Source organism: Protopterus annectens, chromosome 9.part0 (genome assembly GCF_019279795.1).
Source record: "Protopterus annectens isolate FY-2018-M chromosome 9.part0, PAN1.0, whole genome shotgun sequence".
Lineage (NCBI taxonomy): Eukaryota > Metazoa > Chordata > Ceratodontiformes > Protopteridae > Protopterus > Protopterus annectens.
Window position 1 is genome coordinate 1,016,725,399 of NC_056743.1, and position 277,861 is coordinate 1,017,003,259.

The 277,861-nt window shown below is 39.1% G+C and overlaps 1 protein-coding gene across 1 annotated transcript; it reads left to right on the forward strand.

The window, feature by feature from the left end:
• The first annotated feature begins 37,329 nt into the window (after window positions 1–37,329).
• Window positions 37,330–224,932, forward strand: LOC122811754 (ly6/PLAUR domain-containing protein 1-like). Its single transcript, XM_044083807.1, has 3 exons — window positions 37,330–37,525; window positions 163,607–163,744; window positions 224,520–224,932. Exons 1-3 carry the CDS (start codon window positions 37,477–37,479, stop codon window positions 224,753–224,755), a joined length of 423 nt encoding a protein of 140 aa, XP_043939742.1. The 5' UTR covers window positions 37,330–37,476; the 3' UTR covers window positions 224,756–224,932.
• Window positions 224,933–277,861: the final 52,929 nt, after the last annotated feature.

Consider the following 277,861-nt stretch of genomic DNA (forward strand, 5'->3'; position numbering starts at 1 on the left):
GCTTAGTGCTTTTTTGGTATTTATATATGTTACCAATCCATGTAACCCCATACGAACTGCAGAAGGAGTCATTACTGGGCACATTGCGGGTGCTGTGAAGAGCACTTCTGGCTGACATCAAAGATTGAAACAATACTAATTTCATGAACTTTAATCCTACTTTGACTTATGAATGGGGTCCATTCCCTTCATAGTATTAGAAACCCAAAAGATTTGGAGAAATTAAAATGAATATTATATTCATAAACTAGCAGAAAGTATACAAAAGAACTAAGCCAACAGACGAATGGTGAAAGGAGATTCTACAGATATGGGTGACTGCAATTAAGGATACAGAGAATAGGCAAAAGGGGGCTAGAATTTACTGGAGGAAGCTGGTAAAGGAACCAATGTATTGGGAACAAGTATTTAGAGAGGGAAAGGTAATAGAATGGGAAGAGACCTAGAATACATTTAGACTGCAGGCTGGAGATTGCCTTTCCTATCAGGGATTGATATCAGAGTATAGGCAAAGAGATGGGGACAGGAAAATCCTAAATGAAAGACCTGCACTACTTGAGTTTGTAGTTGAATCTGGAAGAGAAGCTGCTATTAAAAAAAGATGATTAGTAGGGCATATAAAATATTGCATGGTAGCTATACAGATCAATCAGAGGAGGTCAGAAAATATTGGGAATAGAGATTAGATAAGCAATTAGCAAAGAAATGATAGGATGATATATGTATGACTCCCAAATATGCAACAAAATCTAGAAGATTTAGGATTTTTGCCTGGAAGTGCTTGCATAGGTACTTTTGTACCCTAAAAAGACTCCAAAGAATTTTCCTCAGGGAGATGACAAATGTTGGAGGAGAAGAAGGGAGCATATATTCTCAGATTGTAATGAGTTGGCAGACTTTAAAAATTCTCTATAGAGTACTCTGTTAGGAATACTGGGCGTGCAAATAAATGTTAACTAAGGAAATTATTTTTTTTGAAATGGGATACAGGATCTGAATAGCCTGGACATTGTAAGGCCTTGTTAAGTTTAATTCTGGTGGCTGTCAAAAACCAATTACTAAAACATGGAAATCAAAGGTCTAAACCAACCATACCCAAAGTAGTGACCATTGTAATATAGATAAAAGAACAGGAAATGTGATCTTTATAAAAGTGTAGGAGTAAATTACATAGAAAAAATGGAAAATGGGGGAACAATGCATGCAGAAAATGTTTTGGAGGAGTAAGGTTTAAAAGAAGACAAGAACTGAACAATTTATATAATGTTGTTGTGATTATATTGTTTAGAACCATACGTGTGTTTGTAAATGTGAACTAGTTAATACGTTTTCATTACTCTTATGCAAGTGTAAGGTTAGCTATGTCTCAAGTGATAATTTAATAAAGGTGTTTTTTAAAGATAGGATGAATAACTTGACAGGTGAAAGGAAGATAAGCAGTTACAGAATAGCTTTCAATAGACAGATGAGAGCAGTATAGAGAAGAATATCTGGAAGTGGCATGACTGTAACAGTAGAAGTTGTGAAAGGTAGATAGGGGTTTCAGAGTAGAAGAATACATTGAGTTATAGTGATTGTGGGAGAAAAAAGTTATGAAAGTTAGCCAGGAGATTCAGAGCAATGACACAACTGTGAATCTTTGAGTTAGGTTTTAGCAATCTGTTTAAGTTGTTTTGGTAGCTTTATTTGTCGAAGGGATGCTGGAAGTGAGTTCCATATTTTTGCCATGTAGGTACTATTGAGTGTCTCCATAGGAAGTATATGAAGGCTTAAGTTTTGCAAGGAATTTATCAGAACAGAAAACAGTGTGTTGGCGATTGTACCATTCTAGAAGAGTGTTGAGAGACAGACACATATTTAGTAGGTGGAGAATTTTATGAGTTGTGTTTAATTGATTAAGTTTGAGGAGAGTTGGAAAGTTGAGCCAGTTCAGTTTTCTGAGAGTTGGGCAGTAGTGAGTTTGCTGGAGAGTTTAGTAGCAAATTTGGAAAATGTTGTCATAAGATTGTTCAAGTTTCGGAAACTGAGCTGTTTGGATATTACTAATAATTAAGGCAGCATATGTCAGACAAGGAGAAGATAGGCAGTAGCTATGACTTCCAGAGTGATTTCAAACAGGTGTTTTTTTGGGTCTATATAGAATGCCTAGTTTTTTTTTTTGGGGGGGGGGTTACTTGCTGGATGTACAAATCAAATTTGAATTGTTCATCAGTTGTAATCCTTAGAAGTCTGCCATGATGAAACAATCTGATGAAGGTACCTTCAGAAGATTGTAAAGTGGGGACTTTGTAGTGGAGATATGGTTTTGGGAGAGAATAGGACAAGTCTGGTTTTCTTAGAGTTGAGAGTGAGGTTAGAAATGTGTGGCCAGGATTCAATAGTTGTGAAGGAGTATTGTGTAGCTTTTTGGAGTTCTAAGGTAGAGAGGAACAACCAGATTATGTTAAAGTAATCTGCATATTGTTATAGGGTGGAGTTTGCTAGTACCAAAGGCATATTGTTTGTGTGTAGGTTTAAAAGTACTAGATCAAGGATCAAGTCTTGGGGGACACCAAATGGTATAGGGAAGAAGGCAATGGTAGCACATAGACAATTGTTGTTTTGTGTTCATTGCTGAAAGTAGGCCTTGAACTAGATTACAGCTTTGGCTGAGGGACCTATTTTAGAGAGTCTAAGTAGCAGTTTAGGGTGACAGACTGCATTTAAAGCTTTAGATAAGTGAAGGAATATTGTGGAGACTAGGATATTGCTGTTTCTGAGTTCATTTTCAGTGTTGAAGAAGGAGAGAAGAGCAGTATTAGTACTATAAGATGGGCAGAAGCCATGTCAGGAAGAAGAGAGAATGTTATTGAAGAGAAAAGTTAGCCATTGAAAATGGATGCATTTTCTAGAATTTTATAAGAATGGTCATAGATCAAAATTGGAGATGTTGATAGAAATATCTCTTTTATGTATTGGAATAATGTATGCCTGTTTCTAAATGGAGGGAAAGTAGGGTTTTTGAATAGATTTGTTAATTAGTATAGAAATGGGGTAATCAATGCTGTATGCCATTAGTTTTGAGGTAAGCAATGACATATGTTGCTAGTTTTAGATATTCAGAGGAAGATTGTCATGGAAAGAGGTAGTGATTTTTAGTTTTTTAAGACATAATTTAATAGTTAAAGTAGGGATAAGTTTGAAATTAAAAGATCAGATTCTTGTGAATAAAAGTTGGAGAGGATGTGGAACTGGGACTAAAATTAGAGAGAGAGAGATGAGGCAGTACTAAGAAAGTGAGTGTTGAGAGCACAAGCCACGTTAAAGTTGGAGTCTGGGGGAAAAGGATCAGGCTGAGATGCTTTGACATGTTTATGGAGTTGATAAATAGTAGACCAGAATGGTTTTGGGAATTTGAAGTAGAGGTTTTGCTATGAGGTGAAATATTTTTTTTTTTTTTGTCTAGGTTGACTTAGGCTTTGGTTTTATCATTTAGGTGACAGCAATGTTGAAAGTTTAGGGCATTTTTGTCCATTTGCCAGGTGGACAGTCCCTGTCAATTAAGCACATTGATTGATTGGTAGCTACAGTGAGCAAGGGAGCAGGAGGAGATTTGACTTTTGCATCTTATGGGAACATGAGAGTTTACTATACTTAAGAAGGTAACACTGAAGTAGGAGCATCATGAGGGGGAAGGTTTATTAAGTGATAGTTTCACTTGTGAACTTGGAGTGCAGTGAGGAAGAAGACCTTGATAAATTTAGAGAGATTCATTACCAAGTTGTAGATTATAGGTTTACTGAGTTTGGTTATGCTGTGGAAAGCATATGTAGGATGGTAGTCACTTAATGAATCTGCCACAATACTAGACTGTATAATATTTTCTGGATTAGTAGTAAGGATCCAATCTAGTGGATAAACCGATAATTTGATTGCATCTGGTACTAGCCTGGATTAATTGTGAAAATTTAAATAGGGTTATACAAGAGTGAAGGCTGGAGAATGCTGTGGTGAACCAGTTGATACTGACATACCCTAGGATAGCAGTCTTGAGGGAGAAGTTGGTGGAAAGCCAAGAGAGAGAAAATATATTGTCTGAGATGGCAGGGTCAGACATGCTGGATGAAATGGAGAGTAGTAATGCAGGTGGATTTAGCTTTGTTAATTTTTAAGGTAGAGTTTAGGATTTCAGCTTTGGAAAAAGCTGGAATGTGTTCTGGATGCAGGCTAAATTGAAGATTATCTGACAGAGCAGAGCCAATCCTCTTCCCTTATATTGGAGTGTGTCAGTGGTGTTAGGTTAAACAAAGAATGTTGAAACAAAATCAAATTTATGAAAACTAAGAATAAACTGAAAATCATCATCTCTGTTAAGAATAACATAAGTCCTTTTTCAACTATATACGATATCTTAGGAACAATACCCAGCATTGTTGCACTGAGTTGATACATAGTAATAACATCCACTTAGCCTCTGAGGACATAACCAGCACACTGATAGATAAGGTTAGTTCAAACTTCTCCTTGCATCTTCTCATCTTCCTTCCACTTGACATCATGTCTGCATACCCCTCAAAGATCGCCTTAGAGCAAGTCCTAAAGGCATTTCCAAGACAAACACTTTAGCTGTATGGGTCCTGATAAAGTGCCAGGGTGCTTCCTTGTCACCACAAAGATGAGACTTATCAACACAATCTTGAATCTGCTTAGTCTCAGCAGCTTAAATGGTTTCATGCTACAGGCTTGAAGAACAGCTATAGCCATCTCACTCCACAAAGGTGACCTCATTACTGATGCTGCAAACTATAAACTGATAAGACTTATCCGCCTTATCCCTGAAACTCTTCATTATGAAACTCAAACAAAGATATTGTCAGTTCACAGTTCTTCAACCCATTTGAGAAAAACAGATCCTGCCTAATTAACCTGGAAGACTTCTTTGAAAAAGTGTCTTAAGCATTGAATGAGGACAGATCAGTGCACAAAGCTTACCTTGACTTGGCCAAGGCTCTGAGTACCTTCCGCACTCCAGCTTTGTCGACACACCAGTTAAACTAAATCTAAATCCCTATGTAACATGCTGGATAACAATCCAGCTCACAGACAGAATTAGGATAGGGCACGCTCTCCTCTAGGAGGCTCATGATTAGTTGGAGACCTCAGGGCTCAGTACTAGAGTCTGTCCTATGTGGTATTTGCAATGTGATGTCAAAGCTGATGTCAAGAATCTTTGGCTGACCAAGTTTGCTGATGATTGCAAACTTGGCACTATCATCAACTCTCCTTAGGATTCTCAGGTCCTACAAGAAGGGCTAACATGTACAAGCCAATGGTGTCAGGACCATAGTCGGTAACTAAATGTTAAAAATGTTAGTGTCATGTCCTTTGAAAAACATTACCACCCATGTACCAACCACATAACTGGCATCCCTCTTAAAATCAGCATGGCTATTATGGCCTGGGCACCTTTGTTGACAATGAATTCTCCTTTAACAGCTATATAGTTACTGTCCTTAGAAAATCCTTCTACCTAGCCCAGTTGATTAGCAAAGGTACATCTTCCAGGTTCTGGGATGTTATCCTCCATCTCTACTCCTCACTTATCAGAGCTTTAATGGAGTATAATGCTCCCTTTGACACATACCTGTCCAAACATATGATCCAGCTTGAAAAGCTTCATTGTTTCCTCACTAAGAAAATCGAGGGTCTGAGTTGCATGAGTTCTGCAGAATACCTTAAACTCTATCTCTTTTTTTAATCTTGTACAAACTCCTATAGGGTAACGTCTGCCAAGTCTACAATGTCACAAGTGACCCAATCCTGTGAGAATTCCTACATGTCTGAGAAACCTGTAGAACCAGAAACACCTATAAAAGGTATGTAAATCTCCACCACAGCATAAACTGAACCTGCTGGTTGAATGGATCCTCTTACAAAGAATTCCTATCTTTTAGAACAGACTTCCCTTTTATAGTAAACAAAGTAGATCACTAACTCACTTAAACCACAACCTAGATGAACAGATGGGAAGCCATAAATTCATCCTGAGTCTAGCCCCACAATCCCTTATGGAAATGGGTACCATGTTCTGAGAAATGGCAGTGGCTAGGCTACTAATGACCTACCTGATCAACTGCATAGTAATAACTTATGAATCTATGAACCTATGAGATGTCATTTACACAGGGCATTAATCTTCCAACCAAATCTGTAAATGGCACACGTTTAGTGTACTATTTTCTAACCCACCCCCATGGTCATAGTTCAACTAATACAGTATGCTACTCTTGTGTAGGTACTACCAACCAACTAATCAATCAGTTAACCAACTAACCAAGCTATTACAAGCTTAAGGCACAGAACATCTTTCCAAGTAGACATGCTGCATTATGCTTGGAGTACTGATCATCTCAGGAACTAAAACAGAGAATCATTTTGTGTTAGTGTCTGCTTCAAGCATATGACTACAGGCAAGTTATCAAGACTTCCCAGTATTCCGGTGTCATTCCATTCAGACAAGTTCCTCTACTACATTACAGCTACCTACTATTCAGAATGGAATAAAAAGTACAGCTTTTCTATATGCATTCGGCAAAAAGCCCTTGCAGAAAACTACACTGCTGTGCCATGCTTGGGGACTCAGCACTCATATCACCATTCACAATGTCACTGCTGAAGACTTTAATTCCCCCATCTCTTGGTGACCTCTTAGTCTGTTATTTAAAGTACTGCTGTAGCCAGGGAAAACATCCTGTACAGGACCCCCACCAAATCAATAAACTCCACTGCAATAAACAGCTAAGGTCTCTTTACTTTGACTGACTCTTTCACAGCAGACATAATGGCTGTTCAGTTCTTGCAACTCCTGGCTATTATGGAGAAAAGTAACCCTTTTTATTTTTCATGCAAGTTTGAGTGGGGACTCAATGACTGACAGCATCGTCATTCTTGACTGACATCAAAGATAATGGCTACTGTCAGTTTAATCTGAATTACTGCACATACTATAACTTTTGCCTTTTGAGCCTGAGATAGAGATAAAATAATTAAATGCCTTATGTTTCTCTCTTATTGGAACTCTGACTCCTTTTTTAGTGTTATGTTATTGGAGGTCAGATTGCTGCAAGAACAAGCAAGGGTTTGCCACCCCTTTCATTGTCATTAGACCTCTGTCCAATTTGTAATCTTTTTTTTTTTTTTTTTTTTTTTTTTTTACTATTATGTTTTGTTCCTGGAAGTGGGAATGCTCTGTGCACATGCTTTATTGTGAATTCTTTTCATGTGCTGTGTGTAAATGTGATGTAAATAATAATGAGTGATTGTCACTTTATTACTTTAGGTATGTTCATTTGTGTAGCGTGGGTGTGCTTACACTGGTGTAAGGCATGGAATACGTGGGTCTATATCACGTTGTCGAACTCTTAAAAGTTCGAACGTCATATGGTCAACACCATATGATTGAACTTTTAAAAGTTTGAACATTTCACTGGAGATATCCGTACAGTGCAGAATGGGAAGATTTCCCTTTTCTGCACTATAGTGCGATCTCGGAGTTGGTATATTTAAAGAGCAAGGGGATTGGGGGGTGCATTGGGGCTTGCCCCCTACCTAACCTATTCGGGTAGTTTTCTTCTTTATTTTATTTTTTTTATTACATTTTTGAACTTTTAAAAGTTCGATCATATGGTGTCGACCATATGACATTCGAACTTTTAAAAGTTCGATTATGTAATATAGACACGAATAGGTAGCATTGGGTGTGGCTTGCTACTGTGCATCGTAGGGATTACTTTTCTCCAAAATCATCCTTCTCCTTTCTGTTTTTACTTCCGCCAGCTTGATCATCTAAGCCTCAATACTACCTTACTATCCCATTCATTCCTCCCATATTACATAGCACAACACTCCAGATCAGTAGCTGGAAAAGTCCCTTCCTTCTAGGGATGTGATTAGTTAATTCTGAGAAAACATGTTGCCTGAGATGTAAGAAATAAGAGCCCAGGGTAATTGTCTTGTATAGCTGGTGAGACTTTTTCATTAATGGTTCTACTTTTCAGGTTACTGCAACATGTTTAAAATGTAATGCATGCAAATGCCAGCCTCAGGGTACCTCCACATCCTCAATGCAGTTTAATATTATGTTGTCTTCATGCAGGCCTAGTTGAATATTTCCACAACTAGGAAAGTCTTCAGGTCACCACCAGAGGAGGCTTTTCTGATAGAAAAGTCTATTCCCTCTTTTTAAAGATAAGAAGCCAGACATCAACCATTCATTCTTACCTCTCCGGGCCAGCTCGAGTGTTGGCCCCACTATTCCAGCCTCAAGTCACAAATGCCATACTCAGGAGTACAACTTGCACTTCTTCGTTTCCTTATTTTTATAGTTCTTTATGTTTTAACTTTTTATGAGGAACACTGCACTCTACTTTGCCTATAGTATCTGAATTGTTTTACCAGTCTGCTCTACACCATATAGACAGTGAGTCTGTTGGAATATTTAAGCAATAACCGATGACATCGGTGTGGTATATTGAAGAGTTACCTATGGTTGGTGTGGTTTAATCAAGAGGGTGAAGCCTGAGTGATTAAATAAAGCCAACCATGGGTAAATTTCAATATACCACACCACAGAGTTGGTTATTGCTATTATACAATGACATCGTTTAAGAAAAAAATACTTACTTTTCTTAAATAATGTCTTTGTATAATGCCTCTGTGGTGCCCATCTGCATTTTTCCAGTATCTTAGGACTTTTTCTGATGTACTGCGCATGTGTATGGGACTTGTGCTCCTACGCCTACGCAGTACATCAGTGCTGTGTAAAGGTAGCAATAGGAAAAAAAAGATCTCCGTTGCTTTTTTTTATTTTTGGGGGGTTTTTTATTGGAAAGAAAAAAAGAACCCGGGAGACTTTTAATGACTGGGAGAGCCGGGATAGACAAAATAAAAGGATAATCAGGTAAGTCTCTTTAGCTTTGCAGAACGTACCTGATTATCCTGTTATTTTTGTCTGTGCCCTCTCGCTCGTTCATTTGAGGTCTTCCGTTTTTTTTCTTTTTCTTAAAAAAAGAAAGAAAAGTAAAAAAATGACAAGATATACTGATGGAAAAAAGTCCGGGTAACCGGACCTTTTTTCGTTGGTATATTCTTGGATTTACAACAGGCACACTGGTTGGGCTGACCAATCAGGATGCTCGTTTTTGAATATTAATGGCCAGTCATTGCATAATTATTTATTTACCCTTGGTCGTCCAGGTTAGTCACACCAAGCCAGCCACCTCTTTTCTGGGGAGACCTATGGTGGCATTATTATTGACTAGGGGAAATTTGGCCAGAGCACTAGGGAAATTTTCTTCTCTTTTCACTAAGAGTTGTGGGATCTTTTACATCCACCTGAGCTATCACCAACTCAGGCAGATGGGACCTAAGTTTAACATCTCATCTGAAGGATGGCATACTCAGGAGTGCAGCACCCCATAATACTGCACTGCAGGATCTGTAATATAAAAATGAATAAACTCATCTGGATTGGGAATAGAACCCACAATCTTCTGATCTTCTAGCTCCAAAGGCAAGTAGACTACTTGTTGAGCTACAAATAATACTTAAGTATTTAAAACAACCTTTATACATATCTGATTCTGCACACTGTTTTACATTGTTAATGTGTGTATAGTTTATTCTTTGCCTTTTCTTTTTATTTATTTTATTTTCATTTGTTTGCCAGGAAAGTCCGACTGGACAGAAAGTCCTTTTTCAGCAGAGGCCTGGAAAGAAAAGGTTGAACGTCGAGCTGGCACCTCGGCGTTCGTGAAAATCTACTACCAATCATTAGCGGACCGGAGTTCTGCTGTGGTGACCCCTAACCAGGAAAAGCCGAAAGACAACAACAACCAATGACACCGATTTTCAGAAAACAAACTGAAACATCTCACTGGTGCTAACCATTTTCACAAACTAAAGTAATGTAAACAAAGTGATTGCCAATGTAAAGAAATGCATTATATTTGTGATTACCAACAAAAGTTAAATAATCCACTTAGAAACCCCACACCTCACACCCCCAGAACTTAAATAAACTAGCTCCGTGTACCCCAACCCCTCAAACAGGTTTTGGAACAAAAAACTATGGTGATCCAAGGCTGATAACTAAGGCAAAGAGCTTGCAAATAATAAACACAAGTGAACCACAGCAAAACGGCTACTTGAGTGCTATTTCCTCGAAAAGAAAGTCAGTCCAGAGTAAAACAAACTTCTTCTTTATTCCATAAAACTGTAGGACCACGAAATGAGCGCTTTCACGTATCTAAAATACGCTTCATCAGATTTTAATATACAATGTAGCAGCTCAGTTTATATAGTGTCTGTATTCATATAATTAAAACAATTAACTTACTAATTGACACCAGCTGTCTCCAATTGAGCAGCATAGCTGTCTTTTAAAGTTATAAGAGCATTGTTTAGTCTGTTGTCTCCATGGTTAATTTAACAAATATAAAATTAAATGTAAATGTTGAGCATCAATAATAATCACTTAAAATATAAAAAATAAAAATATATATATGAATACACATCAAGAATAAACATCAAAAATAAAACAAAAATGAACAAAGGAAAAATCTGGGATGAATGTATGTTAATGAAACTTAAATCATTTGTCCAAGCCATATACCTCATTGATTACCTCTTCTTAGTATCTATTTCTCCCATGTTAAATGTAGTTAGAATATATATACTTATCAAATATCATTTCTACCCAATGTATAAAATCATGATATATCAATAGATGAAATAAAATATAAATGTAGGTCTGAATTCATGTATATGCATACAAAAGTATGCCTATACCTATACATCCATGAATATAAATAAATAGAACATGGAGTGTATTACACATATATCTTTCATGTATGCACAAACTTATGTGCATATACCCATGTATCTACATATTCTAGCAAATAAAGTGCATAGTGCAGATCTTATAGATATGTGTTGATCCCTAGTTGACAAATATAGTCAACACATATTGAACAATCTATAGATATAAAAATGCAACACATGAATATATAAACCAAAAAACATATAAAGTGCTCCATGCAGATCTAATAGAATATAGATATGTAAATAAGGAGAAATATAAAGTGCTTCGTGCAAATCTTATGGTCATATATAATGCACCATGTACCACAATTATCATCTCATGGATATTGAAAAAAACATATGTATATTCATGTATTAAAAACTGCACATAAATAAATATATATATATACAGATGTGGAAGTAAGTGAATATATAGCATGGTCCTTTGTCATTGTTAACTTGAATAATCATATAGCACTAAGTGTTAGATACACAATTTTTTTTTAAGGCAAAGAGCTTATAATAGCTCCTTGCTACAGATATACTACAAAGAAGGAAATGTATTAATTTAAGCAGCCACGGCTCCTTAAGTAAATGGCGCTACTCCACTTGCATCAAGTAGACAACTCATCTGAGGAGTCAGTTGTGCCCAAGGCAGGCCACCTCTTTCACCCCACTGAAGCTACAGTACTGATTGCAATAAATCAAATAGTTTAACATGTCCTGATCCTGCCACTGGGGTTTTCTTATTTCTCTCACTTTACTTACTGTTATACTTTCTGAGAAGGACCACAGCTAGGAAATTTGAAATTGTACACAAGCTTCCACAATAGAGAACTCCTTCCCCCAACTGTAGCCTCACCAACCCCATACAGTGTGTGTTTCTGAGCAGTGTAACTTTTCTATATTAAAGCACAGAAAAATGAAATGGCAGACTTAAACAAAATAACACTTAAGAAACCAGGCATTCTGAAAAGAAAATGTATAATCATAAACAACAGGTTCACATTTAGCTACTAAACATGTGGTCCAAGACATCATTAAGGAGCCTAGCCCAAATTCTCAGTTGCCTCAAAACACAGTTTACTAGTGACTTGCTTGGGGTACCACAGGAAGTAGCTCATTAGCTAACTGACAAACTATAAAGCATACAGCCCTGAGGGGATTTGAACCTATAACCCTCTTTGTGGCATTCTTCCAAGCATTAATTTCATTTACAGGCTGAATCATGGAAGTGGACAACAATGATAAATACACCCATAGCTCTCAAATGTCTTGTTCTTGATTTTGAAGGCTGTCCTTGATTTTGCCTCATATAATTGGTCTGGTTCTTGTGGGTTTTCTAGTAAATCAATGCAGATTCCAGTCACTAAATAATGACGGACTTTTTAGTTTCAGATTTCATACCCTTCGGAAAACACATCCTGATGTAAAATTTATTTTTCTAGCAACTTCCTGAATATATGACCAGTATTTAAAATCTGTTCCTGTTTTGGTTCTTTTACACCTTGTTGTTTTTGGGCTTTGTCCCTGATTCTTGTGCTAAGAGGTTGAGAAGCAGCAAATCTTAGTTTAATAAATCAATCAATCAATCAATAAATCAATCAATCAATAAATAAGTGCTTTTTTGTAAAACACTGCATGCAGTGGAGTACAAGATATAGCCTGACTACACTCACATTTATGAGAATTACAAATGTAGTAAAGATATGTTAAAAGCATAGCATGTAGGGCAGTCATCTTAGACCCTCTTATTTCAGAATGACTTTAGTTTTGCAGTGAGATCTGGCACTTATGATATTGGTTAGTCTGTACAGACAGAAGTCTTCTGCTAAGTCAATAGGAAAAGTGTTAAGTGTTGGCTCGATTATGGATAAACTCCACCTTCATACTGCAGTGATACAGGCAGCACATTGCCATAAAAGAAAAGGCCATTACTAGAGGGCATTTGCATGTAGTAAAGATTCTCTGTGATTTGAATTAGTAATGACTGCCAGTTATCAAAGCAATGTTAGAATCAGCTAAACAGGGTCCTGCCACTGGTGTCTTAGGAGTGCAGTGTTTCTCTAAACAGCTATCATTGGGTGTAATAAACAGGTTGCAGATGCCAAGCCAACCATCTGCAAGTGAGACAACCCAGGACTGCTGAAATAGCATAAGAACAAAGAGAATGTTTTAGAAAATAAACCTGTTATCTCACAGCACTGTCTTATCTTTAATATTCCTGGTGTAATTAGAATTTCAGTGGCCAGAAACATTCTGTAATTATTTTCATATTTTATCTTCTCAAGCCTCGCCTTCTTGTCTCATCTTACAATTAGTAGCTATTTAAACTTGGTTTTCATTACAGATTTCATTCAATTATCATAAATTACAGTGATATTTTCAATTTGGGAAACATGACGGGTTTCATTTCAGCTTAATTTGCAGTTATGCTACCATTCATTTTATACTGAGGGAGAATTTGAGTGATTTGAGGGATGATATCACCTTTTTAAAATGCATGTAGATTTAAAGTCAGCTTCTCATCCCTATCCTGTCCTTATTTAATTTATTCTTCTCTCGCTTGTGCATATTTATAAGCTTCTACTGAACTTTAGCCTTTTGCCTAGACTCGAGATGTTTGCTCAAGTTTTCTAAATGACTGAGAGAAAATTTCAAAGAATAATTCTGGACAAAGAAATAGCAGAATGGAATTTTAAGAATGCAGCTAAAACATTTCATACTACGTTACCTATGATCTCATTCCAATCAGCTAATAGGTTCTCCTTATGCGACACCAGGCTTACTCTTCCAATGTGCTAATGCTGCTAGACAGATGCATGCCTACTGTAGGGGAGCCCCTTAGGGTATGGTGGGGCTCATCTTTAGACACTTGGTGGAGATCTGCAGTGGTCATGGGTAAGCAATGACCACCTGGTGAGGCAGGGGTGCAGTTTATCTCTTTTTCTCCTCCTAGAAATAGATAAATACAATGCCAGTTTTAATACTTGCACATCAGCATTTTCCCAGACTCCACATTTGCTGCATTCATGCAATACTTTCATATTCACAGCAGGGGAAAAATACTGCCTGCTTTGCCTTCCAGTTGCATGAGTTATTTTCTGAAAGTGGCTTATTTCTTTGTAGACAGAAGATCTAACAACTGTAACAAGTAATTGAACATAATTTTTTTTCTTTTTTTTTTCTGCTGATGGTAAGCACTCACCATTGTGTAAAAGAACTGCTGTGTTTTTAAATGTGTTGTGGTATGACACCCATCACAGCACTGGCTAAATTTCCATCTCCATTATCAACTGCCATTCTGGCTCTAGGTCCAGTCTTCCTGGAAGGCTGACTCAGGGGGAAGAACTTATCGTCTCTGTGAGAGCTTTTCTTCCATGGAGGGAGCAGAAGTGTACTGTCTGCCTGGTGTCCAGCTCTGGCACATGGAAGAGATAAAATGTACTGTAGGTTTGTCGGTTTACTCTTGTGCTTACAGTCAGACTGGGTGTTCACTTTTCATGTATGTACACTGGTGATATGAAAATGTATTTATTTTGCTTTACTTTAAAAGTGTTAAGGAGCAGGTGGACTGTCCAAATTTCTTTTTAAAAAAAAACTGAACTGGACCAGAGGTGATGTACAATGAAATAATATTGCACTATACATATTCATAAAATCATGTGAGTAACACCCAGATAAGATAAAATAACATAAATAGTAGAGACAATAAATTTTACATTTGATTTACAGCTAAAATCTGATTTACAATTAGAGTGAGACAAACAATATACACTGAGAATGTACTTAAAGTGTTAAGGAAGTTAGGAAAAAGTAGGAGGAAGTACTATATACATGACGCAGATTACAGATTGGAGAGGGAGGGAGGGAGGGGTATCCACTAGAGGGCGATAGGAGAGACAGGGTGGGAGTTGATTGCAAAAGTATCAACTTGCCTTGGGTAGTTTTGTCTTGTCCTTTTATTCCTCATAACAACAACTGCATACTTTTGTAGAAGGCATACACTAAGGTCCTAGGAATTTTTAATCCTAGAAAAAAAATTATTTTTATTGATTTGTGCTTTGTAGACCAGGTTAGTCCCACTAGGCCAATGTTATCTTTTTAGGGGAGACCCGACATTGTAGTCATACTGACTCAGGACATTTGACCAGACCACCAAGGAACATCCCCTATACTTTTTGCCGATAAGTGCTGTTAGATCTTTTACATCTACTTGAGCTACTACCAAGTACTAACTCAGGAAGATGCGGCCTTGGTTTAATGTCTCATCTGAAAGATGGCACACTCAGTAGTGCAGCACTTCCTTCATTATGCTGGACTGCAGTGTCAGTATTAGAAAATTAATCCAAGTGCCTGAAGTGGGAATAGAATCCACAGCCTTTCTGATCTTTCAGCACCAGTGGTGAGTGTGCTATGTGTTCTGCTGCTGACACTGACTGTTGTATTTTTGACATTTTTGAAGATGCACTACTGATTCTAGATTTCTTGGATGACAGCATGTGTGAAATTTCTTGGAATATGCATGTTAGTCAAGGAAACAAACAGAATGGTTTAGTGTTGTATAATAAGTGTACCTGTTAGCTGTGACATTTGCATACGTGTTAGCTGTCACCATGGGTGCCGGAACCACAGAGCCAGGGGAAGGGGGAGCCCCCCCCCCCCACTTTTAATGCCGCAAGATCTGTCGGGAAAAATTAATGAAGTGGAATTTTCACGCTAACGTGGATTCGCATGGGGAAGTTTAACTAAACTAGCTGTTCTTGTTCTCTTATTGCCATGTGTTATAGGAGTTATGCTGCCGCTGTTCCACTGGTGCAGCCAGTCATGCCGGTAAGGCACGCACGCTTGCGTGTGTGTGTGTGTGTGTGTGTGTGTGTGTGTGTGTGTGTGTGTGTGTGTGTGTGTGTGTAAAATGCCCCAGTTAGGTATACCTGGTGGTTAGTGTTACTCAGGCTCAAACAAGCGCCTGAATTCTCTACCCATACCACCACTTGTGATTCATAGAGTTGAGTCTATAGCTCTCCACTGTCCAGATTTTTACAGAATATTTGATTCATACTTTTGGTCTGTTCCTCTTAAAAATTTGTGTTTTTCTAGCAAATCAGTGAGAACTGAATTCACTAAATAATGATAGCTCTTTAAGTTTCAGTCTTCCTATCTTTCAGGAAACACATGTTAACATCACAAAACACTTTATTTTAGCAACTTTCTAAGATTATACAAGCAATATTTAAAATGTGTCCCTGGTTTGGGGCCTTTCTCCCCAAAATAAATTTTGTTTTTTTTCCAGATTTTTTGTGCTGCCAAGTTGAGAAATTTAGTTGATCGTCAAGTGGATTTTACAAGGAGCTGAGAGCTTCAGGGGAAGAGCAGTTTAATGCTACTTATGCTAAGCTGTTTGCATTGTTAATATTGTTATCCACAATCCCATTGTTATTATTGTTATCCACACCCCCACCAGGGTCAACAATATCCTAGACCTAGTCATTAACAATATGAGTGACCGGTTTTCCACACCTGAAGTCAACTCCTCGTTGGTCCGATACGACCATAAGCTAATCACCCTTGATATCCACATCCTGCCCCCAACCCCATTAAGGAAGCCACGGTAAATAATTTCTCCAAAGCCAACTTCATGCTTCTTAAGACAGAAGTGGTGAACTTCATGACACCCATGCAGATGGACAATACAGTTACAACTGCTGAATCCTACACAAATGCACTCTATAAGCACTTACACGAGTGCATGGATCATGCTATCCCAAACAGAACCAAGACACTATCCTCCAAAAAAGGAAGCCAATCTGGTAGTCCCCGGCCATAACAAACTGTACAACAGAAGGAAGAAACTGTTGCAAAAGAGAGTAAAATCCCATGGGAAGAGGAGCTCCTTGGTCAGCCACAGTAAGAAGCTGAGATCCCTTATAAGATCCTCCAAAGCTAGCTACAAAAACAAAATTGCCACTAATTCTAAGGACAACCACAAAGCATTCTATAGCTATATCAAGAATTTCGATGGCAACACCCAGATCTGCTCTGAGTTACAGCATAATGGCACGAAAGTTACAGAACCAACTGATATTGCCAACATCCTGGCAGATAGGTTCAGTGCTAACTTTACCCCCCCCCCCCCACCCGCTAAAGGGCCCATATCTGTACAGGAAGAATGCAGAGTCCCTTTAATCACAACTACGCAGGTAAAAGCTTCACTCTCTAAAGCCAAAAACACAGCATCCATGGGAATGGACAACATCCCAGGCTGCGTTTTACATGAACTTCAGAATGAACTGGCTCCCCACCTAAGCACCATGTTCAATAATAGCCTCGCATCAGGCTTTGTGCCCACTGAATGGTGCACAGCAACAGTTATCCCACTCCACAAAGGGGGAGCCACCACTGATCCTCGGAACTATCACCCTATTAGCCTGATGAGCCTAGTCTGCAAGGCCATGGAACGTATCATCATGGAACTCATAAACAAAGACATTGGTAACCTCCAAACTCTGGATCCCAGCCAGTTTGGGTTTGTGAAAGGCAGATCATGCCTCCTGAACCTGATTGACTTCTTTGAGGCAGTCACCAAAGATGTAGATGAGGGTAAGGTGGTTCACACAGCCTATCTTGACCTCGCCAAGGCTTTCAACACCATCCCCCATTCTGGAATTATAGTTAAACTCACTTAACTGGGTATAAATCCCTACATCACAAGATGGGTTGCTCGCTGACAGAACCCACACTGTAAAAGTTACAGACTCCAAATCTGACCTCAAACCAGTGACAAGTGGAGTATGATAGGGTTCAGTCCTGGGACCTCTCCTGTTTGGTATCTACTTTTCTGAAGTACAGGCTAACACAGTAGGCCTCTGGCTAACGAAGGTCGCAGATGACTGCAAACTAGGAGCCATAGTCAAGTCCCCAAATGATGTGGACATCCTACAGAAAGGCCTCACTGAGACAGATGCCTGGTGTCAGATCCATGGCCTCAAGCTCAATGCCAAAAAGTGCAGTGTCATCCCTTTTGGTAAAAACTCTGTACCCATGAACTACCACATAGGCAGCAATCTACTTAACACCAAATGTGTGATAAGAGACCTTGGGACCGAGGTGGACAGTAGTCTCTCCTTTGATAGTCACATCGCCACAGTAGTCAGGACGTTCTTCTATGTGGCACACCTCATTCTAAAAGGGTTCTCATCCAGGAAAAAAGAGGTCATTGTTCCCCTCTACTCGACACTCATTAGACCCATTATAGAGTACAATGCCCCATTTGGAATGTACCTCACAAGACATCTGCAGCAGCTGGAAAGGCCACAGAAGTACCTCACAAAGAGGTTTACTGGCCTCAAACAAATGCCCTACACTGACCATCTCAAAAAACTCCACCTTTACTCCATAGCATATCACCTGCTCTGAGGTGATCTCTGCCTAACATATAAAGCTATGTCAAACCCAGAGCTGTTGGACATGCTACACCTAAAGAAATCCCAATCCCTCCCTACATGCTCTAGGGACCTAAACCTTGTCACCACAATAAACAGGACATACTGGAGGGATAGATTCCTGTCCCAGAGACTTTCAATACTCTGGAGCAGGCTACCCATCTATGTCAAACAAAGTTCTTCATTAGCACTCTTCAAGAAAAATCTTGATGAGTGGATGGGAAATAGGAAATACACCCTGGGGATCACTTCTGTGTCTCTGCTCGACAGTGGCACAGGAAAATAACTTTCATGGGTGGAGTAAGCCAGGGAACCTTGTTGGCTAGGCTTACGTAGGCCCTTGGGTCGAAAGCCTAGTACCTACCTATGAATCTATTAGCACAACAGGTAGTATACTTGCTTTTGATGCAGAAGGTTGTGGGTACTACTCCTACAGTATGGAGATGGATCCCTGATACTGAAATGTGTTGTACTTTAATGGGAGTGGATGTTGAAGTCCTATGAATGTCCTCCTTTGGAGGAGTTCCTTAGTAACTATGAACCCTTTATCAATTTGCCATCCATTTCCCATTGCAAAATTACTAGCTTATCATTTTTTAATGAAGCATAAACAATTTATTCTTCAAGAGGTACAGGCACTTTATTTTTAGATGAAACAATGAAATATAAAGTTGTTTGCTAGCAGCAACCTCTTCATTAGTTACAGATCCCTTTAATGTGGAATTATTTAGATGACTTACTTCTGCAGAGATTTTGCATATTTACTGATATTGGTGGATTGTAATGACAGAAGTTTGAGTGGCCTTTTATGGTTGAAAGTTTCTGAAATGGGTAGTTTTGTCATTATTGGTTCATCCATTTTCTTTCATTGCTCACTAGAAGACTGTTCCAAACTACAAACGTAAAACACATTCTAACAAGTGGTGCTGTATTATACAAGGAATATAATTTAATACAATCGGGTTAATACAATCAGGAAGGTGAATCAAAGAATGTATACATGTATGCTTGCTCACAGAATGTAGGAGATCAAAACAGGGGAAGAGATCAGGAGCGGCTCGTCCTACTGGACTGCAGAACTGCAGCTCCCCCAGCTGAAAATGAAAAACATAACAATAACTAAAGAAAATAAAAAAATAACTAAAGAAAATAAAAATAACTCCCGGAACGGACTCCGCACATACGTGTGAGCATTCCTGGAACTCTCATGCATGCATGCATTCCCGAAACTAATCCAGACTGAGTTAAGAGCAGTCCGGATTAGACAGAAGGCAGCAGACTGCAGAAATGCCCAGGAGTCTGTGCGGTTAGACCTGCACAGATTGGAAGGAGACTGGACTGCAATCTCTGCAGGCTGGTTATCCAGCCTGCTCTTGCAGGAACATTTTCATCATGGAAATATTTAGATTATGGGACTTGCTTGCCAACGACTGGGACCTATCTTTCAGAGCTGGCTGGGACTTTTCAACAGGTACGTGTGTGTTCCCAATGACTGGGACCTATCTTTTCAGAGCTGGCTGGGACTTTTCAACAAGTGTGTGTGTACATTTCCAAAATCCTTAGCTACTTCCCACATGTAATAATAGAAAGCAAATGGGGGGTGTGGGGGGCAAACAGAAGTGCTTAAAGAGTTTAGCCCTTATCAGAGGTATTCACTACAGAGGGAGTGAAGGCGGACTGTTTAAAAGCATTGATGCTTTTCATGATTACTGAATGACTCTGGAGTATGCAAAAATAAACAGAGGTTTTTGCCTTTAGAGATCTTGTTCTATGGAGTAAGGCTGTTCTATAAATATCACATATACAGGAATTCTAAATTTCTCTTCTTAAAAGAAGAATTGCTTACTGAAAGAAATAGCAAATATTTCAGTATGCTGGATAGCTGGAAAGTATTTGTACAAAGAATTTTATTTATTTATTTTTATTTTATTTTACATTTGTTGACCGGGCTAGTCTTGCTGGATATATGTACATTTTCAGTAGAGGCCCAGGGAGAAAAGCTCCACATAGAAAACATACACAAACAACATTAATTACAAGAATCTTGTTAGACAATAGCATGTATTCCATGGTAACAAAAACCTTTTTTTTTTCTTTTTTTTTTTAACTATGAGAAGAGAGACAAGTATTTAGAAGTATGTGATAGACACCCAAAGCAAAGTGATGAGCAGGAATAAGAGAACAAAGTACTTAAAAATGGGATTGGGAAGAATTAGCTGTAGGGTGGTAACTTGTTGATAAGACAGTAAGATGGCCAATTCAGTTGTTCCTAGTTACAGTAAGTCAGCTAAATGGTTGTGGCCTTAAAGTTGAAGAAAAGGGGATGTAAAAAAGATGTTGGGCAAGACTAACAGTGAGAGATACTCTAGTCAGGGTTAGTACAGGGACATAGCCAGTGGGTTGTAAGGTATGATTTAAGTTTCTTTTTAAATAGTGAAGTTGAAGAAAAAGATGTAAGTTCATCAGGAAGTAGGTTCCAGCTTTTGCCTACAGTGTTAGCGAAGAGGGATTCTCCTGCTTTATTGTTAGATTTTTGAGTAGTGACGAGTAGTTTGTTTGCAGAGCGTAGGTTTGTAAGATTTTTATATGGGCAGATTAGACTTCTGAGAATTGGTGTGTTACTTGGATGATACAGGGTTTTATGGGTAATAGTTAGTTGATGAAGTAGAATTTGGTTCTGCAGTTCCAGCCAACCCAGTTGTTTCAGATTTTGGCAGTGGTGGGATCTAACAGGGGAGCCGGTAGCAAATCTGGCAATGTTGTTGTAGGAGATTGCCAGCTTGTTGAGGTTGCTTTTTGATAGATTTGTGTATATAGGCGATGCATAAAAGAGTGTTGAGATGAGGTGGGTGTGGCAATAAAGGTTCTAGCTATGGGAGTAAGGAAAGATTTAATTCTATAGAGGGAGCCTAGTTTTCGGTTAACTGATTTTATTGTGGTGTTAATATGAGTATCAAAGTTAAGGCTGTGGTCAATTGTCACTCCTAAGAGTTTAGTGGTAGTGTCTGGGGATATAACTGTACTATTTTTAGAATTAATAGTGAAGTAAAGTGGGGGGGACTTGAGTGTGGGAGTAAACAGTAAGGTCTAGTCCTTTTGGGGTTAAGGAGGAGGCAACGCTGTAAAAACCAATCCTCAACAAGTTCAAAGACATTTTGGGTGAGTGACTGCAGTTCAGATGGTTCAGTAGCTGAGGAGATTAAGGTAGAGTCATCTGCATATTGAATGGATACAGCATGTGGGATACTAATAGACAGATTGTTTATAAAGATAGAGAATAGAAGAGAGCCCAGAATAGAACCTTGGGGTACACCAAGAGAGACAGGAAGGTGGGAAGATAGGGTGTTGTCCCAGAGTACTGCCTGTTGCCTGTTGTCTAAGTAGGACTTGAACCACTGTAGAGCTTGACTATCAAGTGAAAGAGACTTAAGTATATTCAGTAGTAGGTGATGGTTAACCATATCAAATGCTTTTGAAAGATCTATGAAGATAGCAGAGGACAGGGTGTTATTGTTATGGTTCTTGTTAGTATGGTCAAAGAATGATAAGAGGGCTGTAGTGGTGCTGTGGAAAGGTCGAAAGCCATGTTGCGAGCTAGCTAAAAAGTTATTTTGGAGGAGGTGGTTTAGCAGTTGATGATGGATGCATTTTTTTATGATTTTAGCTATGGGAGAGAGTAGGGCAATTGGACAGTAGTTAGAAAGTTCAGTTGAGTTACCACTTTTATGTAGGGGAATTATATGTGAGATTTTCCAGATGGATGGGATGGTACCTTCAATGATGGTTCTATTAATTAGGACAGAGATAGGGTAATCAATAAATTTAGCTGCTATTTGAAGATACGTAGCAGGTAAGAGGTCGGCAGAGGGGGTAGAGGGTTTAAGTTTTTGAAGGTGAGTACAGATAAGGGATGTAGGCACAGGTTGGAGTTGGAAAGTGGGTGGTGGGTTCTTTAAGGATGAAGAAAGATTAGAGGATACAGGAGGTAGAGAGTTAGCAAGTGACTGAATAGTTTCGGTGAAGAAGGTATTGAAGGAATCAGAAATTAGTTTGGGAGTGTTGGTGGTGATTCCAGAGGGGGTTGGAGTTTTAGAGTTGCCGGGATGCAGTAGTCTATTGATTCCTGACCAGAATTTTTGTGGACTTTGTTGGTTGGAATGTTGGAGTTGAAAGAAGAAGTTTTTTTTGTCCAGTAGTATTGATGTTTTAGTTGAGTTTCTCAGTTGTTTAAATTTTAGATGATCTGATGGGGTTTTAGAGGTACGCCATTTGGCCCAAAATTTGTTTCTTAGTAGAATATTTTGCTTAGTTTACTTCATAAGCCAAGGTGCAGTTTTGGTACAGCTCCTTCGAGTACAAAAAGGGGCATGGAAATCCAAGATTTCAAGGAACTTAGAGTTGAAGTATGCCACTGCTTCCTCTAGTTGCAGGTGTTTTAAAGGTGACCAGTTGCATACACTCAGTTCATTCTGGAAGTGTTCTGGGTTAAAATGTTTATTGCAATGAGATGTTTTAAAAGTTGAGGGACTGGTAATATTAGTCTTATGTCACATTATGTAAGTTAGAGAGTGATCACTAATGTCTGCTGGTAGGATACCTGTCATATATGATGTGGATAGAGTATTTATAAGGATCCAATCTAGGGTGGTTTCTTTGTTAGTAGGTCTATGGATATGAGTAGGTGAAGTGATAGTTTGGGAGAAGCCATAAAGGTTTATGTGGTTAGATGGGTTATTGGAATTACAGGTATTCCAGTCTATATTAAAGTCGCCTAGGAGAATGGTTTATTGTGGGTAGTTAGTGGATAGCCAGCTAAGGATATTTTCAAGGGAGGTGATGTTATTACCTGGAGGAAGATATGAGCATATAATGTAGATGGCCTTACTGATATTTAGTTGAAGCTTAGTAATAAGAATTTCAGCATTGCTATCAGAAGGTGGGTGTATATCAAGTGGTGTAACTTGTAGGCCTGCTTTGTATAATAAGGGTACTCCCCCACCCTTTTTGTTAGGGCGGTTCATTCTTATAATGCTATACCCAGGAGGGGTGATTTCATAGTCTTGGGTTGTTGGTTTTAACCATGTTTCGGATAGGCAGAGCATGTCAAAGTTATATAAATCCAGTAGGGCATGAAGGTGAGTCACTTTGTTATTGACACTTCGTATGTTTAAATGAGATATGAAGAGGGAGTTAGGAGGCCTAGTAGGGGTATGAAAGGAAGAGGGAGAGGGTTTCTCTGGGTTAGCTGGTCTAAAAATGGATGGGCCAGGATTGGGATGAATGTCACCATCAAGTAGGAGGTGAAGGTGTAGTCTTGGTGTGTGGATTAGAGTAAGATTCAATATGTTATGTGCTTTTTTGACTTGGTGGAGTTTATAGCTAATGTGGATGACTCTATGATACTTTGGGAGGAGGTAGTTAGTTACAGAAGTAATGTTGATGTGTTTAAGAGTAGCCAACGAGGATGATGGGTTAGTATCTTTTGTGTTCAGCTGGAAGTTAGTGAAGCTAAGATGTTCATAGGCAGTTAGGATATAAGGAAGGAAAAGGAAAGGCAGAATTAAGAGTAGTAGTAGGGGTTTCAGGTGAGTTGATATGGGATAAGTAGGCATAGTGCTGAAGTAGTAAAGGGTGGAGAGTAAGTAGGTAAGCGTATAAAGTTAATTAGGAAGAGTATCATAAGATAGGAGACCTTTAACGAGATATAGGATGGGACTGGATCATGGGGAAGTGGGAGTGGTTAGAGAGGTATAAGGTTAGATACACTGGGGTGGGTGAGATTTGGGGTAGGGTAGGGGAGCGGAGTGAGGGTGGGATTTGGGGGTAGGGTAGGGGAGCGGAGTGAGCCCGCAGGGCGAACGGAGCGGGAAGAACCAGGTGAAGGATAAAAAAAGAGAATTCAGTGAAAACAATCAGTGAAATGCTGACTACTGAGGGTAAGTGAAGGTAGAGGAGAGTAAAGGAGGGAGTAGACTTAAGTGGAAGTGTGAGGAGGAGGGTAGCTAAGTGAATTGTGGTGTTGAGTTAGAATGGGTACAGTGGGGCTACAAAAAAGAAAGTAAGGAAAAACTAATTCACTGAGAGTTTCTAATATGAAGCGGTAGGTAGATGTATGAGGAAAGTATCAGGAGAAGAGTGCCATCTAGTGGGTAAAAACTATACTGCTACGGTAGCTCCTAGAGGGAGATAGGAGGACAAGGAGTAAGGGAGGGAAATAGTGCAGTCAAGTACAGAGGCTTCAAGAGGGAAAGGATGGAGGTAAAGAAGTAGAGAGGAGTATGGCTGCTGGTTATCCTGGCAGGGAAGGGTACATATGCACCTATTATGTACAACAAATAGATTAGCATACAGTAAATAACATACTTTCTTGTATCCTTGAGGGGAAGAGTTCAGGGAGAAGTTTGCCTCTATTCCTTACTTAGGAAGAGACAGCAGGAAATTTATTTTAAACTACTGTTTTGAGGTCTTCAGGTAGGGCAGGTTCCCAAAACCCTAATTCAGGACAGGCAGGTTGACTAGCTGGATACACAAAGGGAGAGAGAAAAGAAAATAGTAAGGAAAAAAGATTAATCAGCTAAGGTAAAATTAGAGGTCTTAGTCAGATAAAACATGAGAGACAATTGTATATAAAAATCATCTAAGCAATGTAAAAGTGGTATGTTATAAAATGCTCCTTTGGTTTAGTTGTGACAATTGGAGCAGTAGTGAAATAGTACACAACTTCAGTTCACTGCAACAAATATATACTTTGAAATGCTACATAAAATTCCTGTATCGACTGTTCAAGCTATAAGGGATTCACACGCAGACTGTAAAGTAGTACAGGATAGTAGGCACATATACACTCTAGCCAGGTCAGTTAGTATGTTTACAGAACGCTTTTAATAATAGGGAAGTCAATAGCTAGGAAGATTCAGAATCACTATTAGGAAACACAGGGGGATACTTTATAATTCTTAAGCTAGGAATATATGGTGTAGTAAAGCTCTTCCAAAAAGTTTAAATATAGCAGTATACCCACAAGAACAATTAATCTTTATAATTCTTAAGCTAGGGTATATGGTGTAGCAAGGCTCATCCAAAAAGTTTAAAATATAGCAGTAAGCACTCAAGAAGAATTAATCTGCTAGGGATAATAAGGAGTACGTATCAGATTGGGAAGATAGAGCTATGCCTATACAAGGCTATGAGCACACATGTAGCATAAAGAAGAGATTAAACTTGCAATATCAAATTAGCGTTGTGTCACTAAGAAACAAAATGGCACAGTAAGTATAATGTAAGTGGCGTTTAAGCTAGAATCAATTTAGGGTCATAACACTAAAAAGGCAACATATATAACAAATTATGCATATACCTATTTAGCGACTTGTTGCTAAAAAAAATAATCAGTACAGTAACTTTAGTTTTAGTAGCATGTAAGCTTAAATAAATTCAGGGTAATATCACTAAAAAGCCAATGTAACTATATATTAAGTAGTTTAGTAATACAGGTGTTCTTAAAGTCGAAAACGCTAGTCAACAAGGCAATTTCTGTTAAAATGATTGCCAAGTATGCTGGAATGTACACAAGGTACTACCTGCCGATAAGTAAGTCAGCATTCATCAACTCCGCACACAGCAAATGGCTGACTACAACATTAATGTACACAATATAAGTAGGCAGCAAATGGAACAAATAACGTAGTAAGCAATATACAAGAGGTATTAGAGCCACTAGATAATCCTGGTATTAACTGATTAGGTTAACATCTTATCGAGCAACCAAATAAACCGAGCAAGAAGTTAGCTTAGCACACAACATCTACACTACAAATCACATAAGCCAGTAGCCAAGTACGGCACTGAATAGACCAGCCCAATTAAGGTAACAGTTTGCACAAATAATGCATTGATTATAACAAATCCAACACTTGTAAGGAAGATGCACATAAATGTTCTTAACAGCAATACTAAGCAATTACTTACAGTAGGTGATAATACCGGAGCTCAGGACGCACAGCAGCCAAGAGCGAGACAAGGAAATTAAAGATGGTGCCTCGTGGGTAAAGGTGTATTTAATTGGTCGGAAAGGATGAAGGGTAGTAAGGGGAGGAGAGTGAATGTCCGGGGGAGGTGCAACCTAGAGGACACTCAAGACATGGGACTGTTTGTGTGTTGTAACATTTACAATTCCTTAAAAAATGCAGTATTAAAAAAATGAAAAGCAGAATTGCTTTTAAAAGCACTTGGCATCTGGAAATGTTTACATAATCCTTCATTTGTGTGTGTTTATTCTTATTGTGCCTTTGGACCTGGTCTGTGGCTGAAAAGGGTCTCAGAACCTGATGACTTGCCCAGTTCACAGATACTAAATTAATAAATATTGACAAATGTTAGGACATTTACTGTTTGGATGTTATAGCAATTTTGGAATGATCCTGTTACGAAAATGTTTAGATTAGTGCAGCAAAATATGTTTCTTATTTTTTTTTTGTGGGTTGGGATTTAGCAAGTTGTCCTTCATGTGTCTCTTCATAACTTCGTTGTAGGAAAAATATGTGTTCCAGATACATTTTTTAGTGTCACACCCTTTATCTGTGATTCAGTGTTATGGTGTGTGTGTGTGTGTGTGTGTGTGTGTGTGTGTGTGTGTGAGTGTGTGTGTGTGTGTGTGTGTGTGTGTGTGTGCGTGTGTGTGAGAAAATGCCCCAGATAAATACCTGGTGGCTAGAAAGATTCAGGCAACAGTAGTGGTTAGAGAATAACTCAGACTCAAACCCTGTACCTTGGGTGCAGGTAGCAAGAGCCTGAATTCTCTACCCACCATCACTTGTGAAACCTGCTCAAAATTTTGCCTCATATTTTTGTTCCGTTCTTCATAAATCTGTGATTTTCTGGATTTAATTCACTAAATAATGACAGGCATTTGAATTTCAGACTTCATATTCTTCCGAACGTACATAGCAAAACATTTTATTCTAGCAATTTTCTAAGTTTATAAGATCAATATTTGAAATGTATCCCTATTTCTGGGGTTGTATTCCCCCATTATTGGCTTTGTCCAGGTGTTTTGTGCGAAGAGGTTGAGAGCTATGGTGAGAACTGAATTCACTGAATATGTTTGGGGGCTGTATTCTCCCATTATTAGCTTTGTCCATGTGCTTTGTGCTAAGAGGTTGAGAGCTATGGTGAGAACTGAATTCACTAAATGATAGCCATTTAAGTTTCAGTCTTCCCATGTTTCAAGAAGCAGTTGATTTGGCATAGTGGTATGTTGCTTTGACTGTTGTGCACAGAGTCCTGGGTTCAAGACTTGGCAGTGAAATACATAGTAGTAATGCAGTATTTTATTCTAGCAACTTTCCAAGATTATATAAGCAATGTTTAAAATATGTCTCTGGTTTTTGGGCTTGGGCTTTTTCCAGATTTCTTGTGCTACAAAGTTGAAAGATACAGTTGGGTGTTAAGTGGATTTTACAAGGAGCTGAGCACTTCAGGGGAAGGTAAGTTTATTGCTGCTCATGCTGAATCTGCTTGCATTATTAATAGCACAACAGGTAGTGTACTTGCTTTTGATGCAGAAGGCTGTTGGTTCTACTCTCACAGTATGTAGCTACATTACTGATACTGTACTGGGTTGTACTTTTAAAGGGGGTGGATGCTGCAGTCCTGATAAGAGAATGTCCTCTTTGGCAGAGATACCTAGTAACTATGAATCTGTTATCAGTTTGCCATCCGTTTCCTATTGCAATATTACTAGCTTATCATTTTTAATGCAAAATAGGCAATGTATTCCTCAAGGGCAACAGGCACTTTATTTGTAGATGAAACAATTAAATATAATGTTGTTTGCTAGCAGCAACTTCTTTATTAGTTACAGATCTATTTAATGTGGAATTGTTTAGATGACTTTTACTTCTGCGGCGATTGTGCATATTTACTGATACAATCTGAAGAAGGATAAATAGCCGAAAGCGCTTATCGTTTTATCACTATGGAATTTTAATGCTGTTTTTACTTTTTACTTTTTTCCATTAAATTTGTTTGCTGTTTGACACAGAACTCTATCATGGTGGATTTTTTGCTGTGGTGGAATACCAGAGGTTTTTTCTTTATATTTACTGATACTGGTAGATTGTAGACATTTGAGTAGACTTTTATGATGGCAATGTTCTGAATTGGGCAGTTTTGTCATTATTGGTGCATGCATTTTGTTTTATTGTTTACTGGAAAATATTCAAAACAATAAATTTAAAACACCTTCTAACAACTGTACTGTATTATATAAGGAATATAATTTAATACAGTCAGGAAGGTGCATCAAAGAACACATGTATGTTTCCTGTGCTATAGGCCTATGATTTGAAAACAGCCCAAAGTTAATCTTTATCTGTCACTGGCCAGATGTATTTTCTTTGAATGTGGGTTTCAATGCTGTTTCAATCAGTGTGAGTTTCAAGGGCAGAGAAGTTTTAATGCTAAGTCTGTTTTCATTGTGAGACTGCATTGTTTTGTTTACCAGATGTCTATTAGTGTTTCTGCTGTAAAATGTAAAATAAAACTTTTAAATGAAATCCAAATCATCATAGAAGTAAATCAGTATGCACATTAGTGTTTATGGGAAATGGGGCGAAATAGCCAAATAATGGGACATTGGAATGACTACGGGGGGGTGGCCCCATTCGACCAAACTTAGACAGTTCCGGCTGAACTATACCTCTCAACTGTCCAGATTTATGCAGAATGAATAGATTTTTGCTTATTTTTGGTTTGCTCCTCATAAAATGTGTGGTTTTCTGACAAATCATTTAGGAATGAAATCACTAAATCATGACAGACATTGAGTTTCAGACTTCATACCTTCAGACAAATGCATGCTAAAGCAAGACCTGTTATTCTGTCAACTGTCTAAGTTTATACAAGAGCAATTTTTAGTACTGTTTGTATGTTCTCCCAATATATTTGGCCTTGTCCAGATTTCCTGCATTAAGAGGTACATGCAGATAAATTGCTTAATAGAATTAGGTATATCCAAAACCTCTCAACTGTCCTCGATTTTGGATCAAAGTGTTGCTCTCCCCCTAATAATCCCTCCGCAAAATGGCAAATTTGGAAGAAATTGTGGAGGGTTTACAATTAATAAGTAATTGTAATGATCAGAGTTATAGATTACTTTTAATTTCAGAAATGCATGTAGATTCTCTTATTTTGTCAGCTGCTCAAGTTAGTGTCCCTTCTTTGACAGGTTCCCAGCTGTATTGTGTGGCTGTTTTATATTTTTTGCATCACATTTTTGGTCTGTTTTTCATAAAATTGTGGTTTTCTGGCAAATTAGTGGCAAATCACTAATGACTGAAGTTAGAAAATAATGACAGACATTTGAGTTTTCAGATTTCATACCCTTCAGATAATTCATACTAATGCAAGACCTACTATTCTATTATCTTTCTAAGTTTATAAGAGCAATATTTAAAATTGTCCTTTTTTTTGGGCCTTTGTCCCACTTCTATTTATGGTTTTGTCCAGATTTCTTGCTCTGAGGTTGAGAGGTACGACAAATGTGTCAGGGCCATCACCGTCGGCCAGAGACATTTCGAATTGTGACATACTTGTTGTACCCCATTCCCCCATGTAGTGACTCTGGATGTGTCCAAGCAAGGCAAGGAGCAGTTATGCAGTGGAAGTGTGCAGAGTATCCCCCCATCCAAGGTAGGCACAAGTACTACAGTGGTTTTTCATCTGGCCTTGATTTTGCAAAATGTTCTGGTTTTCTGTCATATTTTTATACTGTTGATTTATGCTTCTTATTCAGAAAATGCATGTTGTTGCAGTACCTGTTGGTCTGTGTTTAACTAGCAATGCTATAATGACCATCAGGTAATCTTGTATGAGATTGTAAGATGCAAGTAAACGTTAATAAGCATACGGTTAAAGAATTACCAACATTGAAAGCCTTTTGTTGTGAAAGCCTTTTTGTTGTGGCCATTTACATAACTAGATAGAGTATAAGTCTTGGGTATTGAAATGCATATGACAGTATTTGTAATAAAGGACAGGATTACAGTATTTTCAGAACCTCATTACATTTGTTGGAGACTTGCAGTCATCTTTGCAGGCTTTACACGTAAACTAAACAAAATGCCAATCTATCATGTGTGGTCCATAACCTGTGCAGTAATCCTTTAAGCAATTTATCTTGAGCTGGTTTCTTGTTTGCTGTTTATTTTTTACTTTGATCATGTTTTCCCCATGAAACAAGTAGATAGTTGTTGTTAGGCAGCAGGTCTTATTTGGATAAGAAACGTTTTTTACAAGTGGGGGTATCACAGAGATTGCTACTTTCAACATGTTATTTGGTACTTTTATAAAGCTGAATATAAATTATAATTAGAACTGCAGTGCAAGGAGAAGTGGTTTGAGTTGAGTACCACTTATTTTTTTTATACTTGATTTTGACTGGCATTCCAGTAATGTATTTAAAAAGTAATTTATTTTTTCATTCCTCACAATCTTTTTGTTTCCATCTAGATATTACGTAAGCTGTCATGTAGCCGATGCATCGAAATATTTTTTTTCTTCTACACTTCATTTTGTCTTGATTGGACTCTCATAATGATGGTTTGGCACCTAGGGCAGAGTATTTAATTAAAGTCACACTTTTTCTGTTTTTTAGCATAGCTCCACCCTTTCTAGTTGGTCACACCCATTCAGCTGTCTTCTGCAGCCCCCCCCCCCTTTGATTTGAAGTCACCAGCTGCCACTGGAACAGACCAGTCACTAACAGTGTCTCCCAGGGTTCAGTGCTGAGACTTTTTTCTGTTTGGCATATACATCTCAAAAGTAAAAGGAAATACCAAAGGGCTTTGGCAGACTAAGTTTGAGATGACTGCAAGCTAGGAGCAGTTATTGAATCCCCAAATTACTTAATCATCATGCAGGAAGGTTTGTCCCAAACAATAACTGGTGCCAGAATCATGAATTGAAACTAAACTCCAAGAAATACATTATCATATCCTTTGGGAAGTCATCTACTCCAGGGAACTGCCAAATTGACAATGCCACCTGAGAACTGACCCAGTTTTTGGCATTTGGGAACTTGTGTGTACAGTGACCTAACTTTTGACCAACATGTGCTCAGAGTCATAAGAAAGTCTTTCTATGTTGCACAGCTTATAAACAAATTGATTGTGACTTGATCTAGAGATGTTATTGTCCCCCTTTACAAAGTCCGCATTAGGTCAATCATTTTGTATAATAACCACTTTGGCATGTATCTGTTCAGACCCATGCAACAACTGGAATACCAACAGAGATACCGTACTAAAAGGATAAAAGTCCTAAACAGTAGGTCTTTCATGGACCACCTCAAAGATTTATCACTATACTCACTATCCTACATAGTGCTTAGAAGTGATGTGTCTGGCATACAAGGCATTCTCTGACCTAATACAGATGGACCTATTGAACATCAGCAAGTCAAATGTCATCAGAAATACTCAGTCCAGGTATCTAAACTGAATGTTGTAGAGAGATGGATATATATCACAGAGGCTACCACTGTTCCAGAACAGACTATCCATAAAAATAAAACAAAGCTCATCTGCCCATATTCAAATGCAACTTGGATCTAATGATGGGTAATAGAAAATGTACTCCAGAATTACCCTTCATGCCACTAATGGATAGAGGCAGTTTCTAAATGCTGCATCCCTTACATGGGTCCCCTCAAATTATCTACAATGTGATCACATTTATTCTCACTAGGGCTAATATACAATTATCAGCCATGGGATAGGTAAGACCAATCAGGAAATGTTAATTCAAGCACCAAAATGGAAACTGGCAAAACCTTCAAATGTCCTCCAAGTGAACCTATGTTGTGGTAGTAAATAGTTTTAAAAAATCGCCCTTTTTAGATCACTATATGCCCCTGTCATGCCCCCCCCCCCCCAGTCTTCAACAGTTTCCGGCACCTCTGGCTGTCACATTAGTACACCTGTTAACTAAGACATATGCATACCTTCTAGCTGTCACATTTGTACACCTGTTAACTGTGACATATGCATATCTGTTAGCTGTCACATTAGTAACTGTCACATAAGCATACATATTCACATCACTAGTGTACATACATGACAATTGACCAACGTGTGTGCATTGTTGTAAGTAAGTCCTTCTATATTGCACAGCTTATAAACAAAGAGACTGAGTCTAGATCTAGGGCTGTCATTGTTCTTCTTTACTCAGCCCTCATTAGGCCGATCATTGAGTATAAGGCTTCCTTTGAAATGTATCTGTCCAGGCACATGCAAAAACTTGAATGCCCACAAAGATGCATTATTAAAAGGATACAAGGCCTAAACAACATGTCTTACATGGACCAATTCAGAGCTCTGTCACCATTCTCAGTATCCTAGAGGCTCATAAGAGGTGACCTGTGTTTGGCATATAAGGTATCCTCTGACCCAATACTGATGGATTTACTACACATTATTATTATATTATTAACATCACATGTCATCAGAACTACCTGATCTATGGATCTAAACATCTTCTACAACATCAACAGAACAGTTTGGAGGGACAGGTATATCACTCAGGGGATACAGCTGCTCCTGATCAGACTTCCCATCTTCATAAAACAACGTTCATCCCTGTCCATATTCAACCGCAACTTAGATCTATGGATGAGAAACAGAAAATTTACCCCAGGACTGCCCCCTGTGCTACTAATGGACAGAGGCAACTACTAAATGTTTTATCTCATGCATGGGTCCCCCCAAATTATTTATGGTATAATTATTCTCATTAGGGTTTATATATAATTATCGACCATGGGATGGATAAAGTCAGTCTATAACCAAATAGGATAGTTTAATTCAAGCACAAAAAGTGAAATTTAGCTAGGTTTGAAATGGCCCTGCAAGGGTAGCTAGTCTTGTACTTACCTATGAGCCTATGACCAATGGTGCATCTAGTCTGACCCCTATGATCAAGAGTAAACCAACAAACCTACAGTAAATGTTATCTCTCCTGGGTGTCAGAGCTGAACAGGGCAAATGTCACCTGTTAAAAGCAGAGTAGTCTTTTTCCATGCCACATGTTGATTTATAAAAGCCTTTCACTCAGGTTATTGCCCTCCAGTGAAAAGATATCTCCCAATTAGGGAGACTGGTTATTCCCTATGGGACAATGCGAATGATACTTTTACACTGGTCAGACCAAAATTCAAAACTGCTATAGGGGAAAGAATGTTCTCCAGAGTGTGTCCTTCACTTTTTAGGAACCTCCCAAATGATGTCAAACCTTGCAAACCTTCAAAACTGTATTAATGGAATACTTACACAGTGAAGCTAAATATAATTGCTTCCATGAAGCTGGTTAGTATACACAAAATGTTCTGCTTGTAATTACTCTCACATAATTTGCGTTAATTAATTTGTCTGATGCAACCTCTGACTGTTATGACTATCTACACTTTTCTTCTCATGTTTTGTGATCTCTTACTGTATTATTAGGTTGTATTGCTTTTTATTATGCTTGCAATATGATATTGTTTAGTTCTTACAGTATATTTGATTATGTTAATGAAATAGTTTATATCACATTTTTATCCCTGTAAATTGTACCATTGCTTTGTAAGCATGGGCTAAATTGTTTTGTTTTAACTTATCTAGGTCATGACTCAAAAGGATTAACACTTACCTAGCTAACAAATTGTTGAATAAATAAATAAACTGCTAATATGCATACCTCTTAATCGTCACACATAAGGTACGCCGCATATTGTTTCCCCTCAAAGCCTGTTGTGCCGCTGTCGATGATAAAGCCATGTTTTCTGCTTTGTTAATGATGACTTTCAGAAAATGGCTCAGCAGATGTTTCAGAACTGTCTTTAGGAAGTAATAAACCACTATTAACATTGGCTTATATGTGTTTATGACTGCACTGTTTGGAACAGCTATATACATGGGCATTTGATTATTTCATGGCAGCACAAATAACTAACCAGTGTGCTAGAAATCAACTTGCAAATAGTACTGTAAATGACTTATTAGTTTGCACTGCATTTTATGAATACAGATTTCTGACTTTGAAAAATTAATTGTAGTTTTACCTCAGATCATTGTCTATTAGCATATTGGCTATAGGTGGCAATTTTTTTTTCTGCAACTGTAAATATTATAGAAAAAAATATAGATGTGACATACAATCATAAATATGAACATGGACTTTGTTAATTTTAAAAGGATTCTGAGGTGTATCTTTACTGAAATAAAAATAAAAAATAGTTTGAGCACGGACTGCATTAACATAAAAGGAATTAAAAATTAAAGTACTTAACCTTTTATATTATTAATGAGGGACAATAATTAAAATTCAAAGACAAAGACTGTAAATTCAGACATCTTACACATGTACAGCACTCACAAATATATATGTGTGTGTGTGTGTGTGTGTGTGTGTGTGTGTGTGTGTGTGTGTGTGTGTGTGTGTATGTGTGTGTGTGTGTGTGTGTGTGTGTGTGTGTTTATTAATTTGCTAACTGGGTAAACTTAGGAATAAGCCAAGAGTCACACAGTAAGGAAATGACAGATGGGAGAGTAAAATATTGGACCTAAAGTACCTAGAGAACATTGTTAGATCATATATTTAACCATCTATGCTAAAGTGCCATAAATCTGACAAAAGAAATTGATGTATACAACTACTAATTGGATAATTTATAATGGTTCATATTTGTATGCATACTCTCTCATTGATTAGTCATAGAACAGAAATATAAAGAATAACAGAAATTTATAAGGCAAACAACAGGATGCACTAGAAAGAAAGAAAAAAAAGGAAACTAGGGACACCTGAGAAGTACATCCATCAAAGAATGAGTTACTCCTATTTTCAACATTGCTACATTCATTATTTGAAAAGCTTACATAAAAGTGTTCCATACATGAATGAATTATCACTAATTCAGCAAATGACTGTATGACTGCATAAGATGTATCTGTATTACACCAAACACTGCAACAAAATTGAACATGCTGAAGCTAAAAATTATTTTATTTTTAAATTTGAATAGCTGTCCATACTTAACGTATTCCACAGACATTCCATATATTAACCATAATGAGTGCAAGGCAGTATTACAGGGAAATGAACTGATCCATTGATGATCTGTTTCAACCTTCACCTGGACAAAACAACAAAGGTAAGTGTAATATATACGGATGATTTAGAGTAGCCATATAACCAACATGTGCTTGGGAAGAGGTAAAAATAGACATGTCCACAGGAAACCCAAGCAAGCATGGGAATAGCATGCACAGGCCACACACACACACACACACACACACACACACACACACACACACACACACACACACACACACACACACATACACACACTCTGTAACTGTAAGACAGGTCTAAACCCAAGTCAGTTCAATTTATTAGTCAAGCCTAAGTGTGGATTTATTCTAATTAGATAAATATACAAACAATAAAATTATAAAAAGTGCTTAGCATGAGTGCATCTTGTACTTAAGCACATAAATAATATGTATTTAGACAGGATTGCAAAATAAATGAATATATGAAAATCACTATATAAATGCTGTAACCCAAGACCACATGATGACCAGTGCAAGTGCACTTGTATATGTAAGGATTCAAATATGCATATGTCCATAAATAAATTCCGTTAAATAGCCGGCTATGACATAGTGACAAATGTTAGTTCTAATCATAACAGAAATGCAACCAAAATACGTACACATGTCACAGCCATTTGCTCTAAGCAAAATTAATGAGTAGGATACTATTTGAAGGTTAGAGGACTCGTAAAACAGATGATAGTGACCAAGTAATTTCACAATAAAGGGCTCGCTGGTCTTACAATGAATACAGATGTTGAAGATGTAAAGCGCATTTACAAAGTTATAGATGAAACCAATCTGCTAACATGATCAGACTCTTTAAATGATACCTGGCTAACCTCTAATGGTGCAAAGAGACCTGCACGTCAGTGTGAGCAGGGCACACCACCTGAAGGACTAAGGTACCAAGAAAAGGAATTTGTAGGGCACTTTGAAAGCACCGACTCCAGAAAGGGCTACATAATTGGGAATTCTGGAATTGTTTGAAATACATAAATACAGAAATTACTTTGCATATAAATAGAAGGAAACCACAATGGGAAGTAGGAAAAAAGATGTCCTGCACTAGCACTAATAAGCATATAATTAGTTGTTTCTTTATTTCATGTTTTTTATAGGATTTTTTTGTTTTATTGTTAAAGGTCAGATTTAAAGAGTTAGGAGATGAGGAGCATAAGGTGAAAGGCAAATGGAAAGTAATTAAAGAAATAAAACAAATTTGCACAAAGTGTGTTAGGTGTCAGTTCCCACAGCATAACACATAATATTTATTGGTTAATGATTTATTTTTAATTACTAAAATCAACCACATACAATTGCAATATTACAACACATTGCTAAATGTGATAATATCTAGCAGACAACAGCACCAAAATTATTATCAGTCAGTCAGTTAATAAAATAAATTAAAAAAAATCTAATTCAGAAATCCAGAGAGATGCAGAAATACCACTCTTCCTGAGTGGTCAAAAATTGGAACAGCCAGACTCAGCAGTGGCAAACTGAAACAAAACAGAAATCCTCAGAAGCGAACCAGACGCATACCTGCAGAAAAGATGGACCGGAGCACGTGTGAGCTAAGAGTGCTGAGTGATGGTACCTTTTCCTTATGCTTCCCACAGAAACTAGCTATTTTAAAGGAATACTAAATGCAAAAAATATAAGAGAAAAATTGCACTGCTTTTTGATATGTTGCTCCTTGGATGTTTATCCATTTGTGAGGAGTAAAAGAACAAGGCTCGGTTTAGAATCTCTTGCAAACAGCTGTGTTATTCAGGCAAGGCAGCAATTGTATCCTCACATAAAGGAGGTAGCAGACAAGGAGTTAACATTCCTGCTCAGCCGCTGTCTATCAGCTCAGAGTCCCTCCTTCTTCTCCACCCCCTCTTATGTCCCATTGTAAGGAGTTGTCTGTTGCAGATCCTTCTTTTACACTCTCCGGTTTAGACAGCTGTGCAAATCTAGATGCAATGGTACCTCAAGCAAGGAGTCACTTCTCTGTTCAGCCTCCTCAAATCTGAGGACCAGCAACCAGCTGCTCATGGACACTGGACACAATGAACCTCTTACTCTATGCTACTTTCTATGGATACTTGATCACTCCAGGTAACTCGCCTTTACTTCTAACTCACTTTCTGGAGCAGATTTGCCAAGATACAGGGTGATGTTCCTAACTAGGCTGCCTCTAGAAATGGACTATCTGGGAAGTAAGAATCCCTGGGACAGATGTTGAAAGTTCCCAGGATTCCTAGTGATAATAGGAAGTCTGTATGCCATAGGAGAAATAAAAGAATATAGATACTATTGTATGTATAAGACGTTTAAGTGCTTTATAATGGACCTGGAATCATGGCACTAACCGGTAAGAAAAATGGTGAAGATTATGTTCCCAGGTAATTTAGATTTTTTTCTGGTATATATTTAAAATGCATTAATGTAACTGTTAATGGAGGAGGGTTCTCAGTAATTCCATGATAACTGCAAGAAACATGCTAGTGAATGAGAGAAGACACCTCAGAAATAGTTTTCATCAGCTGTTTAGGCTATTTTGCAATTAGTGTAATAAGAATTCCCAAAACTATCATTACTCTGTGTTTTCTAATAGCAAGTCAGGCACAATTTGAGAAGTTGTTATTTAATTTATTATTCATATTTATTTGTAAATAAAACAGAATGCTAGATGCCAGCTCAAAGTACAAGACAGATCTTAATGTTTGTGGGAGGAACTGTGTATGGGGGAAGGAGATCAAAATTCTTAACTAATGAAACCATAAGTGAGTTGTGAAAGTTAAAGGGCTACATAAGTAATAATAAACTGCACATATTAAGTAAGACTGTTAACAAGACTTGGGCAGCGATTATTCATTAGGTATGTTTAAGTTAGACAAGTTAATCATTTTATATAGCAATTATTCATTAGGAATGGCTTTTAAAGTAAGTGCGGGATATTTTTTTAAATGTTATATTTTGCTCTCAGAACTGTAACAGTAATAACTAAAGCTATAAAGCTGAAATATGACAAGAATCTCAGCATCAGTATGATAGTTGAGAAGAACTGATAGCTCGTCACTGAACTGTAGCATCAGTTTATGTACATATTTTAATCAGAAGAGCAGCTGTTTCCTATTGTGAGGGAGGGGATATAGATATGTTGGATATGTTTTATTGATGGCAGCTGTGAGCTCTAACCCCAGAAAACATGCAATTCATATGAAAAATATTCTCTGATTGTTTCTCCTTTCACCTAGGCAGCAAGGCAATAAGATGTCTGAATGGTATGCGACTTAGCACTTCAACCATTAAATGGCACCCCAGTAGTGTAGCAGCATATCTCCCACCCAGCATTAAACTGAAAATGAGTACTGACAAAGCTGGTGCGAGTCTAGAACCCATGATTTCATGATTTTCCAGATGTCAGTACGATAGTTGGCTAACTAATGACAGCTACCATCAGTGACAAGCTGTTTTGTTGCTTGAAGTCCTATAGTTGGTAGATCATAGAGTAATTGCTAAAAATGTGAGCCGATGTGCATGGCACAACGTGAATATGGTACATGAGTAAGTACTAAATGTCTCTCATTCTAAGTGTATTCCTAATCAATAATATTTGCCGAGTATTTCCTATAGTATCATCTGTAATTGAACTGACACCTTCTTAATTCCAACCTAGTTCTTAAGAGGAGCTTAAGGGAGCATTAGGACTCCCATTTACAGACAGTACTAAAGAACACAGTTTACAGAAAAGAAACTCCAATAGCATTAAGGAAAAAACAGGCATGTTTATGTTTGATCTGATTGGGAGTATTGCAGGTATATTCAAGTTACAAGGCTGAATGGTATAAAATAAACTGTCAAACCATAATGTACAGCTGTGCAGTTCAAGTAGTTGATTTCCTTATATACATCCAATACAATGAATCTTAACAGTTATTAATCTCACAAAAATGACACACTCCAAATACGTGGACTTTTATCTCAGGACAAAAGTTCTGAAAACAAGCCATTCCAACACAATATTCCTTCTGTTGAGCTTTTTCTTAAGACACCAGCATATGCTATCCCTGCTGCCTTATGGTATACCAGAAAGGCTTTTCTGCCCAGTGGAACTAGCAGCACTGTACAGCTGGCGGAATATTTATCAATGAAAACTAGAGTTTTTTAATAGTAGTTCTTTCACTAGCAGTCTGCCTAACTGTGTTTGAATTTTACGTGTCCTACGGGTCATACTTATTCCCAGACACTCACACAAACAAAGCTGCTTTAAACAGAACGATACATCAGCAGGTACAGTCAGACATAGTCAAAGCATTGACCTGTGATGCACATGACTGAGTTCAGAAATAAACTGTGTGAGTCAGATAGCCAGCTGGTGAGGGAAGAATGAAGCAGTCCATTTACGTCGCCTTCACCTCTTTGGGAGGTGAGATTTAGGGAAGGCAGGGGAGAGAGAGCAGTAGACTCCATCCAAAGACTAACTAGCTGTGGGTAGAAGCAGGGCAGCATGGATCTGGATGTAGCATGTAGGAAAGGAGCATTGGTGGCTGTGATACCATATTGTACACAAGTACTTATCTGTTGCAGTGATATTATTACACACTCAGTCCCAGGCAATCACACCATGAAAATGGGGTCTCTGTGATCGACCACATTAATGTTGCTGACCTACAACCAATGATCCCATACTAAGTGGGATGATCCTCATTCATGCCTGGTGGAACAATAGTGTAGCTTCCCATTGAAGGGAAACTCACCCAGGAAGAAAGAATACAGAAGTGTGTGGGTTGGTGGAATCTGGGAGAAAGGTCTAAAAGAAGAAGTACTCAACTACTAATGGACAGAAACACAGTAATCAGGTAGGCTGCAGCCATTCTTCAAAGGAAAGCGAACATTTTAAAAATTCACTCATAATTTATGTGTAAGTCATAAAGTTTATTTTATAATAAATGCTAAATGTGTTGATTTTAATATCCTGTGCTGAGCTAATAAGATGTTTATAAAACAGATGACACTGAGCTTTCTCATTTCAGTGACAGCCTTATGATATACATTTGGGTAAATAAAGATATGTGTGGGACTGCAGCATTTATTTTGATAAGCTAATAAGCAGAATAACCTGCAACAGTAAAAAGTCAAATAATGCTATACTGATATATATATATATACACACACACACACATATACATACGTATACACTAGACAATCTCAATGTACTGAAATGTCGAAATTCAGTATGTCGAGACCGAATAGTGGAAAGTGCAATTAACTGAAACTACACTATGCCGAATCTGCAAATGTCGAATCCGCCGCTATTGTGTAGTCGCGTTCGTGACGTGTGGTGCGGTTTGTGGATTTATCTGGGGTTTCAGGTAAGTGTTGTGTGTTTGAGGATAATGGATAGGGATTTTAGTGTGTGTGAGTGTATGCGGTGGTGTTTGTTGTGTGTTTGTGTGTTTAGCGTGACCTCGGAGTTTGAATATATAGGTAGGGGGGTGTGGAGGGTGCAGGGGGGCTTGCCCCCCTGCTTATAGGTAGGTTAAGTGTGTTTGTGTGTGTTGTTATGTTTGTTTAGTTAGGTAAGTGTATGTGTGTGTGATTATGTCCCGGTGTGTGTGTGTGTATGTGTGTGTGTGTGTGTGTGTGTGTGTGTGTGTGTGTGTGTGTGTGTGTGTGTGTGTGTGTGTGTGTGTGAATGGTTGCGATTGTAGTATTTGTGATTGTGGGTTTTCGTGTATGTGGTTTTTCGACTATTCAGTCTCGAAATACTGAAATTCGACATTTCAGTATTTCGAGATTGTATAGTGAATCCATACATACACATATATAAAATTAAAGAATACTGCTATATTTAAAGCAATTGTTGACAGGTAACATGGAAACATTTTACAGCAAATAAAGACCATCTTCCTTCATAAGAACTGCTTTATGTTTGTTTCATGCACTTCTGTATTCCACCATTGTAATTGATCCTACTACCTCTTCAGGAAGGCTGTTCAAATCATCCACCACCTATTCGGTGCAGTAATGCTTTATTGTGTCTTCCTTAAATCATTCACCTGATCAGTTCAGCTCATGTCATCTTGTTCTCATCTCTCTCTCTTTCTTTCTTCCCTTCTGTCTTCTGTGTTTTGAACACTAGTACCCACTAGGCACATGGCACATACCCGGACTTTAGTGTTTCCTTTGAGATTTTTTTATTTTACTTTTTGGCTGATAGGGAATTTGGATATCAGCTTTAAGAAGGCAAAATGTAATGACTCACTTTATATAAATTCCCTATTATTCAGCAGGAATTCTGGGTAAAAATGCTGTTATAGTATAACCTACTTAGATGAAGGATGAATATATTAAAGAGAAATATTGTTGCACCTTTTAATTGTCTTTGAAGCATTGCTCTAAACATGTGACAAGTAGAACTTCCTGTAGGTACTTTATTTGCGTGCTGAATGCTAAAGCTGCTTTTGAAGTTTATCATCATCTATTACACTTGGTTCCACAATGTAAGGATTAACTCAGCTTCATTTTTATGCAAACTGCATAGTTACAGGTATCTCTGTGTGTATCCTGATTCATAGTTTAATGCTGTGATTCCCCACTTTTTTCCTGTGACAGAACCCCAAAGAAGGCATCACTACTACTCAAGGAACCACACATTCTACATGCAGTGACTATGTAATATTGCAAGAATTTTATAATAATTCCATTTTTATAAATAATTTGATAGGCAGGCATAAAGACTCTCTGTAAGTAGAGCATTTAGGTTACTAACAAGACATAAACTGGGATTCAGAAAAGGCTACTGCCAGGAGTAAGCCCTAACCTGGTTGGTTTTCTGCTGGCAGTAGTCCTTTCTGATTCAGAGATAGGCACTTCGCAGTGATTCGACATGGTTGGTGGTGGTCTGTCTTCATGACTGTGCTAAATGCTAATGAGGCATTATGGGGGAAGCAGCCTATGATAATTAGCCATGTGCTCAGTTGCATAAATTAGCATGGCCAACCATTTTAGTAGACATAGCTGAAAAATGGCATTCCTCCATTGTAGTCAATGGAGAATTGAGTAAAAGGTAAGATGAGGTAAGTGTCTACAGAGAGAGAATTTTCAGTTTTTTCTGTCTGCTGTAAATTAGTTGTCTTTTTGCAGAGTTGTTCACAGCTCAGTGGTGGTTAGCAGTACCCTGTAAAGTAACAAACCTATAAAGCTAGTGCTTAGGGCTTTAACTCATAACACAAAAAGACTTTGTGTAGAGCTAAGCTTAGGGCAGCTAGTTAGTGCCATACAGCACTAGCCTTCATCCAGGACAACACTCAAGTTACCCTGTAAAACCAAGAACCTAAACCATAATATCCTAACCCTAATGCAGATTGTGACAACATAGATTTGCAATTTCTAATGTCTCTGTAACCAGCTTGGTAGATGTGGGTGTCCTCAGACAATGTAGCAGTCATCTCATGTACTCAAACAACCTTTTAATACATAAAGAAACTAACACAGTATACGAGAGATGTACAGATACATAACTTTGTTGGAGGCAAAAATCTCATTTACAAACAAGGTTGTCAAAAAACACAGACAACATCCTTCACACATACTGCTTACCACACACATAGACCTTCTTATGTTGAGGCACTTAAAAGAAACCTCTCCAAATCTCAAATACTTCTTAAGCCATCAAGCTGCAACACCTACCCTCAGGAATCACTAAAGCACACACACAAAAGCAACACTTAATACTACACATAAGCCTACACCTAATAATCCCCCAAAAACAAAGTCCATAAGACAAGCAAAGACTTTACCTAGTGCTCTTGTCATAGGGGATTCTATTGTATGGCACACAGATCCTCCTCTCACCAAGCTGGACAAGGAGAAGATAACAGTTAGTTGCCTAGCTAGAGCTAGGATCTGCAATATCACTCACACACTCAAGTCACTGCAGCTCAGTTACCAGTATGATTGTATTGTAGCCCATGTGGGTGCAAATGTCATGAGGCATACTTCATTGGACTATATGAAAAGAGACATTATGGATCTCTCTGAATATGTGTCAGAGAACAGGTACATACCTTGCACTGAGCAGCATTCTACCTTTAGTAAGGATGATGCCACACTATGAAAAGAAAATGATTGATTTTAATAATCAGCTTAGTTTGTGGTGTCACTCCAGGCGAACCCACTATCTATCAGCACTGGAGGACATAATTAACAGACCACATTGCTTGGCAAGGATGGTCTACACTTGTCCCGCTGGATTTTTGGATAGTGGCTAAAACTTTATCCATCCCCTTGCAGTCTTTTTTAGGCAATATCAAAATGAGAAAACTAACAACAAAGCTTAAAAAAAATCAAAGCAACCTTAAGGTGTTACTGCTCAATGCTAGGAGCCTAAACAAGAAACTCCACATCCTACAAGCTCTCCTCATGCTGGAGAATACAGATAATCGTGCTGTTACTGAGACTTGGTTTAAAGCTACAGAAAGTACTCTGGCAGTGGAAGGCTACAGTGTCATCCACACATTCAGACCAACAGCAACACAAGCAGGGGGGCTAAAGGTGAAGGTGTCTCAATCTAGGTTGGTTAATCAGGGTGATGACCTGGTGTTCATCCATGTCCAAGTCTCCATAGATGAGGTTTCTTACCACGTCCTGGCCAGCTACAGATCACCCTCTATGACCCACGGAGCTCACAACTTTTACCAACACTTACTAGAGGTGCTAACTAGTCAACCAGATAGCCTATTCATGGGAGACTTTAACTTTAACTCTATACACTGCCTCTAACTCACAAGCACAATGTTTCCTGGACTTTATCAACACAAACACCCTGGACCAGATACTGCACTCTCCAACCAGAGGATCAAACATGTTGGACCTAGTACTTACCAACATGGGAGAACATTGCCTCCCCATGACCTCATTGGTGAAGTCAGACCACAGAGCTGTCTCCCTCAAAATAAAAATCAACACAGAAAACTCAATTAACCCCCTAACAGTTAGGAACTATACTAAAGCAAATTACATCCTATTAAGCAACAGTTTGGCAAAATTCACAGCTCCCCCAAACCCAAAATACAGCTACCCATGCAGAATTATTTACGGAAACTCTGTACAAACATGTAAATGGCTGCATGGAGGCAGCCATATCTAACAGAAGTAAGCCCAGATCTAACACCAAAAACAAACCACACTGGTGAAATCCTTACCATAGCAGGCTATATATCAAAAGAAAAAAATCATTGCCCAATTCAGAAACAACTCTCATAGAAACAAGAGCTATTTGAGTCAATAAACAAGAAACTAAGTGATCTAATGAAATGTCCAGCAAGGCCACTTATGATGTCAGGATAGCCTCCCAGGCTAAGGACAATCACAAGGCCTTCTTTGGCTATGTGAGGAATCTTAAAGGTAATACTCAGCAGCATGTAGAAGTGGTGCTAAATGGCACAACCTTCACTGACCAGGGTGACATAACAAATATACTGGCTGATAAATTTAGATCTAACTTCAACCCCTACCCCTCCTCACTAACTCCTGTGAAATCCCTTCTAGTATATTCCCCCAACTATCAACAGGGAGCAGGTCCTGGAGGTGCTCACTAAAGCCAAAAAAATTGCTTCAATGGGCCCCGACAATATCCCTGACTGCCTCTTAAATATTATAAAGCATACCGTAGCAGGACCAATTGATGCACTCTTCAAGTTCATGTGCCAGGTGACTGGATGGCTACAATGGTCATATCTCTTCATAAGGATAAAACAACTGACCACAGGAACTACAGACACATCAGTCAGATCTGAGAAAGTTTATCACTGAGGTAAAGCAAAAGCTCTCATATTAAATAAAAATATTTTATTTGTATGTTTTGCCTTTATTGTTATTATTTTGGAACTTGGAAAGTGGAAGTCGTGCCTTGGCAGCCTAGTGCTGGGTGTGATTCTTCTGTTAAAAAGAAACCTTAATCATTGGCTAGGAAATCACAAATTCATCCATGGCCCAGCCCCTGTGTCTTTAATGGACAGAGGTCGACAGTAAACAAATTAATCCTCAACTAACATACCACTCACATAACCCTCAGCCGTCTCTTTGCTAACATAGCTCACCATATACACATCCAAGGAACTCTGGGACAAAACTGGGTTGGGTTATATGGCTAGGTTTGTAAAGACCCTTGTGGTTATTAGCCTAGTATGAACATATGGACCTAAGACATAGTGATGTGTGTGTGTGTGTGTGTGTGTGTGTGTGTGTGTGTGTGTGTGTGTGTGTGTGTGTGTGTGTGTGTGTGTGTGTGTGTGTGTATTCACCTAGGTGGTTACAGTGGGGGAGTTTAGTTAAGTGATAGGTAGAGTAGGTACGTTTGTGTGTGTGTGTCTGTGTGTGGTGTGTGTTTGAATGTAAGCATGTGTGTGGAAGAGTGAAGGGGAGGTATACATGTGCCAAAGTGATGCATGGGCCGCCAGTGGGGGTTACCACAGGAAAGTGATGAGTAGCACAAAGACATGCAAATTAGTTGATAATGAGGTCTCTCCTCATTGCAGCTAATTACATCTTTGAATCGCATTTCATACATTTCACACAATCGTGAAGCTGCCATTTTTGGCAGCAGTAGTAGCAGTTTCCGTAAATGCAGGAAATGTTTTCTGAATCCTTGACTTAGTGATAGCACTGTAATTATTATTATTATTTTTTTTTTATTAAACTGAATTAAAGCATGGTGTTTTTTGAGTTTGCCAAAAAAATTTATCAAAATTTTCAAATTGCTATACCTGGATCCCTAACAGAAATGTGAGACCTGATAGCGTGATTCTTCACACTGCAAAAAAATAGTGATTTAAACACAAAAAGAACAAATTGTGAAATGCTTTGTCATTTTTTTCAATCATTTTTTTGCAGTCGAACTTTGTACTCCTGCACCTATTGTACCCAACTACTCGAGATTGCTGCACATCAGCTTAGGGGCATACTCCAGGATAAATCACCCTCAGACTTATTCCATATCCACCACATTTGCATAAGAACTTCTGTACTTCAAAGGATAACAGCCATGGTCCACAGTCATTCAAAAGGCATTCCACTGTATCTGTTCAGCTGTTAATTTAAAACTTTTGAATTCTGGCTTCTATATAACCGCTAAATCCCTTAGGTTATCTGTGGACAAACACACCTGTAATTTCTTCACTGACAGAAGATATTCTTGGTTTAATATTAAGACAAATTTGTGGAGGAACCCCAAGTAGATGCTAGTGAAATGCTTGGGTTCCAAGGAACCATAGCTGGAAATCAGTGGTTGAAAAAACTGTGGTAACACAGACAATGTTATGACATAAGAAAAATACTATAAGTCTTATTTTGCTTTGTATGGTGAGAACATAAAATATGAAAAAATTCATTTATAAAAAGAAAAAAAACATCCTGTCACATACTACCCTAGCTTATGTATTCATGACTATATTGTTATGGTCTTCTAGTGTCTATTTATAAGGCTTTTGTTGCAAACTGTGGACTGTTTCTGGACAGAATTGATAAGCTGATCAGGTATGAGGTGCAGTAAAAACCACAAACCACACCCTCATGTAATTGACAAATGTAGCCTAGTTTACTACTGAAATATCATAAGTGTTATACAACACTGCCCAACTAGATGAGTCTAGGTACAAAGCAGATATTCAAATGAATATCCATAGCATGGTCCATGAGTTACAGACGCATTAATCATGATCCATAGTATGATCCATTAGTTACAGACACATTAATCATGATCCGTAGCACGGTCCATGAGTTACAGTCAAATTAATCATGATCTGTAGCATGGTCCATGAGTTACAGACACATTAATCACGATCCGTAGCACAGTCCATGAGTTACAGACACATTAATCATGATCTGCAACATGGTCCATGAGTTACAGACACACAACCATGATCCGTAGCATGGTCCATGAGTTACAGACACATAACCATTATCCATACCATGGTCCATGAGTTACAGACACATTAATCATGATCCGTAGCATGGTCCATGAGTTAGAGACACATTAATCTTGATCCGTAACATAGTCCATGAGTTACAGACGCATTAACTGTGATCTGTAGCATGGTACATGAGTTACAGACACATAACCATGATCTGTAGCATGGTCCATGAGATATAGACACATTAATCATGATCTGCAGCATGGTCCATGAGTGACAGACACATAACCATGATCTGTAGCATGGTCCATGAGTTACAGACACATTATTTATGATCTGTAACATGGTCCATGAGTTACAGACACATTAATCATGATCCGTAGCAGGGTCCATGAGTTACAGACACATTAATCATGATCCGTACATGGTCCATGAGTTACAGACACATTAATCATGATCCGTAGCATGGTCCATGAGTTACAGACACATTAATCATGATCCGCAGCATGGTCCATGAGTTACAGACACATTAATCATGATCTGTAGCATGGTCCATGAGTTACAGACACATTAATCGTGATCCGTAGCATGGTCCATGAGTTACAGACATATTAATCATGATCCGTAGCATGGTCCATGAGTTGCAGATACATTAATCATGATCTGTAGCATGGTCTATGAGTTACAGACACATTAATCATGATCCGTAGCATGGTCCATGAGTTACAGACATATTAATCATGATCCGTAGCATGGTCCATGAGTTACAGACACATTAATCATGATCTGTAATATGGTCCATGAGTTACAGATACATTAATCATGATCCGTAGCATGGTCCATGAGTTACAGATACATTAATCATGATCCGTAGCATGGTCCATGAGTTACAGACACATTAATCATGATCTGTAGCATGGTCCATGAGTTACAGACACGTTAATCATGATTTGTAACATGGTTCAGGAGTTGCAGACACATTAATCATGATCCTTAGCATGGTCCGTGAGTTACATTCACATTAATCATGATTTGTAACATGGTTTATGAGTTACAGACACATTAATCATGATCCATAGCATGGTTGATGAAATACAGACACATTAATCATGATTTGTAACATGGTTCATGAGTTACAGACACATTAATCATGATCTGTAGCATGGTCCATGAGTTACAGATGCAGTAAACATGATCTGTAGCATGGTCCATGAGTTACAGACACATTAATCATGATCTGTGGCATGGTCCATGAGTTACAGACATTAATCATGATGCTTAGCCTGGTCCGTGAGTTACATTCACATTAATCATGATTTGTAACATGGTTTATGAGTTACAGACACATTAATCATAATCCATAGCATGGTCCATGAAATACAGACACATTAATCATGATCCGTAGCATGGTCCATGAGTTACAGACACATTAATCATGATCCGTAGCATGGTCCATGAGTTACAGACACATTAATCATGATCCGTAGCATGGTCCATGAGTTGCAGACACATTAATCATGTTCCATAACATGTTCCATGAATTACAGACACATTAATCATGATCCTTAGCATGGTCCGTGAGTTACATTCACATTAATCATGATTGGAACATGGTTTATGAGTTACAGACACATTAATCATGATCCATAGCATGGTCCATGAAATACAGACACATTAATCATGATCCGTAGCATGGTCCATGAGTTGCAGATACATTAATCATGATCCGTAGCATGGTCTATGAGTTACAGCACATTAATCATGATCCGTAGTATGGTCCATGAGTTACAGACACATTAATCATGATCCGTAGCATGGTCCATGAGTTACAGACACATTAATCATGATCTGTAGCAGGGTCCATGAGTTACAGACACATTAATCATGATCCATAGCACAGTCCATGAGTTACAGACACATTAATCATGATCTGTAATATGGTCCATGAGTTACAGACACATTAATCAAGATCTGTAGCATGGTCCATGAGTTACAGACACATAACCATGATCCGTAGCATGGCCCATGAGTTACAGACACATTAATCATGATCTATAGCATGGTCCATGAGTTACAGACACATTAATCATGATTTGTAACATGGTGCATGAGTTGCAGACACATTAATCATGATCCTTAGCATGGTCCGTGAGTTACATTCACATTAATCATGATTTGTAACATGGTTTATGAGTTACAGACACATTAATCATGATCCACAGCATGGTCAATGAAATACAGACACATTAATCATGATCCGTAGCATGGTCCATGAGTTGCAGACACATTAATCATGTTCCATAACATGGTCCATGAATTATAGACACATTAATCATGATCTGTAGCATGGTCCATGAGTTACAGACACATTAATCATGATCTGTGACATGGTCCATGAGTTACAGACACATTAATCATGATCCATAGCATGGTCCATGAGTTACAGACACATTAATCATGATCCGTAGCATGGTGCATGCGTTACAGACACATTAATCATGATCTGTAGCATAATCCATGAGTTACAACACATTAATCATGATCCATCGCATGGACCATGAGTTACAGACACATTAATCGTGACCCATAGCATGGTCCATGAGTTACAGACACATTAATCATGATCTGTAGCATGGTCCATGAGTTACAGACACATTAATCATGATTTGTAACATGGTTCATGAGTTGCAGACACATTAATCATGATCCATAGCATGGTCCGTGAGTTACAGACATATAGCCATGATCTGTAGCATGGTTCATGAGTTACACACACATTAATCATGATCTGTAGCATGGTCCATGAGTTACAGACACATTAATTGTGATCCGTAGCATAGTCCATGAGTTACAGACACATTAACTGTGATCTGTAGCATGGTCCATGAGTTACAGACACATAACCATGATCCGTAGCATGGTCCATGAAATGCAGAGACATTAATCATGATCTATAGCATGGTCCATGAGTTACAGAAACATAAATAATGATCCGTAGCATGGTCCGTGAGTTACAGACACATTAATCATGATCCGTACATGGTCCATGAGTTACAGATACATTAATCATGAGCTGTAGCATGGTCCATGAGTTACAGAAACATTAATCATGATCCGTAGCATGGTCTATGAGTTACAGATACATTAATCATTATTGTAGCATGGTCCATGAATTGCAGACACATTAATCATGATCTGTAGCATGGTCCATGAGTTACAGACATATTAATCATGATCCGTAGCATGGTCCATGAGTTACAGACACATTAATCATGAGCCGTAGCAGGGTCCATGAGTTACAGACACATTAATCATGATCCGTAGCATGGTCCATGAGTTACAGACATATTAATCATGATCCGTAGCATGGTCCATGAGTTACAGACACATTAATTGTGATCCGTAGCATAGTTCATGAGTTACAGACACATTAACTGTGATCTGTAGCATGGTCCATGAGTTACAGACACATAAACATGATCCGTAGCATGGTCCATGAAATGCAGACACATTAATCATGATCTGTAGCATGGTCCATGAGTTACAGACATATAACCATGATCTGTAGCATGGTCCATGAGTTACAGACACATTAATTATGATCCGTAGCATGGTCCATTAATTACAGACACAAAACCATGATCTGTAGCATGGTCCATAAGTGACAGACACATTAATCATGATCCGTAACATGGTCCATGAGTTACAGACACATTAACTGTGATCTGTAGCATGGTCCATGAGTTACAGACACATAACCATGATCCGTAGCATGGTCCATGAAATGCAGACACATTAATCATGATCTGTAGCAGGGTCCATGAGTTACAGACATATAACCATGATCTGTAGCATGGTCCATGAGTTACAGACACATTAATTATGATCTGTAGCATGGTCCATTAATTACAGACACAAAACCATGATCTGTAGCATGGTCCATGAGTGACAGACACATTAATCATGATCCATAACATAGTCCATGAGTTGCAGATACATTAATCATGATCCGTAGCATGGACCATGAGTTACAGACACATTAACTGTGATCTGTAGCATGGTCCATGAGTTACAGACACATAACCATGATCTGTAGCATGGTCCATGAGATGTAGACACATTAATCATGATCTGTAGCATGGTCCATGAGTTACAGACATATAACCATGATCTGTAGGATGGTCCATGAGTTACAGACACATTAATTATGATCCGTAGCATGGTCCATTAATTACAGACACAAAACCGTGATCTGTAGCATGGTCCATGAGTGACAGACACATTAATCATGATCTGTAACATGGTCCATGAGTTACAGAAACTTTAATCATGAACTGCAGCATGGTCCATGAGTGACAGACACAGAACCATGATCCGTTGCATGGTCCATGAGTAACAGGCACATTAATCATGATCCGTAACATGGTTCATGAGTTACAGACACATAACTATGATCCATAGCATGGTCCATGAGTTACAGATACATTAATCATGATCTGTAGGATGTTCCATGAGTTACAGTCACATAACCATGATCCATAGCATGGCCCATGAATTACAGACACATCAATCATGATCTGTAGCATGGTCCATGAGTTACAGAAACATAAATAATGATCCGTAGCATGGTCCGTGAGTTACAGACACATTAATCATGATCCGTACATGGTCCATGAGTTACAGATACATTAATCATGAGCTGTAGCATGGTCCATGAGTTACAGAAACATTAATCATGATCCGTAGCATGGTCTATGAGTTACAGATACATTAATCATTATTGTAGCATGGTCCATGAATTACAGACACATTAATCATGATCCGTAGCAGGGTCCATGAGTTACAGACACATTAATCATGATCCGTAGCATGGTCCATGAGTTACAGACATATTAATCATGATCCGTAGCATGGTCCATGAGTTACAGACACATTAATCATGATCCGTAGCATGGTCCATGAGTTACAGACACATTAATCATGGTCTGTAGCATGGTCCATGAGTTACAGACACATTAACCATGGAGCACACTGTAGGGCTGCAGCAACAATTTACACTGGTGCAGCAGTAGACTCAGTGATGTTGTGTTTAGCACATCATAAGTGAGCAAAAACATCTGACAAACAACTTTGACTTATGCCTATAACTGCTTAAAGTAATGCACCGCCATGGAATCAATAGGGACAGATATCACAGTTAAAGCAACTGAGTGTGACAATCACACTCTCTTACTACACTCCCTACACTAATGTCCAGATCTACATCCATTTCGATCCACAGGATGACTATCCCATCATTTATAAAGTATGTATATAGTACCTAGTTTCTTAGTCATATCAACAAAGTCTGAAACATTTATGAATCCCTCCATGCATGACTATTGATCTAGATTGTGTAAAAGTGCACTGCATGCATTACACGTAAGTCATTGCAGTAGTGGTGTACACATGTCCTCCTCCACTTACAATGTCTGCATCTATGTCTGCCAAGGCAATACCAGTTTGTCCCCTCATCCACTATATTCATAGCCTCTAAATAAATCAGTCCTGAATCAGGGAAATCTTGCAGGCGTATCATTCACATAAACCCCCTATTGCAGCAATCTGCACAGAGGTAATATATTCTGCTGGAAGTTATTCCTGTAAACTGCAGAAGCATATTTCTGTATTATCTTTGGTTCCATGCATACCTCTTGGCTGTTCCTGATTTTGCAAAATGTTCCCAATTCCTGAATTTGCCTAGCATTTTTCTCTCTCCCTCATAAAATGTTTGATTTCCTGGTAAATTACTGAGGATTACAATCAGTCAATAATACCAAACGTTTGAGTTTCATACTTCTTCTTGTCCAACAAATGTATGTTGATGTAAAACTTGTTGTTCTGTTAACTTTTAAGTGAATTAGAGTAATATATAAAAAATCTCCTTGTTTTTGGGCCTTTGTACCATCAATATTTTTGGCTATGTCCACAATTCTTGAGCAAATAAGTTGAGACTGGTTCCATGACATTAGCACTCCTTATGCTAGAATCCCCCAAAACTCATCTCAGGTCCTACAGTAACAGGGTTGAGATTGTAATAGGATTGTAGGTGGCTGTTTGATGGTCTCTTTGACCAGTTTTTGGGAATCTGCCTCCTTCAGACTTGAGACAAATGATTCGTTCCACTGATATCAGATAACAGTCTTGCATGTAGATATGTTGAAATGTCCAGCTTTGATCTGCTTTGTTTCTTTGGTGCCTAAAGTGTCTTTAACATTCTTTTGCCTGGAAAGTCATTGCTTTGCAGATACTGCAGTTTCTATATGTGGAATGCTGTACCACATAGAAATGGCCTAAGATTAAATTACTGAATTTCATATTGATAGTAGATAATATAACAAACGAAAACAGCGGTCACATTCATCACTGCTGGTGGCTCAAACATGTATGATACATCACAACAAGACAAAATGTCATACAGCTCAACTTGATGTGAAAAGTTGTGCACAGTGTGTGTGTGTGTGTGTGTGTGTGTGTGTGTGTGTGTGTGTGTGTGTGTGTGTGTGTGTGTGTGTGTGTGTGCACATGTGTAGAATGGTCACTCCTCAGTCCCCTGCTAAAGTTGGTGGCATGTAAATGTTGACAGCAAGCTACTGGAAAAGTTCTCCAATGCTAGCAGGTAAATAGAGTGTAAATGCAACAAACTTAACAGCTTACTTAAAGCCAAAAAAACACGTTCTAGATCTGCTTTCATAAATGCTCATAATGAGTCTAAGGTTTCCAACTGTTGTAAAATAACATCAAAGTACCTGCCACTAATAATGAAAGCGAAAATGTCCACCTTATCTTGCTCCTGAACATGGTTTAGATAACTGGCTGGTTGGCTTGTTTCTAAGAGCAGACTGTATGAATGTTTCCCTGCATTCAGCGTACTATTTTGTTGCTGTTTCCAGTGCATACCTTTAGATCTGTCGAGTCTAATTGCCTTGCTGATACTCTGCACAAAGTGCTCCTCTGACCCATTATTTTGTCTATATGTAATACATAGGTAAGGACAGAGCCATAGCAAGAGTGGAACAAAGGTGGTGGCTGCCCCAGGTGTAAGCTGTTAGAGAGAGAGCTACTGGTACCGTATAACAGGTGCAGATTGGTCTCCACATGTATTGCATGCAGTCACTGAAGCAGGCACAAATGACAGTCACTGAAGCAGTCACAAATGACAGCCAGTGTTTTTGTTTTGCCTGCTGAGTCCATCTGCCTTTGACTTAAAAGTCTGAAAGCAGTACACAGTTTCAATCATACACCGTTTAGTGTGTGTGTGTGTGTGTGTGTGTGTGTGTGTGTGTGTGTGTGTGTGTGTGTGTGTGTGTGTGTGTGTGTGTGTGTGTGTGTGTGTGTATGTGTGTGTGTGTGTGTGTGTGTTGGTGTGTGCGCACGCGCATGTTGTGCTAAGTGTAGTAAACAACTATTATGTACAGCATTTACTAAAAGATGACACACACTAACATTAGTTCCCATTATATCACTGCTGTCACATCGACAGCATACTTATCCGAAATCCAGACTCACCAAAACTACACCACTCACAAAAAGAAAAAAAAATTCTCCTTTTGCATTCATAAAAAAAAAAGAAAAAAAAAATACCCATAACTTGCAGACATACTCTAGCTGAATAGTTATACTGTTAAGGAAAGGGTGTCTAGTAATCTAATATGTGTAGACGTGGGGTTATGGTCAGGGATAGACTATGCCTCCCCCTCCTGCGCTTTCTTAGACATATATGCAAGCCCCAACTCTATAACTAAGCCTTTCCCTAATAGTAACACTAAATAAGACACACACACACACACACACACACACACACACACACACACACACACACACACACACACACACACACACACAAAACAGTATACAAGCACTATCCTCTTCCCTAACCTTTACTGTAATCCTAACCCACAAATACTCCCACATACACTCTCAGTCTCAATGCCAAAACTTTAGCTATATCCCAAAATGTTAGCATCATCATCCAGTTATGGTTACTATTACAATACGGAGATCGGTTACACTACTACTAAATGAAAGGAGATTCTCAGAGCCTGACCCCCCCCCCCCCCCAGGACTCAATTCCCTGACAGTACTGGCATTTCCATTGAAAGGCATTGGTGGGAAATCACGCAGGCACTAAATGCCATTTCTGGGTGTTTGCCACCTTTCCCCCTTGAAGTGCAAGCGTACATAGTTGATTATTTTAGTTGGGTGTGCACAGTTCGTACCCCTTGCAAAAAAAAAAAAAAACACTGAAAATGGTGTTTTCAGGAGGTTGTTTTCAGTGGGTTGATTTCAGGGAGTAGAGGCTCAAGAGATTGTGATTCATCCACTCAAAACTGAAGCCACATATGTCTTCAATAAAGGCAACATTCAATGGTGCACCTTTTGTTCAATCCTGCAGTTGACAATGAATGCATCTGACAACTGATTGCGGTAATAGTTATTGACAACCTGTGCATTCAACAGAGTGCAAGGCAACCATTATGTATATCAATAATAGGTGTCTGATTTTTTTTTTTGTCCTCAGTTTTGGAGGACTTTTTTTTTTTTTTTTGCTCAAGGAGAGGGTTGCCACATGGGGGCTTTGTCAGGATGCCAAATGACATAGCTACTACTTTAGCATGCACAGAACTGTTTAAACTAATGGCTGTTAAATGAAGGATCATTGCCAGTCCTCAAAGTCTCTGGTATGCCAAAAGAAGGTGCTAGTAAAACTATATCTGAGGGTGTGGAAAACACTGGTTCAGCAACAGGGAGCTATGAGTGACCATCAATGATAGTTATTCAGTAGTCTTTATTACTTAGTGGCCTGTGAAGGACAGTGCTCAGATTAGCCCATAATTCTTTTGAGATGATTGATATCTATACAGAACTGTTTTGTTATTTTGTGGATTTCTTAGGCACAATAGACAGCCTTTCAGCATTTTTCGTACTATTTCATCCATACTTAGGAGCTATATTATCTTTCTTACCACTGACTTTGTTTTTGTTATTCTAAAGCAGGCCACAACTGCTCTCTCGATACAGCTCTGCTGAACGTCCTTTGCTACTATTAGTCTGAAACATTCAGGCAAATGTTTGCTTATCTCCTATTAGTTTGAAACCTTTAAGTAAGCATTTCCCTGTCTTTGAAGCTGTTATCTATCCTTGCCATTTTCCAAATGTCTTTAATGTCTCCACCGCAGGCTCTTCAGTGTGTCGTGTTATTGCTACAACATTCCTTCAGTCTTTATAAACCAGGAGTTTTTAGTTGCACTCAGCATCTGTTAATAGCTATCAGCACAGCATTTCCAGCAAATATGTTCACATAATCATCAGCCATTCTGGTGTGTACCTTATCATTTTATGCTGAATTCAGAGGAGGTCATAACAATAAACAGCAACATTGTCTTCACCCTTCTGTACTGCTCTGATAATTGGTAATGTTGATGGTTTGTGGTCTGATTAATGTGAAGTGTTTTCTAGAAGTGTACATATGAAAGTGCTCACATGCCTTGACAACAGCTAGAGCTTCCTTTAATATAACTTCATCATCACACTGGAACCTGCTGGCATATATTGTTAAGTGTCTAGTGTCTGATTTGTAAGTAGTTTTATACTGCGCAAAGTTCTGTAGAGCCCTAATCTGGATCTAATAGCCTAGGATTATCTGTAAAAAATCAAGAAAGTGTCTAAAATCAACCCCTTTCTTCAGCATATCCAATATGTCTTCTTGTATTTCTGCCAAAACAAGTAAAACAACTGTTTTCATCAGCTCCAGTAGTGGTCCTGTAGTTGAGCTAAAGTCCTTTATAACCCAGTAACTTTAACTGGCCATACTACCCAAATGACTTCTAACTCTTTTGTACTAGTTTTCATTTTGTGTATTATCCTTGCATTTCCTGGGTAGGAAGGCATGCCATTCTTAAAAAATAAACAAAACCCCCAAGGTTATTCTTGTCAGAAATCACACTTACTTTTTCTTATTTAATGCAAGGCCTTTCCTTTTTCTCTAACACCCTTTCTTGTAACTGCAACAGGCTATAATGTTGCCATTAATGTTCTTGGCATGCCTAATCCCGTACATTAATTGCTTATATCACATGCTAAAGGATTTTAGTAGTGGATAGGACCTAGTATATCAGTATGTTATACCTAATTAAGCCTATGTAAGTGAAGGAAGTTGGTGTGGAATCCAATGTTTTTTCAATAATGTCCATTTACCGAAACCTTTCTAACTCTCCTTCAACCCTTTCACTTAAGTGAGAAAAGATGCCTCCTTTTGGTCTACTTTCCAGTGGCATTAAATAAAAATATGTATTTACTGAACAGTTAATGTAAGTTGTATTAATTTTCTCTTTTTCTCTTTTTTCTATCTAAACTGTTAAGTATTTGTAATTAGGGCATTGACTGAGGGGTAATTTAATGAGTAAGTCATTCGGCTTTGCAGCACATTAAAAAGGCTTTTTGTCATATTCTGTCGTACTTCTGTTTTTGCAGTGAAATGATATTTTATCTGTTGGATGACTATGCATACATTCTTGTTTCAGATGTTTTCAACTCTTGTGTTGTGTTGTTAAGTGATTTCTGACTTATTTACCCCATCTTACTTGTTTAAAGTACAGAATCTTGAGTGATTTTTTTGTTGCCACGTACTTCAACACCAACTTTGTCACTATGACCAAATGTTAAATTCTGTGCACAAGTCTTCATCCCTTTTCCCATTGTCTTTTTTTTTTTACCTCTGTGGCCTGCGATCTTTGTTGTATCTTGCCATTTGTGTTTATGTTCCTGCAAGCCTTATCAAATATTTATTCTTTGAGTACTTTGCACCTACTTTATTCAGAGCTGGCTACTGTCCCTTGTAAGAATTATGTCATTCACAGTATCTGCACTACATTTTGTGACTGGGCATGCACTGTGTTATATTTATACATTTTCTTTTATCACAAATCTTTCGGCTTTTCCCGGTTAGGGGTTGCCATAGCGGAACTCTGGTCCGCTAATGATTGGCAGTGGATTTTTATGGTGCCGAGTTGCCAGCCCGATGCCCCATCTTCAAAAAAGGCACACCCATTCACACACACACCTACCTGCATGTCGTTAAATGTCACTCGACCATGGGGAGGACATGCAGACTCCACATAGAAGGCGCTCCAGCCGAGAATCGAACAGGCAAACTTCTTGCTGTGAGGCGACAACGCTAACCGCTGCACTTTTATGTTGGCTCTTATTTCTTTTATTTGTATTTATTTTGTTTAATCTGGTGAACTGGGCCACAAGGGTCCATTTTCAGCCACAGCCTTGTTACAAAATGCATCCTGGAGAAAAAAATAGAATACAATCGCAAGGCAACAAGTATGAAAAAGTGCCATTTGTTACAAAAACTGTTATGCAGAGATGCAGTAGTTAATGAAACATTCTGCTCCCTTTGTATTTTACTTCTTTTATCTCTACACCCACAGTCTTCTTTACAGGAATGTCTGCTACGCCAAGATAACTGAAAGTCTAGCAGATTATTTAGTCATAATGTCTCAGTTAGGGCTTTCCTCATTACACTTCCAGTGCTATGTATTGTCTGTGTCTTGATTTCTTTATTAATAACTGTTAATTCACAGGTTTGAGTGACTTTCCTCATTTTGGTGTAGTACGTCTCTATCGATTCATCTTTTTTGTTAGAAACTCCTGAATTTGTATACTTCATATTCTACATGCTGCTTGGTCTCAAAGTGACTGTTTATTTAACCTAACAAATCTTGGGAACTGTTACGTGATCCTGCTTTTCCTTCTGTGAAATATTGAATGTTTTGTAGTCCTATCTCTCCTTCATTCGTACATGTGGGTTTGGAACCAATCCTCGGCTCCGACTCGGCTGATTACAAAGCTCAAAATCTCTATGGCTCTTGCCAAGGTAGGTATCCCATAATGCAGTAGTATCAATCCTCAGATCTCGTTTGCCGCTTTATGAGTTCAGGAGTGCTCTTCTAGGCTGTGGCTAAGTTTAAATCTTTTTCTATATTTTTTTCATATTTGCAGACTGTTTGCTCTTAGTAGTTAGTTAATAGATAGAATACTGTTATTTAGAATTTAGGTAGCATTACTGTTAGTTAGACACTAGTTTATTCTCAAATTGTTGTTGCTGATATGTCAACTGTTTGGCCAATGTTTTTCTGCATGCCTGCTGTTGGTATCCCGTAGTGGTAGTTAGTTTATCTATATTTAGTATTTGCTGCTGAGTCCTTGTTGGCTCGTTACTAGTCTTATAGTGTGTGTTTGAATTACAGGACTTGCTGTTATTTAGTCCATTGTGTTGCTATTTAACCTATTGCCTTGTGTGTTGTCCTTTCCTTAGGCTTAGGTATCTTAGTGAAGCGTTTTGTTCAAGGGCTAGACCCGTTTAAGTTAGAGGACCTAGTCCTTTTCTTAATATTGTCATTCTCCTTCTGTTGGTATTTCCCAATAGTTAAGCTCCGTTTTAGTTAGAGGACTTAACTAATCTCTTCTTTGTCCCATAGCATTGTTTTGCCAGCTGTCATGTCTAAAGAATCTAAAGAAAAGGACCATAAATCTTCGGGTTTTAAAAAATGCATGCAGAAAATGTCCATAATGGACGGGCATAATGTATGTGTATACTGTTTGGGGGCCATTCACTTGCAGGAGACTTGTACTTTTTGTCATTCCTTTAGTTTGAGAGTCCTTCAAGAAAGGAAAAACAAGTTGATATTGAAAGATCTCCTAAAAACATTCTTTGAGGAGGATTTGGGTAGTTCTTCCTCCTCACAATCTACAAGATCTCCTTCTAGCAGGAAAGAAAAGACTGTGAAAAGGTCTTCTCCAGTGTCCTCTGAGTAAGCTGGACCACCTGAGAAAATTTCAAAAACCACCAAGGCTCTCACCTCATCAGCTCCACTGCCTTCGGAACCGATTGAGGTTATTACGATTGATGTGCCTATATCGGCCCCAAGTACTTTGGAGCCGAAAAAGGATTCTGTTACTCGGAGCCGGTCAACAGATATCCCACCAGTCTCCCCTACACTGAGATCACCTATTTTTAGGGATCTTGCTTTCCAACCCTTTCTTCCAGGTCCTCTAAGAGCCTATCAGATGAAGATGTAGAGAGGGTGGTGTGTAGACTCTTGAAGGTGCCGGGGCTGGCAAATTTGCTCTCAGCTCCTGCCCAACCCATCTCAGAGCCACCCAAGTCCTTGACAACTGCTCCGGTCTATTGGAGCCAGAATATTCAGTACTGCTTGCCCTTTGGCTCCAGCACCCCAAGTGGCTTTTTCGGAACAGATATCTGCTCCAACACTCTTGGTGCCGTTCATAGTGTCTAGGAGCTGAAGTTCACCAGTCGGCCCCAAGGGAGATTCTTGGACCCGCGCCTCTTCGGTTCCGAGTCTACCTCTAGGTGCGTTGGCTCAGCTGAGCTCGGCTCCTACATTGGTGTCGGAGCTGATCTCCCTGGAACTGGGGACTACCTCTGCTTCTTCGGAACTAGTGGTGTCTTCAGAGCTGGGGGGAGGGGTCGGCCTTTGAGCTGATGAAGAATGTGCTGGCCAAATCTACAGCTCTACACAAGGATGCTGATGTTGTTCCCCCAAAAGCACCAGCCTCTGTCTTGGCACCAAACTATCCACAGGACAGTAGAGATCCACAGCCTCAGGAACACCCTCTAGGTTGTCCCCATTCTTCTGAGACCTCCCCAGAATACCCTTCTGAGGAGCCTCCTTGGAAGAAAACATGCAAGAGGAAGTATGTAGACTCCCGTGATGAGTCTGTCACTTCTGACACTGACCACGAGGAGTCAGAAGGGTCCCATCGGTTGTCCTCTGATGATATATCCTTTATAGATATTCTGGAGATCCTAAAGCACTGACCACGAGGAGTCAGAAGGGTCCCATCGGTTGTCCTCTGATGATATATCCTTTATAGATATTCTGGAGATCCTAAAGCATTGTGGTAGCTGGCCTACCATCACCCCTTCTGATGAGGAGTCGGTGTACCTGAAGGCTTTCAGATCTCAACCTTCAGCCTCTTGGGTGTCTCCGCCTTTTGACGAGCTCATGGACCTGGTCAGTCAAAAGGGGTGGGAATCCTTTGACACCATGGAGCCAGTCCCTAGGAGGCCAAACAAATTTCTTTCAGCCCCCAAGGAAAAGTATTTCTTAACAAAAGGTGTGCTGGTAGATGCTATGGTGGTGGCAGCAGCCACCAAGAAGGAGCTTGCAGAGACATCCTCATTTGTCCATCCGCCGAATAAGGAGTCTCAAATGATGGACAGATATGGGAAGCGTGTTTTTTCTTCAGCGGCTTTTACCCTTAGATCGCTGACTTATCTTACCCATTTCACGAGGCTTCAGAGAGATCTGCTAAAGGAACTAGGAGATACTCTACAAGGTACTTCAACTGAGGGGTACCAGAAAAAGTTACTGCTCAGTTATCCACCTTAAACTCCATTGTGAACTCCTCTATGAGGCTGATATCATACGCAGCAGATGGAGTGAGTAGGGCAGCGAGTTGAGGAGTTTCCCAGAGGAGACACTCCTGGATGCACTTGTGTAACTTTGTGGAACCCTTTAAATCTACCTTCACAAATGCCCCGTTTGATGGTTCCTCACTGTTTGGACCAAAAGTTAAGGATACACTCACCATATGCGAGCAGGAAGGGAAAACTCTCTTTGCCATTGGAGTACGTTTTTCCATCCCTTCAAGACCCTATCCTAAAGGGCAGAAATTTGGGAAAATGTGGTTCAAGAAATCTCAGAGATTTTTCCCAGACACATGAGGTGATTCCTTCCCCAGGGGCAGAGGGGGAGAAAATAATGGTAGATGCCATCGTAGAGGCAAAACCAGGGGGACTGTGATTCCTTTCACAGATGTCCCTATCAGTGCTCCTGAAAGGAGGCCCAACTGTGCTACTCTGGAGCCAGTCAGGGGACATTTACCTTTGTACCCAGAAGCATAGCACAATATCACAAAAGACAAGTGGGTACAAAACATAATATCCAGAGGATACACCATACCCTTCTCCTACCCCCCTCCTCGAACCAGGAAAATCCCGGATGTTCTACCCAATCACAGGGATCAAGCAATTGTAGAGATTCAAAAGTTGCTAAACAAAAGGGTCATCCAAACCTTCCCAGCAGACCAGATAGGATTCGGAACTTACTCAAGATTCTTTTTAGTGCCAAAAAGAACAGGGGACTGGAGGCCCATATTGGATCTCAGCAAACTAAACAAATCAGTAAAGAATCAGTAAAGAAGTCCAAGTTCCGATGGTAACACTGCAGTCTATACTCCCCCTTTTAGGGAAAGACAATTGGATGTTCTTGACAGACCTCCAAGATGCATACTACCACATAAAGATGGACAGGGCATCGAGGAGTCACTTATGCTTCTGGCTGGGAGCCAGTCACTACCAGTTTCATGCTCTGCCCTTTGGTCTCACTACAGCCCCCAGAGTGTTCAGTAGTAACGGCTCACTTGAGATGTCTTGGATTCCGAGTGTTTCCATACCTGGACGACTGGCTCCAAACTGCCACCACCAAGCATCTACTTCAACAGGCCAGAGACATGACTCTACAAGTTTGTGCTCAGCTAGGCATTACAATAAACTTACAAAAATCTGCCTTGTTGCCCTGTCAGCATATTACTTTTATAGGTGCAGAAATAGACACCATTTCAATGATGGCACGCCTTCCCACCGACAATATTGTGAATATCAAACAACAGATGAGTGGAACTTCTTCTTCCCAAACACAAGGTCAAAGCAAAGATAGTGCTCAAACTACTGGGAACAATGGCCTCAACCATAACCCTTCTTCCATTAGCCAGGATGCATACTAGAATTCTACAGTGGTTACTTTTCTCCCAGTGGTTGCTTCCAGAAAATCCTCTGTCTCACCCAATCATAATAACAGAAACTTGCAAGAAGGATCTTCGTTGATGGATTCAGTCCAAGGAGTTAACCATCGAGAGACCATTCGTCCCACATCAACCTGTTGCTACTGTGACCACGGATGCTTCCCAGGTAGGGTAGGGGGGGCATTACTTGGGAAATACAGTTCAAGGTATATGGCAGGAACACGAGGACCATTTGCACATCAATGTTCTAGAGATGAGAGCAGTGCTTCTGGAGTTGCAAGCACTCCATAACTCTCTACCTCTTGGGACGATTGCAATCCACTCAGACAATATGCCAGTGGTATGGTATATAAACAAACAAGGAGGAGCCAGATCATATCCACTTTGTCGAGAGGCTCTGAGGGTTCGGCAGTGGACAATATCTTCCCAGTGCTTTCTAGTCAAAATGCACATCCTGGGAAAGTCCAGTGTGATAGCTGACAAGCTCAGCAGGACAATTTTGATGCCTCATGAGTGGTCTCTGAATCAGAAAGTAGCGAAAGAGATCTTCTGCAAATCTTTTTGCCACCCTTATGAATGCCAAATGCAGCAGCTACTTTGCCCTAATCCCCTCTCCGGGGGAGACACTGAGAGATGCACTTGTTCACAATTGGCCCGAGGGACTTCTGTATGCTTTTCCCCCATTTCCCCTCATATCAAAAGTCATTCAAAAAGCAAAATCCTTGGGAAGCAAGATGATTCTCATTGCTCCATACTGGCCTCATCAGATTTGGTTTCCCTTTCTAGGGCCTCATCTACTGGAGGACCCATGGATTCTGGACCCAGTTCCAGACCTGCTGACACATACGTCAGGAAAGTTCCATCCCTCTCTTGAAACCCTCAACTTGACAGCTTGGCTGCTCCACTTCCAACCATAGTCAGGCTTCAGGATTTCACTCCAGCAGTAAAACATATCTTGATATCCTCTCATAAACTTTCTACCAGAAAACTATATGCTAGTAAATGGAAAAGACTTTCTTTTTGGGTGCAGACCAGAAACATATATCCCTTCACTGTCCCAATTTCCTTAATTTTAGACTTTCAGAACTCTTCCAACAAGGCTCAGCCGCTGCCACAATTAAAGTTCAGCTAGCAGCTATCTCCACTTAGGACAGCATACGCCTAACTTGATGGCACATAGACTGTGTAAAGCCCTTTTGAAAGGCACTTCCTTACTGAGACCTCCATTTAAAGAACCTGTCCCTCCTAGGGATTTAAATTTTGTCCTTTCGCACTTAACCTCACCATCCTTTGAACCTTCATCCACTTGCAATTTAAAATTTCTCTCTTGGAAAATGATTCTTCTGGTAGCGATAACCTCAGCTAGAAGAGTTTCAGAGCTACAAGCACTTTCAGTCAAGCCTCCTTATTTGATCTTCCATAAAGACAGGGTTTCTCTTTGAACTAACCCTTCCTTTGTCCCTAAGATTTTCTCCCAATCCAATATTAACCAAACTATTGAACTTCCAGTATTTTTCCCTAACCATACCAACAAGGCAGAATACAGACCACCAATTTGATGTACAGTTCTACCTCCGCAGAACTAAAGAATTCAGGAAATCAGACTAGTTATTCATATCCTTTTCAGAGGCAAGAAAGGGTATGCCAGTCTCTAAAATCACATTATCTAATTGGCTTTCTAGCTGCATAACTTTTATATACTCTTCCAATAACAAGGAACTCCCTTTCAAAGTTAGAGGTCACTCAACCAGATCAGTAGCAACATCCACTGCCTTTCAAGCCAGGATTTCAATGGACAGTATTTGTGCAGCAGCAACTTGGGCAAGCCCACATACTTTTATTACTCATTACAAAGTTAACTTGGCCTCCAGGGACAGAGCTTCCTTTGGTTCCACGGTGCTCAACAGTGTATTCCTGTGAGCCACCCAAAAAAAAGGTGCTAGGGACGCTGGCCCACATATAAGAATGAAGGCAAGATAGGACTACATAACATAAAGAAGTTATGTACTCACCAGAACGTTCTATGTTTGCAGTCCATCTCGCCCTTCATTCTTATGAACCCACCCACCTACCCCATCCATATAGTCTTAGAGGACCTGGTAGTATAATTTTGCTCCTTCCTTATTTTGGAGACCTTTCACTATTGTTTCTCCTTTACCTGAGGGTACAGTGTAACTATTTTCTATTAGTAGTAAACAAGATCTGAGGATTGATACCACTGCATTATGGGATACCTACCTTGTCACGAGCCAACTTAGAGACTTCGAGCTTTGTAATCGGCCGAATCGGAGCTGAGGATCGGCTCCGATCCCACATGTAAGAATGAAGGGCGAGATGGACTACAAATGTAGAACGTTATGGTGAGTACATAACTTTCTTTTTCCATCCTCCACCAGCACAGAATCTGATTGATCACAACCAATCAAAGACACAAATCCAGCACCTGAAACATGAAACTGTTCAACAGAAACATACCATTTTTGCATAGGCAACCCTCCCTGCACAGCAGCCCCTTATCCGAATATACAAACAGTGGGGAAAGGAAAAACACATTGTAAAGGTGAACAAATTCACCAGACAATCTATGACCTCACTGTTTCAAAGGTAACACAACAAAATCCATCAGGGAATTGTAACAATAGGAAATCAGAAACAGGGAGATTCCATCTAAAATTCATATTGACCACTTTTTGCAGGGAAGTTGGCACACACACACACACACACACACACACACACACACACACACACACACACACACACACACACACACACACACACACACACACACACACACACACACAGTAACTGTATGTATATACATATATACGTACACATGATCTATAGCAATATGTGCAGTAAAGCCTTTAATCCATTATCTCAGAAAAAGACTATGGATGTAGTCTGCCTTTTGAACATTGCTATCCATGTATCCAATATGACCCTATATTGTGTCTGTCAGTCTGTATTGAATAATGCCAGGCTAGGACTTTCCAGGTCTATATAATTTCATCAAACGCGCACATCATCTAACGGCATTTCATCAGAAATGCCATTCACTGAACCCCCTTCATGTGGGGGATTGCACCCCGCCACACCCCACTAATTATATATACCAACTCCAGGATCGCACTACAGAGGGGAAAGGGAAAATTTCCTGATCCCCACCGTATATGATCTCAATCAGAATGGTTCGACAAACGGCATGTTCGACAAAATGCCAAGCAGTGATGTGAAGTTTTGATAAAATAATATGGACCCACTTTTCACACACATTTCTTCATTTTTTATGTACTTTAAATGTTTCTACTTCTTGCCATCATTTTATATGACCTTTTCTTTTCAATACCCCTCTCAATGACTGTTTTTTACCTAAAAGCTAAGAAAAGTCACTTTGCTTTGCAGTTCCCACTTGACTGTAATCATTTGTAGTTTTCTTTTAAGAGCAAAATGCACACACATTTACGTAGACTAATAAAATGAGCTTTATTCATATTAAAATACCTTTTCCATGAAAAACTAAGTTTATCATCACTAGTTTTCATACTGCTATGTAGGGATATGGACAAATCATTACACATGACTGGAATGAGATCGCTGAGCACATCCCCACACACTAGCAGGTTTTATAATGGTAATCTCTGGTTGCATACACTGGGGTATTATGCAGATGGGCTTGTTTCTTTTCTTTTCTTTTTAAGGCATAAAGTAAAAGTACTCAGGACTGAACAATTTCAAGCAATCAAAGTCCACTTATTAAATGAGTGGCTCATCTACATTCAGCACCACATCCTCATGAAAATATCTCTACCTGAAGCAATCAAGCAAACAGATAATCTTACATTTTTCAAGACATCTCTCGATTCTCATTTAGTTAAGGAGAACAAATGTAACTGCTCCAGAGATAGTGGTTAATAAACTCATGCTACATCACTTGGCATTATCTCTACCTCTACATCCTCTAGGATTAAAAATGAGAGGGGGGGTCTTATTTTCTTTTGTTTATTTCCATTTTCTTCTCCTAACTCTTCTCTGTATTCTGGTCACTGCTAGGTTGTATTGCTAGTTGCAACTGTGACTTTACATTTTAAGCTTTATGCTTATATCTCTGTTTTTATTATGTTTTTACAAATTTCTGTTCTATTAAATGTGAACATTGGAACTACCAGTTTTATTTAATGCTACTATCTACTTTTACTTTACATTTGAGCAACATGTTTTATTTAACATTGTCTGTACCTTCAAGCTATTTGCTTGTGAGTGTACTTTTTTACAACGTGTCATAATTTTTGTACTTTATTTTTTATTTATTTTTTTTATACTTTGGGTGGCACAGTGGCGCAGCAGATAGTATCATAGCCTCACAGCAAGAAGTTCCCTGGTTCGATTCGGGCTGAAGTGCCTTCTGTGCAGAGTCTGTATATCCTCCTTGTGTTTGCATGGGTTTCTACTGTGTGATCTGGTTTCCTCCCACATTCCAAAGATATGCAGTAGGTGGATTGGACACTCTAAATTGGTCATAGGTGTGAGTGTGCAGGCGAGTGTGTGGTGCGGAAGAACTACTGTGGCAGGACTAGCAACCCGGTGGTGTAATACTTGGCTCTATATGATTATCACTGTTGAAGTGACACCCTGACCCCATGTGCAAAAATGGGAAAGGGGTGATGGATGGATAATTTTTATATTTCATATATGTGTGATTGGTCCAGGTCATGACTGAAAGGGCCCTTTGAACAGCCCACTTACCTAGTTAAAAACATTAAATAAATAAAAAAATAAACCCAGTCTGTAAAGGGAGTGGAATTAACACCAGCACCATTATGGTGAGCCCTTCTACTCACAGGACTTGGTGAATCGCATTTCTCATCCTTCATGAATGCTGTGCACAAATGCTTTTTTTAACACCTCTGCTTTCCACTATCATTTTCTACCCTAACAAAAATAGATTTTATTTGATTTTAATGTTCTTATTTTTGTCTTTTTTGCACCCTTATGTGTCTATAAAATGCTACATCATTTCCATAGTTAGGGCTACAGCTTTTCTAATGTCTATATTGTTTTCTTCTGTCAATTATGCATTTTGAAGTCACCTTCTCAGAGAAAAGAGAATAAATGTACTTTCATTTTTTCTCAGTTTGTGTAATCTCAGAAATAATATATTTAAAGATCAGGGATATGGGCAGAGCCCCAAAATGCTCTAAAGAAGGCTCTGTGCACTTTTGTATTGTGGTGGTCAAGTGAGACAGCATGGTGGTGTGGTCAGTATGTAGGGCATTAGTAAGGTCAACTTGGGTTATAAAATTATAATGTACATATATGTATGTAGGTGAGTGTGTGAGTGTATTGCCATAATAAACTAATAAAGGGTGTAACAATGTTTATCCGTTACACTGTGTAGAAACATTTTTATCGTCATGCCACTCATGTCATCAACTATTTATCACTTTACCTCCATCAAAATTAAGCTATAAAGCTAGCAAATCCTAATGTAATCTTTAATACTCTATGAAAGAAACACACATACAAGCACACACTCACTCACAAAAATGAACTGAAATTACCAAAAATATTTATTAGAAAGTACCTCAAAACTACAGAAGAAAAAAAATGGCACAAAGCATTCCATTGACAGAAGCCTATAGAAACTACATAAATAGCATGCTTATTTGGTAATGAGCATTCTTTAGCATTACCCTTTTTTGTGATATTTGCCCCTGTCTGCCAGTCATCAGCTTTCTCCCCACTAATTGCCCCATTTGTTTCTCATCACCAGGATGAGAGTTGACTGGGAGAGACCATCATTTAGGCAGCCATCCAGACAGATTTAGGTTTTAAAGTCTAAGTCTTCTGCACATGCTCAAGTTATGCATGGGAAGGGGATATTCAATGCACTGTCTGCACTTGTCACCCATCACTTACTCAAGGGGCATTGTTAGCAGCATCTCTGCTCTCCTCAAGCAATAGTGGCAATTTCCCTGGCCTGCACTGGAATAGTTGCAGCAGCCCTTTTTCCTCATTATGCACATAAAATCATACCCCCCAAGAAGCAAGTAGGTCACATCCCGTTAGGTTCATAGGTAGGTACTAGGCTATCTGCCCGAGGGCATTTATAAGCCTAGCCAGAGTGTGTCGGCTTTCGCCACCTCATTGATTAATTAACTGATCCTCTGTCAAGCAGAGCCAATGAAGAGATCCCAGGGATGTATTTTCTGTTACCCATCCACTCGTCAAGGTTTCTCTTGAAGAGTGTTAGTGAGGGGTTCTGCCTGACTTAATTTGGAATTTTGTTCTAAAGCATGGGGAGTCTCTGTGACAGGAATCTATCCCTCCAGCATCTTCTATTTATTGTTGTGGCGAGGTTTAGCTCACTAGAGTGCATAGCTCGCAGTGACTTGGATTTCTTTAGGTGGAGCATGTCCATCAGTTCTGAGTTGGACATGGCTTTGTAACTCAGGAAGAGATCACCTCTGTGTAAGCGATATGCCACTGAGTACAGCCGGAGTTTTTTCAGTCGGGCTGCATAGGACATATGTTTGAGACTAGTAATCCTCTTGGTGAGGTACTTTTGTGGTCTTTCCAGCTGTTGGAAGTATCTTGTGAGGTACATCCCAAATGGGGCATTGTACTCTATGATGGGTCTAATGAGTGATGAGTAGAGGGGCACTATAACCTCTTTATTTCTAGATGCGAACCCTTTAGTAATTAGATGGGCCACATAGAAAGATGTCCTAACTACTTTGGCAATATGATTGTCAAAGGAGAGATTACTATCTACCTGGGTCCCCAGATCTCTTATTACCTCTTCTGTATTAAGGGGACTGCCACCTATGTGGTAATTCATGGGTGTTTTGTTTTTCCCAAACGGGATGACTATGCATTTTTTGGCATTTAGCTTGAGGCCATGACTTTGACACCAGGTGTCCGTCTCAGTAAAGCCCTTTTGGAGGATGTCCGTGCCAGCCAGAGAGTCAATTATGGCTCCCAGTTTTCAGTCATCGTCAAACTTGATTAGCCATAGTCCTCCTGTGTTTGCCTGTACTTCTGTAGGGGTCCAGGACTGAGCCTTGCGGGACACCACTTGTGACTGGTTTAGAGTCGGACCTGGAGCTCACTATTCTTACCGTGTGAGTTCTGTCTGTAAGCCAGTTGGCAACCCATCTCGTGACGTAGGGGTTTATGTTCAGGCTGGTGAGTTTTTCTGTAATACCCGAGTGGGGAATGGTGTCAAAAGCCTTGACGAGGTCAAGGTAGGTTGTGTGAACCACCTTTCCCTCGTCTATGGCCTTGGTGACTGTCTCAAAGAAGTCAACCAGGTTTAGTAGACATGATCTGCCCTTAACAAAGCCGAACTGGGTTGGGTCAAGTGTTTGGAGGTTCCCATTGTCTTTGTTAATGAGTTCCATGATGATGCGCTCCATAGCCTTGCAGACCAGGCTAGTCAGGCTTATGGGGCAATAGTTACCAGGGTCAGTTGCGGCCCCTCCTTTGTGGAGAGGAATAACCATTGCTGTGCGCCATTCTATGGGCACATAGCCTGTGGAGAGGCTGAGGTTGAACAGCATGTTTAGGTGGGGGGTTAGTTCGTTCTGTAGTTCATGCAAGACGCAGCCTGGGACACCATCTGGTCCCATTGATGCTGTGTTTTTGGCTTTTGAAAGGGCTGTTTTCACCTGTGTGTCTGTGATTTTTGAACACTACACTTTTCTGGTATTGTTGTGGGCCCTTTTGGAGGTCAGAGGGGGTGAAGTTTGCACTGAATCTATCTGCCAGGATGTTGGCAGTATCAGTAGGTTCAGTATATTTTGTGCTATTTTGCACTAGTTCAGTGCATATCTGCGAGTTGCCACTTAGATTCTTAACATAGTTAAAGAAGGCTTTGTGGTTATCTTTTGAATCCTTGGCTATTTTTCTTTCGAAGTTAGCCTTTAATGATTTTATGAGGGACCTTAGTTTCTTACTGATACTGATCAGGGATGTCTTTCCTTCTTGGGATTTGCTTTTTTTCTGAACTAGTTTCCTTCTTCTATTGTGTAGCCTGTTTATGGCAGGGGTCCACCAAACTGGTTTCCTTCTCTTAGAGGAGTGAGTCTTGGTTTTGCTAGGGATGGCATGATCCATGCCTCCTTGTAGGTGCTCATAGAGTGCATTTGTAAAGGTTTCTGCATCTTGGGCAGCGTTATCCTTTAGCGTGGGGGCTGTGAAACTTACCACCTCTATCTTAAGTAAGGTGAAGTTTGCTTTAGAAAAGTTTTTTTACTTATGTTTCCTTAGTTGGGGGTGGTGGTGGGGTGTGGACATCCAGAGTGATTAGTTTATGGTCTGATCTATCCAGTGATGGGATGACCTCTGGTGTGGGACACCTGTCGCCCATGTTGGTGATGACCAGGTCCAATATGTTTTCACCTCTGGTAGGGGAGTTTACCAGCTGATGCAGGGTGTTTGAATTGATGAATTCCAGGAAGCAATGGGCCTGGGAATTTGTACTTGAGTAGTTTTCCCAGTGAATGGTAGGGTAATTGAAATCGTCCAATATCAGGGTGTTTGGTAGGACCTTCATGTTTTCCAGTGTCGCCAGAAAGGTGGAGTGGTGGTTCTGGGTCATGGAGGGTGATCTATAGCAGGCCACAATTTGCAATGGAGATTTGACCGATGTTAGTTGCACATGGATGATTTCAGAAGTATCATGCTGCGCCACTAACCTGGAGGTGTAGGCATCCTTGATGAATATGGATACACCCCCCCCCCTCCTTTTGTGTTTCGGTCCATGTTCTGTGGCCAAAACGTGTGGTATGAGTTGTAGCCCAGTAGTGCTGGGGTGCTCTCTGGAGCCTTGAACCAGGTTTCAGTTACTGCACAGATGTCGACATTCTCCATACTGACGAGTGCTTCGAGCACGTGCATTTTGAGATTTAAACTCCTGGAGTTGAGTAGCATAACCCTCACTTTTATGTTAATTGTGCTGTTTATGGAGGTGGGTTTGACATTTGAGCCTTGCCTAAAAAGGCACTATGGGGGCAGCAAGAGCCTTGGCCAGTATTCGGAAGCCTAGGAGGTGACAGGTGCAAGCCATCTCTTGCGAAGCAACGCAGCTTGTCGAGCATGTCGCCCCAGGCTGACAGACACTGGATCCCCTTTGAATGACACCAGAAGCTTAGCCAATTGTTGAAATTGATCATTTTTTCTTTATACTGAGGTATCATTTTTGGTGAGGGCAGGATGCTACTCAGGGTTATGGTCATACCAGCCTGGGCTACATGATCAGACAGCTCTTCCATGTCTCTTTTCATGTAGTCCAGGGAGGTACGTCTCAGGTCATTCACACCAACATGAACAATGACAGAGTCATATTTGTACTTGTTCTGGAGTGACCTGAGTGCTTGTGTTATGTGGTGGATTCCGGCTCCTGACAGGCAGCTAACAGTAACCTTCTGCTTGTCCAGCCTAGTGAGTGGGACTTCAGTGTGCCTGACTATAGAGTCACCTATTACTAGTGTGTTAGGTATGTTATTTTGCCTTAAGGGCTGTGATTGTACGGCACACTGATTTTGTGTTGTCTGGTTTGTGACGGGAAGTGCAGGTTGTTTGGGTGTCTGCTTTGGAGGTCTCTGATACTTTTGCAGGTTTTTATTTAGAGCCTCCAAGTATGATTTTGTGTATTTATGCGTATTTTTTGCCAGTGCTGTTTTAGTAGGTCTGTGTGCGGCTGGAGTTGTGGTGCAGGTGTTAACCTTCAACCTTCTCCTCTTGACTGTCTGTTCCAGTCTTGGGTAGAGACAGCTTGGCTTCCAGTTTGGTTGTATAATTGCATCTCCCGCATATGTTAGTGTTTTGTGGTAGGAGGAGAGGGCTGTCTGTGTACATGAGGCAGTTGTAACATTGCCTCAGGATACCCAGATTCACCAGCTGGACTGGAAAGTGCACCTGAAGTTGCTCTTTGGTCATGCCTGAATAGTTGGGTGAGCTGCTAAGTTGCTTGGTTGATGAGGGGTGAATAAAGAGTCTTGCCCTGCTGGGCAATCAGTGTCAGGGTATATTAGTGCTTGCTATTAGGTCTGAGGAAGTGCTGGGCTGTAAGATGCTTTTTGAGTGCTTAGGTTGAGAGTTAGACTAGTTTCAAGGGAAAAACTGAAGAGGTGACTTAGTGGAGCCAGGAATAATTTAACTGTAGCTAACCGGCACTGCCCGGTGTGTAAAACCATGCAAATGCAGTTGGTGTTTGCCTTACATGTGCAAGGTGCAGGGTTTGAGTCTCACAAGGGATAACTGGCTAGGCTTAAAATGGCTCGCAAGGGCAGTTAGCTTAGTACTAATCTATGAACCTAGTACTAATCTATGAACCTATGAACCTATAGTATGGAAATGAAAGAGATAGAAATTAGCCCAAAATGGCCAATAAACTACTAACTTCTAGGCTGGAACCACTCCTCCAGGGACAGATAGGTTGCTCAAAGCTCCCTTCTCTCATAGGTGAACAGAGAAACTTCCTTCTATCCAAGTAAGGTATGGGCAACTCAGAAACTAGTATCACAGCCCTGAATTCAGCACTAGCCTGAAAACTGGACTATACTAGCTTAGAAAGGTGGGAAACAAGGATTTTTTTTTTTAAAAGATAAGGCAAAAACAGTAAAAAAATACACTCAAAACAACTACAAATGATCAGAAAAGGCTATCGCACTTTAGTGTGTAGCCTACAACAGTTAAACAAATTATTTAAACAAAAAACAACTTTTTAAAAGTGCAGGCAGTCAAATAAGTACAATATGTGAAAAAAAAAGCTTTTAAATCACAATAAATGCTGAAAAATCTGTGTTTAGACGGAAAACAGTTAAGTACAGCAAGAAAGTACAGAAAACTGATACTTAATCACTCCAAAGTCCCTCTTCTAAGCTAGAAGGCTTGTGTCAGTTTAAGGTTTTCTAGTGCTACCAGTAGGTTAGTTACAGGAAAGATGGGAAACAAGCGCAGATGTGGTCTTTTAAACCAGAAAGTTGAAAGAGACGGACAAACCGTCCAAATGGTCAATAAACTACAATTTCTGGGCCAAGAACCTCTCCTCTCATGGTAGACAGGCAACCTAGTGCTTACCACTCCCACTGATAAGCTAGAAGGCTTTCCTCCAACACAGAAAGGCTTACGGGGCTCAGAAGCTTACCAACAGTCCTGGATATGGTAACTCTGTATCTGGACTAGGCCAGTTACAGGAAAGGTGGGAAACAAGCCCAAGTGTGGCTTTTAAACCAGAACATTGAAAGAGATGGAAAAAAACTGCCCAAACGGCCAATAGCTACAATTTCTGGGCCAGGAACCACTCCTCTTGTGGTAGATAGGCTATCTAATGCTTACCACTCCTACTGATAAGCTAGAAGGCTTCCCTCCAACACAGAGAGGCTTGGGGGGCTCAGAAGCTTACAAAGAGTCCTGGAATACAGCAAATCTGTACCTGGACTAGACTAGTTACAGGAAAGGCGGGGAACAAGTACAAGTTGAAAGAGATGGAAAACTGCCGAAACGGCCAAATAAACTACAATTTCTGGGCCAAAACTCATTCTTCCCGTGGAGGATAGGCTACCTAGTGCTTACCACTCCCACTGATAAGCTAGAATGCTTTCCTCCAACACAGAAAGGCTTGGGGGATCAGAAGCTTACTAACAATCCTGGATACAGCAACTCTGTAACCAGACTAGGCTAGTTATAGGAAAGGTGAGAAACAGGCACAAGTGCGGCTTTCAAACCAGAAAGTTGAAAGAAATGGAAAAAATGCTCAAACAGCCAATAGCTGCAATTTCTGGGTCAGAGACCACTCCTCTTGTGGTAGATAGACTACCTGATGCTTACCACTCCCACTGATAAGCTAAAAGGCTTCCCTCCAAAACGGAGCACCCTTACTCCTCTCCTTCCCTTCCTGGCTCCACCAGTGCCATGAAGCTAACCAAATCCCATTTGCCTGGCATGCAGTCAGGGCTCCATCCCTTTGCACTATGGATCCAGACAAGCATTACTGTTTTTGGACTGGAATACTAATTGACCTTTTCCAATCCAATAGCCATAGTTGTGTTTTCACATTTACTGGTAAATTATTAGCAACACCATAACAGCATCAGTTTGCATGCTTTTAAACAATTTAGCTGAAATTCCATCACTTCCTGCCACATTTATTTTTAGCAAGGATTTTGAGGGCCCATTCAACTTTAGTTTCCTTGATATATTTCTCTAAATCAACAAACATGCCACACATATATCAGTGATGTTAGGCTCCTTCATATGTACTTCTTTTCAATATCTTCTGCTAGATGCCATGCATCATTGTCTTATATCATGCCTATTTTACATGGAAGCTTCCCTTAATATCTACAATCATCTTGAAAGAAATTTCTTGCATTTACCATTTTATTATCTTCTGTCCTTTGCACTGCCCATTTAAAAATACCTCCTTAGCTCTTTTTAATATTCTCTGGAATTTTACTCTAAGTTTAACATATTTCCCGTTTTCCGTTTTCTTTTCTTCTCATTCTTTCTTTATATAATTCTAAAGCCTCCACAGGCAGTCATTTTGCCTTCGTAATCTTCTGTTAGGAAAATATTTGCTATCACCTACTGGACAACATCACATACTTCTATTTATAATTCTGCAGGCACTCCACCCATCAGGTCTTATTCTTTAAATCTGTTCTTTAATCCCCACTACATATTTGAGCTCATATCTGGTTGGTCTAGAAGATTATCCTGTTTTCTTTAATATGATTATAAAATTTGCAATGAGAAGAACAGTCATGCCCAGATCTAGATTTTCCTTACTGTATGGAGCTCTTCATTCACTGTCTGTAAAGCATATAATCAGTCTGATTTCTTTACTGACTGTCAGATTTTATCCATGTGTAAAGCCATTTCTTAGGCTGTTGAAAAGGAGTGTTTGCTATTGCAATGATTACTTTATTGTAAATTCTGTCAACATCACTGGTTTAAATATAGACTGCACTTTTCCAGATAACAGCAAGTGCCCTACAATAGATTCAAAGATTCAGAAAATCTTTATTGTCATATAAAACCACAAAAGTGCAGCCTAAACGAAATTACAAATGGCAGCTCATGAGAAAACTGCAGTGCAAATAACATAGATACAGCGGTATCAGAGAATAACATAAGAAAGAAAATAACACGTATGACATGCAAGAGGTAGTTCACATTACATAAACACACCCGATACCCATTATCCAATGATAAATAATAAATAAATAACACACAAAATTGTAAAACACACTTAATACAAAATTCAGTCTTCATGTAGCACGGGCATTGATTGTGCACCAGGCTCTGTAATATGTACAATTAGGGATGTTATGGTTGGCCCTTTCAGTATACTGTTGAATATTATGTTTGCAAATGGAAAATACCAGGAACACTGGAAGAAAGTCACTTGTACCTATTTTTAAGTGATAGAATAATGAGTTAGTAAATGACTATAGACCTGCATGCCTAATGCCTATTATTAGCAATTTCTCTGAGCAGAGCCTTGCAGAACTGCTTAAAGAGGATAAACGATACATCAGGCTACTAGACATTTCTCAGCATGAATTTATTAAGGTAGAGCTACTCTAACAAGTCTTACCGACTTTTTAAAAACAGTCAGAAAAGTATTAGACAAGGGCACCTCAATAATGGCCTACTTAGATTTAAGGTCTTTAACATACTGTATCCTCCCCGCAGTTGGGTGGGCATTCGAAAGACATGCGTAAATGGGAGTGCCTTCATTGAAGGTTGAATGTCGAGCTGGCACCTTGGCATTCGTGAAAATCTACTGCCAATCATTAGCGGACCGGAGTTCCGCTGTGGCGACCCCTAACCGGGAAAAGCCGAAAGACAAACAACAACAACATACTGTATTCTGCTGGGATCATTGGCAGTTTAATAACAAATTGAGTCATCTGTCTCTAAGCCAAATGGATAGCAAACTGACTGAAGAGGGTAGATAGCAAAGGGTAAAGATGCCTGTATAACAGTTAAAGTGGCCAGTGTAGTATACATGAATACCCCAGGGCTCTGAGTTGGGCCCAGTTTTATTTAACTTTATGTTCTCCGCCTTTACAGCAAAATTGCTGGATTTCTAAACATATACTTGACTGCAAAATTAGGGCTCTCAGTAAAACTCCTAAATGCACAGAATAAGTATATGTCTACATGGATATGATCAATCTTTGGGAACTAAACCTGGCATGGCATTTAGCATGAGCAAATTGTAAGGTAATGATGTTAAAACATAACAGATGAGGCACAAAATAACTTGAAATATTGAGTATATAGCTGAGGTTATTCAAAGAAGGGAATGAGAAGTGACATCCATGTTACCTGAGAAAAGTTTTTTCTCTTATTTGCAGATGATATTATTTTGTATTTGATAAAACCAGAAAAGGACATTTTGGTGTTGTGGAAATTTTTAAGACAATTTCAGGTCTTTTCTGAATATAACATTATTGAAGATAAAACAAAAGCTGTAAATTATATACTCACACCCTAACTGGTTCAGCAAAATCCATATTTATGGTGGACACAATAAGATGAAGTATTTAGGTGACCGAATTAAAAAGGATTCTGTTATGGCAGCTAAGGATATGTGGAAAGAAACTAAACAAAAGATAACACAAAAACTGAGAAAGTGGAAGTTCTTGATTATGGATAAGTATAGTAAGGTACAAGTAGTGAAAATGTTTTTATTTCCTTTAATTTTTATATACAGATCAGACATATTTTTATTAATCAAAGACATTGTGTATGGCTATTAACAAAGGGATGGAGATGGAGACATTGATATGGGAAAAGAAATGGGCAAGAGTTAAATGGAACAAGTTGATTCTCCCCAAAGAACAAGGTGATTTAGTATTACTTGATTTCAAGGGATACTTTACACCTGAATTTCAGATTACCCCCTCCCCAAATGAAAGTCCTCTGTCCTGTCTCAGCTCCTTGGAAAGACCAGTGGAGATGACCATCTCTGCTTGTAATACAGCTCTTCCCTGGACTCTGTCATGTCTAGTCATGTATATTCAATTCAAAATATTGCTTATGAGCCATGATGTGACTTCATGTAGGAGGACAAAGGTCAGTGGAGTTACGCTCATTTGCTGAAGGACAAGATTATACTGGATGATAATTATGTCACACATCAACTATCTCCTACAAGAAAGCCGCCTTTCTGTCCAGGGAGACTCCCCATTGTGACCAACCAGCAGTACTCTTTATAGTGGTTAAGAGGCTGAGCAACCCACCTTCTCTATCTATAGGGCAGCATTTTCTTCCAAGTAAAGTCAACTTGTTGCTCAATTTTTCACAGCTACACTTGTCCCCATCAAGTTGAGTACATAACCTATACTTCTGCCAGAGGAGTGCTATGCTCTGGTTATATCACCAGTAAATGTTGGACTGACTTTGCACAGCCTTTCTAGGATTACTCTATTTTCTAAGTCTCATGTATGTACAAGGCAACATGCAGAACTGATCCCTGTCCTACCAATGCTACTTACTTCTTACCAGGAAGTCTTGGGTCCTTTTCTATGCAGGATCATGTCCATTTTGAAATCAAATGTATTTCCACCCCTTTCAGAAGAAGTCCTTGAAACACCATTTTTTTTTAATTTGCCTTGGATTCTAATGATCTTGATAGTAACTGCCCAATTTCAAACTTTTCATTTGTTGGTAAAGGATTTGAGAAGGTCATATGTGTCTATCTTGACTCATTTCTTAATGAATATGGTATCTACAACCCATTTCAGTCTGTTTTTATTTTTGCAACTGATATAGTAAAGAAATGGTTGTCACTACAGACTATCTTGTACTCCTTGATCTCATGGAGCCTTTTGGGACAGCTGATCATGGAATAATTTTGTTGAAATTATTAGAAAATTATTCTGATCTTTCAGCAGCTGCCTCTGAATAATTTGGCTCCTACTTTTCCAGTTACTCAGACATGATTGTTTTGGATATTAATTTCTCTTCAAGCTATCTCCTACTCTGTGGAGTATTTTGCATTTGGTGATCCAATTATGAGAAGAGGTCCTAATTATCATTGTTACACTGATGACATGCAGCTTTACCTCTCCTAATCTCAGGATTTTATGTTGGTCCTGAGCTTCCTTCCTTATTAAACTGTCTCAAAGTCAGCATAACTAGAAAAGTTGTCCGGAGCATGTATGCCATGCCTGGGGACTTGAAGCTTCTGCACTTTAGCTCTTCTATTATTTATAGGTGAGAAGCTAGAATTCACATCCAAGATAAGCGCGGTCTTGGAGTAATCCCTGCCAACAAGCTGACATTAGAGGACCAGGTGTCAGCACTCATTAGGCCTTGCTGTTTCCATCTAAATAGTTTTATTATAGCTCAAGCATCTTTTTTCTTTCTCATTCACTGACCATGATTGTGCAGACCATTGTCACTTTACTTCTGACTTTTGCAGCTACTAGTAGATGCGGGTTCCAGACTGTGAATTTGATTGTCTGTGTCTGTTTCAAAATTCCACTGCCCTGTTACTCACTGGTACATCTCATCTTCAGCATATTAAACTAGTACTCTGGAGATTTCAATGGCTACCAGTTTGATCACAAACCACCTACAAAGTTCTGCTATGACCTTTGGTGTACTTCATAACTTTGGCCCCTCTTGAAAACAGATAATGAAGGGTTATAATCAGAGACATGATCATAATTATGTGTAGTGCATGGAGCTTTATCTACCCCATGTGCCACTGGTTACAGAAAAAAAGTGCATTCACTTTGAAAGCTGGTAACACCTTGTAAGTACTTAAATAAAACTGAATTGGGTTCAAAATAGAGGATTGTTACTGTGTCTGCGATTGCAACCCTCCATTATGTGTTTCTGACATAAGATGAATTTCTTGTCATCCATGTCTCAATCACATAATATTCATAGGTTAACTTAGTTACGATCAAAGACCCAATTATAATTCTTTGTAGTGCATGGAGCTTTTTCTTCTGCATGTGCTACTGGTTACAGAAAAAAGAAAAAAAAGTGCATTTCCTATGAAAGCCGGTAAATCTGTAAGCGGGCACTGTCAAACAGACAGTAATAGCAAGCCTATCAGCTTTTTTTGTGTGTGTGTGTGTGTGTGTGTGTGTGTGTGTGTGGGCAAGGCAAAGGATCAAAACCAGGGTGAATTTTTACATACTGCTCTAATTCACTTAAATTGCTAATAGAATGACATACTTTTGTATCAACAAGCATTGTGAACAGTAAGAAGAATGAAAGTCTGTTTTTTGTGTTTTTGACTGACTGAAATTCTCATTGATTTACCAGAAAATGAAACAAGTTTACAAGGGATAGGGTAAAAATGTGAGCTGAAGTCAGGGACAGTTGTCTGTTTCTGCTACTGCCACTGTTGTTTATTAGATTCTATATTATATAAACAAAACATTAAAATGTCGACTCACCTTTGATTGACCCCTATTTCTTGAAGCTGCACAACATCAAATGGCCAAATCATCGATTTCTTTCCAAGGGAAAGTAATCAGTTGGCCGTTCTTTTAAATCTGCCCTTTTCCTGACTGTAGTGCGATCTCAGAGTTAGTATATTTAGTTAGGGGGTCTGTGGGGGGCACAGCCCCCCCATTGGGGGGGTGTGGGGCAAAGCCCCCCACTTAAATAGTGTTTGTTGTAGTGTGGTGTGTGTGTTTGGCCTACCGATTTCTTTCCCTTCGAAAGAAATCAGTGATTTGAGGGTTTGATGTTGAGCAGTTTTGAGAAATAGGGGTCGATCAAAGGTGAGTCAACATTTTAATGCTTCATATAGACCCGTTTATTACTGCCTAGTGAGACCTCATATTAACAGTGCTTAGAAAGGTGCTTGTAATATTGGAAATCACACTACAGCAGTATTCAACTAGCTTGTCTTTTACAAGATGTTGGAGTGAAATCATGGCAGTCCATGCACAACATTCATGTTAATCATAACTTTCCAATTAAATTAACATTCAATTTTATAAATGGTGATGTGATCTTGAGCATTTAGCACAAAGCCCTTTTATATAAACAGGCATGGTATGGCAGTACTGCACAATAGATAAGACGGTGAGCTACTGAAGAGTTTCTCCCTGTAGCCTTGGGTTTGATTATCTTCAGTCTCTTTATCCTAGTGTGTGACTCTAAGGAAGTCTGTTAACTAAGCAGTGCTCCTGGGTTACCCATCAATAAAGGATGTTCACCTGCTAGCCGTAGCAGGATAACTTACCAGGCACAACTATAGAGTAGAGGAGCATTCTGTCATTTAGTATATCATTTGTGTCTACAGTGTGTTGCTGTCAACAGTTTGTAGCATATGCAGCACAAATGTTGTGAAGAATATACTATCTGATATCTGCAAATGATGTGCAATTTCCCCTGCTGTTAGCAGTACACAATATGGCTGCTGTGAGCCATATAAAGCACAGCTGCGAGAGCAGAGCCCAGTATATCTGCCATGAATAAGTACAATATATAAGGTATTACTGCCACATGCACTGCTCATAGTGTACAGTATTACTGCCACATGCACTGCTCATAATGTACGGTATTACTGCCATATCCACTGCTCATTGTGCTCAGTATTACTGCCACACAAACTGCTCATCATGTACAGTATTACTGCCATATGCACTGCTCATCATGTACAGTATTACTGACACAGACACTGTTCATAATGTGTACAGTATTACTGACAGACACACTGCTCTTTGTGTACAGTATTACTGCCAGATATACTGCTCCTCGTGTACAACAGTACTGTCAAATTCACTGCTCATCATGTAAAGTATTACTGACACAGGCACTGCTTATAATGTGTACATATTGCTGTCACACACACTGTTCATATTGTACAGTATTACTGCCACGTGCACTGCTGATCATGTACAGTATTACTACCACAAACACTGCTCAATGTTTACAGTATAAGTGCCACATGTACTGCTCATTGTGTACAGTACTACTGTGATACATACACACACACACACACACACACACACACACACATACACACACACACACACACACACCTTACTGTATACATCACTACTGCACTGCACACACTGCTCATCAGGTACAATATTATTGCCTCCACACACACACACACACACACACACACACACACACACACACACACACACACACACACACACACACACTATGATCATTGCTTACACTATTAGTGTCAAATGCATTGCTCATTGTTTACAGTACTACTGGCACCCCCCCCTCCACACACACACACACACACTCCTCATTGCCTACATTAATACTGCCATACACACTGCTCAACATGTGTGGTGTGAGTGCCACAAGCAGTAAATAGTATTATCCATGAGTCATGAACAGTGTTAAGAATGACTGCTGCAGTGCTGAGGAGCTGGCAGGTAGATAGAGACTGAGTGCCATTGTTGCACAATCACTTATCTTAGGGGTAATGATGGTGAATTTAGTTAAAGAGTAAAAATTACAGATTGAGTCAGAGGATTGTACTCCACCAGCATGTGCATTACAGTAATGCACATTGAGTATGGGCAGTGCCGAGGAGAGGGAATAACAAAAAATTCTGTTCACAGCTGTCAGGTTTGCACCATACCTAAACATCTTAATTTTATCTCTGCCAAGCTCAACGGTCATTTACACTGAGTTTTCCATGCTTGAGGGGCCCTGATCTTTGAGAGATAAGCTGAACAGCTGGCAGGAAAAGTCACAGCAGAAGATCAAGCAAATGCTTTGGAACATGGCTGAGAATGGAAACAAATAAATAAATGAAAATGACTGCTATAAGCAGTATTCAGCAGCATGCCTTATGCAGTGTACAACAGACATTGTACAAAAGATGTACGCAGTGGACAACTTGACTGCCATATGTAGTCTATATTATGCTTGCTTGACTACTGTAACCAGTGAACACCATAACAATAAACACTGTAAACATTGCTGCTTGACTGCTTACAGTGTTCAGCATGACTAGCATGAATAGTATACAGTGCAATTGTTAACAGTAGGGAAATTGCACACAGACATCCAAAAGTAGTGTACAGTGTGATTGCAGTGAGTAGTGTACACTGTACCTATCAGATTTCCAGAAGCAGTGCCCAGTATGATTGCTATGAGTACTGTATAATGTGACTGAATTCTTAAAGCAGTGCACAATATCACTGCTGCAAGCAGTGTGTATAATGTAACTGATTTCTAGATGCAGTGCACAATATATCTGCTGTGAGCACTGTACAGTGTAACTGACTTCCAAAAGCAATGACCAGTATGACTGTCATGAGCAGTGTAAAGTGTAACTATCTGATTTCCAAAACAGGGCCCTGTATAACTGCTGTGAGTAGCGCATAGTGTATCTAATTTGTTAAAGCAGTGCTCAGTATGTCTGCCGTGAGTAGTGTACAATGTAAATGATTTCTTAAAGCAGTGCAGTTTATGAATGCTGTGAGCCTTTTACAATGTATCTGATTTCTTAAAGCAGTGTACATTATGACTGCTGTGAGCCTTGTACAACTTAACTGATTTCTTAAAGCAGTGCATAGTGTGACTGCTGGAAGTAGTGTACAATGTAACTAATTCCTTAAAGCAGTGCCCATTATCATCATTCAGTTGCCAGAAGTATATCAGAATTACCATGTGTAATGCTCAGTATGACTACCATAAGGTGTTATGATTATCTTGGTCAGTGTGCATGCAGGAGCGGCCTTAGGTCAACTGGTGCCCTAGGCAAAAGGGCACCACGGCAGCCCCCACCACACCACCCAGTGCCCTCATCCTGGTCTACCTGCACCAAATAAATACTGGAAAAGTGCCCCAACTAAAGCGGCGCCCTAGGTAGCCACCTAGTTGGCCTATGCCTAAGGCCGGCTATGTGTGCATGTACAGCATAACTGCCATAAGCTCTCTGCTACACATACAGCAGGACTGATACAATCTCTGTACCACATGTACAGTGAGACTGCTACAACCACTGTATCACAATCTACCTTTTTTTACATTTTTCCAGGGGGGTCAAACCTCCCACACTCCCTGCAAATTATATATACCAACTCCAAGTTCACACTACAGTGAGCAAAAGGGTAAATTTCCTGATCTGTACTGTACCGCAATCTCCATTCAAAACCTTTGAGTTTTCAAAAACTCCATCATATGGTCTCGACCATATGAATTTCGAGTTTCTGAAAACTTGATCATCTGATAGGGATCCATATAAAAAAACTGAAAATAATAAAGGATGGCCTGACAAATGTAGCAAAAATTGATTTTACAAGTGTACAGAAAATGGATGGTATGAAAGAAGAAGGTGCTACAAGCATTTAAGAAATGCTATAAAACATTGTTTTACAGTCAAAGCATTTAGTACTTCAACCTGTGTGACAAGAGGAAAGTATATACAGGTCTCAATGGAATGGCTTAGGAATAAAAATATGCAAATTAAATAGCTGAATGCCTCCTGAACTGGATAGAACTGAAATAAAGTACACATAGCTGAAGAAGTGTGGCCTTTATTATAAATTATGAATGCATTATTGTGGACAAGAATAGTTCAAAATGAATAGAAGGCAAATAAAATTCAAATGGGAACAAGGAGTAGGGAAGACTAGAAAATTAGACCAGCCTCAATAATGCCAGTGTCACAGAAAGAGTGATAATAGGGATTATAGTCATTGGCAAACTTAGTTAGCTATTACCCAGCATCTGCCTTATCAGCAGACATGTAGATGCCAAAGATAGGGAGCTCAGAACAGAGCCTTGGGGAACTCTGCTGGTGACGTGCTTTTGTGAAGAAGAAGCCTCAATCCTTACTGTGCGAGTCATGTCAGTAAGCCATTTGGATGTCCAGCAGATGATGTGAGGATTGATGTTATGTTGTGAAAGCTTATTGATAATACTTGCATGGGTAATTGTATTAAAGACATTAGGTAGGTCCAGATAACTGGAAAGGTGCGATCCATATAGGTTCATAGAAGGTTATTATGCCAATGGCCCTTGCGCCCTTACAAGCTTAGCCATATTTATCCAGAGTTGCCCCAATTGTTGGTCATCAGGTGAGTGAAGTTCGCAAAGGTTAGTATCTATTGTAGTTAATTCTGACTTCTTTTTTCCAGGAGGGACATGGGCACCACCCCAGACCTGAATTTGTAGTCACCCATCCATTGATCTACACTGAGTCTGAAGAGGGTCAGGGAGGGCTCTGTTTCACATGAATTGGAAGCTTGTTCTAGAGAAGTGGCAGTCTCTGGGAGATGTATCTATCTCACAGCATGACCTGTTCATGTCAGAGGCTAGGTTAAGATCCCTGCAGCAAGTGACTCTCCTCCAGTCTGATTCACGAATGTGTAACATTTCCATCAGGACCAGGTCAGTGACTGCCCTCTAAGCCAGGCACAATTCACCCCTTAGCAACTTGTAAGAGACAGAATACAACGACCGAGCTTTCAGTCTTTCTGCATAAGGCTTGTTTTGTGTACCATGTAATTTCTTGGTGAGAAACCTCTATGGTCTCTCCAACTGTTGCAGGTGTCTATTGAGGTACATGCAAAAGGGAGCATTATACTCAATTACTGGTCAGATGAGGGCTGACTATAATAGAATTATAACATCTTTAGGTCTAGATGTGATGCCTTTACTTATTATGTGCCACATAAAAGGATTTCCATACTACTGTGGATACATGGTGGTCAAAATTCAGATTGCTACCAACCTGAGTACCCTGACCATGTAGAACTGGGTCTACACTTATGAGGGTGCTGTCTATAATGTAATTATCAGGGATCTCAGCTTTCCCAGAGGGAATAATAATGCATTTTTGCATTTAGCTTTAATTTGTAACTTTGGCACCAATCATTTGTCTGTGTTAACCCTGTCTGCACTATATTAACATTGTTGGGGACTCAGTGATTGCTCATAATTTGCAATCATCAGTGAAGTTGGTCAGCCACAGGCTGCCCAAGTTTGCCTGGACTTCTGAGAAATTCTGAACAGTAAGGGCCCAGCACAGAACCCTGTGGTACATCACTGCTGACTGGTGTTTTACTAGAGGTGAAGTCACCCACTTTGACAGTATGTGTCCTGTTAGTGAACCAGTTGGCTACCCATCTGGTAATGTAGGGGTTAATTCCCAATTGGGAGAGTTTCTCTATAATACCTGAGTGCGGGATTGTGTAAATGCTTTGGCTAGGTCACGATAGGTGGTATTCACTGTCTTTTCTGCGTCCAGGGCCTTGGTGACTTTCTCAAAGAAGTCAACCATGTTTAAACAGGCATGATCTACCTTTAATGGATCTGAACTGGGTTGGATCCAGAGTTTGAAGATTACCTATGTCCTTGTTAATAAAATCTGTAATGATTCTTTCCATGGCCTTGCAGATAAAGCTGGTCAAGCTTATGGGCCTATAATTCCCAGGGTCAGTTGATGGTATCACTTTGTGCAGAGGGATTACTGTTGCTGTCCTCCATTCGGCTGTACTACTGAATGTATGGAAGGCTTTGTAGCCCTGCACTTCCAGGGTGCTTACCATGCATTTGGGCCATGTTCTCAGGCTGTGGTTAAACAGGGATCCAAGTCTGCTAGGTCATGTTTTAAGTTGTTAAAAAGGTAACCTGGGATGTTGTGTGGTCTCATTAATGCCATGTTTTTGGTTTTGGAGAGCACTGAGATGACCTGCTCTTTTGAAATAATAGGCTGAGAAATGGTGGCAGGTATACTTTGGGTGATGACTGGAGGATATGGAGGTGGGTGACGTTTTCTCCAAATCTGTCAGCTAGCAGGTTGGCTATTACCTCTCATTGAGTATGGGTGGTACCATAGTTAAAGAATGCCTTGTGATTATCCTTAGCTTAGTAGGATATTTTTGCTTTGTAATTAGCTTTGTAGGACTTGATAAGGTCTCTGTTTGTTTACGCTAGAAAGGAATTTCTTCCTCTGCTGAGCCAGTTCCCTCTTGCTCTTGGGCATTAGTTTCTTTCTATTGATGTATAGTCTGTTTATACTAGGGGCCCACCAGGGTGGCTTGTTTTTTTTTGGCAAGATCTGGTTTTAATCCAGTCATGTACAACTGATTCCATGCAACACTTACATCACAGTCACCATTGAAACAACTACAGTTGCAAACATTATACATCACTTATAAACAATCCAGTCATTGTCAGTTAAGCATTATATGGCTCATTCAAATCCTGCCTCTTAAACCTCGTTCCTGCTCTGCATATATTGTTCCCACAATTCCCATTTTTCCTATGTAGTTTGCTCCTTCCCTTTTCTAAAGATCCCAGTTCCAGTTGTTTTATCTCTGTTGCTATATTCACTGTTTCTAGTAAAGTTGGTCTAGACTTTGATTTCCATTTTCTAGTAATTGCTTTCTTGGCAGCCTCCATAATTAGACTCAGCACGGCTTTACTATATCTAGGCAATTCTGATTCTGTAGCATAACTCAAAAAAAAAAATCATCTCCCCAGTCAGTCCAATCTGCTTACCCAGCATCTCCAACAGCACGGTCTGCAGGGAATCCCAAGTCTGCCAGCTCATTACACTCACAAAAAATATGTTCCTAGTTACCTCTTTTTTGCCTGTCACACCTCCAACATTTGCCATCCACCTGAGGAAAAATTCTTTGGAGTCTACTTGGGGTATAAAAATACCTATGCAGACACTTCCAAAGATCCTAAATCTTCTAGACTTTATTGCATATTTAGGAGATATACATATATCCCCCATTATCTCTTTGTGAATTGTTTATCCAATCTCTCTTCCCAATCCTTTCTAAGCTCCTCTGATTGATTCTTATAATTATCATGCAATATTTTATATGCTTTACTAATTATTCCTTTTTTAATGACAGCTTCTGTTCTAGAATCTAGTAAAAACTCTACCAGTGCTGGTCTTTTATTTAGGAGCCCCCTATCGTCTTAAAAAATTCTTAAGCATTTGTTGAGCTTGATGGGGTATCTGGTATTATAATTACATCGAACAAGACTCATTTATGATCTGATCTTACTGGGAGGACATCACATGGGGCGGGGGTGCAATGCTCTCCTATGTTAGTGAGTACTATGTCCAGGACATTTGAGCCTCTTGTGGGTGTGCTGACTAGCTGTTCCAGAGCATTTGCACTGGCAAAGCCCAAGAACCTCTGAGTCAACATGTTTGTGGTTGTGTATGTTTCCCAGTCAATGAGTAAGGTTTTGGGCTGTATGGCAAGTGATTCCAGTAAGTCCAGGTATATGGTATGCTTTTACTGTTATATGGTGGGGGACCTATAGCTAGCTATAATGTGGTAGAGGGCTTTACCTATAGTTACTTGGACATGGAGTAGCTCAAGAGTGTCATACTGTTTGACCAGTCTTGAGGTGTACTTATCCTTAATGAAGATGGATACAACTCCTCCTTTGGTTATCTCAAGCTCAGTTTTTGGTCTGAACATATGGAAGGCATTGTAGCCCTGCTCTGCCAATGTGCTTTCCATGTCTCGGTTACTGCAAAGATGTCAGCATCTTCCAAAGTGAGATGTGCTTCCAGAGACTGCAATTTCTTGTTTAGACTCCTAGCATTAAGCAGCAGTACCTTGAGTTTATCTAGAGAGGATTTTGTTATATTGGGAGGTTGGTTATTTTGCACTGCCTAAAAAAGGCACAATAGGGGTGGCTAATGCCTTTGCCAGTATCTTAAAGCCTAGAGGAGACAAGTGCAGACCATTTCTGGAAAAGCAGTGTGGCCTGTTGACCATGTCTTCCCAGGCTGACAGATACTGGATCCCCTTGGACTGGAACAAGAAGCTAAGCCAATTGTTAAAGTCAATCATTTTTTTTTTTGCATTGTGCCATCATCCTTAGAGAAGGTAGAATGCTACTTAAGGCTAGGCTTATACCTGCCTGTGACACATAATCTAAGAGCTCAGTCACGTTTCACTTCATATAGTCCAGTGAAGTCTCAAGTCATTCACCCCCCCCCCCCCACATGGACTATGATGTAATCATACCGGTACATGTGGCTGAGTGACTTGAGTGCTTGAGTGACTTGACAGATCCTGGCACCTGACAGCCAGCTAACCATAACCTGCTCCTTATCCAACCTGGTGAAGGGAACATCCATGTGTCTCACAATGGAGTTACCTATGACCAATACATTAAGTTTTGTGGTGTTATGCCTTATGGGCTTATTTGTTGAGACACTGGTGTGTCTTATTATGTGTTGTGGGTTTTTTTTGCATTGTTATGTGTAGCTGGTTTCTGTTTGGGAGGCTTCTGATATTTTGGTAAGTTAGTTGTCGCCTCACAGTTAGATGTTGCACGTTTGATTCTCAGTTAGAGCGTCTTCTGTGCGTCGACATGCGTGAATGGGCGTTCCTTCATTGAAGGTTGTGCATTAGGCCCGGCAAGCCAGCACGTAAAAATCTACTGCCAATCATTAGCGGACCGGAGTTCCGCTGTGGCGACCCCTAACCGGGAAAAGCCGAAAGACAGTTTTATTAGTGAGTGCCTTCACATATGTGGTTTTGTGTGCCGTGTCCTTATTTAGTGTGTGTGTGTGTGTGTGTGTGTGTGTGTGTGTGTGTGTGTGTGTGTGTGTGTGTGTGTGTGTGTGCTGACAACCTGTTTGGCATTCAAATTGTCCTTATTTGATAGTTTTGCTTCCAGTCTGATAGTGTAACTACATCTCTCACATAAAGTATTTATTTGATTCAGTAACTGGTTGTCACTATACATGAGATAATTGTTACATTGCCTCAGGATGCCCATGTCTATCAAGCTGGCCAGAGAGATGATGGGGAACTGCCCACCCATGATAGCAGGCTCTTACTGTATGTTTTATTAGGGAAGGGAATGGGTTAATTTGACAGGACTGTGCTGGTAGTTCCAAGACTACAAGAGGGACCTATACTTTGTGTAGACTAAAGTTGATCAATAAGACAACGCTGCTCAGTGGGCAACTGATTTGCTTCTAGAACAGCAGAAAAGCTTGGAAGGGTTTCAATGATAGCTGTTTAGGGAAAAACTGAGCTTCTAGACTTTTGTGTCTATACAAGGGCACTGTTAACTGCTGCTGCATGAATAGCAGCACCATGCAAATTTGAGGCTTAAATATAAGCAAAGTTTTAAGCTAACTACAAATCAGGAAAGCACACAATTAGCCTTCCATCAGGAATCTCCGCTCAGACAGGTTAGATCAGGGCACTTCTGCCACAAGGGTGTAGAAAAACACCTTCTTAATGTAGAATAGCTGGTATGTAGCCCAAGTGTAACAAGGCCATGCAAACTACTTACAACAGCCCTACAACTAACAGATACAATTTAACAAAGTTCAATTAACTACTTAAAGCTGCAGCAGACAATATTTTTTTTAAACTGCTAAAGAACAGCCACAGCATATAAGAAAAGTGTAAAAAGATACCTAGAGCCCTTTTGTGTGCTTCCCAGCTCAGATATACCAGGTAAACATCTACTGCCAATAGCTGAATAATCTCAGCCCTCCTAATGTAAAAGCACAGCAAAGGAGTGTTTGGAGTGAAATGCTACCACAAACAAACTTAAAAGATACGAAATGCTACCACAAACAAACTTAAAGATATGGATATAGCAGTATACTTTAAACAGCTTATAAAAAAGTGATTATTCACTAAAAGTCTTCACTTTAGATAAATGAGCAAAGAGTCATTCAATTGTACAGAATTTATAAAGGCACTATAAGCAAGATAAGCTGATTAACCAATAAAACTATATGCAGAAATCTCAAGTGTTTCCCAACCTAAACCAACCGGGCTAAATCCAAGTGCACTAGATGGAAAATACACTGACCTCTTGATGTAAAAACAAATGCTTGCTAGAGTTTCAAAATACACTACTTTATCCAGCATACACTACTTTATCCAACAACTAGCTAGATAACGAATTCAGACCAAGTAAATTAGTAGAACAGGCAATAAGAGGCAAAATGTACTTTTTCAATATAAACACCAGGAAAGGTAAATAAATACTTCAAGATATCAACAGCAGTGCAGAAAGGAAGGAGTTTATTAAGCTCAATTTACAGTAGGAGTGGGCAGCTTAAAATCACTAGGTTTAAAAAGCAGATCAATGAAGGGGGGGGGGGGATAGCAGCAGGGGATCACCAACAGTGCTTTAATTTACCCAGGCTTGAAAACTTTTCAGAAAATGGCAAAGACCCGGAAATTCACCATGTTTGCTTTAAGTATCAATCAAACAATTTAACCAATTAAAAAATATATGAAATGTGCAGCCTAGCTCATTTAAGTGTGTACCTGTCACATAAAACGAAACACCAGGCCAAGCAGATTTTTTAAACAGAAAACAAATGGAGCAGTTAAAACAAAAAAAAAACAGCTTTATCACTCACATACAAAAAATATAGGTTTACACCAGCAGTACTTTATTTTTTGCAGGCTTCAAATCTTTTCAGAAAAAGACAAAGGCCCAGAAATTCACTGTGTATTTAAGTATCACTCAAACAATTTAATCATGAAAAAACGTGTGAAATGTGCAGCCTAGCAAATGTAAGTGTCTATCTCTCACATATAACAAAAATATCAGGCCAAGCAGATTTCTTAAAATAGAAAACAAAATGGAGCAGGTAAAACAGAAAGCAGCTTTATCACTCACAGACAAGAAAATGTAGGTTTACTTTCCTCACCCAGCAGGGAATCAGCAGCAGTGCTTTTGTGACTCTGTCAACGAACTCAATTAGACTGAGTAGGCATGACCAGCCATTAACCAAGACATATTCATTTAGTTCAAAACACTTCAAGTTCCCTATATCATCATCATTCATTAGATCTGCTATGTTCCAAAATCTCATAAATGATACTGGTAAGACTTATGAGTCTGTAAATTACCTGGATCTATGTTGGGCACTCCCTTGCGTGATGAAACCACTATGGCAGTTTGATAAGTATTAGGTATATAACCAGTGGTGAGGCTGAGGTTAAACAGGATAAAGAGAGGTTGAGCAAAGCTATATTTGACACTTACCAGGAGATAGACAGGTATTTTGTCCAGACCCATGAAATCAGTGTTTTTGCTCAAAAATAAAAAAAAAAAAATGATAGGGCCTGACTGAGAAACAAAAAAGGGAGAGGAGAAGTTGGGTAGGTAATGCAGATCACTGAAGATTGGGTGGTAAGGTGAAGCTAGAGTTGAATTTGTTGGCAAGGATGTTGACAATGGCCTCACAATCAGACTAAGTGGAATCATTAGATATTACTTCATAGCAGAAATGGGTGTTATTTCTGAGATTCTTGATCTAGATGAAGAAAGGTTTGTGGTTGCCTTTGGCAGAGGTGGATTTTTTTTTTAATTCATAGGTAGCCTTACATTTTAATGGAGCACTTGAGATTTTTGCCACCAAATGGAAATCTCTTTTATGGTCAGGAGGATGATCTCTTACATAAGGCCAGTATTTTTTTCTATTTTTGCTATAGAATTTGTTATGTGGTAATTCCACCATAAGGATTTATTCCTGAATTTGTCTTTATATTTGTGGCATGTTAGAGGAGATGTTTCAATACAGCTGTTTAGATGAGAGTAGAATTCAGAAATGAATACAGAAGCTTTGGCAAGATCTTTGGCGGGGGGGGGGGGGCACTGAAACTTATATAGGTTACCCAAGGAAAAAATAGGAGGTCAACACTGGAGTAGCTCCTAAATGTACTAGGGTTTTTTTTGGGGAGTGATGTTGTTTCTGACGGAGATGACAGTATGGTTATTCAAACTTAACCAGAGTGGGTGTGACACATAATAAGACATGGGCATGGGCAATGATGGTGAGGGGAAAGTCAAGAAAGTTTGCACCCCATGAAAAGGTGTATAATCTGAGCCAGCGAGTTGGAATTTGCAGAAACTAGAAACTATCATGTGTACTTATTACTGTTTACAGTAGTATCCTAGTTGATGGAAGGACAGTTGAAATCCCCATAGAAGTGTCATATTGGGTTTGATAGACATTCTTCTTCCAAGTAATTCAGGTATAAATCATGATTATCAGGAGATTCTGAAGGGATCTATAATTCATGAGGATATTGCAGTAGCATTGTCGCCTCGTAGCAAGACGTTGTCCCGTTCAATTCTCAGCTAGAGCGTCTTCTGTGTGGAGGCATATGTGAATGGGGCGTGCCTTCGTTGAAGGTTGTGCATCATGGCTGGTAACCCAGTACGTAAAAATCCACTACCAACTATTAGCGGACCGGAGTTCCGCTGTGGTGACCCCTAACCGGGAAAAGCCAAAAGACACAAACAAATTATTGTTGGTTTTAAGGGAGACCATGACATCAAGAATTTCAAAGATGGTGTCATATGGAATTTGGCATGAAATTAGAGTATCATGAATATCCACAGAAATGCCCTCTGCAGTTTCCAGTGGGCATGAATGAATGACAAGTGCTGAACCCAAGTATAAACAGGGCAGTATCAGTACATTGGAACAACATTTCAGTAATAATGCAGATATGGATGTGCTCAAGGGCCAGAAATGTCTCAGGCTAAGACATTTTCTTACTATTTCTAGTGTGACGATGTAAGGTATTTGTAAATGATGTTATCTCATTTGACACATTCATTTGTACAGATGCTTGTATTAAAAAAGTATTTGTAAAAATTGCTTATGTTAAAAATGCTGCAACAGAATCTTAACAGCGTTCTGAATATGAAAAGTGCCAGAGTCAGATGACTAGATGTGATGTAATTCTATAATCAGCTGAAGGATGGAACTCTGGCAGAGCAATTGGTTTGTTTTTGTTTTTTTTTTTGGAATCTGATATAAAAGATCTGTTGGTTATCACAGTTCAGTAATAGTTGTTCAGTAGTAGTTGTTAGTTGTACAGTTCAATGCGTGGAGTATCTCACCTTGCTTTGTGGAAGTAAGCCTCTCAGCAATACATCTTACCTTGTGATATTAAGCGAGTTAACTAGGGACAATTTCTCTTTAGTGAGGAAAAGTACTGTGAAATTAGTTTAGTATTATTTCTTTTTCTGCATGTGTTATTTTATATTTCCTGTGACTGAAAAACTCTGATGTTTATTGTAACTAAATATTAAGTATTTACCTGTTTTCTATTTTTATTATCCATTTATTAAATATTTTTATACCTTTTCATTGTGGCTGGTCTCTGTGAATATTTTTATATCTTGAGAGTACCTGTGCTTATTTCAGTGTCACTGTGGCCACTCTGAAAAGCCTTACTGCTTAGGTCACACTCTACCATTTTTATCAGTATTAATTTGACACAGTATAATTGGTTACCCCTTGTAAGAGCCTTAGAGTATTTGGCTGGTGGCAGCTATGCTATAATCTGGAGAGAATGGACACAGCTGGTAAGTCTGTGTCAGCCTTTCCCATGTGTGTATGCGTGTGTGTGTGTGTGTGTGTGTGTGTGTGAAATCAGATATTCAAGTGTGTGTGCCAATGGAACACATTCCATGTGTGCTCTTAGGGGAAATTGTGTTTGATGCAGAGCGCTGCATTTGAAATACTGTGTAAATCCTGTCCTATTTTTAGTGACCGCCTCTCACCAGTGTCAGTGGTGAGGATTGTGACTCCTTGATTACTGGCTCAGGGTCATCACACCTAGCATTAACCAGTGTCATCTTAATGTAAGCCAAACTGGACTTAGCAAGTTGGTATCTCCAGAAGACAGACTTTGCCTAAAAAAAGGCACTATAGGGGCTGCAAAAGTTTTAGCCTGTATAAAGAAACTATTGGGGACGAGGTATAATCCATCGCTGGCAAAGCAGGTTGGCCTGTCAGCCATTTCCTCCCATTCTGACACAGACTGGATCTCCCCTTAATGGTGCCACTTATATAGCCAATTGTAGCCAATTATTTTGTCTTTATATTACAGCATCATTCTTGGCAATGGCAAAATACTGCTTAAAATGATAGTTTCTCCTGTGTCAGACACATGCATGGAGAGAGCCAACATGCCTGCATGCATCTCCCCAAGGAAGACTTCTTGAGATTATTCACCCCACACACATATAATCACACAGATAACCACAAGACCATAGTTGCACTTAGGACTGAAGGATAGAAGGGGTCTATTCACATCACATATTCTGTCATCTGAGTGGCAACTTACTGTAATCCACTCCTTGTTGAGCCAGATGAGTGTAGACTCTGTATTTCTAGCTCTGGAATTGCAAATAACTAAGACTTTATGATGGGGAGGGGGGCTGCAGGGTTTGTCAGCCTTATGAGTACATGCTTGCAGTATTGATGATTCTTTGCAGAGATGGGTGAGGATACAGGTGCTGGTATAGTAGTGTGTCGAGATGTGTGAGGTTGTATTGTGGTGGGTCTATGATACTTTAGATAATAAGATTTCTTTAAAGCCACACCATATGAGGGTTTATTAGTGTAGTGCTATGTAGTGCAGGTAGAACATTTACTAGTACAAGTGGAAAGCAAGAGGCTGACCTCAAGTTTGAGTAAGTATTTTTACCTTTCACAAATGGTGTCACTGTCTGCTAGGAGTAAAGGCTTAACTGTGAGAATAAGGCAGGTGTTACAATGTCTCAATGTCCCATGTGCCAGCAAGCTGGCCACAAGGTGGGCTATAGCAGACTCAGAACCTGCAATGCAGAGATAGGTGAAGGACTCCATAATACCAGTGTAATATGTACAGTTATTACAATAATCTGGGGAACAATCACTCATTTAGTAATGATAGGCAATCTGGTACTATAGCTAGTTAAACAATCAGAACTCAGGAATTATTCAAACAGTTCAGTTATTCCCTAAAATGAAACTCAGCAACTTATCTTGTTTGTCCACCTTTCCTCTACTGAAGAAAGCCTTCTCTAAACTCACCCCAGAAGAATGGAATATTATTCTTCATTTTAATAAGAATGTAGAAAGTATAACTCTGTTTAAGAAGAAACTAAAAGAAAGACAAGGCTAATTATTTGAAATTCTAGACACAAATGTTAACCTTACATTTTTAAGGTATCTTTCTTTATTCAACTACTGTTCATCACACATTATATGGCACTGTAAATATTGTATATGTATATATCTACAGTATGCATAGCTTCCAAACCTTCTAACATATTTATCTGTACCTGCTATCATTCTCTGACTGGTCATAACCCTGTACTATTACCTCTCAACCTTTTGGTGCAAGAATTATGGACAAAACCAAAAATATGTGTGTGGGGGTGCCAGCTAATAATATCAGGGATAAATATTAATTTGGAAAGTTGATAGAATAACATGTTTTGTATTAACATGTATTTTCTGACAGATATGAAGTCTGAAACTCAAATGTCTGTCAGTGTTAAGTGACTTCATTCCTCAATGATTTGCCAGTAACCACAAATTTCATAAGGAACAGATCAAATATATGTGGGAAAAATCTGGAGACTTTGTAAAATTCTGAGCAGTTGAGAAGTATACCCTGTACTATAATAATATAGATATATAAGGTACGTACAGAGATTTTTATATTGCACAATCTACTGCTCTGAGTTTTAGTTACTGCCACTTAAAATGTATTACATGTATGTATCAACACAGAATTTCATCCAGTCACTGTATGATTCATTTAGCCTGTCCAATGCTTTAACCAATGATCTGTGTTAACAACTGTCTTTATTGCTTCAATCTAATCTCTTTAATGTAGTACCATATACATTAACTGTTTTAATGTACATCTGTCCTGCATGTTTGGCCCAGGTCATGACTGTAAAAGATCCCAGGACAACCTCACCACCTCTCTTAAATGTCCAGATTTTCACAGAGCGTCCACATTTTTACCTTATATTTTTAGTCTGTTCCTCATAAAATCTTTTGTTTTCTGGCAAATCATTTATGATTGATGTCACTAAATAATGACCTACATTTGAGTTTCAGACTTCATATCCTTCAGAAAACACATGCTAAAACAAATCCTGTTATTCTATCAACTTTCTAAGTTTATAAGAGTAATATTTAAAATCTGTCCCTATTTTTGGACCTTTGTCCCCTCATTATTATAGGCTTCGTCCAGATTTCTTGCACTAAGAGGTTGAGAGTTATGCATCTCATCTAACTAGTAAATAGACAAAAATAAATAGATACATAGATAAAATTAGATATTAATGATAACACAAAAGCTAAACTGTTGAAACTGAAAGTAGATGGTTATCAACATAATAATGTCCATGTAGCTAGTTAAACAATCACTAATTTAGCTTGCAATGACAGCATAAGACCTGTAGGAACTTCAGATAAAAAGTCTATCAAACAAAGTCTATATCTGAATAAGATAGGTAGCACAGCAAACAGCAGCCCAGCAAAACAAAATGTTAAGCTGTACAAGCGGTCTGTCTTTATAGCAGAAGGGTTCCTGCTGAAGCAAGAATTATCCAGCCAGTAAACTTGTTCTGGAGAAGACCATAGCAGAAAATCAGGATAAAGTGGTTAACTTTCCTTTTCTTAATAGGGGCAAATAACAACACATTCCAAACTCAGAGTACTCATAAGTACTTCACTCAGGAATGAAGGAGTTGGAAGAATTGAAATATCTGCACGAGATTATCGACAATATATTTTTTTCTGATTATTGGGATTATGAATAATATTTTCAGTTATATTATTTTATTAAAGTTGATTGAGAAATTGAACTGTTTCCTTGTTGGCAGTTTATGTTTGTACTTTATGGTTTATTTATGAAGGTTAGACTAAGTTAGATTTGTTGTGGTCAGGGGGAGTTCTACCCTACTATTTGGTGAGGTAACAATTTTATTGGTATGAGTAGTTTGTTATTCGGGTAGTGTTTATATATATATATATATATATATATATATATATATATATATATATATATATGTATGTATGTATGTATGTATATATGTATATATATATATATATATGTATATATATATATATAAAGGTCCCCTTCACTACACTGACACGCCACAAAGCCGACACCCAAAACACCGAGACCAAAAGACCGAAAACACACAATACCGACAACTCACAAAACCGAACACGATAACACCGACACCCAAAACACCGACACACAAAACGTAAACTACACATTACACACAACTATATATGCACTAACCTTAACCCAAACCCTAACCCTAAGGTCCGACACTACCGCACACTTACCCTACCGGCACCCTAACCCTACCTCACTTAACCCACCCCTAAACCTAAAGTCCGTCACTATCGCACACTTACCCTACCTGCACCCTAACCCTAACTCACTTAACCCACCCTTAAACATAAAGTCCGTCACTATCGCACACTCACCCTACCTGCACCCTAACCCTAACTCACTTAACCCGCCCCTAAAACTACAGTCCGTCACTATCACACACTTACCTTACCCGCACCCTAACCCTAAGTCTGACACTACCGCACACTCACCTTTCCTGCACCCTAATCCTAAATCTCTCACTATCGCACACTTACCTGTCCACTTCCTAACCCTAAATCCCTCACTATCGCACACTTACCGAGTCGCACTCACACGTTGCCCATGTCAGTGTTTCGGCTGTCGGGATTTCACCTTGTCGATCATCTGCATCGTCGGTCTTTTGGTCTCGGTGTTTTGGGTGTCATATATATATATATATATATATATATATATATATATATATATATAATGATTCAATGGCTCAGTTTGAAAAGCTAATTAGTCTTTATGTACATTATTTGTTTATGCAGTTTAAATGTGGTGTGTTTAGTATAATTCTTAAGGCCTTGATTAAAAGGGTTTCCAACTGAGATTTTTCAGGGGTGCACTCAGCATTAGCATTTTAATTTAGTGGGAGTGGGCTGATCTGTTATGCCTGACTTAGAGATATTGAATATATTACTTAACATACTGAAGAATAACTCTTCTCCTTGGGAAAATTAGTTTTCTGTTTGGGTGATATGGCACCCCTGCCCTGGCATTGGGCCAAACTCACAACTTTTTGTGGCATTACTTGATCATTAATCACAATGATTTATTAAGAGTGAGAGATGTATATATATATATATATATATATATATATATATATATATAAAACTATGTCACTAATTTCTGAATCAGAATGTAACAGAAATGTGAGCTGCACTTAAGACTGATAAAATCTGTAGCACATAATACCAAAGGTATGTAATCTAATCTACAATATTTGTGCTGTATGTGGCAAGGAAATGTATGCAAACCTATGACCTTTTTCTTAAAGTTGTAGATTCGTAGATTGTCTGTTGCTGGGAACCACATTTGTACATAGGTGCTGAGAATGTAAATACAAAAATTGGGGCTGTTCCAAAGCAGGAAGTTAAGGGCCACAAAAGTGCAATTACAGGATTTTTCAAAGAGATAGCTGACCAAAAATGAGAAAACAAACTCATTAATATGCAAATGTGAAAACCTGCAGCTGTTAAAAATTGATAGAAACCCAAATCAGTTGAAGATTCATGAAGCTTATGGCTGAAATATCTTTTGAAAGCTTATTTAATATAGGAATAACCAGGAAAAAAGCAGCTGAACACAGATATTTTCTTTCTTGTGATCTATTTGTTCAAAAGGATTATATTAGATGTGCAATTAATTATATCATATTCATATCTCTTGTTTACTGTACTGATTAACTCACTCATTTTTAAGAAAAGTATTGTTTATTTATTCAGTTTTAATAAGCTTTTGTTTAGCTGTCTTTTACTTTTTTACTTATGTATTTATTTATTTATTTATTAAAGTTTGATGACCAGGGAAGTCCACTGGGCCAAGAAGAGCCCGTTTTCAGTGGAGACCCAGGGAGAAAAGCTCCATAGGTGATACAATACACTTTATGAGTTCTTAGACAATTACATAGACATTATAATCATGAATATCAAGCAAGGTATATACAATACTGACAAAGTAGGATGAAGTATAAAGTATGAGAGTAATTACGTTTGAATACAGAGTGACTGCAGTTGCAGTGGAAAAAAACAAGATACATGTTCAGCTGTAACACATTAACATTTGGAGAATTAAGGATTTTTTTTAAATTTCAGAAGTAGATGGATGTAGAGGAAGATATAGCAGAAGATAAGTATGTCTAGTAGATAGTAGAATAGATAGTAGGCAAGCATATATGAAGAAATGAATGTGTTACAGCGTGGCTGAAAGTATGCTTTAGAATGGCAATGAGGCTAGTTGTTATTTACAGAAAAGAGGTAGTAACCAATACTGAAGTAAAGCTGTATAAGAAGGTGGAATATGGGAAAAAGGTAAAAGAAACAAAAAAGAAAAGAAAAAGTAGAAGTTTAGCAGTGGAGTTAGAGGTTTAGTTGAGTGGAAGGTTGCTAGGTGGTGAGAAAAGGGGGTGCTGAAATGGTAGTGGGGGGACTCAAGTAGGAGATGAACAGGAACATATCCAATTTGATGATAGGTAGGAACGTAGGAGGGATTTGAAGTTGGTGTGGTTAGGGGTATTAGAAAGGGGGAAGGGGAGTTCCATAGTTTGGCTATGGAGTAAGATAGTAGAAGTTGTCCAGGGGACCAGGAAGGTTTGTGGATGTGTAAGAGATTTTGATTTTCTGATCGGATTGAGCAGTTGGGTATGTAGGGGGTTAAGAAGAAGGAGAGAGTGGGGCAGCTGGATGGCTTGAACATGTGTTTATGGGCAGTGGTAAGCTTTAGAAAGTTCGGGTAGTTAGGAAGTTCTATCTGCGGTGGTGGTGCTGCGGTAGCGTTGTCGCTTCACAGTAAGACGCTGACCGGTTCGACTCTCCGCTAGAGCATCTTCTGCGTGGAGACATGCGTGAATGGGCGTACCTTCATTGAAGGTTGTGCATTAGGGCTGGCAATTCAGCACATAAAAAATCAACTGCCAATCATTAGCAGACCGGAGTTCCGCTGTGGGGACCCCTAACCAGGAAAAGCCAAAAGACGGGTAGTTAGGAAGTTCTAGCCACTGTAGAGATTGGAGGGAGTTGCAATGATGAAATGAGTTTTTCGAGTTGGTGGCGAATTTTCAGATTTTATTGTAGCAGGAATCCAGTTTGGACTGTAAGCCAATTTGGAGGTTGGTGAGTAGGGGGGCACTGTATATTAAAGAGGGGAGAAAGTGGGTGGAGGCTAAGGTCTTTCTGGTGGAGGGAGTCAGGTGGCAATTGTGTCAGTATAGGAGTCCTAGTTTTTGGTAAGTTTTTTTAATGGCTGTTTGAATATGGATGTCGAATTTCAGATGCTCATCAATGATGATACCTAGGAGTTTGGTGTGAGGGACTGTCTCAACAGGGGTGTTATTTTGGCTAATTATCAAAAAGGAGGTGTTAGTAATTGCTGAGCTTCTGGAGGGAATAAAGATCAGTAGTTATGTTTTATTCGCATTCAGGGCAAGATGGTTGTTATGCATCCAATTTTCAGTTTTAGTGAAGGCAGATTAGGTCTTGAATTTCTGGTCGAAGGGGGAGTCAGCAGTGCAGATGATGGAAGAGTCATCTGTGTACTGGATCAGGGAGGACTCAGGGATGGAGTGGTGAAAGTTATTAATGAATGTGTTGAAGAGTAGGGAGGTGAGGATGGACCCTTGGGGAATGCCGGTGGGGGGGGGGGGGTTGCAGGAAGGGGGATGTAGATGATCTCCATTTTACAGCCTGCAGCCTTTCAGAAAGGAAGCTAGAGAACCAGGATGTTGTAGAAGGGGATAGGTTGAGATGGGAGAGTTGGGACAGGAGAATGGGGTATTTGTTAATTAATCAGACTCTATTTAATACCAAAAGGTTGCAAACTGTTGTCATCTGCCTCTAATTGTCCTGTTATGTGCTATTATTTTGTTTATAATTATTTGGTTTATTAATAAGAGTAAAACTGTATCTCAAAGGTCCACAGTCTGGTATTCTGGGGCAGTTTACCATCATGAGCTGGGACAGAAGGTTGTCGTGTTGGAGTATAATACCTGTCTTCCCCTCAAAACTACTATATGCGAGTATGTGAATGTAGAAGTCTATTTAAAGTACAGTTACTGTGGGCAAATGAGCACTAGAACATATTGAAACACATAGAGAGTGGTGAGAAAAGGGTGCGGGGAGCTAGGCCAAATCAAGACCATTCATGGGTGTGGGTGGTGTAGGACCATACCCAGGGTGACAGTCCATAATTTCTGAATACATTTGTGACCAGAATGCATTTAGGAAATTACTTAGCTTATAAGTTCATAATTTGGAGAAAAATGTTTTGACCAAATGGCCTCCAAGGAATACTATCTCAGTGAATGCAGGATCAAACACCTACTTATCAGTCCACTTATCAAGAAATGACTTAAACTTATCCATATTGGTTTCACCTCTGATAGTTTCAGGAATTATATTCCATAATGGTGCTGTTCTACGAGTTATATAACCATCTCTGACATTTTTATGACATAATTCCAAATAGAATTTCAAGTTGTGATGTTTGTGAGTCTTTATGTTGTTGTACACCTCAAGACCAAGAGATGAATGAAGAAATGAGTCACTCAACACTTTATAAATGAGTATGAAATTGTAAAGAATTCCTTCCATTTTGCATAGCTTGTAAACAAACGGATTGTGTCTAGATCTAGCAATGCCATTGTTCCCGTTTACTCAGCCCTCATTAGGACAGTCATTGGATGTAATGTCTCTTTTGGCATGTATCTATCCAGACACATGCAACAACTGGAAAACCCACAGAGATACCTTACTGAAAGGATGCAAGGCCTAAGCAGCATGTCCTACATGGACCAACTCAAAGCCCTGTCACTATACTCAGTATCCTATAGACTGCCAAGAGTTAATCTGTGTCTGACATACAAGGCATCCTCCAACCCATTACTGATGGGTTTACTGCACATCAGCAAGTCAAACGGCATCAGAAATACTCAGTCTAAGGATCTGAACTTCTGCAACATCAACATAATTGTTTGGAGGGACAGGTATATCTTACAGTGGATACCACTACTATGGAACAAATTCTCCAGACATATAAAATAAAGTTCAACCCTGTCCCTACTCAAGTACAACTTAGATCTATGGATGGGAATCAGAAAATTTATGACAGGTCTGCCCCCTGTATTACTAATGAACAGAGGCAGCTCCTAATTTTTTTATCCCATGCATGGGTCCCCTCAAATTATCTATGGTATGATTCAGTTATTCTCATCTGGAGTAATAGGTTCACAGGAGTTTACTAATCTAAAGACCACAAGGGCCTTTTTAAGCCTAACCATCCTTCCCAAATCTCTGACAAGTTCTGGAACTCTTGAAAAGTGTAAGCAGGAGCTTGGGAGATGAACGAAATACAGGATCCCTGTGTCTATTAGAGACATAGGTGCCAAACCAGGGTTCCCCATACATTTGCCCAAGTTACACTTCAATTAGGTTAGGGAGGAGCTCTGCTTCACATGGATGGGGAGCCTGTTCCAGATATGGGGAATTCTCTGGGATATATACCTGTCTCTCCAGCAGGTCCTATCTATATCACAAGCAAGGTTTAAGTCTTTAAAATGGGTAATTCTGGTGCTGTTAGTTTTTGGATATGCAGGAAGTCCATCAGAGTGGGGTATGATAATGCCCTGTATGCCAGGCATAGATCTCCTCTCAAATGTCTCTAGGAGAGAGAATACAACAATAGGGCCTTGAAGCAGTGTGCACAGGACATTTTACTTGCACCCTGCATTCTTTTACTGAGGAACCTCTGTGGACATTCCAATTGTTGGATATGCTCTGTTAGGTATATACCAAAGGGGGCATTGTACTCAATGATAGGTCTGATGAATGCTGAATACAGTAGAACAATGACTTCCTTAGACTTAGATGCCATACTTCTGTTTATAAGCTGCACAACATAGAATGATTTCCTCACTACTGTAGACACGTGATGGTCAAAGGATAGATTACTGTCTAGGTATGTCCCTAAGTCCCTGACTACTGTGTAAACTCTAAGGGGTGTGTTGTCAATATGATAGTTACCAGGGATGGATGACTTCCCTAAGGAAACTATTATGCATTTCTTGGCATTTAGTTATAGCCCATGGCTCTGACAACAGTTGTTTGTCTGTGGCAGCCCTTCCTTGAGAACATTTCTGTCAGTGTGGGATTCAATGACAGCTCCTAATTTGCAATCATCTGCAAATTTAGTCAGCCAGTGACCATTGACATTGGCCTTGACTTCAGATAAGTAAATTCCAAAACGTAGGGGTCCAAGGGCCAATCTCTGAGGGACTCCACTTGCTATTAGCCACTTTGCAGAGGTGGACTCCTGAATTCTAACTTCCTGAATCCTGTCTGTGAGCCAGTTGACTATCTACCGGGTGACATACAGGTTTGAACCAATAACCAGAACATTGGATTTTGTGGTGGCTTGCCGTATGGGCTTAGCAATAGAGGCTCCTTGAGATGTGGTTCTATGTGTTGATGTGGGTGTTGTTTTGAAAGAGTGCATTTGGGGCTACTAAGGGTATTTTGTTATGTGCACTTCATCTAGGAGGTCTTTGGGGTTTAGGAAGGTTACATTTAAGTGCCTCAGCATATGTTGGTTTATATGTCTGTTTTGAATTCTGTGTGATGGGTGCAGCGTGTGTACTACTCACAATATTATTGACCTTAGGAGTACTTTTATTTGAAAGCTTTGCCTCCAGTGACATTGTGTAAATCATCTCCCACATGCCATATCAGTTTGTTTGAGAATTAACTAGTTGTCAGTAAACATGAGGCAATTTCTACATTGCCTCAGGATGCCCATATCCACCAAGCTGGTAACAGAGATAGTGGGAAGGTTCATATCCATGGCACCAGATCCTTTTTTATTGATTAGACAGCTGAAGTGAGAATCTAAAACAATGTCAGCAGTATCTGGTTTACAACTCTGGGGACAGTGGTAGTCACTGCAAACTAGTTGTCCTGTGTGCAGCTAGGTAATAGTGAAATTTCAGTTGTGCTTTTACAGGAAAAATGTCACTCAAGGTGTCTGTGTCTGCCAAACACTTGACAGAAAACTAATACATAGACCATGAAAATCTAAGGATGATGTATTTAGGCAGATATTCTGATGTTAGAAACAAATCACGCAGTACTTACTGAAAACAAAGAATTAGCTTGTCAAGAATGATGAAAAGAGGGCAGTCCCATGAATGGCTACTGCCTGGCTACTACTAGTGTTGATCTAATTGCAGCTTCACTGTTCTGGGATACAATGCTCCTTTGCTTCTTCTCTCACCAGAAGTAAAACATTAGCACCAGTCCCAAGATGAGAAGTAGGCCACAGCCTGTTTGGTGATCCACAGGTTTGTCCCAGATGATAGAAGTGTCTGTATGCTTTTTGTAGCCTTTTCCTGGTAGATGCCTTGAATAGCAACCAGACCAATCAGAAATGTCAAGCACAGACACTCACTGCCCAAACAGAAACAGTCAGGAATTAATGCACTTTGCTCCTTCTGTCCCCAAGGAGTAGAATATAAGCACAAATTCCAAGCTGTCACCTATGAAGCAGGTATTAGGCTTTCTGGTGATAAGCAATCTCCAGGAAATAAATGTTTCTGTGCTCCTTCTCTCACCAGGAGAAAACAGAAGCACTAATCCCAAAATGACCATTGAGAGACAGAATGTGGACTCTCCGATAACTGGTGGTCTTGCAATAGATGTTTAAAGGTAAGATGAAAAAAATAGGTTATAATTTCCTAAGCACTGCAGTGTGCACTACACAGTTAGATATGTAAAAGGGGGTAACTTAAGCTTTAGCTGTCTAAGTAGAGAGACACTAATTTTAAAAGAGCAAGATAGATTGAAAGGGGGAGGGCACTTTTGTATTCTGGTTCTATGGAACACAGTGGGATGGCCAATAAAGTTAAATAGTTGAAAGAGAGTGATTTCACAATAGATATGTTTGTGCTTACTCACAACATCCGGTGAAATGGGAGAGGGAAGGAAATTAACATAAGGGGTAGGCAACTAGAAAGACGGTTGTGTTTAAGAATACAACAGAAACAGGGTGGGGGTGTGGAAAAAGCCATGATCTCTTTCCAAGTTTTAATATGCAATTAAAAGCAGAATACAAGTAAAACACAGTGTAAAGAAAACAAATCACAGTATTCAAAATAGAAGAAGGCAATAAAGTAATACAAAATACAAGAAACCAAAAGCAAACCAACCTTTCCCTCACAGTAAGTTGTGGCAGAGTCTGGATGAGCTTTTCCAGTAAAGCTTTGAAATGTTTTATTTTACCCCTTAAATAGAATGTTTAGTTCCTAGCTCTGCCCAGTCAGTTCACAGATAATTTATAATTTCAACCATAGGATGGGTAAGGCCAGTCTATAACCAATGGGATAGGTTATTTCGAGCACAAAAAAATAAACTGGCAAAGCCTAAAATGGCCAGCAAGGGCAGTTAGCCTAGTACTTACCTATGAACCTATGAGTTTGCCTCTGATATACCTATAATGCAAAGTAAAGTAAGTAAACTGTTCACATCCATCATTATAGGACAAATTCTTTATATTATGTAGTCATTTGCTAAATGTTCATTATACTGCTTCAATATGTTTTAATTGCCCAATATTATACTCCAGGGTTGACCTAATGTAAACTCTATATAATTTTATTAGAGAAAACGTGTTCCTTGTAAATATTTTTAGAATCATGACCATTTGCCACAAAGCATTTTTACATATTGCTTGTACATGTCTTTCAACGGAGTCAGTCATTATTCCAGTGTCCCTAAAATGGTTTACCTCTGATAAGGTGAATGAAGATAATTTGAACGGTGTGGTTATAACAGGATTCCCAAAATACATTGTGCTGCATTCCTTCTCTTCTCACAAAATGACAAACCATTTGTATTAGCCAACTTAATAATGTATAATATGCATTAATTCATCTGATTTTGCAGCTGTCTGCATACTTAGCCAACAATGTTCAGGAGCGGTCCCAGTACTGAGTACTGGGTCATATATGCTGGAGCTGATTTTTTGCTTTGTATAATTACAGACTGTCTCTTACCCCTTTAGCCATCTGCTTATCCAACTAATCAAATATGTATTTATGTGTTGTCAATAGTGTCAAATGATAGTTGCTCAAAAGCTTTAATTAGATCTAAATAAATGACATGTACATTAACCAATAACTGTGGCTTTAGCTATACGAACATAAAATCCAGAGAGGTTGATAAGTGTTGACCAATCCTTTATTAATCCATGATTGTAAATATAAAAATGATGCAATATTGTTTTCAATACTAATTATTTCATTGATACATTTTCCAAAGCACTTACTTAATAATGATGCTAGACTGACAGGTCTATAGTTCTGTACTGCCAGTCTGTCACCCCTTTTATAGACAGGAGTGATTATAGATTCTTCCCATATTTAAGGAGAAAACCTGAACAAAGTAAGCTGTTAAATATTGGTATTAATATATCAGCTAAAGAATGCTTTAATTTTTTAACAAAATCCCAGGTAAATAGTCAGATCCACTACATGTAGCTAAATTAATATTGTTTAATGCCCTTAATAACATATCATCAGTAACAGTAGGGCAAATTACTGAATAACCTACTGCTTTATCATATTCATAGGTTCATTGTTCATAGTTATATACTAAACTAATGACCACTAGGGCCTTTATAAGCCTAGCCATGCAGTCCAACCCAGTTGTGTCCCTATGTATCATAGGCATTTATTAGGAAGGGTATATTAGGCAGTTTCTAGAGGTTATATGGGGGGTATGTTGGTTTGAACATTACTGTCTGTCTCTGTCTATCTGAGACATGGGGGCCAGACCCCGCGGTGAATTCCTGATTTCTCATTCATTGTTCAAGGTTATACTTAAATAGGGCTAGGGATGGAATCTGCTTTACGTGGATGGAAAGCCTGGGGATCTTCTGAGACACATATCTGTCTCATTAACATATATTATTTATGGCACAAGAAAAATTTAAATCCTCATATCCGGTGGCTCTGATGCTGTTCATTTTGCAGATGTGTAAATGGTACAATAGAGCTGGATCTGAGGATGCCTTGCATGCCAGGCATAGATTGTTTCTCAGTAACCTGTAGGAAACAAAGTATAGAAATGTGGCTTTAAGGCAATCCATATAGGACTTTGTGTTTTTACCCCGGATTCTTCTGGTAAGGAACCTTTGTGGGCATTCCAACTATTGCATATGTCTGGTCAGGTACACGCCAAAGAGGACATTATACTCAATGATGGGTCTGATAAAGGCTGAATAAAGTGACACTAAGGCTTTCTTGGATCTGGATGCCATGTTCTTAATTTTAAGTTGGGCAACATAGAATGATTTTATTACTAGCTTGGCCACATGTTGGTCAAACCCCAGATTATTGTCTAGATCCCCGACTACTGTGTCAGCTCATAGGGGTGTCTTATTGATGGTGTAATTAGCCTGGCTGGCAGTTTTCACAAACAGGACTATAATGTATTTATTGGTATTTGTTTTAGTCCATGACTTTGACACAGGTCATTTGTTTGAGCTAGACCCACTTGTAACATTTTTGTGTCATAGAGTGAATCTATGATAGTCACCAATTTGCAGTCATCTGTGAACTTGGTCAACCAAAGACCTTTGACATTAGCCTTTACATCCAAGAAGTAGATGCCAAATAGGAGCAGTCGCAGCATGGAACCTTGAGGTACCCCAATGGTAACCAGTCTCTTAGTGGAGGTGGTATCACCAATCCTGACTTCCTGGGTCCCATCTGCTGGCAATCCAGTGAATTATGTATTGGTTTATGCCCAGTTCAGTGAGCTTGCTAGCTATACCAAGTGGAGCATTGTATCTAATGCCTTAGCCAGGTCCAGGTGGGCAGTATGCACTATTTTCTCCTCATCCATTGCCTTGGTGACCTTCTCAAAGAAGGTCGCCAGGATTAGTAGGCATGAAATCCCTTGACAAAGCTAAACTGGGTTGGTTCTAGTGCCTGAAGGTTGCCTACATCTTTGATTCATATTTGTGCGACATTTGATTATTTTAAGCCATTTGGCACCAGTGGTATGACTCAGGAAACCATACCCTTGGTGGTCAATCACATTGCTTGAGAGTGGTAGAAATCAGACCCCATCCATCTGTAGAAAACTCCATTTGCATTGGCTGGCAAGGGTGGGATTCAAGCTCTCATCCATCCTTACACCCATGTGACTGTTAAACCCCCTCTACGTTGATTGGTAGTGGCAGGAATCAAACCTCATGTGTCATGTGTCTGTCCAGTTCCTGTTTACAAAGAGTATATTGGACATATGTAAATGTGTAAATAAATAATAATAAATACATTTTCTTTAAAGAAGAGACTGGATATCTGACTTTTTTAATAGACAACACTGGTCCACACTGGGGAATAACATACTTCCTGTTGTCAGAATTTTGCTGACTGCCAGATCTAGGAGACTCTCTCTCTCTCTCTCACTCTCTCTCTGATACCCACCCTGTGGGAGGAATAAAGACACCTTGTTGAAGTTTCAAGTAGGTTATTCAGTTAAATGGGTAGATGGATGAGTGTTCTTGTTCTATTACATTTCATTCAACAGGTCAGTTATGTAGAGACAGTTACAGACAATGGGGGGGGGGGGGTCCAGGGGAGGTGAATGGAGGAAAATCTGGGAGATGGAAAAACAAGGAGCCAATCCCAAAGCTTAGAGGCTAGTCCTTTATTGGACTAGTTCTGAAAGAAGGTTTACCAGCTCAGGAGCCTGTGGAACCTCATTCTTAATTAATAGTTTTTTTATTTCTATTTTAACAAACAAAACATATGAACACACCATGAGCTACCACTATAGAACTATACTTAAGAAAACACCTTCACCCAAGCTTCATCAAGTCCATCTAATAGAATGGTTTACACTTTGATCATTGAAAATGTCTGCTTTTACAAGTATATCACCAGACTTTATTAGTCTGTTTTGCAACACATGTAATACGAGAGGATGTGTTTGCCTTTTGTGCGGCTCATATTCCTTAGCACTAACTCTGAAAGCTTTCTTACAAAACTTTTTCCAGTCTGACTTGTCCTTATTAATGCTTGTATCACATATAATATGAAAGGATGTGCCTACTTTTATGAGGCTCATTTCTCCTGAAATACATTATGAAAGACTGATCTTCTCTTGTATAGCAAAAAGGTTTACAGTGCCTGCTTGTAAGAGACTCACATACATGAGTAATGTAACCAGTCCTTCTTCTTCTTCCTGATGATGACAGACTTTTTTATAGGGAGGTAGTCACTTAGAGCTACACTAGGTGACTCCCATTTTTTGAACAATACATGCATCCGGAGTAATAGATTACAGTGGAAGCAAGTCACAGTGCTCATTTTCACAGAGCTCATGGATGTGCACAAGTAGAAGAAAAAATGTAAGAAAAGTTTGAGACCTCAGAACATTTTGTATAGGCTTTCTGTGCCCATGGAATAAAAATCCATGAAGTGGTAAACTGTTGTTTGTCTTTTCCCGGTTAGGGGTCGCCACAGCGGAACTCCAGTCCGCTAATGATTGACAGTCAATTTCTATGGTGCCAAGTTGCCAGCCTGATGCCCAACCTTCAGCGAAGGCACAAGCATTCACGCATGTCTTTCAAAGGTCACTCGGCTGCAGGGAGGACATGCAGACTCCACACAGAAGGCACTCCAGCCGTGAATCAAACAGGAGAACCTCTTGCTGTGAGGTAACAACGCTACCGCTGTACCACCGTGACTTGAAGTGGAAAACTGTAGAGTATAAAAATCCTTTAATAAAAATAAGAATCTCAAATCTTCTTTAAGCATAGACAAACTGTGCCCATGGTGTAAAGAATACAGCAGTGTGGAGTGGTGCCCTGGGATAACAATTTTCATTGTAACAAGCAGAAAACTATAATTCAAAGTGGAAAGGAATGATGCTGACACAGACTCTTAAGGAGAACAACCAAAATCATAGAGTATTATATTCATAAAATAGCTGTGAGTATTCTAAGAACCAAACCAGCACGTGTATGGAGAAAAGAGATTTTGCCGATAGGCGACAACTGTGGTCAGGGATACAGATAATAGGCAAGAGGGGCTGGAATTTATTGGAGAAAACTGGCAAAGGAACCAAGGTATTGGGAGCAAATAACTAGAGAGGGAAAGGTAATAGAATGGGAAGAGGCCAAGGATGTATTTGGACTGCAGGTTAGAGATTGCCTTCCCTATCAAGGATTGATATCAGAGTATAGGCAAAGAGAAAGAAATAGGGGGCTCCTAAATGAAAGACCAGCAATGGTAGAGTTTTTAATAGAATGTAGAACAGAAGCTGCTGTTAAAAAAGGAATAATTAGTAAAGCATACAAAATATTGCATGATAATTATAAGAATCAATCAGAGGAGCTTAGAAAGGATTGGGAAGAGAGATTTAATAAGCAAGTCACAAAGAGACAATAGGGGGATATATGTATATCTCCCAAATATGCAACAAAGTCTAGATGATTTAGGATCTTTGCCTAGAAGTGCTTACATAGATATTTTTATACCCCAAGTAGACTCCAAAGAATTTTTCTTCAGGTGAACAGCAAATGTTGGAGGTGTGACGGGCAAGAAAGAGGTACCTGGGAACATATTTTTTGGAAGTGTGATGAGCTGGCAGACTTTTGGGATTCCCTGCAGAGTGCTCTGTCAGAGATGCTGGACGAGTGGATTGGACTGACTGGGGAGATGATTTTTTTTTAGTTGTGCTACAGAATCAGAATTGCCTAGACATAGTAAAGCCTTGCTGAGTCTAATTATGGGGACTGCTAAAAAGCAATTACTAGAAAATGGAAATCAAAGTCTAGACCAACGTTACTAGAAGTAGTAAACATAGTAAGAGAGATAAAACAACTGGAATTGGGATCTTTAGAAAACAGAAGGAGCAAACTACTTAGGAAAAAATGGGAATTGTGGGAACAATATATGCAGAAACGACTGAAAACCAAATATATCCAAGGAAACGCAGGATCCAAGCACAAGCACAATCTTTTTAAACAATATATGCAGAGCAGGAATGAGGTTTAAGAGGCAGGATTTGAATGAGCTATATAATGCTTAACTGACAATGACTGGATGGTTTATAAATGATATATAATATTTACAACTACAGTTGTTTCAATGGTGTCTCTGATGTAAACTGTTTGCAACTAAAGTGATATAATTTTGTATGTTTTGCATTTATATAAATGTAAGTTTGCCTGTATCATATGTGTAAATTTAATAAAGATGTTTGAAAAAAATTTTTCATTGTATTGCAAATAATAAAAATTTTGTTATAAGCAGGCCATGTGGTCAGAGTGTCTATACCTGGTTGCTGTGGGGTGGCTGCAATGAGACAGAGAATGGTCCTGATCCCAGAGCATGGTTCTATGGTCTGGGGTCTTCACTAGTGTAGCTCCCACTGTATTTTATGTAGAAGTAATAGACTGTAGTTTTCCATTACAACACAAGGTGGAGCTCCCTTTCAGGAATATAAAAGACAATTTCAAAAGTGAAAGTGGATTCTGGAAGACTAACTGAAGAAGGAAAGACTGAAACACATAGCTGAAAGGAAAAATGGTCTTGCAGCATGACTGGATTTTCTTTTCTAGTGTTTTGGGACAAGGGAGTGAAGTAGCAGATTGTGTCTGTCTTTTGCTGAAATCCTGGATATGGTATTTTGTGGAATCAGGAGAGAAGTCTGAAACCAGTAGTTCCACACCTGCTATGATTCAACAAGAAAAGGAGTTCCCTTGGGCCTAGTACCGAGAAGCCATAGATGATTACCAGAGTTCTGGTAGGTGATTTTCTACTTTTCTCATCAGAGGAACCATGGCACCTGGTCACTAGAATATTCTCAACGGAGTGGTGAGAGGCTCTGGCCATCATTTTATATTTTATAAGATTGCCCCCCCCCCTTTAATGCTTTGTGGAATACAAATAACTGGGATCCATATGAGCTCTAACTTGGGCCCTATCATGCCGGCAGCAAGACTGTAAGTAGTCACTGGCCAGTGAACAAGCTATAATAGAGTTTTCATAGTTGGTCTGTTTAGAATTGATCAAGGGAAGAAGAGGGTGTTAGTACTGCTGAATGACATTGCATTCTCTCATATTTGTATTGTGGCAATATATATCTTTATTGTTCAAGTGATAATGCATTTTGCCATGCTAGTACTGCTGCCTTAAAGAATCTTTAATGCTCAATGACATTGCATTTTCTCATATTTGTATTGTTGTATTATAAATTCTCATTGTTCAATGACACTGCATTTTGCTCGTGTTAATACTGCTGCCTTCAAGAATTTTGCTGCTCAATGACATTGCATTTTCTCATATCTGTATTGTTATATTATGCTCTTTTATTGCTTAATGACATTGCATTTTTCCCGTGTTTGTATTGCTGCATTATAAAGCTTTACTGCTCATTGATATTGCCTTCTTTGTGCATGTTTGAATGTCAAGACCTTCTTCTGTTGAGTTCTGGGGAAGAGGGTGAATGTATGTTTTAACTGCATGCATATTCTCACCTTGGCTTATTGCTAATTGGTGCACTGTTGAAATAATTTGTTTATTGTTGTGCTATTGCCTTTTAAACTAGATGTGTCACCTAGAATAAAATCTGTCTCTCTTGCCAACTTGGTGTGTTGGGCCTAATAGGGTATCACCAGAGTCAGGTAGGAAGGAACCCATATTTCTTCAGCTACACCTACGGGTGTGCTACACTATCAAGCTTTTTCCTGAGTTCTAAAGTTAGTGAGGGCTCTTCTGTTCAGATTCTTCCTCTCTTCAGGTTCCAGATGGTGAAGTCAGGGCTCTTCTGTTTACATTTTTCCTCTCTTCAGGTTTCAGGTGTTAAAGTTAGCACAAAAGAGGGCTAGATAGCTCTGTGCCTGGCTAGATAAAAGGCTGGAAACCGGGAAGGATCAGGAGGAAGGGCAGTTAGCCAATCTGTTGTGGATGGGGGTGCCACAGGGCCCAGGGTGGGATTAGATGATGTAAGAGGCTGATGTAATTAGTATGGGATGGGCTATTAATCAAACTAGGAGGCTAGTGTTTGGCCTCCATTTCTCGCTCCTAACAATAAAAGAAAGCTAAAGTTCCAAAATGAGTAGTAGAAAACATTTTCAAATAACTGAAAGTTGCTGCTTAAATTTTTTCACATCATGAGGTAAAAAGCATTTTCAAATTCATGACAGCTACTGTTTAGACATATATCCATCTTGAGATCACAAATATATATATATATATATATATATGTATATATAATAAACAGTGCCTTGTTTCCCATGTTACTGTTTCAACAGTTAAACCATACCAAGGCAAATGCAGTAATTTACAAACTTAATTTCTTGATTGGAGTATTCATATTAACAGCAGCAGCAATTAGAGTTAATTAACAGCTTATGTCCATATCCTGGGTTAAACAGTAGAGGTGTTTTAGCTGTATGATTTATGGTTTAGTTTCCCAACTTAATGTCAAGAAATACTGCACATAACAGTACCCTTTGGGAATTCGGCTACCTCAGGAAATGGGTCTATATTAGAACATCGATGTTTCAGAATATCGAATGTTCTAATATTGAACCCTATTCAGCGAACGCTGAAAATAGCGAAGCTGCAGAAAACCAAATTTTTTCCCAGTGAAAGAATTTGGTTGTCCATTTCTGTCACTTCGTTATTTTCAGCGCTGTGGTGGAATGTTACGGGTCGGGTTCAGGAGATTGTGTGGATGTGAGGGTTAGGGCAGGTTAGGTGAGTTAGGGTTAGGGTGCGGGTCAGGTAAGTGTGCGATTGTGTGGACGTGAGGGTTAGGGTGGGGTAGGTGTGTTAGGGTTAGGGCGCGGGTGAGGTGAGTGTGCGATAGTGACAGACCTTAGGGTTAGGGTTTGGGTTAAGGTAAGTGGATAGTTAGTGGTGTATGTACAGTTTAGTGTAGGGTTAGGTGTAAGATTTTAGGTGTATGTGTGTGGATTGCTGTTTGTTTGGTGTGCTTGTGTTGTGTGTATGTGTTTCAGAACAGCAAATTTTTTCCCTAGGAAAAAATTCGCTGTTGTGAATGTTTGTTGTTGTCAGCTTGCACTGAATTGGGTTCGATATTAGAACATTCAAAGTTCTGACACTTCGATGTTCTAATATAGACCCCAGGAAACTACATCATTGATAACACACCCCTAAAAGTAACCCAATAGTAAGGGATTTGGGGACTTATGTAGACAGTAACCTGGTTTTCAGCCAACACGTGACTAAAACAGTAAGGAAATCATTCTATTTTGCTCAGATTATAAGAAAGGGTGTGGCATTTAAGCTAAAGGAAGTAACTGTTGCACTGGATTCAGCCCTCATCAAGCCCATCATTGAGTACTATGCATGCTTCAGTAAGTATCTGACCAAGCACATGCAACAGCTGCAATGTCCACCAAGGTTCCTCACAAAAAAGAATACAGGGCATTAACAACATGTCCCATGCCGAGCACCACAAAGCCTTATACCAATACTCTGTTTCCCACAGACTGCTGAGGGTGATCTATGTCTGTCCTACAAGGCATCCTTGGATCCCATTCTGATGGACAGCTTCCATATCCGCAAAACAAATAGCATCAAAACTACTCGATACAGGGACTTAAATCTTGCTTGTGACATAAATAGGGCATGTTGGAGGGATAGATACATCTCTCAGAGAATACCCCTTCCCTGAAACAGGCTTTCCATCTATGTAAAACAGAGTTCTTCCCTGACCCCTTCTCAAGCATAACGTTCACCAGTGGATGGAAAATTGGGAATCTACTCCTGGTCTGGCACCTATGTCTCTAATGGACAGAGGCACCCTGTAATTGCTTGACTACTTATATCCTAATTTACAGCTACCCCCTTAAAATAACATCTAGGGCACCAAAACTTGTTGGATACATTTGGGATGCATGTTTGGGCTTATAAATGCCCCATGTGGCTGTTAGTCTAGTATACATTTATAAACCTATGAACCTTGGAGCAATTCCAGTTTCAGCTACTTAGTCAAAAAGAAACTGAAATCATTTGCTGCCAACATACACCTAATTAAAAGCTGATTTGATGTATTAACAGACTCCTTGCATGAAAAGGAATGGAGAACAGCATTTTTTGTTTCTGGGTCTTCTTTGGAAGCATGATAGAATTCTATTGGTTACACATTAAATATGAGATGCACAGAATGGAATTTGGACAGCGCAAAGGATAAAAAGCATGGGGTTTACAGATTATATTCATTCATTTTCTAGTGCCTACTTTATCCTATTCAGAGGTCATGGAGGAGATGGAACTTATCCTAGCAAGCAACAGGTGTAAGGTGTGAAATCAATCCTAGACAGGGATCCATCACAAAATGTGCACCTCTATTCCCAAGGGCAGTTTGGAAAATCCTCAGTTCACTTATTTGCTATGTCTTTGGGATACATGAAAAAACTGAAAATCACAGTGAAAACGCAAGTGGACAGAGCAAGTGGCATGCAAACTCACAAAAGGCACCCCAGCTGAAAAGTGAACCACAAAACCAAGCAGTGCAGGGTAGCAGCGCTGGTTGTTGCACCGAACACTGTGCTTTCACTGACAGAACATATAAAAGTGTGACACAGTAATGTGAAAGTTGGGTAATGGTTTTTATTATGTAGAAATGATAGAAGGCCTGCAATAACTGTCACAATCAAAAAATGGGAACAAGATATTCAGGGACATATTCAAAGATGACAAAACGTACACAGTGATAGTGATAAATGGAATGGAAATGAAAAAATACACAAAATGGAGAACAGAATTTTGCAAAAAGGTCTCTGTGTGCATACACATTTTAGATATATTGAATTCTGCTATAATTTTAAACAACTTACCATATTTCAGAAACAGATAATATTACAAGCTGCAAGTAATAAAACACTCAACTCGTGTCACAATTACGCTTGATTACATAATGCTTAGATTAAGATGTCTATGACTACTTGACAGGCAGTCTGACAAAGAGAGAGAGAAAGAGAGACAGTGAGATGTGGAGGAGAGATAGAAAAAGAAAACGAAGACGGGATGGAAAATGACAGCCATCTAAGTCAGGCCGCACAATGTGTGTGTCATCAAAAGGGAAAAAGAAGCATTTAGTTATATTTGCAGTATCTTAAAAGAAGCAGAGCAGCAAAGTAGTTTTAGTTCCAGACTTCTTTAATGACCATATCTGTCTGTCAAGAGAGATTTTATTTTCCAGCCTACTTTAGTCAGACTGAGTAAATATGTGTTCCTAGTTATGTTCATTAAACATACTGATAAATATTGAATTTGCTGTATTGCACTGATATCTGGAATGGACTATGTGCATGTGTGAAGACTTTATTTTACTATTTCAGCAACAGCACAGTATTCAAGGGTAAAAACTGTTGTACACGGGAAATTGGTTTCCATTTCATTCTATTATTAATATATATGAGAAACTGTGCTTTCTCAAAGCTGTTTGCAAGTATTACAGTCATAACAAGGGAAATACAGAAAATTGTTATTGATGGATCTTATTCTAAAGCTTTTGCATTATTTCAAAAGGAACTGCTACTTGCAGTGATGTTTAAAGGACGGGAGAAAAGCAAGAATGAGAGCATATAGCAGCATACAGTAGAAAAGTATCATTTTTAGAAACGATAATTAAGGGTAATTATGCAATTGGAAAGCAGCTTTATTTTTGCTGAGATTTTATTTGCCTCTTTTTGTAACACATTTACATGGATTTTGCAATGGAAACCAAACTCGTGTGTGGAATATTGGCTAGAGAAAGGCATTTTATTCGGTAGCACCACACACAAATTAATTTGAGATGAGATGTGAGGAGTTGTTGGGCCCATCATATTTTCAAAAACTTGTGTTTTCTTTCATCTTTGATCTGGCAACATCTCTACAGGCATTAAAATAACTTAGCTGATGTATCCAAAACATTACTAGAGGTAGATATCACATAGTAGTCTGTGCATTTGCTAAAGTTGTGATGACAAGTTACAAAAACAGTGCCCTGCTTTTTAGAATATTTTATTGGAAGGTTACTTTCAGTGGATGTATTTTGATAGCTTTTTGCAGTTTGTGGTATTAGAGGTTGTTACTGTGGCAATCTACACAGACAGGCTATTTTTGGGACAGAGAGGTTATGATCAACAGCGATAGATGGAAAGAGTACTTTAATTTAGAAATTTGCTATACAAATTGCAGAATTTTTGGATCCTCTGTCAGTTATGTGGCATCAGAAGTCATACCAGTAGATGATCCTTTGATCTCAGATGAAGATGTAAACAAGTGTTAGAACTCTGCCCTGACATGGTGATGATAGCTACAGATGCCTTGGCGATGCACAAGACTTGACCTATAACTTGTTATGAAGTCCCTGGGCCTAAACTCAATCATCTAAATCAGAATTTGACTGCATATATCCTTCAAGGATGACTGTAAGAATAGTGTGCAAGCAATAATGCATAGCAGGCTGGGCACTAAAGGGAAATAATGGACCACCCAGAGATGTTGTGGGACCCAATACTGTAGGTGAAGAGACTCCACATTCCTGGTATTTCTCTATAACACCAACCCTGAAGGGATTTAGTGTTAAATTGTTTTGTATTTGTTTTATTAGTAATGCCTATTTTTTATATATTTGATGTAAAATAGTTCCTACATCTAAAAATTCAAAGTTGCTGTAAGATATGTAATTGTTGCTAGAGGAAGTATTTTACATATAGACAGACAGACACACACACATATACCATATATATATATATATATATATATATATATATATATATATATATATATACACACACACACACACACACACACACACACACACACACACACACACACACACAGTAAAAAACTCTTTCACACTTAATGTGCTTCTTCAGATCTTAACAAACAGGAAAAGAACAAAAACATTTAAAACATATTTAACTTGTTTGTCACATTCACCCAAAGTTCGTAGAAAGTCCTCAGTGTCTCTGAGAACCACAGGTGCCTTAGTCAAAAGATCTTTAAATTAACGCTCAACAAAAATAGAAAGAGGTCCGGTATTCCACACGTCCAGATATGATAGGTTGGTAGGTAAAGCTTGCAACTCGATGTCATGCAGTAATGTTTTTATACATTCCATAAGGAAGTTTATTGTTAAGTTCTATACAAATTGTAAGTCTTGCAATTTGGTTTATTTGGCTAGCTGTAGAGTATGTAAATCATTTTATGTTGGTAAAACCATCAGGTTGTTAAAAGATCGTATATTGCAACATCTTGATGATATTAGAAGGAAGAATTTGCTGAATGCTTTATGTAAACACATTTGTAATAATGAAGGCCACTCTTTTACATTTTTGGTATTAGAAGTTATCAAATATAATGTAAGAAGTGGTGACTTTATTAATAAAACTGAATTAACTGTGAAATGAAGTGGATAGCTAGTCTACAGGCAGATAAACTCCCTGGACTGAATGAGAATAGCGCTTTAAAACTAGCCTTGAAAGCCCGACCATTGTGAAATTGAATATTTTATTCAGTTTATCTTCTGATTGGCTGTAAACTGTTTTACATGTTTTCATTCTTTTCCTGTTTGTTAAACTCTGAAGAAGCAATAGTAAGAGTGAAAGTGCTCATCTGTTTTTAATTTACTTCATGTTTTTGTTATAGTAAAGTTTATTTTACTAGCTGTGGTGATCGGACTGTTTTTTTACTTGGTTTATTTTCATCATTATAATTGACCTTTAGTTGTTTGCATTACTTTTGTGTAATATATATGTGTGTGTGTGTGTGTGTGTGTGTGTGTGTGTGTGTGTGTGTGTGTGTGTGTGTGTGTGTGTGTGTACTTCAGTTTATTTTCAGTTGGTCAACTAACACAAATGTTGAAAGCAAACCACTCTACATTGGAGATGCCAACTTCCTAATATGCATAATCTGAGATTGCTTTTCAGGGTATGCAAATATTACTTCAAAAAACATAAACAAAATCCTATCATGTACCCACCATGCCCCCTACTAATATATATACTAAATCTGAGATCTCGCAATTTGTGGGGAAAGGGAATATTCCCATACCTGAGGACCGTCAATCTCACACACCTGTCAACTATCTGCATGGTTGATTAAACAAGTGACCAAATTCCCTGTCGACCAAACAAATGGAAAACATACACTTCACATCATTTATTTATTTATTTAATTTTATTTTACATTTGTTGACCGGGCTAGTCTAACTGGATATATGTCCATTTTCAGTAGAGGCCGGGGAGAAAAGCTGCAAGACATATGCAAAAATACAATGTAAAAAGAAGTACAGTAAAGATACATACAAACTGAAATATAGAAAGTAGTAGCAGTTAGGAAATAAAACAAAAAAGAAAAACTTTTTTTTTTGTAATAGCAATAGATAAACATTCTTATAACAATACTAACTTCAATACTAGCAATAGATAAACATTCTTATAACAATACTAACTTCAATACTACAACTGTGCTTCGCAAGGACCGTAAGGAGGTATACATACATAAAGATGAATGGTTGTTATTAATGAGACATAGGAAAGTTAGTCTGGATTAGTACAGGAACATAACCAGTGTGTATTGAGATATAATTTGAGTTTCTTTTTGAATAGGGTAAGAGAAGACAGAGAAGTGAGATCAGTAGGTAGTAAATTCCATAGCTTTCCAACAGTATTAGAGAACAGGGTATCACCTGCTGAGTTGTTGGATCTACAAGTGTTAAAAAGAAGTCTGATGGATGAGCGTAAGTTTATAGGATTACTGTAGGGGGTGAAGAGACTTGAGAGTATTGGAGTATTTGAGGGTTGATAGAGGGTCTTGTGGGCTATAGTAAGCTGGAGAAATTGTAGATGGTGTAGAAACTCTAACCAGCCAAGTTGTTTTAGATTAAGGCAGTGATGAGTTCTGAAAGGCAAGGCAGTAGCAAATCTGGCAATATTGTTATAGGATACTGCTAGTTTGTTGAGGTTGTTTTTAGAAAGATTTGTATAAATGGGTGAGGCATAGAGTAGAGTAGAGATTAGGTGAGTTCTAGCTATAGCAGCCCTAGCTACTGGTGTAAGAAAGGGTTTGATTCTATAGAGGGATCCAAGTTTCTTGTTGACTGTTTTTATAGTATTGTTAATATGCATGTCAAAGTTGAGGTTATTGTCAATTGTTATTCCTAGGAGTTTAGTACTTGGGTCAGGAGAAATAAGAGTACCATTGTTAGATGTGAGTGTGAAATGTGTGGGTGTGGACTTACGGGTTGGTGAGAAGAGTAGCATTTTAGTTTTTTTTGGGTTTAGGAGGAGGCAACAGTGTGTGAACCATTGTTCAACATTATTAAATGCTATCTGGGTAAGGGTTTGTAATTCAGTTTGAGAAGTAGCTGAGCAGATGACAGTAGAGTCACCTGCATATTGAATGCATGTAGTATGTGGAATTGCTAACTGAAGATCATTAATATAAATGGAAAATAGCAGCGGACTTAATACGGTGCCCTGAGGGACACCAAGGGAGATGGGAAGGAGATTAGAAAGGTTGTTGTGTCAGAGTACTGCCTGCTGTCTGTTTTCAAGGTAAGATTTGAACCAATTAATAGCTAAGGGAACAAGTGATAGAGATTTTATTATATGTAAGAGGAGTTGGTGATTAACCATGTCAAAAGCTTTGGATAAATCAAGGAATACTGCAGAGGAAAGAATACTTCTGTTGCGGTTTTTGTTAATACAATCTGTGCCCTGAGGGACACCAAGGGAGATGGGAAGGAGATTAGAAAGGTTGTTGTGTCAGAGTACTGCCTGCTGTCTGTTTTCAAGGTAAGATTTGAACCAATTAATAGCTAAGGGAACAAGTGATAGAGATTTTATTATATGTAAGAGGAGTTGGTGATTAACCATGTCAAAAGCTTTGGATAAATCAAGGAATACTGCAGAGGAAAGAATACTTCTGTTGCGGTTTTTGTTAATACAATCTGTGAATGATAACAGGGCAGTGGTGGTACTGTGATATGGTCTAAAGCCGTGCTGACAGTTGGCAAGTAAGGCATTTTGGAGAAGGTGATTAAGCAGTTGCTTATGGATACACTTTTCCATGATTTTTGCCAAAGGAGATAGCAGAGCTATAGTATGGTAGTTAGAGAAGTCATAAGAATTATCACCTTTGTGTAATGGAATAATGAGAGAGATTTTCCAGATGGCTGGGATATTTCCTTCGTTTATTGTTCTATTGATCAGAATGGATATGGGGAAGGCAATGGCTTTAGCACCTTTTTGAAGGTATTCTGCTGGGAGTTGGTCAGCTGAGGGGGTGGTAGGTTTTAGTTTTAGGAGAAGGGAGCATATAGTGGAAGTAGAGACAGGTTGTAATTGAAATGAAAGGGGAGTGATTGAAGAAGAAGTAGGAATATTAGAGGTATCAGGAGATAGGTGGCTGGCAAGAGATTGGATGGCATTGGTGAAGAAGGAATTAAAGGCATTGGCAGTATGAGCGGGATTGTCGGGGTTGGATCCTAGTGGGCTGGGAGTGCTGGATTGTCCTGGGTAAAGAAGTTTGTTAATGCTGTTCCAAAACATTTATGGTTTATTATGATAAGTCTGCTGTGCTTGGTGGTAGAAGGTTTTTTTTTGTCTAGTACGATGGCTTTTTTAGTACTGTTTCTAGGTTGCCTAAACGTTTGGTGATCTAATGGATTCTTAGTAGTTCGCCATTTTGTCCAGGATTTGTTTCTCAGAAGAATTTTTTGCCTAGTGTCATTAGAGAGCCAGGGGGCTGGTTTAGTTTTACATCTAACAGAGCGTGCTGGGGCATGGTGGTTCAGGATGGCTAAGAATGTGGTATTGAAATAGACTACTGCTTCATCTAGTGGGAGAGATTTTAGTAGTGACCAGTTAAATTGAAACAGTTCTGTGTGGAAGAGTTCAGGATTACATTTCTTACTGTTGCGTACACTTCTGACAGTGTTAGGGTAATCTAGGTTAGTTTTATATCTAATAATATAGGTGAGGGTGTGGTCACTTAGGTCATCAGGGAGGGTTCCTACTTTGTACGTTTGATGTGGATTATTAGTAAGTATCCAGTCCAGGGTACTTTCTTTGTTGTTGGGTTTATTAGTTCTGGTGGGGGAGATGATAGTTTGTGAAAAACCATATAAGTTAATATGGGTGGTGGTGTGTACATTACTACAGGTCTTCCAGTTTATGCTAAAGTCTCCTAGGATTATGGTTTCTTGTGGGTGATTAAAAGAAGTCCATTTAAGAATATTTTCAATGGTATTTATGTTATTTCCTTGGGGCAAGTATAAACAAATAACATTTATGGCTTTGCAAGAGTTGATTTGAAGTTTGGAGATAAGTATTTCAGCTCTATTGTCTAAAGGTGGATTAAGGTCTATAGTGCTAACTTGTAGTTCTGTTTTATATAGGATTGTGACCCCTCCTCCCTTTTTGGTAGTGCGGTCTTTTCTTATGATATTATAACCCGGAGGGGTTAATTCATTGTCTTTAACAGTAGGTTTTAGCCAAGTTTCAGATAAGCATAGAAGATCAAATTGGTAGACATCTAAGAGGGCGCGGAGGTGAGGAATTTTATTGTTAATGCTGCGTATATTGAGATGTGCTATGAGGAGAGAGTTCTTAGGCTTTGAAGGGGCTATGGAGCTAATGATGCAAGTATTACATTTTCCAGAGGTGGGGATATGGTTTGGGCCAGGGTTAGGATGTATGTCTCCATCTAATAGGGAGTGAAGGTATTATGTTATGTGTTTAGGTTAAAGGTGTTTACTAAAATTGCCTGGTAGGATTATGATATTTAGATAGGTATATATGGGTGTAAGTCTATGATATTTAGGAAGAAGGTAGCTGGATTTGTATAAGATATTTAGGAAGTTTAGAGAGATAGCTAGTGGAGGTGTGGAAATGTATTTGGAGGGGAAGGGAATGGTGGAGTGTAATGGTTGTTCAAAGGAGGTTAGGAGATAGGCAGTTGTGAGAGAAGGAAAAAGTAAGAGCAAGAGAAGTGAAAGGAATAGGTATGGGGTGGATGATGTGGACATGGTGGGAATAATAAGTGGGAGGAGAATTAAAGGTGGGGAAAATAGGCAGGTATAGGGAAAAATGTGTTGGTGGTAATTTGTAGGAGGAGGAATGGGAGGTGTGGTTTGGTAATTAGATGATTAATGTGATTGGAGCAAGTGTTGTGGGGGGTGTGGCCTTGGAGGAATAAAGCTAGGAGTACTGGGGGCGGGTGGAATTTGGGGACAGGGTAGGGGAGCGGAGTGAGCCCGCAGGGCGAACAGAGTGGGAAGAGACTGAGGAGTAATTTATCAAGGAAGACAATCAGTGAAGTGAGGAGAGTGCAGGTGAGTCTGAAGATAGGAGGTATGGGAGAGAGATAAGAGGCTTAGGAAGAATGGATTTAGGATGTTAGAGGAATAGACAGTGATTTAAGATGCCTTAGGACAGAGACGATAGGGAAGCCAGTGAGTCAAAAGAAGCTGGGAACTTAGTTGGGGAGATAGAACAAGGAGGGTATGATAAAGGTCAGAAAGCCTATTTAAAGAGATATGGAAGAGAAAGGTGTAGAATAAAAGGGCAGAAAGCTAGAATAGGGGTGCCACATAGTGGTCAGCTACCTAATTGCAATAAGTAAGTCAGCTAAGGGGATATCTGGTTGAGGGAGAAGGGAGATAAACTGGTGTGTAAAAGGGTAAGAAATGAACTAGAGTGGGGAAAGTATGGGGAAAGATAAGGAAAAAAATATATAAGTAGGGGTTAGAGGAGTGCTAGAAGAGGGAGGTAGTTTGGCTGCTGGCTGACCTGACTGGGGTCTTGCCTAACCTATCAGTATATTTAAAACACGTTATGGATACAGTCTTTCAAGTAGCAGAGGCACCACATACTTTCACTGTCTTTTTCAGGGAGGTCACACAGGGAGCTGGTAGTGAAATACTTTGCACAGGATTAATTCCTTGGGCAACAAGCAGAGTACATTCAGTTGGTCAGGCGCAGGGACGTGCAGGAACACAAAGGTGTAGGAGGAAGCTCCGGAGCAGGGTGCACAGCAGCCAGGTATGGGGTGAAAGAAGAAAGATGAAAAAAGAAAGAAGAAAGATCACATAGTAACCAAAGTTCTACTTCATCTTTGGTACAAGCCTCAAACTCTTGCATCTCTTCTGTTGACACTAAAATGCACAGTACTATCTACAGCACTTCTAGATCTTTTTCAAGCAAATCTTCTTTGCTCTGATTTGGATATGCTATTTTTTCAGAGTGTCAACAATGTGCATTAATTTATCAGGTTTATAGTAATCTTTCAAGTCATAATTCTGCAAAAAACAGCAATGTTATTTGCAGATGTGCAGATGTTTGTATAATAGTTTTCCATGGAGTCTTAAAAAAGTGGTTAGTAGTCTGACTCAGCTATAATTCTCTAACTACAGAGATGATCATGGAATTTTTGGCATCCAAACACCACGGCAAGCATTTCTTTTTCTGTCTGTGCATAACATGTATTGGTGTCTGATAATGTTCTGTAAGCAAAAGTGATTGGTCTAACTCCTAGCAAAAACACTGCACTTAGACATTGTTGATGGCATCTGTTTGCTAAATAACAGACTGTTAAAACATAGTACTTTATAGTTTGTGCTGTAGTAGCTAAATGCTTAAGCACACCAAAAATATTTTGTTGTTCTGCTGCTCAACACCATGCTACATCATGCTCTAGTAACATTCTTACTGCTTGGAAATGGTCTACTGTGATCATGTACTGCCCCAGTAAACAAACTAAATAAATAATGATAAATCAAAAAATCATAGCAGTAGCAAGAAGTGATTTCTGACAGACATCTATGGGCCATGACACAGGCAGTGCAGAATAAAATGATGCATGCATTATTTAACCCAGAAAATGAACATAATGCTGAACTGGCCACTCTTTGCATCAGACAATATCTTAACCACTCAGGTTAAGGGGTTGTCAGGGTACACTCTCTATCATTTGCACAGGTGGGGGGAATGCAATACTAGCATATAGGCTTGGGTCTTGCAAGGTGGGTATGGTAGTCATGCACTTTGGTAACTGATTCTGGAATATGAGATATCACATCCTCCATGGCCAGGGTGGAGCTGCTGTGTCATGAATGCCAGTGCTGTGTACTGTGGTACCCTGCAGTATTGGAGCTTGATACCATCTGTGGCAGGGAAAGTGTAGAACTATAGAGCCATGTGAGTGCAGCTTGATGAGGTTTCCCATGTCAGGAGGCATTCGATGTACTGTATCCATGAGCAGTATGATGATCATGTGTCAGCATTGCACTCTGCCCACAGGAGATAGTGATGGGTGCAGAACAATGGAGTGACAGCATACAGCTTGGTGAGATACCCAAGAAGAGGTGGATCTTGAGCAGCATCGGTGGTATGTGAGACCAGTCATGGCCAAGTATAGTGGTCTGTGTGGTCAGAGCAGACACTGATGCTGTCTCAGGTATAGGCTTTCAAATGGGCATGCCTTGCCTGTGACTGGCTACCTCACACCCAGATCCTTCCATGGCCATGGACAGCAAAGTCACCAGAGACAGAATGCAGGACATATACCATCTGCCATTAGGATGCATCAATGAATGGATGTAAGCCACCAGTGACCTATGCACCATTGTCTGCTCTCTGTACCTGTACTTCATGTCACTGGGCAGACACTGGATGTCATCCTGCAGCCTATGCTGATGTTGCATATAATTCTGCAGGCCATTCAGCACCTTCAGCATCTCCAAAATAGCATGAGTAGCAGCCATCTCTACCTGTATACTCAACATGTGCATGCACTAATTAATGCTATGTGTAACACCCAGGTCAGAAATGGTCCTGGAGTTATGCCAGTGCCACAGACCACTACACCTTTTTCCACAGGCTGTATGCACATGTCTGAGGCAGTACAGCTCACATGTTTAGTTTGTGCTGGTGACTCTTGTGTAGTCTGGGTGTCCACAGTTACAAAATATTCACCAAAAACTGGCATGGCTGGTGTTTGATTCTGTCCCTAATCAGGTTCCTCCTATGTAGGGAGTGCGCATGTGTGTGTGTGTGTGTGTGTGTGTGTGTGTGTGTGTGTGTGTGTGTGTGTGTGTGTGTGTGTGAGAGAGGCCTCTACTGTGTCATCAAATTGTGCTATATGCACATTGCCATCTTTGTCATCTACAAGAGACCTGCTGACATCAGCCATGTCTTCTTCCATTCGGCTAGACCCTTTACCAGTAGAAACTGTGAAAGCAAAAAAAAACAATATATCTGTGGCAGAACTGTAATACATGGAGCCCTCGTCAATAGCAAGCATGCTGTTATATGATAGGCAGTGTGAATACTGGATGGATAGCTACATACCTTGCTATGCAGACCATAACAATTGCAGACTCAAGGCGACTACAGTGCAGGTATATAGAAGCCTCTTGCTAAATAAGTCCTGCTCACATGCATTGTACTAGACTATATAGGTTCTTAGGTTCATAGAAGATTACTAGACTAATGTCTTAAGGGCCCTAACAAGCCTAGTCAATATAAGCCAATTTTACCCAATATATGCCCCCTAGGGGCAAGAGGATGGCATGGATTTGTACCTGTTAATTGAGTATCTTACAGATTGCCCCTATCCATAAGGGACATAGGCACTACTCCAGGTGTGAATTTGTAATTCCCCATCCATTGATCCAAATTACATTTGAAGAGAGCCAGGGAAGGGCTCTGCTTAATGTGAATAGGAAACTTGTTCCAAAGAAGGGGCAATCTCTGAGACACATATCTGTATCTCAGCATGTTTTGTTTGAGACGCTGACTAAGTTTAGATCCTTAGATTGGTGACCCTCATGCTGTTTGACTTGCAAATGCATAGCAGCTCCATCAGGGCTAGATTTGTGAGTGCCTTGTAGGTCAAGCATAGGTCACCCCTTAAAAGTCGGTAGGAAAGAATAAAGGGATTGGGCTTTTAGTATATCTGCATAGTTCATGTTGTTTACACCCTGTATTTTCTTAATGAGGAACCACTGAGGTCGCTCCAGCTGCTGTTAAGTGCCTAGTCAAGTATGTGCCAAATTGCACACTGTACTCAATTATTGGGCTAATGAGGGCTGAGTACAATGGGACTATAATTTCCTTGGATCTGGATGCTATATCTTTACTTATATGTTGTGCCACGTAAGAGTATTTCCTCATAACTGTGGACAGACGGTGGTCAAAGTTCAGGCTACTGTTTATCTGTGTACCCTAGTGCATTTTTTTGCATTTAGTTTTAGGCCATGGTTCTGGCCCCAGTCATTTGTCTGATCTAGAACCTCCAGAAGGATATCTACATTGTTTGGGGATTCAATGATTGACCCTAGCTTGCAGTCGTTGACAAACTTTGTCATACAGAGGCCTTCCACATTTGCCTTGATTTCAGAGAAGTATATTCCAAATTGCAGTGGTACCAGCACTGAGCCCTGTGGCACACCACTAGTAACTGGCCTCTTGCTGGATCTGAATTCAAACACTTTAACCACATATGTTCTGCCAGTAAGCCATTTGGCTATCCATCTGGTGACATAGGGATTTATGCCCAGTTCTGTGAGTTTATTTATAATATCTGAGTGGAGAATTGTGTGAAATGCCTTGGCCAGGTTGAGGTACCCTCATCCATGGTCTTGGTGACTGTCTCAAAAAAATCTACCAGATTTAGTAGGCTTGGCCTGCCCTTGACAAAGCTGAATTGAGTTGGGTCCATTGTTTGGAGGTCTCCTATGTCATTATTTATCAGGTCCGTGATTATCCTTTCCATGGCCTTACATAAAAGACTAGTCAAACTTATGGGTCTGTAATTTTCCAGGTCAGTAGATAGTGCCCCTTTATGCAGAGGGATGACTATTGCTGTCCTCCACTATATCGGGACAGAGCCAGTCCAGAGGGTGTGACTAAATGGAGATCCTAATGGGCCTGATAAGTCCTGATTAAAGCTGCTTAAGAGGCAACCTGGTATCTTGTCAGGTCCCATTGAAGCCATGTTTTTAGCTTTAGAGAGTGCAGTGGCAACCTGTTCTTTGGTGATAACTGGTGGCGGAGGACTGGAGGTGATGGGGAGGTGAAATTTGAGTTTAATTTGTCAACCTGCAGATTTGCTATGTCCTCCAGCTGAGTATAAGTGTTGCCATCTACAACTAATTCCGCACATTGTTAAGTGTTGCCCTTAAGATTGCTGACATAACTGAAAAATGCCTTATGGTTATCATTAGCTTTAGTGGCTATTTTTACCTCAAAGTCTGCTTTTAGAGACTTGACTAGTACCCTGATTCTTTGTTTTATTGTACAACCTATTAATAACAGTGGTCCACCAGGGTAGCTTGTTTTTACAGTTTGACCTTGGTTTATTTCAGTCTGGTACTCCTGTTTTTATGCAGTTGTTTATATGGTCATACAGGGCTTTTGCGTAAGCCTCTGCATAGGTTTCTGTGTTTTCTGGATTTGGGGCAGCTTGGAAACTAGCTATGCCATCCCTTAATAGGGGATACTTTACCTTAGTGAAGGTCTTAAAGCTTCTGGGGTGGAGGGGACTAGTTTTACCTTTATTTCAAGGGAGACCACTTTGAGATCTGATCTTACTACTGAGGAGGGGGGGCAGCACTCTCCCATATTTGTGAGTACCAGATCTAGGATATTTGTTCCCTAATTGGAAGTGCAAACTAGCTGCTCCAGGGCCTTTGAATTTACAAAGTCAAGAAATCTTTGGGCCTGCATGCTAGTGGTTGTGTATGCTTCCCAATTAATGAAGGGGTAGTTAAAATCACCCATGAGTATGGTATTGGGATGGATGGTGAGTGATTCTAGTAACTTCAGATATGATATATGGGTATCCTGTTAAAATAGTAGGGGATCTATAGCTAGCAAAACTATGGTAATTGATTTTTCCCATGGTTAGTTGTACATGGAGTAGCTAAAGCATGTCATATTGTTTGACCAGCCTTGAGATGTGCTTATCCTTTTTGTAGATATGATACACCTCCACCTTTAGCTCTTTCACGTTCTGTGAGTGGTCAGAATGTATAAAAAGTATTATAGCCATGCACTGCCAGAGTGTTTTCCATGGCTTTTAACCATGTTTCAGTAACTGCACAGACATTAGCATTCTCCAAGGTGAGAAGAGCTTCCAGGAAGGCAGTTTCTTGTTGAGACTCCTAGCATTGAGCAGTAACACCTTTAGCTTGTCCTGAGTAGCTTTTGTTATGTTGGAAGGTTTGTCTGTTTGGAAATGCCTAAAAAATAAACTACAGGGATGAATAATGCTTTGGCCAATATCCAAGACCCTAGAGGTGACAGGTGAAGACCATCCCTGGCAAAGCAGTGTGGCCTGTCAACCATGTTCTCCCAGGCTGACAAGTATTGGACCACTTTGGAACGACACCAGTAGCTAAGCCAGTTGTTACAGTTGATCATTTCCTGCTGGTATTGTGGCATCATCCTTGGAAAAGGTAGAGTGCTGCTCAGTGTTAGGTTCATACTTGCCTGTGACACATATTCTGAGAGCTCAATCATTTCTTTCTTCATATAGGCCAAAGAGATATGTCTCAGGTCATTCACACTCACATAGACTATGACCAAGTCATACTCATACTTGGGGGTAAGTGACCTGAGTGCTTGGGTGATCTGGCAAATCCTGGCCCTTGACAGTCAACTAACTGTAATCTTCCCCTTATCCAACCTGGAAAGATGGACATCAGTGTATCTCTAAATGGAGTTTCATATGACCAGAATATTGGGGCATGGAGTGTTTTGCCTTATGGGCTTGGTAGCTGAGGCACAATGAGATGTGGCTTTATGTGTTGTGATGGGAATTGTCTTGTTTGTGTACATGCTGAGTTTCTGAGGACTGTGCCTGAGAGGCATTTGAGATTTCAGTAAGTTACATGTGAGCACCTCTGCATATGCAGGTCTATGTGTGTGGTCCTTTGTGGGCATGGTGAGTGATGTGTATGATTTCTGACAACCTGTTTGCTGCTTTTTGGGTCTATATGTGAGAGTCTAGCCTTCAATGTCAATGTATAATTACATCTTTCACATACTGTATATGTCTGTTCGAGAATTAAATGGTTGTCAGTGTACATAATGCAATTGTTACATTGCCTCAGGATAACCATCTCCACCAAGCCAGATGCAGAGATAGCAGGAAAGTGCCCATCCATAGTTGCAGGTTCTAATTTGTACTTGAAAAGATAGGAGTGGAGAGTGTTTGTAACCGGATGAGGGAAGTATGCTTACATGATGTCATCTGTGGCTAACCTAAGCAGTGATGCTGCCCAGCACCAAATCAGATGCTGTCTGAGCAGCAATAATCCTGGGTACTATGTTGTGTCTTTCGGCTTTTCCCGGTTAGGGGTCACCACAGCGGAACTCCGGTCCACTAATGATTGGCAGTAGATTTTTACATGCCAACTTGCTGGGCCTGACACACAACCTTCAACGAAGGAACGCCCATTCACGCATGTCGCCACACAGAAGATGCTCTAACTGAGAATCGAACGGAGCAACGTCTTACTGTGAGGTGACAACGCTACCGCAGCACCACCACCGCAGTAGACAAGGTAATTAGCACAATAAACTTTCACAGTATAATGTAAATAAGCAATGTTTCCAGATGTTTGCTTCTGTACAGGGCAGTGGCACAGTGAACAGCTCTGTGAGTATGTGCCAAATTTATATCAGGACTGGAAATACAGAAAACTGACTGAACCCTCTGGCCAATACAATGACTACACTTAGAGCCCTTTTGTGTGCTACCCAGCTCAGACAGACCAGGTAAACAACTACTGCCACTAGATGAATAATCCCAGTCCTCCTAATGTAAAAACACAGTAAAGGAGTGTCTGGAGTGAAATGCTACCACAAACGTAAAGATACAGATATAGCAGCACACTTTAAACAGCTTATAAAAGTGTGATTATTCAGTAAATGTACCTCACTTTATAGAAATGAGGCAAGAGCCACTCAATTGTACAGAATTTATAAAGACACTTACAACAGGATAAGTTGATTAATAAGCCATCCAGCCAATAAAACGATATGCAGAAATCTCAAGTGTGTTTCCCCAGCCTAAACAAACAAGGCTGCCACCCAGTGCCACTAGATGGAAAATCCGCTGACCTCGGTGTAGAAATACAGAAAGGTGCTTGCTAGAGTATAAAAACACACTACTTTATCTAACAGCTAGCTAGATAATTAATTCAAAGCAAGTAAGCAGTAGAACAGACAATGAGAACCAGAATGCACTTTTTTTCAAAATAAGCACAAGGAAAGGCAAATAATTCAAGATATCAACAGTAGCGTAGAAAGGGGGGAGCTTATAAATCTCAATTTACAGTAAGGATGGGCAACTTAAAATTGCCAGGTTTAAAAAGCAAATCAAGGAATGGGAAGGTGGGTGGAAAAAATAACTAGTAGGGAGTCACCAACAGTGCTTTTAGTTTATGCAGGTTTGGAGTCTTAGAAAAGACAAAGACCCCAAAATTCACTGTGTATTTAAGTATCACTCAAGAAACAGTTTAACCAGTGGAAAAATGTGAAATGTACAGCCTCAATAATTTAAGTGTCTCTATTCCACATAGAAGAAAAACACCATGCCAAGCAGATTTCTTAAAACAGAAAACAAAATGGAGCAGGTAAAACAGAAAGCAGCTCTATCAGTTTAAGAAACTCACAGGAAAAAAAAAAAAGATATAGGTTTACTGTACTCACCCAGAAGGGAATCACCAACAATACAATGACTAATACATATCTGGTGTGCCCCCACCAACACATATACAGTCATTGCCAGCTCAATTCCCACATGCAAGTAACCAGTGAGTATAAGGCTCCACTCCCCTTCTCCCTGTGAGCTTCATCTGTGTTGTAGTAAACTTTCTGTGATGGCAATATCGCTAATAGTTTCCTATGCCTTGTTTTCATCATGCAATATCATATCACTTACCCTTTCATGACCTTGATGTAGACTGCTATTATGACCATCTACAGCACTAATATCCTGTAACACTTCATGGCCACACCTGCTCCTAAAAAGGCTTGACTGTTTATCCTTGGCCAGGATGTGTGTGCCACATCTGCATAGGTCCTGCCACACCATTCAGTCTGCTGGTGAACTTTTCCAGTTGTTGACTCTCATGGGTCCAGGGCATGTCATGTAACCTGTGGGATGCACATGTTGGTCACTGTGTATGTCTGGCTGACTATGCAGCTATGGACTTTTTATTATAACACCCCTTCCTGAACCACCGTAATAAATCCCTGTAACACACTGCTCACCCTGTCCCCAACAACATGCATAGTCATGAATTACCTGCTGTAAAGGGGGCATCATGTCATATGCAGCATGTTCTATCCTCTGTCCATATTTACATTGGTGTGACTCTACCACTAGCTAATCATGCTAATATCATGTAATTGAGGCATGTACACATACCCACATATAACTGTCTTCTATGTCCTTGCCGCTACTTTCCTTCATTGTTGCTCAATACATTGCAGGATCACATTACCAGGTAACCTGTCTTTCCTTAGTGTGGTACACTGCCTATTTCAAAATCCAGTGTCTTTATGCAGTAAAGACTTGATTCTGTGGTTGCTCATATTAGTACAAAGTCTTAGAAAATGGTGATGCTGCTTTTTATCATGTTAACTCAGGACTCACAGCATGGTAGTTATGCTAATAAGGGAGTTTATCCCTCTGTCTCTGAATTGGTACCATAATCCATATCTGCTGTCAGCATAGCTTGCTGTTAACTATGCATACTTGACCATCCTGGAGCTGTGCACCATGTGATTGTGCATGGCATCTATGAAGCTCAATGTTTTGCTCCTTATGTAGACCTGTCTGAGTGACCATGGCTGCTTTGGGCTCCTGTATGTTGTCCTTAGAAGAGCAAGATTTTCTTTTTATTTCTCCACGGGGAGTTCTGGGAGTGCTTGCTGGGCCATTATGGTAGTACTATGTTCAAGGCTGATTCCTGACATGAGTTTGCCAGGATGTTGTGTCTTGCCACTGGCATTACCCATTCTAGTTAGCAGAAGAGGCATCACTGTAATGACCTGTGGTGGAATCACCCCAACCAGCTTAGCCAGTAGAAAGCACAGAATAGGTGGAGACAGCTAGAGGTTTAGTGTAAGAATAGATTTTTTCTTTTTTTCTTAACTTTTCCAGGTACAACACTGTACTGCATTTGTGCTGATTTGTCTAACAGCAGGAGAGGAGCAGAGGGAGAATATAGAGGGATGCTTTAGGAGGCAGGAACACCTCTCCCAGTGGTGGGGTACATATACCACACGTACTGTACAGCTTTCTAGCTTTCATTGTGTGTATGTGTGTGTGTGTGTGTGTGTGTGTGTGTGTGTGTGTGTGTGTGTCTGTGTGTGTGTGTGTGTGTGTGTGTGTGTGTGTGTATACTAATAAAGTCTCTGTCTGCTTTCTCTTCCTTCTGTAAGTTTTGCTTTAGCAATTGCAGTGGAGCAGCAGTGGTCACTTCAGCCTGCACATATTGACACCTCTGGAACATGGACACCAGTGAGCATCACACCTGCTTCTCAGCAGGGTGATGGAGGTTAGACTGCTGAAAGCAATCTGGAGGGCTCACTGGCAACCTCTGTGGCCACCACTCTTGAGGGAAGCTGAGACTCCTCCTCTTCTGACAGTGATCCAAATGGATCTCCTGTGGTCACCTGTTGTCAGCTGTATAGGCTGGTGATGTCTGAGGTACACTGGCAGTTAGATGCCTGCCTCACAACTGTAAAAAGCCTCCTGGAATGGTTGGCTGAGTCACATGACTAGCAAGCCCTGACTAGTGAACTACCAGTGACACAACCTATACATGATAGTAGCCACAAAGGTGACAGATATCTCTTGTGTTTTGGTCTCTGGGCTGATGTGGCAGCCACCTTGTACCCTATCCTGTTGCCCATTCACGTGTTACTTCCACCTTGTGTGTCACTTTCTATAACTTGTTTTCCTTCCAAACTTCTCCATCACTAACTGTCTACTCTCTGGTATTGTGTCCATCTACGGTTATATCCACCTTTTCTGTCAGTACAACCTCTTTCTATGTCTTCATTTTATGTTTGTTTGTTTATGCATTCTTTTAACCTTCCTTTTTCCCTCTAGCCCTCCTTCAACCATTCTTCACTACCTTGCCTAACTTGTTTCATGCTCCTATCTGTAAAATGGGAGTATTTTCCATAAAAAACTGTTCTTATCCTTCCTTCTACTTACTCCTTATAGTTACCCTTTTGTATTTTCCTTTGTTTGCTTGTCCAGCATTTCAGTTTGTTTTCTCCCCCATTTATGTCATGTATAGGTTTGGTACTTTGCTGTGCTTCCACTCCTTTGCCTGTTTGTCAGTGTTCATGAAGAAGTGATGACTTTGTTGTGCATGTGTGAATGCACAGTTCTATACATGTATGGGTATGATTTCTGTGACATCAAACATTCCAGACACATACATTTTCATGACAGGACTCAGTCACTAAATCTGCCTAATGCCACTTGCCCCCATAATGTAGTCTCTATTAATTTTTCATGCCCTCTGTTTCACTGACTACTGGCACTATGCAAGCCCTGCTTCATATCTAAGTAGCCACTGGCCACAGTGTGTTACAGGATCCTTGAAATTTAGCACTGAACAGATGCAAAGCTCATGTATCTGAATCCAAGTCTGTAGCTACCCAAGTGTGTGTTCAAAATACATAGTTTGGAACTAGGTTCACCCATCTTAATCTGCCAAAACACCCTGGTTTGCATTAGGGACAGGAAAAGAACAGAGCATTTCAGTCATTAATTTGGGATAATCAGTTTTAATATGACATCCATTGCTTTAATACTTGTCCACTACTGCTAAATCCTAAATAAAACTGGTATCATACCTCTTAACTGCCCCAATTTTTGCAGAATATCCATATTTTTGCCTAATATTTTTTGGTCTTTTCCTCATAAAACTTGTGGCTTTCTGGAAAATCACTGAGGACTGAAGACCCTAAATAAATTCACACATTTGAGTTTCTGGCAGTATATCTTTCAGGAAATGCATGTTAACATAAAACCTGTTATTCCAGTATCATCATCTTCTTTCGGCTGTTCCCATTAGGGGTCGCCACAGCAGATCACCTGTTCCCATTTCTTCCTGTCCTCTGCATCTTGCTCTGTCACACCAACCACCTGCATGTCCTCTCTCACCACATCCATAAACCTTATCTTAGGCCTTCCTCTTTTCCTGTTACCTGGTAACTTCATCCTTAGCATCTTTTTCCCAATATACTCAGCATCCCTCCTCAGCACATGTCCAAACCAACGTAATCGTGCCTCTCTGGCTTTGTCTCCAAACCTTCCAACCTGGGCTGGCCCTCTAATATACTTATTCCTAATCCTGTCCACCCTCGTCACACCCAGTGCAAATCTTAACATCTTTAATTCTGCCACATCCAGCTCAAACTCCTGCCTTTTTGTCAATGCCACTGTCTCCAACCCATATAACATAGCTAGTCTCATTACCCTCTTGTAGACCTTCCCTTTCACTCTTACTGGTACTCGTCTGTCACAAATCACTCCTGACACTCTTGTCCACCCACTCCATCCTGCCTGTACTCTCTTCTTCACCTCTCTTCCACACTCACCGTTACTCTGAACTATTGATCCCAAGTATTTAAACTCATCCACCTTCGCAACCTCTACTCCTTGCATCCTCACCATTCCTCTATCCTCCCTCTCATTCACACACATATATTCTGTCTTAGTCCTGCTGACCTTCATTCCTCTTGTCTCTAGAGCATATCTCCATCTCTCTAGGATCTCCTCCACCTGTTCCCTACTCTCACTACAGATCACAATGTCATCTGTAAACATCATAGTCCACGGGGACTCCTGTCTGATCTCGTCTATCAACCTGTCCATCACCATTGCAAATAAGAAAGGGCTCAGAGCTGATCCTTGATGTAACCCCACCTCCACCTTAAACACATCCGTCACTCCCACCGCAGACCTCACTGCTGTCACACTACCCTCATGGATATCCTGTACCACTCTTACATACTTCTCTGACACTCCTGACTTCCTCATACAATACCACAACTCCTCTATAGGCACCCTGTCATATGCTTTCTCTAAGTCTACAAAAACACAATGCAACTCCTTCTGACATTCTCTGTACTTCTCCATCAACACTCTCAGAGCAAACATTGCATTTGTAGTGCTCTTTCCCGGCATGAAACCATACTGCTGATCACTAATCATCACGTCCCTTCTTAACCTAGCTGCCACTACTCTTTCCCATAACTTCATGCTGTGACTGATCAGTTTAATCCCTCTGTAGTTACTACAGCTCTGCACATCACCCTTATTCTTAAAAATCAATACCAAAACACTTTTTCTCCATTCCTCAGGCATCCTCTCACTTTACAAGATTTCATTAAACAATCTGGTTAAAAACTCCACTGCCATTTCACCTAAACACCTCCATGTTTCCACAGGTATGTCATCTGGGCCAACAGCCTTTCCATTCGTCATTCTCTTCATAGCTATCCTTACTTCCTCCTTGCTAATCAATTGTACTTCATGATTCACTATCCCTACATCATCCAACCTTCTCTCCTTCTCATTCTCTTCATTCATCAACCCCTCAAAGTACTCTTCCCATCTCCTCAACACACTCTCCTCGCTTGTGAATATGTTTCCCTCATTATCCTTTATCACCTTTACCTGCTGCACATCTTTCCTAGCTCGGTCCCTCTGTCTAGCCAATCAGTACAGGTCCTTTTCTCCCTCCTTAGTGTCCAACCTTTCATACAACTCTTCATATGCCTTATCCTTAGCCTTCACCACATCTCTCTTTGCCATGCACCTCATCTCCTTATACTCCTGTCTACTTTTTTCATCTCTCTGACAATCCCACTTCTTCTTTGCCAACCTCTTTCCCTGTATACTCCCCTGTACTTCCTCATTCCACCACCATGTCTCCTTGTCGTCCTTCCTCTGTCCAGATGTGATACCAAGCACCTTTCTAGCCATCTCCCTTACTAGCTCTGCTGTAGTTGCCCAACTATTTGGTAACTCTTCACTGCCACCCAGTGCCTGTCTTAACTCATCCCTGAACTCCACCTCACAATTACCCTTTTTCAATTTCCACCATTTGATCCTTGGTGCTGCCCTCACACTCCTCCTCCTCTTCTTGATCACCAACGTCATCCTACAAACCACCATCCTATGCTGCCTAACTACACTTTCTCCGGTCACCACTTTACAGTCTCCAATCTCCTTCAAACTGGCCCTCCTACATAAGATATAATCCACCTGTGTGCATCTTCCTCCACTCTTGTATGTCACCCTATGCTCCTCCCTCTTGTTAAAATACATATTCATCACAGCCATGTCCATCCTTTTCACAACATCCACTACCATCTGACCTTCTGCATTCCTTTGTTTAACACCATACCTACTCATCACTTCCTCATCCCCTCTGTTCCCTTCACCAACATGCCCATTGAAATCTGCTCCAATCGCCACTCTCTCACCCTTGGGTACAGTCATCACCACTTCATCCAATTCACTCCAAAATTTTTCTTTCTCATCCATTGCACACCCAACTTGTGGAGCATATGCACTAACAACATTCATCATTACACCATCAATTTCCAGCTTCATAAACATCACTCTATCTGACACTCTTTTCACCTCCAAAACACTCAACATACTGTTCCTTCAGAATAACTCCTACGCCATTTCTCCTCTCATCCACACCATGATAAAACCATTTGAACCCACCTCCGATACACCTAGCTTTACTCCCCTTCCATTTGGTCTCTTGCACACGCAATATACCAACCATCCTTCTGTCCATCATATCAGCTAGCTCTCTCCCTATACCAGTCATACTGCCAACATTCAAAGTTTCGACCCTCACTACCACAGTCCTAGCCTTTCTCCTCTCTTCCTGCCTTGAGCCATGTCTTCTGCCTCTTCTCCTCCTTTGGCCAACAGTAGCCCAATTTCCGCCAGCACCCTGTTGGCTAACAGTACTGGTGGCAGTCGTTGTTAACCCGGACCTCGACCGATCTGATATTCTTTTAGTGAGGAATCTCTGTGAACATTCCAACTATTGGATATGCCTGGTTAGGTACATACCAAAGGGGGGATTGTACTCAACGACAGCTCTGATGAATGCCGAATACAGTGGAACAATGACTTCCCTTGACTTAGATGCCATATCTTTGTTTATAAGTTGCAGAGCATAGAATCATTTCCTCACTACTACAGACACATGATGGTCAAAGGCTAAATTACTATCTATGTGTGTCCCTAAGTTCCTGGCTACTGGGTCAACTCTAGAGGGTGTGTTGTCGATATGATAATAACCAGGGTTGGATGACTTCCCAAAGGATACTATTATGCATTTCTTGGCATTTAGTTTTAGTCCATGTCTCTGACACCAGTTGTTTGTCTGTGTCAGCTCCTCTTGGAGAACATATGAGTCAGTGTGGGATTCGATGACAGCTCCTAATTTGCAGTCATCTCAAATTTAGTCAGCCAGAGACCACTGATATTATCCTTGACTTCAGAGAAGTAAATGCCAAAAAGGAGTGGTCCAAGGACTGATTCCTGAGGGACTCCACATGTGACTGGCCTCTTTATAGAGGTGGACTCTCCAATTCTAACTTCCTGGGTCCTGTCTGTGAGCCATTTGGCTATCCACCGTGTGACATACGAGTTTGTACCTAACCTCTTGAGTTTATCAACATTGCCTGTTTGAGGTATTGTGTCCACTGCCTTGGCCAGGTCAAGGTAGGCAGTGTGAACCATTTTTCCCTCATCTATTGCTTTAGTTACCTTCTCAAAGAAATCCACAAGTTTGAGTAGGCATGATCTGCCCTTGATGAAAGCAAACTGGGTTATGTCCAGTGTCTGAAGGTTTACTGTATCTATGGATTTCCTGGGTCATAGAGGGGGACCTATATCTTGCAAAAAAGTGGGATTTGATTTTGCCTATGGTGATTTGAACATGGAGCAACTCAAGTGCATTGTCTTGTTTGACCATCCTTGAAGTATATTTATTTTAATGTAAATAGAGGGGAACCTGTCAGATTGACAAAACTACACTTCCCCGACAACCAGATCACTGAGACCACATCGCTGACGGAGGAGATCGCCGACAATGGAGAGTAGTTCAGAACGGGATGTATTCCCATTTTCACAATATGGTGCGATCTTGGAGTTGGTATATTAAATTAGGGGGGTGTGGGGGGTGCAGGGGGGCAAGCCACAAACCTTTTCTTACACAGAAAAACATCCAGGTCCCACTAAAATTTGCAAAACAATACATCAAGTCTTGCAAAAGCATGTGGAAAAATGTGTTATGGTCTGATGAGACCGAGATTGAACTTTTTGGCCACAATTCCAAAAGGTACGTTTGGTGCAAAAACAACACTTCGCATCACCAAAAGAACACCATCCCCACGGTGAAGCATGGGTTGCAAGCCCCGCTGCACCACACGTTACTTTTTGTTTTTTAGTTGTACTGCGGAAATGGGAATACATTCTATTCCGTAATACTTATATTTGCCGTTGCCGCCGATGTGTGGTGTCGGGGATGTAGTCTCGTTGATTTGATAATTGGGGAAGTGTGGTTTCATGGATCTGATATGGATCCAAATAGAGACAGCTCCACTTTTAGTCCCTTTCTGTGAAGTAGCTGATCTAAATGTGTGGAAGGCATTATAACCTTGCACTGTTGGTGTGCTCTCCGCAGCTTTAAACCATGTCTCAGTGACCTCACAGATGGCATCATTCTCTAGAGTGATGAAAGCTTCTAGGGAGTGAAGTTTTTTGTTTAGACTCATAACATTGAGCAGTAATACCTTTAGATTTTCTTGGTTGTGATTTGCTATGTCAGAAGTCCTTTCAGTTTGGCATTTCCTAAAAAAGGCACTATGAGGGAAGACAATGTTTCAGCTAATATTCAAAAGCCTAGAGGGAGAGATGCAGACCATCCCTGGCAAAGCAACGTGGTCTGTTGACCATCTCCTTCCATGCTGACACTAGAAACTAAGCCAATTATTAAAGTCAATCATATTTTGTTCGTATTGGGGCATCATCCTTAGAGATGGTAAAATGCTGCTCAGTGCTAGGCTCATACCAGCCTGACACATATTCTGAGAGGTCCATGATGTCTCTCTTCATATAGCCTAGGGAGGTACGTCTCAGGTCATTTATTCCCACATGGACTATGACTTAGTCATACCTATGGAGCAATGACCTGAGTGCATGCATAATGTGGCGGATTCTAGCCCCTGATATGCAACTGACCGTGACTTTCTCCTTACTCATCCTGGTGAGACGGACATCAGTGTGTCTCAGGATGAAGTCTCCAATAAGTAGAATGTTGGATTGTGTCATGGCTTGCCTTATGGGCTTAGAGGTAGAGGGTCCATGAGATGTAGCTGTATGTGTTGATGTGGGTATTGTTTTGAGAGTGCATTTGTGCTGCTGAGGGTATTTGTTATGTGTACTTCATCCAGGTGGTCTTTGTGGTTTAGGAAGGTTACATTTAAGTGTCTCAGCATATGTGGGTCAATATGACTGCTTTTAATTGTGTGTGATGGATGCAGCATGTGTACTACTGACAACCTTATTGACATTACTTTTATGTGAGTGCTTGCCTCTAGTGACATTGTGTAAATACATCTCTCACATACCATATTAGTTTGTTTGAGAATTAACTGGTTGTCAGTAAACATGAGGCAATTTCTACATTGCCTCAGAATGTCCATATCCACCAAGCTGGCAACAGAGAGAGTGGGAAAGTTCATATCCATGGCAACAGACCATTTTTGTTGATTAGACAGTTGGAGTGAGAATATCAATCAATGTCAGGAGTATCCAGTTTGCAACTATGGGGATAGTGCTTGTCACTGCAAACTAGTTGTCCTGTGTGCAACTAGGTATTGGAGAAATTTCAATCATAGCTTTACAGGAAAAATGTCACTCAACGTGTCTGAGTCTGTACAGAGCACTGTCAAACACTCGAGGGGAAACTAATAAGTAGACCCCGAGAATTTAATGATGAAGTATTTTCTTGTACTTAAGTAGGGGATGCATGCACAGGTATGCAAAAGCATACATGAGACTGTCCTAAGGCTGCCGCATATAAGAAAGTTACAGGCTATAACAGGGTGGGGGTTAGACTCATGAGGAGGAGTGCACATGATTAGCAGGGCAGCCCACACCTAACTCTCACCTCCAGGGGAGCAAATGAGCCCGATAGAGCTCTCACCTCAATCATGGAATGAATGGTCTGTAGGGCTCTTGATCTGCTGGAAACCAAATGTACCTGGTTCTTGACCCATATCACAGAAACAAATAGGACAACTGGGTGCAGGTAGCTGAGCCACTTGGCAGATTATAGGGGATTAAAAAATAGTAGTTCAGTTCTGATACCATGTTATACATGTATACTGGTTTCAAGAATATACATTGTCAAGACAACTGAGTGAAGGAAGCATGCACACAGAGCTGATTACTGACACTGGTATTCATTCACTGATCACAGGACTAATTATCCCTGTAGCCTTTGCACTCTTAAAGAAACATGAACTCCTTTTCAGATAGAATTGTAAATGTGATAGAAGGCAGATGGTGTCTGCAATTATTATTTCCTTTTCTTGCTCCAGCTTAATGCTGGCTATAAGCCCTTTATCATCATGTGGTCTGTACTGGTGGTCTGTACATAATGGCCATAGGCCGGAGTTTCATTGTCACCATATTTAACACCAGACTCAACAACAATTCAGTTACTCCTTCCTTCTCACACTACTTACTTACTTCCTCTGTAGTACATGTTATCTCTTCTTTCACACATACTGCTCCCCATTTTACCCACTGTGCCTTCTTACAAATTTTTGTTTTCCAAAGTACCATATCCTAGCCTGTGTTCACTCTGGCCCAGGTTTCAGTTACTCCTACAACTTTTAATACCTCCATCCATAAGTACCACATGCAGCTCATATGGCTTTTCAGGCTCTCTACCCTCCCACTAGCTGCTAGCACCTTCTAGCAATCACTTCGTAATATTCTACTTCTTGTCCCCTTGTGCACGCACCATGATGCCACCCACCCACTTTTTTCTAAGGGGATCTTGGTTTTAATATAGTGCTCAAGTCAGCATTTCTGAGACAGTCTCTTATTATAATATAGGTGCAAGTAGTCCCTTGATTGCAGTTTATGGCACTTACGTGTGCATCATCATTCTCCCAGACACACACAGTCCAAATGTATTTTGTCTGGGCCAGTACTTTAATCTCTCCATAAATTGTAGAATTCTTTCTTTCTTCCTTGACTTTGTAGCACAACTAAAAATGCTGCTGAGGGTTCAACCTGTCTACATAGGTCTGTTAGCTCTCTTGTCTTTTGAATCATTGTATCTACTATAACCCTTGCCAAGTCATTTGTTAGCAACCGTGCAACAACATGAGGATTACTTTTACTTTAGCGGATTTCCCTGAGAGATGCCTGCATTTGCTCTATCTAGTATCAGTCTTGACACTGTTTCTTCCTACACCAACCTGTTTCCATCATCTCTGCTTTATCACCTGATGATTCTGTTTGTTGTTAACTATACAATCAAAGCTAATTTATAATAAATAATGTGAATAATCCCCAGCACCGTGGCCTAGGCAGCTGAAGCCCAGATTACGACCAAGACAATTCAAGTAGAATTAGCATTGCAGGTGATGGAAGAGCTGGGGTGGAGAGGATAGGAGTGGGTGATTGCTGTTGGCTTGCCCATTTTAGGGGAAGGGAGATGGCCCTGACTTGCAAGTTGAGGTGATACCTAAAGGGAGTACCGGGTAATACCCATGCAGCACAGGATTGCTGAGCACATGCTGTCCCCATGAAAGCACACTGACTGGGAATATCAGTATGTAGAAGCTTGCTTCCTAAAACAGGCAATACTTGATGGAGCTGTCACAGGGAGAGGGGCACTCCAGTGGGGACATAAGTCACTCCATTGGGCCTGAAAGCTGACCCACTCCCTGCCACTTGACTATCACCACAGGAGGAATGAATGGATTGCTTAGACACCTCAGGCAGGGCTGAATGTATCATAGGATTCTCCTCTATCCTGTGTATGCCGGGAAGTCACTCTCAATGGAACAAATGGGCCAACTGGGCAAAGATAGTGGGGGCATCAGGTAAGCTTGGCAAGGGAGAGAAACAAAATTGAACAGTAGTTGGTTGCTCACTGGTACAAGTTCTTTGTAAATTAAACATTACCAACATAGACTAGCCTAGTAAGAAAAATCTTAAAATGTATAAATCACTGCTGTTGTAGATAAAAAAAAAAGGTTATGTCTTCCATAATGTCCATTTGAAGAAACCAACCAGCAGCCTAGATTGCCATTAAACAATTTTCAGTCCACCAATGTACACAGTAATTCCACTAAACTATATATATATATATATATATATATATATATATATATATATATATATATATATATATATAGTGTGTGTGTGTGTACACACACACACACACATGCATATTCAGAAATTGTATCAACTGCATTAATGCTAATGTACTATACAGGTGTCATTACATACATACATGGGTGTATGCTTGTGCAGTACATCTGCAAGGTATCCCTGGAGAGTACAATCTATGAGAGGAGACACAGAGAAGGAACACATTTCCTTAATCCATTAACACTATTTTAAAAAGGTAAGAAAGTGCTGTTTTAAGTGATGTCATTGCAAAATACCAATAAATCACATGTGAGTAATCCAGGTTTACAATGACCAAGCATGTGATATTGCTCAAGTATCCCAACACCAGCATTCTAAATCTAACCCCAAAATCTGGTTCCTATACTGTTTCTTATGAGCTAAGCACACATACATACCCCAACTCCCCTTTCAATATCCTTTAGTGAACCTTCTATTGACCTCTTGCTCCTGTTTATCCTCATCCTAGGACCCTTCTGCCCCATTTATTTCCTTCCTATTTACTCCCTTTATGGACCCGTCTTTACCCTGACTCTTTTCCGTAATAATTTTGCTACTTGTTGGTGCCTTAACCTCACACTTCTTCTGCCAGCCCCTGTACAGTGGATATAAAAAGTGTACACACCCCTGTTAAAATTCCAGGTTTTTGTGATACAAAAAAATTAGACCGCAGAAAATGATTTCAAAACTTTTCCCACCTTTAATGTGACCTATAACCTGTACAGTTCAATTGAAAAACAAATCTGTTAGGGCAAAAATATAAAAAATAAAAAATGTACAATAAACTGGTTGGGTAAGTGTGCACACCCTTAAACTAATACTTTGTTGAAGCACCTTTTGATTTAATTACAGCATTCAGTCTTCTTGGGTAGGAGTCTATCAGCATGCCACATCTTGACTTGGCAATATTTGCCCACTCTTCCTTGCAAAAGAGCTCCAAATGTGTCAGATTGCTAGGGCATCTCTTGTTGACAGCCCTCTTCAGGTCACCCCACAGATTTTCTATTAGATTTAGATCTGGGCTCTGGCTGGGCCATTCCAAAACTTTAATTTTCTTCTGGTGAAGCCATTCTTTTGTTGATTTGGATGTATGCTTGGGGTCATTGTCGTGTTGAAAGGTGAAATTCCTCTTCATCTTCAGTTTTCTAGCAGACACCTGAAGGTTTTGGACCAAAAGTGACTGATATTTGGAACTGTTCAAAATTCCCTCCACCTTGACTAAAGCCCCTGTTCCAGCTGAAGAAAAGCATCCCATGCTTCACCATGGGGATGGTGTTCTTTTGGTGATGCGAAGTGTTGTTTTTGCACCAAACTTACCTTTTAGAATTGTGGCCAAAAAGTTCAGTCTTTGTCTCATCAGGCCATAACACATTTTTCCACATGCTTTTGGGAGACGATGTATTGTTTTACAAATTTTAGTGTGGCCTGGATGTTTTTCTATTTAAGAAAAGGCTTGTGTCTTGCATCCCTACCCCATAGTCCAGACATATGGAGAATACAGGAGATTGTTGTCACATGTAGTACATAACCATAACTTGCCAGAAATTCCTGCAGCTCCTCCATGTTGCTGTAGGTGTCTTGGGAGCCTCCCAGACCAGTTTTTGTCTTGTGTTTTTATCAGTTTTGGAGGGACATCCAGTTCTTTGCAATGTCACTGTTGTCCCATATTTTCTCCACTTTTTGATGACTGTCTTCACTGTGTTCCATGGTATATCCAATGCTGCGGAAATTTTTTTGTACCCTTCTCCTGACTGATACCTTTCAACAATGAGATCCCCTTGATGCTTTGTAAGCTCTCTGCAAACCATGGCTTTTGCTGTAGCAGGCAACTGAGTAAATGTCAGGAAAATCCTACTAGGACAGCTGAACTTTATTTGGGGTTAATCAGAGTCTCTTTAATTGATGGCAGATGTGTACCCAAGAAGATTGAATGCTGTAATTAAATCAAAAGGTGCTTCAACAAGTATTAGTTTAAGGGTGTGCACACTTATGCAACCAGCCTATTGTATGTTTTTTATTTTTTATATTTTTACCCTAACAGATTTGTTTGTTTTTCAATTGAATTGTACAGGTTATAGATCGCATTAAAGGTGGGAAAAGTTTTGAAATGATTTATTCTGATCTCATTTTTTTATATTGCAAAAACCTGGCATTTTAACAGGGGTGTGTACACTTTTTGTAGTCACTGTATATAGTACTCATGTCCTGGCTGCCATTACTTCTCCTATACTTCTAGTCCATGTCTCATCTCTGTGTCTTTCTCCTATAACTCACCACCCTATTCCCTTTGTATCTAAATTTGTAAGCAATTGGTCTGCACCTTCATGTGTGTGCTCTCTCTCTTAACTCTTCCATGCTACCCCTCCCACCATGAATTATTAGCATATCTAGCCATCTGCAGACATCACTCCCCTGAGTTCCATTTCATCATCAAAACAGCAGTTCTTTTCCCCTTGGCAACAGCTATGAGCTAAATAGTTGGCAGTATTTTTTCTTTCAAATCTGGTTAGGTGTTTTATAGCTACGGGAGTATTTTAGTACACTGTACTGCAGTTAATGAAGTAAGTGATGTCTGAATTTCGTCATTTACTTTGGAAGCTTTATTTACAATCATGCTAACGAGTAATCAGTTGTAATTAGTGTAAACAATAAAATTTTACACAGCTGCTATGTGTAATAGACTACTAATTAGTTATATCCCATGTTAGTCTGTGTGAATTGTTCTATTAATGACAGGCAGAGAGAGACATAAATGACTGTTGGCTACAAGAAAGCATGCTTCCCATGCAGAACGTACAAAGCAAATATTATTAAAACTGTAGTGTACAAAGAAATACTATTAATGGAGCAGCTATAAGCTACCAAGATAGCACTATTTCTTAATAGCTCTACCAATATCTCGGAAGTGCACAACACTGGCTTAGCTTAGTGTTTGTTTTCTGTAATTGGACGTGATACTGCAAACAGAATGTATTATTAAGGATTTCACTGTCTTAGGAACAGGCACAGCTGTGTCATCTATAAATATGGAAATCACACTTTAGCAAAAAATTTATATAATCTGTAGCCTCAATAATTTGTTAAACTTTAAGAAAGGATTATGTCCAGACAGAGAGCTACAGGAGTAAAAAGACAGAACTAGTTTTTTTTTGTTATAGCGCTCATGGGTGACTGGAGGACATTGTATTGCTCATTTGGAGAGCATAAAAGCTCTCTGTTGGTAAAGGAACAACACATTCAGGTATCTTTATTTTGTATTTAACTAAATAAATACGAGCTTTTTAAATCAAATCCTCTACAAACGTGAGCTTTGTTTTTAACTTTTGATAAGTTTCAACACTATAAATGTGCCTTCCTTTTTGTATTCCAGTCTCTTATCATTCGGTGAAGTATTTGTTCAAAGAGTTCTTGTAATGCCGCATCACATCATCTGCATACTTTGTTGATCTGTCCCCTCCAACCTCTTTGCTGATGTAGTCTGTCACCAGTATATATAGTAGGCTCAGGGGTGAACTTTGCTGCAAACTCCTGTCCCACTGAGAAAGTCTCTGTGAGAAAAAAAATGTTTATACTTGTGCCATTTGGTCCTTATACATAGCTTGCACTAACTGTAACGATGACTTTATACCATCACACAACTAACCAAATCAACTTTCTTGGGACTTTGTCATTTGCTTTCCTCATTTATAGGAATATTCAGTTTGGTTCTTTCATCATCTGCAGCTTCTTCTCCACTATCTGTCACACTACAAACATCAGGATGTTTGTACTGCATCATTTTCCGAATATGAATTGCTTACCTCCCATTCGACTACACTGGGCATTCGTTTATTAGTCACTTCTCCAGCACTTTCATGTAATGTAATAGGAGTTTGATACCACTGTGCTGCCCAAAAATTGAGGATATTCCTTTTGTTCTTGTACACTGAGACTAGAATGCTTATTCCCCACTCATCCAGGACACACATCTCTCCCTCCTGTACACTGAGTAGTATCACCAGGAACCACTTCTCCCCTCACATATTCAAATATCTTAATAATGTTTTCTGTGATTTCATCTGAGCCTGTCACTTTTTCTGACCTTATTTTCCAAAGTGAGCTTAGTACTTCTTCTAGGTCAGTCCTCCTTCTTCTTTAATAGTAGGCCGTGTGTGTGGCAGTACAACTTGTGTCAGGATTCTGCATTCAGAACCTTCTTGAAGTACTCCTTCCGTCTACCCTGATGCTTTCTGGACTGGACAGCAAACTGTTCCTGGTACCCTTTATAAATGGCATCTGCTATTGTCTTTGATTACATGCCATTGCTATAAAATCTGATACAGTTTTGTTTTGTCATCTTCTGAATCACTTTCTAGAAGCTGGTTGAGGTTCTCTGATGCCTTATTGTTTGCCATTGGGATGCATTTGGGACTTCTGTCTTAGCCTCTTTTTTAGCCAACCAGTATTCCTTCTTAGCGTGGTCCAACTCTTCAGTCTCTCACATTTGCCTGCACTCCTCCTTTCTCTTGATAATTTCCTGGACTTCTGCAATCCCCCACCATCTTTCCTTGACTACCTTATTTCTATACCTAAAGCTACCACAGCTCTGTTCTGTTATCTTCACACATGCTGTTTTGATATGCTGCCATTCTTCTTCTGCTCTACCTATTCCCTCTTTTTTCAGACCTATAAGTTTTTATGCTATCACACCAATCAACTTTCTAGTCTTTGGATTAGTCCTTGTTGATTTTGGAACCGTATGTGACCACTGCTTTTACCTGATTGTTACTGCTATTTGTTTATGCTGGTAGGGGGAACCATTTCATTTGTGAATGACTTTGCAATCTGTGATTCAATCTAAATGCCCTTTCCTCACTAGGAGAAGGTCTACTTGAGCTACGTGTTGGCCAGTCTTGTATGTGGCTTTGTGACTTGTCTCTCTTGGTGAATGCTATGCTGATCATCATTAAACCAATGGCCAGACAGAAGTCCAGGATAGTCCCTCTCTTTCATTATTCATGCCACTGCAAACATGTGGACCATACCTCTCAACCTGGAAACATCAAAAATCTGGACAAGGCCCATGAAAAATAGGTACAAATCTGTATGCTGTTTAACATAAAAATTGCATACATAATTATGTAACCCTGCCCACTCCACTGGAATTGTGGGATACCAACTTTCAAATGCAAACTGAAGAACAGACAACCAAAATATGGCACCAGTCGCCCCTGCAGCCATTCCAATGTCCCATTACCTGGCTATCTCATCCCATTTACCATAAACACCAATGTGTGCATACTGCTTTACTTCTACAATGATTTGGATTTTATTTTTACACTTTACAGCACAATGTACAAACACCAATAGATATCTGTTAAACAAAGCAATACTGTCTCACAATGAAAATAGAGTTGGCATTAAAACTTCAATGCCTTTGAAACTCACATTCATTAAAATAGCATTGAAACCTACACCATATCCAAAGAAAATGCATCTGGCCAGTGGTGGATAAAGATTACCTTTGGACTGTTTTCAAATCATTAGCCCCGTGCACACAAAACAAGAAACATACATGTGTTCTTTGATACACCTTCCTGACTTTAGTAAATTATATTCCTTGTATAATACAGCACACTTGTTAGACAGATCACATTTTAAATTTATTGTTTGAACATTTTTTTCAGTAGGCAATGAAACAAAATGCATGAACCAGTAATGAAAAAACTGCCCAATTCAGAATATTTCCATCATAAAAGTTTACTTACACACACACACACACACACACACACACACACACACACACACAATATATATATATATATATAAAATAGAATGACATTAGTGTAAGGCATAGGCATCTTGCACAGCTTCTTGCACTCATTTTCAATTTAATTTTTTTTTTTGGGGGGGGGGGGCAAAAACCAGGGACACATTTTAAACATTGCTTGTATAATTTTGGAAAGTTGCTAGAATAAAATGTGTTACCACCATGCATTTCACTGGCAAGTTTTGAACCCAGACACTACAGTCAGAGCAACATAACACTATGCCAAATAATCAGCTTGTTTCCTGAAGGATAGAAAGACTGAAACTTAAATGTCTATCATTTAGTGAATTCAGTTCTCACCCTCAACCTCTTAGCGCAAAAACTTGGACAAGCCAATAATGGGCGAATACAGCCCCAAAATAAGGACACATTTCAAATAGTAATTTTATAAACTTAGAAAATTGCCAAATTATATTCCTTGTATAATAAGTAATGACAAAACTGCCCAATTCAAAACATTTCCATCATAAAAGTCTACACACACACACACACACACACACACACACACACACACACACACACACACACACACACACACACACACACACTCCCTCTGAACTTATATATTCCAACTGCATGGATGCACAAACATGAAAAAGGGAGAGATCTCCCAAAAGCAGGGAATCACTGCTGGCACACACTCAAAAAACACACTGGCAGTATTTTCTACGGAAAACAGCAACTGTGGAGTTCAAAGAGTACTGCTGAGCAAAGCTGAATTGTTCCTCATAGAGTCTGATCTTGAAGAGTAGTAGAAAAGCCACCTTTATTCTCATTGCTTGGCAGGGCAGGATATGGTTTGCCCACAAACCTGAAATAACAGTGTACAGGAGATGAAAGGATGAATGATTTAACTGCTATTTACACATTTGTTTTTGTTGTTTTCTTAATCATTTATGTTGGAGACATGGCTTACAGCTTTTGCTACATGATAAAGTACTGACTGCTTGGAGCTTTTCTCTCAGGATCTACTCTAAAACTAGTCTTGACTAGTACTGAAAAAAAAAATCAGCAAACTAACAGATTCATTCATGTAAATTCTACTAGCTGGAGAAGCTTTTGAAACCAGTAGCACTAATGCTTCTTTTTTACTTTAAATAATGTCTTAATGGGGCAGCTTGCAAATGTCATTCATGTTGCAATCTAAATGCATGCCTCTTACTCCTGTATAATTGTTATCATAATGATATCATAGTATGGCTCCCATTAGCTCACACAGAAAAACTTCAGAAGAAATGCTAACATGCATTAGACTACAAATAATGTCTTGTGACATGACTTCCTGTTCTCTAATAATTTTCTAAAATTTCTCATGGAGAATATGGAGTTAAATTCAATAAACATGCTGTTTGCATCTCTGCCTTTTTGTTGGCAGCATGGTACCAGGTGACCAGTAAACCATCCATCTTATCAATGCTTCCACCAGCTTCTGCAAGTACTCCAGCATATGCCCTCCGGTCTCACACACACACACACACACACACACACACACACACACACACACACACACACACACACACACACGCACGCACATGCACGCACACACACACACACACACACACACACACACACACACACACACACACACACACACACACACACACACACACACTTTAATGAACGAAAGCAGCAGCATTTACATTAACATAATGTCATTACAAACTTCGTTTCAGCCAGAAAGCTGTGTCCATTTCGAACGCATTTGAATGGCTCCCTCCACATAATGTGAACTTCATTTCAGCCAGAAGACTTCCTAAGCTCCACAATTCCACACAATGTTGTTGCGTTCATTCTGAATGCATTTGAATGAAAGCAGCATGGCTCACACCACATAATGTGAACTTTGTTTCAGCCAGAAGACTTCCTAAGCTCCGCAATTCCACACAATGTTGTTGTATTCGTTCCGAACGCATTTGAATGAAAGCAGCATGGCTCGCACCACATAATGTGAACTTTGTTTCAGCCAGAAGACTTCCTAAGCTCCACGATTCCACACAATGTTGTTGCGTTCATTCCGAACGCATTTGAATGAAAGCAGCATGGCTCGCACCACATAATGTGAACTTTGTTTCAGCCAGAAGACTTCCTAAGCTCCATAATTCCACATAATGTCGTTGCATTCGTTCCGAACGCATTTGAATGAAAGCAGCAGCATTTCATTTAAGCCAGCTGGCATTTGAACAAGCCTGCTTGAACAGCCCAGCTGGAAATGTGTGCAGAGCTAATTCTGATAGGCTGGTGGGCGCTGACGTCATTGCCCATGTGATGACTCAGCAAAAACAGCACAAAATGTAAAAATAAAGTAGCAAAAAATCAGACATGATGGGGTGTCACTCGAGAATCATGGCACCCCATCATTTGGACCCTAAAACTCAGTAAAAAATGAGTAATTTGGGACAGTTGGGAGGTATGATGTGGACCCAAGCAATTCTCATATCCTATTCTGTCAATCCAGATATGAGTACTCGGGTCAGCCATTATCAAGATCAACTCATTTTGTCTGGCTTTATCAAGGAGGTCTCCCAACTACTGTCTCAATGGTCATTTCCTCACTATTGAAACTCTGGTGAGGCATGTAGGCTGAGATCATGAAGACAGCTCCATGCTTACAACAGATTCTGATTGCTATGCATCTGCAACTGATTCTGATGACATCTCAAACTGTCTTCAGAAGACTCTAATCACAACAATTCCCATACCATTTTGAGTCTATCCTCCTGAGTACTAAACCCTAGATCTCCCTTTTTAATTTCTCCAAATCTTTTGGGTTTCTAATACCACCAGGGAAATTGACCCCATTCCTAAGTCAAACTTTGATTAAAGTTCATAAAATTAGTATTGTTTCACTCTTTGATGTCAACCAAAAGTGATCTTTGCAGCACCCGCTATGTGCCCAATAATGACTCCTTCTGTAATTCATATGGCGTTACATATATTGGTAACATATCTAAATATGATGGTAGACTCTTTTTTATAAGACCCGTTGCTCCTACTACTATTGGAACTATGTAGGTGTCCTTCTTCCACACTGCTCTCATTTCTGCTTGTAGATCCTGATATTTTATAACTTTGTGTTTCTCTGTGCGCAGGACACTGTAGTCACTGGGTGTGGCCATTTCAATGATCGATGCTAATTTTGTCTTCTTTTCTTTTACTACTATATCCAGTTTTCTAGCATCTATCTTTTGAATTGTTGGCAAGGGATGATCTCATGTGATGTAGACTTCATCATTTTCTATAATGCTTTGTGGCTCAGGTTTCCAGTGCTTTTCAGTCACTTCAAAACCATAATATTTGCAGAATCCCAGTGCAACAGTCTCACCACATTATTATGCCCTTCGGTATACAGTCCTTCTGCCATTAGTATGTCACAGCCAGCAACAAGGTGTGCGACTCTTTCCAGTTCTGTTTTACAAAACCTACATTTGTCTGTTTCTCCCACATGTTCAATGGACTTTGTAAACAAGCGTGTATGTAGCCCACTATCTTGGGCCGCCAATATTAACCTTTCATCTCTTGGTTTGAATTCACCTCTCCTTAACCATTCCTGTGTTCATTCCTGATCAACATGAGGTTCTTCCAGATGTTTTCTATACTTGCAACTATATTTATGCATTTTCAACATTTCTCGCCTTTTCATCTGGTCCTTCACCTTATATTCTTTCTTTTGTTTTTTTGGCACATTCAGTTGCTGCCTGATTTTTATCTACTTCTGGTTTGATTTCCATTCCTGCTTATGCCGATATGCTTCTGCTAGGATAAGCAGAGAAGTCATCTTAGATTTATTCTAATCATGTTTCAAAATTTTCACTATGTTTGGGTCTCATGAGATCAGCAGATATGTGTGGAGTCCCATGATTGCAAATCTATACATGTAATCAATTTCAAGGAGGCCCATCCCTCCTTCATAATGGGGAATATATAATCTTGGTATGCACTGATTTTTATAGATCATTTGGTGAGCATGAAGCATCCTTCTTGTTTTAATATCTAATCTATCCAGCATGTTTTGGGGCCAATCAATCAGTCCAAAACCGTAAGTTAGGACAGGAAAAGCAAACTGGTCTATAGCTTGGATTTTATTCCTAGATGTCAATGCTGTTTTCAGGATTAATTTAAGTCTTCTGAAGTATTCCTTACTAGGTTTTACTCAAATTTGTTCATGTTTTATTGCTGATCCTTCATCAGTTCCCAAGTATTTATACACTCCTTCTTGCTGAAGTTCTTTTATATCTCATTCTTTTCCCAAACGGATGTTTTCCTGGTGCTGCAGTCTTCTTGCTTTAAAGGTTGCTTTTGCATATTTATCAAGGCCAAATGACATTCGAATATCCTCTGAAAAAGATTGGACAACCTGCAACTGTGCTTCCAGTTACTCATCTGATGAGCTATACAGTTTTAAATCATTGACAAAGAGAAGATGAGATGTCTTTAGACTTTGTTGTTTTCTATGAGCTAAATTGTAGCCATAGCCTAAGCTGTTAAGTAGACAGCTTAATGGCTTAATTGCAAAGAGGTCTACCACTGTTTCATGGTCACTGTAACGTGGTTGATCAGTGTAGGATATATCTTATACATTTTTAAACACTCTTTTATCCATGAATGTGGGATACTATCAAATGCTTTTTTGTAGTCAATCCATGCCATACTTAGATTCTTCCCCTTTTTACAGTTCTCTGCTATGACTTTATTTATCAACAAATGATCTTTTGCTCCATATGACTTTCTTTTATTACCCTTTTGTTTTACTGCCATAATCAAATTTTCTTCTGAATGACTAAACTTTGTCGGCATCAAATTCCCATGTATAGTTTATACATCATTGGAAGGCAAGTTATTGGTTTATAATTTTTAGGGTAGCTTGCAGGTTCACTGTTTAGTAGGAGCATTGTTTTACCTGTTGTTAGCGAAGTTGGTGTTTGTTTGGGGTACACGTATAAATAGTTCTTACTCATGGTTAAATCCTTGTACAAAGACGTTAATACTTTTAACCAAAAGTTAGGTACTGCAGCTGGGCCTGGGGTCTTCCAATTAGAGGCTTTTCTTAACTTTGTTTCAATCTCTCTGGCTGTTACTTCATCCCATTTCATATCCTGTACCTTTAAACTTCTTATTCTTTCTTTTACTTCTTTTATCCATTTAGGATCTTTGTTGTGTTCCACAGGATGTTTCATAGATACTTCTCCAAAAGGCATCTATTTCTTCTTTTTTGGCGGTTTTTCAATTCCTTTTGCCTTGTTTCCCAATTCTCTATAAAACTTTTTTGGGTCATCAATAAATTGCTTATTTTGTAATTTTCCTTTATATATATCTATGTATCTCTTAAGTTTTTCCACCTGTGCTGAAATTTTTAGTTTGTTAATTGTGATAGTGCATGATAGATCCTGGTCTGTTCTAATATTGTGCACTGCCTTTATCACGTCTATCTTTCTTAGTATTTTTGTTGATCTATTCCATCTTCTATAGTCTTCTAACAGTGACACTTCTTATCTTAGTTGCTTTATAGTTTTCTCTATTCGATACTTCCGTGATGGTATTCAGTTTCTCCCCTTCCTTTCCCTCACTATCCTGTGTTCTTGTGGTAGAACTTTATCAGTTATTAGTTTAGCTGCACAATAATATATCCTGTTTACGTCAGTTATCTCACATGGATCTCTATGGACAGTCCTAATTACTGTGTTCATTTGTTTTATCAGACTTCTGACTTTTGGGTTTTTATTAACATTCTGCAGTCTATTTCTTTCATTGATCTTAATACATCTATCTATGTCCATTAAATCAAGCAACTCTTCCCTTACTTAATTTTCTTCCAGACTGAGGGCACATCCTTTGTTTTCCACTTCCTGCGGGCATTCTATAGAGAGTTCTATACCATCTTCCTGTAGAACTTTCTCCCCAATTTCATCCCGCGCCATCCGTTGCACTGTCATATGGGAACTCACTGGCCTATCACTCCGCAACAATGGCTGCATCAGAGTTTCCACAGTTTCCTGTTCCTTCCCTTGTTGTCTAGCTTCAAGTGAACGTTTATACTGGTTTCCTGTAGAAGGCTCCAAAATATCTTGATATGGCACCTGATCAATTGCTTCCTGTTCCAGTGGTTTCCCCTTAATTTGGATATCCATTACTTTATCCTATTGTGGTGCTTTCTGTATTAGATTTTCTACACTGAATCCTTCACTTTGCAGGTTCTCCATAACCTCAATTTCTATTTCTTTGACTTCTCCATTACTAATCTCTTTTTCTGCTTTTCCTCTTAGTCTTCTTATTTTTTGTATTGTAAAGTTTTCCATATCTGGATTCCATTGCCTATATTTCTCTTCAAATATCTTTGGTGCTGCTCTTTTTGTATTGGTTAGTTTTGCTTTCTCCTTTGCATAAATATTACACCATGTTAAATCTCTTTTCCTTTCCCATGTCCACATTTCTTCTTCAGATGTCTCCTGATCTTCTTGCTTTTCCTTATTCTGGGGACTCATTCCATCATGCTGTGATGTAGTCTGTGTTAGACCTTCTACATTAAATCCTTCACTCCACAGACACTCCATAACTTCACATTATATTCCTTTAACTTCTTTATTAATCTTCTTTTCCACATTCCATCTTTGTGATATTAATTTTTTTATTGTGAAATTTTCCATATTTGGATGCCTTTGCCTGTATTTCTCTTCGAATAACTTTGTGGCTGCTTTCTCTATATTAAATAACTTGGCTTTCTCCTTTGCATAAATATTGCACCATATCAAATCTCTCTTTCTTTCCCATGTCCATATTTCTTTCTTATACTTTTCAAAAATGTCTAGGTTTTGTTGTTTACATTTTCGCACTTCCTCAGATGCTTCTTTTTCCAAACAGATAAAAGTTTCTTGATTTATATACTGTTTTTAAAAAATCTGTTGTATTAATGAACGCACATTTTTATTTGACGCTTCTGACAGTTTTTCCTGTGAAAGTATTTTTCTTTCCTCTAATTTATCTCTTAATCTCTTTATATATCCTCTGTCTGGAAGTTCTGGGCTTTTTGCATAATAGTAACAATACATAATTTATTTCTTATCCTCAATAGTCCATTCCATCTTCTTTATGGCTCTTCTTTGGCCTATCAGTTTTTGTGATTTTGTGGACTGCCACTTCCTTCTACAACCGGGGGGCCATCCTCCCCCTGGCCTTAGCCTGGGCCCATTGTAGGAATGTTTCCAGATTTTGAGGATTCTACACTGTCATTTTTTCCAGTCCTGGCACCAGTGCACCTACCAGGATTGGGCACTTTTTTATCTTGGGTCTTATGCACCCAGCTATCTTTTTTTGTTTTTGACTTACTTCTGTGCATAATATATGCTATATAAATACAGTATATATATATATCAGTGTTGCCTTGGTGAGATTTTGTGAAAAAAACAGGGTCCATCTCATGAAGGGACTCACCAAGACTTGAGGATGAATTCAGTTTCAGCACTACTACTCTCCTTTGCTTGCTGACATTTCATCTCTCCATTAGACCCCCTTAAGGATCATTTAGTTATACTTCAGAAACACAGAGCTTAAATTTAAGTCTGATGTCCATAAACATTAGGATGCCTGCAAAATATTCCAAATAATGTCTAAACCAAAGGGTAAACAAGTTACACAGACAAACCATTCAGTAAAAACTGCAAGGAAGACCCAGCCATGCTAGAGTCTTCACTGTATAATAGAATTCAGTAAAAAATTAAAAAAAAAAAAAAACAGTCAAGGCAGACACCAAGCTTGGTTTTAGCCTCTGTGTTTCTGGAGCATAGACAAACAATCCACTTATGCTGTATTGAGAAAGTCAGAAAACGACCAAAACATGACATGTCTATAACCAGCGGGCTTTGGCTTTATTAGCCTAAATGTACCCATGTGTATGTATGTGTGTTTGCTGTGTGTGTGTGTGTGTAACAATCAGCTACAGTTACTTTCTCACATTTACTAATGCACTTTTGTTTGCTGAAATATGCTTAAGTGAAAAGTGCCATGCATGTTGCATAATCATCTTCTCACCAATTCCTGTTGTTGGATGTTGCAGTATATGTGTCAGGAAAATTATATTGATTAAATCACTACCTATCTTCTCAATACAGGATGTTTTGTGTTCCTCTGTTCCTTCAGTTCATGTCAACAATCACCATATAACTACATTGCCAATCTACCGCATGGGGTGGACAGCGGTAATGTTTGTTGTAATTTTATTCAGTCAGCCTCTGACCCCTAATCAAATCCTCTACCAAGGTTTGAAAAGCTGTTTTCAGTTTTGTGCACTCCAAATAACTGTGGGTACCTACCAAAGCCTTCATTAAGTGTCCCCATCTTTTAATGCACCTGATTCCCACTGGTTTCGTGCAGGACTTTTTATATAGGTTGAAAGATGTGCAGCATCATGAATCCTGAGTGCTTACTAGCTAAGAACCATTGCAAGTGTAGACTGCAACTGATTTATAGCAATCTAATAAGAAATCTGGGTGTTCCTAGAAAAACTGCAATTGCACTTCATTATACTAACAGCAACTATAATTTATAACCTGATACCCAAGTGTTAGCAGCTAAAATAAACTGACTGAGGTTACATTTTGTCATTTTAGTCATGCTATTTAATTTTGCAGTTCTGTTTACCTTTTTTTTATATTCTTTTTAGTCTTACTGACTGGCAGTTATCAGCGCCCTATTGCCAGTTAACCCATTAGTTTTCCTTTTATTGGCTTGAGAACTGACTGACAGAGTCATCACCAATGCAGCCATTTTCTTTCTTTGTTTTTGAGCATTGATGTCTGCACACGCTCACTTGTGTCCTAGGTGTGCAATGGGTCATTGTACTGCACTCTGCACCACTGTGTAACATGATCAGTTGAAACCTCCACACCTTTTAAATAAGAACCCATGTGTGATCCCAATCACTACTAGGGACTCTATCAGCAGAGAATGTTCACAAGTATGTGCCCCCCTCCCTCTAAGGGGGGGGGGGTAGGCTAAGCCTTTTCTTTCCTTTCCTTTCCCATACCAGCTTAACAGATGCCTGATCCACTAATCAAACTCCAGTAACCTGGGTAATAGTCAGGGCCTTATCCTCCTATACCAATGAAGATGGCTATTTCTTACTTTATTATTTGAATGCATGCAGAGCACTGCCCCCAGCAATAAATTCTGAATGCTGATTGGTCAAGATTGATTTTAAGTATAAGCTGTGATTGGCTCACAAGCAGTCCATGGAGAAAACTGCTTATAGGAAGAATGTGGCTACATTAAAGATCAAGATCTTTAAAGCACTGACTTACCTGACAAAGCTGAAGACGGAAGGCTTGGCCGCTGCTGGCCAGTTTTAGAATTAATTGTAAAAAGCAACAAAAAATTTCATTTAGTAATTTAAATTAAAACATTAACAAATGTATTTTAGCGTATATATACTGCATACAGCTCATATATATACATTCAGGCTACAATGTCATCCCATCTAGCACCGTGATGACATGATTCTGTGGACAGTTGTAGTTGGAAGTAAGCCAACAGAAGTGGGCAGAATTGTGAAGAAGAGAGATACTAGGCAGTTATAATATATGCACTCAAACAAAAAAATTAACAAACAATTTCATTATTCATTAAATATTACTATTGTCAGAGTGCTCATTCTGTGACCGTAGGTTTGCGTTCCTTTACTGTGTATTTTAGCGTGTGAGCAAAGTCCTATGTGCAGTGTGAGCAAACCCCCTCCCACATAAAACAAGCTCCCAGAGAGATCCTTATTCCCAAGCAGATAGTAAGATCTCTAGGTTACCTCTGCATTTAGAATAGGTATGTCTCTGAGAAGCTAAGAAGCTGCATTACAAATATCACACTTCTGAAAATACCAGCAAAGGGGGAAGCTGAGAACAGAAGTCTTCTTATAACCTGAATGACATCAACACGTTATGGTCTTCACAGCCGCAAGTCTGGAAGGGCATAAGCATGAAGCAAGTCACCAAACTGTTGCAAAAGTCTTATTTTCACAAAAAATCATTGTTTTATATGAAAGTAACACCCAATCAGCCACTGCACGCCCATGACTGTTTACATAAGGCAGAAATGGAATATGGATGCCGCACCCCATTTTGCTCTTTGGAAGATAATCTTTAAGTCAGTTCAACCAGAAATTTTAAAATGACACCACTTCCATTCTCTAATTCTGCTTACTTAATTATCTTAAAGCATGCAGAGAACTTCCCCAAAGTTCAAGTTTAGCACAGCTACCTGTGGTGATCTATCACAGACAGGATTTTGTGCAGCATCTGATTCCCCCTAGGGTCCACATGCGTGACAGGGGTTGCATAAGAAAACTTCTTTATATTTCAGTTAGTGCTGCTACCTGGTCCACTGATTGCTTTAACTGATCTTTGTGGTTCATAATAAAGCTGTCTGGGTAGAAAAAGACCAAGCACCTAATGACACCTGTCTCTCACAGGAAGAAGAAGAAGAATTTTAAATAAAAACTGAAAGCTATAATACATTTTGTCATTTGCTAACCCAAAGCAGATGCCACCTTTATTTATAAGGGGAAGTAGAGCTCTGCTCCCCTTTCTATGACACCCCAAAAAGGCCTAGTCTACCACACTGCATTTGTACCTTGCCTACAATTACCACTGAGTGACAGCCCTAAGAAGGGAAGGAAAACACCCTAGCAACAGTAGACTAAACAAAGAACCGAAGATGGGGACTGATGTGTTATTAAGTTGACTAACATAAAAAAGTGCATACGATGCTCACACGATTAGCGTAGCTTATACATAACAAGAGCTGAGGCCATCTCTGCAAACTAAACTATCAGTATTTCATTACTATATTGTTTTTATTAAATGGCAATAATTAATTATACTATTTGGAAACAGCCATAAATATTTTAGTGCTTTGATTATGTTGATGTCCAAACATATGACAGTATGGGCGATGTGTATTTGTACAGGCTGCATGTGTGGTAGTGTTGGTGACATTTTGCAGATGACAGGGATATAAATGGAGCAACAACATTCTGAACATTGTTATGTACAGTAAAAAAAAACATTAAAATAATTTATATCACTATTTGAATGTAGGTAATAATAGTAGGTTCTTGCCAGCCATATCATCATCCAGACAGCCAGAATTGCAATAGCATTAATAACCTGGTTATATTGCACTTCCAACATTATATTGTATAAACTATATATTTTTCACACTGTTCATCCGAAATAAACTGCAAGTATTTGTAATTATTTGTACCTAAGCACGGGTAAAGCAGTGGTGCAGAAGTTAGTGTTACTGTCTCACAATGCTGGGTTCCATAACTCTCAACTTCTTAGCATGAAAAATCTGGACAAACTCAAAAATAATGTTAGGTCAAAAGCCCAAAAATAGGGATACATTTTAAATATCACTCTTACAAACTAAGAAAGTTGCTTGGATAAATGTTTTTTCTTTAGCATGCATTTTTCTGAAGGATATTAAGTCTGAAACTCAAATGTCTGTTATTTTTTAATTACTTCAGTACTCAATGACATGCCAGAAAACCACACATTTTATGATGAACAGACCAAAAATATTAAGCAAAAATCTGGGCATTCTGCAAAAATCTGGACAGTTGAGAAGTATGCTTGGTTCTCTGGTTCCGTTCGCATTTGGTGTTTCTCATGTGAAGAGTCAGAATATTTCCCTCTATTTCCCTATATTCAGTATCCTGTACTTTGTTTTGTTTTTTGTTTTTTTTTGCTGGAGTCCTTCAGTTTTATCCAAAAGACATACCAGTAGGTGAATTAGTGAAAAAGTGTGTGTATGTGCATCCTGCAATGGACTGGTGTCCTATCCAGGAATGGTTCTCCAACTTACACTTAGTGAATGCTGGTATATTCTCCTGCTCCCCCTGCAATCCTGAATAGGAAAAGGTGGGTTTTGGAGAATGACTGAATAAATAGGTCTGAAAATGCAGCCTTGGAAGGGTGGAGGTGTGTCTGAGTGGACAGATGGTAGCACAGTCTTAAACTTCACCTTTTTTCTACTTCAGGGTATCGTATCTTTATTTTTCTGCCCTATTTTGATTATGAGCTATCTCTGAAATATAAGCAGGGTAGAGGCCCTATATGACAAATCCTGAGTGTTCTCATAGTGAGGGCCAGCACTAACAGGGATGCTGAATTGCATATGTTCATGTCCTGCTTTACGGATTTAATCTCAAAGCTATTACTTCAAGTATTACATTACTAGGTAGATTACTGTCATCATACCTCTCAACTGTCTAGATTTTCACAGAATGTCCAGATTTTTGCCTCGTATTTTTCGTCTCTTACTCATAAAATTTTGGTTTTCTGGCTAATTATTGAAGACTGAAGTCACTAAATAATGGACAGACATTAACGTTTCAGACTTCATGTTCTTCAGAAAGTGCATGCTAATGCAAATTCTGTTATTCTATCATCTTTCTATGTTTGCAATAGGAATATTTAACATTTTTGGGCCTTTGTCCCCACTTATTTTTTTGTTTGCTTTGTCCAGCATTCTTGCTCGAGGAGATGGAGAGGTATGGACTCATACTACCTTCCCTTACTGACAAAATTAAAAAAGGAGAATTATTACAAGGTTTGTTTGTCTTAAAAAATAAAATTCACAACTACGCTTTTTTTTATCTCTGCAATGCCACTCTTCAACACATTGAATGGAGTAATACTATTAAGTGTGATAAGGGCAGCTGCAGTAACTTGTGAGATGCTATGAAGTTCTGATTCAGGATGTTGTCTTTAAAATTCAGAATTAGCTTAGCACCCTCTTGTGGACTAGTACACAAATAACAACTAAGTAACTACAAAAAAAAGAAAAGGCAGCAAAACTAATTATATTTTATTTATTGTGTATTAATAATCTTTGTTCTAAGACACTAAAAATGTGCCTAAATAAGCTTTTTAATTAAGCTGTTAATAAAATAGATCATATTGACAATGCTAAGGCTTGCTCAAGATTTCATATTCTATTTTTTTCACTTTCTATTGTGAGGTATAACATTTCATTACTTTTTTGTGGGCTGGTGTTTTTTCCTAAATTATGGAATTATGAAGCTTACATTTTTGGCACTAGATTGGCAAGGAGAATATTTGCTGACTGCTGGGTAATCCTTTTTATAGTAATTTACTTGTCTATTACATGCAGGCCTACTGTTGCAAATCCAGTGCTATCACTGCGAAGAGTTCCTACTTAATGACGACTGCTCCTTACCACAGTTCATCGTTAACTGCACTGCTAACATCCAAAATGGCTGTCAGAAGGAGACAGTAGTCCAACAAGATGGTAAGCAAGCAAATGGAAAAGGACTGCAGAGCTGAGATGGAAGTATGTGAATTAGATTTAGTTTCTAGGATATATTTCTAGAATATATCGCTTTACTAGTAAAATACTAATGTTATCATCAGGAAAATGGATCAAATATGCCTAAAGGCGTATGTGCCTCTTTTTTTGTTGAATGTGGAAGATAAGCACGACTTCCGGGAATATTTCAAATAATTCATATTTTACATATTTGTAAATGTTTAGCTGATAAACTGTTTCTACTCACAAATCTTACTTTATTATTTCCTGTGCTTATCCACAGCTTTACCTTGTGTAGTTAACCTCTCCTTCAGTCATAGCATCTTAGACTATCAAAACCACCCTCCAGTCTTCTTCTCTGTCAGCTTCTTGTAAGGCAAGCCCCTAGACTTGCTTGACATAACCCATCACTGGGCAGGTCCCTCTCCTGTGAAGCCTGCCTGCCTGGTGGCATCTATAAATGTATTTGACTGGTGAAGGTTCAGTGAGGCTTGGCTTTACAGAATGGCAGTGGGTCATGTGGCCACTGGCCACTTTGCTAAAAGGATTGTTTAGTGTGCCTCCTCCTCTTTCTCATCTGGTGTTAAAAGACACAATGACATCCATGAGGCAAGCTTGCATATGCATGTCCTTAGCATTTTGACAGATGCTTCTTCACTGAAGATCTGCTGACTCTGTTACAGCCTTGGCCTCAGCTGTAGGGCAGTATGACTCAGACACTCAGACCATTGTCATCTCCAATGATTGTTTTTTTCTTCTCTTTACTAACCCTCTGATTCTAGAGTCCATTCCTAAACCTAAGTCATCAGCATCACAGGCAGAAGTTTTACTGCTGCACTGAAAAGCCAGAACAGGGAGAAATGTTAATTGTAGACCAAGGTCACACGATGTTAAAAGCAAGCAGCAGGTATAGATTTCAGATGGCAATGTAGCTAGGGAAGGCTGGGGAAAAACATTTAGTTCAGAGCAGATGATGTGAATGAAGTAACTGATAAAGGAACACTCAGAGATATCTGGCAGCAAGCAGACATCCCAGGAAGAGTGAGGAGCAACACATCAGCAGTGAAACAAAAAGAAATAATAAAAAGAAATTTGTGTACATAACAAGGAGACAACCTCACTACACATAATATAGCTAGAGTGGCACATGGGGAGCATAAATACAGGGAAATAAAAATCCCAACCCCCCCCCCCCCACTTTGTGTCTCATGGAAACAAGGCGCTGATGATTGACACTTGGAGGAACTGCATGGTAATAATGATTGCAAGGAGTGCAGAACCAACAACCAGAGCATATTTAAGGGCATAGCTAGAGACCCCAGCATAGCCATCCGTCTGGGAACCAAAGAGGTGATCAGAGTAGGAACGTTTTGAGGAGAACAACAGTTTTCAAGAGAATGTGGCTGATGAGAGACGAACATTGATACACAATATATCTAAGAAGGTACTGTCTGAGGCAGAAATGCCCATTTTGAGTAAAGGTTTATCTTTCATTCCATCACCAGGTTGTGATGGGGTGAATGTTATTTTTGATTTGAAACTGTTTGCATGAAACATTATGTTGAAGTTACAGTTCGGAAAGACTGATACTGACAAGAATGTTTTATTTCGTAAACCTAGTACATTTGTTCCTGTCAATAATTCTGCTTTAGAAGTGTTTTTGAGAATGTGTAAATCTGATATTTATAATGTGTTATAGAAAGGTAAAACTGGACGCAGGTTTGTTAATTTGTCACCAGAAGAGTGGCATGTTTTACTCTCTCATGAATGAACGAAGTATTGTGATAAAATCTGCTGACAAGAGGGGCATGGTGGTTGTTATGAACTGTGAATTTTATTATAGTAGCGTAAATGCCATGTTATCCGATAGTGAAACTTATAGATGTATTTCTAAGGTTGAGTTACATGGTTTTATTAGTAGTGTTCATAGTTTGCTCCATAATGTCAAGTTAGAAGAAGCTATTCCTGATGATTTATACAGGTATCTAAAAGTTGCTTTACCTCTTGTTCCATTATTTCAGGGTTTACCCAAGATTCCTAAGAATATGAGCCACCCTCCGTTTAGACCTGTAGTTGCTGGGGAGAGGGGTGGCTCACTGCACCTATGTCCATTTATCTAGAGAAAAAGTTGAGGCCAATGTTTAACACATGTCTTTGTGTTAAAAGATAGCAATTTCTTTTTGATTTGTATGAGTTTTCCAAAGATGATGTTTCCATCTAGCAATCTTTTGGTAACACTTGATGTTATATCACTGTTCACAATGATACCTAACCAGCAGGGTATTTTAATGGTTAAGGATTTTATTGAAATGAGAAGCGATTTGGGTGCTAGGCAGATTGATTTCATTGTATTTCTCTCTCAGACGGTTTTAGAGAATAACATTTTCACATTCTACAAGAGATATTACCATCAGAGGTATGGCATAACTATGGGCACACACTGTGCCAATAACTACGCCAGTGTTGTTATAATCATATGGGAATGCAAGTTTCTAGTGAGTTCAAGATGGTGGGGTTATCAAATAAAATTTTACAGACAGTTTGTGGAAGACCTTTTTATGATTTGGGCTGGCACCATAGTGAAATTAGATGAATTTATTTGCTACCTTCATTCCACTACAGACGTTTTGCGTTTCACTGCCACTAAGTCCCATACTGAGTTACCCTATTCGGATGTTATGGTGAAGAGGGAGTTTGGCAGTAATAGACTTGTTATAAGCCTTTATAAGAAGGATTGTTACAAACCAAGTTTTGCCCATTGTAGTAGTATGCATCCTAACCATGTGTTTGAAAATGTGGTGAAGGGACAAATGTTAAGGGCCTCTAGGTTACATGTTAAAGACCAGGATTTTGAGGAATTTATCGTCACCCTGAAGGAAGATTTTGAAGCTAGGGGGTATAAGGGGACTGAGATAGCTAAGGTTATGTGTGGTCCCCGCCAGCTTAGGAAGGGTGTTAGGAGACCCAATTTTACAACCCCCACCCAGGACCCACACAGACAAGTTAGAAGGGACAATGTTTTAAGAGTCCCTATGACTTTTTCCAGTGACATAAATAAGGTCACTGATGTCATTAAAAAGAATTGGCATATTTTAACCTCTGATTCCTCTGTTGAAGCATTAGTTGGTACATCTCCTACGTTTTACTACAGACGAATTTAAAGAGGTTGTTGTGTTATCCGGATAAATCGGGTTATGGACAACAGGGAGCGGGTATACCAAACAGTGTGATACTTGTAATTTTTGTTGGTATGTTAGAGAAGGTAATGAGTTTGTTCATCCACAGACAGGGAAGAAATATGGGTAACTGTGACACTATGAATGTTGTCTATTTAGCCAACTGTGAGCAATGCACCTCATTTTGTGTTGGCAAAATCAATTATCGGTTTCGTGAATGTATTAGGGACCATATATATTGTATAAATAAAGGTAACACTGTCAGTGCCTTAGCTAAACATGTTCAGATGCAAGGTAATGCACATAAGTTTTCTCTTACTGTGTTAGATGTTATATATGAGAATGGTAAGTTGGGTAACATTGAAAATTAAACAGAAAGATGTGAAGCAAGATGGATAGCCAAACTATGTTCTCATATGTGGTTAGGTTTAAATGAATTTGTACCTTTGAAACCTGTTTTAAAAGCTAGAAGGAAAAGAAAAAAGTATTGTCTATTTCCTTTTTACTGGGTTCACTTTTTTAGTGAGTTTAGCTTTAACTATTTAATTGTTTATTGGTTTTAGCTTTTGATTGGTCTGTGTATTATGACAATGTTATATAAATGTTTAGTAATGTAATGTTTAGTAAAGATGTTGTTTCACTAGGTTCTGAAGAAGTTATGATTCCATAGCATAAGCACTTACCTGTTTGTATATGCATTAAACTTGGATTTATTTACCTTCTGCCTGTTGTTTGCTGCCTACTTTACCTTTGGATATTTTAAATTGTGACTGCTGTGTCTCCATACTTGGATTTATTTCACCTGCTGCCTGCTGTTTGCTGGCTATCTTACCTGTGGATATTTTGAATTGTGACTGCTGTGTTTCCACACTGGTGCTTCTGTCTGCACTTAGTTTTGATTTTTGGCTACTAGTGCGGTTTGTCTGCTGGTGGGATTTTTGAGTTTTACATTAAGTTTATAAGAGCAATATTTAAAATTTGTCCCTATTTTGGGCCTTTGCCCCCCCCCCCCAATTATGACAGGATTTGTCCAGATTTTCTGTGTTAAGAGGTTGAGAGGTACAAATTATATGGAAGACACGTGGCAGGAAAATGGGAAGCTCAAGATAACTCTAAAGAAATGTTACCTAATGGAGAGGGTGGTATGGTACTAGATTGCATTGTCTAAAGCAGTGGTACAGTAACAAGGAATTCAAAACTCCTTAGGACAATAGTAGGACAGGATGGGGACTTTATTAAGAAGAGGCAGTTGTACAAAAGCTAGCTGCAGCATTGGGATGGATTTGACAGATCTTATGTCTTTTTTCATATGTTTTCACAAACTATGGCTGCAGCAGGGGAAACATCAGCTTCACTGACAGCTATAACAGGGACTGATAATTGGTACATCATTGACAGTTACTGTGGTCTGGGGCAGACAAAACAGTTTACTTGTGCTGTGGTCTAAAGCAGGATACAATGTTCAAACATAGAAGAGAGAGGGCAAGGAAAATAATATAGTGGAGACTGAGTCAGGGGAAATGGTTCAAATGTACTGCAGAATGGGACATGTGTATGGGTTCAGCTGCCCTGTAAAAAAGGACATGTGAATGGTTGTGGGTGCACTGAGAACCGGCTGAGGCAAATTAATTAAATTACAATGGAGGAAAACAGATAAGAGGAGAGGGTCTGAATATTTTGGAAGTAAAGAGAGGAAAAACCTTCCAGTGAATTGAAAATAATGGCTATAAGATTGAATTCAAATATACATGAGGTTAGAGAAGGCCTAAGAGGTCTTAATGTACTAAGGACTTAAGCAGGGAAAGAAGATTGGAGGTCATAGGGGTTAAGACACAGTAAAGGGTTCAGATGTACTAGGGAATGAAATAAGGAAAGGGTTAGGGAAGTAGTGCACATACACTGGAGAATGGTGCAAGGGGATATGTTTTGTATGCTTCAAAAATGGAGTAAGTGCATTTAGTGAGGACTGGGTCAAGGGGAGATGGTTTATCTAGCAGAAAGGATAAGGCTCTTAACAAAATGCAACAAATCTCTGTCAAGAGGCTCTATTTGGTCCAGCATCAGTGACACCGATATGGTGTGCTGGAGGTCATAGGTTCAAGTCCCAAAGGAGAACTAATATCATCCCTTCACTTCTATACAAGAGGTTGCTGAAGGAAGAACTGTCAGTTGTACTGGCACAGGATTCACGTGTACTATGGTATGGGGTGGGAGATGGGTTCATATATAATAATATCCATTTATTAACATGTAGGCCCACTGGATGCACAGACCCTTTTCAGAGGTAATCCAGGAGCAATGTCTGGTTAAGTGACATGTTCAAGGCCACATAGTAGGCAAATGAGGACTGAGGGACTCAAACCCTGTATAACAGGAACTACAGCTCATAGCCTTAACATTCGGTACTAACTGTCAGACATTTGGGGCTTGACAGGAATAAGCAGTTCACATGTACAAGGGAGCACGGTAGGTGGAAGTGCTTTTACTGTAACATGAGAATATATGCAGTTGACTAATATATAGTCAGTAGAATTACTGTGCGTCTGCTATGTGAAGGTTAAGTATGTGCAGACGGTCTCAGGTCAGAGTGCATAGCCATGAAATATAGAAACCACTGGAGGCACAAACAAAGACTACAGGCTTGGTGGTGCAACCTCTCACTCTAGCAGGAGTATGAGAGGAGAGAGGATGGAGCAGTAGCTGATGCAATAGTGTGCATACAGAACGGCTGGAATACTGTGAAAATACAGTGCATGGAAACAGAGTCAGATTCGTGAGTAATCTCAGTAACAACCTACTTCATGGCTAACACGCATGCCCTTTTACAGGAAGTGAAGGTCAGAATCACTGCACTTACAGGACTAAGACCTCTCGATTTTGTGTTAAACTCTGAGTAATACACTTTATACAGTATGTGTAAGAAAGTGATATAATAGTTAACATCCATAAGGGTTACAAATTAATGGAAGAGTATTTAATTAGTGCACTAATAGCTTTCATTGTGTGTTTGAATATGGCAACCTAATCTTCAAGATGACTAACACTGAATATTGCCGTAATAATAACTTCAAGTTTGCTGAACTTTGGAGTTGAGAAAATATTATTTTACCCCTGAGGCTGAGTGATCTCACTGTTTATACATTTAGAGCTGTGGAATGCAGAGTGCAAGGTAGCTTGCTCCCTCTGCAAACTTATTTTTTCTTTCTTTTTGGGGGAGATTCACTATTGGTACTGCAGTAGCAATAAGCAAAACGTTTCTGTACTTGACTTGAATTCCAGCAGGAGGGGGAAGCACGCTTGGAATTCAGTTCTAATCCAAAACAGGAAGGAAGATGATCGTCAGGATTGTGAGGTTGATAAATAAAAATAAAGGTGACATCACAGTTACTAGAAGGTACAGGAAAGAAATGGAAATTAGGGTTTGGAGGCTTATCCAGATTTTAATCTGCCTAAGAAGAATTGAAGTATGGTAGCCAGTAACATCCTATGCCAGGGATCTTAACTGATCCTGGGTGATGCAGGGTAGGTGCCCATCCCAGGATAATAATCATATAGCATTCCATCAAAGAAAAGGCAATCCTCACACTGCTGTTCACACAATTGTAGTAAATAAAACATTCATTCTGCTCACCTTCTTGTATGCAGGAACCACAGAACTCTCTGGCTCAGACTGGATGCAAAAAAAAAGAGTGTGTAACCTAGGTCCAGCCTGTGTTTCAGAAATACCAACTTTAGAAAGATGAAGGGTATATTATTAGGATGACTTGGCTCTTGGCCAGTTAGAGGACAGTTGCACCATGGCACCGTAGGCTATGGAACTGACTCCTACTACCTATTCACAGTTCATCTGAACTTCGGATCAGATTTCATCCACAAGGCTGACAGAACTCCCTTTCATGTCTCTGATCTATTTTGCACGCTGAAAATGGATCCAGCATATGATGACTGATGAGTTTTTCAGCTGTCTGCCCTGTACTAACAAGCCAAATCTTCTTCAGACTTTAGCTAATTGAGAAACAGTATATGTATGTTGATTGTTGTGTGGTTTTATTACTCCACACTGTCATTTATACTAACCTAATTGCTGTTTTTTTGTTTTGTTTTCTTGCATTCAAGTTATTTTTCATCTTGCCCCAGTGCCACTGCCTTCCAAGTGTGCTAATGATTTTTCAATAACCTTGCAAGATCAGAATAATAGTTTAGCTTTATAGTGCGATTCCCTCTATAAGGAAAAGAAAAAAAAACATGCAACTAGGATGAAACAAATTCAAAAAAGATTAACCAGCAATATAAGACTCAGTCTTGCCATGTGAGCAGAGACTAAAAGCACTCAGCATATACTCAATGGCATAAGACAGAGTGAATATATGAGTAAATAAAATGTTGGAATTTAAATCCACTGAGCATGCTAATTAAATGAAATGTCTAACATACCTCTCAAGTGTACAGATTTTCTCAGAATGTCCAGATTTTTGCCTCATATTTTTGGTCCGTTTCTCATAAAATTCTGGTTTACTGGCAAATCACTGAGTGTTGAAGTCAAACATAATGACAGTCATTTGAGTTTCAGGCATCATACTCTTCAGAAAATTCATGCTAATGCAAAACCTGTTGTTCTATCTACTTTCTAAGTTTGTAAGAGCAATATTTAAAAAGTGTACCTATTTTTGGGACTTTGTCCCCTCATTATTTGTGGCTTTGTCCAGATTTCTTGCTATAACAAGTTGACAGGTATGATGTCTAAGTATTAGAAGACATTAGACATTTGTAAACTTAAAGCAAAGGATACCAACATGCAACACAAAATGCAAACCTATGATGACAAAGAATTGATTCAATGGATGGAAAAAGGAATATGGGAAAGCATTACCTGGGGAGAGGGTACATGTACTTTCTCAGCAAATAAGTAAATATAGCCCATTAAGGCAAGACTCATAGACCAGATGGTCTGACTGCTGAACAAATTATAACTTATCCCAAGGGTGAGTAACCCTAGAGTTAGATGTAATTAGTTGGGTGCCAGCACTAACCCCAAATCCCAAACTGCTACTCCCAGTAAGTACAGAAATGATGAGCTTGTTTGCCCCTTTCTTTGAAGATTAGCAACATTGCAGGCAATATATTTAGAAGCAGTGGTTGTAGGACAAAGCTCCCACATGGGGTGCACCCCCTGCAAAAAAAAAAAAAGAAAAAAAAAACTTTCTGTGATTCACACTTTCAAGCACTTCACTTGTGATAGGGAGACATATAGTTAGGAGGTGCAAGGGACATAGTGCCTGACAGAGGAGTGTAGCAGGGACTTGCCTCCAATTTAAGATTTACTTTTTTTAATTGGCCAGCCTGTTCTATGTATTAGTCTTAACTGAAGATTACTTGGTCATTTAGGTACTGACTTGTATCTGCCTATGAATGTTAAAACAACTAAAGACTTCTCTGATACCTCCATGGGTGACAAAAAATTAAGAACGATCTGATGAATTTAACTGATGTACATGGATACAGAAACAATATCTGCTAGACATATGTATTTATTCCCTCCTTACTGTATCCTTCCAGGTTGTACCTAATAATAAGAAGATCTGTTGCCTACTGTGCCCACCTTGGAACATAAAGTTAAATAAATTAATTAAGACAGATGTTTGCATGGGAAGATAGAGGAATAAATGGAAACACCTATTGTTAAAAAAAACATAAAGCTATATATATAAATAACAGTGGCTTCCACATTGCCACCTCATTGGTGCATGCAAAGAGCTCCCGTATACAACTGTATCAAACCCAACACCGTTTGTAAACAAGGTGCCAGACATCCAGCTGAGCGGAGGTTCTGAGTGGCTGAAGGGCATTGCTGCTTTTCTAGGGGGAAGGAAGGAAACAGAATGCAGCATGTTTTCCCCTGCAGGTGCTTTATAAAGGTAAATATACGCAAACAACATATATGAAATAAAACAGAGAGCATTATAAAGAATTTTTATAAACTTATCTGAATATTACAGTGGGAGATACCATCATGATGTACACACACACATAAGCACATGCACAATAACATTTGGATGGTACACCTCTTCCCACTTTAATTACTCTCCCAGGGATAGTAATTGTGTTTAATAAAACTTATAAGAAAATGTTCAAAATTTGCCCTCCATGCACGTAAGGTAAATCTCTCAGGAATCTCAAACGTTCGATGTAGCATTTCTAAAGCTCTATAGGTAAGTGGTCCATTGAGTGACTCACTTTCTAATGGTGAATATATATCTGGGAACCCTTGTGCATTTCTGTTGCAGCCATCTGTCTTTGCAAGGCTTATCAATGTAGTACAGTTCACTGCTAGTTTTATTACATGCTGAGTCATCCATCAACACAGGTGTGTGACTATTCATCCTTCATCATTCTTATGGTGTGGTGCTGAAAATCTACAATTCTTAGTAGGGGGAGATCACAGACTACAGTGCATACAACATGAGTAGTGTGTATCAAGGGTCCTGATTTGGATGAAATTTTACCTGTTTTCCATCTATTGACTTTTTTAATCATGTCCTAACACCTACTATTCTAAAGAAAACCTGCATAGAGGTCTCTAATTCATGTCTCACATAAATAGGCTTCAAATACTCAGTCACTGAGACAGTGCAGTTATCCCCTAATTCAGAATACTTGTGATGCACTCTTCTTCTAACAAATGGCTTTAGTAGGTCTAACCTTGATCTTAAATTTCAGTTCAGTAATAACACTGCTGATGACATTTCACCATGACTCTGTGAACTGCATTCCAATAGCCACATGGAATTTATCTGTTTTGAGCTGTAAAGGTTTGCATTAATGACTTATAGCTTTCTTGCATGATTGGCTAAATCATTCTGCTAATCCATTTGTTTTGTAAAGGAATTACATTCTTCTGAGATAAAGTGCCATGGACAGCTACTTATTTTGTTCATTAATCTGCAAGGACAATACATAGTACATTCATCTATGAATTGTTGCTCTGTGTAAATATCTTTACAGACTAGTGAACTGTGATGTACCACAAGGTCATATTTTACAAAGGCCATACCCACATACTTCCACGTTTACATGCAGTTCCAGAACCACTTATGGTCAGTACTGCATTGCCATGCTACTGAGCAATGAGCTGCCTATGAATCAGGAGCTCTTTGCATTGCATGTAAGACCACTTGCATGGCTTTGTATACTCTGCAAGGTAACTATAAAATCCAGGGATTATCAACGGCAGTTTGCTCAGGAAATCATTTTTTTGAGAACATTGCTTGCAGTATTGATTTAGTTTTCATCTGAGGTAGTTGACTCTATGCAGATGATTTCTGGCCATTTAGAGTAAGTGCACATCCATTGCTATAAGGAACCAAAAAAATCAAAATGGGTATGATAACTTACAGATAATGGTCACTCTCAGGGTGCAGAGCTGCCAGTAGTGGTACATTTTGGACCATCAGAAAATCAACAGTTCTACAGTGAGTCTTTGGAGTCATCTTAAAGTGCAGGTTGAGGAATGTGTTATTTTGCTGAATGCAATAACTTGTAGGCATCTTCATGGGTGTGTACAATAAGCATATATAAAATACTACCAAGAAGCTGCAGCAGCAGCATGTTAGGCCTGCAAAGAGGTAGACAGCAAGTTTGGTAGAGCTCAAAAGATGGAATGGAATCTGTCTCCAGGGCATACCTCTCAAACCGCAGACACTGGAAATAGGTACAAAGGCCCTGTTAAAAGTAGGTTGATCCAGCAAAACATGGATATCTAATTAGTATTAAATATGAATAACAAATAGCACATAGCTCTTCCCGTTTTTAGTAGGAATGTGAGATACTACTCAGAATCACATTTAAAAAACAGAGAAACTAAAATGATAGGAAAATAGAAGCAAATTATAAGAAAGACAGCATAAAATCTGTAGACTTTAAAGACCTGTACAGCAAAATTCTACCAAGCAATGTCATTTCTTTTTGCTTCTGAAAAATGGAGATATAAGATACTTGGTAGAGCTCTTTAAATTATTGGTGCCACTGGTATGTTGACCATGTAGACTGGTTTCCTGTGTACTAGACAGATTAGGTTCATAGGTAGGTACTAGGCTATTGGTCCTAGGGCCTATACAAGCCTAGCCAAAAAGGTACCCTGGCTTTCGCCACCCAAGAAAATTATTTTCCTGTGCCCCTGTCAAGCAGAACCACAGAAGTGATCCCCGGGTGAATTTCCTATTACCCATCCAATCATCAAGATTTTTTTTGAAGAGTGCTAATGAGGAGCTCTGTTTGACATAGATAGGTAGTCCGTTCCAGAGTATGGGAAGTCTTCTGGGACAGGAATCTATCCATCCAGCATGTTCTGTTTATTGTGGTGACAAGGTTTAGATCCCTAGAGCGTGTAGCTCGAAGGGATTCGTATTTCTTTAAGTGGAGCATGTCCAACAGCTCTGAGTTTCACATAGCTTTGTATGTTAGGCAGAGATCGCCTCTGAGTAGGTGATATGCGACGGAGTAAAGCTGGAGTTTTTTCAGTCGGTCTGCGTAAGGCATCTGTTTGAGGCCAGTAATCCTCTTTGTGAGGTATTTTTGCGGCCTTTCCAGTTGTTGTAGATGTCTTGTGAGGTACATACCAAAAGGGGCATTGTACTCTATAATGGGTCTAATGAGTGATGAGTAGAGGGGAACAATGACCTCTTTTTTTCTGGATGAGAAACCTTTTGTGATGAGGTGTGCCACGTAGAAGGATTTCCTGACCACTGTGGCGATAAGATAATAAAAGGAGAGACTACTGGCCACCTGTGTCCTAAGGTTTCTTATCACACTTATGGCTCCTAGTTTGCAGTCATCTGCGAACTTCGTTAGCCAAAGACCTTCTGTGTTAGCCTGTACTTCAGAGAAGTAGATACCAAACAGGAGAGGACCCAGGACTGAACCCTGTGGTACTCCACTTGTTACTGGTCTGAAGTCGGATTTGGAGTCTGCTACTTTCACAGTGTGGGTTCTGTCAGTGAGCCAGTTGGCAACCCATCTTGTGACATAGGGATTTATACCTAGTTTAGTGAGTTTATCTATAATTTCAGAGTGGGGGGTAGTGTCAAAAGCCTTGGCAAGATCTAACCACTTTACCCTTGTCTACGGCTTTGGTGACTGCTTCAAAGAAGTCTATCAGGTTTAGGAGACATGATCTGCCTTTTACAAACCCAAACTGGGGGGGATCCAGAGTTTGGAGATTACCAATGTCTTTGTTTATAAGTTCCATGATGATACGTTCCATGGCCTTGCAGACCAGGCTCGTCAGGCTAATGGGGAGGTAGTTCCCAGGGTTCGTGGTGGCTCCCCCCTTGTGGAGTGGGATAACCGTTGCTGTGCGCCATTCAGCAGGCACAAAGCCTGAGGTGAGGCTATGACTGAACATGGTACTTAGGTGGGGTGCCAGTTCGTTCTGTAATTCATGTAGAACACAGCCTGGGATGTTGTCTGGTCCCATGGATGCTGTGTTCTTGGCTTTGGAGAGTGTGGTTTTTACCTGTGCAGCCGTGATTACAGGAACTTTGCATTCTTCTGGTATAGAGATGGGCTCTTTAGGGGGTGAGAGGGGAGTTAGCACTGAACCTATCTGTCAGGATGTTGGCAATATCAGTTGGGTCTGTATATTTAGTGCCATTGTGCTGTAACTCAGAGCAGATCTGAGTGTTGCCATTCAGATTCTTGACATACCTATAGAATGCTTTGTGGTTGTCTTTAGAATCAGTGGCAATTTTGTTTTCGTAACTAGCTTTGGAGGATTTTATCAGGGATTGCAGCTTCTTACTGAGGCTGACCAGTGAGCTCCTCCACTCGTGGGATGTTACTCTCTTTTGCAAGAGTTTCTTCCTTCTGTTGTACAGTTTGTTTATGGCATGGGACCACCAGATTGGCTTCCCTTTTTTGGAGGATAGCGTCATGGTTCTGTTTGGGATAGCACGATCCATGCACTCATGTAAGTGCTTATAAAGTCCAATTGTGTAGGATTCAGTAGTCATAACTGTATTGTCCATCTGCTTGGGTGTCATGAAGTTCACCACTTCTGTCTTAAGAAGCATGAAGTTGGCTTTGGTGAAATTTTTTATTATGGTTTCCTTAATGGGGGGTGGAGGCAGGATGTAGATATCTACGGTAATTAGCTTATGGTCGGATCGGACCAATGAGGCATTGACTTCAGGTGTGGAACACCGGTCACTCATATTGGTAATGACTAGATCTAAAAAGCCATGGAAAGAATTATCATGGAAATGATTAATGAGGACACAGAAAATATTTAAACTCTGGATCCAACCAAGTTTGGTTTCATCAAGGTCAGATCATGCCTACTCAGCCTGGTGGACTTCTTTGAGAAGGTCACCAAGGCAATTGATGAGGGAAAAGCAGTGCATACTGCTTACCTTGAACTGGCTAAGGCATTTGATACAATACCCCATTCAGGCATTGTAAACAAAGTCACACATATAGGCATAAACCTATATATTACACACTGGATAGCCAGCTGGCTCTCAGATAGTGGCCAGGAAGTTAGGATAGAGGAAATCACTGCCACAAAGAAGCCAGTCGGTAGTGGAGTTCCTCAGGCCTCTGTGCTGGGTTCACTCCTTTTTGGCATCTACTTCTTGGAAGTCAAAGCCAATGTCAAGGGCCTTTGGCTAACGAAGTTTGCAGATGATTGCAAATTAGGAACAGTCATAGAATCCCCCCAAGACACTAGCATCCTACAAGAAGGACTAACGCAGACAAATGACTGATGCCAAAGCCACTGCTAAAAACTCACTGTCAAGAAATTGATAACAGTACCCTTTGGGAAGTCAGCCACCCTAGGAAATTACCCCATTGATAGCACACCCTTAAGAATAGAATCAGTAGTCAGGGATTTGGGTACATATGTAGACAGTAACCTGGATTTCAACCAACATGTAAGGTAGTAAGGAAATCATTCTATGTTGCTCAACTTATAAGCAAGGGCATGGCATCTAGGTCCAAGGAAGTCATTATTCCACTTTATGTGGCCTTCATCAGGGCCATTGTTGAGTACAATGCCCCTTTCAGTATATACCTGACCACATATGTAGACAGTAACCTGGATTTCAACCAACATGTAAGGTAGTAAGGAAATCATTCTATGTTGCTCAACTTATAAGCAAGGGCATGGCATCTAGGTCCAAGGAAGTCATTATTCCACTTTATGTGGCCTTCATCAGGGCCATTGTTGAGTACAATGCCCCTTTCAGTATATACCTGACCACGCACATGCAATAACTCTAATGTGCACAGTGGTTCCTCACATAAAAAGAATACAGTGCATAAATAGCATATCCTGTATAAGTCACCTCAAAGCCCTATCTCTGTACTCTGTTTCCTACAGACTGTTGAGTTGAGAGGCGATCAATGCCTGGTATACAAGGCATCCTTGGATTCTTCTCTGATGGACTTTTTGCATATTCACAAAAGGAATAGCATCAGAATTATTTGATCTAGGGATTTAAACTTTGCTTGCAACATAAACAGGACACAATGGAGGGCCAGGTATGTGTGTCAGAGAATTCCCCTTCTCTGGACCAGATAGTTATCATGTTAGGCAGAGCTCTTTCCTAACAATACTTAACAGAAACCTGGATGTGTGGATGCGACACTGGAAACACACCCTGGGTCTAACACCTATGTCTCTAATAGACAGAAGTAAGCGTGTGGCATTCAATTGGGATGTATGGTTAGGCTTATAAAGACCCTAGTAGTCGTTAGCCTAGGATACACCTATGAACCTATACAGTACTCTGCACAGATGACCACATACTCCTCCAGAATAACAGCAATCTAAAAGCATTACAAAGCCAATTCTAAAAAGATTTTTAGTTACTGTAGAATTGACAGCTGGCAGAGAAACTGTTAATTAACTACAAAAAGTCACCCCCCCCCCCTTACTCTTTGGTAGCTCAGAGAAATTATCTAGCTCCACTCACTGACAATAAAGAGAGCTCATCTACTCCAAATATATCAATAGAAACACTTAGGTTTGGCTCTAGACCAAAACCTAACATTCCGCTCCACACTAAGCTAATAACAAGGAAGGTGCTGCATCATCTAAAACTGATCTACAAGTTTACAAGTTCGATAACTACAGTAGCCTAAAGAGCTATTGCATTAGGTATGCTAAGCCTTCTGTTGATGTACTGCCTACATGTAGCAGCCCTGAGCCCTTCCTGAAACATCAGTAATCTACAAACAGCTACCAACATTTGTCACTTCATAACATTTTCCCAACCCAGAGAAGTCTAGTTGTTGTGTCTTTCGGCTTTTCCTGGTTAGGGGTTGCCACAGCGGAACTCTGGTCCGCTAATGATGGGTAGTAGATTTTTATGTGCCGAGTTGCCAGCCCTGACGCACAACCTTCAACGAAGTTACGCCCATTCACGCATGTCTCCAGACAGAATACGCTCTAGCTGAGAATCGAACGGGACAGCGTCTTACTGTCAGGCGACAGCGCTACCACAGCACCACCACCGCAGTGACAACCCAGAGAAGTCTAGTATACTACTCAAAACAACCTGACTTCTTATAACAGCCTGAAACACACACTTACTTAGTTTACTTGCCTTCAAAATTATCAACTTAAACCATTGCCCCAATAAAAAAAACATTTTCCAAAGGTCAGCCAGCCACATATTTCTGACACTCTACAACTGACCAACCCTTGTTCCACAAACACCTAAAATCTCTTACCTGGAACAAGAACTTTTTTTTACAAACTTTTCCATCAGTTTGAACACTTTACCTCAAAAACCCCACCTTAAAAAAAATTAAAATACACCTGAAGCAAGAGGAATATGCATGTTACAATAATACTGACATTAGCTAATAACTTAAAAACTGAATCAAAACACAGCAACTTCTCTACTCCATATTCATGCAACTCACAGCCTGCTGATATTTATACAGTCCTTTGATATTTGCAATAAATCTAATGGCACTGAACTAATTCTGCAAGATGCAAATCTTAACTATGTAACTACATGTTGTTTAGATCCATATTATGAATATTTTAAGCTTGCTGCAGTATTGTATGTAGTATACAGTAGTATCAGTATGTATTGTAAGCTAATACACTGTCTTTACACATTGTTAATAACTGTTAATGTTTGTTGGGTATGTGGTCATAGAAAAAGGTCTTTGCACCAGGCCACTTACCATATGAATAAAATATAAACACACACATGCACAAATAAATAGCTTCCTACACTGTGTGGACTGCAAACTGCACACCATACATACATATAAATATAAATAAATAACTTGCCATTCTGTGTGCATAGCAAACCTCATACCATATATCACACTAGTTGAGGGATGAGAAAGAGTATAAAAAAATCCTTGACTGAATACAGCATAATGGTGCAAATGTTCTCTTCAATGACAAAAAAAAAGAAAGAGAGAAGCTTAATGTCAGTAGGGGCCTGGGGCAGAAAAATATAAAAGAACATAACTCACACAAGGAAGTTTGTAAAATTTTAATATACAGTCAGGCATCCTAGATGCAATCTGCATACATTTTTTCTGAGCAGAATATTCTTTTTTTTTTTCTTTTTAATTTGTTACTCTGGTAAACCGCCTGGGATTTAGTGCCTCTTTTAGGTGCAATCTTTACATGTTGTCGGGTTAATTGGCTTGCTTTGGGCCAGTAAGTCACACAGACAGAGAGATCACATGTAAGAAGTTAATTGGCATCTGATAGCCTTACATTTTCTTCTCTGTACTGATGGAACTTGCACTAACATGATTTGCACACTTTTTATTTCTAGATTATTACTTCAGGGTTTTACCTCCACACATCCATGCAATCAGCTCAGAAGAGGTGGAAAGTGCTACCCCCAAATAAAACAATAAAAAAATGTTCAAAAGCATTCTCTGTCATATAGTTACAATACTGCCATTATGGTAATGACTAAAATATAAATAATCATCAGATGAGCTGGGATCTGCAGGAAGAACTTGTGGCCAAGTCACCCATGTGGGTCAGCTCAACGTTTACTGTGTAAGACAATGAGAATAGCATGACTCTGGGAGAACAGGTGAGGGAGAGGATAAAGACGAGGACAACAAACATTGTCTGAAACTGGAGAATGTTCTAGATAAATTAGTGCAGCAACAAAAAGCATAACATGAAGTTCAGATAGTTAAGGGGAGAATACATTCTGTAATATAGAAGTGAAGGATATGGAAATCAGGATTAGGCAATGCAATGCATGAATAGAAGAGTAAGGAAGTAAACCAGAGGTATGGAAGGATTACTTCTGCTTAGGATTCATTAGGAGTCATGAAGGATCCTGTCCATCATAAGTGAGCAAGAGCGCAGAGAAGCAGTAACAAACAAAAATGGTAGCCTGAAACACAGCATGTTTGCATTAAAGCTGAACAAGTCCCCTTCACCAACAGTCTCCATTCAGGTATATGACCACAATGGTCTTGCAGTTTAGTATAGAGGATTAAAGTTATGATCTACTAATGAAATTCATTTTATAGTCCTGGATTTTATTTTGTCAGTTTCCATTTGTCTACCGCTTGACTATAGGAAGTCATTTAAACAGAAAATGTTCCAAGTATATCTTTGAGGAGAGTTAGCTGTGCATAGTGGTTTACCAGATTAACAAAAAAGAAAGGAAAATAAATGTTTTCCCTTACCCTGATCTTGTGTGTGGTACTACTGTCGCTGCATAACTCCTAGTGGTTAGTTTTATTTTATAATTTGTTCTAACTCCATAAAAGCTTAATGGAGATTGTCAACTAAAAGTTCTTTCACCCACAATCTGCTCTGAGTTCCCATAATATGACTTTCTTTATCAGGCTTTTGCTACAGGTCAGTCTTTCCATTTGCTTTACAGTACAGAACACTCTGAATTGCATTTTTTATTTTTTCTAGAGAGAGAATCCGTACAGGTTTTAATCAGATCAGTGACTATTTGACTTATGTTGTTTGCTGTCTTCCAATCTTACATTTGCTCGTTTTGTTTTGGCTTCGATGACTAAAAGAGTTGTTTTGTGAAAGAATAAACATTTCTTTCTCTAAAGCATATCCTCCTCAATTCAAGCACTTTGTCAGGCAGAATTGTTAAGTACCTGCTTTACTGGCCTGATCTAAGTACTGAGCTGTGACAACAAGGTAACGTCTCTCTAGTGCAAAATGCTATGCAATTTGATATATCAATGATTTGATTAAGCCTACAAGCTAGTGCTTCAATTGGTTTATGGCCTCAGTGTGATGAAAAGAAAGCAGGACTACAAACACATTGCTATGCAGTTTTTCCTGGGCAAAAGCCTTAAGCAGAATCATGAATCATGAATTCATGCAAGCCCATTATACTGCATTCCTGAAAAAGCTGAAAATGCCATAAGTGATACAAAAAGGGAGGCAAACAGACAAATCCCTAAGGAGAGTATCATGAGATTTCAGGAAAACCCAACATATTTTAAGCATGGAGCTGAAGAGGACACAAATGCCACCAAAAGGGAAACAACTAAATAATGCTTTAGTTTTATGTAGCAAATGGATCACTGCTTCACAATGACTTGTGTTGCATTTCAACAAGGGACCAACTCACACAGTGCAATGAGTCAGGAATTCAACCCAATAAAAAAAGTATATAAGCATTTTTTATAGAGCAAGGCCCCTGTACATACTATCTGAGGTGAGGGGGTAAACCATATCCCCTCCCCAACTTAAATATATCAATTCCATAGTCATACCAGCATGAAGAACTGGAAAATCTGTTAAAACAAATGAATCACTATTAGTGAACAGCTGGAAAGTGCACCAGTATTGATTTACCATGGAAAGCAGCAATCTGGAGCTCAACACTGGTAAGCTGAACTCAATCAAATAGAACCTCATACAGTTTGCCCTTGACCATGTAAAGGGAAGACATGTTTTACAAACTGTGGAGCCTCAAATGAGTGGCCTCACCTCTTCAATGTGACCAGATGTGGTACTTCTGAACAAAAGGAGAACAAGCAGTACCTTTACTGGTGAGAATGGCCACAACTAACTACCAACTAGCTGAAATTACTGTACAGCATACGATGGACTGAGATATACAGGAATATAAGTTCATTGCTATTAGTTTAGCACAATTACGATTGGTTAATAAAATTAATCCTTTAGCTGTGGGTTTAATTCCCACAGTCTTTACTTGCAAAATATGATTCTGAGCAAATCATTTAAGCGTTCAGGGCCATCTTAGTAAAAAGCCAGTTTAACAAATGAATAAAAATTAAAAAGCTGTACCAGGAAGTTGTAGTGTAAACATCACACTGAACAAGCTTTATTAAATTCTTGGATGGATGACCAGCGTGTATAAAAAATGGCTTTTCAGTTGTTTTGCTTTTCAACGACATCCTATAAGGTTGTTTTTGAAAGAACCAGTAATTTTTTAGGTTTTACTATCGCTGCTTGGGTAAGTAGCAGTTCACCTGGCAGGGTTAATCATCTAACTCACTGCTACCCTGTTCCCACAAAGAAAACATCCTCATGAAAAGAAAGCAATACCATATACTTTTCAGATTACTTTCTATTCTAGTGCAGGTAAAATGCATTACTTATGGGAATCAGTCCTGACTCTGAAAACAGGGCTAGAATTCAGCATTTAAGTATTTTTTTACTTGACAGGTTCACAGAGTACGGGCATTTCTTTTAAGGTACTGCTTAGGTATAAAGTGTAATATTTTATCTAAGCAATGTACGACAGTACAAGGAAATCCTGTGGATATGCTTTACAAATAAAGCTTCAGTTTTGATCTCTGATGGCACTTTCTGCAATGTCCAACTCACCACTTTATTTCTTTGTTATTTATAGCACTTTGTGTACTGTGTATTTTTCTAGCTAGTTTCACTGAGTGTGAGGTATTAACTGGAAATTGTCCACTTTTATTAAGCATCTGTTGAGTTGTTTGTTTCTGATAACTTGTTGCAGTTAAACTCTTTTTTTCTAGAGGCTCCTTTATTTATTTTTATTTATTTATTTTATTTTACATTTGTTGACCGGGCTAGTCCAGCTGGATGTATGTCCATTTTCAGTGGAGGCCCGGGGAGAAAAGCTCCAATGGTTATTACAAGTTTAAACAATAAACATAAAAGGATAGAAGGATAAAAGGATGAAAACAAAGATGAAAAGATTATATACAAAATTGAGTTAGTAGATTGTATACAAAATTGAATTAGTACATGTAAAACACATATAAAAGGAAAAAGCAATTACAAGATAAGATTAATAATCAAATAAGTAATTACTTGCAATACACACATGATAATAGATAGCGTGAGTAACAAATTGACAATGTAATGTGAAAGAAAAAAAATTTTTTTTTTTTTTTTTTTTTCTTCAGTGTATATGAGATTAAAGAGGGGAACAGTCAGGATATAGGAAAAAGGGAAGGAGGAAATTATGGTAGTGGAAAGGAAGAAGGAAAGGTCAATCAGGGTTGATACAAGAACAAAGCCAGTGTTTATTAAGATGCATTTCCAGTTGTTTTTTAAATAGTGGAAGAGTGGACAAGGATGAGATTTTGTTAGGAAGTTTGTTCCACATTTTTCCAATAGAGTTTGAAAAGAGGCAGTCACCTGCAGAGTTATTGGGCTTGGTAATATTAATCAGCAGTTTGTTTGAAGAACGTAAGTGTTTCAGGTTATTATAAGGAGTAATGAGGTTAGTGAGTATTGGTGTTTTGGATGGTTGATATAGAATTTGATGAGATATTAAGAGCTGTTGATAAATAAGCTTGTTAGGAAGTTCAAGCCAACCTAGCTGTTTTAGGTTCTGACAGTGGTGAGTTCTAAAAGGGGATCCTGTAGCAAATCGAGCAATATTATGGTAAGATGTAGCAAGTTTGTTAAGGTTGTTTTTAGAAAGATTAGTGTAAATAGGGGAAGCATATAGAAGGGTAGAGATAAGGTGAGATCTAGCTAAGGTAGTCCTAGCTTCAGGTGTAAGGAAGGGTTTGATTCTATAAAGGGATCCAATCTTTTTGTTAACTGCTTTTATTGTGTTGTTGATATGTGAATCAAAGTTAAGATTGTTGTCAATAGTTATACCTAGTAGCTTTGTAGTAGAATCAGGAGAAATAAAAGTGTTATCAGTGGCAGTGATAGAGAAATTTAGAGGGGAAGATTTACGGGTAGGTGAAAACAGTAACAATTTGGTTTTCTTGGGGTTAAGGAGTAGGCAACGGTCAGAGAACCAGTGTTCAACTGTATTATAAGCTTTTTGGGTAAGAGACTGGAGTTCAGTTTGAGAGGTAGCAGTGCAGATTATAGTGGAATCATCTGCATGTTGTATGCAGGTAGTATTAGGAATAGCTGATTGGAGGTCATTAATAAAGATGGAAAATAGAAGGGGACCCAGGATAGACCCTTGAGGTACTCCTAAAGAGATAGGAAGGAGATTAGAGAGTGTATTTTTCCAACATACTGCTTGCTGACAGTTTTCTAGGTAAGATGTGAACCATGTTAAGGAAGAGGGATGAAGTGCGAGAGATTGTAGTATATGCAGAAGAAGTTTGTGATTAACCATGTCAAAAGCTTTTGATAGGTCTATGAAGAGAGAAGATGATAGATTATTGTTGTTGCGGTTATGGTTGATGGAGTTGGTAAAGGAAAGTAATGCAGTAGTGGTGCTGTGGGAAGGTCTAAATCCATGTTGACAGTTTGCAAGTAAGTTGTTGTGGAGAAGGTGGTTAATTAGTTGTTTGTGGATACATTTTTCCATGATTTTAGCTATGGGTGATAGAAGTGCAATAGGACGGTAGTTTGAAAAGCCATTAGAATTGCCCCCTTTATGTAGGGGAATGATGTGAGATATCTTCCATATGGAAGGGAAAATTCCTTCCTTTATAGATCTATTTATTAGGATAGAAATAGGATAGGCAGAGGCTTTGGCTCCTATTTGCAAGAATTCTGCAGGAAGCTTGTCAGCAGAGGGGGTGGTGGGTTTAAGTTTTTGGAGTAGGGATAAGATAAAGGAGGTAGACACAGGTTGTAAGTGAAGGGGAGGAAGAGTATCTAAAGTTGGTGAGAGTAGTTTAGTGGTGTCTGGAGATAGTTGATTTGCAAGAGTTTGGATAGTGTTGGTGAAGAAAGAGTTAAAGTCGTTGGCTGTTTTTGTAGGATTGTCTGGGTCAGAGTCCTGAGGGTTAGGTGTCATTGACTGACCTGGGGATAGAAGATTATTAATACTAGTCCAGAATTTTTTAGGTTCTTTTTTGGTGGATTGTTGTAATTGCAAGTAATAGTTCTTTTTATCTGTCAGGATAGCTTTTTTTGTGCTGTTTCTAAGCTCTCTAAATTTTTGTTGGTCTGTTTGATTTTTAGTAGACCGCCATTTTACCCAAGATTTATTTCTGAGAATGATCTTTTGCTTAGTATCCTTGGTAAGCCAGGGGGCTGTTTTAGCTTTAATTCTAATGGTCCGACTTGGGGAATGATGATCTAGGATAGATAGGAATGTAGAATTAAAGTATTCTACTGCTTCATTAAGTGGGAGATGTTTAAGTGGGGCCCAATTACATTGTCTAAGTTCAGCCTGAAACTGTTCAGAGTTAAATTGTTTTTTAGAACATAGTGTTTTGTATGTTGTAGATAATGTAAGGTTTGTTTTATGTCTAATGATCTAAGTTAGTGAGTGGTCACTTAGATCATCAGGAAGGGTGCCTGATTGGTAGGTTTGTTGGGGAGTATTAGTAAGAATCCAGTCTAAGGTGGTTTCATTATTGTTAGTTTTATTAGTTCTGGTGAGACTATTAACGAGTTGTTTAAAGCCATAAAGGTTAATATGTGAGGTGGGGTTAGGACTGTTACAGGTATACCAGTCAATGTTAAAGTCGCCTAAGACTATTTTTTCTTGAGGGAGGTTGGTAGACAGTAGGTTGAGGATGTGTTCGAGAGTGTTAATATTTTTTCCTGGAGGGAGATATACACAAATGATATTTATGGATTTAGTAGTATTGATTTGAAGTTTGGAGCTGATTATTTCAGTATTATTGTCTAGGGTACTAATCAGTTTTATAGTACTAATTTTGAGTTTTGTTTTGTAGACAATTGCAACTCCTCCTCCCATTCTGGCTGTGCGATCCAGTCTAATGATGTTATAACCAGGTGGTGTAATTTCATTATCTTTGATAGAAGGCTTTAGCCATGTTTCAGTTACGCATAAAATATCAAATTGATGGACTTCTAGGAGGGCATGGAGTTGACTAATTTTGTTACAAACACTTCGTATATTAAGATGGGCAATAGAGAGAGAGTTGATAGGCATAGAAGATGAGAGAGAAGGAGTTTTGTCTTGTATTTTGTGTATATTGGTTTTATTATGCTGTGGGCCTGGATTAGGATGAATATCTCCATCTAGCAGAAAGTGTAGGATTCTGAAGTATTTTGGTTGGAGAAGTAGATAGGAGGTGTCAAATATTTTTCTGGATTTAAGTTTCCTTATCTTGAAGTGTGCTAGTCTGTGATATTTGGTTAGTATGTAGTTGGGTTGAGTGGTTAGGTGTGGGAAGGTAGGGGAGAAAGGTGATGTAGGTGTAGAGGTGCATTTAGAGGGATATGAAAGAGAAGAGTTTAGTGGGTATTCGTAGGAGGTTAGGAGGTAAGTAGTTATCAGAGAAGATAGAATTGAAAAGCAGATAAGTGTGTGGAGTTGTGGATGTATGGTTGATACAGACATGCTAATATGTATGGAGTTTAGCATAGAGGGGAGATGTAGTTTATAGGTGTGGTGGTTGTAGTAGGAGAAGGAAGATATGGGAGGAGTTAAGTTTGTTAATAAGTGGGTGAGGTGTAAAATGAGAGGGTTGGGTTAGTCTGGGATGTTAGGAATCTGATTGGAGTGGACAGGATAAGGCGTGTTTACTAGTAGTATAAATGTAGGACCCCTGGGGGCGGGTGGGAATTGGGGGCAGGGTAGGGGAGCGGAGTGAGCCCGCAGGGCGAACGGAGCGGGTAGAGACAAGAGAGTGATCCACAGGAAGACAATCAGTAAAGTGAGAGAGTTCAGCAGGTAAGTTTGTATGTAAGAAACAAAAAAGAAAAACAAGTAGGGTTAAGTTAACAGTTTGGTATTTAGGAACATATACATGACAGTGGGATAGAGTATAGAAAGTAAGTTTTAGGAGGTGATAAAGAACAATTATAAAGATAAGGAACTGAGAATGAAATCAGGGTTGGGAGGTTTAACAGAGAAAGAATAGGCACGAGGTGTGAAATAGAAAGGTAAAGGTAAAACGCCACCTAGTGGCCAGTATCTGTAATGCAACAGATAAATTGAATGCAAGGGTAGCAGGCTATGAGAGAGAGGGAGTTAGGGTGCTTTTAACTGCAGTGAGTATTGGCTAAATACTAGTGTTTGGTGAAAAGAACAGGCAAGAAGAGATGGGTAGGCTGCTGGCTATCCTGAGTGGGGAACTTGCCTAGTATAACAGGGGTCTTAGACCTAAAAATAGTGGTTCAATGTTCTAATTATGCAGAACAACACATACTTTCACTGTCTTAATAGCACAGTCCTCTCAGGTAGCAAGTAGATAAAATTCGGATTGCTGTTCTTATACTTCCAGGAGGGTAAGTTTCAGGTAATGTGTACAGGGGATGTACCTTGTGTTCCAAGCTGGTAATGATAGGAAGAGAATAGATAGTAAGGTAAGAATATACAGGGATTGAAAAACAGAGGAAAACCAGTATAAGGATACAATTACATATATTCTGCACAAAACAATTAAATACTAAAAGTCTTTTAAATCAGGCATTCAGGAAAAAAAACAAAACATAATGTCTTTAAAATCATTTAAGATAATGTTTACATATAATGGGGTGGCTATGATTCTGATAACTCTACTAAACAACATAGGAACAAGTCAATTCAAGAAAACAAAAACTCTACAAATACATGCATCTATTTAGAATGGACAAAGCAACATTAGCTTCTCTTAACACGGAACATGCCTACACAAAGAGATAACAGTTGAGCTAATTACTAATATACACTGTGTCTGCAAAGCCGCATACAATCTAAGCGTAGGTTAGAAACAATGCTTATGCAAGCAGGAATCAGCACACACTGAAAGGAGTGGCCTACGGGGCAAGTAGATGTATCAAGTATATAACTTTAGTCAGCTGCCTACAACCTGAGCTCAGTACAGTACAGTACTCGTACAGACAGTAAATAGCGCTTTAGATGTTTAAAACTTTCATTTAAAGGCTCACTGCTGCTTTTCAGCTGTGAGAAGCATTTCTGCAGTTTGTTTCTCACCCTCCCTCCCTGTTGGTATAGTGTTTTTATAGTTGATGGCTTTGCAGTTGCCCGCCCCTAGTGTAAATTTGATCTGGGACCCTCCTCCCAGTCTAGTGTCATTACCTCATTCTACCCAGTACAGGGAGAACATTTGAGAAGGCCAATCAGCTTAGTTTCTGCTACTCCTTTCTCTCTTTCCACTTAAAAAAAAAATGTATCTGCTTTTACTGTATTTGTGTTTCTTCCTACTTTATTTTGCTTTTGCGTCATCTTAAAAGTACTCAATTGCATTTATTACTGCTTGGTGTAACTTATTCTAAGCCTTTTAGTTTAAGCACTTGGGCTTCAGACCAGTTGTTTTACATTAGGAAGGTTTGTGGCCTGCACTGTGGTGGCAGGACAGGTAGCTTAAATCCTTCTAAGTTGGGAACTGCTGATTGAGGGCTCAGTTCTGTTATTCTAAAAGTGTATTAATTCTGGTTTAAGCACTTGGGCTTCAGGCCAGTTATTTTACATTAAGAGGGTTCGTGGTCTACACTCTTGTGGTAGGAGAGGCTGGACTCTGCCCTTCTGAGCTGGGAATTTCTGGTTAAAGGCTTATAGTGCCTGCATATTTGAACTGCTTCTTACTGAAATTGGTACACCTTGTTTGCTGTAGCATAGACTAGATCCAGGCCTGCTGAATCTAGCTTTGTTTGTATGCTTGTTGTTTGTTTGCTTGTTATTTCCCTGAAACACTAATTCCACCTAAAACGCGGCTTTTCAGTGCTTCTGTGGATCCCTAGTGATATCTGCATTGCTTACTGTACTTATTTCCTTGTTTCACATGTAGCTCAGGCTGGTATGACCCTGACCTTGAGTAGCATCTTACCCTCACCAAGAATGATGCCACAATATGAAGACAAGATGATCAATTTCAACAATTGACTTAAGTATTGATGTCATTCAAAGGGGATCCAATGCCTGTCAGCCTGGGATGACATGCTCGACAAGCCATGATGCTTCGCTAGGGACGGCTTGCACCTGTCACCCCTGGGCTTTCGGATATTGGCAAAGGCTCTTGCTACCCCCATAGTGCCTTTTTTAGGCAAGGCTCAAAAGACAAACCCACCTCCATAGGTATCACAAGGGATAAGAAACTAAGAGTAATGCTACTCAATGCCAGAAGTCTAAACCTCAAGATGCACGCACTTGAAACTCTCCTTAGCATGGAGAACATCGATATCTGGTTCAAGGCTCCCGAGAGCACCCCAGCACTACCAGGTTATACCTCATACCATGCTTTTCGGCCCCAAAACTTGGACCAAACCACAAAAGGAGGGGGGGTATCAATATTCGTCAAAGATACCCACACCTCCAGGTTGGTGGCACAGCACGAAGCATCAGAGACTATCCATGTGCAACTAACAGTGGGTAAAACTGCCTTCCAGTTTATAGCCTGCTACAGACCACCCTCCCAAACCCAGGAACCCCACTCGGCCTTCCTGAGAACACTGCAAAATATGAAGGTCTCTCCAAACACCATTATATTGGGTGACTTCAACTACCCAAACATAGACTGGGAGCATTACTCTAGCTCCAACACCCTAGCCCAAAGGTTCCTAGAATTTATAAACTCAAATGCTATGGAACAACTTGTTACTACTCCCACAAGAGGGGAAAACATACTGGACCTGATCATCATCAACATGGGGATTCTATGCTCCAGACCAGAAGTGTATCCCTCACTGGTAAGATCAGACCATAAACTAATCTCACTGGATATTCACATCCCGACCCCACCCCCTGCCCAGAAAACCACAGTGAAAAACTTCTCTAAAGCAAATTTCACACTCCTCAAAACCTAGGTGGAATCCTTCAAAGCCCCCGGGCCTGTGGAAAATACGGCCCAGACAGCAGAATCCTTTATAAACGCATTCTATGAACACCTTCAAGAATGCATGGATCATGCAATCCCAAATAAAACCAAGACCCAATCCTCCAAAGGCGGACGTCCTGACTGGTGGACCCCAGCCATAAACAAACTATACAACAGAAGGAGGAAGCTACTACATGATAGAGCAAAATCCCAAAAAGGGAAGGCATCTCTGATCAGTATTAGCAAAAAACTACGGGCACTCATAAAATCGTCTAAGGCCAGCTTCGAGAGAAAAATTGCACAGGACACTAAGGATAATCACAAGGCTTTCTTTAGTTATGTTAGGAACCTGGGTCGGAATTCCCAGATATGCTCAGAATTAGTCCAAAATGACAAAAAATACACCGAACCCACAGACATTGCCAACATCCTAGCTGACAGGTTCAGCGCAAACTTCTCCGCCCCCTCCCCACCAAAAAGGTGAATATCTATCCCAGCAGAGTGCTGCCCCCCTGACATCTCAGATGCTCAAGTAAGAGCCGCCCTCTCCAAAGCAAAAAACACAGCATCAATGAGACCAGATGGTGTCCTGGGCTGCATCCTACATGAACTCCAAGAAGAGCTAAACCCAAACATAAAACTACTGTTCAATCTCAGCCTTACTACAGGATATGTACCCAAAGAGTGGCATACAGCAACAGTGGTCCCTCTCCACAAAGGTGGTGCCTCAATGGATCCTGGAAACTATAAGCCTGACTAGATTGGTCTGCAAAGCTATGGAAAGGATCATCATGGACCTCATAAATAAAGATATTGGGGACCTACAGACACTGGATCCTATCCAGTTCGGCTTTGTTAAGGGCAGATCCTGCCTCTTAAACCTGGTCAATTTCTTTGAAACAGTCACCAAGGCCATTGACGAGGGGAAGGTGGTCCACACAGCCTACCTGGACCTCGCAAAAGCCTTCGATACAATACCCCACTCGGGCATTATAGATAAGCTCACCAGCTTAAATATAAACCCCTATGTCACTAGATGGGTTGCAAACTGGCTCAAGGACAGAACCCACATGGTTAGAATTGCTGGAGCCATGTCAGACTCCAAACCAGTTACAAGTGGCATCCCACAAGGCTCAGTCCTGGGACCTCTCTTCTTCGGTATATATTTCTCGGAGGTACAGGCAAACACGGAAAGACTGTGGCTGACCAAGTTCGCAGATGACTGCAAACTGGGCGCCATAATCGACTCTCCAGCCGACACAAGCATCCTCCAAAAGGGCCTCATAGAATCAGACAACTGGTGCCAGAGCCATGGCCTCAAGCTAAACGCCAAAAAGTGTATAGTCATCCCCTTTGGCAAAAACAAAGTGCCCACAAATTACCACATAGGTGGTAATCCATTAAGTACAGAAGAAGTAATTAGGGACCTGGGGACCCAAGTTGATAGCAATCTCTCATTTGACAACCACGTGGCCAAAGTGGTTAGAAAAACATTTTATATAGCCCACCTAATCATGAAGGGATTCACATCTAGATCAGGGGAGGTCATCATGCCTCTTTACTCATCCCTCATCAGGCCCATAATTGAGTACAATGCCCCTTTTGGGATGTACCTTACCAGACAACTGGAGCAACTGGAAAGACCCCAAAAGTACCTCACCAAGAGGATCAAAGGGCTCAAACAGATGCCATATGCTGCCCGGTTAAAGAAACCCCAGCTCTACTCAGTGGCATACCACCTGCTCAGAGGCGATCTGTGCCTGACGTATAAAGCCATGTCCAACCCGGAATTAATGGACATGCTGCACCTCAGAAAATCCAAATCCCATCGAGCTACGCGCTCAAGAGACTTGAACCTCAGCACTGAAATAAATAGGACATGCTGGAGGGACAGATTCATAACCCAGAGGCTCCCTTCACTCTGGAATAAAATCCCAGTCCAGGTTAGGCAGAGTCCCTCATTGACTCTCTTCAAGAGGAATCTTGATGAGTGGATGGGAGATCGTAGGTTTACCCCGGGTATCACTTCTGTGTCACTGTTAGACAGAGGCACAGTATACTAACCTCGAAAAAGGGCATAGCAAAATTAATTTAAAATGGGTGGCGAGAGCCAAACACACTCTATCTAGGCTTATAAATGCCCTAGGGCAGATAGCCTAGTATGAACCTATGAACCTATGAACCTATGAACCTATGAACCAATATCAGACTGGCAAAGTATTAGCTCACCAGCTGGATCACTTTGCATGTACACCAAGTGCAAGTTTGATTTACTGGGGTTAATTCCTTATTCCTGTGCTTGTATGCCCTTGGAGTTGCAATACATTATGATGTGGAAGTCAAGAGGGGGGGTTGTCCCACTACTACAAAAATATTTTTGTTAACTTCTGCAAAAGTTTCAGTTGACTGTAGTTAATTCATTGAATTGGCATTGGGAAATCTTCTTTTACTGAGATTGCGTGCAGCACCTTGACGTGAATCCATGCTCACTATAGTCAAAATAAAGTAACTTAAAAACTAAAAGTACACCAGAATGGTAAACACTATGTCATTCAGCAGAAAAATATAGAAACTTTATAAACGTTTAATAATAAGCTTCTTTACATACGTGTTATTTTTCACAAGTAATAACATACAAATGTCAATAAATTTTAAATAAATTACATCTATATAATTATTTTTAATTATTATTTATGTTTTTTAATGTATCCTTGTTGACTAGATTAATCTCAACAGGCTTACGGCCTCTTTTATGGAGGAGCCCTTTGGTAGTATCTCTACTACTAGGAGAAATTTAGCCAAGGCATCGGGAAAATTTCCATACTCTTTTCGATAGGTGCCATGGGATCTTTTCCATCCACATATGAGATACCACCAACTCAAGCAGATGGAACTTTGGTTTAAATGTGGTGGGAGGATGGCATAATGGTTAAGGTATTTACCTTAAAGACACAAGGTGCAGGGTTTGATTCTCACATGGGGTAACTGGCTAGGCTTCAAATGGCCCAAAAGGGCAGTTAGCCTAGTACTAACCTATGAGCTAAACCTATGAACTAACCTATGAGCTAAATTCTCATAACCGAATGACAGTGTAAGTATGTGTTCGTAGGTATGTATGTACTTATGCAAAAACAGACAGCAAAAAAGTTCATAGTAGACAGTGTAAGATCTAATAATATCTGATGATGCTCCTAGGGCCATATTGTTTATTCATACCGCTCACTTATGCTTTTGTTCATTAGGGCATGGCCTTGCTTCTGGTGCCTTGGGTAGTTCTTCTCCACTATAATGTAAATATCTCCTTTGATGTCACCTTGCCCTCTATTTTAGTAAGTAACTATTATGCATGCTGGAGTTGCTCTCTAGTCAGACCTTCATTTGTTTCCCTTCTTTCTTGGAAGACATATGACTGGATTGTATAATCCTAACCATCATTCTTATGTGCTGAACAATGATTGGCTTTTAGTGCATCAGTGGTTTTCTTAATTGGTTATTCCCTTCTTGGCACTGACAACATAGTTTATACCTGGTAGTGGAATTTGGCTGGTTTTGGAATTTTTAATTACCCTGTTGATTTTCTTATTTGATATTTACATTTAAAATGTGATAAATTTCCATGATTGAATTTATTTGAAGATGTCCATTTCCCAAATGAAAGCACCCAAAAAGTTTGTCTGTCCTTTTATAATTTTTTCTTACAGTGTCTCCACATAATGATCTACTCTGCTGTATATTTCAAGTGTTTTATTTTTTTTACACCAAAACATGTACAGTGTCAGGTCATCTAAAGGACTACATAGTATTGAAAATTATGAACATACTGCCTGATAATGAAACAGTCCATTGGCTTATTGTATTTCCAAGATGGTGACTTCAAAAGAACTAAAAGTGAGCAAAGTCTCCATTTCACAACCATTACTGCAGCCACAAGACCCAGTTCTCTGACAGTCTGATTAGATGGATGCTTCGGCCACCAAAGGGTGCTTCCAGGATCAGGTGATAAGCAGAAAATGGTGATCACTGGTGATTGAAAGCTGGGATAGAACTGGATGGCCGAAAGGTCCATTAAAAGGTCAGTCAACCAAATTCTCATGCAGGTTATCACTTTTGTGCCACACCCTAAACTCTGCCTGAGTATACATCTGAGAGGAACAACTGAGAATGGATAAGTATATATGTAACTTAGGGATTCTTTTATCAGGCCTTGAACATTTATCCGAGAAGAACACTCAAGGATAAAAAGCAGATATGTAACTTAATAGTTTATTTAGTATATACATAAATATTTTGGCTAATACTTAAGACACCTAATAATAGCTATTTTAACAAGTAATCTTTTTCAATAATAAACCATAAAATACATCAAGTCTAGAAAGCCAGAACTCATGGGTATCTGGCACCCTCCAGACCCCTGTATGCATATGTATATCTGTTCCAGGGGTCAGTTTGTGCTGGAATGCCCCTCAGACATCTTATGCTTACACATGCATACAGCATGTAAATGGAAACCAGTACAATCATATTCCAGACTACCTGTTAAACTTTGGTGAAAGATCATAGCTTTAACCCTGTCTACTATGTTACTGTACATCCTGCATGAGATACCATAGTACGGCTAGAAAATAGGACCACCAAAATAGAGTGAAGGTTGATTATCAAATCAGAATGATGGTTAAGTATAGGAAGACAGTTTACAGTGTGACCTAATGTGATTTGTTGACTGAGCTGACAGACAGAAGTTAGGATTCAATGCAAAAAAGGTGCAAGGTTATGCTATTTTAATGCAGGAAGCCAAGCAGTGGATTACCTGTTAGAAAACCTGCTGAGCAGTGTAGCACTTCAATTCTTTTGACATTTCTTTTCAAGAAGTTCACAAATAGATGATATACTGTTGATAAGATGGATAGCTGCATGGCTTACAAATAGGACATGGCAAGTATCACACACCAACTGGACAGGTGAAATCCTTGGTTACAGTCAAGGTGTCCCACAGGGCTCTGTACTAGGCCCTTACTTGTTTAGATTGTATCTTTCAGACCTTACTTTTTCATCTGAGGTGTTCTACAGTCTATATGCTGATGACCTGAAATTAGGTAAACTGATTACAAGTGTTACAGATAAGGCATGTCTGCAAAATAATTTGGCTAAATTGACCATTTGAGCACAGGAGAATCAAAAACTAAGCATATGAGATTTGGGAGACATAAACTGAAAGGTGAATATTTAATACAGCACACAGTGATTGAAACTGTAGACTCATATAAGGACCTGGGTATATGGATAGATTCAGCTATGAGTTTTTCTAATCATATAAACCAATTGGCTAATGATAGTTATAGAACTATAGGTTGTATAAAAAGATTAATAAAGCCTAGGAAATCAAACATAATGAAGTCATTGTTTGTTAGTTACATTAGACCCAAACTTGAGTATGGAATAACAATATGGAAACCCTATAGGAAACAAGCATGAATAAAGTGGAAAGAGTACATTGGAAATATACTAAGGGCATCCATGGATGTGAAAATCTAAGTTATTATGAAAGACTAAAATATCTGAACTTGTACAGTGTATCTTACAGATATCTAAGAGGAGATCTTATTCAGGTATATAAGGCATTTAGGGACAACTACCTCTGGGAATGTTTGGGGTTATAAAAAGTACTAGAGAATTGTTAGATAACCAGTGAAGAAGATTCTATAGGAATGAGAAGTGTACTAATTGGTTCTCTGACAGAGTAGCTGATGCTTGAAACAGACTAACAAATTACATTAAAGCAAGTACTAGTTTAGATATTTTTAAGAACAGCCTGGACATTTATTATGGGAACAAGTGTTTTGGCATACTGGCAAGCTAGAAGGGCTTTAATGCCTGTGCTTGAAACATTTGTATGTATGTAAGTAGATATATAAAGAACTTGTAGTGCATGGAGTGTCGCAATTACACATTGAAAATAATGAATAGACAGATATGTAGATCACCTTTCCAATGTCAGAAAGGTGCTCAACAATACTTACGCACTCCCTCCACTCTAAGCACTAGGCCTCATGCTTAACAGTGTTCAGCAGCCAAAAGAGAAGAGCAGCAGGAAGCCATTAAAACAACTTACTTAAAACACTTCGCTCAGACTTCTTTTTTTATGTCCAAATAAAATCTTTAGTATTTTCCTGATGCTCTTTTTGGGGTGGCCACTCTCTGTATACCTTTCAACCGTCCTTGATGTTGCAGAACTTCCCCAATTTTGCTCATATTTTCACTGTTCCCTTCTAAATTTTTGATTTTCTGGTGAATCACTGAAAAGTATAGTCAAGGCCAGATGCAAAACCTGTTGTTCTATTAGCTTTTTAAGTGAATTTGTTTGTGCATATTTAAAAATTGTCCCTGATTTTGATCTTTTGTCCCTCCATTATTTATAGATTTTCCACAATTCCTGCAAAGAAGTTGAGAGATATACTGCTGTCTCTTCGACAGCATTAAGCTTTACCACCTTCGAAAGTTAGTAAAATACTTGACAGTTATACACTTTCTTTTCTTTTTTTTTTTTGCAACCGGTAGTACATGAAGCAGATAGTGCTCTGCACGCTACATAGAATTATGATTGTGCCTACAATTATGACCCATAATTATGTGTTCTCAACATGGATGCCAAGTTTCATCTCTTGTACTTTGCTGTCGAATTGAATTTCTTGACTCCTATACCTCAAAACACATAATAAACTGGTTATGATCACAGACATGTTCATAATCCTGTGAATGAAGGCACCCAGGTCCCTAATGACTGAGTCAATTTTTAGGGAGATGTCACTTATGTGATAGAAGCAGGAGTGTCCAGATTTTCCAAAGGACCCAGTGCTGCATTTTTTGGAATGCAGTTTGAGACCATGTTCCAAACACCACTTGTTAGCATGAGTTAGGGCCTCCTGGAGAATACTTAGGCCATCAGGGATATTGGCAAACTTCATCAGCCACAGGTCTTTGGTGAGTGCTTTAACATCAGAGAAATAGATACCAAAGAGGAGTAGTCCCAGGAAAGATTGCTGAGGGACACCACTGATAGCCATGTTTTTATTTGAGTGCGTACCTGCAACAGTAACAGGCTGAGTTCTGTCAGTGACCCAGTGTGCTATCCAGCATGTAACCTAGGTCTTTACTTTTAATTAAGTTAGCTAATCAATGATGCCCAATTGTGGAATGGTATTGAATGCTTTGGCCAAGTCCAGTTATGCCATGTGAAATGATATAACTGTGTCTAATGCCTCAGTGACTTTTTCAAAAAAGTCTGCCAAGTTCAAGAGGCAGAATCAGCCTTTAACAAACCCATGTTGATTAAGGCCCAGGTTTTGAATACTACCTATGTCCATGTTTATGAAGTCCATAATAATGTGCTCCATTGCCTTACAGATATAACGAGTGAGGCTGATAGGTCTCTATTTTGCCTTTCATGGGTCCTTCTTTGTGAAATGGGTTGAGTACAGAAATTCTCCATACATCTAGCATGAATTCAGTGGAGAGGCTGAGGCTGAATAGTTGTAATCAGGAGTCAGCCAAGCAGTGTTTGGTACTGACAAGAAAACAACCTGGCACACTGTCATGGCTTATGGAGCTAGTGTTTTTAGCCTTGGAGAGAGAGAGCTTAGGATTTGCTCAGAGGTGATTGGGGAAGGGGAAGCATAGGCATGCTAATATGCTGTGAACAATTTAGGGGAGATATGGGGTCTGCTAGTAAGTTGGCAATGTCCTAAAGTGACAACTATGTGATGTTTTTATGTGTTAACTCAGAACATTGCTGCTTATTATTTCTTGGGTTCCTGACATAGCATAGAAAACTTTGTGATTATCCTTATTATGGGTGGCAATTTGTACTTCCTCTTCCTGGTTGATGGGTCTTAAGTTTGCTTTTACAGACAAGGAGTTTCTTTCTCCTATCATATAGTGTATCGATACTGGAGTTCCACCACGTCACTTGCCTCATGCATTCAAAATAGATGATAAAGCAGTGTATGGGTTCAAGGTATTCATTGTACATGAACATTGTCAGGAACTGTAACTGGAACATATATTTAAGCTAAATGATTCACACATTATTTCAAACACACTCACATATGCATCTCCATTCATGCCTGCATTCACTCTGGCTGACTGTACAAAATGGCACTGTTCTCGCACGTGCTCAGTACTTATATGCACGTGCTATCTAGCTACAGTGGCTCAACAGGAACATTACACATAATGAGCTGCATCCTCCCTCTTTGATTTGTTCGACATGCAATAGAAGAACAAGACAATGTATATGCTAGATAACATTTCAGTATTAATAACAAATCAAACTCAAGTCCAAGTCACTGTGTATTTTGCACTGGGTTTGGAAATTCTACCCGATCTGATTATATAAAAGCGGTGACTGGGTTTAGCAACATGGACAGTCTCTGGAGAACTTCAGGGATAACATTAGGATTATTTGAGGAAAATCCTGCAAAATGGGAACAAGTGTAAGGTCGCTTTGAGATACAGAGTCTTTGTCACAGGCAATCTGCTGCGTCATCGGTTCAGAGACTGGAAGTATATGTTTTCTGTTCCTTCTAAATTCCATTAATTCTGATTGAATAATATAGGATAAACAAAAAATAACCACAAAAATAAATGAAAAGGAAACCAACAGGACTGAAAAGTACAATACCTAGGTACTAGGAATCACCAATAAATTTGTCACATCTGTGTATCGGAGTTCGTGTGGATTGTGTTCTGGCTCTACTTTTCAGTCCTGTTGGTTTCTTTTTCATGAATAATATAGGATCTCGGGTCCTCACAGACATTTTTGATAATACCCACTTGGTTGTAACCTTTGCTTGTTTGCATCCTTAGAGTTTCTCCTTGTCTTAGTGGTGTAAGAGGTTTGCTAAATTTATCGTAGTACAACTTTTGTGACTGACGTTTCTTCAAAAATTGGGTTTTGATGACTTTGTTGTTCTTTGCACTTGGAATCAATAGTTTACTGATCAGTAAGGTTGTTATCATCTGTCTAGATATTAATCTCTGAGCAAGTGAAACAAGCAAGTTTTCTCATGGAATGTTTCTGCGATTGAGAAGGTTAAGGAAAATGTCAGTACCGTCTCTCTTAGATTTCTCTAACAAACATTTTGCACTTTGGACTGCACACTCAGCTAATCCATTGGAATGTGGATACTCAGGACTACTAGCAACATGGACAAAATCCCAAGCCTTATCAAATTTCTTGAACTGCTGACTTGTAAATTGCGTACCATTGTCAGATACAACTTTGTATGGACTACCATGCACAGAAAAATGTCTCTTCAATTTTGTAATGACAGTGCTGGATGTTAGATTAGGAAGAAAGTCAATTTCAAACCAATACGAGTAAGAGTCTACTAACACTAAGTAATGTTGACCATTCCATTCGAAAATATCAGTAGCAACTGTCGTCCATGGTAATTCAGGAATCTGGTTTAGATGAAGTGGTTCTTTTTGTTAATGCAATCTAGTACTATTGCAAATAGAACAGGCTAGAGTTTCCTTCTATATATCTTTTGACACAGAAGGCCAAAATACTATGCCTCTTGATCTTCTTTTGGTTGAATCAGTACCTGGGTCACCATGATGCAAAATCTGAATATATTTCTGTTGTAATGCTGAAGAAATTAACACTTTAGGACCATTGATGATTCCATCATCCATCATGAGCTCATCTCGATAAGGAAAATACTTTTGTATGTTAAGTGCTAAACTGGTTTGTCGCACTGGCCATCCTTGACTGATAAAATGTTTCGGCTTCTGAAGAACAGGTTCTAAAGCTGTGTGCTGTCTGAGTTGATCAAGATGTGATGAGGAAATATTTTTGACTTCCAAGTCTGGTTTCTCATTGCCATGCTGTTCTGTTGTTTGTTTGGATGCTCTCAACAAAGCATCTGCAAGGTATAAATATTTTCCTTTTGTGTAGACAATATTGAAATTGTACTTTTGTAATTTTAACAACCCGTAATTCAAAAGTGCAGGGGCTGAATGTACTGGCTTTTTAGGAATTGTCACTAGAGGTTGGTGATCAGTCTCTACTTGAACAGATTTGCCATAAATATAATCATGGAACTCCGAACATGGGAAAACTACTGCCAAAAGTTATTTTTCAATTTGCACATACTGCATCTCAGTTTGGATTAAATTTCTGGATGCATAGTTCTACTGGTATGCTTTCTTGAAGACATGCTACACCAAGACCATACTTAGAAGCATCACATGAAAGAGTTACTGGTTTGTGAACGTCATAATATCTCAATGTGGGTGGACTGGCAAGTTTGTGTTTCAAAACATCAAATGCTCTTTGGTGTTTTTCTGACCAGGACCAGTTTACATTTTTGCGCATCAGTTCTTGTAATGGTACTGAAAGCTCACTCATATCTGGGATGAACTTTCCTAAATAGTTGACCATACCTAGAAAACATTGCAAAGATGTGACATTGCTGCCTGCTTAGACGGATCTGGTTGTAAACCAGAACTGGTAAATAAATGACCCACATAAGTAACCTCTCAGCTTGAATTTACATTTCTGAGGATTCAGTTTAAGACTGACTTCACTTGCATGGTCTAGAACTTTCTTGAGGTTTCTATTATGTTCGTCTTCACCATTGCCCCCTACAATAATGTCGTCTACCATAGCACGTTGAAATACTTCACTGGCAGAATTTATTCCAAATGGCATTCTTAAGAAACTGTATCTACCAAATGGGGTACTGAAAGTAGTTAACAATGTTAACAATGAAGATTTGTGATCCAATGAAATTTGCCAAAATGAACTTTTTGCTTCTAAGAGTGAAAGAACAGTGGCTTTTGGCATAAGAGCTGCTACTACTTCTACTGTGTGCATTGGATGATGAGGAAATGTAAGCGCTTTGTTTAAATCTCTGGGATCAATGCATATTGGAAAATCATGAGCTTTTGTAAGGAGCTATGACCATTGAGCATACCCATTCAGTTGGTTCTTTTACTGGAGGTATCACACCTAAATTCACAATTTTGTCTGGTACTCTTTTTACTTTTCTCTGCATTGCTATCGGAACCTTCCTGGCTAGTCCTACAACTGGGCTTACTTCATAGTTTAACTTCATGGAATATGTGACTGGTAATTTGCCAAGCTCATCTTTGAAAATAGCATATTCACAAAAAATAATCTGTGTAAAACAATCATGGTTGTAAAGGTGTATATGGTGGACTTCCTCACTAAATTAAACCAGTCCCATTCTCAAACTGGAAGTCACAGCTGTTCCCAGCAGAATGGCATGTGAGAACTACTGCACCATCAGTTTGAATCTCTTCACCACCATAAGCAACAAGGTTCGCACACTTTGCTAAATCAGGTTTCTCACCAGCTTTTTCTTCAGCAAACATTTGTGCTGATATAACATTGCACTTGGATCCAGTATCTACTTTAAGAGCTGCAGGTTTTCCACTAATCTGAATAGTACAAAATATTTCACTCTTTGCCAACAAGCAAGAATCTACCATATTAACTGTTTCATCAATCACAGAGACACCATCAACATAAAAATTTGCTCACAGCTTTCTATTTGATCTACTTGCTTCTTTGGATGCTGTCTTTTAATAAAACTATTTGCCACATTAGAATTACAAAGCCTTTTGAAATTATTCCACTTTTTACATTTGTGACATTGTTGTCCAAAAGCTAAGCACTTTTCTCATTTAGGTTCATGGTTGACTCCACAATTACAGTAGTTAACAATAAGATTGTTTGTAGTGGCCCCATTTGGCTTATGGTTGAAAATGGGTACTGCCATGCCCTTCAGTTTATATCCCTTTTTCATCATAGCTTTCTGTCATACACTCTCAACATTCATATTGTTAGATATTGTAAGCATGCTTTTCTCATTCGTAAGCATATTTGTGTGCTTTTCTGTAAGCTCATATAGTTCACAAATCTCTATGGCTTTGCTCAATATTAAATCACTATCTAAAAGCAAAATCTTTCCCACAGCATCGTTATTAACACCACACACAAGTCTGTCCTTTATCAATTCATCTCGCAAATCACTAAATCTGCACATTTTGGCTTTATTTCTCAAATCAGTAATATATGCTGCTACAGTTTCACCAGGATTTTGATTTCTAGTGTAAAAAATGTGCCTTTCTATTATAATATTCATATGAGAGTTAGACATTTCTCTAAATTTATGTTTTAAGCACTCGGGGTTCTCTCGCGTTTCAGCTTATATCACAATATGGTGATTCTCCCCCTCACCTGCATACATGGCAGATGCATACACAAATGAAAGTTCCATTTCAATGGCTTCTGAACCTGTTAAATTAAGAAGTGTGAAAGCTTTTATATGTGCGTCTTTATCAGAAAATGCAGCCTGTATGAAAATATCATATTCTTGTTCAAACACTCTCCAATTCTCAGCAATATTATTAAACACCAGCTTTTTAGGTCTGCGAAATCCCTCTGCCATAACAACAAAATACGTTTAAACATAAGCATAAACTAGATACTTGTAATTCTGCTCAAATGCAAAACAATCTCTTTGAAAAGGCTTCACTTTGACACTGCATACACTGTGAGCATTTCAGAAACTTCGGACACTTCATATAGTTTTAGTTAATGTGAAAAAGTAGTACATTGCAAAAAACTGCAGTCATTTTAGCCCTTTCATACATCTTAAACATTTTGGAAGTTTTTTGAAACACTTTTGTATTTATTTCGAATACTTTTATCAGTATGTCGCTATTTCAGACATTTTGTTTATCTCAGTAATTATTTTAAACATTTTGAATGCTTTGCCACTTACTCGGCGACTGAAAAATGATTTAAAAGAGTTTAAGTACCTTTGAATAGCCCCTTACCTGTTTGCAAGCTCACTCTGGTATATTTCTCCACTTTTAACTGCGTGCCTCATGGCTTGTGCGTTGCTTTAACTTCGGATCCCACTCTGGCACCATATTGCTTTAGACATGCTACTTCTGACATCATGTCGCTTGTCTCATGCATTCAAGAGAGACGATAAAGTGGTGTATTTATTGTATGTAAACATTGTCAGGAACTGTAACTGGAACATATATTTAAGCTAACTGATTCACACATTACTTCAAACACACTTGCACATGCATCTCCATTCATGTCTGCATTCACTTTGGCTGACTACAAAATAGTACTGTTCTCATATGTGCTCAGTACTTATATGCATGTGATATCTAGCTACACTACAATGGCTCAATAGGAACATTACACATAATGATCTACACACCACATGGGTTTGTCCTTAAAAACAGCATTGCCTATCCTGTCTCAATCCTTATAAATAGGTCAGTCCAGGAATCCCATCTTCCCTTTTTCTGGAAAAAATTCACACATTATCCCTCTACACAAAACAGGAAATTCAACAGACATTACTAACTTTAGAGCTAAAGCGATCTTATCCCCCCTCTCCAAAATACTTGAAAAATGTACTCAAAAACAATTGCTAAACTATCTTGTGCAGAAAGAGCTCCAATCCCCCCACACAACATGGCTTCCATCCTTCCCATAGTACTAACACTGCACTTCTAACCTATAGAGATACTGTCAATAAAGCTAGAGATAACGGCAAACTAGTCTTGTTATTTCTACACTTGTCTAAAGCCTTTGACACAGTTTGTCACAGCAAACGTCTACTTCAAATGTCCTCATGAGATCTCTCTCAGCCACTTTCTTTGGTTCAAAAGCTACCTATCCAATAGATATCAGTCAGTAAAATGGCACTCAACCCTCTCTCCATGCCTCCCAATCAACACCCTCCTCTAACATTCTCACCAATGCCCTCCACATGTCAACACAACAGGCCTCCCTAATACAATACACAGTTGACTCCACACTCATTTGCATATCTGACAACATGGCACACCTCCAAAATAATTACTCAGGAAGCGTTAACAGCCACTGAAACATGGCTTTGTAACTCACAACTCATGCTCAACCCTAAAAAAAAAACTACTACTTTTTCCTCAAATCCCTCTCTCATGAAAAAACAAAATTTAAAGTCTACTCTCTAGATAATACAGCCACTGATATCACTTGTCATAGCAAATTATTAGGGATGACAGGGGATGATACTCTTAAATTTGACCTGCATATACAAAATTGCATAAGAAAAACCTCATCAGAACTAGGGATGCTTTACAGAGCCAAAAACTTTCTCAACAACACAACTAAAACTACACTTGTCACTACTTAGCTACACCCTAAACTTCTTTATTGTGCTCCCATCCTTACTAACCTCCAGGCATGACAAAAATCAAAGCTTGAACTAGGCTATAGCAAAGTTGCTAAATTTTTCAAATACCCTTTTCTGATCCCGCCACTGTATAGTACTAAAAAGACTAAATTGGTTAGGACTACCCCATCAGCTAACATATACATAGATTCTTACCACCTATGAAATTATCCAGCAGCCATCTGCTTGTCTGACACTTAATAACATTCTACACAACTATGTTCCCAGTCTGTTATTATGACTCAGTGACCAAAAACTCATGTTTGTCCACAAGCCTAACATATCTGCTGGGCATTGACTATACTTATAATATGTTGCTATGGCTTGGAACTACTTACCTGTATCCCTCATACCCATCCTTCAAAACCATTCTGAAAGACCCCGTAGTGAAAACAATGGCTCTGTTCTTTCTCAACACCAGGATAAACTATATCCCTAAATGTAAACAAGTACCTATTCGTACCTTACATCCCCTTACTCTCCATTCTTCTTATAGGTTCATAGGTTCATAGGTTCATACTAGGCTATCTGCCCTAGGGCATTTATAAGCCTAGCCAGAGTGTGTGTGGCTTTCACCACCCCTTAGGATGAGAATACTATACCCATTAGTTTGCTGTGCCTCTGTCCAGCAGTGATACAGAGATGATTCCCGGGGTAAACCTACGATCTCCCATCCACTCGTCAAGATTTCTCTTGAACAGAGTCAGTGAGGGGCTCTGCCTCACATGGACTGGGATTCTGTTCCATAGTGTAGGGAGTCTCTGGGTGATGAATCTGTCCCTACAGCACGTCCTATTTATATCCGTGTTGAGGTTTAAGTCTCTTGCTCTCGTGGCTCTGGTGGATTTGGATTTTTTGAGGTGGAGCATGTCCATTAATTCCGGGTTGGACATGGCCTTGTATGTCAGGCACAGATCACCTCTGAGCAGATGGTATGCAACTGAATAGAGCTGGAGTTTCTTCAGTCGGGCATCGTATGACATATGTTTGAGCCCCTTTATCCTTTTGGTGAGGAACTTTTGGGGTCTTTCCAACTGCTGCAGGTGTCGGGTAAGGTACATTCCGAATGGGGCGTTGTACTCAATCATTGGTCTGATAAGTGAAGAGTACAGGGGTACAATGACCTCTCCTGATCTGGATGTGAATCCATTCATGATCAGGTGGGCAATGTAGAAGGTCTTCCTAACCACTTTGGCAATGTGAGTGTCAAAAGAGAGGTTACTGTCAACTTGGGTCCCCAGGTCCCTGATAACTTCTTCCGTGTTTAATGGATTACCACCTATGTGGTAATTAGGGGTTACCTTGTTTTTCCCAAAGGGTATGACTAAACATTTTTTGGCATTTAGCTTAAGGCCATGGCTCTGGCACCAGTTATCCATTTCTATGAGACCTTTCTGGAGGATGTCTGTGTCTGATGGAGTGTCAATTATGGTGCCCAGTTTGCAGTCATCTGCAAATTTTGTCAGCCACAATCCCCCTATGTTTGCCTGCACTTCAGAAAAATAAATGCCGAACAAGAGGGGGCCCAGGACTGAGCCCTGTGGGACACCGCTCGTGACCGGCTTAGAGTCTGACATGGCACCAGCAACTCTAACCCTGTGTGTTCTGTCCTTGAGCCAGTTTGCAACCCATCTTGTGACATATGGGTTTACATCTAAGCTGGTGAGCTTTTCTATGATGCCCGAGTGGGGTATTGTGTCGAACGCTTTTGCTAGGTCAAGGTAGGCTGTGTGAACTGCCTTACCCTCATCAATGGCCTTAGTGACTGTTTGAAAAAGTCGACCAAGTTCAAGAGGCAGGATCTGCCCTTGACAAAGCCAAATTGGGTAGGATCCAGTGTCTGTAGGTCCCCAATGTCTTTATTTATGAGTTCCATTATGATCCTCTCCATAGCTTTGCAGACAAGGCTCGTCAAGCTTATGGGGCGGTAATTTCCAGGGTCTGTAGAAGCACTGCCTTTGTGGAGTGGGACCACAGTTGCCGTACGCCATTGGGTACGTATCCTGTAGTAAGGCTAAGATTAAACAGCAGCCTTATGTGTGGGTTTAGTTCCTCATTGAGTTCGTGTAGCACACAGCCAGGGACACCGTCAGGTCCCATTGATGCTGTGTTTTTTGCTTTAGAGAGAGCAGCTCTCACCTGGGCATCTGAGATGTTTGGGAGGCTAGACTCTGGTGGGATAGATATTTCTCCTTTTGGGGAGGGAGGGAGAAATTTGCACTGAACCTGTCTGCCAGTATGTTGGCAATGTCTGTGGGTTCAGTGATTTTTTTATCATTTTGGACTAATTCTGAGCATATCTGGGAGTTTCCACCCAGGTTTCTAACATAGCTAAAGAAGGCCTTATGATTGTCTTTTGTGTCATTAGCGATTTTTCTCTCAAAGTTGGCCTTGGATGATTTTATGAGTGATCGTAGTTTTTGCTAGTATTGATCAGAGATGCCTTCCCTTTTAGGGATTTTGCTCTGTCATGTAGTAGCTTTCTCCTCTTGTTGTAGAGTTTGTTTATGGCTGGAGTCCACCAGACCGGGCGCCTGCCTTTGGTGGAAAGGGTCTTGATTTTATTAGGGATTGCTTGATCCATACATTCCTGGAGGTGCTCGTAGAAGGCATTTGTAAGGGTTTCAGCAGCGTGGGTTGTGGTTTCCACTGGCTCGGGGCCTTGAAGGATACCACTCCAGTCTTAAGAAGTGTGAAGTTTGCTTTTGAGAAGTTCTTCACTGTGGTCTTTTTGCTGGGGTGGGGCGGGATGTGGATCTCCAGTGAGATTAATTTATGGTCTGATCTCACCAATGAGGGATATACTTCCGGTGTGGAGCATTTTGTCCCCATGTTTGTGATGATCAGGTCTAGTATATTTTCTCCTCTTGTGGGAATGGTGACTAGTTGTTCCATAGCATTTGAGTTTATGAACTCAAGGAACCTTTGGGCTAGGGTGTTGGGGCTTGAGTAATGTTCCCAGTCTATGTTTGGGTAGTTGAAGTCACCCAATATGATGGTGTTTGGAGAGACATTCATACTCTCCAGTGTCTTCAGGAAGGCTGTGTGGGTTTCCTGAGTTTGAGAAGGTGGTCTGTAGCATGTTACAAACTGTAGGGCAGTTTTACCTATGGTTAATTGCACCTGGATGGTCTCCGATGCTTAGATGCGTTGCCACTAACCTGGAGGTGTGGGTATCCTTTATGAATATGGATACTCCCCTCCTTTTGTGGTTCGGTCCGGATTTTGGGGCGGAACGCATGATATGAGGTATAACCTGATAGTGCTGGGGTGCTCTCAGGAGCCTTGAACCAGGTTTCAGTCACAGCACAGACATCGATGTTCTCCATACTGAGGAGGGCCTCGAGGGCGTGCATCTTGAGGTTTAGACTTCTGGCATTGAGCAGTATTACCCTTAGTTTTTCTCCATTTTTGTTTTCTAGGGCGGTAGGTTTATCATTTGAGCCTTGCCTAAAAAGGCACTATGGGGTGGCAAGAGCCTTTGCCAATATCCGGAAGCCCAGGGGTGACAGGTGCAAGCTGTCCCTTGCGAAGCAGCGTGGCTTGTCAAGCATGTCATCCCAGGCAGACAGACATTGGATCCCCTTAGAACGACACCAGTAATTAAGCCAATTATTAAAGCTGATCATTTTGTCTCTGTATTGTGGCATCATTCTTGGTGAGGGTAGGACACTGCTCAGGGTCAGGGTCATACCGGCCTGGGCTACATAATCTGAGAGCTCCTCTATGTCTCTTTTCATGTAGTCCAGGGAGGTACGTCTGAGGTCATTCACCGGCATGGACAATTTCTCTTCCCTGGCTTTCTCTCTAAATATAGTATAAGCCTGCATCTCTCTAACTTCATATTGCAATTCATGTTTGCATTATACTAACTTACCTTTAATTTTATGTAAACACTGGCTAAAAGTGCTCTAAATATTAAATCATCATATAACTCGTATCTATTCTTAACCAATATTTATAACTAATTTGGTATAATTATTTAAACTGTAGGTGTTTTTTATATTATTTTTTTAAGAATGTAAAAGTATCATTCTTAAAATGTTTTGTAATACTTTCTGGGCATCCACTGAAAATGGGCTCCTCCCCATTCAGAGGTTCCTGGTAATCAGATTTCAATAAATAAACAAATAAATGTCTTAAGGGGATCAAGGCCTCAGAACTAGCTTGGAAGTGGACATAATCTGTGAAAACTGCAGCATGTTAATCAAGGCCATGTAGGTGAGGAAGGTGTTTGAATTTCATGTGGTCATCAATTAGCTGAAGTAGATTTACCTTAGAATAGTTTCTGGTGACAGGGGGGCAGGGTTTGAGGTGACTCAGCTTTCACACAAAGCAAATGTTTCTACACAATGGTCAGATTTGACCAGTGAATTGGAAACTGTGGGCTCAGAACTTGGGGTGGGGGGGTTATATATGTGAGGATCTGATCTAATATTTTAGAGCCCCTCGTTGTGATTTGGACTAGTTGGTCTAAGGAGATGCCATTAATGAAATCCAAGAATCATTGCATATTTATCTGTGGTGGCGTAGGCTCTTCCATAAATGAATGAATAGTTAAAATTGCCCAAAAGGAAGGCAATAGGATCTATGGTGAAGGATGTCAGTTTGTTAAGATATGTCTCATTATACCATTGTTATACGGTGGGTATATTAGTTGGCTTCTTTGTGGTACTGGGTTTTGTTTATTGTAAGAAGAATGTATAGGATTTCTAGGTCATTGCCCTACATTATGAGTCTGGAAGTGAAATGGTTTCTTAGGAACATAGATATGCCCCCCTTCTCCACATTAGCTACAATGTTCATTTCAGTGCTGGATGTGAAAGACTGGTAGGCATTAAAACCCTGCACTGCAAGTATGTTTTCACTGTCCTGAAAGTTAGGAATATTTGTAAGGAGTACAGCTGTTTCTTTAGGCTTCTAGCATTGACCAGTGCTGATTGGGGAGGGGATTTTCATTGTAGATGGATATGTGGGTAATTTGAGAAGACTGACATTGCCTAGAAAGGCACTTTGGGGGAAGGAAAAGTCATAATCAAAATATGGAAGCCATGAGGAGAAAGATGCAGATAATCCCTATCAAAGCATCTTGGGTTAACCATTTCATGTCAGGCTGATATGTAATGGACTCCCCCAAGAATGACCCCAGTACTTAAGTCAATAATTAATGCCAATTATATTTTGTTTGCACTGTGTCATCATTCTTGGTGATTGCAGGATACTGCTCAATACTAGTTTCACCCCCTTTCCAGATGCATATTCAGAGAGCTCCATCATGCCCTTCTTCATATGTAGGTACAATGATTAGGTCATACATGTGCCTGGGATGAAGGGAATTGAGGGCATTAGTGACATTATGTATCCTGAGACCTGCGAGACAACTAACCATTATCATGTTTTTACTCAGCCTAGTGAGTAGAACATCCATGTTTCTCACTGTGGAGTCACCTATAACCAGGACATCGCCAGACAAACTAGCTTGGTCTTGCTGTCTTAAGGTCTTCTGCATGCTGTTGTATCTGTATTTCCTTTAGTGTCAAAGTGATCTGTACGTTGGATATGAGTAGTTGATGCTGGGTTGCATGCAGGAGGCATCTTTGAGAGCTTAGGTTGATATCTAGAGTTCAAAGTCCTAGGAGACTTAGATAAAGATGTTTTAATAGTATTAGCATAAGATGGCTTGTAGTTTGTAGTCTGTGGATGTTACATAGCTACAGATGGGGGTAAGACAGTGTTGACCTCACTGAATGTATCTGGCTAAGAGAGAGACAGAGAAACCCCCTCCAGTTGAGTTAAGTATTTACACCTCTTGCAGATGGAGTCCTTTGGGTTTGGTAGGAGGTTGTTATCAGTGAGCATGAGACATTTCACCCACTGCCTCAGGATTCCAAGTACTATAAAGCTGGCAATAGAGGGGAGGTTTGTGTGTTGACTCTCCACGATGATCAGTCCTGCTTGATATAAAGTAAGTTAGGGCTAGGGAAATATTGCAGCCAAGAAGTTTGTTAGACTGACTATATGTTCAGGGTAAGCCCTAACTGCTCAGTGCAACTGGTACTCTGGTTACACAGATAAGCACAGCTAAGAAAAAGTTAACTCAGTTCAGCACAAGCAGTTTAGACAAAGCAGAAAATGATAAATAACTTACCACTGTCATAAGAAAGTATCTTTCCTGTAGTTCAAGAATAGAGAATTAGTCTTTTTTAATACCTTTATTAAATTATCACTTAAGACAAAGGCAAACCAAACCATATTAACACGTTCAAGTCACATACATCACATATATTCTTTTTCTATTTATAATTCTAATCAGTTCAACATTACATACGTTGTTCAATTTCTGACTTGCCCTTAAACCTCACTCCTCCTCCAGAATATTCGTCAAAGATACCCACACCTCCAGGTTGGTGGCACAGCACGAAGCATCAGAGACTATCCATGTGCAACTAACAGTGGGTAAAACTGCCTTCCAGTTTATAGCCTGCTACAGACCACCCTCCCAAACCCAGGAACCCCACTCGGCCTTCCTGAGAACACTGAAAAATATGAAGGTCTCTCCAAACACCATTATATTGGGCGACTTCAACTACCCAAACATAGACTGGGAGCATTACTCTAGCTCCAACACCCTAGCCCAAAGGTTCCTAGAATTTATAAACTCAAATGCTATGGAACAACTTGTTACCACTCCCACAAGAGGGGAAAACATACTGACCTGATCATCACCAACATGGGGACTCTATGCTCCAGACCAGAAGTGTATCCCTCACTGGTAAGATCAGACCATAAACTAATCTCACTGGATATTCACATCCCGACCCCAACCCTGCCCAGAAAACCACAGTGAAAAACTTCTCTAAAGCAAATTTCGCACTCCTCAAAACCGAGGTGGAATCCTTCAAAGCCCCCAGGCCTGTGAAAAATACGACCCAGACCGCAGAATCCTTTATAAACGCATTCTATGAACACCTTCAGGAATGCATGGATCATGCAATCCCAAATAAAACCAAGACCCAGTCCTCCAAAGGCAGATGTCCTGTCTGGTGGACCCCAGCCATAAACAAACTATACAATAGAAGGAGGAAGCTACTACATGATAGAGCAAGATCTCAAAAAGGGAAGGCATCTCTGATCAGTATTAGCAAAAAACTACGGGCACTCATAAAATCATCTAAGGCCAGCCTAGAGAGAGAAATTGCACAGGACACTAAGGATAATCACAAGGCTTTCTTTAGTTATGTTAGGAACCTGGGTGGGAATTCCCAGATATGCTCAGAATTAGTCCAAAATGACAAAAAATACACCAAACCCACAGACATTGCCAACATCTTAGCTGACAGGTTCAGCGCAAACTTCTCCCCCCCCTCCCCACCAAAAGGGCAAATATTTATCCCATCAGAGTGCTGCCCCCCTAACATCTCAGATGCTCAGGTAAGAGCCGCCCTCTCCATAGCAAAAAACACAGCATCAATGGGACCAGACGGTGTCCCGGGCTGTGTCCTACATAAACTCCAAGAAGAGCTAAACCCAAACATAAAACTACTGTTCAGTCTCAGCCTTACTACAGGATATGTACCCAAAGAGTGGCGTACAGCAACAGTGGTCCCTCTCCACAAAGGTGGTGCCTCAACGGATCCTGGAAACTATCGTCCCATAAGCCTGACTAGCTTGGTCTGAAAAGCTATGGAAAGGATCATCATGGACCTCATAAATAAAGATATTGAGGACCTACAGACACTGGATCCTACCTAGTTCGGCTTTGATAAGGGCAGATCCTGCCTCTTAAACCTGGTCGATTTCTTTGAAACAGTCACCAAGGCCATTGACAAGGGGAAGGTGGTCCACACAGCCTACCTGGACCTCGCAAAAGCCTTCGATACAATACCCCACTCGGGCATTATAGATAAGCTCACCAGCTTAAATATAAACCCCTATGTCACTAGATGGGTTGCAAACTGGCTCAAGGACAGAACCCACATGGTTAGAATTGCTGGATCCATGTCAGACTCCAAACCAGTTACAAGTGGCATCCCACAAGGCTCAGTCCTGGGACCTCTCTTGTTCGGTATATATTTCTCGGAGGTAAAGGCCAACACGGAAGGACTGTGGCTGACAAAGTTTGCAGATGACTGCAAACTGGGCGCCATAATCGACTCTCCAGCCGACACAAGCATCCTCCAAAAGGGCCTCATATAAGCAGACAACTGGTGCCAGAGCCATGGCCTCAAGCTAAACGCCAAAAAGTGTATAGTCATCCCCTTTGGCAAAAACAAAGTGCCCACAAATTACCACATAGGTGGCAATCCATTACGTACAGAAGACGTAATTAGGGACCTGGGGACCCAAGTTGATAGCAATCTCTCATTTGACAACCACGTGGCCAAAGTGGTTAGAAAAACATTTTATATAGCCCACCTAATCATGAAGGGATTCACATCTAGATCAGGGGAGGTCATCATGCCTCTTTACTCATCCCTCATCAGGCCCATAATTGAGTACAATGCCCCTTTTGGGATGTACCTTACCAGACACCTGCAGCAACTGGAAAGACCCCAAAAGTACCTCACCAAGAGGATCAAAGGGCTCAAACAGATGCCATATGCTGCCTGGTTAAAGAAACTCCAGCTCTACTCAGTGGCATACCACCTGCTCAGAGGCGATCTGTGCCTGGCGTATAAAGCCATGTCCAACCCGAATTAATGGACATGCTGCACCTCAGAAAATCCAAATCCCATCGAGCTACGCTCGAGACTTGAACCTCAGCACTGAAATAAATAGGACATGCTGGAGGGACAGATTCATAACCCAGAGGCTCCCTTCACTCTGGAATAAAATCCCAGTCCAGATTAGGCAGAGTCCCTCATTGACTCTCTTCAAGAGGAATCTTGATGAGTGGATGGGAGATTGTAGGTTTACCCCGGGTATCACTTCTGTGTCACTGGTAGACAGAGGCACAGTATACTAACCTGGAAAAAGGGCATAGCAAAATTAATTTAAAATGGGTGGCGAAAGCCAAACACACTCTGGCTAGGCTTATAAATGCCCTAGGGCAGATAGCCTAGTATGAACCTATGAACCTATGAACATTATTCTGCATGTATTGTTCCCACAATTTCTATTTATTTCTATGTAATTTGCTCAAAAAATCCCACTTCCCGTTCTTTTATCTCTCGTTACAATATTCAGTACTTTAAATACAGTTGGCTTAGACTTTGATTTACATTTTCTAATATATATTTTTGTGTCAGCCATCAAGAGAGAGAATTATTCTTGTGTGCACTACCAACTATGGAAATAGCACTATTGCTTTACTGAGACAAGTGCAACTCCATGCAGTAAATACAGTTGAAGAAAACAAAAGAACCAATGAAATTAGATTAAATCTAAAGCCCAAGTGCTCTAAACCACCCAGAACCTGGAGCAATCAGTCTACCTCTCATTTAGATACTTACAAATAATTTACATAGAACTAAACAGCATTAAACAAAACAGAATAGCTCAGAATGGCTTATTTGAAATAGTGTATTCAGTTGTAGGTGACATACTGGGAGGGAGGCATCATATTTGTGTCTAGTGGTTACCAATGTGGCTTAGAGGAGGGGGCAAAGAATATTAAAAATCTGTCAGAGCAATGAAAATATGTTTAGTGTAGGGTAGGAAAAGAAAAAGGAAGATCTGATATGTTTGTATCACACTGTCAAGAGCACATATGCAAATTACAAACAGAAAGTAAAAAAGGTGGGTCAATGGTAGCAAACAGAGGTCTGCAATTTATGACTGGCCTCCAAAACTAGGACTGCCAGAAGTAGTGTTGGAATGCATTGCCAGACTATGTAGTAGAGATTACATCTACAAACAAGTTTAAAGGCCCCTGAGACAAATTAAAAAGGGAATGGGGTAAGGAAGAAAAATTTAGTGATAACTGGATAGGTCTAATTATAACAGTCAAGTTGTCTTGAGGTACCAAACTCACCTCCCATCAGTATGTCTGTATTTTTAGATAATATCCACAACAATATATCACCAGAAATAAAGAAAGTAGTGGCCAACGATACTTGGGCAAATGACAAAATGTTGTAAAGCGGTAACCAAGGACAATGAAGTGTACAACTCAGAAGCGTAAGTAGATGTTGAGAATCTCCATACTATAGAGACTTACAAGCAAAACACAGTAGCTTAAAGAATAATCAAGTGCATCAGCACTACATCATGTGACTGCGGTATCCTTTGTACATAATGTTATGCCTAGCTGGTAAATTATGTTCAGTGCATTGTATCAGCACTACATCATGTGACTGTGGTATCCTTTGTACATAATGTTATGCCTAGCTGGTAAATTATGTTCAGTGCATTGTATCAGCACTACATTATGTGACTGCGGTATCCTTTGTACATAATGTTATGCCTAGCTGGTAAATTATGTTCAGTGCATTGTATCAGCACTACATCATGTGACTGTGGTATCCTTTGTACATAATGTTATGCCTAGCTGGTAAATTATGTTCAGTGCATTGTATCAGCACTACATTATGTGACTGTGGTATCCTTTGTACATAATGTTATGCCTAGCTGGTAAATTATGTTCAGTGCATTGTATCAGCACTACATTATGTGACTGCGGTATCCTTTGTACATAATGTTATGCCTAGCTGGTAAATTATGTTCAGTGCATTGTATCAGCACTACATTATGTGACTGCGGTATCCTTTGTACATAATGTTATGCCTAGCTGGTAAATTATGTTCAGTGCATTGTATCAGCACTACATTATGTGACTGTGGTATCCTTTGTACATAACGTTATGCCTAGCTGGTAAATTATGTTCAGTGCATTGTATCAGCACTACATTATGTGACTGCGGTATCCTTTGTACATAATGTTATGCCTAGCTGGTAAATTATGTTCAGTGCATTGTATCAGCACTACATTATGTGACTGTGGTATCCTTTGTACATAATGTTATGCCTAGCTGGTAAATTATGTTCAATGCATTGTATCAGCACTATATTATGTGACTGTGGTATCCTTTGTACATAATGTTATGCCTAGCTGGTAAATTATGTTCAGTGCATTGTATCAGCACTACATTATGTGACTGTGGTATCCTTTATGCGTAATGTTATGCCTAGCTGGTAAATTATGTTCAGTGCATTGTATCAGCACTACATCATGTGACTGTGGTATCCTTTGTACATAATGTTATGCCTAGCTGGTAAATTATGTTCAGTGCATTGTATCAGCACTACATTATGTGACTGTGGTATCCTTTGTACATAATGTTATGCCTAGCTGGTAAATTATGTTCAGTGCATTGTATCAGCACTACATTATGTGACTGTGGTATCCTTTGTACATAATGTTATGCCTAGCTGGTAAATTATGTTCAATGCATTGTATCAGCACTACATTATGTGACTGTGGTATCCTTTGTACGTAATGTTATGCCTAGCTGGTAAATTATGTTCAGTGCATTGTATCAGCACTACATTATGTGACTGTGGTATCCTTTGTACATAATGTTATGCCTAGCTGGTAAATTATGTTCAGTGCATTGTATCAGCACTACATCATGTGACTGTGGTATCCTTTGTACATAATGTTATGCCTAGCTGGTAAATTATGTTCAGTGCATTGTATCAGCACTACATCATGTGACTGTGGTATCCTTTGTACATAATGTTATGGCTAGCTGGTAAATTATGTTCAGTGCATTGTATCAGCACTACATCATGTGACTGTGGTATCCTTTGTACATAATGTTATGCCTAGCTGGTAAATTATGTTCAGTGCATTGTATCAGCACTACATCATGTGACTGTGGTATCCTTTGTACATAATGTTATGCCTAGCTGGTAAATTATGTTCAGTGCATTGTATCAGCACTACATTATGTGACTGTTGTATCCTTTGTACATAATGTTATGCCTAGCTGGTAAATTATGTTCAGTGCATTGTATCAGCACTACATTATGTGACTGTGGTATCCTTTGTACATAATGTTATGCCTAGCTGGTAAATTATGTTCAATGCATTGTATCAGCACTATATTATGTGACTGTGGTATCCTTTGTACATAATGTTATGGCTAGCTGGTAAATTATGTTCAGTGCATTGTATCAGCACTACATTATGTGACTGTGGTATCCTTTGTACATAATGTTATACCTAGCTGGTAAATTATGTTCAATGCATTGTATCAGCACTATATTATGTGACTGTGGTATCCTTTGTACATAATGTTATGCCTAGCTGGTAAATTATGTTCAGTGCATTGTATCAGCACTACATTATGTGACTGTGGTATCCTTTGTACGTAATGTTATGCCTAGCTGGTAAATTATGTTCAGTGCATTGTATCAGCACTACATCATGTGACTGTGGTATCCTTTGTACATAATGTTATGCCTAGCTGGTAAATTATGTTCAGTGCATTGTATCAGCACTACATTATGTGACTGTGGTATCCTTTGTACATAATGTTATGCCTAGCTGGTAAATTATGTTCAGTGCATTGTATCAGCACTACATTATGTGACTGTGGTATCCTTTGTACATAATGTTATGCCTAGCTGGTAAATTATGTTCAATGCATTGTATCAGCACTACATTATGTGACTGTGGTATCCTTTGTACGTAATGTTATGCCTAGCTGGTAAATTATGTTCAATGCATTGTATCAGCACTACATTATGTGACTGTGGTATCCTTTGTACATAATGTTATGCCTAGCTGGTAAATTATGTTCAGTGCATTGTATCAGCACTACATTATGTGACTGTGGTATCCTTTGTACACAATGTTATGCCTAGCTGGTAAATTATGTTCAGTGCATTGTATCAGCACTACATCATGTGACTGTGGTATCCTTTGTACATAATGTTATGGCTAGCTGGTAAATTATGTTCAGTGCATTGTATCAGCACTACATCATGTGACTGTGGTATCCTTTGTACATAATGTTATGCCTAGCTGGTAAATTATGTTCAATGCATTGTATCAGCACTATATTATGTGACTGTAGTATCCTTTGTACATAATGTTATGGCTAGCTGGTAAATTATGTTTAGTGCATTGTATCAGCACTACATTATGTGACTGTGGTATCCTTTGTACATAATGTTATGCCTAGCTGGTAAATTATGTTCAGTGCATTGTATCAGCACTACATTATGTGACTGTGGTATCCTTTGTACATAATGTTATGCCTAGCTGGTAAATTATGTTCAGTGCATTGTATCAGCACTACATCATGTGACTGTGGTATCCTTTGTACATAATGTTATGGCTAGCTGGTAAATTATGTTCAGTGCATTGTATCAGCACTACATCATGTGACTGTGGTATCCTTTGTACATAATGTTATGCCTAGCTGGTAAATTATGTTCAATGCATTGTATCAGCACTATATTATGTGACTGTGGTATCCTTTGTACATAATGTTATGCCTAGCTGGTAAATTATGTTCAGTGCATTGTATCAGCACTACATTATGTGACTGTGGTGTCCTTTGTACATAATGTTATACCTAGCTGGTAAATTATGTTCAGTGCATTGTATCAGCACTACATTATGTGACTGTGGTATCCTTTGTACATAATGTTATGCCTAGCTGGTAAATTATGTTCAGTGCATTGTATCAGCACTACATTATGTGACTCTGGTATCCTTTGTACATAATGTTATGCCTAGCTGGTAAATTATGTTCAGTGCATTGTATCAGCACTACATTATGTGACTGTGGTATCCTTTGTACGTAATGTTATGCCTAGCTGGTAAATTATGTTCAGTGCATTGTATCAGCACTACATTATGTGACTGCGGTATCCTTTGTACATAATGTTATGCCCAGCTGGTAAATTATGTTCAGTGCATTGTATCAGCACTACATTATGTGACTGTGTATCCTTTGTACATAATGTTATGCCTAGCTGGTAAATTATGTTCAGTGCATTGTATCAGCACTACATTATGTGACTGTGGTATCCTTTGTACATAATGTTATGCCCAGCTGGTAAATTATGTTCAGTGCATTGTATCAGCACTACATTATGTGACTGCGGTATCCTTTGTACATAATGTTATGCCTAGCTGGTAAATTATGTTCAGTGCATTGTATCAGCACTACATTATGTGACTGCGGTATCCTTTGTACATAATGTTATGCCCAGCTGGTAAATTATGTTCAGTGCATTGTATCAGCACTACATTATGTGACTGCGGTATCCTTTGTACATAATGTTATGCCCAGCTGGTAAATTATGTTCAGTGCATTGTATCAGCACTACATTATGTGACTGTGGTATCCTTTGTACATAATGTTATGCCTAGCTGGTAAATTATGTTCAGTGCATTGTATCAGCACTACATTATGTGACTGCGGTATCCTTTGTACATAATGTTATGCCCAGCTGGTAAATTATGTTCAGTGCATTGTATCAGCACTACATTATGTGACTGTGGTATCCTTTGTACATAATGTTATGCCTAGCTGGTAAATTATGTTCAGTGCATTGTATCAGCACTACATTATGTGACTGTGGTATCCTTTGTACATAATGTTATGCCTAGCTGGTAAATTATGTTCAGTGCATTGTATGAGCACTACATTATATGACTGTGGTATCCTTTGTACATAATGTTATGCCTAGCTGGTAAATTATGTTCAGTGCATTGTATCAGCACTACATCATGTGACTGTGGTATCCTTTGTACATAATGTTATGGCTAGCTGGTAAATTATGTTCAGTGCATTGTATCAGCACTACATCATGTGACTGTGGTATCCTTTGTACATAATGTTATGGCTAGCTGGTAAATTATGTTCAGTGCATTGTATCAGTACTACATCATGTGACTGTGGTATCCTTTGTACATAATGTTATGCCTAGCTGGTAAATTATGTTCAGTGCATTGTATCAGAACTACATTATGTGACTGTGGTATCCTTTGTACATAATGTTATGGCTAGCTGGTCAATTATGTTCAGTGCATTGTATCAGCACTACATCATGTGACTGTGGTATCCTTTGTACATAATGTTATGCCTAGCTGGTAAATTATGTTCAGTGCATTGTATCAGCACTACATCATGTGACTGTGGTATCCTTTGTACATAATGTTATGCCTAGCTGGTAAATTATGTTCAGTGCATTGTATCAGCACTACATTATGTGACTGTGGTATCCTTTGTACATAATGTTATGCCTAGCTGGTAAATTATGTTCAGTGCACTGTTACAGTTGGTATTCAGATCAAACTATAGCTCTCAACCTCTTAGCACAAAAAGTCTGAACAAAGCCAAAAAAATTGGAGGGACAAAGCCACAAGAACAGGAAAATTGTTTTAATATTGCTGTTATAAACGTAGTTGCTAGAATAAAAGGTCTTGTGTTACCATGTATTTTAAGGATATGAAGTCTGAAGCTCAAATACCTGTCATTATTTAGAGAATTCAGTAGATTTGCCACAAAAACCTAGAAAGGCATAAATTTTATGAGGAATAGACCAAAACTATGAGGCAAAAAGTCTGCAAAACTCTGGACAGCTGACAGGTACAGGTCAAACTAGTCTGTTATCTCCTCTTATTTCATCTCTTTCTCTGCAGTATGCTTTCTAGAAACTTGTATTGAAGTTCTTCACATGTTTCTTTCAATGCTGCTGCCTTGCCATGTCAAAGCTTTTGAAGGATTTAAGCCAATGGAATTTGCTGTTAAGATATAAAAATTACTATTCTGGCAACAGCTTCTGCACAATTAAATAATAAAAGGATGACGAAATGCACAAATTTGAACTGTATGTTTTTGATGGGATTTGATGCAAAATCCAGTCTTGGGAGGATGAGATCAGTATTGTGAAATACTGAAATATTGCAGCAACTTTTTTATATGCTCCTGGCAAGACTAAGAATGAATACAGGTAAAGCAGTATAAAACCTACACCTTCAGTTTTTAACAAGTCTGATACCTGAAAAATTGTGCAAAAAGACTTGTATGTAACTGGCAATCTTAATATAAAGTCATTTTAATTGTAAACCTAGTAAAATAATTCAGAAATGCTATCTGAGTCTTCTACAACAAACTCTATTGAATTAGTGACTAAGTATGTTGCTGACTTGGAAAAAAAATAACCCAGGACTACAATCATGGAGGGACATTATGTACATTAATAAGAGGCAGAACAGTATGTGAAATAAATGCTAAATACATACAAAGAAGACTATTACCAGAAAATAATCTTACATTTGGAAATGCATTAAATATTGCTTTTCAGCAGTAGAAGCAGCTAACAGAAATGTGCAAGAAGCACAACATATTGTGATGTGTAACCAAGTAGAACAGAAGTGTAGTAAAGGGTGTGTTCCCAACAGCATGTCAGTCAGTCAAGCTATTGCACATTATAGATACTTTGGTAAAAAGCAAACAGTTACTCAATGTACATTTAAGCAAGAAAAATTCCATGCTTGTGCCAGAGCTGAGCACATAGCAAGATTCTGCAAATAAGAAAAATAAACATTTCCAGAAAGCATATGAGGAAAGAATGAGAAAATGTATAGTACTTGTTCTCCACACAATGTTTTTGCTGATGAAAATAATACAAAATGTACAAAACAACAACTTTCTTTGTTCGGTGTACAAAACAAGTTTCTTTCTTTGGTGTAAAGAGAATCTGCCAAAAGTTAATCCAGTTATGGTCAAAATGAAACTAAAGCCCTGTGAAATTTAAGATAGATATTTGAGCAGTGTCACTGTAAGGAATTAAATGAACTTCAGATCAGTGACCAGCACAGCTCTGTAACCAAGTGATCTTACACTGAAACATATAAGGGAAAATATATTAAAATAATGGGAGTTGCTGGTGAGAAAGATGCTTATAAGTAACAAATAAAACACTCCCTTGAGCAACAGGGAAAAATCAGTGGACCAAGAATGCTGGAAAAATTATGTCCAAATAAAATTAATTTAAAAGTGGGTGAAATAAAGTACATGCATTCTGAAAATGCAGCTCTGGAAACCTGATTGTTAAACATGAATCTATATTTAAAGAAGAAATGGTACTTTAAAGGAAGTCATGTCTAGATCTCATGTATGGTTTGTCAAATTACAGATGAAACCAACTCTGTGAACCTTCAATTCAATGAGGCATTAATGTTAAAAGTGTCTATGTTGGGAGCCAGGCCTCCTGTAGCCCCATACCACTCAAAACCTAATTATACCAACTTTGCAGTCACACAACCATGGAGTAAAGAAAAATGAGTTAAAAAAATAGAACCACTGCCAGTGAATACACAGAAGCAACAGCAGCAGTAATTTCTTATGAATAACAGTGACAAGAGAGTTTAGCATCAAGCATTTGAACTCACCCAGATGGATCTTCATCAGTATTAACCCTGATAAAGTGGAAGGATATCCCACAGCTACCATTCATAACCCAGATGTTAACCCTAGATTTTTTTAAACCCATATCAGTTACTTAGTTACACTGTCACCAATGTATTAAATAGATTATGAATTCCAGAAAAGCCTACAGGCAAGGACATACCTGGTTAATTACATTACCAGATATTATGGGCATTGCAGTGGTGCATAGTCAGCACATTAAATGCTGGACTGGTAAACATGTAATTCTGTCAGATGTGCATAAAGCAGACGTAAGTTGGCCTGTAATAATTAGGCAAATGTTTATGCAACACTACTCCCAAAGATAAACTTTAAGGGATGGGTACATATTTTGGGAGGAGCTTTTCTGTAATACTGAAAATCCTGCACCAAGCTCATTTTGAAACGTCCAGAATGAAAAGCTTAGTCACATCATATATACAATAGCCTGGCATATATCAACCTCAAGAAAAGGAAGTACAGATGTTTGATGAATAACAGTAAGTCGCTACCAAATACATATTTACACTCCACAGGAACTTCCTGGGCAGATATTGTCTACACTAAATGTTGAATATGCTGGACAATTCTTTGGAAAATTGTTTTTAATCTTGATAAATACTCTTTCAAAGTGCAACATACCAGATCTGAAAGCAATGAATCCAGAGAAAACAGTGTGATAAGAAATAGAATCTCAATAGGCATACAAAGTTTAGAAGATTTGTGCCTGGATAGTAAATCTATGTAAGTTATTGCAGTTATAGTTCTAAGCAAACTTCTTGGAGTCATTGCAATGTGTTCTGTTGTACAGTGATCACTGGTTATTGTTTACGAGTAAAAAGACACATAGAGCAGCTCAAAGCAAGATAAGCTAGCTAGCTCTGGTGGCATACAGCAAGAAAACGCTGACTATGGTCCTGACCATCTGGGACTGACAGCTGGTTGGTTAGCTAATGGAGATGGCAGTGGAGGAGAGATATAGTCATACTGGGGAGGATGGAACAGCTATGGCCGTGTCCTACATAAGCCCCCTGGATAAGAGGCTAAATGCAAATCAGTGACCTGTAGGTAGGTATTAGGCTCACTAAGGCACCAATTGGTGGTAGCCTTTCAAAAGTGGGAGTGTGGGAGAATGCAGTCATGTGATAAATGCATTGTGTTGTGGTTTTCCGCAGTGACACAGATCACATGACCTACCTCATCCAGTGCAGTGTTAGGCCAGTATAAATGGCCCCATAGCTGGGATGATGGTGAAGACACAAACATCCTCATGGCTGCCTCAAAGATTGCCACTTCTGGGCAGCTCTAACATTGATACTGGGAGAAATCCACAGACAAGGGAGACTTCAGAGAGTATGTAACTGAAACAGGTACTGAAGCCTATACTGAAACTGAATCTGTATTAAAAACTGTAGATTTTATATGGAGTTTTCAGCATAAGAAAGGGGGATGTAGTATGTTGTTTATCCAAATGTTAGCTACGGCTAGTATATCACGTGATGTGTGAAGAATTATACTTAAAATCCAGCTTATATTAGTTCATGTATCTACACTGAGCTTTCTAGAAACTCCTAAGTTGTAAGCTATTCATGTTCATGAGTCACTATTTTGCAGTGGTGGTTTGATTACACATAAAAGCTTCTAAACAATTTAATAAGATGACGTTTTCTGTCACGATATAACAATGACACATTAAGCTGACCTCGAAGCACCAATAATCCTTTCAGCTCACAGCAGAAACTGTCACAAGTGCAAAGGATTTGTTTCAATTACCTTTTTTTAATTTCTTCTCCCAGGTATTCTCTACAGGAAATCATGTGCCTCGTTATCTTCCTGTCTGATTACATCTGCTGGGTATCAGCCATTCTGTTCTCCGGGAAAGGTGGGGTCTGTCTGCATCACCTGCTGTGATAAATCACTCTGCAATGGTCCCAGACATCCCAGAAGTACCTCTTCCTTCTCAAAATCACCATGTGTAGGACTGCTTGTGACCTGTATTGTATTTTTTAAGAATGCTTTGCTTTTGTCATAGATCAATAAATGCATTTTATTTTTCAGCTATTTGGAATCATGTGCACATACAATGATTTTCATGTAGTCTAAAATTTATAACCAGGTGGGACTGCACACCTTCATTTTCTGTTCGATATGCTACTAAATACAGTATTTTAGATAAAAATTCCACAAAATAAAATACACTTCAACTACTGATTGCTTCTGCCTTTATTGACAAATTACATTTTTTCTGTGGGATACTGAGATCTTAATATTTTGTGATATAAATATTACTACCATATCATCTTAAGCAGTTACTCATGACATTCTTGTATGCAATAGCAGCTGCCAGAAGAAAAGAAAAAAAAATCATCTTAAAAATCAGCAAGGATGGTATACAATGTTTTGTTAGATTTAAAGATATAAAGTACTCATGTACTGAATGAAATCCAAACGTGTACTTAGAGCACACATTTCATGATTAGGTCATAGTTTTCTTTTTTATTAATACATTTTTTCATACAGCTATGTTACAAAAAGGTATTCAGTGAAAGCATTAGACACTGTATTCTCTGTTTATTTTGAAGAAAATACTATGTTGAAAATCATCATTTGTGTTCCTTGTAAATTAGTTCTCTTACGTACAACAGAGCAACTCATATAAAATTCTCTATGAAGATATCTTTGTGGTTCATGACTTAAATTTATGTATCTAATAGCATTCTAATAAACTGTATGATATTTTTAAACTAGGTTACTTTACTTTATCCCCAACTCAGTATGCAGATTAATCCTGGAGTGAAATTCATACTATGAAAGCACCACTCATAAAACTGAACTACTAAACATTTGCACTCTAGTAACTAACTAAAAGCATTGGGACACATGGCACCTTATAGGTGTGACCTGTAATCTGTGACATTATAAAAGCTCTTTGTCAAGATGAACAATAGCTATAGGATAGAAGGAGGGAAATTCAGGACAGAGATGTTGAGAAACAGGAATGCAAAGTAGAAGTGTATACAAAGCTGAAAAGTGAATGAGCTGAACAGAAGGATGCACCAGGACAGAAGTTTCCAGAGCAAGGAGTTTTTAAGCATAAACTAAGCAGAAAAGAGCATCACCGGGAACAAGAGGGGTATAAGGAATCTAGTGCAAGATGGCAGAGCAAAGGAGAGCAGCGGGAGGCAGATAGGCATACTGAAGATAAAAGAACGTATAGAATTGGTGTTGTCAGCGGATTTGATAACTAGAGGCATCAGACGGGGAAGCAGAGGAAAATGGAGGAGTTTGGTGAGGGTGAACATAGTTTTAGCTTTAACACTCACCGGAATGAGTCTGGCAGTGACCAGGCTAGTTGTGGGACTGGAGGATGCCAGTATATAGCAGTCCATGGCAGAAATGGAGTTGACGGAACTACAGAAGAATGAATGGTGAGGACTAAGCATGTAGTTTTAGTATACAGGGTATTGGGGGGTACAGAAGCATTCTCACAGGTGCCTTCTCTACAAGGACCATCAGTAAGTGAAAGGAAAACATTAGGCAAGTTCAGGTATACATCAGGTGTTAGGTAATGAGCAGGGGGTTGTGATACTGGGAGAGTCTCAGCAGGAAAAGACTTCCTTTCAGTCCTTGTTCAACTTTACTGCTAAAACAGAGGCTGGAAAGGAAGATTAGGATAGCTGTGCCATTCTACAGAAATGGAAAGGTATGGACATATAAAACACTGTTCAGAAAAAGTTAGCAAAAGGGAGAGACTGATAGAGTAGAGGAAAGCAGAAGCAAAATATAACAAGAGACTATGACAGTAAGGAAAAGGATGAAGTACAGAAAGATAGCAAGAGGACACTTGGAAGAGAAATAGACAAGTAAATGACAAAAATGGTGGCATAAGAAGGCAGGATGGAACCAGGAAAGGTAGCAAGGAAAGGGAAAAGTAATAGTCAATGGTGAAAGAAGCTAGGGAAAAGGGACTGACCATCAGAAAGAGGAAGACACAGAATGGGAACGTATGAAAACAAGTAAAAAGACTGCACCAAAGAAATGTCAAGAAGTAGAAAAAATGGGAAGACAGAGACCATAAAAGGGTCAGGAAACCTCATGAATCAGGAATACCAAGGAAAACAGGTGTAGTATGTCTACATATAATAGTATATATATTGTCAGTGATTACTGAGTAAGAGGTTGAAAAACAGATGAAGCTGTATTTCAGACTGAAACAGGACACAGAATCAGATAATGCAAAAGGCTGTTAACATTAGCTCCCTTAAAAACATACACACACATATTTTATCTAAATGCAACATCCTCCTTATTTTAAAGGAAGAACTATATACTATAATTAAATCCTATAAACTGATTCAGAAAACACTGCTTTATAACTATGCTATATGTGTCAAGATATACACACATACATTTACACTATATACTACTGTAACAAATCTGCTCCTTATTTTTCAAGTGCCAGATTAGTTAGAACTTTGAATTTCACTAGCTTGAATGTCATATAAAAACATACTGCTGCTAGTGTTACAATTAGTCACTAATGTAGGTTTTAGATGAGACACACTGTCATCCAGTTGAACACTTTTAGAAGAAAGTTGTGTTGACTCCTTGAGCTCTAGAACAACAAATTAATTGTCATAGTCTTGATTTACATGCAGCTGATAATATTCTAGATCAAGTAGTTTCGTCAACTGCTTCATGTTTCTTCTGCATACCTTCATACCAGGATCTTATACAAGTTATGATTGAGGACGCTTTATACATCTGCACTTTGAACTGAGCTTCAGACTCCAGTTAGATCTTGCCTTGGCCTAGTTTGAACGTTACTGTTTTCCTTTCTGTAAAACTGAAATATTTTCTTTTAATCTGTTACACCACGACTTATTGTAGTGGATGGATTGCCATGATTATGTTCCAATATCAAGGGGAAAAAAAAGCAAATCAGTTAAGCGCTTCTGTAGCATTAGCGTGATCTTAATTGTTAAGCACCCCTCTAAATGCTGCTAAGATCAGATCTCGCAGACTCGCCATAAGAACTGACTGTACTGGCCAGCAAATGACAGCAGCAGAAGTCGAAACAGCTTATTTTCTGCCAGCTGTCTATTTCTATGATGTGCCCCTGACTTTATTTCAGAATGTTTCATTGACTTATCTAGCTGTCTGATATCACTCGCTAAGTGCTTTAACAATTTTAAAAGCCAGCAAAACCCTTCACACTTTTTTATAGGTTCATAAGTAAGTACTAGGCTATCTGCCCTTGGGGAACATTTTAAGATTAGCCAGATTCCTTTTTTTTTGTGTTCAAATTAACTTTTCCTATTCAGTTAGAGATTAGCCTTACCCATCCCATGGTTAACAATATGCATGGGGATAAAGAATTTAGGTGCTGCCTCTGTCCTTTGAAGTACCGGGGGCAGTCCTGGGATAAATTTTTTGTTTACCATCCATAGATCCAGGCTAAAGTAAAATACAGACAGGGATGAACTTTGCAGAGCAGCGGTACCCTCTGCAAGATATACCTGTCCCTCCAAACCATTCTGTTGATGTTGCAAAAGAGGTTTGCATCCCTAGACCAAGTATTTCTGATGCCATTTGACTTGCTGATGTGCAGTAAATCCATCAGTATTGGGTCAGAGGATGCCCTGTATGCCAGACACAGGTAACCTTTTAGTAGTCTGTAGGATACTGAGTATAGTGACAGGGCTTTAAGTCAGTCCATGTAGGTATCCTCAAATCTAGGTATCTAGGTCCATGTAGGATATGTTGTTTAGGCCTTGTATAATTTTAGTAAGATATCTCTGGGGGTGTTCCCATTGTTACATGTGTGTGGACAGATATATGCCAAAGGGGGATATTATATTCAATGATTGGCCCTAAACAGGGCTGACTAAAGGTGAACACTGACCTCCCTAGATCTAGGCAAAATTCCTTTGTTTATAAGCTGTGCAGTATAGAAGTGACTTTTATACAACAATGGACACATTGGTCAGAAGTTAGGTCACTGTCCACGTTCCCAAATTCCAAACAAACTCTTAGGGGCATCTTATCAATGTGGTAGTTCCCTGGGGTAGATGACTTCCCAAAGGATACAATAATGTATTTTTTGGCATTTAGTTTAACCCCATGATTTTGACACCAGTTATTTATTTGGGACAAACCTTCCTGCAGGATGGCTATGTCATTTTTTTCTTTTTTTCTGTAATGAGTAGCACGTGGAGCAAATAAATCTTCATGCACTACAAAGAATTATGATCACATCTCCAATTATAACCCTAAATTATATGTTCTCCACCTGAATACCAAGATTCAACTCTCAAGCTTCACTCTTGAGGTTAATTTCTTAACATCCATGTCTCAAACATATAATAAGCAAGTTATGTTTGGAGATCTGATCATAATCCTCTACTTTTAAATTTTCTTTCTTGTACCAACTAAACAGCAGTCTGTTTACTGTCAGGTACTAATAGAGAAACCCATTAACAAATGTGCTAGAGGTAGAAACACAGACTACAATAGCATATTTCTGCATTCAAGAACAGACAAAGGACAATCTGATTCAGAACTGTCATTTCTTCATAAGGTTTTTCAGTATTTGGAACTTTTATCCCACTTTCGTATTGCTTTGAGGATACCTAGGATTTGAGGTACTGCATTTGAACTTTTATTAGTTCACAAAGTTGCAAAATTCCTGGCTCACAAATTGAGGACCATCACCGGATTTTCTTTCATTGGGAATTCCATGTTTTGCAAAGACTGATTCCAACACAGTAGCAATATTCTGGGTTGTAGTGTTACAGAACTGGACAACTTCTGGAAGCTTCAAGTACAAGTCTACACACAAGAGATAGTGAACATCTTTGTAAGGAACCGAGCCACTTCCCATTTTCATTCTGGGTAAACAGAATACCATGGTATATCACCTGCTGTTTTTGTTTTCTTTTCTGAACATCATACATAGTTTATCTTCCTGCACTATCTGATGAATTTCTTCAGACACAGGTGAATACAACGTATTATAAGCCCTTTTTCTTTATATATGCTCTTGCCTAAGTGCTTCTCATAAATTTTAATTAGTATGTTTTCACAATGCTGAGTAGGAGTAATGAGCTTTAAATTATAAAAAAACTAACATAGCCATACATTACAGTAGATGCAGCTCATAGTCTTCATTTGTGTATCATTCAAGCTCTTGTAGCTTCTCTGCTAAGGTATAGACTACCAAGAAACAATCAATAAGGTTTCCATATTTTCCCAAATATATATTTTTTACACTAATGCAAATATTATCTAGTCAGAGTATCAGTTATATGCATTAGTTTGCCAGGTTTCTACTGAACATATATGGCACAACTCTACAAGGATAGTAACATCCACCTAAGTCTTGCAGGTTGTTGTTGTTCTTCTTTCGGCTTTTCCCGGTTAGGGGTCGCCACAGTGGAACTCCGGTCCACTAATGATTGGCAGTAGATTTTTACGGTGCCGAGGTGCCAGCTCGATGCCCAACCTTCAATGAAGGCACACCCTATGCATGTCTTTCGAACGACACTTGACCGTGGGGAGGACATGCAGACTCCACACAGAAGGAGCTCCAGCCAAAAATCAAGCGGGAGAACCTCTTGCTGTGAGGTGACAACGCTACCACTGCACCACCGCGGCTTCCACCTAAGTCTTGCAGGTACTTTCTATAAAGATGTTAAGAGTATGCACTAGACTAGTTCATGATTTGATTCCATTATTGCACAATTACCATAGATATAGTCATGAAGGTTTTTAACATGTAAAACTTATGGTTAACATCTCTTCTCTCTCTGCGGGCTTGGTGTGTCTAAGCCCCAGACAGAGCTCCATATCCATGAATTATGGTCTACATTTCTGCAGTAACACTACACCAAGATCATCTTGGTTAGCTTTTATTTCCAGAGTAGTACATTGCAACACATCATAAAATTTAAGAGTAAGTGAACCGAAAATGCCATTCCCTGAACCGAATTATCGCTGAAGTAATATAGACCCCCTGAATACCACATGGTTGCTAATTTTTTTTTTAATATGTTAGTATTTCTCATTTGTTCATATTTATCTGCTTCTCATGCACAGTCTTTATTTTCCACACTTTCAAGTCTTCGTTCGTGCTTTTAAGCTAAATATTTAGAAGTTAAAGCAACACTCATCAGTGGTTGTTTTTCCCATGTCAGATCTCTTTTCCTTAATAAACTCCCTTTGAAATGCTCATTGCTGATTCTACATAAAATTATGTTAAAGAACCAGGCAGCTTGCCAGACTCAAAGTCTTGTGCTTTATGCTTTACATTACTTACATAAACATCAGATGACTCCTGAGCAAGTGCCCACAGAAAGTTTGAAGACAATGAATGGAATCCCCAGAATAGTGAGAAAGTATAAATAGGAAGAATAAATGTTCATTCTGAGCATGTGGTATCTTGGAGTCTTCCTCCTACTCAAAGGTACCCCACACACACACACACACACAAAGATACCCTAATATCACAACTGTGGGTTTTCAAATTTGCTGGGCTTTGTTGTGAGAATTGTATTTTTAAGTGTCAAGGCTCTGAGTATCAGTTTTCACATTTCTGATAGGAAGCCCACCTAAATCCCTTAACTTCTGGTGAAAATAAATGCCTTATTTATGACAGATTTTTCTTTAGCTTTCAGTACAGTTCAGATTTATTTTATAGACATAAATCTTACTTTTCACTTCCGTTTTAAGGCCAAAAGTATTAATTACCTTAATTCCTTCCTTGCCTGCGACATGAAGAAACACTGCATATTGTAAAAAGTTTTTTTTTTTGTAAGGCTACTCACAGTAAGCTGCATGTCAAAACAATGACTCCAAAGATTCTAGTTTCCTGAGCAGTTTCCATGAAGCCTCAAAGGCATTGGTAGTTATAGTGATATTATCTTGGGTGAAAAACTGAAGAAATGCAGTTGTTAACTTTGGAAATCCAGTTATATGTGAAAAACAAAACAAATATTTTCAAAAATGAGATTCAAGACTATACTATGTGGAAGTTAGTGGATCATATCAGGAAAATGTGAAAAACAGACCTTTATTCACTAATTTTGAAAAAAAATGAGAAATTCAGAGGTGGTGTTCTCCTGGTCCTGGATGTGATACCATAGAAATTTCTTTGGTCAGCCCACAAAAAGGAAGAAACATTTCAGACAGAAGAATGAAAATGCAGTTTCTGGTGTCAAATAAGTTTAACTGTGATACTATGTAGTATATATTATAGCAATAACCCACGCCTGGGTGTGGGTAATGCGGGATTTACCCATGGTTGGCGTGGTTTGGTCCCGAGGGACCAAACAAAGACAACCGTGGGTAAATCGCATTACACACCAGAAGTGGTTATTGCTATTATCTATGACATTATTTAAGAAAAGAAATAATTACTTTTCTTAAATAATGGCATTATATAATGCCTCTTTGCTGCCCTTCTGCAGCTGGCTGGTATCAGCGGCATTTCTGATGTACTGCGCATGCCTCGCAGTACATCAGAGCTGTGGCCAAAAGCAACGGAGAAAGCAAGATCTCTGTTGCTTTTACTGTTCGCTATGTTAAATGGGTTTAACATAGCGAGACAGCTTTAAAATAAGCAACGGAGTCCGTTGCTTATTTTAAAGCTGCCTCGTTATGTTAAACCCATTTAACATAGCGAAACAGTAACAAGCAACAGCGGCCTTGCTTTCTCCGTTAACACAAACCTGTCTCGCTATGTTAAATGGGTTTAACATAGCAAGACAGCTTTAAAATAAGCAATGGAGATCTCCATTGCTTATTTTAAAGCTGTCTCGCTATGTTAAACCCATTTAACATAGCGAGACAGGTTTAAAAAAAAGCAACGGAGAAAACAAGATCTCCGTTGCTTTTTACACACTGTGTCGGTATGTTAAAGGAGTTTAACATAGCGAGACAGCTTTAAAAAAAGCAACAGAGATCTCCGTTGCTTTTCTTAAACCTGTGAAGCTATGTTAAACTCTTTTAACATAGCGAGACAGTGTTTTAAAAGAGACTTATACTAATGGAAAAAGTCCGGGCGACCGGACCTTTTTCCATTAGTATAAGTCGATTTACAACGTGCACGCTGGCCAATCAGCGTGCATGTTTTGGAATATTAATGGGGGGGTCATGGTATAATTTGCAATAAGGTACAAGAGGGTGCGCATGATGCAGACATTACTGCACATCCAGGGGTGCTATGAAGCATGAGCACAAATGTGGGTGCTGTGGAGGGAAGGGTAAAAAGGTAAAAGTAATAATAACGGAATACTGTTAATGTGATGTGATTCTGACAATATGAGGTATAAATATTAATGTGCAACTGAATGTATAAATATTGTGAATATGAAAGTGTAAATTAAGTTACAAATGTATATAGTATTAAGATGTATAAATAAAGCAACCCCTTCTCTTTTTAAGTGCCATGGGATTTTTTTATATTCACCTGAGCTACCACCAACTCAGGCATTTGGGAACCTTGGTTTAACATGCTGCACTGCAGTCAGTAACAGAAAATTATTTGTCATCTGAGATGGTGGTAGAACACACAGTCTTCTGACCTTCCTGCACCAAAGGCAAGCACGGTATCTGTAGCCACTTAAGGGACTCCTCTATTAAAGAACTGCATGTTATATCAACAGCTGCTAACACTACACAATGTCTCAGCTGAGTTCTGGCAGGTAAATGAGTCCATGTGAGGACTAATGTATCAGTAGTACATTGCTTCATAAACATGTATACTGCTTTCCACACAGCACAGTATTAAAATTATTCACAGGAGTAATGATTTTTGTGGCATCTCCAAGAAATGAAATGCATATTAGGTTGATGTATCTGGTTCTGGGTGTATTGTACATTAAAAATATTTATATGGGTACTCATTTTGGTGGCAACTCCCAAAAACTGAAACAACATGTGTAAGTAGTAATGCCCCCCCCCCCCCCCGCCCATATCATTTTCTTAAACTGGTTTAGCTGATAGTATATGTATTGCGTTTATTTAACTGGATTTCTGTGGTAATGTTTATGTGTTTTATTTATATTCAATATGCTTTTCTATTCATGCAGTGATTTATATTTGTGTACTCTATCTTCAGATTTACCTCTTTGGTCAAATTATGCCTGGCAGATTCTTCTGATTGCATTTATTTGTATATGTAGTTTGACAGCTACTTTAGAATGACTGTTTTCTGTTGCTAACGCAACTTTTTTCTTCATGTATTCACTTCATGTCTTTTATTATAGTGTATCATTTTCTGGTTTGTGAGGTTTATAATTTCAGTTTCCTTCGTATATTACTTTTTATTTTATTGGATGTCATTTGTTGTTCTTGGTCAGGTAATGCTCTTAAGTTTGAAACTTTATTACTTTTATTACTGCAAAATGTCTTTAATTTATGCCACAATCATGATTCCTGTTTTGTTCCATTTCCTTTTTATTTGTTTTTTTATGCAGACTTAGTAATGCTTTTGAGATTTCGGGTGTGTATTTCTGATGTTTGATGTTAATCTTTACTGAGTATTTATGTTTGTCAGCTTTCCTCTGCAAAAATTACTTTTCAAGACAGTGTCAGTTTGCTGGATTTTGAACCCTGTTAGGAAGTATGGATGGGTGAGTAAATGTTTGGTCCATGTGCTCTACGCTTGACTTTTCCTATGCATAGAAAAGATTTGTGGCACAGATAGCTAGCAATTTGTTTGCTCATATTTTCATCCCATTTAATGTGTGCATAACATTATGTATACATTGTCAAAGATTACTGAGTAAGAGGCTGACACACAGATGTTAACCCCATGAAGCCTTATTTCAGGCTGATTCAGAAGGCACAGTGACATGACACATTATCCTGCTAGCAATAACACTGTTGTGTATTAACATGAATGGAAAGACAAGGAAAACAAGGCAAGTGTAGAGTGAAGCTGATGTGTTTTGGATAGCAGAAATGTGTGCTAATTGCTGGAGGGGCTGAGAAATGGTGGTACCTGGTTAAAGACTGTTAATGAAAGACAGGGCCGTCAAGGATAGTGGAGAGGTCACATTATTCAAAAGTACAGGCTGGAGATGAACGTGATAGAGGAACAGGAGATGTAGTAAACAGACAGCAGTGGGAAGAGATGTTTGCACAAAGCGGGAGATGAGGGTGAAGGACCAATGGTAAGCTTTTTACCAGTAATGTAATTGAAGCAAATGGGGAAAGTTGCAACACTGACACCATCCATAAGCCACTTAAATATGAGGGATATTTAAACAAACACTCAAGGGGTGGATAGAGAAGGAAAAATTAGTTATGATGGGGGACCTTACTCTGCCAGAAGTAAAGTATTCCAACATACATTGCAGGCAGAGAAAGTATGTTGTGGAGTGGTTTTGATCAGAAAGTATTAATGGGAACCAGAAAGGTTTCTCTAGGGAGGAGGTACAAGATTTATCAGTCAGGGTTCCACTAACTCATACTGACAATGCAAAGACATGGTTAAGACAGGCCACAAAGAAGGAGCCAGGAAGGGCCACAGAGATCATGTTCATGGATTATTACAACACTTATTATAAATTAGTGTTGGGATTAATGTAAGAAAAGGAATATGAGTAGGTGAACAATGGGAAAACAAAAAAGATAATTTGGTGAGGTACCTCAAAGTGATTTGCCAATGTAAAAATAGAAAATAAACCTCATCTGATTCACTAGATAAGAGAAGGCACCCATAAGAAAAACAGAAGACATTGGGAATTGGATAAATAAAGAGGAGGATCACTAGGTCTCTGGGAATGTTATCAGAGTCTCAAATATGGCAGCAAAGGGCATCAAAAAGGGCAAAATAGAAATGGAAAAAGTTATCAGCAGATATTAAGAGAGGTAAAAAATCTTTCTCATGTATGAAGGAGAAAGGTAAAAAAGGCATGGAGGGAAAATAGTGAATTGGTTTATGAGGAGACCAAGGAACAAGGCATTAGTGCTCACCAAAGAAGAATTAGATAGGCTTTGGATCTGTGAAAGTGGGACAGAGTTAGAGAAATGATCAACAGATGAAGAAATATCAATTAAGGAGTTGAAATATCACTACCTCTGAAAGGATTAAAAGATGAGAGGGCTCAGGGACTGTATAGAATCCCCGCTGAGGATCCTAAGAAGGGCTGGTGTGGTTTTGGTTAAACATGACAAATCTATGGAGGAGTATGCTCCTGAGAGGCATGAGACAAGAAGTTATGGTGCTGATCTAGGAGGGAAAAGCAAGAAGCAACACTGGAAACTAGATGCCTGTAAACCTGAATTTATTTGTGAAGCACCATTATAGAAATAGTCCTAAAATCAACACTTTAAAAATTTAGTGGCAAAATTGACTGTTCAACAAATTTCACGGTAGATTCAGAGTAGGTAGATTCTGTCACTTCCCTGATCCAGGTCTGCGACTAGGTCAAAAAAGAATTAGACAAAGATGACCCTGTAAATGTGATACATCTAGATTTTAGCAAAAGGGGGTATAGGCAGTAGGTTGTGTGGATGAATGGCAAAGTGTTTAGATAACGGGTAACACAGTGGAGATCTTACAACATAAAAAGATGACATGAGGTATCCTGTAAGGGCATGTCCTGGCTCCAGCCCTGTTTAATGTGTTCATGTCAGATATTGCACATGGCATGGGAACTGAATTAATCTCTTCGCAAGTGACATGCATGGAAAGCTGGATCAGTTGCTTTATATAGGACAACAAATTTGGGGGTGGCAGAGGGATGGGGGGCCTGAAGAGTGACTTAAGTAGACTGAAGGTAGGTGGCAGCTTTATTTCAACCCATCCAACTGCATGATACTGCACATGGGAGATAGCACCCCAGGAGCAAACTATGCAGTTGGAAAAGCCAGGATCAAATTTCCTGAACAGAAGAAAGGAGCAGGGTTTATAATAATGAAAAATGAAAGCCATCAAGCTTAGTATGAATGGGCAGCAATAAAGGTAAACCAGACTCTGGGATACATCTCGGAAAGGAGTGAATTCAGAAGTAGAGAAATGGTAATTCCCCTTTATCAGACATTGGTTAAGGTGCAGACAAACTATTGTGTACATGTTTATAGGAAGTGTATGGGGCATGGAGGTCACAGTGCTGGACAAGTTACAGAGGAAAGTGACTGAGAAGCTAAAGGGAATGAAAAGAATTGCATACAAGGAGTGACAAGGAGAGCTCTATAGAAGAGGGCAGATGTGTAGATGCTAATGAGAAAGTGTGCTGAGATTTTCCTGGAAAGGAATGGTGGGGTCTGGAAGGGGGGCTGATCAGCAGTTAAAGGAAATATAGTTTAATAATATAGTTTAATAATTTTTGATAAGGAAAAGTACTTTTCACAGAAAGGGTGGAGGACAGATTGAATCACTTACTAGAATGTGTGGTAAATGCTGAGACATAGCTGTCAAGCGACTTCCAAGATGGTGCACATTGATTAAACAAGTTGATTAGAGCTTTCCCAGTGTGAAAACAGTGTGGGGGGGGGTAAGTAAAAACTATCAATCTGGGTAAAATTAATTCACTGGTTAGGCACTTCAGAGCCTGGACATCAGAAAAGAAGAAAGCTGTAAAAAGCAAGACCAAATCACCCAGAAAACAGAGATGAGAAAAGGATTGGTAGGCAAGAGCTTTTTGACTGTTCGGTGCAAAACAGTTCAGATTTAAATTCTGAAAGAAATAGCTTCCAGTAATTTGGAGGAAATATTTTAAATTCTTCCAAATGCATTTGGTTTAAGTGGAACACTGGGAGAACATATCAAGTTAAATGACAAATGGATAAAAAGAACAGAAGAAGATTTAAGTAGCTATTCTGATGAGTTGATAAAACTGCAAAAATTAGAGGTGGAAATTAAGGAACGACTGAAGGAATATGAGCCTTCTCAAGAAAAATATAGGAGAATTAGAAGACAGAGCCCATAAATTAAAACTGAAATTTTCTGATTTACCAGAGAAACTGGAAGGAAAAGACAGCATTAATTTTTATGAAAGCACAAATAAGCAACTGGACTGGTATTCCATGGCAGGATTTGTTAATTGAAAAAGCACACCATTTGCATGCTCCAAATTTGGCAGTGAGAAAGCAGTCAAGACAGATATTGATAAAAATCCAGTTATAGCACCAGAAGGAATTGTTCCTGACAAAACTGTGGAGGAAGGGAAAATTACTGAAGACACCAGAGTGTTTGTGAAAAATGATTATTCACTGTACACCACCAAGCAGAAGAGATACAAGTTTATTTTTGCAATCAGGTGATGCTGAGAAGCTGGTCTGAGATTCAAGATGCTATATCTTCGGTTTCTAGAATATTTTTTCCTGGAGAATCAAAGGCATTTTGAATGCAGAAAGGCTATGAGGAAATAAATAAATTCACCTATCAAAATGTGAGCCAGCAAGTAGTAGGACACTCTGCTTCTCATTTTTCTGACAATAACAAATCCCTATTTTGAGAATTTGCCAGTGCAAGTTCCAAAGGAAAATGACTGAATGACAGAAAAAAAGCCCAGGAGATGACTAGAGAAATCAGGAGCATCAAGGACTTGAACCAGAGACCAGTAATCAAGATGAGGATGAAGAGCAGCAATAATGTGGAAGTAGGAAATAAATGGAAGAACTGTAAAGTGTGATTTACATAAGATGCAGTTTGGTTATGTTGTAAACTAGTTCTGTAGTATGCAGAGGTATTTTAAATATGAGATGGGAGTCTCACCAGTGACTGTTGCTTATGTTAGCAATATTTAAGTAAGAAAGTACTTTTTTAATTGTAATATATCTAGGGTTTATACAGTAACAAGATATAAACAGTATAATGTAATCTGAAAATATAATAATTTCCCCTGTTTTATACACATAAAAATATAGATTCATGTTACTTTATGCTGCAGATAAAGGAACATTTTTTTCTAAACAAATGGTCAAGAAAATAGAAAGCATACAAAATAGCAGTTATCCAGTATTTGACAAGTGCTTTCTCTTGCATTTGTAAAGCTATTAGCTATTCTTTTTTTTCTGTCAACAAGTTTCACCAGTTGGAGATGGTAAGTATACAGTTGTAGGCAGTTAAGCAGAAAATAACTGAAAAATATGCTCTGGGGTATTTTTATAGGAAACATCATGATTAGTATTTGAAGGTGAACTGGCAACCAATTTAGTGAAAATAAAGGAAAGCTTGATACTGAAAGATGTGAATATCTTCACAAGTAAATGCATCTTTAGTGGCCTTAGTACATATTAAATATAACAGTGCACAATTTAGTTTATTCATTTAAGGGTAACCAGTAAACTTTTTCATAAGAACTTTTCTTATTTTGGGGAGAAACAGAGGGCAAGGACAGATAGTATCCATGCAAAGAGGAATACAAGCTCTAGCATATGCTTCCAGCATGATTAAACCTAATTTTATAATAAGTAAAGCCTATGGGTGTAGCTGTTTATTTAGGGTAACTGCCCCTATATGTATGGGTAAGTTCCCGTTTTGGAAAGTGTGTATAGTTTTATGTATTTGCTATGAGTTATAAAAAGTTGGGGGATTAAAATGCGGTTTACTTTTCTTGAGTGTTTTTATTGAAGCAAAAAGTCTGGGAAAATGTATTTATTTATTTGTAGTTTGTTAACTGGGAAAGTCCATTGGGTCACAGTGAGCCCTTTTTCAATGGAGGCCCGGGGAGAAAAGCTCCAAGTACACACATTAAAACAAGAAATTGTAGTGAAAATATTCACTGAGATATTACATTTTTTTATACAGAATAACATAGTTGTTACACAATTTAAACAATATGATGTGGGTTCAAACAGAGATGAGAAGCATTGAGTGTGTACAAGATCAGACTACCAAGCATTAGTATGTGCATGTAAGTTGCAAGTTTAAAATATAATAGTCAAAATAACTCTTGCGGCTATTGACAAAGGCAAAGAGTAATGAATTATATTAAGAAGCACAGAGTGCAAATAACAATGTTACTGAAGATACCTTTGGTTAAAAATGAGCATATAAATTTGGAAAAGAAAGGAAATTCAGCACAGTATCAGGGACAAAGGAAAAGGTGGTGGGATTAATAATACTGATTGCAAGAGGAGTTTCAGTAGAGATAGAAATGAAGAAAAGAAAGACAATAATAGTAAATTTGTGGTACGGAGGATTACACTGGCATGTGTTTGTATTCCAACTAAAATTACTATTATAGAGATTAAGAACCTTTTGGGAAAAATAATTAGCTTTCAAATGGGAATATTATTTATGGGTGGGGATTGAAACCTGATTTGCAATAGTGAGGACATATCAGGGAACATAGAAGAAGAAAATATAAGAAAAGAGGGTATATTTCTAAGGAGATATATGAAAATATTTGGAATGGATTACGTGAATTTACTATCAGGAGCTTGGAGAGAATTTACATATTATCCCCCAAGGTATAATAACTGGGCTAGACTGAATGAATAGACATTACATTTCACAAGAGCATAGGTGTTTAACTGGAAGCTTTGAAACACATCCAATAATTATTTCAGATCATGCACCAATAAAGACTGAGATAAAGCTGCAGGGCAATGAAGTAAAAATGAGACAGTGGCACTTTCCTTCTTACTTATTAAAAAGAGAGGAATTTAAGGCATTGTATCTGATGATAGGTCTGATCAATGCAGAGTATAGTGGGGTAAGAACTTATCTGGATCTAGATAAAATACCTTTGCAATCAGCAGACAGAAGAATTTCCTAACCATTGTTGTAACATGTTGGTTAAAGGCAAGAGAAGTATGCCAGGATAGAGCTAATCCTATACCATGCCCTTTTATCCATTATCTGTTACCACTATCCTCATATACAACTGGGGGATTGGGTTTGGTATAATGGCTAAGGTATTCTCCTCACAGTCAAAAGGTACAGGGTTTGATTCTAACATTTCATATCGAAGTTGACTAGGTTTAAAATGACCTGCAAGGACAGCTAGCCGAGTACTTACTATGAACCTCTGAATAATACTAATATATTACCTCCTACATCATTTTATAGCTTCATTATATCTCTTGAACACTTTACAAATATATACAATACTAATATTTCCCCACCTACATAATTTTATAACTTACTTTGTTATACCCCTTGAACTATTTACAAAACTTTCTGTACTGAAATGTAAGAACTCCGAACTTCTTTACAATAATGTTTTCCCTTCTACTTTCTGTAAGAGTTTAGAGGTACAAAAACTGTATAGACTTATCATTTTTAATGTAGATAGTTTAACGTATATACCTATCTTGTAATTATTTGTTTTTTATGAGAAATGTAACTGTTCTTTTTTTTTCTAAGAACTTTGTGAAATTCACCTGTTAATATAAATATACCGTGATAGAGCATTTCTCCCTGGGCCTCAGCTAAAAATGAGCTTTGCCCATTTGGACATTCAGTCAATAAATACAAATAAATACATAAATAAATAAATGATTTAAGAGTTATTTGGGAATGTAGACCTTTCTTCAGCAGGGGTAACTAGGGAGCGAGATAAAATGAAAACAATGTTTAAAAACATATGGCAAAAATAAGATGCAAAGAGATACGGGAAAGAAGTAATAGAAATTATTTAGATGGTTTGTCAAAAATTAAAGTATTGCAGAAGAAGGAGAATCTCATAGAACAAGAACAACTGCTGAGTGATACAGGGAAATATGCATGAGTTTAGAAAGGTTGCTGTTAAGCAAATATTTTTGATAACTCCAAAGGATAAACACTCTTAGCAGAAAGATTTTTACCAAACTTAGGAAGCCCATGACAAGAAAATTAACCAGAGATTCTGTATAGGCATTAGAGATATTGTGGAAATTCTATGCAATTTTGTATAAAGCAGAGGAATAGGGAAAACAAGAAAAGGCACAAATGGAAATATTTAAGGAAAACTTAACAATGCCAATATTAGAGGAAGAGGAGTTTCAAGAATTACTAGCCAAGATAAGAATGCATGAGATAAAAATGGTGAATAATCAATCAACAGGGGCATCTCCAGGAAGAGATGACATTCCTGTGGAAATTTGGAAGTTAGGAAGGAATTGTGTTTAACAACATTTTAAAAGGAGGGACAACACCAGCATCTTAGAAGCAAACTGTGGTGGCTATATTACTTAATGATGGTAAAGACCCTTCAGACCCAGCTTCATATACAGAATGGCAAAGGTGTTGCCAAAACTGATAGATATGTGGTTTTGTGGAGGGGAGACAAACATTTTACAACATTAGTAGAACAATTAGAACCCCGACAGAAGCATGAATGTAAGAAAACACTGCTGTTGTTGGTGGGTTTGATGCAGAAAAGACATTACGTCGAATCAGCTGGGATTTTATAAGCAGAGCAACTGTAGCATTTGCATTCCCTGATAAAATAATAGCGTTGATTAGGAGGATATATGAAGGGTCAGAGATAAGAATTAAGGTGAAAGGGTTCCTCTCAGACAAGCAGCTTTTGAACAGAGGAACCAGGCAGGATTGCCCTCTTCCCTTTTCTTATTTGCTTTATATTTAGCACCATTGGCAAAGAAAACAAGGGTCTCTCAAATTCAAGGATATAACTGCTGTGGTAATCAAGAAAAATTAGCCTTATCTGCATATTATATGATTTTGTACTCAATAAATCCAGAAATGGACATTTCAGTGTTGAGGAGCATTTTGGGACAGTCTTTTCACAATATAAAATAAATTAAGGTAAAACAAAAGTTATACTGGTAAACAATGTACCCACCAATGAATTGGTTTAGGAATACCCCTCTTCTATAAGGGCATGGTAAAATGAAGTATTTATGTGCATGGATTAAAAAAGGATTACAATATGGTGGGTAGGGATATGTGAGAAAAGACTGAACAAAAGATAATATAAAAACTGAGAAGTTGGAAGCTCTTGATTATGTATATTGTCAATAATATACAAGCAATGAAAATGTTTCTATACCCTTTAGTCTTATATACAGGTTAGGTGTATCTGTATCAACCTAGAGGAGACATTGTAGACCATAACTAATAAAGAGTTGAAGGAATTTATTTGTAAGGAGAAGAGGGCAAGAGTTAAGTAGGATAAGTTGATTCTACCCATAAAACATGGTGGTTTAGGATTAATTGATTTGAAGGGCTACCTTAGAACTAAAAGTCTCATATACTTAATACAAGCAGATTACAAATCAAAGTGGAAAGGCATGATGACAAAATGGGTCAGAAAATGAGGACAGAGTAGAATTTTCCATATAAGCCCTTAAGGAGAATAGCAATAACATAGCCATGCAGAATATTACATTTATAAAGTAGTAGAAATAACTAAGCCAATATTGAAATGGAGAAAGGAGATTGCACCAATAGTGATGACTGCTAAGAAGGTTTGAATTTATTGCAGGAAATCAGCAAAGAAACTAAGGTACTGGGAGAAAATAACTCTGGAGGGAAAGACAATAGAGTAGGATGAGGCCAAGCATAAGTTTGAACTGCATGTTACAGACTGCTTTCTCTACCAAGTATTAAGATCAGGGTACAGGCAAAAGGTAGGGGAGTGCTACATGAAAGACCAGCTCTGATTTTTTTAGTCGAGTCTAGAACAAAAGTTGTTGCTAAAAAATAGAAAATTAGGAGTGTATATTAAATATTATATAAGAATCAATCAGAAGAGGTTAGAAATGCTTGGCAAGAAAGAATGGAAAGATGATATACAAAGGAACATCTGTATGATTCCCAACTATACTACAAAGTCCAGAATGTTTAGGATTTTTGTATGGAAGTGCTTGCATAGGTAATTCTTATACCCCAAGAAACTTCAGAAAATGTTTTCTCAGGCAGATAGCAATTGTATGAGATGTGCTGGGGAAGAAATAGGTAATAGGGAACTTTTTTAAGAATTTAATGACTTGGCAGATTTTATAAATTCCCTATGGGATATTTTGTAAGACATTTTGGGGGAGCAAATAATTGTAACTAAGGAAATTATTCTTTTGAGCTGAGATATAAGATCTGAATTGTCTAAACACAGTAAGGCCTTGCTAAGTTGATGCTACTATGTGCCAAAAAGGCAATTACTAGAAAATTTAAATCAAAATGTAAACCACCCATAACCAAAGTTTTGAATATTGTTAAGGAGATAAAAAATTGGAGGTGGGATGTTTAGAAAATTGAAGGAGGAAATTACATACAAATAAAAGCAATCTGTAGGAACAATACTTGCAGAATAATGTTCTGGGGGATTTCAGGGAAGGTGGAACTTGAGCAATTTATATAATGTTGTAGTGAATGATAATTGTTAAAAGCATATATGTATAACGCATCAACTGTTTAGAATTGTTTGCTTTCTTTTCTATAACTTTATGCATGCCCATGTCATTATTGAATATGTGTGAAGTTAGTAAAGGGGTTTATAAAACAGATAGAGCCTTTAAGTTAAGGCAGCATAAGATTCCTGGAGAACTGGGGTGGATGTGGTGGTAGTTTGTTGCAATACTTACAGATGTGAAAGAAAAAGAGAATACTAGCTTAGGTCTGTCAGGTGATATATATATATATATATATATATATATATATATATAATGTAATTATGTGAAAAATATTTAAAAATGTGCCTGTATCTCAGAAAGAATGCAGTGTAATCCAGAATGTCTTATTAAAAAAAAAAACAATAAGGGGCATGGCAAGGTCACAGATGTCAGTTCAGAGTTACAAAGCAGACATATTTATAGAGTTAGACAAACAAAAAAATATACATGCTTTGCTTCCTGCACATTCCCAGTGATGGCATTTTACTCCTGTTGGCTTTGTATTCTTGGTGGTACAACTGACAATGCCAGAAATAATATGTAGCCTTAAATGTGTTTCCTCTGATGATTCCAGATTTTTATTTAAACCTGTTTTAATGATCCATTAGTGAACACTACAGTCATGAAAATATTAACCATGACAACAGGTCTTCATGAAAAACTCCTGCAGCAGATAATCATACTACAAAAGCAGCAAAACACAGCAATGCTAAAAAAATGTATTATAATGTCCTTTAAGAAACTGTCAACTCAAGTTAATTACTCCATCGATAGAATAACCCTAAGAGTTTACCCAGTAGTAAGGGATCTGGGAACATATGTAGAGAGAAATCTGGCCTTTGATAAACATGTAGCTAAGATGATAAGAAAATCATTCTATGTCACCCAACTTTTAAGTAACTGTATTTTATTTATTTATTTATTTTATTTATTTCACATTTATTAACCGGGTTGGTCCAACTGAGCACAGGCCCATTTTCAGTGGAGACCTGAGGAGAAAATCTCCAACAGTAGTATATTTATATAATTAAACATGTTAAGAGTATTAATTAGATTACAAAGGTTAGCCAAAAAGAAAAAAGGAAATACAGCATAGTTAACATATACAGAGATGTCATTTGAATAAGTAGAGTTACATATGATTTGAGAAAAATAACATGGAGGAGTGTGCAATTTGCAGTCAGGAATTGTTCAGACTGCATATGTTTTGTGCAGTCTGAGAGTGGTCAGGTAGGTCAAAGGAAGTTATAATACTACTCTACTCAGCCCTTATCAGACCTGTCACTGGCTACAATGTCCCCTTTGGCATGTATCTAACCAGACACTCACAACAGCTGGAACACCCACAAAGCTTTATCTCTGGAGAATTCAAGGCATGAATACTCTCTCCTACACTGATCACCTAAAGGCTCTGTCAGTGTATTCAGTCTCCTACAGGCTGCTGAGAAGGGATCTTTGCCTGGCTTACAGGGTTTTTTCAGACCCAGCCCTGATTGATCTGTTTCACATGTACATAATAAATAGTACCAGAAACACTAGATCCAGGGATATGAACTTCTCTTGTGACATAAACAGAATGTGCTGGGGTGACAGATATGTGTCCCAAAGGATCCCAGCATCACAGAATATTCTCCTCATCCATGCAAAACAGAGTTTATCCCTAACCCTATTCAAGTGAAACCTTGAAAATTGGATGAGAAATTGTAAATTTATCACCAGTCTGGCCCCAATCAATGAGAAACGTTTTACCCTAACTAATCCTCCCCCACAAATCCTTAGTTACCTCCCTTCTAACATGCCCCCCCTGTAAAGACGTCAGCGATACTTGGGGACGCAAATGGTTTAGGGCATGCAGCTAGGCTTGTAAGGGCCTTAGTGGCCATTAGTCTGTTAGCACCCTATGAACCTATACAGCACAATGGCTCAATAATTATGATTTGATAAGTTCTCTGCCTTACAACTCCTGTGTCTGAGGTTCAGTCCTGACTTCTGATCACTTTCTGTTTAGGGTGTGGATGTTTTTCTATTTCTCATTGGGTTTTCTCTGGTTTCCTTCTAAAAACATGCTGGTTGAAATACATTCCATTTACTGGTGCCATTATGACCCACAGCTTAACCAAAAAGGGCCTGAGAGAGACAAGTAAACTTATCAAATAAATAAATTAAAAAAAAATACATATATTCTTATTATATAATTGTTAGGGTGGCACAGTGGCATAGCAGTTAGTGTTATCTCCTCATGGCAAGAGGTTCTTACATTCAATTCTCTATTGGAATGCCTTCTGTGTGTTCAGGTGGGGTGTCTTCCAGTGTTCCTGTTTCTTCCTGCATTCCAAAGACATGCAGTAGATGGAATGGACACTCTAAATTGGCCATAGATGTGAGTGTGTGTGTACATGTGGTATGGAACAACAAATGCGCAGAGCTAGCCACCCAGGAATGACAACACTGACTCTAGATGATTTTCAAATTGTCACTGTTGAAGTGATACCCCAACTTGATTTTATTTTTTTTGTTTTGTTTTGTTTTTGAGTACTGTCATTTAATTTTCATTGTTGTGGCAGTTTAGCTTACAAAAGTTTCTCTTTCATAAGTATCCTCAAAACAATGGGCAAATAGAACACATGGGGGAATTCAGAAACATGTAGCACTACTACTGCTTTGCTGATGAGATCTACTTGTGCTACAGCAATAATAAGCAATTTAGAAGCATAAATGTGATGCTTGGGTCAAAAGCTCATTTGTGGCTCATTTACATGTCTTTGAATTCATAGGTTCATAGGTGTATACTAGGCTAATGACCACTACGCCCCTTATAAGCCTAGCCGTGCAACCTAAATATGACCCACAAATTTGATTTATATAGGGGGTGATTTACTGAATGCTGCTGTCCATCAGAGACATAGGAGCCAGAGCAGAGATGAATTTCTGATTACTGAACATATACCAAGGTTAGAACAGCTCTGCTAATGTCCCTCTACTAACACATGCAACACTGTTGTATAGACACCTAAGGACACATACACACATGTGGAAACAGACACTGGCAGACACACTCAGACACACACACACACACACACACACACACTCCAACATACCTACACATTCATTAATACACACACAAACACAGAGATTCCCCCAACATACTCACATTCACATATACTCTTTTGAAAAAGGAAATGGCTCTATACAAAATGAAGGGGAAGAGATACTGACAAAATGATGACAAATCCACCATATATTAAGGGTCTTTAAAAGCTATTATAAAAAGTTATATGACAGTAAGGTTATATTGGTACTACACATAAAGTGGAGTTATATTTATCAGAGCTGGGGTTGTCAAAGATCTAGCTAGAGAATGCACACACACACTATTAAAAATATTTAAATTCCAAGATAAGTATGCCTAAATTTTGGAAACTGCAATGATATAATTAGGTTGGAGAAATTTCCACTAACAAGAAAGCAAATGGTAATAGTAGTTGATCCAAAGTCTAGAAAGAACAGTCTGTTACTAGAGTTAGAGAGACAGATATTAATAGTCATGATTTTATAAAGTTTTTAATTTCATTACTAGAGAAAAGATTTACTACATGTTTGTTGTTGTTAGCTCATCTAGATCAGATAAAGTTTACACCAGGATAAAGTACATTAGATAATCTGATAAAGATGAAATGTTACTGGACAAGACTTCTGAGCAGAAGCACACATTGTTATTGGCAAGTTTCTATGCAGAGATAGTATTTGATAGTGCGGACTGTGTTTTTGCTTACTACTGTGAAGCTGATGGACTTTCTGGAAGGGTTACAACAGAGTACATAAACAGCAGAAGTTAAGATAGGGTCTAAGTTCTCTCATTCTTTTCCTATATTTTGAGGGGCTAGATGGGATAATGTGCTGTCTTCTGCATTATTTGTACCTGACACTGAGTCGCATGTTGAAAGATTTAGAAAGGCTCCACCTTCAGGTTTTCAGAAAAAACTAGTTTATGCAAAACTTCCCTGCATGCATACAGTTTATATGCTTACACAAGCAAATCTGGACCAGGACTTGGAGATCATTTTAGAGGACTTGGTAGAATGTGATATTTTGTTGGGGGAATAGAATTAGCAGGACTAAAATGAACAAAAAGTAATTCATTGCCTAAATACATTTTTTGCACAGCCAGTATCAACTACCCTTTCTGGAAGTTGAATTAGATCCTACTCTGGTCTAAAAGATTGCTCTGACACACAATGCAGTAACTTAGAAAGTGAAAATGCTTTTCTAGCTGGAAAAGCATTGTATTAAATTTCTCTCTGAACCTTCATATGTAGTCTTGGTTTGTGTTATTACTGATGGTGTATGCAGCAACAGAATACCCCAAGACAATTTTTTTTCTAGGCTGTGCAAATTGGTACTGTTCTTTCTATGAGGGCTAGGGGAACCAGATTGCCTAAGAATTTGCTTACACTACTAATCACAAAATATCAAGATGAGATTCCTGATTGTGAACCATATGTTAAGATCATAATCATGATATTGCTTTACAATCTAAATAATAACGTCTACAAAGCTCTTTGGAAATATATATATTTCATTGAGATTAAAGGATACAATTGTTTTACTCTGAGCTCAGTGGAAAGTTAATATAAGAGACAACACCATGTCTTCTTTTGGAAATGGCTTACTGAGAACAGTCTGTCGAGCATTTAAAGAGATTAGTGTGGATGCCCTAATGGAGGAGCTGATTATGATAGTATAAATAATTTGATGCATGTCTTGAAGAAGAGAAGTTGCAAAGTGATTAAGTAAAATGTATGATGTTTTTTTTTCTGGCAAATCTTGCTAGACAAGAAACTTCATGGACTGTGATTAGTTTTTGAGCCAACTTGGTCAGTCTCCAGATAAACACCAGAAATACAAGCATCTTAAAATGTCTGGGAAGCTGTGGATTAGGGAAGGTGAAATAAAAACTAGGCATGGATTACTTATTTAATTTGGTGTTTGAAGTTGGGGCAAGAACACCTGTAGTAAAGGATTAATAGATTCATAGATAGGTACTAGGCTATCAGCCCTGGGGCCCATACAAGCCCAGCCAAAAAGGTACCCTGGCTTTTGCCACCCAAGAAAATTATTTTCCTGTGCCACTGTCGAGCAGAGCCACAGAGGTGATCCCCGGGTTGAAATTCCTATTTCCCGTCCAATATAGGTAGAGTATGTAGAATAATATTATCCCCTAGGCAATGAAAAACAAACAAAAAAAAAAACAGATAAACATGGAAAAGGGAATTACAGTATCAAATTCCAGAAGATGTGAGAACCAAAGAGCTTGTGGCACCAAGATACCAAGATATTCTACCTTATAATCATGACTGAGATTTTTGGTGATATCTTTTTTAAATACTTTTCCATGCCCTGTACATTAGCATAAACATTTACATGATTAAACAGTGAGTGCTTGAGGTGTAAACTAGAGGTATTGGGTGAACAGCTGCATATATATGTCGGGATACAGAAAGCTTGATACGGTTGAGCAAGTTCTAAAAGATATTACAGACAAGGTTTAACCTACATCATTGTGCATTACCTGATATTTTGACATATGAGGTATTCCCAAGCAAAGAGGGTCAATTAGTTGATTTTTAATGCTACTAGCAAAAAAAAGTTGCAAACCATAAACAGAAGCAGGAGAAATACCCGTCTATAGAGGAAGTCAAAATGTTAATGTGGGAAGTACATGAGATGGAAATCTAGTCTGGAAATCCTAGATCAAAATCACAAATCCTAAATAAGTACCCCCAGACCCTTAATATGATGGACTAGAAGTGTGAAATTAAACACACCTGTTCAACATGATACAGAAAAGTATAGCAGGCTCATAATATGAAATAACAATTACACGACTTAACAGGGACTTAGAAATTTTAACTGGATCCATACTATCTTATGCTCTAAGTGATTGATCTGGGAATGCCAAAACAGTAACTCATTTTTCCTAAGTAGCTGTTCCTTATAACAGACTGCAGTATATATAGATGAGATGCTTTATTTTTGTTGGTGTATCTGTGTTATTGTAATTTGTGGTGAACATGTGGGATTTGTTTTAATATTGCTTTCTGTTTTGTATATCCTTCTATGTTTTTAAAACAATGTTATTATGTTTCCTGACTGCTGTTTTAATTAAATACATTTAGAAAATAAAATAAATAAATAAAATTACACAAGTTTTATACAATAAACATAAACACTATCCCCCAAAAACTACACAACCTAAATAGAAAGTCTAGACAGAAAATCATGCAACCAGTTCTTAAAAATAGTATATATAAATATATATATATATATATATATATAGATAGATATATATATATATTATAGATATATATATATATATATATATATATATAGAGAGAGAGAGAGAGAGAGAAGATATTTTATATATATATATATATATATATATATATATATATATATATATATATATATATATAAAACCTATAATCAATAAAAAAATAAAATAAAAAACCACAAACAGCCAACTGGAAAATGATATAACCAACAGTGCAAAACATTAAAAAATTCTACAAATATGTTATTAAAACAAAACTGCACTCTCCGTTACCAAGCAGTCTAACTGTAACCTAAAGTACATTCCAGAAATATAACAACCCACAATCAATGTACATTAGTTAAAACCTTATCGTATAACTAAGAACTAGAGTTAAAAAGCAACCCATGAGATAGTTCATTCACAAAATGCTGCAGAAATTAGATGTCACTATTTAGTATAGAAATGATACAAAAACTGCATCCCACTGAAATGAATGGGAAACATCACTTTGTACTAAAAAGGAGCAGTAATGGATACGATGTAAATATGTGGGTCAGAAGTGTTATGTAAAACATGACTTTTGTGCTAGATTTACAAAACTCAGTTTCATAACTTGTTTCATAATCTCAAAGTGCAAATATTTCAAGTATCACACTCTAAGCCCATATATATATATATATATATATATATATATATATATATATATATATATATATATATACACACACACACACACACACACACACACACACACACACATAGAGAGAGAGCTCTGCATCACTGAAGGTAGGTTTGATTGAACCACAGATGGTTGTAAAAATGAATGAAACTACATTTGATTGGAAAAACATTTTGCTGATAACTATAGAAGTCTAATTTTGGTGTCATTTTTAATCATGGGAGTTGTTAGGGATGTAATTTAGAAGATTTTGTGAGGATTGGCAATGCCGACCAGCATGTTGTAACCCCAGATTTGTAGACGTTTGTGTTTGTGCACCATCAATGATTCATTCTGTGTGGTGTCTTTTTCTTCTCCACACGTGTGTGACCATGGAGTTGGAGTATATAACAAAGGGGGATGTGGGGGAAGAGACCCCCACTTGGCAGGAGCAGTGGGGTTTCCCCCTGCAAAAAAGCCTTTTATGGTATATATTTTGTGTAAATTTTTTTCGATGAAATGGCTTTTAAGTCAGATGTACTTTCAGTCATTTGTACTAAACATTTTTCTTTCAAAGATACATTCAACAAAATGATACATACACACACACAATACTATTTTGAATAAAAATTTCCATTATATGCTTGTGTGTGTGTGTGTGTGTGTGTGTGTGTGTGTGTATATATATATATATATATATATATATATATATATATATATATATATATATATATATATATATATATATACATATATATATATATATATACATATATATATATATACATATATATATATATATATACATATATATACATATATCAGTGTTAATACCTGCTGCAGAAGCCTTCTCTTAGGAAGAACAGGCCTAGCAAGTACTACATAACAAAGCATTTATTTCCTAACTAGGTAGGTACGCTGAAAATAAACAGATCCTTTTCAAACATGACCAGCAATACAGCAGAATTTTACAAATACATGAAGCTATATAGGATTACTACTCTCAATAAAAGATGGAGATATCCACCGTAACCCAGGCCCAACAAGAACTTCTAGTACTCTCCATAGCCAAAATCCCTATTCTAACAATTCTCTTACTAAAACATCTAACTCCCTCCAAGTAGCCCATCTCAATATACGTAGCATAAACAACAAACCAAGCTCTAGCAGTATATTCCTTTGATATCCTCTGCTTAACAGAAACATGGTTAAAACCTGCTACCAAAGACAATGAAATCCTTCCACCTGGATATAACATACTAAGACTCGACCGAGTAGCCAAGAAAGGAGGAGGGGTAGCTATTCTATTTAAATCAGGCTTACCACTCACAACTGTAAAATACCTCTCAATTCCAATGCTGAAATCCTCATCTCCAAACTTCATATTAACAATGCCAAATCCATCTATATCATCTGCATGTATCTTCCTCCTGGTAATAACATTGCCACCATGGAAAATATTCTTTGCTGGCTATCCCAACACTTGCCTCAAGGAAACCATAATCCTAGGAGATATAAACATTGACTGGAACTGCTATTGTAGCAGTCTCCCTACAACCCACATTAACCTATATGTTTTTTCTCAAACTATTACATCCCCCACCAGGATCAATAAAGCTAACCAGAAAGCAAGAATATTAGACTGGATTCTCATAAACCATCACCCTCATAATTATGATTCAGGAACCCTCCCTGATGATATAAGTGACCACTTACTTACCTATATTATCAGGCACAAAACCCATACTCCCAATCTAACATCTGTCAAAAATATCAGATCCAAAAAGAACTTTAACCCTGAGCTATTTGAACAAGAACTAAGAGCTTGCAATTTGTTTCCATTAAAACACCTCCCTTTAGAAGAAGCCATCAATTACTTTAACTCTAACTTCCTCGCCATTCTCAACCAACATGCTCCAACCAGATTCATTAGAGTTAAAACCAAGTCTACCCAATGGCTTTCAAAAGTAACCAAACTGAAAATGCACCTTAGAAATAAACATTGTGCCAAATGGAGAATGACTAAAAACCCTGTCGACCAACAAACCTTTAGACAGTTAAGAAATTACACTAAGAAAGCTATACTCTCTGATAAAAGAAATTACTACCAACAATTCCAACAAACTAATCAAAACAACCCTCAAAAATTATGGACTAGCATTAACAATGACTCCACCCAGGTCATTCCACCACACCTAACCCTCAAAATACTGACCATACTAATCCCATGAATACAGCCAATACATTCAATACCTTCTTTACTAATACTATCGAAACACTAGCTAGTCAGTTATCACCTAATAGCTTCACTCTACCTTCTTATAACTCTACCTCACCCCCTCCTTTTCACTTGCAACCTGTACCAACTACATATATTCTAACCCTCATACAAAAACTAAAACCATGCTCTCCCTCAGCAGATCAACTACCTGCTGATTTCCTATGGCTTTCAGCCAAAGCTATAGCTTATCCTATTTCCATTCTGATCAATAGGACTATTACCGAAGGTCACATACCTAGCTTATGGAAAGTTGCTCATATTATCCCCCTCCATAAAGGCGGACACTCCAATGAGCTCTCCAACTACCGCCCTATTGCCCTATTTTCACCCTTGGCAAAGATCATGGAGAAATGTATCCATAGGCAATTACTTGACCACTTAACTCAAAATAACTTACTTTCCAGCTGTCAACATGGTTTCAGACCCTCACACAGCACCACCACCACCCTCCTTTCCTTTACAGATTGCATAAACAAAAAACGTAACCTTAATAACCTTTCTTCAGCACTATTCATTGACCTGTCCAAAGCATTTGACATGGTCAATCATTAGATTCTCATCAACATACTCAAATCCCTATCTTTAGATGCACCTTCCATAAAATGGTTCCAGACCTACCTAGACAAAAGACAACAGGCAGTAATTTGGCATAAGACTCTTTCTACCCTCCAACCAGTTACCCTAGGTGTCCCTCAAGGGTCCATACTAGGACCTCTCCTCTTTTCAATATTTATTAACGACCTTCATCTAGCCATCCCCCAAGCCACATGCATACAATATGCTGATGACTCCACACTCATATGCTCAGCCAAATCCACATATGAACTCCTCTCTCTTACCCAGAAGGCATTTAACACAGTTGAACAATGGTTTACACAGCGTTGCCTTCTTTTGAACCCCAAAAAAACTAAACTCCTCCTCTTCAGTCCGACTCACAAGTCCTCTCCACTTGATTTCTCGGTTACATCCACTAATGGTACCATTATATCACCTGAGCCAACCACCAAACTATTGGGTATCACCACTGATAACAATCTGAACTTTGACACCCATATCAACAATACAATAAAAACTGTCAACAAAAAACTTGGCTCCCTCTATAGGATTAAGCCTTACCTTTCTCCCACAGCTAGAACAACCATAGCTCACACTCATCTAATCTCTACTCTCCTCTATGCCTCACCTATTTTTACTAACCTTTCTAAAAATAACCTCAACAAACTGGAAACTTCCTACAATAACATCACTAGATTTGCAACAGGAAACCCTTACAGAACCCACCACTGCATAAATATAAAGCAGCTAGGATGGCTTGAACTACAAAACGAGATTAAATTCCATCAAGTAACCATTGCCCATAAAACTCTTTATAAACCATCCATTACTCCTATTCTATCTACCCTCATCACTCCATATACAAATCTGAAATCACTACGTTCCTCACACAAAAATCTTCTACATACCTCTAAACCTAACAACAAAGCTGGTGAATCTCTCTTCTCTAAAAACTTGGAATCTTCTCCCCAGTAACCTTTCCTCTCTTCCCTTCTCTATCACTCTTCAAAAATAGACTGAAATTCTACCTTACAACACACTGGTTATGCCCCTGTACTAAACCTGACTAGGCAGTTATCCATCTGATTAAACTTAGCTCTGCTTATCCCAGACTACTCATAAGCTACTATATATTCTGCTACCTACAAATATAGATTTTTCTCCTAAACTATACTGTGTCTAGTCTCTCTAAATACTTCCTATTGAAGAATATATTTTTTCTTCTTTATTTGTAGATAATTTAACCCATCTTCTCTTTTGACCTTAGTCTTTCTCGCAGACCTTTGTCTTTCGCTTTATGTATTTTAGCTGCATATTGTATAATAGAACCATTCTTGCACTTTAAGCAAGTTGTTTTGTCTTCACAGAATTTTATGTTATAACCTGTAATATGCATTGTTTACAAAGAATGCTGGTTTTTAGTCATTTTCTTTTTTTGTCTCTCCCTCTTGTTGTACCTGAAACCTGCATTGTTTACTATAAATACTCTTATTTAGTCTTATTCTTGTATAATGATTACTAAGTTTTTTATTTATCTGTCTTGGAGCTTATCTCCCCGGGCCTCTACTGAAAAAGGATATGTATCCAGTTAGACTAGCCCGGTCAACAAATGTAAAATAAATAAAATAAAATAAAACAGTACAAATGCACAAGAATTACAACATAACAATTCTCAGAAACAATATACATGGAGATAGAGTCACCCAGGATGAGTAAAAGTAAATAAGTATATAGCGTGCATATAGATAAGATACATGTAAATAAACAGTACCAATGCCCAGAGTATAAAAAAGTGCAATATCAATAAACCTTCAGACACAAAAAAAAGAAAAAAGATAACTATGGATGATGTTGTTTGTGTCTTTCGGCTTTTCCCGGTTAGGGGTCGCCACAGCGGAACTCCGGTCCGCTAATGATTAGTAGTTGATTTTTACGTGCCGAGTTACCAGCCCTGACGCACAACCTTCAACGAAGGTATGCCCATTCACGCATGTCTCCACGCAGAAGACGCTCTAGCTGAGAATCGAACCGGACAGCGTCTTACTGTGAGGCGACAACGCTACCGCAGCACCACTGGATACAGATAGCAAATTATAGTGTGAATTAGATTTGTCAGAAACTACACAGCATATATTCTTTCTTGTATCACTGTAACTACAGACGAAGGAAGCTCAAACAGCAGTTAATAATGCATGTGTATGTAAGTGATACAAGGATGTTCAAAACCTTGAATGCGAAGATTAAATTTGTAAATGTTAGGATCTGGATTATCAGATACTACTAAAAGGTACCTAACATCACATGCAGTATATAAACAACTGTGTATGTGAAGGAAGTTGTGTGAACACTGATGTTAACACCAGATGCTCAGTAATTTGCTGTGAAGTGACTGCAGGCTATTATGCTTTTCCAAAATTTCCATGTAAAAGGATGACACACGTCACCTGATACTCTGTTAACTGATGTCCTTGCACAGTAACAAAACATGCATTTGAACGAAATCACAGCACAGAATTCTGTAACAACTTGTTAGTAGATACTTAACCATCCTCGTCTTCACAACCTCTTAACTGAAGTGGAAAAGAAAGCATTCTGTATGAAACTGACTTGACTTTCATTCATTAAAGCTGTCTTAAATGTAATATCAAGAGTTCACTCGCTTAACTTTCAGACATGATGCTTTTGTACAGTGTATTTTGTTTTATGATCACTAGACACATACTCTTGCTGTGAGATAACTTCATAAAAGCCTCAAGCTTCACACACCTGCAAAGCTATTGTTCTGCTTAGAATAAATCTATAAATGAACACTGTGTATGTTAACTCATCATGTGCCATAACCACCAGCCATTACTTGCATAAAACATATTTTTCTAAAAGAGAAGATGCAATGGAGACTACACATTGCATTCATTCCTAAGCAAAACACTCTGATCCGCATGCCTTCTACTTTCCAAAACAAATTCTTTGCAATAACCTCCCATGAATCAGAATGCTAAATCAGAAAAAATGTGCCTTACATATAACCACACTTAGAAGTGAAGCAATACTTATAATGGTTTCTGCACCATTATACATTGAAGTAGCAAAAGTCTCCTTCAGTACGACTAGGATAACCAAGTACAAAATAAAGTGATTTCTTTAGAAGGTGTCCTGCTTTTTTGCCAGGTTTAAAATAAATGTGTTTTACATTTGGCCATAAAACCACAACATGTCCTATACATAGTCCTGTTTCTGTACATATATTACTACCTACACATATATACGCCGTAATGATTATATACATTTATTCATTAATTCACTTACTAGCAGTGCACACTGCAACTTCTTTCACAAAGCAGAAATGAACAGGAATGACTATGTTTGGTTAAGCTGTTACATGGCACTCAGACTTCTGTCCAGAAACAGTTAACTTACAAAAGTGCTGAGTTCTAAGGCTATCCAGTGGCACTGCTAAAACTTCAAAATTCCTGGCTTCATGAAAGGGCCTGTACAGAATTTCATCCATACAAGGCAAACTGTGTGACAGTTTCTTGTTTCATCTTTTATACAGTCATGGTTACAGAGCTGACAACTGTGGGAAAATTCTAAGCAAACAATAAACCAGGACACAAGTTGTGCTAATTTTCCTACTTGACAGTGACTCATGATACCCCAGGCAGAGTAATTTCAACATCATGGCAATACAGTAAACCCAGCAACACCTATGCTGTATTGTAATTAACTGGATACATAAACTGGGTTATTTGTAGTACAAAATGAAGTGAAAGTAACAGACCAGTTTATTAACCATGAACTACCTCAGCAGTGTAGAGTGTGTAAAATAAAACTCTCAAGTCAGGAGATTATCATATTAACTGATCGATCACAGGTTGACAGATTCTGAGGTGTATTGCTTACTAGCTTCAGCAAGTCTACATTTATTTAATATACTCTGGCAGTTCTGTAATACCTGCAATTAATCACTCACTCAACAGATAGAGAAAAAACAAGAAGCTTGCAACCAAACTACAGAATACTTATATTTTTATTGTTATTCTTAGACAAATGTGGAGATTCCTCAATAGGGGGAGAAAAAAGAAATAATTTCCTGGAAAAAAATGTGCATCTTATCTGTCAAACAGCTGTTCTCCCTTTTACCTAACCTAGACGTTTTCTTTCAGGTCATTTAATTAAAAAAAGGGGGGGGGGGTCAAGAATTTACTCAAGTGGTGTTGAGAACTCTGCATTAGTTTGAGATATATATATATATATATATATATATATACATACATACATACATACAGAGAGAGGGGGGTGTGTTTGTGTGTACATATGGGTCTACTTCTATTTACCGAAAGGCCAAAATACCGACAACCACAACGCCAAAACGAAAATCCCAAAACACGAAATCACAAATCAGGTAAGCATTCACAGGGAAAGTAAATACTTGGTAACCACAAAAAATAGCTTCCACCAGAAAATCACCAACAAGAAAAGGCAAACCTAGAATCTGAGATTCTGCAGAAGTCTTATGACGAAAGCTCTTAATCCTTGTCTTGTTGTATTAGTGTATTAAACTGTGGAAAACTTTCTGGCTTGATCTGGGTTTGCCTTTACTTGTTAGTGATTTTCAAGTAAATACTTGTGTAATGGGGGGATTATACCATTTCTCCACTGCAGTGTGATCCCAGAGTTGGTATATATAGTTAGGAGGGGGTGTGGGGGCCGAAGGCCCCTACCTAAGTGGGTTTAAAGTGGTGCGCTGTTAGTTTCTGTTGATTTGGGTAAGTATTCACTTGCCCTGTGCATACTTACCTGATTCATGATTCCATGTTTTGTGATTTCATCTCGGCGTTGTGGTCATCTATATTTTGGCTTTTCGGTAAATAGAAGTAGACACATGCAGAAAGAGTAAGTAAAGTGATACAAAGAAACACAAAACATTTAAAATGCAATTTAAACTTTCAGAATATGCTGAAAATGTTCAATTAACAGCATAAGAATTATGTAATTCGATAAATAAATAAAACAGACATCACAGCATCTTAAGCTATTTGCAGATGATGGAATGTTCATCCCTAAAGAACTGTTAGTCTCTGTTTTTCTGACATTATACTGATAGTTGTTCCAGTCAAAAATTTAGATTTTTGTGTCCTACATGTTCACTTAATGTGGCTCATTAGGTTGCACATTTCCATTAGAAGATGTGAATACCAGCAAGCTGCGGGTTCTATCCCCACATCAGATGTTTGAATTCATGTTCCAATAATGGCAGTGGAGAGACTGTACTCCCAATGTGCCACCCCCTCTTCTTTTTATTCACAGTTTCCAAATGATTCAGATAAAAATGTACCCTCACTGTACATTGTTAATAACTCTACTCAAAGTTTCTCATCCCATATATATCGCTAAATCAGTTGAAAACTTTTGAGCCCTTTCACGCAGCAGTGTTGTGATTATTCTTCAGTACAGGTGCACTTTTTATAACCTTGACAGAGTTTTTTATATTCCCTTTGATGGGAATCTTTGTATGTGCTAATTTTACTCATTTCATATACTACTATCCCTAATCCTGTCTAACGTTCTGCATATTGCCATAGTAATTACACTGTTCATTACACTTCACACATCTCATACATAATACCATCCTACTACCTTTTCATACCAAACCTTTCTCGCTAGGCCTGTGCCACTGCATACAAGGATAAAGGCCTAAATAGCCCCTGTGACCTTGCTTCAATGATAAGTGGCTTGGACATCTGAGTGTTGACACAAAGGAATGGGTGTTCCCCTCCCAGGGGGGATTCCTCATCTAGGCATTCCTTGTAGAGAAAAGTGGTGCACATAGGCTCTGTTATCAGACCTGCAACTTGAGCCAGTAGGAACCACCATCCTTTACCCTCAGGATAGACACATCTCATTCTCCTGTCTGTGCCATCAAGCACCAGAGCTGCTAGTTTAACTCAGGTCATGTGGGCTATTATCAGGGCTTTATCTTTTTATTAATAATGGAAGCATAAACCTTCACTGTTGTGTTCTTTTATCCTAAGCTCCAATAATTCACACGTTATCTTTATTTTCTCAATTCTTCCACTCATTTCTATGTTACTCCTTTTCTAATCACACCACACCATCCACATAAATTAAAAATATTGGTATCAAAACCTTGTATTATAAATTTTGTATCCCCCCCTTTCTTTAACCTTCTTATCATTTTGCAGCTGTGACATAGAAACATGCAATGGGGTCATCCAGTGGCCATGTTTAATGCCTTTCCTAACCTGACATCCCAGCCCTAACAATCTATTCATTCCAGGTCTAATAGTTGAAAACCTACAAACATGTATATTAATCCCTATGAAAACATTATATCAACGCCTGTTTTCTTTAAGATCCTTAACAAACCTTTAAGAGAAACTGAATCATATTTTTTAATGAATACTATAAAAAAATTCCTTCTTTACTTCTATAGTCTCTTTACCATTCCTTTGATCCAGCATGATACATTTCAGATATCCATTTTCTCCCTGCTTTAAATCATTTCTTCAAAATACTCCATACCTTTTTACATCATACTACCTTTCAATATTACAGCAAAAATTTTACAATCCATATTTATGAGAGATTTTTGGTCCCTAGTTGAATGATTGTTACCAACTTACCTTCCTCTGAACTGCTACCATAAAACTTTTTCCACTCTTCACCAGTTCTCCAGCTACCTTACCAACAGGCAACAATCTGTCCAATGACACACTTCCTACTCCCCTCTTCCTACCTATCCAAACAGGGGTCCTTGGGCTCTATTCTATTCAATATATTTACTAGCAACCTCCACACATTTTGCTGCCACTCCTCTCTTATAAAATATGCGGACGACTCTACACTTATCTCCTTCTCTGACAACATCTCTCATCTTCACACATTAACCCAAAACTCATTCTTTTCCATTGAAATATAGCTTACAGAAAACCAGCTCAACTTAAATCCAGAGAAAACAAGCTCCTTCTCTTCCTACCTAAATCACTCTCCCATCACAAATCCACCTTTACCATTTCATCACTTAACAACTCCATCATCAAAGTAGAACCTCACACTAAGCTCCTTAGTATCATAATTGACAACCAATTAAAAATTGACCTTCACATCCAACCGTGTACCAAAAAACACATCAAAAACTTGGATTACTTCATAGGAACAAAAAAAAAATCCTTACATCACACTCTAAACTTTGTCTGGCTCATGCATTCCTCCTACCTTGCCTACTGTATGCCACTCCCATCCTTACAAGCCTATAATCCTCATTAATCTCCAAGCTTAAACACATTTATAACAAAATTGCTAGATTCGCCACAAACCAGCCTTACAACTCACACCACCGCCTTGCCTTAAGAAACTTCAATGGCTAGAATTCCCAAACTACTACTACTATCATAACAGATTTACACTATACAATGAATGAAAACGTGTGTAAATATGTATTCAGACCCCCTCTGTAAAATTATCAATGAACTGAATTCAAACTCTGCATTACCTGTCTTATTTCTCTCAGTTCACTTCACTTACACCTTGTGCCACAGGGATAGTTATCTGAGATGTGGAATTTATTCACTAAGTACTATACAGAGTACTGACGTCCAAGCACAGAGCCAGACTTGCTTGTGCTACAAAAAGCAGCCTAAATTAAAATTTTCACTTTGTTCCTTAGCCAGTGAAGGGTTGTTCAATGCTATGGACCACTGCCAGTGCAGATTGTGCAATGCAAAACAGCACACAAACAATGAAGAGAATAAAAATATAATACATTTATTTATTTACATTTGTTTACCAAGAAAGCCCGACTGGGTGAGAAGCCCATTTTCAGCGGAGTCCCAGGGAGAAAAGCTCCACAGAAATACAAGCAATATACAATAATTAGATAAAGTAGTATTCAATACAGTTTTCTAGTAGATCAGGTTCTGAAATAGGGGAAACATTATAAAACAAGTAGTTCAAATGTAAATGTTTGCTATTTCCTCGACTTTGTTGTGTTTTGACATGAACACATTCTCATTAAACATCATGATGCTCACATAAACAATGCCATATGTGGATTAGATCCCCAGAACATCATGGCATTCTAAAGAGACTGTTGAGTCTTATCAGTATGTGCCACACAAAAAGTATACTGTTAAAATAACAAAGAGGTTAGCTATACTCAATATGTGATATAGTATCAATTGATATAACAGGTGCAAAAGCAACAATTCCTGAATTTGTACTGTATACTTTGCAATTAGATGTGTAGATGGCTGCGATACTGGCAACAAGGAACACAAATCTTTCCTCACACAACATAATAAAATTGTGGACACTGCACTTTTTTGCTTCCCTTATTTTGTGAATATTATTCCTATAGCTATGCTTCCCTACCAAGAGCTAAAAGCTTTGTCTTGAGGTTGATATATATTTCAGCAAGCAATGTATTTCCTTAGTATTACAGACAATTGTATTCAGGGGTTAAAACTGTTCTCAGAAACAATTCAAAGCAATGTTAGGAATGTTGCTCTCTTAAGCCAGTCAGTGGTAGTCATAAAATTTCCTGGAACTCCCTTCTCCCTGACACACACTGATTGATACTTTCATTCACACTTGCAAACACTTGAGACGTAACACTTCTCAGTGCTCCTCCTTAAAGGTAGGGCATGTGCATGCAATCATATAGATCCATTCACCATGTTTACAACCTCTGCACTTAGTGCAGGTTGGCGAATCAGTTCACACCTAGTTTGCATATCCACAGTGCTGAAAGGGCTGAATCTCCACTATATAAATATAATAGTGTAGCTAATGAGCTTGTATCATAACAGAGGAGTCTGTATCCAGAAAACTCGATACTGCTACTTACTTTGCAAACTGCTTTCTACCATCACAATTGGTTGCTTCAAGGGAAGGTTGTTGTTATGAACACATTTATGTATTTGAACCTTAGTTATGGTTTGCATTTCACAATGCAAGCAGTGCTGTACTGTCTGCATTAATCTCAGTAGCCGTTGACATGGATACCACAGTTATTTCTTGACCATGCAGTATTTTTTACATAATGATTCAAGTTTAATGTGAATTTTCAAACTTGCAAGCTGACCACTTTGTTCAGAAGACTGTCATATTAATTATTCCAAAGGTCATAGGTTCTGGCGTTAGTAGCACTGACAATTTTATTAACCTCAGATGTGTACCTGGCTGACCTCCAGAGAACTGCATATCAGACCAAAAAGTGTTAAAACATTTTTCCTTGACATATGTAGATTTATTTTTTTAAATACTGCAATGTACTATTGAGTGACAGAAATGTTAGTCTTTCTATGAGTTTTTATCAAGTTCTTTCTTTGTTTTGCAGTCCGTGGTGGGGAGAGGGAAACTGTATTAAGTTGTGTGTACTGATATGAAGCCTTACTATTTCATGTATTTTGTGTATGATGGATGGATGCATTCATATTTTTTTGTGTTTAACCATCTTTTGTTTTTGTATTTATAGATTTCTTCTTTCCTATTATGATTCCTGTCATACAGGGCTACAGTACCCAAGACATCTGCACCCTGTAAACTGCCATACACAAAGAGAATGATGTTCATAGGTTCATACTGGGCTATCTGCCCTGGGGCAATTATAAGCCTAGCCCGATTCTGTATGGCTTACGCCACCCCTTGATTTGAGTATACTGTGCCCTTTTTAAGGTTTAGTTTACTGTGCCTCTGTCTAATAGTGACACGGGAGTAATCCCTGGGACAAACCTATGATCCCGTGATCATTTAAGCCCTATGCCACCGTGGGTCATTCCTCTTAGAGAGGGGGGCAGGGAGTGACCAATCCTCCTGTGACTGCATCATAGAACAGGTGGTAAATGATGTGAATGCGGTGGGAGGCCATGGGCATACATATTCCAAAATAAGGCACAGTGACAAAAATTAAAGCAACTATACAATGTGCAGCTGCAACTGCCTGGAACATATGGCTACAGGGGGAGGGTGTCCTCCTACCAACCCACCACTGATTGAAACAGAGGACTTCCTGTCCACTTTCAGAGATCCTGACAATTCAGCACAGGGTTCACAGAGAATCTTTCATGTTGGGGCTGATGTAGAAGACAACCCAAATGTGTCTACTGCAGAAGTGCCAGGTATGCTATTTAAATAAATAATTGTCATTGCATACATATATGCGTGTGTATGTATATATATATATATATATATATATATATATATATATATATATATATATATGTGTGTGTGTATATATATATATATATATATATATATATATATATATATATATATATATATATATATATATATATATATATATATATATATATATGTGTGTGTGTGTATATATATATATATATATATATACACAGAACAGAGAGAGAGACACAGACAGAGAGGGAGGGGAGAATGGGAGGTGGGAGTTGTAGTCCAGTGAACAGTAACAATTTCTATGAAAAATGCCTTATTCTGCAGCTGTAAAGGCAATTCTCTTCTGTTTCTTCTGTCATTTGCTTGGTGATGCTTATTTCTGTTTTTCATATGTAGGGACATCTGGCTGTGCCACTGCATGACCATATGCACATGGTAAGCATACCTTCTGCATTCTTATTAATATCCAGAACGTAGATGCACGAGTAAATTAGTTATTTGATTTCATTGCATTAGCATCTGTTAAGCTGTAAGATACATTTCACATAGGTTTGATCATTGTCAATTCTTTTTTTTTTTTCTTAATTGTTATCATAGCTGATCCTGCCAGTGGCACTGTGAAACTCACCCGGGGATCACTTCTGTGTCTCTGCTCGACAGTGGCACAGGAAAATAACTTTCTTGGGTGGTGTAAGCCAGGGAACCTTGTTGGCTAGGCTTACGTAGGCCCTTGGGCTGATAGCCTAGTACCTACCTATGAACCTATGATGTTAGAATATCTGTAACCTCTGATCATGATGGCAGTAATGAAAAGGCACAGTCTGGGGGGTGCAGAGGGTCATTCTGACATTGAGATTGTGCTTCCAACAACTCCTACCCCTATTCCAGACACAGACAGTCTGCCTATGCATACCCATGACACAGTCTTCAGAAACAGGACAAGTTGAGAATGATACAGTTGATCAGGGTAGTGTGGTTACTCCAGTTGCAGAGTTGGTTGATTCTACCCACAGCCATCATGAAGTGCAAGATGCCATACTGCAGGATTGTTGGAGGTGCTCAGAGGATGCCTGCTGTCCACCCTGCTCCTGATGTTAGTGAGTCAGTAGGTGCCACACAATGTATGTTGCATACTTCCTCTAGTATTTCCCTGTCCACACAGTATTACTGTACAATTTCTGTCATGAGGGCCATGATAAGTCAAATGGGATCTAAAAAACATCCTTTTTCTTGGTCTGCCTGTTATATGGTTGTTTCTTAGGCCACAAAGTATTCTATTTCTGATTAAAAAATCAATTACCCAAATTCACAGTCATGCAGCACGTGTTTTAACTCAGTCATACATCTCTCAACTCTCCAGATTTTTGCAGAATGTCCAGATTTTTGCCTCATATTTTGATTTCCTCCTACACACATACAAGACAAAGAGGCAGAGCTGTTGTTCCACTGAAAATTTACTTACAAGTGGTAAGACCTCACCATGTCCCTTAAGTCATATTTAACTTATTAAAGCTATAAGACACTATTACAAAAACGACAGAGTTCCAGGCAATATATAGCAACATATCATGCGCCTAAATTAGGAATCAACCACTCAGGGTTCTGGGAATGAATAAGCAAATGTTAGAGTAGTGTTTACTCTTTGTCATGTGCTGAGGAATTTTTAAAATAAGCAGTAGACATGGTAGCTACTGTAGGTGAACATGTCCTGAAAGTGTCTGTCTGTGTTTTGTTATACTTGTCATAACAAAAGTTAAAACTGGCAAGTCACTCTGTTTGGCCAGCTTTGGCTCTGTGCAAATCCTATCTTACTTGCCTATGTACATGTAAAGCATGAAGGGAATGATGTAATAGTTCTCTCTTTTTTTATTCTAGAAAGAAAACTAACAGTTGTATGGGCTGTTTCGAAATGACACCTGAAATCGTTTTAGGCATACATGACAGATTAGTTTTCAGAGCCGTGCTGGATGAAGTACAATATATAAGGGTTTTATTCATTAGGGCTTGCAGCTCAGGAAACCTAAATACTGATGTAATAGCCATATAAAAGGGTCTTTCAAAAGAGAAGTTTAATGATCACCAGAGGAATTGGTTCAAGTATAAGCAAGATAATAATGTTTAACTTAAAGTTCATACCCCAGATTGATGAAACTGAATGTTGAAGCTGTCTGAAATGCAACTTTCTTTTCAGAATTCACAAAGGACAGTAAATATATAAGAAGAGACTGCAGAAAGGTAGAGCTTAGCAGAAGAATAAAAGAACCCCATATCATAAATGGGATTTGAGTAACAAACAGATGTGACACTAAGCAGGATCTGAGAAATATTAATTGCCTGTCTGGCTAGAAGAGAAAATGTCCGTTTAAGCAAATATATCATAGGTGTGAGTGCGTACATGTGTGTGCCTTCTGTGGAAGGTTGGGCGCCGGGCTGGCAACTCGAAACCGTAAAACTCCACTGCCAATCATGAGAAGACAGGTGATCCGTTGTGGCGACCCCTAACCGGGAAAAGCCGAAAGAAGAAGTAGATAGCTTCCCGGCTTTATTCTGGATCATTACCACTCCAGATGAAAACAAAGGGGTATCAAAGGTCAAGTAGTATTAATCCTAAAGGAATGGAAATCCAGAACTTTGAAACTTGGTTAATCCAGATATTGACTCTTCGTGCTGAAACAGTGTCTTGAGAAAAGGTACAGAAGTGTTAGGTCAAGACACCATCTGAAACAAAAGGTGGATCATGTTTGTATCATCTTAGAACTACTACAATCAAGTTGGTCTCATTTCATTCTTTATAAATACCTTTGGTATTTTTATTTTATTTTATTTTGAATTATTTAACTGGGGTAGAGCATTGATTCCACCAGACCCATTTCAATGTCAGCCCGGGTAAAACACAACAGTTACAAGACATTATGTGCAGTGTTGTGGTTGTTGTTGTTGTGTCTTTTGGGTTTTCCCAGTTAGGGGTCGCCACAGCGGAACTCCGGTCCACTAATGATTGTCAGTAGATTTTTACATGCCGAGTTGCAAGCCCTGACGCACAACCTTCAACGAAGGTACGCCCATTCACGCATGTCTCCAGACAGAAGACACACTAGCTGAGAATCGAATGGGACGTCTTACTGTGAGGCGACAGCGCTACCGCAGCACCACCACCGCAGTAGTGAATGAAAAAAATGCAATATATACATAGATTATATACAGACTGAATATCATAGTTGGTTTGAAAGAATAAAGGCAACAGATCAATGACATTATATACAGAGTGAATGAAAAAATATTCAATTTATACATGCATTTATATATATATATATATATATATATATATATATATATATATATGTGTGTGTGTGTGTGTAGAGAGAGTGAAAATCACAGTTGTCATGCTGAAAAAATTTACAATCAAAAATAGTGTCAGGGCAAGGTATACAAACGGGAGAAGGGAATACAGTGGTTACGTTATATGACCAGAGAGATAGCAGTTGCATTTTCTTATAATCTTGAAATATGTTTTTATTTTTGAACAAAAAATGGGCTAAGAGGAATGCTCTTTAAGAAAAGGGAAAGCTTGCCACAGTTTGGGAACAAAGACTGAGAAAATGTGGTCTTTGCAGTGAAGCCTAGTTTGGGGGGTTGAAGGAGAGGATATGAGTGGTTAAGATGTTCAAAGTTGTATATTGATGCATGTCTGAATAGTGTGGAAGCAAGTGGAGCTATTACAGGGACAGGCTCAAACTTCATGGAAAGGGACAGGCTCAAACTTCATGGAAAGGAAGTGTTTTATTTCCCATGTAAAGAGGAACAGTACAAAGACAAAAACCTATCAAAACACCATTTCTGTAGTAAACACTTGTGACATTCTCAAAATGACTACAAAACATGACCAGTCCAGCTGTCACTTGTATGCAGGGGTCGATGATCTCAGGATGTTCACTAGTTAAGTCTACTATTTCAGTAGGTAAACTGCATCAAAATGATTTTGTGATCACTACTCCTAAATACTCACTACCTCCCTGAAAGTGGGTACATATTACTTCTTGCTTGTTGACAGAATGCATTATGGTTGTATTCTGTTTTTATCTGAAAAACACCATCTGGATGCTGCTGAAATCCATTCCAAGATAACATAACAGCTCTTATTTCCTCCATAATTATTCAAATAAAGTGCTATTTGTGTACTTAAAAACCGTGTGCATTTTGAAAAAGCAGATTGGCTTCCAAGCAGTCTTAAGCATCTCGTTTTGAGTCTGTAAAGGTGCTGAGTGAGAGCAAAGCATTCCTAAAGACATGTTCTGTGACTGAAATCATCACATTTGTTTTGCTACAACCAGAAGAACTGTACTTATGGAAGCAGTGTGTGGCTTGAGTCTATAATCATTTTCAAAATCCACTTGGCCTTTCACACAAGTTCATAGGTATATACTAGATTAGCTGCCCTTGTGAGACATTTTAAACTTAGCCAAGTTCCCTTTTGGTGCGTGAATTAACCTATCCCATTTGGTGTTAATTTGGCCTTCCCCATCCGTGGGTGGTAACTTTATATTACCACTAAGAATAACAGGGATCACACCATAGATAATTTGAGGGGACCCATGAATAGAATAAAGCTTTTAGGTTCTGCCTCTGTTCCTTAGTAGTACAGGTGGTAGCCCTGGAGTACATTTTCCGTTTCCCATCCATACATCCAAGTTGCTCTTAAATGTGGACAGAGATGAGCTTTCTTTATGGGAATAGGGAGTCTGTTTCAGAGCAGTGATATCCTCTGCAAAACATACCTGTCCCTCCAAACCATTCTGTTGATGTTGCAGAAGAGGATTAGATCCCTAGACTGGGTATTTCTGATGTCATCTGACCTGCTGATGTGCAGTAAATGCATCAGTACTGGATTGGAGGATGCCTTGTATGCCAGACACAGCTCACCTCTTAGCAGTCTGTAGGATACAGAGTATAGCAAAATGGCTCTGAGTTGGTCCATGTAGAACATATTGTTTAGGTCTTGTATATTTTAGTAAGGTATCTATGTGGGTGTTCAACGTATTTTATACCAAACACAATTAAAATGCATTGTGTCATGAACTCCAAATTCCTGAAGTATTGACATATGATTCAAGAATGAAAAAAATCCAGTGACCTTTATCCAGGGAAGAAGTAATAATATATGAACTGAGGACAATCATCTAAAAGGAAAGGCTAATTAAAAGTCTGAATCAAAAACAAATTACTGCAGTTGCATCTGCACAAGTGTTAGAAAACCTGTTTGCAAAGATCCACACGCCAGGGGTTTCACCCACTTCATCCTTACCACTAAAATAATTTCAGGACTACTGTTCACAGAAGTCATCATTTCAGTGAATCACTTTTGATGAATCTGCATTTTCAATAAAGTGATCAACAAGTGGCTGATCTTCTCCAAGTGCTGTGCTGGATGAGTCAAGTAATGACCCTAAAAATAGAAACATTTGGTACAGGGTGGCACTAAGTTCTTCAGATTCAAAGCAATTGTCCAAGAAGTACAGAAAACAGTTGGAGAACTTCTGGTATGGCTGACTAGAACAAAAGTAGAGCTGTGTACACTTACCATAAATGTAGATGTTCGAGTGTATCCACAGTTGCAGTCATCACATTTGGTTTATCCCTGCCAGGGTAGGCCTCAGCTGGCCCAAATACCAGAGACTTAGTATTTCTGCTTCTGTTGCTGTCACTTGAGGACCGACGTCAGGTCGTCAGTGGTATAAAGTAAAGCAGCCAATGCCATTACATCAGCTTTTCTTGCCTAACCTGTCAGGAGCCCCCAAATAGGAGACCAGGCTCTACTGGAAGAACCCACCAGGGGAAAATAAATACCAATATGCCCCTTGTAAAGAAAAGGAGAACAACAAGGAAGAATGGTAACAAAAGAAGAAAGAGAAAAAGGGGGATGGAGGGAGGAAAACCAGGACTGCAACAGAGAATACACTCGAACATCTACATTTATGGTAAGTGTACACAACTGTACTATGTTCTTCATGTTTCACTGTTGCAGTCATCACATTTGGATAGATTCCCAAAGCTGGGGAAATGGGTGTAGGCAGTCAAGGAAGCTAGGGGCAGGCTAGGATGCCCTGCAAAACTGCAAAGGAAAACCCTGCCCTGGATTTGGAGAAGAGGGGCAGGTGGTAATGCTTGGTAAAAGTGTGAAGAGATGTCCAGGTGGCAGCCACCAGGATGTCCCTGGTGGGGACTCCTCTGAGGAAAGCTGCAGAGGTGGAAGCTGCTCTGGTGGAGTGTGTCCTGGCCCCCTTGAGGGGAGGCTTTCCATGTTGTTTGTAGCAGAAATGGATGCAGTGTGCTATCCATTTGGAAATGGTTTGTTTGAAGATGGCTTTGCCTTCTGCTCCTGTAGCAAAGCTAAACAGCAATTGATCAGACTTTCTGAAAGATTTAGTCCTGTCTAGATAGAATCTGAGCTGTCTGTGCACATCTAGAGAGTGAAAAATCCTTTCCCCCTTGTTCTGGGGGTTAGGAAAAAAGGTGGACAAATGAATGGATTGGTTGAGAGCCACACTGGACACCACCTTGGGCATGAAGGATGGGTTAGTTCTGAGGGATACAATGTCTGCATGGAAAATGATGAAGGGTCCCACAGCCATGAGTGCTTGCAGCTCAGAGACTCTTCTGGCTGAAGCGATGGCCAGAAGGAATGCTGTCTTCCATGACAGAAATTTTAGCACTGCAGAAGAAACTGGTTCAAAAGGTGGCAATGTGAGCTTTTCCAATACAAAGTTAAGGTCCCAAGCTGGTGTTGGTGCCCTTCCAGGTGGCCTCAAGTTGCTAGCCCCTCTTAGGAACTGTTTGATCAAAAGGTGTGAGAAAAGGGGCTGCTCAGTGTGAAAATGTGCAGAAATAGCAGATGTATGAATTTTTATAGAGGAGAAAGAGAGGCCACTGTGTAGTAGGTCATCTAAGTATTCCAGGATGAGAGTGAGGGAGGGCTGTGCCATATTGGCTCCCTTAGCCTGGATCCAGGTGCAGAACCTTTTCCATTTAGCAGCATAGGACTTTCTGGTGCTAGGGCATCTGGCCTCATGGATAACATCCAGAACCTGTTTACTCAGGCTGACAGTTTGGTCTGGGGTTAGGGAATAAGCCAAGCTGCCAAATTGAGTGTCTGCAATTGGGGATGCATGAATTCCCCTTCCCTCTGGGTCAGGAGGTTTGGAATCTGAGAAAGATGCCATGGAGGCAGTGGGGAGAGGCTGCATTGCAAGGGGTACCAGCGTTGCCAGGGCCAGTCTGGAGCTATAGGAATTGTCCTTGGTTTTTCCTCCCTTTTTTTGAGGAGTACCCTGGAGAAGAGAGGTAGGGGAGGAAAAGCATAGACTGATAGATTGACCCAGAGGAAGGACAGACCACCCACTTTCCAAGCCATGCAGTGATTATCCCTGGTGCAGAATGTGCTGAGCTGATGGTTGGTGTGGGAGGCAAAGAGGTTGACCTTCAGGGTTCCCCATTTCTGAGTTATTAGGGTGAAGGTACTTTTGTTGAATTGCTACTCATGTGGGTCCAGAAGATTTCTGCTTAATTGGTCTGCCAGAGAGTTGAGAGAGACTGGTAGAAATTGTACTGACAGTTGTAGCTGCATGGCAGAGACTGTGTGCCAAAGGGTAATGGCCAGCCTGCATAGAGGGTAGGAGTGAGTCCCTCCCTGCTTGTTGATGTACCACATCACAGTGGAGTTGTCTGTTTGGATCAGGAGAGTCCCCGGAGAGAGAACAGACTTGAAAGCTATCAAGGTGTTCTCCACAGCCATCATCTTTTTTTGATTGATGTGCAGAGGGATTTGCTGTGGGCTCCATTGGCCCTGTATGCAACTGCCATCCAGGTGTGCACCCCAAGCATAGTCTGATACATCTGTGGTGAGGGGCTGGGTGGCAGGGGGTGGGGAGAAATGCAGTCCCTTGCTGAGGGGGCATGCTGTTGCCCACCAAAGAAAATCTTTTCTGAGGCAAGGAACTATAGGCAGGAGAGTTTCCAGGTCTTTGAGAGTGTTGACACAAAAGGATCTTTAGGTACCATTGAAGTTTCCTCATATTCATTCTAGCATATGGAATGAGTAGTATGCAAGATGCCATGAACCCCAGAGCTTGCAGGATCTTCCTTGCAGTTAGCTGGGGCCTGGTGGCTAGTTGAGAGAGGTAAGTTGTCAGGAAAATGTGTTTCTCTTGTGTAAGGTATGCCATCTGGGATGCTGTGTCCAGAGTTGCTCCCAGGAAGATTATCCTTTGGGTAGGCACCTACATGGATTTCTTTTCATTGATTGTGTACCTTAGAGAAGTTAGGAGGATATTTACAAAGGCCAGATGCTTGAGCAGCTTTTCCTGGCTGTCTGCCTGAATAAGCCAGTTGTCTAAGTATGGGTAAATCTGAATACTACTTTGTCTGCAAAAGGCAATGGCCAAAGCCAGACATTTTGTGAAACTCTGGGAGCAGTAGATAAGCCAAAGGGAAGTGCAGAGAACTGAAAGTGTTGAGATCCTGCCCTGAAGTAGAGATATTTCCTGCATGATTCCTTGATAGGAATGTGGAGGTAGGCCTCTTTTAGATCTAGGGGGGCTAGCCAAGTGTCCTTGGAGAGCATGGGTACCAGCTGCTAGAGGGTGAGCATTTTGAATTTTGGGATCGTCAGGAATGTGTTTATAATGGATATATTGAGGATGGGGCACCAGGTACCCTCTTTTCTGGGTACCAGAAATAGTCTGGAGTAGAAACCTTGGCATGTCTGTTCTGCAGGAACGTGCTCTACTGCCCTCATAGAGAGCAGGGAAAGGATTTGCTTTTGAGCCTCTGCCCACTGATTTGGTGGTAGATCTGGGAACCCTTTTGGGGTTGGAAGGGTGTGGAAGGAAAATTTGTATCCCTGAGACACAATGTTCAGAACCCAACGGTCATTGGTAATGGTGACCCAGGTGTTTGAGTGAAAGGAGAGTTTTCCTCCTAGGGGTAAGTGAAGGTGGGCAGAGGGAGGGGGTGGAGGAGGTGAGTCATTGTGAGTTCTTACCATAAGGGGGTGGCTTAGAACTCCCTGGTTTTGAAGTGGAGTTAGTCCACTGCTTAGATCTCTGCATTCCCTGTGGCTGCTGTCTGGGGGGAGTCTGTTTCCATGGGGCCTAGACTGGGCCGGTTTACTGGGAGCAGGAAAGGACCAGTGTTTGGAGAGTCAATGCCTGCTTAATCTAGGGGCCTGGACCTGCAAGAAATCCTTAACTGTTTGCATAGATTTTGCTTTTTCTTCCATGTTTTTTAAGACTTCTTCTGCCTTAGTTATCTTTGTGCAGGGGGGGCAATCAACAATTTAGATTTGACATGGTCTGGAAGTGGCTGTTCCTTAAGCCATGCATGCCTTCTAATGACAGATCCAGTGACTGCTGCCCTGCCAGAAGCTTCTAGGGCGTCAAAACCACAGTGCAAGGTGTGTTTAGTTTCTTGACTTGCAGAATGCATTAACTTGTAAATCTTTAGATTCTGCCCAAGCAGGAAAGGAAGACATTTTTTCTTTAAGGAGTTCCAAGGTATGTTGCTGAAATTTCAGCATATGGAACTGACAATTTAGTTCTCTGATAGCAACAGTAGCTGAGGTGTATACTTTTTTACCCCATCTGTCCAATGCATGGGAATCCCTGTCTGAGGGGGTGGGATTCTTAGCAGAGGTTGCTTTAATCCCTTTTGGCCCTTGAGAAACGACCTCAGGATCAGCTGTAGGATTTTTAAAAATGTATTTGTGTGAGTCAGGGACTCTGTAGTACCTGTCTGGTTTTCTGGAAGCTGGAGGAAGGGCATCAGGGAGTCAAGCTGGATTAGAGGAAAACATCCTCCACAACATCCAGGACTGGGGGGTGGCCAAAGGCCTGTGTTGTGGAAGATCTAGAAATTCCCTGTCCCCGAGTCTCTTTTTAGACTGAGGGTAGTCCTGACTCTCCCATTGGAAATGCTCCCTTAAAGTATGCAGGGTTTCCGCAAAGGAAATTCCTCTGGGGGAGAGGCTGAAGGAATGGAATCCTCTGTATCAGAATCCTCATAAGTGGAGAGGGGTTGCATGTCTTCATATTCAGATGTATCAGATTCATCTGACTCTTGTTCAGACAAAACTACAGGGGACAGATCTCTTTTCTTTTTGGAGGGGGTAGTTTGGCTTCCCCTGATCAGCATGATAAGGTGTTCTGCCATTTTAAGCATGTGAGTCTGAGGCAAGGTAGCAGGCACCTGAGAGTGGGTCGTCGGTTTCTTGGGTGTGGTTCGTACCCTGGGCCTAAGAAACTCAGTCATTTTTGAAAGAACGGTAGTCAAGAAAGGAAACATCGTTTTTTGTCGAGATTCTGTAGTGCGAAGGACTTCCTCAGAAGCTGGTGCCTGCTCAGCAGCTCTGGACCCATCCAGGGTAGAGATGACCGCAGGATCCTTAGTCGAAGAAGAGTTTTGCGGCATACCGGACTCTGAAAGGGTCTCGGTAGTGGCCTGCAAATCAACAAAAGCAGACATCAGGGGCTGTGAAAGCACCTCACTGAGTACCAGAGAACTGATGTCTAGATTAATGGAAGCGTTGTCGGTAGGTTTGGACCTGTGCAGTCTGTCTCTGTCTTTATCTTTACGTTTTTTCAGAAGATCTGCTGTTGGATGGCTTACCAAAGCTATATTGGAATTCAAAGACTGTAAGCGAAAATATCTGGCTACAATAAGGGCCCAACGATGGATAGTTCTGGCATTGAACAAAGCACAGAAGTGACAACGGGGGACATCATTGTCTGGGCATAAACAAGTGATGCAGTAAGAGTGGAAGTCTCGGTGTGGTATTTGCTTTCTGCAAGCGAGACAATTAACTTTCTCTGACATCAGTTAGTGCAAGAAAAAAGGATCCCCAATGGGGTACTTAGCTTAGAAGACTTCAACTTCAATTTGGTAGATGAAAATTCAGGTAGCGTCCAGCCAGCACTCACAAACTGCTTCTGCTTCGGGCTCCACAGCAAGAACGACTGATGTAATAGCTTCAGCTGCCTCACTATATGCTACTGACGTCAGTCCTCAAGCAACAGCAACCAACACAGAAATACTAAGTCTCTGGTATTTGTGCTGGTCGTGGGCTACCCTGACAGGGATAACCCAAATGTGATGACTGCAACTGTGAAACACGAAGAACATCAGACTATCAGGACCGATCTCTGATCTAAAAAGATTTTGAAGCTCAAAAAAAAAAAATCAAGAAGGAATTAAAAAAAAGGTGTTAAGTAGCTGTTAAGACTCCAGTATGTCATACTTAGTTAAAAGTACTAATAATATAAATAAAAGGAAAGATCAGAAAGTAGACCTTGGCTAGTTTACAGACCACATAGCAGAAGACTTCATTACATTGTTACAAAAAGAAAACTTGATGCTGAAAGACAGAGAAACAGATCTACAGAATAAAAAGGAAGAATTAATTGAAAAAACAAGTGTACACACACACACACACATTATATATATATATATATATATATATATATATATATATATATATATATATATATAAGACAGACCCCAAAGGAATAATGTGTGAGTAATTAGAATGCTTGAGTGGATGGAAGGGGGAACTGCACTTCTTTTATCCAACACCATGGGTCCATTTTGGGAAAATGGCAAGAGTGTTTGATTTTGATGTAGATGGTACAAGGCTTGACTGGCATGTGCAGAAGTCACCTGGTAGTTAGTGAAGAGGATTAGGGTCTATATCAGTTCCACAAAAATCCATTTCAGTGAATACCAAAAGAGCGACGCGTATTAATCGAACCGTGAATAGACCAAACGCACTAAACTGCGAAATTTAAAACATTGAACGGTCATAGTCGGCCAACCCCACCACCCGCTACATACTGCCTACCCAAAGAAAATAAATAAACTACATGCATACACTAACCAAACCCAACTCCTAACCCTAAAGTAAAGCACCAAAACCCAATTTCTAACCCTACACTAAACCCCACATACACAACTATCTATGCACTATTCTTAACCCCTTCCTAACCCTAAGGTCCGTAACTACCACACACTTCCCCTACCGCACACTTCCCCTACAGAGATATAACCTAACAAAATAAATAATACACATAAATACATTTAACAAAACCCTACTTCTAACACTACACTAAAGCTTACATATATTACCTATCTATACACTTACCTTAACCCGCACCCTACCCTAAGGTCCATACCTATCGCACACTTGCCTTACAGAGCTATACCTCAGACGGGCCAACCAAAACACTTTGACATTTTGGATTTCTCTGTTTTGGACGTTCGGCATTTACATAGTTCGTGCAATACGTGTCGATCATTTCACATACGTGGAAATGGGGTTTCGATCATCTGATAGGGAGTTGAGGATTAAGGCTATGAGTTGTTAATGAGTTATTTCCTAGGGAACAGGTTTAATTCCCTCATCCTTAATTTGCCTACCATGTGAACTTGAGCAAGTCACTTAGACAGTGTTTTGGGGCAATTGGGAAACTGGACTATGGTCCTTGGAACTGTATGCCTAATATGAACTACTATGCAAGATGGTCAAGGTTGTCTGCAGACTCCATCCAAAATGACAGTGCTCTGACTGCTGGCAACTAGGAACAAGGTGCAAAATGGAAAACCATGGCATATCATTGTGGGGTTGGAATCATGGTCTAAAATAGGAAAATGTAAGTAGTATCTGGAGGTGAAGTGTAACTTGTAGGGCTGGAGACCAATGATTATTCAGTGTAACAGAACCTATGAACCTAATACTCAATACAGCTAGGTGACACCTTCACGTATTTCTGCAGTTACATCCTACTGATGCCTCTAGGTGTCAAATATTGCTTGTTCATATTTATATTAATAATTCCCAAAAGCATGATGCATACAAAGTATTAAGATATTTCCTCATAAAGCTTACATAGTGGCAAACACAACTGTAATGATATTTGACCTCTATCTTGTGCAGATAAAGATAAATTAATTGTTGTTCATATAAAATTTATATTTTCATAAACTGCATGTGTTTCTAAATATCTGGTGAACCAAGTAACACTGGTAGAATTGCTTAACCTCACATGATAGCTCTTAGCTGGGTGTACAAAATTCTGCTAACAGTATGTGTGCAACTTGAGTGGTTGCTGAGATATTAAGTCATTTACAGAATATTACAAACATAATAGTTACTGTGTATACCGTGACATATAAAATCCAGTTTATGACCTACAAACTAAAGAATACTACCACTATAAAAATAGTTTGTACTGAAGAGATTGCAATTTACACTTCTCTATTAACCCCTATTGTTTCAGAGATATGAAAATTTGTTTGAAATTTGAGGGCATAATTTGATTATATCAAAAAGCTTAGGTTTCACCTATCGGACGTTAGAGTGCAAACTTGCAGAGCTCCATTGGAGGGAACAAGTTCATTCCTGCAATCTGAATGTGTAAACAGCAACAAATAACGTTTAAGTTGGTAGATACAGCCTACTTCAAGCTGCAGTTATCTGGTGGAATAAAAACATAAGCACAGGGTCCACTAAGGTTTTTGCCAAGAGTGAGATTTAGGATGTAAAAGGAATGAAAAGTGAATCTGCAAGGCTGAGACATGGGGGGGGGCAGAAACGAAGAAGCACAGAAGGGGAATTTTCCTATATTCCAAAATATGAGAGGCTTGCAAAATAAAGAATAGGGAAAGTGCCCATCACTATGAAATAAAGGATAATGTGAGCGACTGTTGTTATTCGTCATTCTGTAAATGTAAGCTGATGTTCGCTTATTTTGGTTTATTATCAAGGGAGTGGAGTGTGCACATAATATTAAGATGCAAACACCTGAGCTCTTGGTGAGTCTAAAATGGAATACAGTACTTC

Excerpts from the sequence above, each read along its gene's own strand:
- LOC122811754 (XM_044083807.1), top strand. The coding sequence starts at position 37,477 with ATGAACCTCTTACTCTATGCTACTTTCTATGGATACTTGATCACTCCA. Across the intron at positions 37,526-163,606 it reads TGGATACTTGATCACTCCAG|GCCTACTGTTGCAAATCCAG; the intron begins GTAACTCGCCTT and ends TATTACATGCAG. Across the intron at positions 163,745-224,519 it reads GACAGTAGTCCAACAAGATG|GTATTCTCTACAGGAAATCA; the intron begins GTAAGCAAGCAA and ends TTCTTCTCCCAG.